Source organism: Crassostrea angulata, chromosome 9 (assembly GCF_025612915.1).
Source record: "Crassostrea angulata isolate pt1a10 chromosome 9, ASM2561291v2, whole genome shotgun sequence".
Lineage (NCBI taxonomy): Eukaryota > Metazoa > Mollusca > Bivalvia > Ostreida > Ostreidae > Magallana > Magallana angulata.
Window position 1 is genome coordinate 37,630,637 of NC_069119.1, and position 288,358 is coordinate 37,918,994.

General features: G+C 34.8%; 5 protein-coding genes, 3 long non-coding RNA genes and 4 pseudogenes across 8 annotated transcripts in view; 5 read left to right on the forward strand and 7 right to left on the reverse strand.

Moving 5' to 3' along the window:
* Positions 1 to 10,675: 10,675 nt before the first annotated feature.
* LOC128163013 (trigger factor-like) lies at positions 10,676 to 14,505 on the reverse strand. The gene is made up of 4 exons (XM_052826472.1): positions 13,885 to 14,505; positions 13,527 to 13,646; positions 12,432 to 12,557; positions 10,676 to 11,329 (listed from the first exon to the last, which is right to left on the reverse strand). The coding sequence occupies exons 1-3, from the start codon at positions 13,997 to 13,999 to the stop codon at positions 12,466 to 12,468; spliced, it is 327 nt and encodes a 108-aa protein (XP_052682432.1). The 5' UTR covers positions 14,000 to 14,505; the 3' UTR covers positions 10,676 to 11,329; positions 12,432 to 12,465.
* Positions 14,506 to 20,575: 6,070 nt separating this feature from the next.
* Positions 20,576 to 22,169, reverse strand: LOC128163017 (uncharacterized). Its single transcript, XR_008240752.1, has 3 exons — positions 21,977 to 22,169; positions 21,493 to 21,592; positions 20,576 to 21,081 (listed from the first exon to the last, which is right to left on the reverse strand). It is a non-coding gene; the product is annotated as an uncharacterized LOC128163017 (long non-coding RNA).
* Positions 22,170 to 27,450: 5,281 nt separating this feature from the next.
* LOC128163018 (uncharacterized) lies at positions 27,451 to 30,027 on the forward strand. Its single transcript, XR_008240753.1, has 3 exons — positions 27,451 to 27,490; positions 29,123 to 29,189; positions 29,957 to 30,027. It is a non-coding gene; the product is annotated as an uncharacterized LOC128163018 (long non-coding RNA).
* A 3,497-nt stretch (positions 30,028 to 33,524) lies between these two features.
* LOC128163002 (uncharacterized) lies at positions 33,525 to 240,444 on the forward strand (annotated as a pseudogene).
* On the forward strand, positions 128,193 to 134,236 carry LOC128163004 (uncharacterized; annotated as a pseudogene).
* Positions 141,705 to 142,281, reverse strand: LOC128163011 (probable phosphatase phospho2). The gene is given in 2 exon segments (XM_052826471.1): positions 141,705 to 142,158; positions 142,160 to 142,281. Coding segments are annotated over 2 exon segments (576 nt in total).
* LOC128163016 (uncharacterized) lies at positions 146,729 to 148,238 on the forward strand. Its single transcript, XR_008240751.1, has 4 exons — positions 146,729 to 146,759; positions 147,326 to 147,450; positions 148,071 to 148,090; positions 148,203 to 148,238. It is a non-coding gene; the product is annotated as an uncharacterized LOC128163016 (long non-coding RNA).
* LOC128163014 (uncharacterized) lies at positions 149,629 to 152,625 on the reverse strand. The gene is made up of 3 exons (XM_052826474.1): positions 152,526 to 152,625; positions 151,792 to 151,921; positions 149,629 to 151,352 (listed from the first exon to the last, which is right to left on the reverse strand). Exons 2-3 carry the CDS (start codon positions 151,886 to 151,888, stop codon positions 149,779 to 149,781), a joined length of 1,671 nt encoding a protein of 556 aa, XP_052682434.1. The 5' UTR covers positions 151,889 to 151,921; positions 152,526 to 152,625; the 3' UTR covers positions 149,629 to 149,778.
* On the reverse strand, positions 206,752 to 209,219 carry LOC128163010 (uncharacterized). The gene is made up of 6 exons (XM_052826470.1): positions 208,643 to 209,219; positions 208,355 to 208,435; positions 208,102 to 208,188; positions 207,932 to 207,952; positions 207,838 to 207,891; positions 206,752 to 207,671 (listed from the first exon to the last, which is right to left on the reverse strand). Exons 1-6 carry the CDS (start codon positions 208,775 to 208,777, stop codon positions 207,339 to 207,341), a joined length of 711 nt encoding a protein of 236 aa, XP_052682430.1. The 5' UTR covers positions 208,778 to 209,219; the 3' UTR covers positions 206,752 to 207,338.
* Positions 240,445 to 251,767: 11,323 nt separating the features above from the next.
* Positions 251,768 to 288,358, reverse strand: part of LOC128163007 (pyridoxal phosphate phosphatase PHOSPHO2-like) — a 178,333-nt pseudogene continuing 141,742 nt past the window's right edge.
* Positions 270,814 to 288,358, forward strand: part of LOC128162328 (uncharacterized) — a gene marked incomplete at its 3' end in the record, with an annotated part of 151,666 nt that continues 134,121 nt past the window's right edge. Inside the window, 4 exon segments of the mRNA XM_052825474.1 lie at positions 270,814 to 270,885; positions 273,509 to 274,841; positions 274,843 to 275,213; positions 275,649 to 276,416. Coding sequence (XP_052681434.1) covers positions 273,541 to 274,841; positions 274,843 to 275,213; positions 275,649 to 276,416 — 2,440 coding nt within the window.
* LOC128163008 (pyridoxal phosphate phosphatase PHOSPHO2-like) lies at positions 284,632 to 285,582 on the reverse strand (annotated as a pseudogene).

The following is a 288,358-nucleotide window of genomic DNA, read 5'->3' on the forward strand; positions in this document are numbered from 1 at the left end:
TATTCAGTGATGTAACGGCCCGTGTGTTTATAGCTCTACACAAACGTATTCAGTGATGTAACGGACCGTGTGTTTATAGCTCTACGCAAACGTGTTCAGTGATGTAACGGACCGTGTGTTTATAGCTCTACACGTACTTATTCAGTGATGTAACGGACCGTGTGTTTATAGCTCCACACAAACTTATTCGGTGATGTAACGGACCGTGAGTTTATACCTCTACACAAACTTATTCAGCGATGTAACGGACCGTGTGTATATAACTGTACACGTACTTATTCAGTGATGTAACAGCAGGTTTTTTTTTACATGAACTGTTGTTTTGGGTAAATGATTTCTCAGAGAACTGGTTTTAAAAATGAAATTTCTCATCAATTATACATGTATCTTGGTTTTACTTACATGTTGATTCCAAACTTTTATGTTTTCTTAATACAATTATTCAATATTGTACACCCATTTTTAGGGATGGGACGATCCACCGATGCACCGGTGCATCACGGTATTTATTTTGACGATATTTGGATCGATACATTTACCATTAATACAACGATACCTAAGCAAACTTTTTTTTTTATTTTCCAAAAATATCCGAACTTCATATATCGGCTATTTTTAGTCTGTGCGCCTAATATGAAAGTACAAAGATGGCGGAAAACCTCGTAAAGTTGTCAAAACTGTTTGGAAGCTAAATCTGGAGTGTGGACAACTTTTGGATTACTTGTTTATGAAAAAGTAGTGTATATGAGACTAAAGTAATTTGTAAATTATGCAACACTCATTTTGAATATATATCAAAATAACTTTGGACATGCGTTAAAACATCGACAAATTGAATTAATTTTAAACCTTATTCATGTTTTCATTTAGTTGCAATGTATCGTGATATGTATCGTATCACATCTCATGTAACGCGATATATACCGAATCGGCTCAGTACAGAATCGTCCCAGGCCATTTTTTTTCCAATATCTTTATGTCTGTCAACTTGAAATATTTGAAAATATTTTTTGAGAAGTTCAAATACATACAACCATTGTACATGCATATTATAAACGTTTGATTAGTGTTTTAATAGAATTAATAATTATAGCTGATGGAAATGATATTGATCATTGAACTGAGTTAACATGAAATATAGGGATGACTAGCTTTTATAGGTGTACATATCTACAGAATTCCACCTTAATTTAGTCAGTTAAATGGCACATTGCTAAAATCTAATCCATCTTGGGCAAAGCTTGTTTAATTAGTTTGAATTTATCCTAAATATTAAAAATTGAAATATTAAGTAAATTTAATGTTGTTTGAACTCAAGTACAAAATGTTTCTATACCCACCCACCCCTGTACAACAAGAGTTTATTCATGACATGTCTTGATATGAGAATACAATTCAATGTTAATATTGATTTTAACGTCATCTCTGAACTGAAAAACAAATTAGCTACTTTTTCATTGGTGCAGTTTTTTGTGTGCACAGATACTGCATTTTGCGGTTCATGTTATGTTGTTTCCCAAGTAATATCATTGATGATTCACATTTGATGTATATGAAAGTGAATAAAATACATTTAACTATCCATATAGTTATATCTTTTTATTAGTCAGACTCTGTGCAGTTTACAAAAGAACAAGGAGACAATAATAGACCAAAATAATCATCTAAGTATTGTTAGTATACCTCAGTATGATGGTTTATCAGGTATAAAAAGCAGGATCTGTATTTTATAAACAAAATGATTTGATTTTAAAAGAGGCATAACTCCTCAAAAATATATCATATCAAATTTTCCTGCACTCATGCAAGTCTATACTTTTTTTAACGACAATATAAATTGACATGTACAGAAACGCAAAAAATGATGGAATTTGTAATAACTGGTATTATGCACATTTACAGATTATGTTCTAAAAACCTACAAGGCTTTACGTAATTCTGTGCAGCGGTTTGCGAGAAGTTGCGCTTACAAACTGTTCATTATGTACTATATCAATTATAAATGTTTGTGGTTATATGAACATCTTCACAGTGTTTCCTTAACACCTACAAAGTTTTGTGGAATTCCATTTAGCGGTTTAAGACCTAGAAGAGTTTTGCTTTAAAAAGGGAATGGTCTGACGGGGATTCTCAATATCGTCATACTTTGGTCCACCACGGCCCTTTACGGATGTGTCACAGCTGCTCTGGGTGGGGGCCCAGGTGCCCGCTACACCCGCCTGGTTTCTACAAGAACACCCTTCTGCTTTGTCGTGCCTCCGTTCATCGTTCTAGGACGTAATACAGATTTCCTGAAAAGAAAGCGTTTTATTAAACAGTTCTTGAAATTAGGATTTTTTTCATCACGTTGAGGTAGAATTTTATTTTAAAACGCTCATTTATGGTAGAAGTTATCAACAATACAAACATTTTAACATCCCCAACACTCGGTTCTCAGATCAAACCCTTTAAGAAAATACGACGCGAAGCGGAGGTTGACAATGGTTTTCGAGGGATGTCAATTTCAACAGTTACCCTACCAAATTTACGCGCATGTAACAATTCGTTGTGTTACCCGTTACCAAGTGTGTTGCTAACGCTGAGGGTAATAGAACGGATTGTCAACTGCGTCTAAACCAATCAGATTTCAGTATTTAACATGACAGTATAATAATACATGTTATTCGACATTTTCTTGGTAATACATTCATACGGACTTTGTTTTTAAAATTTCTGTGAGACTTTTACTAGAGATTTTGATATTACTGTCATATTCTTTAAGCTTTTTATTAATGGAAGCACTTGTCATGTTGTAAATTTTGAATTTATCGGGTGGCAGTAAATACAAAACGCGGGCATGTTAAGGCTTCCCGATGCGATATGTAGAAAGTCACTTGTCTGTACTTCATACGATATGACGTCATAATTAACTTTGACGTCACGATCTGCATTCCTGTCGATAGTTCTCAGGGAAAGTATCTGAACGTTAAGAGTGAATATATCAAACCAGTATAATACCGCATGTTTCCTTTATATAGATGCTGCAGTTAATTCTAGACGTACAGAATTCATTCATATTAAAAACCAGTATCAAATAATCGGCAGTTTTAAAGCTTCGTTTTAAGTAAAAGACTATTTATAAACTAGTGGTTTGGAGACTCTCCCTGCTACGTGTAAACAACTGAATGAAGAAATTGTAATGCATGTAAAACCAGCTTGGCGCAGGTGAAAGATCAACACAATTTTAGAATATTTTACGTAAAATTGGTAGAGAATATAAGTACCAATGATAATCGTGCTGCGGAAACCTACGGATTTACCCCAAGTTTTTGTAAATCGCTTTTGATTAGTAAAAATGTGCATTATTTTGATGATTTTGTGGAATGTTTCAAAAATATCTTCTATAAACGAAATATCTATTTCTTTCCCAAGCAAGAACTTCAAAGTTTATGACTTAACAAAGGATTTTTTTAAAAATATGCATGATTTAATGTCATTAATCACCTGCGCCGATGCGTTTTAACTAGATCATTTGCAATATTAGGATGACGAAGTACATATGACGTCACAAAAATGCATCAAATATAATGTTTAACATTGATGTCAATAAATGTAACATAGATTTAAAGAAATACTCCCGGTAAAATTATTTTTGCCATGATTCAAATAATATCGTTTTCCAGCCGTATTTTAGCATCGGGACGCCTTTACAATGCTGCGAATTTACAACATCACAATCATGTGGTGTTCCGATGGGGGCCACTTCGACCTTCGCACTTTCGTCTTTAGGTTAAAGTTGCGAGAGTGCGAAGGCGAAAGTGCGAGAGTGCGACGGCGAAGGAGCAAGAGTGCAATATGCGATGGCGAACATGCGAAGGAGCGATACAACTATCACTCCTTCGCCTTCGCAACTTCGCACTCTCGCCTTTGCACCTTCGCCTTTTTTGATAGCATTCAGCAAGTCTCGGTCGATTAAGTAGAAGTTGATGCACGCACCGTATTCGCCACAGTGGTCAATACCTTTTTAACATTCATTTCAATGTAACCATGGTTACATTAAAATTAATGTTAAAACGGGCTTGGCCCCTGTGGTACTCGCCAAGGTTTTCCGATTAATCCATGGTATTATTGGTACGCATGCGCTAGGCCATTGTGCTTACTATGAATGTTTTGTGTATATGTGTCGTATATGTTTACCAGTGCTGGCTATGCCTAATCATTATATACTCCACTTAAAATGTAATGTCCGCCATTATGTATACATATGCACTTCCAGACTCCTGTCACTTACAAGCTGTCTGTTTACCGTGGATCAAACACAGTCATATTCTAATCTCATTATGCGACACTCCACCACCCCCCCCCCCCCCCCCGAAAAATTCAATATTAATAACTTCACACATGCAGTAAAGGGGAGAGAGAGTCTGGATATTATATCATATATAATAAAATCTCCAAAATATGTCTCGGAACCCACCCCCCCCCCCCCTACAAATATAATTATCCATCGACGACCCCCCCCCCCCCCCTAGAAAAAGGTATGGATCTGCGCAGGCTGTTGAAAATAAATTCTAAAAAGTTCATCGTCAGCCTCAGATGTCCTTTTATACAGCTAAAATTGTCTTTAATTAAACGATAGAGAGCTCCACAATTATAAAAAGGCGAAAGCGCAAAGATGCGCAGCCTTCGCAACTTCTCACTTTCATCTTCGCGCTTCGCCGTCGCATATTCGCATTTTTTGCTCCTTCGCCGTCGCATCTTCGCAACTTCACACTCTTGACCTTGACCTAAAGGCGAAAGTGCGAAGGTCGAAGTGGCCCCATCGGAACACCATAATTTACTGCCACCCGGTAAATTCAAAATTTACAACATGACACACTTATCCATTTAGTATGGTGTTCCTATGGTGTTCCATCATCTTGTCTACCAATGAGGAGGCAGATGTGAAAAAAATCGAAACCAAATCTGGAAATTGAAATGCTCAACTAACTGTGTTCCTTAATTAAAACACGCTTACCTTACTACATAAACCATGTATAATAATATATTGTTATCTGTCTGAACGTAATAACAGACACATGGAAACTGTCATTTTGAGAAGCGCTGACTGGACTTCTCTCTATATATTGATGACGTCAGAAGGAATCAAGGTTCTATTGTCTGCGGCATGTTTTGTAATATCCATGATCACTCGGTGGTTGTTTGACCACAACATATGGTCCACACCTGATTTCCTCAGTTTCAGTCCAACTCTATTTATATACTCATATATACACACTAGTTGTGTGGTCCCCACTACTGGTCACACCCTCACACTGACTCTGGTGTGTGCTGGTCCCCTCACAGTCCCTTTCCTGATGGCCATCTGTTGTGAGGTCCCCACTACTTGTCACACCCTCACACTGACTCTGGTGTGTGCTGGTTCCCTCACAGTCCCTCTCCTGATGGCCATCTGTTGTTTGGTCCCCACTACTGGTCACACACTCACACTGACTCTGGTGTGTGCTGGTCCCCTCACAGTCCTACTCCTGATGGCCATCTGTTGTGAGGTCCCCACTACTTGTCACACCCTCATACTGACTCTGGTGTGTGCTGGTCCCCTCACAGTCCCCATCCTGATGGTCATCTGTTGTGAGGTCCCCACTTCAGTACCGTCAACGCGGATCCCGTATTTGACCGCACTGCCCCCGGGGTTATTTAATCCTTTCCGCGTTACATCATCGCGGTTAATTCATCGCGGTCCTCGCTGCAGCCATGTTTAAACCGCGGCGGTGTGACCTACCGTTGAACAAGGTGATCGGAGATTTTTTCCTGTATGCTATTAGACAATAAGACGGCCACCTAACACTGAGAGTCATTCTATACTGGCCATGTCTGATGTATTGTTTTCATTTCACATATTAAAATGATTACGTATTTTTAATGCACGTTTTCAAAACTCCTTATCAATTATTTTAGAGACATTTTAATTAAAGAATCATCTGCACCCGTAATAATTTTTATGTAACTGTTGATATACCTATTATTTCAAAAATATTTAATCATTTTTATAATGTAATCTACATGACGGAGAGGGATAGAACTATAAAATATTATTTTTCGATTTTTTAATGATTTTAAACATTTCCGACTACAAAAATGTTTTAATCCATATCAGTTTGTAGCTCGTTTTACGGCACTCTCTCGATGCTCAAGACAATTAATCTAGTCCGTGACAGGCACAAGCTACACGGAGAACGTTTACCTACGGTCAACGGCATGTTCAATATGAAGCTACAACACAAATGTACATGTAGTATCAGCTGCGAATACCGTTTTTCGTAACCGCCCCCTCCAACTCTTCAACGTTTTAATTACTGTGAAAGTACATGTAAATTGTACTTGACTTTAGTCCCAATTGTTTAACACAAAGGTGTGAAACCATCGCATTGACGGGAAATCACTCTACGCTTGAATGCACAGAATACACTGGTACATGTATATGAGACAGGTGGATAATCCGTGTAACGAGTGACCATCAGGAATTTCATTTGTTTTTCAAACAATTTTATTAACAGTAATAGCAATAAATAGTTATTCATCTTACTGTTATCTGTTTAACTGTTAAACGTGTTTAAGATCCACCCCCTCTGCAAAAAACCTAAAACCTTCAATATAGACTAAGAGAGAGAGAGAGAGAGAGAGAGAGAGAGAGAGAGAGAGAGAGAGAGAGAGATAGAGAGACTGTCGATACTCAAGACAATTAACCTAGTCCATGACAAGCACACGCTACGCGGTGTACGTATACCATACGATCAACGGCAAAATATGAACATTTGACTTTATCCTTAAAATATAAAAAGATATTGACATCATTTTATGTGTGTTGAATATGAAGCTACTACACATATGTCGTATCAGTAGCGACTCAGAAATGATTAATCTTAAAATAGTACTTTTAAAAAAATGTGGAAATGTTTCGGTAAACAACAGGAAAAATACATACAAATATTAAAACGTATACGTGGTCGACCAGGACTTATAAGATAAGAAAAACGGACTTCAAATTAAGACTTGGAAGTATGGAAATTGAAAATTAATTGTTGCACTAATGTAAGTATTCAAGCCTTTAATATAGATGAGGTTTTTTTTTTAAAAAACGACAAAATTACGATGTATACAAGGTTTTAAGAAGTGCCGACTTGGCGAGTCAGCGCGTGATCCAAAGAACGGTGTAATGACTACAAACGGGATAAAAAAAAAACTAACAGTAATAGTGTATTTCACACCCTAGCACATAAATTATCTTTAATAATAGTGAAATCATGGAAAAAAACATTAATTTACTCACCTTATTGGCTTCGTCATGGTAAACAGAATTGACAAACTTTGAATGCAAATGAAATTTGATTTGCCCAACGAACATATATTTTTGCCAAATACATTCTGTTGAAACATGTCTTATAAAGCATTTAAACGTATTTTCAGACCTGCATATGAATATGAATAATCCACTTTGCACATTCAATTTTCCTGAGTGCCCTGTTTTCACGTAAAAATGGGATATTTTGATTAACTGCGCATGCGCCGAACTCCTCTTTCGGAGTATTTTTTCTTTTGAGAAATCACTTCCGTTTACTCCGTTTTCGGAGTCCGCCCAGACTGCTGACAGTAAATCACTCTTCGCTTGAACGCACAGAATTCACGGGTATGAGGCAGGTGGATATTCCTTGCAACAAGTGACAACCAGGAATTCGACCCGTATATTAAACAATTTATCTAACAGTAACAATAAATGTTTCATTTTATTGCCTTCTTAAACTGCAAAAGGTGTTTAACATGTCTCCTCCACCGAAAAGAGAGAGAGAGAATTAGTTTTCTTTTTAAATAACGTTGTATATGAACTTAACTTCACAAACACAGTGTCAAGCATTAAATTAAACATCATAAACAGTGTTAAATACTTTATTGTTAGACAAACTTCTTTTTTTCATTTACCTAAAAACTAATAGAACGAAACTGTTTTTCTTTTTCAAGGAAGGAGCACGTGGTGCAGCTCGCGGGCTGATATGATTGACAGGTGAAGCACGTGGACTCAGACTGAAACTGCATATTGGATTCAATTACAATGTATACGGTCACTATTCTTTTATGAATACTAAACGTAGGACATTTTCATATTAGTATATTTCAATTGAATGCAGTGGCGTCGGGGGGGGGGGGGGGCTAAAGAGCATTACTCTCTCTCTCTCTCTCTTTCTCTCTCTCTCTCTTTCTCTCTCTCTCTCACTTTCTCACTCACACACACACACACACACACACACACACACACACACACACACACACACACACATACTGGTTTATATCACATAAAGAGGTATAGATTTCCATGAAAACGTTCAGAGGTATATGCTTTCTACTGAAGTTACCGATAACTGCCATAGTAGATTTAGTTCGAATCAAACATTAAATTTCATCGATCATCCATAATTTTTAGAATTCTCAACGATAACCTTGCAATACAAATAGAAATTTTCTATACAACCCGAGGTATTCCTTTAATGGTCATGCCAAAATATGGTATATACCTCAGAATGTATATATTCTGTTTCTACTTTTTTTCTCATTTACTCAAATTATTAACGTTGTTTTAAATAAAAGGAAGATGCTGATGTTTTAATAGTCATGGTCGACTGATATAAATCCAACAAATATAACTCTCGCGAATTATTCTTTGATTTATTTACTTTGCATGCAATATTCGCAAAATTCACAAAAACGGCATTCATGATACTCTAAAACGCCTACAAGCTGAAATTTGATAGCACTGAAGAATTATAAGGGCAGCAATTTTAATGTTTTGTTCAGAATGGGTTGTAGCGACGCGAAAAGTAATAACGAAAAATGTAATAAATTCCCATTATTACATTTTGCGTTGAGATAAGCGCAAAATGTAATAAAGTTTGGTCCTCTTTTCCAGAGATACTAGTTTTCTATTTTCTATTTATAATACTATGCAATGTATTTATGAATCCATTTTGAAATGGGTATATTAGAGGTAACCACTAGTGCAAGTATGTGTTGATATTGTAAAATAACAAAATATATCTGATTGGAGCTAGTCATCATTATATAGTAATAACCGCTGATTGAATGAAAATGGCAAGCAAAAGCTATTTTGATGGCATGTCAAAATTGCGATGTAACATGCACAGCAAATAAATCTTGAAACGTTTTCATCCTACAGTAAATATTATTTTATTCCCTGAAATATATTCAAAATGAGTATACAGTATAAAGATGGATTCAATCTAGATCAGTATGCATTCACCAAGACCAAGAGTGACACATTCGCTGTTGATATCTCCTTTGGTATCTATGATCAACATTAGCTGTAACATTATATTGTTATATTTACAAATTACAAATTAAGCTATAATTAGTCCACTTTCTATCATAAGATTTTGCGTTATTATATTTTGCATTGAGATCAACACAAAATGTAATATCATAAAATGTAAATATGGGGGGGGGGGGGTTAATTGTTTATGTATAATCTCAATCTCTTACAGAAATCATATGTATGCTAATAAACAGTTTAAGTTTTTAACGACTTGATTAATCCTACTTCATTTATTTAATGAATAAGGGATCATTCTTTGAATATTATGAGGTAATAATTTCGGTCGGGGCGTGATCAAATCCAATAATGCCCGAAGGGCTTTATGATAAATTCGATCACGCCCCGACTGAAATTATCACTTCATAATATTCAAAGAATGAATCATTATTGCTTATATTTATACAATTTTTAGCCATTGTACGATTAAATATGTGAATATAAATTAGCAATGGCGCCTCAATTTGGCGTCATTGGAAGTTAAATGGGTTATATAGTATAAATTCGATACGTAATGTTATAATAGGCAAAGACACTGGAGAATGTAAATATATACTGCAAGATGTTTACATGTAATTTATTGACCAGCGAGCCTAAATAGTACATATTTTTAAAGAGACATTCTATCACAACCAGATGATAAATGGAGGATTTCCTGTCAAACTGCAAATGCAGACATGTCCTTTTTCATTACTAAGGTTCAGGAAAATCTCAATTGGAATATGATAATCATAAGAGTTGCTTTAATGAACTCTTTCTCTAATTTCTGCAATACTGGTCATTCTTTTTAGATTAAAAGTGCATTATTCAAAATATAACAGAATCAGAATTTCATGTGAATATGCATTCTAACTTCCCAATAAATAAACATATCTGCGAATTAAAAAAAATGATTCTAGAGATCTAAACACAAACTCCTTAAAAAGTAAAATAAACAACCAGGACTGATGGACGTTTTGATAGACAAGAGTAAATCTTTTTACCCTGTAAATTCTTGCAAAAAGTATATGGTCAAAAAATTGTCGTGAAGCAAGTATAACAATTCTTTCTTCTTCTTTTTTTATCTTTATTAATTCATTAAAATGACTTTGTCATTATAAACAAAATACATACGTGCAACGAAAAAAAAATCATCCAATATATTTTCACTTATTAATAAGTAAAATACAGCTTTGTTAAATGAATAAACAATATTTCAAAGGAATTAATTCCCGTTTTTTTTTTAATCTTTATTAATTCATTGAAATTACTTTGTCGTTATTTAGAAAAAATACTTACGTGCAAAGAAAAGAGAATTATCCAATGTATTTTCACTTATCAATAAGTAAAATACAGCTTTGTTAAATGAATAAACAATCTTTCAAAGGAATTAATTCCCAGTTTAAAGACAATCAATTTTTTGAAAATTTCAATAAATTTGAACAGTGATGTTTACACACTAAAAAAGCAAGGTGATTCTTCAAGTTCTAACACAAAATCACTTCTTCGTGTATAAAATTGAATTGTTTTTAAACCAAACTGGCCAACAGGCATTAACGGTCACCTGAGTAACTAGCCCAGACACAGACCTCAATAAAGGAATATCATATATGCATGTAATTAAACTACATTCTGGAGTAAAAAAACTAATATAAAATTTACAACTGAATTCAGTTTTCTTTCAGATGTGTGGAAGTTTAGATTTTCTTTTTAGCATTTTGGCCCTGCTGACCAAGGACACAGTGTGGAAGAGAAATGAAATTACCATTTATGTCCCCCTTACCCAAATCATACATCATATCGAAAGAATTTGGAAAAATTAGGCCATGTAGTTTGAAAGAAATTAAAATTATTTAATTGTCAGCACAAAATGAACACCACATGACGACAAACAAAAACCAATTGCAAAAAGTCCTTAAAAAATGTTCCCACAATTCTTGCAAGGCTTCTTTATTGAATTTGCTTCCTCTTCCTCTCGACATACAGTTTTACCTTTAATGAAATGCAAAATCATTTTTGAATTCATTTATTCATTCAACAGTTAAAAAACAAATGAGTATAGGGTATAAGTTAAAAATGAATAGTGAGGTACTTGTGAAAAAGTTCATAAATAAATCCAATATATATGAATTTACATGTATCTCAATTTAAAAGTATATCTCAAATTAAAAAAAATTACTGATACCCAAATTAGCACTTTCAGCGATTCTTTAATAAAGACACATATACCTCAATATGCATTATGGGTGTTTCCCAAATATAGACACACATATACCTCACTATGTATTAAGGGAATTTCCCAAATAGAGACACATATACCTCACTATGCATTATCAATGTTTCCCAAATATATACACACATACATGTATACCTCACTATGCATTATGGATGTTTCCCCAATATAGACATATATACCTCACTATGCATTAGTGGTGTTTCCCCAATATACACACACATATACCTCACTATGCTTTGTGGGAATTTCCCAAATAGAGACACATATACCTCACTATGCATTATGGATGTTTCCCCAATATAGACATATATATACCTCACTATGCATTATGAGTATTTCCCCAATTTAAACACACATATACCTCACTACGCATTATGGATGTCTCTCCAATATAAACACACATATACCTCACTATGCACTATGGATGTTTCCCCAATATAGACAAACATATACCTCACTATGCATTATGGGACAGGGTGTTTCCAAATATAAACACACATATACCTCACTATGCATTATCAGTGTTTCCAAATATAGATACGCAGACACTGCATCAGTTTTTTCTAGTATTCATACATACATTCCTACAAATTATCAGTGATTTCTCAATATAGACACAGATGTAGACTACCTTAAATTTAAGTGTTCTTGAAACTGTTTTATTTTTAATTCTCTACAAATTAGATGCCAATGAAAATGAATAAAACCACAGTTCTTGAATGAACTACAGTTCTAAATATTCAAGTCATATCACAAGAGTCATAGTTGGAAAATGTAAAAAAAAATCAGCATTAGAATCTTCAAATTCATGGTGTTTGTATTGACATATGCTCTGAAAAAGGACACTTGTGCTTTTACCTGTTGGGAGTTTTGAAGGCTTAGGACCAGTTTTCTATTTTCTAGCTCGTTCTCTCCCAACATAATCATCCCCATCTTCATCATTATGATCATCATTGCCATCATGTTCATCACTCACATCTATGTCTAAAACATACAGCTACGAAATATAATTGTTTTCTATTCAAAATAAACTGATACTCCACTAAGCATTATTAGTTTTTCTTAAAAATAAATACACATATACCTCACTATGCATTATGAATAATTCCTCAAAATAGACACACATATACCTCAATATGCATTCTCAGTGTTTCCCTAATATTGATACACATATACCTCACTATGCATTATGGATGTTTCCCTAATATAGACAGACATATATCTCAGTGTGTATTATAGGCGCTTCCCCAATATAAACACACATATATACCTCACTATGCATTTTGGGTGTTTCCCCAATAAAAACACATATACCTTACTATGCATTATGGGTGTTTCCCCAATATAATCACACATATACCTCACTATGCATTATCAGTATTTCCCTTAAATTAACACACATATACCTGACTACATGTATGTATTATGGATGTTTCTCCAATAAAGACACACACATACCTCATTGTGGGTGTTACCCTAATATAGACATATATACTTCACTATGCATTATGTTTGTTTCCCCCATTTGAATATAAACATAGATACCTCACTATGCATTGTGGGTGTTTCCCCAATATAAACACACATATACACCTCACTATGCATTATCAGCGTTTCCAAATATAGATACGCAGACACTGCCTCAGTGTGTTCTAGGATACACACATAGGCACCTTACTACAAATTATCAGATATTTCTCAATTATAGACACACATGCAGACTACCTTTAATTTAAGTGTTCTTGAAGCTTTGTTTTACAATATTCTACAAAAACTGATGCCAATGACAATGAATAAAACCACAGTTCTTGAATGAAACTACAGTTCTAAACATTCCATTCATATCACAAAAATCATACTTTGAAAATGTAGAAAGTTTTTCAGCATAAGGATCTTCAAATTCATTGTGTTTGTATTGACATATGCTTTGAAAAAGGACTCTTGTGCTTTTACCTGTTGGGAGTTTTGAAGGCTTAGGTCCAGTTTTCTTTTTTCTGGCTCGTTCTTTTCCAACATCATCATCATCATCATCATCATCATCATCATCATCATCATCATCATTTGAATATATGTCTACAATTAAAAGAAACAAATGAGTTTATGTAAATAATATCAACAAAATACAGACACTAGGTTAAAGGAATTTTCAAATGACAGTTTTTTATCTTATTAGTCAACTCATTTTCTTATCTGCGACTTTTAATTTTAAAATAACATTTCTTTGTTATATTAGCCAACTAATTTTCTTATCTGACTATTATCTTTTAATTTAATTGCCTATTACAAGTTTACTTGCAATAAAAATATTTACCTTCACAGGCAATTTCATCTAAGGACTTTCCAATAAATTTAGAAATGTATCCATTGTCAAATGCAGTCAAAAATGTTCCCATTCTACATATATGTAGCAATATGTAGTGTTTCATTTGGCAGTCTATAAATAGATTTAAGATTTTGAATGTAGAATTAGCTTAAACATCACAGACCCATAAAATTAGCGATTTTGCATGACATCAACTTATACAAGATGGCAATACCTTTTTCTTATTGTGTCCTCCTATAATGTGGATTTAAACAAGTACATACTTTGAGAAATGAAATCCCATTAAATTACAAAAATATATACATGCATTGAATTCAGCTGCAGAGAAAAAGCAAAGAATTTTTTTTCCATTAATAAAAAGCTCCAACACATCAAGAGAAAAATCTGCACAGAAAGAACAAGATTCTGAATATTCAAAATCTGAATCAAATGCTAAAAGCCCAATGGGAAATTCATCATCCATGCTAGCTATATTTACTCATTATACATGGTTGCTCTTGATCATTTTATCTACAAAAAAGAAATTAAACCATCTGTTAAATGTTAAATATTATAACAATTAAAACATTTAAGTATATATCAAATAAAATGTTACAAATGTGAGGTGCATAGCTCACTTTTCTTCAATAAAAATGGCTTTAATAAGAGGCAAATCATTTTATCTACAAAAAAGAAATTAAACCATCTGTTAAATGTTAAATATTATAACAATTAAAACATTTAAGTATATATCAAATAAAATGTTACAAATGTGAGGTGCATAGCTCACTTTTCTTCAATAAAAATGGCTTTAATAAGAGGCAAATTTCAAATTTCTGCCCATCTACCATCAACAAACCTACATGTAGTACTTAACAAACAAAAGGCCCACAGGTCTTGACAGCCACATGAACACCATAGTCTTTAGACTGATCTGCCAGAGGGTCTAATATTAATGCATGTTAAATTTCATTTTGAATTCTAAAAGTCTTTGATGTTTGAAAAACATTTCCTAATCCTTAAAAAGGAGCGGTAAGTTGGAAGAATCTCAAACTATTCATATCCTAGCCCAAGACGCCAAAAATTGTAAACTTTTGGTACAAAGAGGCTTTTAATGGCCAATCTTTCTTATATTCAGTATTATTTCAATATACATGTTACATGCATTTTTTATTAACAATGCATTTAGTTTATTTCCAAAGACTGTAAAAGTAAAAAATAATATACCAGTACTTTGAAATTCAATGCATTTTCACTCTCTGGCCAATTAACATATGCTACAAAATGGAAGTTGAAAAAATCGCAATACATGACGGTGTTTTCGGAGTCCGCCCAGCCTGTTTAAGCTAACTTTGCATGCAAGTACAGTAAACTTAGGGAGGAAATTAAAAATATATATTATTGTTATAAAAGTTACAGCCTGATTATTTTGAACCAAATCTGAAAAGAATAATGAGGAAAAAAACTCTGTAGATATTGCATGTTGTCACCCCATTAAGTTTTAAAATGGGAAAACACACTGGTCAACAAACAGGGACCGTGTTAGGGGGGAAGATACAGCCAAGTATATGTGTTTTGACATTTTTTTAAAACTTAGAAATACATAACTCTCTCTCTCTCTCTCTCTCTCTCTCTCTCTCTCTCTCTCTCTCTCTCTCTCAAAAATTCTTTGATGTTAGTTGATAATTGATAAGGTAACATGTTGTGTGTAACTTTTGCTGAGCTGCGCTCGCCACAACGGTCCGTAAAACATATTATGCATCTAAATGCATTCGTCTATTAAAGCTTTGAAATGTTGGGAGGAGCTTAAAATACAGGGATCGAATGTTATCAGTAAAGTCGTACCATATATTATGCTGTGTATCTCTCAATGAGTCAGACTCCGCCACTACATTTTGGGGCTATCCCGTGATTTATTATATATAATTGTAATCCCGATCCCGTTTCAAAATAAAATAAACACAATTTATCGGGAGGGGGGGGGGGGCTTATCATCTGAAATCTTGACAAGCTAAAAAAAGTTATTTCCCAAAATCCTGAAATCCTTAATCCGTGTCGGAGGGGGGTGAGGGGGGGGGGGGGTGTTGTATATCAATAACTCAAAAAAATCTTACGTACAAAAACATATTTTCACAAGATCATGAAATTCCTAATCCGGTAATTATTAATTTTTCCTTATATTCATTTCAATTCCTTACATTCTACCGGAAGCTTCCTGGTAATTTCTTTAAGAAAAATTATGTTTGCTGAGAGAAAAAAGTGGGGGAGGTGTTGGACTAGCCCCTCCTTGATGCAATGTGCATTATGGTTAGATCTAACTTTGCAAAAACATTGAGTTACTTTTTTGTAATTTTTCAAATAGTGTCACACAAAAGAAAACCAGTCACCTTTTATATTTGCATTACAAGTGATTAGTACCAGGAATCTTAACAAGCAAAAAAAGGTATCCTTATGGTTCCGACGCCTATGGTTAAAACATCTTAATGACAAAATTTATGCCTTTTTCATACATCATCCGAATAATGAAAGTGTTCATTGTTATTTACATGTATCATTAACTTAATTTGATCAATATGAAGCCTTTCCAAATGTAGAGATATACTATTATTTGTTTGCGACAAAATATTCTCTGGTTGAATTCACCTGGTAGGGATGATTTCGAGGTTTTTCACATTCCAACATTCTACTTACCACGCATTCATCGTTTGATAAAAATATCCCATATCTTCTAAAACCAGTTTAGCAACAATAAAGGAAACGTAACTTTCGAAAAGGATTAAAAATCCATTATCATAACTGTAAACACCACAACCATCAATAATATCAAAATCCTTTAAAACTAAAAAACACGATGATTGCAAAACGAATATACCAAACATGCACATCATTTGTTTGTGAATCTGAAAATTAATAGTTAAAAGGATGGAATTAGTTTTGTGAACACTGTTTGCATTTGGTAGAGAGAGAGAGAGAGAGAGAGAGAGAGAGGGAGAGAGTTTGTAAAATATCAAAATCGTTAAAATGCCAGGAAAACTAAAGATATATCGAACTATATTCTATGTTGAAATACTCTTATCATATCCATGTAAATTCTTACTTCTTTCTTTTATATTCATATCGTTCCTTACAATATAATTATACTTAATCATCAAATGCATGGATCACTATCTGAGTCTCATGAGAGAGAGAGAGAGAGAGAGAGAGAGAGAGAGAGAGAGAGCTGCCTTGCTATTTTGTTAAATTCTATCATTATGTTGCTGGGTGTTTTGCTGTTGTTATCTTCAATTTAACACAATATCTGCTGATATATATCCTCGCTTAATAATTCAAACTTCATTTCTGCATTGGAGAAGAACTTATCAAGTAATTTTGGTTATTCACAACTTAAGATTTTTTTTAAAATCAAGATGAATCAATTAAAAACTCACAGCCATGTCCATTTTCATTAATAATGTTTTTGTTTCATTGTATGCAATGACTGTTTAGTACTGTGAATGTCATCTGCGATCATTAGTTAAAAAAGCACGTTTAAATGGCGCGTGTGCAAACCAAACCATGATTCTGGACATGGTTTGATATGTTAAAAATGAACAGCATAAATATGTTTTATAACAATGACATGCCAATAAATCTTAAATGATTTGATTTACACATTTTAGATTTATTAGAATTAATTTTATATATTTATCATGAGAAGAAAAATCGCTTTCACGATGCAAGTTAAATCAATTTCATGTAGAGGCAATTCGAATTTTCTCATACGCACAATTCATGAAAACTACTATATCTTGTAATGTATAGAACTATATCTTGAAAACTTTAAAATTGAACCAATTTTTCATAAATTCATATTGCTTTAACCCCTTTTTGTAATGAAGAACATGAAATCTGTTTTAAATCTTACCCAAGTTTTAACAACGGAAATGATAGAGAAATAGACGTGTTTGTTGCTTTTCAAAAATCGTTCCTGTTTTATTTTAAGTATCTTATAGCATTTTGCACCTAAGCATGTTTAACATTAAATACGTTTCTTGTTAGAAAAAGAATAAGAGATAGAATCTTTCACATGTACTTACTTATTTATCTGAATTTGTGCCACGTTGTAATCCAATCAAAATGTCCGAGACTCTCGAATGTAGTGTTTTGATTTCCGAGTAATGTTAAACAGCCAATCAAATTTTCAGCCAATCAGAGGCCTTGTTTGACAAAGTGTGTGCTCATAGTTGAAAATGACAAAATACGACCCGATGTTGATAGAACACACACCTACCAACCATTTGACGTCCTACCGAGGTTATTGCTTAATTTAAACCACGTAATACCTGCATGCTGTACACGCATAAAATGAGGTATACATTCCGAGGTTACGGGAAAAGTACCTCGGTATTTAACACATACCTCAGTACGTTGGTGTGTAAACAGAAACAATACCTCGGAAGTGTACATAGACAAACACACACACACACACACACACACACACACCCACCCACCCACCCACCCACCCACCCACACACACACACACACACACACACACACACACACACACACACACACACACATCTATTGATTTGTACATTACTATTACACATATGGGCATTAACATCATCTTATTTGATTATTAAGGAGTAATTAGTAATTTTTTTTTCATTTCATATATTTTAAAGCGATAAATTAAGATTAAGTAAGATTAATAGAATCATTCATTATTACGAGTGTGGGATAGTGAAATTCCACCGAGGGGACAAGATTCACTGTCTAGGACGAGGCTTTGCCGAGTCCTAGACCGTGAATCTTGGCCCCGAGGTGGAATTTCACTATCCCACACGAGTTTATAATGAATGATTATTTTTCTCGCATTATATTAGCTTAAAAAAATGATGTTTGACAACTTTCTGTTATGACGTTCAAAAGATTACTTTCGGTTTATCCCTCCGCGTGCTTCAAATAGTGCAATTTAAATGAAAGCATACGACAGTTTTTTTCAATTAAAGTATGAAAAATTGTAATTAATTATGCAACACAATTACTTAATGGATAATCTCAATGCACTATTTTGCATTTCCCTCACTGGATGAAATATCTGGTTTCAGCGCTGCGGAAACCCTTTGGAAACTTTGCGGAAACTTAAGATTACTTTAAGTTTCCGACAGGTTTCAGCACGGAAACTTCAAGTTTCATTAAGTTTCCGCAGTGCTGAAACTTAGGCTGTCCATGAATCCAAATGGTTTCCGCAACGGAAACTTACTGAAACTTGAAGTTTCTGCCTAGTTTCAATCTCCATATACATTTTGGATACATATTGTTTACAAATGGTTTCCGCGACGGAAACTTACTGAAACTTGAAGTTTCTGCATAGTTTCAACCTCAATATACATTTGGGAAACATATTGTTTACAAAGGGTTTCCGCAACTGAAACTTACTGAAACTTTTTATATTTTTGCTTTCACAAAAGCTGAGCAAGGTCTCTACTTTATGTAAAAACAAAACAATTTCAAACAGTTCCAAATTTATTTTGTTCAAAAATCTGAAATTGTTTCCAATAATAAATAAAATACAGCCAAGATACAATAATGGAGAAACGTCCATATGGCAATTCCCTTATATGGGACTTTTATTTAAAAAATGATAAAATTGCACAAGAAAAAAAACTCCCATAGAAATCTTTACATTTGTATTTTTTTTCATCTCGACTAACTGCCTATCAAATCTCACTTTAAAAATGCAACAAAAATCTTCCTTTTTTAAAAAAATGAATGCAATTTACAAAATAATAAATTCCAAAATGAGGTCAAAGTGACCCACTTACAAGTTGGGATAAACCTTTTCTTTGTTAGTAATATAATTTAATGTTTTACAATAGAACAGGATTTGATATCATTTTTTTTGATAATCCATTAAGTCCAAAGTGAACTTTTCATTTCCACCCATGATGTACCAACTGATCAGATTTTAAGATCATAAGCCTGTCAGTATTTAAATAGATGACCCAGAGGGAGATATGAAAAGCTTGTTGGCCAATAAAAAGCTAACAATGGAGCAGTCTGTCAAATCATGTGCAAAAATATGATGTACACATTTAATTAATTATGCTGATTGCAACACACTTCATTCCTGATGAATATTCTTCTTTACACACGGTTTACCTTCCTACATTTCACTACTTTACCTACATTAATATTATTAAATCCAAGACATGAAGTAAAATATACATTGTTTATATATGACAAGTATTACTTCATGTACATGTACTTGCTTTTTGTAGCATGAATGTATAAAATACAAAGTATCACACAGATCATTCACCTTACAATTCTCATCAATACCAGCATTTTACTTATGATATAAAAGCTAATTCCAATTATATATTAGTTACATAACACAGATTAAAATAAAACCTACATGGAAACAACTTTCCATCCAAGTAATTTTGTTATATAAAAATTGTAATACATGGGGTATATGTTGTCTTTATATATTTTCATATACGACATAATTGAATATTGTTTGGTGTATTTTATCATTTCTATGACCCATGCATTCATCTCCTAATGCAGTGTTTTTACATTTAAGATTGGTTTCTTAATTTTTCATATATTGCTGCAAATAAAAACTAAGTTATCAATAAATGTTTAAACAAAGAAAATGGAAAAAAGTAGTTAACACTTATCAACTTGGAGGTGTGAGCCTGAGGATATATGTTACATGGAGTCTAATATTTTATGCAATATTTGCAAATAAAACAAATTATTTAAGAAAATGAAAGTTAATATCTGCAAGGTCTAATCAATCATTTAATAAGTCAAAACCATGTGATTTTCTAAGATTCTAGCTTACAGACATTGTAATATACTGGTATTTGATCATATAAAAAAAGTACTTTTATAGTTTATAGGTTTTTTGAAATGAGAATACTTTACAGTTAAAAAGTCTTGTTCTGCAGAGGTTTAGTCGGGTCGTAGAGATGTGTCCATTCGAATCAATAAGGAGTGTCCTTGGCTGTTGTTGATGTAACCCGAGTCGTAGTTTATGGAAATAGGCCTTTTTGGGGGACTTTCGAGCATTGTCCAGACCGGTGAAGCACTTATATGATCACATCATGGCTACAGCAGACTTAGTAGTTCTGGACAGTGGTAGCATTAAAATTCTTCTTCTTGCGATGAACTTGTTCCTTTCACTGGGCTGTACTTTATGTCTGTTCTATTTATCTTAAACATGAATAATAAAGTTTCATTTAGATTTTTAAACAATAAACATAAGTCATTCAGCCTAACATGTAATAAAAGCATTCTGAATAAAATTCTGAATACAGAAGCTACTATGCAGTTGCCAGTTGCTGTTTAAACTATGTCACATAATGACTACAGTAGTATCTGGTCAAAAATGTTTCATTAATGTTTGAAGCTATGTTATTTTCATTTTGATTCAATTATTGTTTGTTTTACAATGGAAAAACTTATCAACAATAACAACAATAAGTGTGTTTCACCCCCCCCCCCCCCAATCAACCTCCTTTTCAAGATCTTAGACCTGGATTTCCCAAAAATTACTACAGTAAATTATAAAAATCCAACACATGTATAAGTTGATGGTGAAAATAATCAATTTCAAAGCAATACCTTGCGTTCACATTGTCCAGCTGGTCAAAACATTCACCCGAATCACCGAACGGAGGATGCAACTAATCACCGGAAACATTGACTTTGTATGCTGTCAATGCTGAAAAAGATTTCATTTTCCGGATTTAATTAATAAATTTTTTTCGTTACATTTAGAGTTTGTAAATTGTATTACTATAATGTGCGAAAGATTCATTGTTCGTCTTGTCTACCAACCAAGCATTCATATATTAGGGACCTTATATAATTATATATGTGTATACCCTGGATAATCTTCATTATCATGCATATAAAGTTGGTTTATGGTTAACTTGGTCAAAACGTATATTTAAAAGAGATACGGTAATAAAAATTAAAACACCGAACAAAGTTTGAAAAAATGACGCCATCTTGATTTGATGGCGCGAGATCTCGTTTACAAATGAGAGATAAATTAGAGCCTTGAAAATGTTATTGGGAGTATCTTTATTGTGAATTAAGTTACCTTGACATGAGTTCTTCGTTCCTGCATTATCTCCTTGTTGTAGAGGCTATTAATGCTTCTCAATTCTCCATTTTACAACAGCACCTTCTTGTCCATTTTAACCTTCGCTCGGAATCATAAAGTGCGCCAATACTGACCAATCAGAACCCGCTAAATCTTGGAAAAGTGCATCTTGGGATAGTTTAAAATGAATAATGTTTAAACAAAATTATCATTTTTTACCGAATAGTATACTTTTTACATGTATATTTATTTAAATAAGAACTGTCGGAGTTAGTATTTCCTGGTTAAATATTTCTGGTATGTTTGTTACAATTGTATTTGTAACACGTGATTAACCAAAAAAAATGGCCGACCGTTTGTTTACAAATGTCTAATGAAATTAAACAAGTTTCAATGAGACAAATGTATCAGATTTTGTCTTTAACTATATTTTATTTACACGTACTGATGATTGCGAAACTAAATATGATAGAGCCATATATAGTTTACTGACAAGTTAGTCTTGACTTGTCCAATTTTCACCGCGATCCTAAGCACGGTCATATTCTTATTCAAAATATAGAGGTGTGAAAATATTATGTTCATCACAGAGCAGGTTCTGCATGAACACACAGAAATCACAAATATAATTAGATGCCGATCAATTAATGGGGTCCGGTTAAGAGCGAACCCGCTACGGTGAATTTACAACTACGATGAACTGATGAATTGATGGCAATTATTTTACAGTTACACATGTGCACTGATTGGTCATGCGATTAACAGTACGTTAAAATTACTTATGAAATTAAAATACAAACGCGTTAAACAAGCCGGGAAGTAAGACGTACACGTCGGACTGATGTATAAACAAAATATAATTTTAATTATTTGGTATACTTTCTACATCAAATGTATACGTGCACCACATGGCTAGTGCTGGATTTTAAACTGATTTTGTAATATAACGTATAACTTCAGTAAAATTATAAATAATGCTTATTATATCTTATAACAGAAACATGTGCATGTTTCATAAACATGTATCAATATCTGTGTGTACAGTACAGAAAGTAAATACAAAGTATAGAAATGCACGAATCACATAGGCGTCGAACCGGAGGGGGGGGGGGGGGGGGCTTAGTGAACCCCCCCCCCACTTTTTCTCGCCGGAAATGTAATAGTTCCTAAATTTACCTTGAAAGATTGAGAAGTTGGAGTAATAGGCATACTAGCCCCCCCCCCCCCCCCCCCTCCCACGACACGGATTAGGAATTTCATGATTTTGGGGAAACAAATTTGGGTAGGGAAATTTATTATCGGAAGTATATAGTATAGGTATACCTACCCCCCCCCTCCCCCATGATTTTGGGAATTAGGGTTTTTTAGGGGTTTTCCTCAATATTTCTGAGGATTAGTCTAGCCCCCCCCCCCCCCCCCACACACTTTCAATTTGCTTCCGACTCCAGTGAATCATGATACAGTCATACATGTAGTAAAGTCTGAAATGCATGTAAATAATTAAACAATTATTATATAAGACTCAAACTCCAAGTGGGTTTTACTTGTTATTATCAACTGTAGAATTTTTTTTAAAAAAATTCCTGTGTACATGTGTTGGCGTGGTATTAAAAAAGAAATGAATTAGCTCTAAACTTCAGGTTGTACGAATATTTGGTACGATTTGTAAAAACTTACAACGACTTTACCTTAATTTGTTTGCTTAATTAGTTACTGTACCTCAAGGTTCATTCAAATGATAACTAAATGATTTAAGAAGGAGTCTTACAAAATAGGTATATTAATTTATTTTACTAAATAATTATAATTTACTTATCAGTTTTACTAACTCAGGTACACACAAATTGAAAAAAAATTCCCGCTGGGCTCCAGTTATAAACTCACGCTTCGTACTGTGTATATGTTATGTAACAGTCTTTTGTTCACTCCTGACAGAAAATACCCTGCAATCCACACAGAATATACAGGAAAATCACAGAGGAAGTCACCTGGACAAAGAATGTATACACATGTATACACGTGCCCAAGTACCAAGATTAATGATTTCATCATATGCATTAAACAAGATCAGGCATCAGTTTTTCTTTTTAAATTCAATTAATTACTTAGTAAGGTTCTTAATCGCCTTATTTTCCACATTTGAAGATAGTTACATGTATACATATAGTTTCAGTCACGCTGAAACCTTACTATACATTTTAGTATGTAAGGATTCATTATCATTAGGCTAGAATTAAACTTAAACCTGTTGAAAATAAATGATATCACTATTAAACTCAAATCAATTTTAGTATAAGTTTCAGCAATGCGTAAACCATTTGGAATCTTAACTTAAAGTTTCAGCATACTGAAACCTAGCGGAAATGTTCCGAAACTGATATTTCCATAATAATTTACACAACTTTTCACATGATTCAAATTTAGTTTCCGCATTGCGGAAACCATCAGGAATCTTAACTTAAAGTTTCAGCATACTGAAACCTAGCGGAAATGTTCTGAAACTGATTGATATTTCCATAATAATTTACACAACTATTCACATGATTCAAATATAGTTTCCGCATTGCGGAAACCATCAGGAATCTCAGACTAAAGTTTCTGCTGACTGAAACCTAACGGATACTTGCTGAATCGATATAATGGTTTCCGCATTGCGGAAACTATACATGAAACTTCAACTTCAAGTTTCAGCAAGGTTTCCATATAGTTTCAGTTTTGCTGAAACTTGATTTTTCATCCAGTGCCTACCGCAGATAACGTTTGTTTACGTTTTAAAACGGCGTAGTAATACACAGTGTAAGACAGAAAAATCTCACAATGCTGTCTCACACCGGACTAACCGATCTCACACCGGTGATAATGCGAGAACAAACATTCTCCAACAAGCACACTTACATAAAAATGTTTAAATATATACACACACACTTACAATATAGAAGCATGAAGTATATCAAATAAATATATTTACATTCTACTGGGTTTTTCCATTAAATTCTGTGATCTTCAAATGCCTCTAAATGCAACAAGTAGTCAAAGGTCAAATTGACGAGTTTTATTATGACGTCACAAACGCTGAACGCTGCAAACTGCAACGTCACAAGCGAAAATCAAAGTTCACGCTTGTGGCTGTTACTGTGGCTCTTCCATTAATATTAACTTACCCTTAGAATAAGATAAGAATTTTAAGGCATGAATCACATTTGCAGACAAGGCAAGAAGATGAAAAAATGTAAATATAAGCATTAAATCATGATTTTTTGAAGTATACACTCTCATAACTGCCGCGGTGTGTGCATACAAATTTTCATAACGCGCTAACGCGCGTTACTCAATTTGTATGCACACACAGCGGCAGTTATGAGAGTGTATGCTTCAAAAATTCATGATTCAATGCTATAAAACTTACATTTCCTGTGAAAAGGACTCCATTTTAAAGAGAATATATATATATATATATATATATATATATATATATATATATATATATATATATATATATATATTTATATATATATATATATATATATATATATATATATATATATATATATATTTATATATATATATACTACTTCTCCAATCATAAGAAAAAAATCACGCCTTTGTGATTATGATAGAGAGATTACAGCTCTTTTTTATAGATTACAGAACATTTGGGTTTTCTGAGAGAAGGATTAATTGTTGGAGGTCCAGAGAGAGGGATTAATGTTAAGACATGATGCGATATATTTCCTTTCCCTTGTTCAAGCAGAAGACCAAATTCATGAGTGCATGTTTGAGATGAGGAAGAGAATCAATTGTCTTGGAAACCCGTTAGATATTTCGTGTGTAAGAATGAGACTCTATTTGAAATATACGTGTCTCTATTGTGTATAGAACTATTTGTTAATGTGATACCCGGTATGATTGATGCGATAACACAAAATAAATTTAGTTCATTTTACACAAATTCATGTCTATAATCTATGCTTCCTTATTTATGGTCTTTACGCTTAAGTAAATAATTTCAAAGAAATATCAAGTTGTGTTGAATACAGAGGTAATATTTCATTATTATGTACACAAAGCTCGAGTCTTTTATATTTGTTTATAAATAACGTAAAGTTAAAAAATGGCCTTTTCTTCGACAAAAAGACTCGTAGCAAGCAGTATAATCTAATTCAGTGTGTTTATAAATAATACTATAAACAAAATAAAGCAACATTCGTTTGAAACAAATACAGCGAAGTACATAGAAGCTTTTAATAAGCATTTACTCCAGAAAATTGTTACGTAATGTTTTGACTAACCTTTATCCAATCAGATCGTAGAAGGCGGAGTTGAGACATTACGGCTCGTGACTTAATTTGAGAGAGAGAGAGAGAGAGAGAGAGAGAGAGAGAGAGAGAGAGGGAGGAGGGAGGGAGGGAGAGAGTTAACTGGTTCATGGAGTAAATTATAGATGACGCAGATGAGCGAACTATCTATCAACAATTATAGTTATCAAGTGACAAATCAAGGTCTAGTATATCTTATAAAATGAAACTTTGAAGTGTTTTTAAATTCTAAACCCAGGGAACAACGATGTCTATATATATAGATTAAGAAACTGTTTTTATTACAAGTGTAACCGTTTATATTCTTATCAAGGTTTGCCGAATCTTCCTGGAATTAAACATAGGTTGTAAATTTACTTTGCATAAAAACATTCTTCACGGTTTCTCATTGTGAAACATTCTTTACCTTTGGACGAATTTGTCCGCCATTGTTTTATTTTTCTACTAAGCAGCCGCCTCCGTTGCCCTTCCTTTTCACTACAGTGATCATTCGTTCGCATTTCAAAATATTTAATGTCCGTATTCTCGGACTCCATGCTAGGAAATTTAGTTGGTTAGCTACGTCACTCTATTACGACGGCATGCGGCCAAAGAACTTTTCATAATCGTTCTTTAAAACGCTTTAAAGTTATACCAATATAGGATATACATGTAATTTTTATACACAGACCTTAATTAATTTGTTTCTAAGTTTATAGCTAATAATTATATCTTCATCGGCACCATTTATAATGTATTCATTTCTCTCTCTCTCTCTCTCTCTCTCTCTCTCTCTCTCTCTCTCTCTCTCTCTCTCTCTCTCATTCAAGTCACGAGCGGCAACTCCGCCCAGCTACGATCTGATTGGACAAAGGTCAGTCAAAACATTTCGAAGAAACTTTTCTGGAGTTAACCCCTATTAACGCTTCAATGTACTTCGCTATATTTCTAACATTAGGCTAGCGCTTTTCAGTACTTTGATTTTTATATTGGAGAGGCTATCGTAACAGTAGTAAAACATTTTCAAATTTTTGTCTGAGATTTTATCTTTAATCTATATATTTTTAAAACTCTTTATATGTAACCTTATACTGCTTACAAATATACAAGCAGTGTTTTTTCGGGCTTCTAATGTTTTGCGTCATTAGTCATACTCGCATTATTGGAGTCACGTTATGTCGAAATTGTCGTCGCAGATCGTCTGATTCATGAGAATGTAAGAGTTTTCTGTGTTTAACTGTGTTTATCCGTGTTTTTCTGGGTATTTATTTTATTTTCGTATCAGAGTACTTCATTTACAGTGATTGTTTTATTTTGGCCCCGGAATTTGTGGAATTATCGTTACCGGGCTACAGAACAAAGCAGTTACCTATAAAAGAGGAGTGTGACTATAGTTAATAGCCATTACAGTGTGCAAACTGAACATAGAAACTTATAAAATGATACCACTCTATAATGACACCACAAACTAAGGGAACTTGGAAATCGAGAGGATGTACATAAATCATATATTTCCTCTTTCTTGTAAAATCTACTTTCGTTTTGGGAGGGTCGGTGACAAACCGCCAAATGAGTTAAGGTATTCTCTTTTGAGAAGTGGACAGGCATAGCCTACATCCACTTCTCTTTGCAAGCCTTCATATTAACATGTAATTGTCGGAACTGAAGACGGTCTATGCTTCGACCCGTGTTTCGACTCAAGTTTCCCTGACTTTTCGTAACAGACCAGTGACGTATGTACGAACGGGACAGGCGACTTCTACATTCGCCATGTTTACTTCCCAAACTATCACACGAGCTTTGACAAGTTTTTAAAATTCTTCATTTTTTATTATATTTTTCATTTCCTCTAAAACTTGTTAAAAGGGATAGTTTTTTCATACATTTTTAATCGTATGTAGTGAACTGATTTAGATATAGAGAAAATATACATCGATTTTTACGTAATCTCCAAAATGGGGCAAAAACGGGTCTCTGGGTTTTGAAAACTCTGTCGTTATTATGATCAGATGAGGGTTATAACGTACAAATTACAATTATAGAATAATTTCAAGATAGTTTTTTAAGGTTTTATATCGATATATCAGGTAACATCGTAAACATATGAAGTTAAAAATGACCTACAAAATCACGTACCGCGTGATTTCGGCAAGACTTGTGAGAGCTGCCTATCCCATTGGTATATACATGTACGTCCCTGTAACAGACGTATAATTTCTACATTTTAAACATTTTAAAAAATGGGAAAAATATTGTTTTGATTTATTTTTCTTATAATTCAAAGAGGTTTTACAGTTTAAGAAAAAGTATCAAAATACAAACGATTGAATAAGTAATTGTGTCATATTTAAAAAAATCATTTTAATCTTTCTAGCATGCTGTATTAATCAATGTATGTTTAATGTTGAAATACAGATGTATAGCATAATTTGTCGCCTAAATAGATGGTTTAAAGGGGAAGAAATACCACTTTGTAATAATGTGACTCAATATTTGTTTGCACATTGTAAGATTAAGTTGATTTAGTAACATTTTTAGCATTATTGCATGTATTGTTTTATATAAGTTTCCAATTTTATCAGAAACACAAACATTTAATCTGCGCTGACCTAGATAAACAATGTGATACAAGAACTTTAAACCGAGAATGTAGGACTTGAGAAAATGATTTGTTAGTTAAAGTTTTCAATTAATAAAAAATGATAGGATTTTCATAGATAGTCTGATGTGCTTTCGAAAGGTTACATATAGTTAACACTAATTTGAACTTATAACATGTATAAAGCAAACAATGCATTAATGTTTGTGACATATATATTATCACAATGATATAGTGTTTACTTTTTAGGTGTTTCATCCTCATTCAAGGTAGAACTAACTGATCCAGTTTTGGAAAAAGATTTATTATAACTGTGGTAAAGTATGAACATTTATTTCCAATTATGATACAACAGTAATTTGTTCAGCTATTAAATCTCTCATTATTTTCCCAACAATAGTATAAGTTGGATGAATTAATTGATATTTGTATACATTATGTTTAAACTGTGATTTAGATAAGAGTTAACCTTCTCTGACACTATATATAGCTACTTTAAAAGTGGTAATGTTGATTGTATAGATCTTTTAACTTTTTAATCCGCTAATCCCTCTCTTTTCTTTCAATAATAGTATAAATTGATGAATTGATCATGGATTATCTGTTTACATACAGATCTGAAGGTTGATTGAGCTAAGTTTCTGGGACACTACTGCTTTTAATTATAAACACGGTCTCACTGATCAAGCAAAGTGAAAAGGGGAATACCTGAATTTTAACATTAAAGTAGTTGTTCCCCTTTTCACCTATACTTAAAACAAGCCAAGTTTTTAATAAATGTACAATTTCTATTTCTGTTCTTAAACCCTTACATTTATGTTTAATATGTTTAATGAAGCTGGAAATGCACATAGTAATTAATTATCTTGATTCTTACAAAATAGTTTCAAACACACAGTCAAGGTAGATAAAGATTAGTGTGTTAGTAATTTACTCTCTCTCTCTCTCTCTCTCTCTCTCTCTCTCTCTCTCTCTCTCTCTCAGTACTTTTGCTTTCCTATATGTTTTAATTAAAATTTGCTGTATAATATTACTTTGTGTTAAACATGTACTGGTGTGTAGATTTGTGTGGTCTCTATATAGGTTTTAAGCGTATGATACACGGAGATACAGTGGATGAAGTCAAGAAAAACAAAATACATTTGTGGTATAGTATTCATGAATTTTTAATGTATATATGAATTTATCATTAGGCAGCTAATCTTTTAATTTCTTGGTCACCCAGAAGACCTATTGCAATCGCTCGTCTGTCGTTGTGTGTCATTCATAGACATCATAGTATACAGCTCTTAAATAGGTATGAGGGCAGTAGTCATTGTGTTAGCCCTGGGGTAGGAACTGTTGTCCGAGAGCATAGGCCAAGGTTAACATCAATTTCTTACCAAGGTATTGACAAAATAACTATTGCCCTCATCCTAATTTAAGGTTTGTTTTGTCAAACAAGGGAAAAGTATATTTTTCTGGTAATGTCAGGGTTGGGATATTGTCAAATTATCTTCCCCAGGGATAGTCAAATACTCAGCCAGGGTAAGGGGGAAAGCCAATCATAGTCAACAGTCAAATACTCAGCCAGGGTAAGGGGGGAAGTCATTCATAGTCCACAGTCAAATACTCAGACAGGGTAAGGAGAAAAGCTGGTCATAGACCACAGTCAAATACTCAGACAGGGTAAGGGGAAAAGCTGGTCATAGGCCACAGTCAAATATTCAGCCAGGGTAAAGGGGAAAGCCAGTCATAGGCCACAGTCAAATACTCAGACAGGGTAAGGGGAAAAGCTGGTCATAGGTCACAGTCAAATATCAGCCAGGGTAAGGGGGAAAGCCAGTCATAGGCCACAGTCAAATACTCAGCCAGGGTAAGGGGGGAAGTCAGTCATAGGCCACAGTCAAATGCTCAGCCAGGGTAAGGGGGAAAGCCAGTCATAGGCCACAGTCAAATACTCAGCCAGGGTAAGGGGGGGGGGGAGTCAAATACTCAGCCAGGGTGGGGGGAAAAGCTAGTCATAGACCATCAGCAAATTGTCAAGTGACATCAAATACTAGTATAATTGATGTGTTGCTATTTTTGAACATATTTGATAATTAGGTGAGAGTAAGGAGAAGAACAGTACATGTATGAAAGAGTAAATATTGAGAGAGAGAGAGAGAGAGAGAGAGAGAGAGAGCAAGCAGTGTCATAGAGAGTGGGTACTTGTTTAGCAGTCTCTCAATCCCTTTTCCCATTTGTTTGTTCTCTCTCTCCCTCTCTCTCTCCCTCTCTCTCTCTCTCTCTCTCCTCAGAGAAAGCAAGCATGTATGAAAGCAGAGAAAGTGATATAGAATGAACTAAGGAATGGGCAATAAGCTTAGCAAGAAAAGTCCGAGATATATACAGAGAGAAAGTAAGAGATAAAATGAAAGAAAGGAGACCAGGATATATGTTAAGTCAGAAAGAAGGAGAGAAAGAGATTAAGTTTAGCAATTAAACTCTCTTTCTCGCTCTCAGAATAAGCAACTGTGTTAAAAGCAGAGAAATTTTGAGAAATGTGGATAGAGAATGAAAGAAGGAATGAAAAACATGAGTTCAAGCTAAACAAGTTGCTGTCCTTTAAACAAGGACTACAATACGTGGACCATTTGCATGTGTTTCCAACGAAAACGTGAAAGCCTTAAGATTATCAGAGATTCCACCGACTCTAGCCCTCTGCTTTTAACCACTAAATTTGTACGTTGTATTACGTATACATGTACCGGTATGTATAGCCCTGACTTTTTATCTCAGAATTATAGGGTTCATACTTCTAAAATAATTATGATCTATCTATGAAAGAAGTTTGCATGTATAGTATCAGCATTCGGTGAATTCTACTATTTGCGCACACATTACGATTCGCACTACTTTGTTAACTAGTATGCAGTGACAGCTTTGTGTAAATTAAAAATTTCATATTTTAATGCATTTTTCTTGAGATTTAAACTTTTCTACAGTGACATATTTATTCAATCATACTTAAATGCTTAAAAAATTTAATCGGGAAGTTCTCTAGCCTCGCCTACTATAAAAGTAAAGTTAAGTTACATGTGTATTCGGAAAACAACAAAACATTGCAAATTATGCTATTTTATGCATGTTGTAGTTTCGGCATAACATTAACTTATTTGAAAATACTGATAGTTCAAATCACATGCCAATCATTTCTTTAAACGTATACTTCGTTTCTGTACTGTTTACCGACAACATTACAATTGCAGCGCCTTTGAACTTATGTGTGCATATGACACGGAATCCTGATTCCCTGAGCTACCCATTACGCACAGGAACCAGGCTAGCTCATGCACAGGCTAAATTTTCCCCATAGCATGCGGTTTAACCATCTATTTTCTGCGTCAACCCTGAGGTCCACGCAACAAAAACATTTTAAGGGATATACAGAGAGAGAGAGAGAAAAGAGAATTTTCTCTCCTCTCTCTCTCATAGAAAGCAAGCATGCATGAAAGCAAAGATATATTGAGAAAAGGATATTGAATGAAAGAAAGAATGAGAAATGAGCTAAGCAAGAACATTCTGAGATATATACAGGGAAAAAAAGAGAAAGCAAATGAAAGTAGGAGAACAAGGATATAAGTTTAGTCAGAGAGAGAGAGAGAGGGAGAGAGAGAGAGAGAGAGAGAGAGAGAACAAGAGAGAACAAGAGAGAGATAAAGTTAAGCTATGAAACGCTCTTTCTCTCTCAGAGAAAGCAACCATGTAAAAAGCAGGGAAATTTTGAGAAAGAGGGATAAAGAATGAAAGAAGGAATTAGAAACATGAGATCAAGCTAAGCAAGAAATTTCTGAGGGATATACAGAGAAATAGAGAGAGAGAGAGAAAAAGAGAGAGAGAGAGATTGAAAGAAAAGAATCAAGGCTCATAGAGAGAGAGAATTCTTGTCTGGAAAATGTTCTAGAGAGTAAGAAAAGGATAGATAGAGAGATAGAAAGAGAAAACAAGATTACATGTTAAGCAGAGAAGGTCTCAGAGAGAGAGTGAGAGAGAGAATTCTCTCTCTCTCTCTCTCTCTCTCTCTCTCACTCAGAGAAAGCAAGCACATATGAAAGCAGAAAAATATTGAGAAGGGATATAGAATGAATTAAGGAATGAGAAATAAGCTAAGCAATATAAGTCTGAGATATATGCAGAGAGAGAGAGCGAGAGAGAGAGAGAGAGGAGAGAGAGAGAATGAAAGAAAAGAAACAAGAGTACATGTTAAGCCTGAGAAAGAGAGAGAGAGAGAGAGAGAGAGAGAGAGAGAATTCTGTCTGGAAAATGTTCTAGAGGGTGAGAAAAGGATAGATAGAGAGATAAAAAGAGAAAACAAGATTACATGTTTAACAGAGGTCAAAGAGAGAATTCTCTCTCTCCTCTCCTCTCTCTCTCTTTCTCCCTCTCTCTAATGTCAATCATATTTTGGGCCATTTCTTGAACAAGTTGAGTGTCTCTGTAACCAGAGCTATATTGATGAATCATTATTTATATGAATTATTATTATATTTGTAGGAATGATATATTATTACATTAAAGAAACATGTTTTAAATTAACAAATTCATATAAAATTTGATATTGATATGTAGAAAAAATGTGGTTGACTTCATTTAAAACATTGACTTCATTATATGTGGAAAGAATGTGGTTGACTTCATTTAAAACACTTTATTTTTAATTAAACAGGTTGTGATTTTGAGACGTAGTCCCTTCACACAATGGAAACAGCAAGCACTCCATGTAAAGTACAGCAGTGTTCTAAGTGTCCGGGGGACACAGAGTACTATTGTGTATCGTGTCCATGTGATCTGTGTCCCCAGTGTAAAGAGAACCATGTACAAGATCTCCAAACAATAGACCATGATGTTGTGTCACACCGTGATAAAATCAACTACATCCCAACACAAGAGATCTGTGTGAGACATCCTAGCCATGTTTATATAAAGTACTGTGAACCTTGTCAAGTTCCTGTGTGTAATACTTGTTTTGGACATAAATCTGATAGATTCCCAATTACTCTCTTTAGAAAAAGAAGGCACAAGTATACAAGTATACAAGTAGCATATCAATCAAAGCGACAACAGCACTTAGGAACCATTCACACCATCAGAAATGAGGCTCTCTTTTACAGACCTGTTCTCCTGCCACGAATCAAAACTGATTTCAAAACCTGTCACACAGTATTTTTCCCACTATCATTCAGAGATGTTAACAAAGGCCCAGACACTGAAGCATCTCATTAACTATATACAAAACGATTTCATGTGTAATGTGTTCTGTGACTTTGATTTCAAACACAGATGTTTAAAACAGAAGAAAGAAATGATCATACACATTTTCTGCCTACAGAGATATGTATACATATATGAACAGAGGAGAGTAATCAGACCGCTACAATTCCTCTCCTCCATAAAGACAGCCCTCCCCCAGATACATCCTACACTCCACACCAGCCAGCTCTCGATGACTGAGTCACTCAACAAGGAGGATGTGATGGAGTCACTGAGTGCAATCCATTTCACAGAGAGAGGAAACCGATGCGTAGGAAACCAGTGTCTGCTGAAACTGACGTCTGTTCCTGAGTTCCATCAATCTCTCACAGTGACAGGTGTTGGTCGTTGTTATCACATTTCCTGTGTGACATCAGACCAGGTCTGGGTCAGTAATAGAAACAATCTCATGTTGACAGACACAACAGGTGTCCCTCTACATCGTGTGGAGGATTTATGTAGTGGTTTATATGTAGGTAAAGGATTACACACAGTGAACAGTGAGAGTGAACTGATTTATATAGATAGGAATTCTAACATCAACAAACTGTCAACGGATATGAAAACAACCACCACATTTATAGAGAAAACAGACTCTACATGGAGACCACGATGTGTGTACTGGTCCCCGTCCACTGGGGATCTACTGGTCGGGATGTGTTATACACAAACAGACATAGGCAAGGTAACCCGGTACAACCAGAGCGGACAACTGACACAAACCATACAGAACGACAACACAGGACGGGGACTGTATAGAAGTCCTAACTATATAATAGAGAACAACAACGGGGATGTCGTGGTGTCTGACTCTGGCTATCCGTTCAGTGCTGTAGTGGTGACAGAGCGTGGAGGAAGACATCGTTTCTCCTACACAGGACCTCCATCAGGATTGGGACTACGGCCACGTGGAATCTGTACTGACGCGCTGTCACACATTCTGGTGTGTGATGTTATAACCAAAACAGTACAGATGTTGGACAAGGACGGTCAGTTCCTGTTACATCTACTGACAAAATTACAAGAGATGGGTGAACCATGGGGCCTGAGTTATGATGTCAACACTCACCGTCTCTGGGTCGGATCACGGGACAACAACAAGGTGTGTGTCTACAGGTATATCACCAGACAGGACGCTCTGACAGGTAAGTCTGAGTCATTATCATTGATGTAGTATATATGTGTTAGGTATCAGACAGGTTTCAATGAGATCTAAGTATACCTTAGTTGTTATTTTTGTTATATCACACAAGTCATATTAAATTGTTAAATCAGTTTATATTTATTTCATTGTGATTATAATTCATATATTAGTTATAATCCATGTAATTGTTATTCATTATTACATATATATACATGTTACCACATGTAGTTAGTTCCTCAAACTTATTTAAATAAGAAGATGCAAACATTATCATGGTTATGAAATTAAGATATACAAGAGAAATTCATTTAAAGTATTTAAATGAGTTTGATAATTACTTTAATCAGAGTATTTAATTAACTTAATCTACTTCATGTAACAATACAGGATAAGAACTCTATGTTTGATGTTTGTAGATAAAAGTCGTGTGATGGAGTCACTGAGTGGAATCCCAACCCCAGGGACAGAAAAACCACAGCAAGGAAACCAGTGTCTGCTGAAACTGATGTCTCCCCCCGAGTTACTTCACTCTCTCACAGTGACAGATGTTGATCGTTGTTATCACATTTCCTGTGTGACATCAGACCAGGTCTGGGTCATTGATTGCAGAAACAATCTCATCTTGACAGACACAACAGGTGTTTCTCTACATCGTGTGGAGGATTCATGTAGTGGTGATTTATTTGGTAAAGGATTACACACAGTGAACAGTGAGAGTGAACTGATTTATATAGATAGGAATTCTAACATCAACAAACTGTCAACGGATATGAAAACAACCACCACATTTATAGAGAGTACATACTCTACATGGAGACCACGGTGTGTGTACTGGTCCCCGTCCACTGGGGATCTACTGGTCGGGATGTGTTATATACAAACAGACATAGGGAAGGTAACCCGGTACAACCAGAGCGGACAACTGACACAAACCATACAGAACGACAACACAGGACGGGAACTGTATAATAGACCTGACTATATAACAGAGAACAACAATGGGGATGTCGTGGTGTCTGACTTTGGGTCTTATGCCGTAGTGGTGACAGAGCGTGGAGGAAGACATCGTTTCTCCTACACAGGACCTCCATCAGGATCACGACTAGGGCCACGTGGAATCTGTACTGACGCGCTGTCATACATCCTGGTGTGTGATGTTATAACAAAAACAGTACAGATGTTGGACAAGGACGGTCAGTTCATGTCACATCTACTGACAAAATCACAAGAGATGGGTGAACCATGGAGCCTGAGTTATGATGTCAACACTCACCTTCTCTGGGTCGGATCATGGTACAACAACAAGGTGTGTGTCTACAGGTATATCACCAGACAGGACGCTCTGACAGGTAAGTTTGAGTTTTTGTCATTCACCTTAATTAGATATAGATAACTAAGACTAATTTTCAGTCAATAAGATAAATGTAAGACATGTTTATCTGTGTGATTGTTTGTCAATATAAACAGCTCTTTGTCACAGGGTTAGCTGTATCTACCAGTCATTGGGATTCATTGTTTGTTTGCCTAAAATACCGTAAATAGAAATTGAAGTTTTTTTTAATAATAAGATGTGCACATGTCATTCTAATTAGTTAATTAATATATCAGGTCAGTTTATCTAATAAACCAGATGTTAATATAGTGACACATGTATTTGTAATTTGTTTTGTTGCGAGTACAAGTTGAATGAAATGATTTAATTAATTACATAACTATTAAAGCATGTGTCAATGTAATTAGGTTAAACTTATTTGTAGATGTAGCTCTGTCTTATATATATACTGTATGATGTTGATTCATCAATTAACAGCTAATTAATCTCTTGTTGTAGATGAACACAGACCCCGTCCTGATAAGGAGGCCATGTTCAGCTCAACGTCAGCCGTAGAATGGAGATAGCTTGGATATTGACAGGTTGTAAATGTTTCTGTACAAATCTAGTCTGCTCTCAAAACCACACATGTTGTTTGTCACTTTGTTCAACATCTGCAGCTAAAATCGACCTGTGTATAATTCACATGGACTGTAATACTGACTCCTGTTTATTTCACACTTTCCAAACATGGTTGTCTGTTGCTATATGTGGAATAAAATGTAATGGAAATGGACTGAAGATATAAATAAGATAATAATTAATTGTGGGTTTTTTTTCACCATAAGATATGAAAAATGCTATTGAATACAAATATTGTGGATTTCTGAACATAATTTTCCATTTAAAGTATCCAACACAGTTTATGGTGGAATCAGACAATATATTTCCTGAAGAGACGGATACCAGTATCTTATTCCATGATGTAACGGACTGTGCGTTTAAAGTTCTACACAAACTTATTCAGTGATGTAACGGACTGTGTGTTTATAGCTCTATACAAACTTATTCAGTGATGTAACGGACTGTGTGTTTATAGCTCTACACAAACTTATTCAGTGATCTAACGGACCGTGTGTTTATAGCTCTACACAAACTTATTCAGTGATGTAACGGACTGTGTGTTTATAGCTCTACACAAACTTATTCATTGATGTAACGGACCGTGTGTTTATAGCTCTACACAGACTGATTCATTGATGTAACGGACTGTGTGTTTATAGCTCTACACAAACGTATTCAGTGATGTAACGGACCGTGTGTTTATAGCTCTACACAAACTTATTCAGTGATGTAACGGACCGTGTGTTTATAGCTCTACACAAACTTATTCAGTGATGTAACGGACCGTGTGTTTATAGCTCTACACACACTTATTCAGTGATGTAACGGACCGTGTGTTTATAGCTCTACACAAACTTATTCAGTGATGTAACGGACCGTGTGTTTATAGCTCTACACAAACTTATTCAGTGATGTAACGGACTGTGTGTTTATAGCTCTACACAAACTTATTCAGTGATGTAACGGACTGTGTGTTTATAGCTCTACACAAACTTATTCAGGGATGTAACGGACCGTGTGTTTATAGCTCTACACAAACTTATTCAGTGATGTAACGGACCTTGTGTTTATAGCACTACACACACTTATTCAGTGATGTAACGGACCGTGTGTTTATAGCTCTACACAAACTTATTCAGTGATGTAACGGACCGTGTGTTTATAGCTCTACACAAACATATTCAGTGATGTAACGGACTGTGTGTTTATAGCTCTACACAAACTAATTCAGTGATGTAATGGACCGTGTGTTTATAACTCTACAAAAACGTATTCAGTGATGTAAAGGACCGTGTGTTTATAGCACTACTACACAACGTATTCAGTGATGTAACGGACTGTGTGTTTATAGCACCACACAAACTTATTCAGTGATGTAACGGACCGTGTGTTTATAGCTCTACACAAACTTATTCAGTGATGTAACGGACTGCGTGTTTATAGCTCTACACAAACTTATTCAGTGATGTAACGGACTGTGTGTTTATAGCTCTACACAAACGTATTCAGTGATGTAACGGACCGTGTGTTTATAGCACTACTACACAACGTATTCAGTGATGTAACGGACTGTGTGTTTATAGCTCTACACAAACTTATTCAGTGATGTAACGGATGGGTGTGTTTATAGCTCTACATAACTTATTCAGTGATGTAACGGACTGTATGTTTATAGCACTACACAAACTAATTCATTGATGTTACAGACTGTGTGTTTATTGCTCTACACAAACGTATTCAGTGATGTAAAGGACCGTGTGTTTATAGCTCTACACAAACTTATTCAGTGATGTAACGGACCGTGTGTTTATAGCACAACTACACAACGTATTCAGTGATGTAACGGACTGTGTGTTTATAGCACCACACAAACTTATTCAGTGATGTAACGGACCGTGTGTTTATAGCTCTACACAAACTTATTCAGTGATGTAACGGACCGTGTGTTTATAGCTCTACACAAACTTATTCAGTGATGTAACGGACCGTGTGTTTATAGCTCTACACACACTTATTCAGTGATGTAACGGACCGTGTGTTTATAGCTCTACACAAACTTATTCAGTGATGTAACGGACCGTGTGTTTATAGCTCTACACAAACTTATTCAGTGATGTAACGGACTGTGTGTTTATAGCTCTACACAAACTTATTCAGTGATGTAACGGACTGTGTGTTTATAGCTCTACACAAAGTTATTCAGTGATGTAACGGACCGTGTGTTTATAGCTCTACACAAACTTATTCAGGGATGTAACGGACCGTGTGTTTATAGCTCTACACAAACTTATTCAGTGATGTAACGGACCTTGTGTTTATAGCACTACACACACTTATTCAGTGATGTAACGGACCGTGTGTTTATAGCTCTACACAAACTTATTCAGTGATGTAACGGACCGTGTGTTTATAGCTCTACACAAACATATTCAGTGATGTAACGGACTGTGTGTTTATAGCTCTACACAAACTAATTCAGTGATGTAATGGACCGTGTGTTTATAACTCTACAAAAACGTATTCAGTGATGTAAAGGACCGTGTGTTTATAGCACTACTACACAACGTATTCAGTGATGTAACGGACTGTGTGTTTATAGCACCACACAAACTTATTCAGTGATGTAACGGACCGTGTGTTTATAGCTCTACACAAACTTATTCAGTGATGTAACGGACTGTGTGTTTATAGCTCTACACAAACTTATTCAGTGATGTAACGGACCGTGTGTTTATAGCTCTACACAAACTTATTCAGTGATGTAACGGACCGTGTGTTTATAGCTCTACACAAACGTATTCAGTGATGTAACGGACCGTGTGTTTATAGCACTACTACACAACGTATTCAGTGATGTAACGGACCGTGTGTTTATAGCTCTACACAAACTTATTCAGTGATGTAACGGATGGGTGTGTTTATAGCTCTACATAACTTATTCAGTGATGTAACGGACTGTATGTTTATAGCACTACACAAACTAATTCATTGATGTTACAGACTGTGTGTTTATTGCTCTACACAAACGTATTCAGTGATGTAACGGACCGTGTGTTTATAGCTCTACACAAACTTATTCAGTGATGTAACGGACCGTGTGTTTATAGCACAACTACACAACGTATTCAGTGATGTAACGGACTGTGTGTTTATAGCACCACACAAACTTATTCAGTGATGTAACGGACCGTGTGTTTATAGCTCTACACAAACTTATTCAGTGATGCAACGGAAGTATTTTTTAAGCTTTGTGTGAACTGTTGTTTTGGGTAAATGATTTCTCAGAGAACTGGTTTTTAAAATGAAATTTCTCATCAATTATGCATGTATCTTGGTTTTACTTATACGTTGATTCCAAAATATTATGTCTTCTTATTACAATTATTCAATATTGTACACCCATTTTTTTCCTTTTATCTTTATGTCTGTCAACTTGAAGTATTTGAAAATATTTTGTAGAAGTTCAAATACATACAACCATTGTACATGCATACATGTTTGATCAATGTTTTAATAATTTAAAATTAATAATTATAGCTGATAGAAACAATATTGATCATTGAACTGAGTTAACATGAAATATAGGGATGACTAGCTTTTATAGGTGTACATATCTACAGAATTCCACTTTAATTTAGTCAGTTAAATGGCACATTGCTAAAATCTAATCCATCTGGGGCAAAGCTTGTTTAATCTATTTAAATTTCTCCTAAATATTAAAAATTGAAATATTAAGTAAATTTAATGTTGTCCGAACTCAAGTACAAAATGTTTCCCCCCCCCCCCCGTAAAACAAGTTTTTTAATGACATTTCTTGATATGAGAATACTATTGATTTCAACATCATCTCTGAACTGAAAGTCAAGTCAGCTTCTTTTTCATTGGTGCAGTTTTTTCTGTGTGCACAGATACTGCATTTTTGCGCCTCATGTTATGTTTCTGTATTCTCATTTATGATTCACATTTGATGTGTATGAAAGTGAATAAAATACATCTAACTATCCATATAGTTATATTTTTTATTAGTCAGGCTCTCTGCAGTTTACAAAAGAACAAGGAGACAATAATGGATCAAAATAATCGTCTAAGTATTGTGAATCTACCTCAGTATGATGGCTTATCAGGTATAAAAAGCAGGAAATGTATTTTATAAACAGAATAATTTGATTTTGAAAGGGACATAACTCCTCAAAAATCTATCATATCAAATTTTTCTGCAATCATGCATGTCTATACCTTTTTCAACGACAAAAAAATTATAAATTGAAATGTACAGAAAAGCAAGAAATGATGGAATTAGTAATTACTGGTATTCCATGCAGCGGTTTGCGAGTAGTTGCGCTTAGAAACTGTTCATTATGTACTATATCAATTATAAATTAACGAAGTCGAATGTTTGTGGTTATATGAACATCTTCACAGTGTTTTCTTAACACAGGTCTACAAAGTTTACCGGAATTCCATGCAGCAGTTTAAGATCTAGATGAGTTTTGCTTTAAAAAGGGAATGGTCTGACGAGAATTCTCAGTCTCGTCATGCTTTGGCTCACCACGGCACTTTACGGAGATGTCACAGCCGTTCTGGGTGGGGGCCCTGGTGCCCGCTACACTCGCCTGGTTTCTACATGAGCATTCTTCCTACTTTGTAGTGCCTTCGTTCATTGTTCTAGGACGTAATGCAGATTTCTTAAAAAAGAAATTGTGTTATTAAACAGTTGTTGAATTTAGGATTATATTTCACCATGTGGGGATAGAATTTTATTTTAAAACGCTCATTTATGGTAGAAGTTATCAACAGTACAAACATTTTAACATCCCCAACACTCGGTTCTCAGATCAAATCCTTTAAGAAAATACATACATTTGAAACTCGGACTTGAGGCGGGACCAGGCTCTTCCAACAAACCTGCTATCTTTGAAATCAATTCATTTACTCTCCTAATCCTAATAAATAGAAATGGGTACAAGTCATATAAACATATTTACATATACCTGTATACAAACGGTGAAACCGTAATAGTAAACAAAGCTAGATCATTATGTTTGTGAGGAATAGACAATCGCATAAACTTATGAATATATAGATTTTTCAAAGTTGTAATTCTACAACAAATTAAAAAACTAAAGAGTATTTGATTGAACATTGTCTTTTCATGCTAAGATTTTCGAATCGAAGATAATATGTTACATTCTAAAAGGTAGTGGAACCTGTTTTCAATGTGATCAATTTTACAGTAAATAAATTACAAACTCTCTTGTGCCAGTGTAAGCTGTTCCACCGCGACATGTACCTCTATTGGGAGACGGTGAATGTCGCAATACATGTTATTCGACATTTTCTTGGTAATACATTCATATGGACTTTGTTTTTAAAATTTCTGTGAGGCATTTATCAGAGATATTGATATTACTGTCATTTTCTTTAAGCTTTTTTATTTATGAAAGCACTTGACAATGTATTGTTGTAAATTTTGAATGTACCGGGTGGCAGTATAAAAACAAAATTTACAACATTACAATCATGTTGTAAATTTTGTATTTACTGCCACCCGGTAAATTCAAGATTTTCAACATGACACCCTTATCCATTTAGTATGGTGTTCAGATGGGGCCACTTCGACCTTCGTACTTTCGCCTTTAGGTCTAAGATGCGAGAGTGCGAAGTTGCAATGGCGAAAGCGCGAAGATGCAACGGCGAATCGCGAAGATGCGATGGCGAAAGTGTGAAGGTGCGAAGGCGAAGGAGCGATACTACTATCGCTCCTTTGCCTTCGCAACTTCGCACTCTCGCCTTTTTTGATAGCATTCAGAAAGTTTCGGTCGATTACAAAGAATTTGATGCATGCACCGTACTCGCCGAGGTTTTCCGATTAATCCATGATATTGTTGGTACGCATGCGCTAGGCCATTGTGCTTACTATGAATGTTTATAAATATTTCAATGTGTATATGTGACATATATGTATACCAGTGCTGGCTATGCCTAATCATTTTATACTCCACATAAAATGTAATGTCCGCCATAATGTATACATATGCACTTCCAGACTCCTGTCACTTACCAGCTGTCTGTTTACCGTGAATCAAACACTGTAACATTCTAATTTCATTATGCGACACTCCTTGTTCATGTATGGATCTAGAAGGGGAGAGGGGGATCGCCCCCCTCCCAGTAAATTCAATATTAATAACTTCACACATGCAGTAAAGGGGGAGAGATGGTCTGAATCCCCTCCCCGGGGGAAATTTAATTTTATTAATTATGTAAAATAAAATCTCCAAAATATGTCTCCGAACCCGACAACCCCCCCCCCCCCCCCCGACAAGTATAATTATCCATCGACCCCCCCCCCCCCCCAAAAAAAAAGTTATGGATCTGCGCAGGCTGTTGAAAATAATTTCTAAAACGTTCATCGTCTGCCTCATATGTCCTTTTATACAGCTAAAATTGTCTTTAACGATATAGAGCTCCACATAACAAGGCGAAGGCGAAAGCGCGAATATGAGAGTGAGAATTCGAAGCTGCGATGGCGAAGGAGCATTATCCCGTCGCACCTTCGCATTTTCGCCGTCGCAACTTCGCACTCTTGCACCTCGACCTAAAGGCGAAAGTTCGAAGGTCGAAGTGGCCACATCGGAAAACCATAATTTACTGCCACCCTGTAAATTCAAAATTTACAACCTGACACACTTATCTAATTAGTATAGTGTTCCTATGGTGTTCCATCATCTTGTCTACCAATGAGGAGGCAGATGAGAAAAATAAATCGAAACCAAATCTGGAAATTAAAATACTCAACTAATTGTGGTCCTTAAAGCTGCTTGGTCCGATTTTATATCAAATTTTATGCTCGCTTTTAAACGATGGCTTTGCTTAATATATGTATAATAATAGACATTGCAGTAGTTTTACCCGTCAATTATGCCAAATCTCAATGAAGAAAAATACGTACAAAATTTGCTAACAAAACAAACGACTTTAAAAGGTACAGCGTTATTTCGCCTCATGTTAAATTTCACCCCTGACGACGAGACGGGTATGGTTGTATTACGACTTTGACATCGCTTTAAATAAAGGTCGAAATGATCAGACAAATTACAAATAAACATGTGTACGTTTTGTTCGCTAATATTTCCAAAGTCTGCTTTCTTTACAATCGATGCATAGCATGCGGGTTGAATAACCCCAATCATTCGGGGGACGAAACCAAGCGGTTTCCTTATCAAAATGCATTCCCGTGATGGTTTGTTTTTTCGTTTGCCCAAAGAGAAATTATTTTTATTTACTTTGAATATTTCTAACTTTGAAAGGAGACTGATTCTGCTGGTGTAAAGAGGAGAAAGTCCATAACTTTCTAAGATAAATGATTTGTATGGAACAAATTTTGATACTGTAATTACAAAAAAATCGGACCAAGCAGCTTTAATTAAAACACTCTAACCTGACTACATGAACCATGTATAATATTGTTATCTGTCTGAACGTAATAACAGACACATGGAAACTGTCATTTTGAGAAGCGCTGACTAGACTTCTCTCTATCTTATGGTGTTTATCTACCTAACACTATCTATATAATAACCGTGGGTTGCCCCGAACTCACCTATACATCTTCACATGTAGCTGTCAGCTTCTGGAATAGCCTGCACGAGCAGATTCCCGCCGTCTGACGTCATGGCTACTAGGTAGCTCGTACTAGGAATGGTTCCACGAACACCACAATCTTAATGACATCAGAAGGAATCAAGGTTGCATTGTCTGTATTGTAATATCCATGATCACTCAGTGGTTGTTCGACCACAACATATTGTCCACATCTGATTTTCATCAGTTTCAGTCCTACTCTATTTATATACTCATATATACATGTCTTGTGTTTTTACCTGTTTCTCTACCCTTATATCTCGATATTCAATGTCTCTCTCCTGATGGCCATATGTTGTGAGGTCCCCACCACCGGACACACCCTTACACTGACATGTGCTGGACCCCATCACATCTGTTTATATCAATAATATATACATCGAATTATCATCACTTATCGAGTTAGGAATTTGTCATTCGAGGGGGGATGGTGGTAGTTGGGGGTGGGGGGGGGGGGTTCTAAAAAAGTTTGAAATATAAGACAGACGTGCTGCTGGTCTTGGTTAGTAGATATAAGGAAAGTTTTTAGTTGATATGGGACATATATATTTTTTATAATGATAATCCTTATAGATATACAATACTATCTAAAAATATTATGCAAGCCAATGTGATTTAAAGTTAAAAAATACTTACATTTTGTGAAAATAAATTGAACAAAGAATTCCCATTTCTTAAAAAGTAATGTTGTCTGTCGCGATACAATTTTAATCATGAAGTGGTTGTGTTCCTTTTTATAAGGGTTAAAAGTCGGTATTTCCTGTCCTCATATTTAAGTTGCAGTATAAAGTGTTTTAGGAAGTCCAGATCTTGTGATAAGCACCCCCCCTCCACGAACCTTAGAAACATTAATTTCTCAATGTAGTTTTTTTTATAGGAATTCCAGTGTTCTAAAGGTAATTAATATATTTCAGAGAAGACAGAAGAAATTGCAAATGTATAATTATACAAACGTAATCGAAAGTATATCCATGATATACATCTACAACAGTACGACCGATAATACAACAGTACGATTGATACAACAACAGTACGACCGATAGAATAACAGTACGATCGATACAACCCCCCTTCTCCCCCCCCCCCCCCTACACACAAGATGGAGCTCTGCCATTCTGCAAACTGACTGTTAACTAATTTGTTTTTGCTGTAGTGGAAGCAGTGGTAATGCACAATTGGTTAAATTGATTAATACACCAGTATTTGACATAATAAAAAGTAGGGGGAAAGATTGTCCAAACCCCTAGAATATAGAATGACACGGTAAATTTCACATTGCAAAGTTACTAAAATTAAGCATTGGTATCCCCCCACCCCATCTTGATCCCCAGCAAACAAAATTATCAATAAAACCCACAGGCACCTACCATTGAAAATATTTCATATCAAGGGGGCGCACTACAAAAAATAGAAAAATAAATTAATTTGATACCATGTACCATGTCATCTTTAGATACAGTGTTATATTAAGGTGGCTCACTACACCTTGAAATTTTTTCTCAAATTAGCAGAAACTTACTTCATTATAATGGATATCATAATATATAAGAAGTATTTAAGTCAAATAGGCAAAAAATGTGCAATTTTGGATGAAAAATTACATTTTCGAAAATTTTATTCAGTAAACATGAACAAAAGCTCCATGCTGATTCGAACTCATTATCTGCGGCCCAGAAGCCCAATACTTTAACCACTAACGATATACAACCCAATCGAACGATATAAACAGATTAGCAAAACATTTAAATCTCCAACTTGTGACGTAGTGTCTTAAAAAGTAAAAGTCTAGGTGTAGTGAGGAACCTTCAGAATATTTCCTTTTTTATTTGTTTTATCACAGTACAAGAAATTATCATACTACATTTATAAAAGCAAATAATCCTGTGCTCATTTGGAAAATGTTTTTTGGATTTGGCGCATCAACACCAAAATTGTATGCAAATAAAGGCCCCCTTGCCTTTCAAAAACTGTGCCTGAAGTTGAAGTTTATTAAGACGAAACTAAATTCAGTGATTAAGTCATTCAAAGATTTATTCCATAGAACTTTATAAGGCTGATGTGGATGAAATCATTGATATTCAAGGTGACTTAATTTGTATTGGTGACCAGGGTTATCGTAAAATGTCAATCCACATCAAGTTATGAAACTTGATCGGTGATCCTTAATGTGAATCTAATTCACATGCATGTAGTAACGTTAATAAAAGCAGATCTTAGACCCCTCTCCATGGCAAAGAAACTTATCCCCACCTCACCACCACCCCTTACAAAGTATATTTTGGAATATGCACTTTGTAGTCACTAGTATGCACCTTTATGCAATTCTCTGGACATATAGAATTGTATGTCAAATTGTACTTTCTTTATCCGACAATTCGAGCGCAGGACAAAAGTCGTTATTTCCGTCCCCGAACAGTACGACACACTTGAACTGCACCCCTTCCCGCTCCCGTTTTTTTTATGATCCACCACTATTTGACCCTTACACAGGTTGACAGTACTTAGGTAACACCAGTCCTGGGAGTGGTAATACTCTATAGTCAATCTTCCCTCCGTGGCATATTTGGCAGGATTTGTATACACTCGGGAAAAAGCATTTTTAAGACTGGTTTCAGTTAAAATATAATCAATAAACTCCGAATTCGCATCGGAAACAATGATACATTCATGGCCTTTTTCTGCTGCGTGTTCGATGAGTTCTCGCATGCCATCTGTCAGCGGAATTTCGTTCATGCATTCTCGGTACTGTTTTTCTGTAACACCATGTTTGTGGAGGTAGTCAAATATAAGTCCCATATAATGGGTCCAGCCCAGGTCACTATAGGTTTCCTCGATCTCCTGGGGAATCTTCCCGCCGGGGGCCAGTCGTTTACAATACAAGTCACTATCATCATCAATCACCGTGTGATCAAAGTCATACACAAACAGGATTTTTTCTGAAGTCATCTGAGAATGAAAAAAAAAATAAAGAATAATTTCAACCACTATAAATAACTGGTATCCATTAAAATATTCAATTTCCGTACACACTCTGTAACACTTATTTTGGTTGCCATGACACTTTTTAAACAGTTTCAAACACCTAGTAAATAAGTCTTTAACATGTTGAATATAAATAATTTAAAAATATTCCTTTCAAAAAAACATGTACTAGCTACTGCATAATATGTCAAACAAACTTTGAACATTTTTTTCTACAGTATTGAAGGAAAAAATCACTTCTCATAAGTGTACATTTGTATTTTTGAAGTACAGGCAGACAAGAAAAAATGGAAGCCTCAAGGTTTATTCTGAAAGCACACACATGTAGGCGTCGGAATCGGAGGGGGGGGGGGGTGCTAGGTGAGGCTTAGCCCCCCTATATTTTTTGCAAAGTTTTTTTTTGCTTGTCAAGATTTTTGATAAGTTTACACCCCCCCCCCCTTTTCAATTTGCTTCTGACGTCACTGAAAAGAATGCCAAAAAATGTAATATTGAAACATTATAATTTTTTTTAATATTTAACCCTACTCTTCCCTCATTCAGATCAGGCATTCCTTTTTTAAACAATTTAGTTTACCTTATGAAACTTTTAGATGCTGTTATATAATATGATATGAAGTGGAATCTAGACACAGGCAATGTGTCTTTATCCAGAGCCTTAATACAACTGATCAAATAGACGTAATTGATCATTTGATCATTTCAGTTAGCTCTGCAGTTAACATTATCCACTTAACATTGTGAAGGACCTTTAATTTATGAATTTAATATCAAAACCAAAACAGACACCTAATGATACTTCCAATGACACGTACACTATGAAAGTGAAACCAGCAGTCTTTATATTTGTCATTCCTTATAAATTTTGAGCCTCACAATTGTTGTTCATGCAGTTTTAGTTTTACTTTCATAACATGGCATGTATGAGTGAAATAAATAAGAGTCACTAAGATTGTTAAAACTTTGATTTGCTTCATACTAAACTGATGCGATGCAATGTCATTGGATAAAAGGCCTCGCCTAAAATTCTCTGAACTTTACCGACCCAACTGATTTCTGTGACAAACCTAATACGTAACTGTGTACATGTATGAATACTGCATTAGCATGGTGGTCAATTCTCATGTCTTATTAAAGACCTGTCTTTAAACTAAACCTTGATAGCAGATACTGGCCGGTATACTTGATTCTGCTGATCTAAATGAATCACATCTTTTTCTTATTAAGCACTACCCATCTATATATCAGTCTTTAAAGGAAAAGAAATCATCCCTGTACAATTTAAAGAATATATCCAATTCTTTTTTTAAACTTAAATTAAAAAAATTACTAAAAAGGCCAAAATATTTATACTTTGGCACATTTGTTTTCCTACGATGAGTGTGAATCAGGTAAAAAAAAAATTCAACAGCAAAATTTCAACACAATGAAGCATGATCTCATAATTTATCAATTATCCACGAAATTGCATCATGTTAGGTTATACTAAGAAAACCTAATAATAGTCATTAAATGAAAAAGTCAAGACTTATTGATTTTCTACAGAAAATATTTTAAAAAATATTACACATTCTTCACATTACCTTCTAAATTAACAAAATTGCATATCTTTTTGAAATTTCTCAAAACTTATATGTTTACATGCATATTATATTTTTATTTAAAAATTTAATATTATGAAGTTTATATTCTATTAATGAAAAAAAAAATAGTTTTAATATTATCAAAATTTTCCGACTTAATGTTTTGCTTGTTAGTCTCTTGAACATGTATTATACCCCATATTGTTGTACAGTTGTTTATGCAGACATTGGAGAAAATTGAAAATTACTATATAGATACAATATAACAGTCACTAAAATTATGCACTCGATCAAACTATACTATACATATTAAAAATGTTGATCCTAGCTGGCAAATCCGTAGGAAAAAGTGCAGTAGCACCCTCCCCCCTTTCCGTAATTTCCCCCCAAGCTTTTTGACATACTTATGGTTTTAATCATCTTTTGAAAATATATGATCTAAATATTTGCACTAAAGCCACCGAACCATACTTTTAGTACAGTACTTTATATCAAATATGTCATCTGAAATACCATTAGTATGGGCAATACTATAAGGGAAAATTGATCATGCATTTAATAAAAAAAAACGAACCCGACATAAATGTCCCTAGAAACCTTAGAAACAACAAGGTTGATGTTAAAGTATAGGGATGAAGATTTTTTCATACATTGATTGAAATATGGGGCGCTCTCGAGTTTATTGTCCAAGAAATCTTTCTGAATGCCAAGTTGAATTATACTCCAACTTATTAAGGAGGCAAATGTTCAAGTCTACCTTAAAGAAAGATAAACACATGATTTGTTAAGCTATAAATTATCTTTTAGCCAAGACAATTGTTTTATATTTTAGTTATTGGAATTGTCCTTATATCTTCTTAAAAGGCCATTCTTCTAAAGGAGGTCAATGAATCTAAAAGTAACAACGATCAACAAGCTCCCGAATTTTATATGTAGTGTAACGTGTAGGGGGTAGACTATCTGTCTGACGTTACTATGGGATAAGGGTCTGCTTAGAATCAGCCCTCGGAGAACAAAACAGATTGACACAACGTATTTACAAGATCTTGGTCTTCCTGGACCAGGCTATGGATGAAACCGAGCACAGTCTCAATTAGATGTCTTAGACCTGTGGCCCAAACCAATGTCTCAAACCAAGTGCCCAAGCACGAGGTCTTCGTGCTACCTAGTGACTCTTTACCAGGTTACTTCTCAGTAACAAGGGTATCTGCGCTACTACTGGGTCTATACAACAGAGGTTCAAACGCCTCGTATACCCCAGTTCCAACACCACTCGTAGCCAAGATGCTCAACCGAGGAGACCAACACCTCGAAGAGCCCGATATCCAAGAGAAGATGCAAACACTTCTCCTATCTTCTACCATCTATGTGTTCAGCCTTCCTAGTTCTCTGCCGAGCTGTAGCAAACGATAGAGGATGCCAACACCCCTATCTCCGTCGAGAATGTAACCGCTACCAAAGTGACCAACACTCTAACTCGCAGAGCACTCACAGAAAAAGAGTTTCAAAGAGACGTACACAGGCTATAACCACGTAGTCAATCTCTCTTAAACACACTCGGAAGAGCATTATATAAATAAACCATTATAAACAGTAAATGGGTGTTTGGTTTGATCCATGCCATATTTTGAATAAATAATACTGCCTGTATTACACAGCAACCTCTGTATTCTCTAAATCTAAGTATTTATATACAATGATTATTATTGTAAAGAAGATCAAATAAATGCTAATGATTAATTAACAAGCATTTAATGATGTAAATCAATATAACTAAGGGAGTTAACTGTATCAACAATAATGCATGCCTCGCTACAGTAGTTTAAAAGTTGAACTAGATTTATGAATTGGATGTTTAACTTTAAACTTTACAATGATCTTACAAATCAATGTGATCATTGACTATTTAGATTGAACAATCAGACATCAACATAATATGGTTTCTATGATGTGATTATTATATCTAGACTATTGAAATATTTAAATGTATAATATCAGATTATTCCACGGCAGATTTCTAGATGCATGTATTGTACACTATAGTCTGTCCCAAGATATTTATGCTGCACATTTGGACGATTTTCAATAAAAAATACACTTACCCGTGAAAGAAGTGCAATTGAAATAGTTGAAAGGGATATTTTCCAAGATAATTTCATTGACACATTATCATCTTTCACTCGGAAAAATTCACAGGAACGAAAACAGATTCCTTACGGAGATTTATAATGGGGAATGTTTACATCTTTTCTCCATTCGGAATACACTCGGAATACATCGTGCAATATTTCAACGTTATCATCCGGGCTTTCTGCAATGCAAAATCTCCGTAGACATCACATTTATTAGCATTGTATTGAAACCTGATAAGCTAACAGGGGCGTTTTGACTGAGAAATCTTGGAAATTGTTCATACTTTTGAATGAACATCGTTTGAATCCTGAGGTATTTATAAATATCAAACAATTAAGCCAAGCGTGAATCCAAAATATCTTGGGACAGAGTATAGCATGATCCGGCCAGAGTAATAATAGTGCCTATACCCAAATACAAAGAAGATGGGGTAAGATATCCCATTTGGTTTAATCGTAAAATACAGTTTCAAAAACGTGTTTCCAATTAAATCTATTTGATAATGTTATGATACAAGTTTGCAAAAAAAAAAACAATTTTTACTATGTATAGTTTATTTTTTACAACCGATGAGAAAAAACATTGTCCTAAGTTTTGGTTGTATCAAACCAACAACTTAAAACCCCTAATTCTAAAAGGTCACATAATGCCTGGTACTTTAACCACTGAGTTATTTCAGTCACAACAGTTTAAACGCTACATGTATATGCGACTTTTGCCACAAATGTGCGGACATTCAGTTGTTATATTTTAAATGTATAGTGGGCCATCTCTCAATGATTTGTTTCTGGGTTTTTTTAAATCGGTTTTTCTCCATTAGACCATATTTGGACCATGACACAAATATGAAGAACAAACTCAATCTACACATGTAAAAATGCATTCAAGTTCTAATTAAAAATGACAATATTTTGCGGTTTTGATTCGCATACCCCAGTTGGAATAAACACTGCAAGTATTGAACATACTTAAGGCTATCCGTTGATTATATGTTAGGTATACATTGTTTTGAATGATTTTTTTTAATTATCAGATTTATTGAAAATATAATTTTTCAGTATATTATGTGTCCTTATATAGGCATTCTACACGAAGGTTTATTGGTCAGTGGCTTTTCATTTCGCTTCAACAAATAGGTCTTTTACAGAAAATATTATTTAAGAAATTGACATATTTTGTCAAGTAAATATTCTTTTACTCAGCATATAAAAAGGGATATGTACTGGTAAGAGTTATTGATTATCTTTTTTTTCAATTGATCCTTTATATCAGACCGAAAGTGAACTATTTATTCATTATACTCTAAATAAATTACTTTGACAAGTTTCTAATAAAAATAAGACTTTTTTTTTAGATATATACACTACTTCAGCAACTCATTCTTATAATATTTTATCATAATATTCCAACACTATAAACTGAAAAAATAAACATTGATATTATAGTGTTTTACAATACAATATAAATGTTTAATATATACAATAAGTTACTATTAGTTCGCTTTTTCTGTTTTATTTAGGTACTGTATACTAGGATATTAACTCGAGGAACTAAATTTTTCTATATTCACTGAAATAAAAATTCTGCGAACTTAACATCTAGTGAATAATTACTCGAAAAATAATAAACAAATCAAATGTACTAAATCATTTATCTTATCGTGAAACACACAAAACAAAATGTTTCCGTTTTAATGACATAACAGTATAGTTGACCACGCTTAATGAAATAGTTAATTTTTCAAGAAAAATAATGGTATTAAGCGGTCTATCTAACAATCGATCATGGCTGTTGCTAAAATTAACTTTATAATTACCAGCAGGATAAAAAGCATGATTCACTTAAAGACGTCCAAATGGCTTGACATGCTTTCATTTTGGGGGTTTTCCTCTACATCCAGTTTTGACTAAATCTAACAAGGTATACATGAGACAACCCTTTTTAAAGATAATTTCTTTAAATATAGAATAATCAAACAACCAACAGAAATTGTGCGAAACCTTTCTTTATTATGCACATTCCTCCTATTGCATAAACTTTAAAAATGAACTGCAGTATGTAACCAAACATGGCACTGAACAAGTACCCAAGCCACGTGCGGTGATGCATGACTAATCCTGTCTGCCCGGTTTAATTTTTCCAATATAGAAGAGGGTGCACTTAAATAATCTATTATATTAATCAAACAATAATTATAAACGGGTATTACACAAACCAGTGTTTTTATTGAAAAGTATTACATTAGATATCACTAAAATTGTTTTTCAACAATATACAGTTTGAAAATGAAACCAAGTTAATTCTTTTTCAACTGTGAGTTAATATGTACCATGTTGAGACAATCATAATCTGTATCTTGTAAAAGTCATTCGGGTTTGACTTCTATATTTTACGTATTTTTGATTTTCGTGAATTCAATCAACCAGGTTTTCCTGAAAAATGAAAAAAAAATCGCGATATTTTCCCACCGCATTTTTATCTGCTATGCAGTAATACATTAGCAATGGTATCTCAAGATTGGGTAGATACATGAATATTTGTATGTTTCAAGAATATGGGCTCGAATTCGGAAATTAAAAAAAAAATACAGCTATGGTATTGGTGGTTTAGTCTTAGCCTGTCCTAAAAGTGGGTCAACATAGCGTAACATTTTGATTTGTAAGTAAAAATAAATAAAAACTTAACAAAAAATATCATATATGTATATCTTGATATATTGATTACATTTAGCAGATAAACAATCCAAAATGTAGAATGACATCAAGACCTTCTATACGTCTTAGAGCTACAAATTATTTCTAATGAATTTTTTTATCAAAATATATAGTGTTAGGTGAAAATAAAATAAAAATGAAATAAACACTGTAAGATAAGCTTCACATATATGTAGATATCACCTAAAAACTCTTGTCATTCATAAAAATAAAGGGAATTGAAGCTGTCACATTGCAGAATTTATTTTATTTATGTGGGAATATTCAAGTTTAAATCAATGACATGTACATAGATGGATTCTCTCATTAACTTTTTATCAGGAACGGATTTACAAGGTAGGATTCTTTTTTCTTTTTTTATTTACTGACATGGAATGGTCCTTATGCTAACTCGCGTATTCTTATCTGTGTGGCGGATTGTATTCTGTTACCGGGATAGGGTATAAGTGATTGTTGGTATGAATAAAGAGCAGCCTGGAGGTTTCCTGTGATCTGGTGGCAGATCCCCAGCAACTCCCAGGAGATGTCTTTGGCTGCATCAGAAACATACAGTCACTGATCATGGTGGACTAGGACCTGTAGCTCATCTAGATCAGCTTGTGAAAATATTCTATCAATGTGTCTGTAACACAAGAACTCAAGGAAGTGTAACACCACAAATACCGGGATATATAATACTCCAAAATCGTTTTGTTGTTCTGGAATTAGTTCACTGATATGGCTGATTTTATTGTGAAGTATAAGGTCCATTGCCATCGCTTGTCTCATCTTTGTAGACCAGGATTGACCTCCCAGAGCTTTTGTATAGCTCTCTTTGTCTACATGTCTCCTATACATCAGATATGGTTTTGCTAACTTGATCTTGGTCATGTTTATTACTGATACTGCTTCCCTGTATCTGAGTGTTTTGTAATAATACATGGCAATGTACAACCGATCAGAAATACACCCGAATCTAACTGCCAATTTCAGCATAAGACACGATATTTTGTCGAAAATGTACAGTTGTTTGTTGACGCCTTTGTTGAAAGACACATTCTGAAGAAGAAAGGCGGTGCACTGAAAGGTGAAGACTGCAAGTTTTTGTAAATTGACAACTTCATAGTGTCAAGTATGAATCTATCAAATGTTCTATTGTCTTTATGGCTTTGATGTAGTTACGTGGGTCCCTTAGAATAAGAGTAAAGTAAAACCCTAGGGCAAGATCTAAATCATTCTCAACTTCAGACATTGATAACAGTACATTTTCATCAGTGCAAATCGAAGGTTTAGGATTGTACAGGACATCTATAATGTACGACCTGATAGAAGAACTCTGTAACAGACAGGCTAGACCTTTCTTGTACATGTACACTCATCTAATTGTAGAAACAAATTAATCTGTATTGAACCACAAATTTTTACCAGAAATAGATTGTTTTGTGGGATAAAAAAGTTGGGACAGACCCCCTTAAACACCCATTTAAGGAGAAGTTTAAAGCAGACCCAGCAACCAGCCAGCAAACTTTGTGGACACAATTGAGGAAGAGTGTTTTGTTGAATCGCCAAGAAGACTGCTGTCTTGATATGATATGAACATAACAGGTTACTGGTTTCTTCTGATTGTTGATTTATAACTTCTTTATGATAAGATCATACTTTTGGCTAAAAATCTATATGATCAATCAAAAATAGATATACTCTTATTGAATTTCTAAATAAAATCACCTAAACGATTTGATGAGTAGCTGTCACCCTCTCTGACTTCTTGGCTCCTAGTTTCTCCACTCCTTTCACTCTTTAGTTTTTGACGTTGCAACTGGGCAAAAAGAAACCTAATTGTCTAATTGTCGTCTTGTAAAGTAACAAATGAATAGATTTTAATTATAAACAATTTCTATATATCTTTACTAATGAGAAAGTTTGATCATACATATACATGAATGCCTATATGAAGTTTAATACTGTAATTAAAATATGATATATTTTTAGGGTTTTTTTGCTGTGTAAGCTGAAAGAAAATTGGTATGCAATTTATCTATATTATTTAAGAAATTAACTCAATATCTACACAAGTAATACGAGTATTGCCTGGGTTGGGGCAATTTACGCTTTATAATCCGCGAAGCAGATTATAAAAAAGTGTAAATTGCTCCAACCCAGGTTATATGAGCATAACTTGGGTAGATATTGAATTTATTCATTATAATTAATTTGCTGTACAAATTGAGTCCGTTTTACTTTTAAAAGTGATATATTAATCAGTTCAAAAGTCAAACGTAACATCAAGAGGATTAGTACGTTTTTGACGTTGGTGCATTGTGACGTGCAAACCAGGTTACACAAATTTAACTAATGTTTTCTATCCAATCAAATGCCGCGTTGTATTTGCATAGTTTTAAAACTTTTTGCGGTTTGAAGTTGTTCTTTCATGATCAGTGCGAGACAAATAGGTATTTCTGATATGATAATTTACTGATGACGTTCGTGGTATATTGGAGAATACTGTCCGCGGCATCTCGTTGATCTCGGCAATAACTGTAGTAGAATGTATTAGAAAGGCTTACCTTTTGTTATAATTTAACAAAAAAAATATCTACAATGTTGATTTATAAAAAAAATCTTTTGATTAGTTCATTGAATGTATTAAATTTTTAAAGTCTCTTGATTTTTTTAATGGGACTTTCTGAAACTGTTGGCTGCCTCTTCTCCCCTGTCCTCCCTGCTGTGTTGCCCTTTGGATTAATTGTCATGGCAAGGGACCTTTGAAGTTTCAGCTGGTTCTCTTGGTAGCTGAAAAATTGTTAAAACAAACTAGAGTTAGTTTGCTGAATTTATGATTATAAATGGTATTTTGCTTGGTAGCGGAAATATTGTTAAAACAAACAAGAATTAGTTTGCTGAATTTATGATTATAAATGGTTTTTAACTTTGCGGCTATGACATTTCAATAAAAAAAAATTAAAAACCTCTAATTCCTGTTAGTTTAAGTAACTGGTAGGTGTAGAAAAACCTAAAATTTTGATGTTGATTTTTATCATCATTGGAAACTCACTATAGATTAAACTTTCATTCCTCTTGACAATTAAGAAATAAACGACAATGTTAAAAGTTCACCAGGATTTGAACATGGTTGGTCAAGTGATCAAATCCTGTGAAGCCCAAAGGGCTTCTCAGAAGATTTGACCATGTACCAACAGAGTTCATATCCCGGTAAACTTTTTCACAATGCTGTTATTATTTATATTTGAAGAAGGCAAACCTTTAGAATTGTTAGAATAATGGAGATTTTATGTTTACAATAATCCAACTGATAAGCATATTCTGTGATCATTGTGACATCACGAAAAAGTTAACACAAAGTTGAAAACTTTCGCTAGTCTTTAGGTTCATATAATGTTCATAAAAGGAAACATATTTGCAAATGTAAATATTGGATATTAAGGGGAATTCACTCACCTGAACTGATGAACGGTGCGTTATCATGTCGAGCCCCCAGTCCCCTGTGTCTCCCGAAATGTTCCTCAAGAGGGTCTTGACAAAACACCTGGCTCAAGATTTATGGCACACCTTGTCTCAAAAGATATTTTGTACTTTCGACAAAGGCATTGAATGCAAGTTAACAATTTATTTATGAATTTTACTTGGTTATGAAATATTCACACCAGGTGATTCAATATATAGTATATACATATATGTATGTATTATTGTTTTGATGTAAGAATAATCCACTAATTTATTATCTGTAAATTGTTCATCAAATGTTTGAGTTGGTATTATAAAATGGTTGGTATTAGAAGAATGAATAACCATAGGAAGGTGATAGTTGCATAATTGTAATTTTTTTTATTATTGGACTGGACACATTTAATTCAATTGCTCACCCACAGATATTTGGTACCACCGAGACTTGTGGACATTGAATCTTATGGTTTTAATGAGGTGTGAAACATCAGAAAAGAACTAGATATTTCTTTATTCATCGGAAAAAGGATTGTCGGAAAAGAACACCACATCTTCATTCCCTGTTCTGTGCAACCTGTAAAGCATCTGATTCAGAGACGCTTTGTCGCTGGTGGATGAGATCACCTAAATGTAAATATACCAGTTTTTTTTACACATCAAAAGTATGGTTTCAATATGATTTAAGTGAAAGTGTGATACTGTGTATAAAAACTTAAGTATTCTTTTTAGGAAAATTTGATAACTCATTTTGCAAGCTGTTATATCTTGATCTTTCTAGGAATTGAACCTTCAATCCACATGTAATCTCAATGTAGGCCACAGCTTTCCAAAGAAGGGGGAACAACTCATCAGTAGTTGAAGATCTTGTTGGGAAATGCCCAACGCTCATTTTGATGTTGGAAATAATCCAATCACCATGACAACCAAGACATGGGTGGCAATTCGTTTTGTTCCATCCTACATATAAGATTTTTTGGAAAAGGAATTAAGCAGTTGTAGTGAGAATAAGAAGATCTAAGAAGGATATGAACAGAGGAAAAGTTAAGCATTCCGTCATGAGTTTATTAACATTACGTTTACCTCATCAAAAGTCCAGGTCTCTGGGTTGGTGAACCCTATAACTTGCTCACTTCTCCTGTCATATACAAGATCCGACTTGACCTTCATTTCATCATGTATGAGACACACATACTTCTTCTCTGATGACAAGTCCTTGGCAACTTTTTTAAATTCCTTTATCCAAATAGTTTATTAAAAGATCAATCTTAATAGCACTGAGTATTTTTTCTAGGCCATTTAGAAATATCTTTTTTACTAAAACAAAAACGATTCTATATAAGCCAGGACATCATATTAATCTGAGAACGATATTCACCTGAAAAGCCTCAGCCTGAAAACCAGATTTAGGCTGGATAAAATTAGTGTACTCACGAAGAGTAGCTTGATTTGGTAGTCGAAGGACTCCACTTTCTCTCAATGACTCATACTGTAGATTCCTTATTTTACGCGAGTACTTAATTCCGCGATTCAACAATTTACCATCAAATCGCGAGAACATAAAATCGCGAATGCCGAAATTTTATCTTACTTTCATGTTGTCCAAAAATTAAAAGCGAGAATTAAAAATTCGCGAGACGGGCTTCTCGCGATTTTACGCGGATATTAATTCCTCGCGTTTAATTAGGAATTTACAGTATGCTCTGGGACTTTATCAACGGAGATAAATGGGATCATCATTGGATGCCATCTCATTCCTAAAAATGATTAACGGTAATAGATTAATTATACCAAAATTGCTAACTCTAACGATATTTTAACTATATCTTTCCTACAAAAAATATGTGTATTGCGGACAATGATCTAGCTATTGTAAACCTTTTGGACTAGTTGTAAATGCTTTCTTTTGTTCTTCCCAGAAAAGGTCCATCAGAGCGTTGCCAGATTTATAACTTTGAAGAGTTGCAAAAAGGCCCTCTCCAACATCATCAGCAACGGGAGCTGTCTCACCTTTAATAAAAGATGAAAGTAATAAATTGTCCAAATTAACTTGATTGAAACAGGCATAGGCATTATAACTTAAAAAATATAATCGATTAATAATGGATTACATATAGGAATTTTGCGTATTAAATCAATTACTGTATGACATGTAATCGATTAATAAATGATTTGTTTAATTTCCCCCCACTATAATATGAATGATTCGTCTTCTGAATATATTGTAAAAACCCTTCAAGTTCATTTGGATTAGGAGTTAGCAAGGTATTTTCATTATGAAACTCTAAGACTTCATATTTCAATCTTAATAAGATAACAGTTTATAATTTCTACAACTTATGCATGTTCAAATGTAAAATTATAAGCAATCTTTTAAATTTAAACGAGGTCATAAACTTTGCAGTTTATGAGTTAGAGTGAAATCTTGATCTTGCACCTTCAACTTTCATAATTACAGATTAAATTTAATTACTGTTTCTTTATATGAATGTATATGTTTATGGTGTATGCAAAACTGATGTAATTTTTTTGGGTCCATAATCTATTGAACTGCTGGGTTTTTTTTTCATTGCAGACATTATTTTACCTCTACTCAAAGAATCTACCAGACGCTGAAGCTTTCTGTTCTCTTCTAGGATGACTTTGAAATGTTTGATGAGAGTTGTTTGTGGGATTTGTTTCAAGGGGGTTTTAGGATGAAGCATATGGGGAAGAGCATTTTCCTGTGCATTCAGTGAGGTTTCAAGCTTTGAGCAAGAACCACATAATGCGTTGCCCTGAACTCCTTCAAAGCAACCATTGGCACGAATCACACTTTTGTTGGATGATTTTCCGTCAATGACAGATGAAAAAAAGCGGTATACCTGCAAAATTTTGATAGTGACATCTGGGCTGTCTTTAATCCCAGCGCATTTAGTTATTTTGTCTACAGCCGCCAACAAATTGTTGACTCGCACAAACTATAGAAAAAATAACACTAACTCTATGTCTAATTAGTCTGCAAAGAAAAAAACAATACCAACACGAGTTTAGGCATCTATAACGTTCATACATTATTATCATTACACAAGTACAAAGGTAAAACAAAGCCAAATTTTTCGTGACCTGGTAAGAATTGTTGTTGATATATCAAGTAGTCTCCCTTTATATCCAGTACATAATACCAGAATAAACGTCGGCCATTTTGCGAACCCTTCAATGGCCAACTACTGTAGTTAGTTCTTACTTTAATGAGATGATATGTGACTCTTTTTCGATCATTTGAATTTCTAATATTCACTTCAGTCCAATTTTTGAAATGTTTAATCTTTTTTTATCAATGCCAACGCAGAACAAATCCTCTCTATAGAAGTAGATGTTGTTGATAATGCAAATTTGGTTGATAGCACTGTGCCAGCCAACTTAAAACTTACATTTGTATCCAGGCAATTGATACCAGCTCAGTAGTTGTTGTTTTTTTTCTACGGTATGTTATATAGAATACTTGAAATCGTGTAACTGGGTAAATTGTGATGAATTGATGTTATTTCATTCAACGAACATTGTAAAAGAAACAATCAGTTTTCTGTTGCAGGAATGTACATCAACATCCGGTCTATAATCATACTGTTGTGGTTGAGGGGTCTGATTAAGAGGACGTAAAACATCCACACAAACTTGGTTCGCGTAAAAGTTTGGTCAGGGAAACAATACCATCTTATAGTCCGGACAATGGCAGGACAATGCGACACGTGGCATTATACCAGATTTAATCAATCATGCATCATAGATTTCACACAGCCAAGGATGTATTTACGCTTGCTAAAATATATATCAGCTATTGATAAACATAGGAGTTTGTAATATTATTCAGACATGAAGAAACTCGCCTTGAGAGATATGATCATCTGTTAACATAGAATTTAACCTATACCTATCCTTAAGAGTTAAATTGTACTTCTGTTGAATGTATGAACTATTAAACCTATGTATACACACAAATAACTGACATTTCCATGATTTATATTTGAAAACTTTTTTTTGACAATTCTCGTACGAATTTGTGGAAGGGAATGTAGTAACGTTGGTTTTTTTCCTTATCATTATTTTTATATTATTTGTGTGTGTGTGTGTGTGTGGGGGGGGGGGGGGGGTCTACGCTGTTTTTGAAAACTCCAACACTATTATTGTTAGTTGTATTAAATTAATCTAAAACTTAGTCGTTAAACCTGCTCTTTAGATCTGCACCGCTGTTAAAACATATTATACAAACTAGATACAGTTAATTACAATAAATGAGGACAGTTTTGATAACGTTATTCTAATGAAGCAATATCAAATGAATTGGTTCTATATTATTTTCTTTGCTCGTGGGGAGCCAATATTTGCGCATTTAAGCATAAATAAACAATTGTATGGCTTTATATTATGCATGGTTAAGTAATAATTTCACTGTATAAAAGTTAAAATTTCAAGGGAAATGCAAAACAAAGAGGAATTTTGAGTTGATGACAGTTTGTTATTGTCAATTTTTATTCATCAAAAGATGAAATCAATTTTCAGAAGCTGCATAGTTAACAAAGAAGTGCGAGGTGTAATGTGTGTACTAATATCGAATACACCGAATGCTTGAATCTATGCATGCAATCTCCAATAATGCAGTTCATAAATTAATTTTGTTTCATGTTTAGGTCAAAGGTCAGTGCTATATAAGTTTAGTGATAAAAGGCACTAAATCAAGGATAGCTACAAATATATGCATCATAACATTTTTTCAATTAGAGATCTTTTCTGCAGATGTCTTCATATAAAAGCTGAAGGTTAGAGTCGGTGGAATGTGTGCAATTTTCAGGTTTTCACCTGTCCTTTAGAAATTCGTGTATATGGTCCATGCATTGCAGTACTTTTTAAAAGGACATCAACTTGTAACTAGCCTAACCGTGACAGTATGTCAAATATAGAGCAACTTTCAAACGATTAGCCCTTGCAGTACTCATTGCGACCTCTTCACAGAAATAATCATATTTCATATAGGAAAACGTATTTGCAAATGTAAACATTTTGATTTGTCATTTCCGATGATATAATTTAAGTCATAAGTGTTGATAACGATGTCCGTATCATCATTGTGTGAACGATGCCGTTTATATCAAATTTGGTCATGGACTTTTGAAGTAAACTGCTTGTTAGAAGTTTGAGAAATAAATGGTAAGATGCCCACAAATACGCAATTTTTCTCAATATGAATGAAGGGAAGTTATACTAAAACATAAATGTCAAGACACTCACAAAATCAGGATATTTTCAATATAAACAAGGGATATTAGCATAACATTTTACCGTCAGGATAATGGTGACATCAGCACCTATCACAATAATACGCAACAAAGTTTAAACACGTGTGCATGTAAAAGTGCATAATAAGCTTTTTAGTTTCATAATTATGACCCTTCTATTTAGATAGAAAGACTTTAAATGTGTACTATGTTCCTGCAGAACTCATGATTACTAAACAATATCGTTGTGTGTATTAATTATGTCGTCCCATATACTCGTCAACAGCAACGTGGCACTGAATGAAATAAAAGGAATTATTGAGAACTTGATTAACGATAGAATTGAATCCTTGTTTGAAATCAATATGCTCTTATATTTGAATTTGTCATGCTAGCACCTCCGAATTCTGACACATTATCATTATGACACAATAGTGCACATTATCTGACCCTATCAGCTTATCTCCCCTTTTAATCTTACAACCAAAAGAGACTGTCTGCATATAGCATCATTATAATTCAGTTTTGTATTCAGTCAATCTTGTCCAAGGTACGTGCGCATTAAAAACTATTTAAAGCTCATAAAAACAAGTTAAACTCGTTATAGCAAAAACAACGGCCTGGTATAAATGTTCAACTAGCTTATATTCAGAAACAAATAAAAATGTGATTTATAAATAATCAAAATATATTGCATCTTATCAAGCAACAGTTTACGGGACATTTATACCTGTTTTAAGTGGGTTATCTTCACATGTTCATTAAACATCTCCTGACTGGAAAATGGCTGGTGTCCATTTAACAGGGGTCGACGCTTTTATATAAGGAAAAAGGAATCATTCTTTGAGTATTATGAGGTGATAATTTTGGTCGGGGCGTGATCAAATCCAATAAAGCCCGAAGGGCTTTAGGATAGATTTGATCACGCCTCGACCGAAATTATCACCTCATAATATTCAAAGTACGATTCCTTATTACTTATGTTCATATAATTTTAGCCATCGTACGATTAAATACTTAAATAAAGATAAACAAACCCCGCTGGCGCCTCATTTTGGCGTCATTTGTATTATGGGTTATATAGTACAAAATCGATCAGTACATTATCACAGGCAGGCAAAGACACTGGAAAATGTAAAAATATAGATTTAAATCCTTACGCTACAATTGCCTGTAATAAAAGATCAAGTTGCTCTGATAATTGTTATGCTAGGTCGACCCAGTTCTACTGGTTGCGGTGCACATTACCTGACCTTATCAGTTCATCTCCCTCATTATTCCTACAAACAAAACAGATCTTACAAACAAAAGAGACCGTCTGCGTCATCATTATAATTCAGTTTGGTATCACTTAGTCAATCATGCCCACGGTACGTGCATTTAAAACAATAGTTAAAACCCTTAGAAATACAAGTTTAAATTTTTACAGACAAAACAATTGCCTGGTGTAAATGTTCAACTCGTTTTGATTTTTAAACAAAGTTCCATGTGTAACCTACCTGTGTAAAGACAATTGGTTGATTTCACCCAGGAAGTTGAAGATAGGTATTATTCAAGAAATATATTAGTTTAAATCATTGGGAGGGATAGAGGAGATTCAGGGACACGGTGGATGGTAAGAACGATTCCTTTAACATCTACTAGTTTATCTGCTAGTTTATCAGCGGCTAAAAGTATTGTTTGGCACTATCACTCTGCGTAGTAAACGTAAATAAATACAAGTACCAAATTAAAAAAAAAAGATGACCAACGTTTAAAGTGAGTGAAGGTGTCATAACACATTATTTACATGTTATGTGTCTAAGGTAACATTACGAATCAATTTTGAAGCCTACATCACAAAATGTACCACATCTGTTTTACATATCTTGTGATCAAACATACGTATAAGTCATGTGTATCATATGTAAATCATGCGTGATTTTTCAACACATGTTTAACATGAGTTCAAAAACATATGGTAAACATGTGTGTATAAATGCATGTATACATACACGCATGTGTAACATATGTTTTTTTGCCATATGTTACACATATGTTATACATGTGTTATTCAAGTGTGTTTTTTCTATACGTATTTCATACGTTATTTTAACACATGAGATACATGTGTGAAAAAACCTTGCCATTATACATGCACGGATCAAGGACATTTTTAAGAGATTGTGGGGAGGGGGGGGGGGGGTTGCAATAATGTACTATGTCAATTTGATAAATTTTCATTTTTCAGGGGGTGGGGTAGGGCCAAGACCCCCCTCCCCTTCCCGTTAGATCCGCGCATGTTATACATGTTTGTAAATCGCTTAAACTTTACATAACGAATAACGAATGGATGTATAACTGAATTAATAAATGAACTGAAGTCATGAACTCTCTTTATATATTGATTTAATAACAAATCCGGATCTTATCCGGAATTGGCTTTAATGTTGTCGTTTACAAATATACATCACATTTTTACGTCATGGGAGCAGAAGATCGAGCTGCAGGGCGAATTAGCTAAAGGTAAGTGTTTTCATTTACTTGCATTTTAAAATCATATCACACAATAGCCGGTGGTAATAGACGGAACATACCGGGAAAATTCGGGTCGGAAGACGATAAACGATCGACTTACATCATATGCACACCTCACAGCCTTATTAGCATAAACGGAACCTTTCTGGTTTTTATATTCACGAAAGAATGAAAAAACCCGAGAAAGTCAAAACTTCGTATATCTTGGGATTTTAACGAGACCAGTCTCATACTCGTGAAAATCGAGAGAGGAGTTTAAATGGAAAAAGTAAGTAAAAGTTTTTGTTTCTTTTATTAGCAAGCTTTTAAATTATTTAAAGTTGCAGAACAATTAATGTGAAGTCGAAGTTTGGGGTGATTAGCCTTATCTCGTTAAATTTTGTTCAGCAATCCTCGATTTTGTCAACAATCTAAAACGTGATAAGGAGTAGTCATTCGTCGGTAAGAACATACTTACTTACATTGTTAAACTACTCAAAAACTCATTTAAAAGCCTATAATGCATTAAGTCTAGTACACATGTTACAAAAATGTCGATAATTAATGGTCGTTGTGAAATTTGACTTGAAAGACATGTTTTAGTATGAAATGTGTATGCAGGTGTATTATAGTCAGTTTTTACACTTATTGTTACGTAGCATACGTTAAAAAAATATTGTATGTTTTTCCTTGAATATTGAGTTTGTGTCAATCATGCTTTCAGTCATTTCCATACAGAATTTCCTCGACACGTACAATGTACACTGTACGTGAGGTTTTGATATCTGTATCTCATTCAAACTGTTAACTTTATGTCTTATTTATCTATCAACGATGAGAGTGTTTATGAATCAAGGGTCTGCATTTGTTATGTAAATATAACATTATACGATTGAGAGTATGAGAGAGAGATAGACTCAGAGAGAGAGAGAGAGAGAGAGAGAGAGAGAGAGAGAGAGAGAGTAATTACAGTGTACATGTAATTGTTATTGATTGCCTTGCTTCCATGAACTCAGGGTTGTCTCTAAGACCTGGGAGGCGGGAAATTCCCCCACCTATAATGCCTTAATAACCCGGCTATTATTTCATTTCAACACAATGCAGCTGTAAGCAAGACCTCCAGACCCCCCTTCTACTTTTTCATTTCTTCCTTCTACTTCAAATTTTAGAGACAACCCTTCAATAATGCCACATTGCACTAGAAATATTGCTTTTATAGTTATATGTCATTTCCCACTTAATGAGTTGTTATAGCTGTTATCATGGTAATGTTTTGACCATGTCTCAGATACTGCATGTGCCCATAAAAAAGTGTAATCTAGGACACACCCTATTGTTTTGATAATGACAGCATTTAGTTTTGTAATGATAGCTAGTGTATCTTTTTTCTTCTAATCTACAGATTTACCTGCGGCTTCCAGATGATCTGAAGATCAGGAATATAGAAAATATTGTCAATTTGATATTGCTGATGATCCAGTCAAGTCTGCTGAAGCCCAGAAGGTACTTCTTTGTCATGTAATAAACTTACAACTTGTTTTCCATATGTATATATATTTGGTTTAAGCTGATTGAAAGCCAAGCAAAGTCATCTAAATAGCTACAATGTCTTGTGTAAAAGAGAAAGGTTTATATGGGCATCTTGTTGCAAATCTGCTTGATTATTTGTATTTTATGGGGTGGGAACCTCTGAAAGGAATACCAGGAGTTTGAAAATATTATAAACTTTAAGAGATGTGTTTTACACTCTCTGAGAAAATGGGATTTGCAGAAATCCCATGAATTTTTCATGCTGGAAATATGTTTTTTCAGATTAGTTTTCGTTATTGACGCAATCATATTTTGGTGTACATAGAATGTTGATAGTTGAAACTCATACAGACAATCATATGTTACATAAGTGTTACATAAGTGTTTATGACTTCGATCTTTGTTCAATATATTTAATATCTTTCTGTCCACTGGATATCTAAATATCTTTGAAGTTACACCATTTAAGTTACACATTCATTACATTTATCATGTGTGTGCAGAATTGATTGAGCCAGGTTTCCTGATGTTGTCATATAAGTGATACATCGCACTGCTTGTAAAAGTATATATCACTTGTGACTTACTGGTATATTAGTACATATTTCATTTGTAAAATAATTTGACAAATTTAAAGTGTTTTGTAGTACTAAAATTTTTTTATGGCTTTTAAAATTACTGAAAGTACATGCACATGATGCAACTATCTTTTGACGCTGTATATATAACAAAAAGAAACTGTCAGCTGGGTTTAAAATTAGTGGCAAAACTAGAGCAGAGCTCGTGGCAAAGCCACGAGTAGGTCTTCCGTTGTTGTTGCGAGTTGAAAATGTATGTGATATGGTGTCAATAAATTATAATGACTAAACTTTCAGTTCTGCTTTTGTTATAAAAATGTGTTGTGATTGAAAGCCTGTATATAAAACGTGTTTTGAAAAAGAAAGAAAGAAAATGTTTTAGGAAAACTATCTGTCAGTTAAATTTTCAGAGGGTAGCAAGCATTGTTACATGTACTCATGATTCATGTCAGGAATTGTGTTTTTGGGGAGTTGATTTTAATCATCTCTCCTATGCAGTTACTCTAGCAAACAGAAACTGTGTTTGCACCTAAGCACAAATCATCGCCGCTGACAAGACTTCGTTCTTGAACATAATCGATAAATTCGATGTTATATACGCTGAAGCATTTTTTTAAAGGAAACTTATTTATAAATACCTTGGAAATAGTCAGATTTTTAATGGTACGAACAATTAGAAGTTTTTTGTAGTCGTGTTTATTCCTACGCCAGAGTTTAATATATAGTTTCGTTCAACCATCGGCTGTCTCCTTACATCTCCGGCAAGTAGAGAGTCAGTCTATATTTAGAGGTCGCATCATCAAGCTATCACGTGACCTGGTATCTCTTACTTGTCGGAGATTAACGGAGACAGTCGAGCATCTGGTTGAACGAGACTAGAGTTCATTATTGGTTGGATCCATACAATTTTTGAAATATTTGGAATACCAAAACACAGTTTGATGAAATCAATTCTATTTCAAAATATAACACAACATGATTCATTAGAGGTTTTCTCGAAATTCTTGTCGGAAAAGTCAGAGAAATCATATTATAAAAATGTGCATAATTCAAATGCAGACTATAAACTACTTGGCAAGCAAACTAGCATATCGTTGATTTTAAAATAAATAATATTCGATAAAATCAACTCCCGTCAGTACATCAGTACTTTGATTTAAAAACCGAACCCGCCTACAATCACGTAACCTTTTCTCTAAGATAACTTCTTTATTTAAAAATATTTCTAAATTTTTTAAAACTATATGCAAGTTTAGAATTGTTGCGTGATGACAAAATTTACAGACCCTGAAACGTACTACTACACCAAAAACGTGCGACTTACGTGCGAGAAACGTTTCGTGTAGACCGTTTAGCGTTTCGTGTGATTGTGAAGCGTTTCGTGTAAACCGTTTACTGTTTCGGGCAAAGCGTGTAAATCGTTTCGGGCAAAGCGTGCGAGAACCGCGTGAAACATTCATCAGATTTCGTTCGGAACTCTCTGACAATTTAATTGTTTCAAAATGGCGCCCGTGTTTTACATTACTTTAAACTGTTTGTGATTGGCAAAACTCTTTTGTACATGTAGGTATTTTCATGAAAAAAAATCTACAAGAAATGATGAAGCTTTTAATAGGCATTTCCTCCAGAAAAGTTGTTACGTAGTGTTTTGACTGACTTTTGTCCAATCAGATTGTAGAAGGCGGAGTTGAGACAATACTGGTCGTGACTTAATTTGAGAGAGAGAGAGAGAGAGAGAGAGAGAGAGTTAACTGGTTAATGGAATAAATTATAGATGACGCAGATGAGTGAACTATCTATCAACAATAGTTATCGTATAAAGTGACAAATCACGGTCTATAGTATGTCCCAAGTTATTGCTTCCATCAATTTTTTATGATTTTTAATAAAAATACACATACCTATGAAAGAAACACAACTGAAATTGATGAAAGGGAATATATCCAAGATATCTTTATTGAACAATTTTCACTCATAAAATTTCACAGGTTTCTTACGGATATTTATAATGGTAAATGTTTACATCTTTTCTTCATTCGGAAGTAATCGGGATACCTCGCGCAATTTTTTAACGTTATCATCCGGGCTTATTAATGGCTGATGCAATGCAAAATCCCCGTAGACTTTCAATATTGGGATGTGTATTGAAACCTGAAGCGGTAGAGGCGGCGTTTCAACACATACTCTGGACATTTTTCATATACATGTAAGTGGATGAACGTAGTTTGAGCACTAAGGTATTTACGATTATTGAAATAATTTAATAATTGATATAATTTAGATTATGGTATTTAATTCGAACAGATTATAATAATCTATACACTGTACGCCGTTACACATGTACGAAGCGCCGGTAATATATACGAATATTGAGTCAAAAAATTAAATCAATTAATAATCTTCCAAAATGTGGTGGAAGAAAAAACTCGAGACATAGTATAGTATATCTTATAAATTTATGAAACTTTTTGAAATTCTTTAACCAGGGAACAACGATGTCTATATATAATAGATCAGTAATAGGATAAGGTAATGTCAAACATCGAAGACTGTACGAATATTTAGAAACTGTTTTTATTACAAGTGTTACCGTTAATAATCAAATCAAAGTTTGACGAATCTTTCTGGAATTAAACATCGGTTGTAAATTTACTTTGTATAAAAACTTTCTTCATGGTTACTCAGTATAAAACATTCTTTACCTTAGACGTTTTCATTTTCCACTAAGCATCCGCCTTCGTTGCCTTTCCTTTACACTACGAGGGTCAATCAAAAAATACGAAGACAATGCGGCTGTCTATCGTATATTTTTCATGAAAGTCATATTTAACAGATTAATCTGTGCACCAACACTTATGTTATTGATATGCGAAGTTTTAGTCCATTTAATGAAACGGTATTTTTGTTACCCCTTTTTAAAAGCAACATGTTTTGTCACCACGGCGCACGGTAACGTTCAAAACATGACGTCAAAATTAAACACGCACAGTTTATAGATATACTCCATCTATATATCACGCTTAGTCTCTTGTGCCTTTCTTCTTACAATTTAAAATGGCACTGAACCACTTAACATCTTATTTGCACACATTTGCTCGAGAATCATAAGTTAGTTCTTCAATGTTTTCATTTTCTAACCGTGTATATCTTAGTTTACAGTAAGGATAACCCTGAACGTTAGTTGACGTTACTTCTTTTATGACCAAATATTTACAGATATTCTACTCTCTTTCGGACTGTTTCATATTCAAAATACAATGACCACCACCCCCACAAAATTTATTACAGTTAAACACAAACTTGCAAATAATTGTTGACTTATTTTTTGCACCATTGAGCATTTTCACAGCTTGTATCGGCTTTTTCCTGAGTTAAATCCATTTTATTTGTACTTCTCGTTGCGCCGTGACGTCAGGCGACGTCGATGTTTTTAGTCAATTCTAAAGAGGACTATCTGACTTTAGTTACTAATATCTGTTCGACAAAACAATATATCCCGTCATTATTTGGTACATAGAATACCATGACTATACTAAATTTGAAGTTTTAATATAATTTGGTTTTAAGCCAAATTTATAGAGATAATACTTTCAACATTATATGGTTTATTGTTGACATAACACAAATTTTGACCGTGCGCCGTGACCTCATTTTTGCAGGATTAAATTCTATATAATTCTTAGAAATAAAGAAATTTATTAACTTTTTTTCTTGCAAATTGTCTGAAACTATTGCTAAATTATGTCTACCAAATTTAGTAATGATATGACGTTAAGTAATATAGCTATGACAAAAGTCTTCGTATTTTTTGATTGACCCTCGTACATCTAAATTCATCATGTTCATAAGTGATTATTCGTTCGCATTTCAAAATATTTAATGTCTGTATTCTCGGACTCCATGCTAGGAAATTTAGTTGGATATAAGCTACGTCGTTCTTATCCATGTGCATGTTGTCGACGGCGCGCGGCCGAAGAAATTAAGTTATACAATATAGGATATACATGTAATTTTTATATACAGACTTTAATTAATTTGTTTGCAAGTTTATAACTAATGATTATTCCTTTCTCGGCACCACTTATAATTTACTCAATTCACTCTCTCTCTCTCTCTCTCTCTCTCTCTCTTTTCTTTCTCTCATTCAAGTCACGAGCGGCAATGTCTTAACTCCGCCCAGCTACGATCTGATTGGACAAAGGTCAGTCAAAACATTAGGTATAAACTTTTCTGGAGTAAACCCCTATAAACGCTTCAATGTACTTCGCTGTAACTTAAACGATCATGTTTTGATAAGCATATATTTTTTTAATTTATTTACATCGATAACTCTTACTGAGACCATTCGACTTTGTACAAGCAGCACACATAACCTCGGACATCGGGTGTCTCCTGCACCTGGCTGAACCTGTCAATCAAACTCTGTGTATTTGTTTTCATTGCATGGTCAAGCGTCTCTTTTTTTTTTGTCAATAGCCAATGGAAAATTAATGACTTCAAGGTAATCGGAATCAGTATTTGATGAAGCATACAATTTAAATTACAAAATTTTTATTAATTATCTGAAAATTATTTAAACCACTGTTAAAGGAAAACAAAGAGTTTTAGAAGTAATTAACACACAGGGATTTGCCTACAATGTACACAGTCATGCAATTACTAGTAATTATTATGGGAATCTTTACGCATGGTATTTAATTCGAACAGATTATAATAATCTATACACTGTACGCCGTTACACATGTACGAAGCGCCGGTAATATATACGAATATTGAGTCAAAAAATTAAATCATTTTTATTTCTTGTTCTTTTCAATACAATGTGAAATTACTTTCAGAAAAAAATTCCGAAATACTAATTACAACTTTCTTTTTTGTGTAATCATTTGACTTTTTTGTGAGGTACATGTATATATATGTACAGAACATACTTATTTACGAATGGTACGACAAAGGAAAAAAATAATCGGTTGTTCGTAGAACATTTTTATCTTACGAATGTGACTAATTTAATTTTAAATATTTTTCAACATTATCAATGTAAATAATATCAGGTATATTTACTGTTTGTGTTTTTACATCGTAATCTTTGAAACCAATAAAAATACTAATGTTAGCAGAAAAATCAAATCCCGCCGAATACTGAAAAACCGATTTCAGTTTGCAATCATACGGATTTTATTTTTGGTATTGACTATTGAGTTACGGTAACTTTTTTCTGGATGACCATGTAGAAAAATTACAGAAGTGATTAATATGTGACCGATAGAATCTAATCTAAAGTTGTTTAAAATTCATGTGAAAATTTAAAAAAAAAATCATCGAATGCCTCAATTCAGGACATTTTTTTTTATCGTGCTAGCACCTACCGCAAACATGTTACATGGAACTTTGATTATAATTTGATTTTTAAACTACCTTGTACGCTATCTATAAATCAATGCTTAATCAACTGTACAAGTTTAATGAATTTATCTGTTCATCTTAAACGAATATACTAGTTGAAAACATAATAAAATATAGTTGTGTCCGTGCAAAATATGAAACATGAACGCGTGATAAGGTACATGTAGAAGAATACGAACCGACCGCGGATTACTTGTCCACTCGCGCCGGTTATCCTCAGTCATGTGCGAGGGATGATCACCATTTAAAGCTTTACTATTTGTGTGTGTGTGTGGGGGGGGGGGTGATTTAAAACATTATTTGTACAGTTTTTAAAATATTTTACATAAACAAATTTAACTAACCATTAATTTATGTCTTACGATGTGTACGATTTGGAGTAATATCGCTCATTAATATTCATTTACACTCAAATGTTCAATTGAATAAATACAAGATGGAGTTCCCGTTTTTACGGCTATATTAACTCGAACACGTTCATATGCATGTAAGTGTGCGTCGCGGTGTGAGAATCTTGTCTATTAAATAACCGCTTAATTACCGCTAGGTAGTGCAGCCGTGGCTGATCTCATCGGCCGTGGGCGAAGGATATATTACGTAAAGGTACATGTACAACGCACAGACAGGCACAGCTCAGAACCCAGGAAGATTTGAAAAGTTTGCAGTATAATGACCATACTCTATCAAATAGAAGTTATTTATTTTAAACTTAAAACCCACAATTGATCTGTGTCTATTATTGCTTTAGATTGAGAATGACATTACCTTTATTAATTAAATGAACGATTTCTTAATTGACACCCAATCGTTTAATCCATAAAAAATTATGTGTAATCAAAACGAAACCAATTCTTGAGTTCGCGGCTAAATAAACTCATACATGTATATGAGAGACACAGCTCTCGTGTATTAGATAACCGCTGACCGCTAGGTAGTCCAGCCGCGAGCATGGTGACCGATTTTCTCGGCCGCGGGCGAGGGAGAACTTACGTAATGGTACACATACACACAGCTCTGATTCAAGGTAGATTTTAAATGCATGGAGTGAATAAATAAAATGTAATGCATAGAGTTTTTTAATTCCATATTTTGTGGTTTACTAGAAAAGAAAAAGAATGTTTTGTTTTCCAATTGCCGTTTTTAATGATTGTGCACGATAAGAACTTAACAACAATGACTTAAACTCCTAAAAAAAAGCATGTACTCCAACAAAAAAAAATATTCTTATAAATCATTGCCTCCTGTATAAACCAGCATACTTTCTGCGGCAACTTTATGCCAGTTGTACGCACAAAGACTTTCGTTTACTTGTCAAAGGAAAACAGGTACATGTCAACATGTAAAGCTTTTTACACTCATACTTCACAAATCACTTACAAAATAATATTGTTACGACCTTTATGAGATCCCAACAAACAACTTTTCCAGCAACAGCCATATCAAAATCCTAACCGTTTTTGAGTTATTAAGCAAAAAATTTTAGGGGCTATTGGCCCTTAATTTAAGGGGCCAGCCCTTTTTCATTGGTGTCAAATGAAAGCCCTTGATATTCTGCACAACTTTTATTCTACATGTTTTAACAAATTATTTTTCGTTTAAAAGATATAAAGGAAAATATGTCTAAATTTTTGCAATTTTTTGAATCCTGTTTTTTGACCCCCTACCTTTTTCTAAATAAGGATCGTAATCGAAAAACAAAAACCGATGTGCACCACTACAATGTCTCTGCTATTCAAATTCGTTGGATTCCTATTCCGTGCTATCATAGTCTCGAAGCCTTTGTCTGGAAACAAAAGGCCCTAAAAATTTTTAAAAGGGGAATAACTCTTTAACGAAAAGGGAATTCTAAATTTTATGAATTGCTTAAGATAGTGTTTTGTAAAGTACATTAGCCCTGAAAATATGAGCAAAAACCGTTCAGAAATGAGCAAGATATGAAGCCTCAAAGTTCGCGTCTAGGAAACAAAAAAAAAAAAAAAAATAAGAAAAATCTTAACCCGCACAATAATAGAAAGGTCTTCCGTTTCCAACGGAAGACCTTAATGATGTAATACATGTATGTACAATATTAGAAAAGATTACATTGTTAATAATTGCACATTCCATAAATAACTTCATTGAATATATACATAAGTAAGTATTATATATGTAAGTATTTGATGAGTGCACAATGTTTGCAAAAATTACATGTAATTCTCTTAACACTTTATGTTTATTCTATCTTAGTTTCCAGACCATGACATTAATGAATAGTTCTTGAATGGAATGCATGAGGATTAGAATGGAACCTTATTCTGCCTTTTTACCAACTCACACCATCTTTTCAAGATTTATGGAGCCAACGACAGAAGAATTTGTTCTATACACATCATTCATAACATTCTTATTTATGTTGCATAACTTTAAATGTTACTGGATGAATTGTGTTCACATAATGAATACCAGCAAACTTTTTATCGAGTGCACTTTTTTGTATTTTTCCTACCCATCCATCTAACATATGTTTTTATATAACATATTCATATACATGTAACATTTTTGGAAGCAGCTATTTTTTTCTAATTGGAATTTAGGCTTACTATTTTATACAAGTTTTTTTTAATGGGACTTGGACACGATTTTAGATCAAATTTTTTTTTTCAATTTTGTTATGCATAAAATGATTTACTTGCACATTTTGAATAATTGACCATAATTAGAATGTTAGAAGTTAAGTTATAAGAGAGATACAGGGGTAAGAATTTATTGTTATGTAAACAAAGCTCGAGTCTTATGTTTGTTTACAAATAATATAAAGTATGAAAATACCACTTCTTTAAGAAAATGATTCATAGAAAAGAAGGTAAACTGATTCGATGTGATCAAAAATGATATTTTTAATAGAAAAAAGCAACATTTGAATGAAACTTACACCAATAAAACACATATGTAAACAATAACAAGACTCGCGCTTTGTTTACAAAACAAAGAATATTTAATTCTTTATCTTTCTTTTAACTCAGTATTTGACTTTCAAATGTTGACAAAGCATTAAAAATACCCATATCAACCATTCTAAATATTGAAAATGGAAATATAAAATTTTGAATTTTAAGCTCAAATCGTGTCTAAGTCCCTCTTTTGTATACAAACAGAACAAAAATACTTAGTTACAATGGGAAATGGACATAATATATATAAAAGTGTCTGATAAAAGTATAGGTCTTGTTCATGAACAGAAGAAATTGACAGAAAAATATTCAGTTTTAGCAATGAAAATTGACAGAAAAATATTCAGTTTTAGCAATGAAATACAAATATTAATATTTTTTAAAAATATTATTTAATCTAAATAAGTTATAAAAGTTTTTTTCCCCTTTATTCCAATGTTTTGAAACGTATATAATTAAAATTGCTGTACAGTATATCCTATTGATTCCTATAATATATCACTTAAGTTTCTTGAACAGCATGTTTATTACTCTTTTTTTTCTGAAAATGATGTATACAAGGTCATTAGTTTATTTTCAATATATTCAACTAGATACAAATAGGCCTTCTGCAACCTTTTCATTGTTTAAATGGTATGGAGTTTTAATTACCTTTCATATGAAAAATGACATCTAAATCTTGAATTGCTGTACATTATATCCTATCCATCTAATGTATCACTTTATTTATGTTGAACTTCGTGTCTATTAGTATTATGATTTTTTTTAGAATGATATATGCAATTTCATTAATTTATTTTTCATTTTAAGAAAATTCATTTTAAAAAACATCTCTTACAAACTGTGTATTTTTTTTAAGTTTACATAACACAGTGTATTAATTGAATGTAGTTGTGTAGATTTATACATGTACCTACAAGCAATATACATTTAATATTCACCAGGTACATGTACCAGCCTACTATATTTGATAAATAAATGTACTTCTTTCATGCCTTTTTCATGCCTTTTACTCATTGTTATATGTATTATTTATAATTAAAATACTATGAAAACTTTTCTCAATTTATTTATTTTAATAAGATTAAGAAACGGACTATAGTTAATGCACGTTTTCAAGAGTTGTCTCTCTTGGGGACAATGATGAATGCTCCCCAGGGTTCATGACCCTGAATATTGAGTAGGCTGTGAGGTGTGATATGATTGTGGTTTTAAAAAAGATCTAATTTCTCAAGTATAAAATTTCAGACAATCCAATATCCTCGTTATGGTTATTGTATCACCATATTAATGAACAGCTAGGATTGTTTATTTAAGTAGATTTATTGCAAATGTAGATTATATGATGTTTTTAATTTACAAATACTATTATCTTCTTTTTCAGAAACTTGAAATTTTGAAGACGATTTAGAAGACTGATTTTGTAATGGAGCTGCTTAAGATTAAATTGAATGTGATCTGAACATGTGTGTTATTGTAGTTCTTTGTTTGATTTTTGTTTTTGTAAAATCTTACTAAGTAATTTAACGTAAAGTATTTTAGTGTATTCCTTAGTACATATAAATGGGTAGATTTTAACATATAAAATATATGGTTAGCCACACATGTTAAACAAATGGAAATAAAAAATACATATGTTAAACATACGTAAAACATATGAAAAACATGTGTTTAAATACGTATGTTAAACATACGGGGTATTTTTATACGTTTCACGTATGTGAAGAAACGTATGTTAAACATATGTTTAACATATGAAAAACATATGTAGCACATTTTGCTGTGTATAGCTCAATAAATTCAAACTAGATGAACGACAAAAAAAGGGTACTTGTCTTATAGCATAACAAACAAATGGCATTGGCTGCGCCGCATACAAATACATTTGCATGGGTAGCAAGTCCTTTTGGCATTTTCTCAGTTCGGCCCTTGGTTTGCTCGGCCCCAGAGATTCTTAAACCCAATAGTTTCGGCCATACAAGCGTAGTCGGTTCAGTTTGTGATTATATTTCGATGTTGCTTTAATAAACAGGTTCATTACAAGTATTTCTCTACTTTTTAAAAATTGAATTTGCCTCTATGGTCGACAAGAAAGTTAATTTGGTAAATAACGTGATTAATATTGGCGCAGCGAATTTGATCGATTATTTATTTTTTAATCTGTTTGGTTGGGGGGGGGGGGTGAGAAAAGGAATTAACCGGATTTGACTTGAAATGTAGACATTTTACGATATGTCAAATTATTCTTTTATTTAAGATATTATAGTTATTCTCTCTTTTTTGATGATACTGTATTTAAAACAAAACAGAATTGTTCTTGTGTTTGTATTGCGTATAAAAGTGAATGTCCGTGAATCTTGTGCTGACATTTGAATGCGGAAGGTTTCAAAGCAGCTTTAGCATCTTGGTGAATGTGCAGGATCTGATATATATTTCAAACTATCAGATTTTTTTTGAGTGATATATACTTATAAATGTACCGAAACTACATGTGTATAACAATGGGTAGAATTTTAACCACCAAAGACTGAACTATTTTTTTTTGCCTGGCAAACGCTTTGAAAACTTCAAACTTCAAAAATTAAGAAATAAACAACGTTATTTAGAGAACATGCCGTAATGAATAGCATTTGCTCTTTTGGCATTAGATTTTATAGTTGCTATTTAACGCCATTTTCACTCGAAAATCGTTGTTTATTGCTTGTATTTGCATTTTACAACTTGCAAATACCCTGTATTAGTCTAGACCTTGAAATTAACCTTAAAACAAACATTCAGACTGTAATGTATCTTTTTTTCACATAGATTTGCTAACAGAATTAATGATATTTTATAACAGTAATTCCTTTAAAATGTTATTATAAGACAGGCTTTAATAATAAATAATTTAATTCTGGTTGTAACACGCTTTTTGATTGGCTAGAAAATTATTTTATATCGTATAAAGAATGAAACGTCATAGTTAGACTAACGTCAAAAACGTATCAATACGCCTGACGTTACGTTTTAATTTTGTACAATTTTACGTCATTTCAACAGGTCAAATGGCCGTTTTTATCTACAATAAAGAGTAAAAGCGGTTTATTAAGCAAAAACTGGTTCGAGCGAGTATTTATTGGTTTATTTGAAGTTGTGTGTCATTTTCAAATAAAAAAAACCTTTGTAACATACAGACCCTGAAACGTACTACTACACCACACGCTCGCTGCACGCTCGCTACCCGCTCGCTAAACGGTTCACACGAAACGCTGAACGGTTTACACGAAACGCTGCACGCTTTGCCCGAAACGCTAAACGATTTACACGAAACGCTGAACGGTTTACACGAAACGATTCTCGCACGAAACGATTTGCTCGCTTTTTACACTCTTTGGACACGCTTTTATCCTGATCGATTCGGTTCCTCTCGGATTTTTACCCTGACTGACTCTGTTAGTGAGAATTAATTTTAAGAAAACACGAAATAATAAAAATACCGATATTAGAAACATATATGTACATAAGTGTTGAATTGATTAATTAAATTAATATGGTACTTTTATTTAAAGCAAAAAACTATTTATTCACAGAATTAGCCAAAAATATTACTTCTATAAATATATTTATTGCTCAAAAGAAATATCCATGATTCTTATCAGTGCCGTAAATAATAAAAATTCCAGAGAAAAAAGTTACTGTAACATAATATTTAATACCAAAAATAAAATCCGTATGATTACAAACTGAAATCGGTTTTTCAGTATTCGGCGGGATTTTTTTGTTCTTCTCACATTAATATTTTTATTAGTTTCAGAGAATACGATGTAAAAATACTACATGTAATAGTAAATAAACCTGTAATTATTTACATTGATAATTTTGAAAGTTATGTAAAATAAAATTAGTCACATAAGTTAGAAAAATGCTATAAAACAACCGAATAATTTTTTTTATGCCGAATCATTCGCGTAAATAAATGTTCCGTACATAATATCACAGAAAAAAAAATCAATCGATTAAACAAAGAAAGTTGTCATTACTATTTCGGATAGAACAAAAAATAAAAAATGATTTAAATTTGTGTCTCAATATTCGTATACATAACCGGCGCCCCGCATAACGGCATACAATATATCTATCATAATCTATTTGAATTTAGTACAGTGCATATAGATTCACATAATAATTAATTGCATGTGTACATTTTAAGAAAATTTCAGTGTGTTGATTACTTGTTGTTTTCCGTTATCAGTGTTTAAATAATTAAAATAATAACTTGTAGAAATATTTTTAATCGGGATTCAGAAGAATTTACTTCCTGCATTTCATAGAAATGAACAGAATATTTCTTTTCTATGTTTACATTTAATTTTGTACAAATTAATGTTGAATAATCTATCATTGAAATTGTGTGCATCATCAAATACTGATTCCGTCTACCTTCAAGTCATTAAATTTCTATTGGCTATTGACAAAACAAGAGACGAGTGATCATGCAATGAAAACGAATACACAGAGTTTGATTGACAGGTTCAGCCAGGTGCAGGTCTTCCCGATGTCCGAGGTTATGTGTACTGGTTGTACACAGCCGAATAGTCTCAGTAACTAGTCTTCTTTCAATACGCGTACTTTTCTTTTGTTTGTTAAAAATTAATTCAATTTTGTAAAAAGATAAGTATATCATTTCTTATAGATTTTTTTCACGAGAATATCTCATAGGAGTTTTGCCGATCACAAACAGTTTAAAGTAATGTTTAACACGAGCGCTATTTTGAAACAATTAAACTGTCAGAGAGTTCCGAATGAAATCTGATGAACGTTTCACACGGTTCTCGCACGCTTTGCCCGAAACGATTTACACGCTTTGCCAGAAACGCTGCACGCTTTGCCCGAAACGCTAAACGGTTTACACGAAACGCTTCACGATTCACACGAAACGCTAAACGGTTTACACGAAACGCTAAACGGTTTACACGAAACGTTTCTCGCACGAAAGTCGCACGCTTTTTTGGTGTAGTAGTACGTTTCAGGGTCTGTACATCTTGTCTTACATAAAAAGTAAAAATTATACAAACTTATGGTTTAAAAAAAATAAATTTTTAATCTGAATATCTATAAGCAAATGTCTTTAGTTTTCCTATTTCTCTGTGACGCTTGCACGTATTTGAACACGGGCTTGTGTAATAGAGTAACATATCAATCTATAAGGCTTGGTCAATGCTAAGTCATGGTCATATTCCTTATCAACTAATAAAACCAATATCAAACTTTCTGAAACGACTAGAAAAATTCATGCTATGTGCTAAATGAAAAAAATAGTGGTTTTGCAAATTTATTTTAGTCGTACAAACTGGAAATAATTTAAGGTAAGGTTTGCGGTTACAGGGAGATAAATCACACATTTTCATTGTGACGTAACACCAAATACCCTTTATTTCAGTTATGACGTCAAAATTTATATGACGTCATAGTTGATTTCAGTTTTTTTTAATTCGCGTTTTTTTTTAGTTTCAATGAAAAAATAAGAGGACAAAAGCATTTTATCAATTTCCACGAAAACGAAATCCGCATCATATGGTTTTGAATAGTGTTTTAGAAACATCAGATTACACATATTCTAAGATACGTTTTTCCTGAAATCGGTGGACTTGGAAAGGTTTCAAATAAGATATTTTCGTTTACATAATAGTAGTCCAAAATTAAGACTTTTGTTGCATTTTATTCTATTTTAAGATAGTTTATCAGAAATTAATAAAAGTGAATCATGATAATAATAATGATATTATTTTCGAACATTTTAAGCATAAATAACCTCCGTAATAGTCACATATAAAATGTACATATTTTCACGAAATTGTTTACTTTTCAATTAAATGAAGATTGGAAATCATGAACTTTGACCTTTTGTAGTTATAAAACGGGACGGGCAAAATTCATTTGAATTTCATGAGAAAAAAGACTTTAGTATAGTGAACAAAATGGTATGTAACTTTGGTACAACCTCTAAAAAATGCAAGCCGCAAACCTTAAATATAAGTAATAAGAAATCGTGTTTTAATATTATTAGGTAATAATTTCGGTCGGACTGTGGTCAAATTTATCATAAAGCCCGACTGAAATTAGCACCACATAATACTGAAAGAATGATTCCTAATTCCTTAAGTATTTCCATATATTACATGTACATTTATTACCCTTAATTGACTGAATCAGTTACAATTCCTTATCTAAATCACTCGATAGTATCGGTAACATTTTTAAAGAATAGCATTAAGAGGAGCATTTTGTGTAAAATTCAAATAACGCATTTAATATTTAAATCCCATAGTTGTTCCAGCTACCGGCTAACGCCCTACAGAATATCTCATTAATTTTGTTAACTAACTTTCTACAGACGAGAAATTACCAGCTATTTTAATGTTTAATCAGAGTTCCATGGACAAAAATAATTTCATTAGAAAATCGGTATGTTCTTTTTTTTAACCTTATACCATACTGTTCTTCATGTACATGCAAATGATATGTTTCATTCGATTCATTATTTCTGTTTAAAACTTAAGTTATTACTTAGTGTCATAAATATCGGACAAACCAATATGATTATGCTTAAAACAAAATAATAATAAAAAGATGACGATTTCATTGTGTATTTAAATATTATTTTTACTTCATCCCAACAACTTCTAATCTACAGTTTAAAGCCACCAAACCAATAAACAAAGACAGTTTGAATTGATGTCTATGACGTCAAACTTAATTAGCTTCAGGACCCCTCAGTAAAAGACACCCCGTTTATGTGATACCATCTTAGTCTTACTCAGAATCGATAACAATCAATTCTGTCCAAGGGAGTTGAATTGACAAAACACAATGGCTGTTTTGAACGATGTAAAAGATTAAAATTTAACCTCTGCTTTACGATAAAATGTTATACAGGAAATAAATGAAGCGCAAGGCCCATATCTTGAGCGATACTATAAAAACTTGTCCTAAAACTGCTTTAGTATCAGCAGTGTTGTGTACTGGAGGTGATCGCTAAAGACAAGACATTGATGATACGAAATATATGCTGCAGTTTTATTAAAGGACAATGCAGATTATTTGTAATTGACAAGGGAGTTGAATTCATAAAATACAATGACTGTTTTAAATGATGTAAAAGATTTAAATTCCTCATGCAAAAACCCTGTCTGGCGTTAAAGATTATGTCTTCTTTTGCCGCAAATAAAGCATACGGCCCATACTTTGTGCAGTATTTTATGAACTGTATCGGATTTAAAATACTTCTTGAACTTATATTTGTTTAAATCTATGGAGTGGTAAGGAGACTGCAGGAACGAAGCATTGTTTTGGAAAGTGTGGAAGGGGAACAACTAACCCAAAATCCTGACAAGCAAAAAATAAAAATAACTAGACTCTTTCTGCCAAAGTAACAAAAAGGTCTCCCGTTTTGATATACATGTATCAATTTAACTGTAAGACGTTGCTTCTCTCACATAGAAAAAAAGGTGGATATGATAATTATTGTGAATGATATATCCAGACGTTACTTAAATGTAAAACAACGAGAATGAAAAAGAAATCAATTTTTGAAGCACTTTCTGTGACGACCGGAAGAAACGCCGAACTAAACAAAAATGTTAACCACTTGTACAGTCATAAGTCTACTTTTCCTCAAAGTTTGGTTGTTCACTTTTGTGACAAATCTGAGATCTCTTTGAAACAATATTTTTGTCTCGGGACCGGAAACGGACAAAAGGAGGTGATTTCAAAAAAACAAAAAATGGTGTTTCTCGTGCATTTGCTTAGCGTACATCACTGTTTATCAGGCTAGATGAAACACCCAAGAAAGTCAGTTAAACTTGTTAAAAACATGATTTGTTTGAACCATTCCGATAAGAACTGGAAGTGACAGTTGACAAAATAAAACCCGTTAAACACATCACCAATCAAATTTTTATAAATTATGAAAGCCTCGTGTCTCAATCACTTACAGTGACAAACATATCGCGGACATCACATTAATTTTGTAAAAAGGAAAGCTACATAGAGATATTTAAGATATATCAACGTTTGTGTTTGCTAATTTAACATTATATAGATGACATTTGTAAGATTGTATACTGATATTTTAATTTTATGTAAAATGAATTAAATTAGAAAATAAACAATTTTTTGAAGTGTTTCCAGTTACGCCGAACAAAACAAAATACTGTAAATAAACACATGAAAATCATAGGTCTATCATCCTACAAAGTTTGATTGTTCAAGTCGTCACCCTTTTTTAGATCTCTAGGAATCAAGGTTTTTTATCACGTGACAGGAAGCGGACAAACGGAAGTGCTCAATGTAAATTGTATTTAATTTTTTTTTTGTACTTGCCCTTTCTACTTAATTGTTTATCAACTTTACTACAAATATCAAAGAAAAATAGTTAAACTGATGAACAGCTCTATTTGTTTGAACTCTTCCTGTGTGGACCAGAAGTGACGAAAGACAAAATGAAACCGGTTAAATACATCTTGAATCAAATGTCTATCATCCATGAAAGTTTTGTACTTTGATCACTTATAGTTTTTGAGATTTTGTTTGTACAAAATGTGTTGAAAAAAAGCTACCTGAGATATTTGAGATATCTCACCGGAAGTAGAATTTTTTTGTTGATATAACATCGCATAGATAACCTATGCATAAATTTATACTTTAATATTTATTTTATGGAAAAGGAATTTTATGTGAAAAAGTAGTTATTTTTGAAGTGCTTCCGGTGACGACCGGAAGTTACGACGAACAAAACAAAATAGTTTAAACACATCTACAGCTACAGGTCTATCATTCCACAAAGTTTGGATGTTCAAGTCGTCACCGTTTTTGAGATCTAGAATGTACAAGCTTTTACAACTCGGGGCAGGAAACGGACGACTGGAAATGATTTTTGACAAAAGAAAAAAACCCTAGAGATATTATTGTTCTCTATAAGACCTAGGCTCAGGAAAATCTATCCAGCCATCTTTGAGAAGGACCAAAAAAAAAAATAACTAGACTCTTGTTGCTATAGCAACAAAAAGGTCTTCCGTTCCTCATTTATTAATCTGCACAAATAATCCAGTTATCTTGTAAACAGAAAATGGATAAATATATACATTTTGTCTTTCCTCAAAGTTTGGATGTTAAAGTTTTTGTTAGTTATAATATCTCGTTGAAAAAAGGTTATTGTCTCGGGACTGGAAACGAACAAACGGAAGTGATTTAAGAAGTGGAAAGTAGATATTTTAGTACATTTACCTACGGTACGTTACTGTTCATCACAGTAAGATGAGTAAAATGTTTTTTAGAAAATTAAAAGTTTTAAAAAAAAGTTCTATTGCTTGAACGCTTCGAGTGACGTAGAACCAAATGAAACCCGTGAAACACATGTTCAATCAATGTCCATTATCTGTATATGTTTTGTGTCTTGATCTCTTACAATTTCTGAGATCTTGTGGGTACTTTGTTTAAAAAAAAGAAGGCTACCTGAGATATTTGAGATATCTCACCGGGAGTAGAACTTTTTTAACCATGTGTAAATGACCTTTTGTATTTCTATAGCTAAAATGTTACTTCAATGCTAAATAACCAAACTATTTTAAAAAAATCAAAATTAGGTGTACTTCATGTGACGACCGGAAGTTATGCCGGATAAAAACAAAATTGTGTTACTACATGTAGGTCTATCATCCCACAAAGTTTGATTGTTCAAGTTGTCACCGGTTTTGAGATCTCTTCAAAAGAAGGTATTTTGTCCCGGGACAGGAAACGGGCAAACGGAAATGCTACATGTAAATTGTATTAAATATTTTTTGTATACTTGCCCTTTGTACTTTATTGTTCATCGAACTCACTACAAATATCAAAAGAAAACAGTTAAACTAATAAACAGTTCGATTTGTTTGAACTCTTCCTGTGTGGACCGGAAGTGACGGTTGGAAAATAAAAACGGTGAAACACATTTTCTGGTAGATGTTTTATGTTTAGTTAACATCGGAAAGATGACATATGTAAGCATTTATACTTATATTTCAATTTTCCGTAAAATATATTAAATGCGTAAAAGCATAATTTTTGAATAGCTTCCGGTGACGACCGGAAGTTACGACGAAAAAACAAAATAGTTTAAACACATCTACAACTATAGGTGTATCATTCCTTAAAGTTTGGATGTTTAAGTCTTTATCGTTTCTGAGATCTCATTGTCCATAGCTTGTTGTCGCGGGACAGGAAACGGACGACAGGGAGTGAATTTTGAAAGAATGAAAAAACCCCTAAAGATATTATTATTTTCTATCAGTCCTAAAATTTTCAGGAAAATCCATCCAGCCATCTCTGAGAAATCTTGTGGACAAAAAAGGGAAAACAAAAATAACTAGACTCTTGTTGCTATAGCAACAAAAAGGTCTTCCTTTCCTCATGTTTTAATCTGTACAAAAAACTATTTCTCCTGTAAGCAGAAAATGGATATATTGTATATACTGTACAGGAACTCCCAAGAAATAAACAAAAGAAAAAGACAAAAAGTCAATTTCTGAGTACTTTCTGTGACGACCGGAAGTTTCGACGGATCATACAGAACATAGTAAACATATTTTATACATTATTTTGTCTTTCTTAAAAGTTCTTGTTAGTTATAACAGCTCGTTGAGACAATGTATTTGTAGGTTTTTGTCTCGGGACCGGAAACGAACAAACGGAAGTGAATTAAGAAATTAAAAGTATATATTTAAGTGCTTTTACCTACGGTACGTTACTGTTCATCAAATTGAAAAAATGTTTAAAAAATATAAAGTTAAAAAATGAAAACATCTATTGCTTGAACGCTTCGAGTGAACACCGGAAGTGACGTACGACCAAATAAAACCCTTCAAAGACATGCTCAATCAAATGTCCATTATCCATTTAAATGTTGTGCCTTGATCTCTCTCAGTTTCTGAAATCTTGTTGGTGCTTTGTTTTTATAAAAGAAAGCTAGCTGAGATTTTTTAGATATCTTACCGGAAGTAGAACATTTTTTGTTTTTTTTCATGTGCAGATGACCTTTCGTATTTCTATTGCTAAAATGTTACTTCAATGCTAAATAACCAAAATATATTAAAAAGACAAAATTGGATGTACTTCCTTTGAAGACAGGAAGTCACGCCGGATAAAACAAAATAGTGTTAATAAATGTACATACATAAGTCTATCATCCCACAAAGTTTAGTTTTTCAAGTCGTTACCGTTTTTGAGATCTTGTTGAAATAAGGTTTTTTGTCTCAGGACAGGAAACGGACAAACGGAAAAGCTCAATATAAATTGTATTAAATATTTCTTGTATATTTGCTTATTGTACATTATTGTTTATTTATCTAACTAAAAATATCAAAGGAAAACAGTTAAACTGATTAACAGCTCAATTTGTTTGAACCCTTCCGGTGTGGACCGGAAGTGACGGAAGACAAAATGAAACCGGTTAAACACATCTTCAATCAAATGTCTATCATCCATTAAAGTTTCTTGTCTTGATCGCTTATATTTTCTGAGATCTCAAGGGAACAAAATGTGTTTTAAAAAGCTACCTGAGATAATTGAGATATCTCACAGGAAGTAGAATGTTTTTGTTGATTTGATATTGCATAGTTGACATATGTATAGATTTATTCTTATATATTTTTTTTTATGGAAAAGGAATTTAATGCGTAACAATAATTATTTTTGAAGTGCTTCCGGTGACGACCAGAAGTTACGACGAACAAATCAAAATAGTTTAAACACATCTACATACACAGGTCTATCATCCCACAGAGTTTCGATGTTCAAGTCGTCACTGTTTTTGAAATCTCGAAAGTACAAGCTTTTAAGATCTCGAGGGAACAAGGTTTTTTGACGCGGGACAGGAAACGGACGACCAGAAATAAATTTGTAAAAAAAATGAGAAACATGCCTCGAGATATTATCATTCTCTATCAGTCTTGAAAATTTCACGAAAATCTAACAAGCCATCTCTGAGAAATTCTGCCGACAAAATGGGGGGGGGGGGAAGAAACAAACACAGAAAGAAAAAACACTACAATCACTATAAGGTCTTCCGTTTTCAACGGAAAACCTAAATAAGAAACACTACAATCACTATAAGGTCTTCCGTTGGAAACGGAAGACCTTAAAAAACCTTACAATCACTATAAGGTCTTCCGTTGGAATAGGAAGACCTAAATAATAAAAAGAAACATTATAATCACTATTAGGTCTTCCGCTGAAAACGGAAGACCTTAATAATAATAATAAATTACAATCACTTTAAGGTCTTCCGTTGTAACGGAAGACCTTAAAAACATTACAATCACTATAAGGTCTTCCGTTGTAACGGAAGACCTTAACTAGACAACATTCTAGACAACATTGCAAGCAACGAGGAGGTCTTCCGTCTGAATTTAGAATCTGAGATTTATGTTCGATCTTGATTTTGCTATTTAACAGCTAAATATAATTTAAAACAGTAAAACAGGGTCTACATTCTATGGACCAGATATTATTTTGTATCAGGTGTAATATTTTTGTTCAACAAGTGTTTAGGAATTCGTTAATATTCTTGAGATATCTAAAAAAAAAAAACGGGTCAGTCCCTTATATCCTTATTAAGGCCAGTTAACTAAATTTTTTAGGCTGCATGTTGTTAAGTACATCATTTTGAGCATCTTTTCTTCTATACTGCATTTCAAAATAGTTTTCCTTTTGGAGATACAGGTGATCAAAGTTTTGGACTTTTGACCCTTAAAACCCCTAAATACGTAACACATGAAAAAATCCTTATGCTGTCGGGCTTCATAACTGTAAGTTAAACATATTTGCTTCTATAATTCAATTAAAAAATATACCTCAGTAAAGAGCTATAGATAAAATATTTTTGAGCTCTCTAGGTCTCTTATATAAGGGGCCAGTCCCTTTTTCTGGGTATCAAATGAAAAGTTATTTAATTTTAAAGACATTTTGCTCAACATTTGTTAAGAAACTTGTTACCGTTTTTGAGATATCTGAGAAAAATAGTTATGGGGCCGGTCCCTTATCTCCTTATAGGGGCCGCTGAACCAAAGTTTGAAGGCTGCATGTTTTAAGTATATCATTTTGAGCATCTTTTCTTCTATACTGCATTTCAAAATATTTTTTTCTTTTGGAGATATAGGTGATCAACGTTTTGGACTGTTGACCCCTTAAAACCCCTAATTACGTAACACAAGACAAAATCGTTATGCTGTCGGGCTTTATAACTGTAAGATAAACATATTTGCTTCCAAAATTTATTACAAAATATCCCTCGGTTAAGAGCTATAGATAAAATATTTTAGAGCCCTCTAGGTCCCTAATATAAGGGGCCAGTCCCTTTTTCTTGGTATCAAATGAAAGATTTTGTAAATTTTAACGTTTTTAACATTATGTGTTTTAACAAAATATTTTCCAGAAAAGAGATAAAGAAAGAAAAACACGAAAATTTTTGACTTTTTTAGCCTCAATTTCAGGGTCCAGGCGAGCGTCGGTGCTTTTTGAGATGAAATGATTTAAGACGTTCATGCACAACTTCAGTCTTTTGTCTACCAAATCTGAAAATTTACACTTTATATCTGCAATAATTAAAGAGGAGTTCCACCGACAAAATACCCGTGCAAAAATCATAAAATCGACGATATCTCAAAAACGGAAGTAACGTCATCAATGAAAAAATTGTCTATGGTCTGATTCATGAGAATGTAAGAGTTGTATGTGTTTCACTGTGTTTCTCCGTGTTTTTCTAGGTATTTTTTTTATTTACGTATCAGTAGACTTCATTTAAAGTGATTGCTTTATTTTGGACTCGAAATTTGTGGAATTATCGTTACCGAGCTACAGAACAAAGCAGTTGACTATAAAGGAGGAGTGTGATTTTAGTTGATAGCCATTACAGTGTGCAAACTGAACATAGAAACTTATAAAATGATACCACTCTATAATGACACCAAAAACTACGGGAACTCGGAAATCGAGAGGATGTGGATAAATCATATATTTTCTCTTTCTTGTAAAATCTACTTTCGTTTTGGAGGGTCGGGGACGAATCGCTAAATGAGTTAAGGTATTCTCTTTTGAGAAGTGGACAGGCATAGCCTACATCCACTTCTCTTTGCAAGCCCTCATATTAACATGTAATTGTCGGAACTGAAGACGATCTATGCTTCGACCCATGTTCGACTCAAGTTTCCCTGACTTTTCGTAACAGACCAGGGACGTATGTACGAACGGGATAGGTAGCTTCTACATTTACCATGTCTACTTCCTAAACTATCACATGAGCCTTTAAACGAGTTTTTAAAATTCGTCATTTGTATTAGATTTTTCATTTCCTCTAAAGCTTGTTAAAAAGGATAGCTTTTTCATACATTTTTAATCGTATGTAGTGAATTGATTAAGATATAAAGAAAACGTAAACTCCAAAATGAGACAAAAACGGGTCCCTGGGTTTTGAGAACTCTGTCGTTATTTTGATCAGATGAGGGTAATAAGGCCAAAACAAAATAAATATGTGTGTTTCCTATTTCATCAGATTTTAAAATAGGATAGGTAGGTCGGCTTTTTTTTTAATGAGCTTTTCCCCTTTCCTAGCATATGATTTTTCTATACATTAATAAGATGTTTTTACAGGTGGAGCAATTGTGAATAGTGACAACTGTTACAGAATTAAAGCTTTCTTAAATCTAAGATTAATTTGGAATGTATACGAAGATTTTATTTTCATGTAAATAGAAAATATAACTAGACACGATCTCGTTGCGAGCAACGAGGAGGTCTTCCGTCCGAGGAAATGACCTTGCCTTTTATCTTCATCAACTAAACATATCAGGAAATGCAGATGTGATCTTTAAGAGCGATGGATGAAGAATTATACACCCCGTTGGATCCCTAATTGAAGGACCAGCCCCATTTTATTTCAAATTAAATAAGAGGTCTTTTACCTAATAACACGTCTAATAACCTGTAATAAAAAGAAACCGAAAAAAAAAGAGGGTCTTCCTTTGTAAACGGAAGACCCTAATAACAATAAGAATATAAGGGTCTTCCGCTGAAGACGGAAGACCCTAATAATAAAAGAGTGTTTTTGTCTAAATCTTAATTGAAGAGTGTTTTTCAACTTGAACTTCAGTCCAACAACCCTTTTATGTTGAATATTTTAGTTAGAAAAGTAAATAAAAAGGAGAGAAAGAAATAGAGAGAAAGAACAAATCTTGGCTCTGGCGAGATTAGAACACACAGCCTTTGCAATCGCAGCTTCTCGGGCCTTTCCGGCAAGCTCGGAAAAACACCTCAAATGTATTACCTAGGCGTCCATGACAACCCCCTTTTTGTAAAACTTGAAATAAATAGAACACGTTTTACAATCTAGCCGATACTTATTTTAATGGGGAGCAACTCCATTTTGTATAAAATTCTAACATCCGGTGATGTTAATACATTCGAGGTGTTTTTCCGAGCTTGCCGGAAGGCCCGAGAAGTTGCGATTGACAGCCTTTGCAGATGCCTCAAAACATGGCTGACGCGAAATAATTCCCGAATTTGTCTTTGAATTTGGGGCATTTCCCCCCGGAGAAGAGCTGAGTTTTTGTATGAGATGAAAAACAACGTGTAAGATGTCTGACTATTCAGGTTTGGTAACAGTGCGATGTCATTTAAAATATTGACGCGTTTTTGTGTCTGGAAGGGGGTGAAAAGACCTGCGCTTGATTTTCGTCGTAAATAAATCGAAAATAGAATTTTGAGGTGTGGATCTCGGATTTGGTCATTACATGTAGTACAGTAATCTAGAATTGAACAAGGTTGAAAATAAAAATTCAAGATGAAAGATCCAGTAAAATCAGGCCAGAAAAACTAAATGATTTTGTGAATAGGAGGGGGGGGGGTCGGTGCGTGTGCCGTTTAATCTCAGGAATTTCGTCTTGATTGTTAAATCCGCTGCATAATTGGCAGACAATAAGAATGGTGTCCGAGGTTTATTTTCACGAATTTTCATAAGGATTGAGTGAAGGGCTTCGGAGTTATGATTTTTTTACAGTACATGTCAATTACGACAATTGAAACTCAAATGCCAAAAACTTCATAACTCTGTTAATAATGAACGAATTGGTCTGGTAATTAGTACAGTAATCTAGAATGGTACTTAGTTAAAATTAAAGGCCCAAGATCAAAGATCAAGGAAAATCGGGCCAGAAAAACTAAATGATTTTATGAAATGGGGAGGGGGGAGGGAGGGAGGTGACTTCTATATTAAACGCAAAATATTAAATTCTAAATATCACAAATTACACAATTTCTAAACAAAATACATATGTTAGAACAATGTATAAGCGTTGTTTGAAAGATGTAACTATTGATTTTTTAACATCTGTTTATCTTAGGCTCAAACACTCATAAACGGCTGGTCAATTTCCAAACCTTATCGCAGTCACCCGTTCGTTTGTATAGTTACGTGTATAAATTTTGGAGGTTTTTCTTCAGGCAGCAGATTTGTATCAGTATATAGACATGCACAAAAAAAGGAAAAAGTCCACCATCTTTAATAAAAATGACTTTTTAGCGTTGACTTCCAATCAGTATGAAGACAATCATTAAACAATAAATTTCAAATTATTTGAATCCATAGACATTATCCCGTAACTTGAAATAAATACATGTATACTTTTATGACGCCAATGTACATTTAGCCTCTATCCAATGTACTGCATGTTACCTGTACTAGTTCTTATTTAAATGCTAAAACATTTGTACATTAGAGAGAGAGAGAGAGGGAGAGATAGAGAGAGAGAGAGAGAGAGAGAGAGAGAGAGAGAGAGAGAGAGAGAGAGAGAGACTTTCTAGTTTTTTTTATAGTGTTTAGGGAATCAGTATATTAGCAACGTATGTCAATGAACACATTTATATATATGCATGTGTGTATCTTTACATGTATATGTGAATAAATACTAATCAGTACTCCTTTTTAGGCCATGTTGAATACTTACTTAAACGTGGGTGCATTGCTAAATATTGTGTGTGTCATTGAGATGGCGGCATTTCTTTGATGCCGGCAAAGCGACCCAGCGTACTGCAGGGGTACTTTGGCGGTATGTCTTTGATGCCTGCGATGCGACGAGCATTTGAATTTAGCGAACTGCTGACAGAAACTAGCTATCTATTTGTAATGGAAAAAGCCGCTATTATTTTGTATATATAATAAATATAAAACGGAAAACATTAAAATCCATCATTTTAAAGATAAAATCATTAAACACAAAAAAATTATGAAAAAAAACAAGATTCGGCATGTCTTTGATACCGGCAATGCAACGAGCGTCTAAATTTAGAGAGCTGCTGACAGAAAAGAGCTCCATATTTGTACTGAAAAAAGCCGCTATTATTTTTAATTATGACAAAAAAAACGAAAAACATTCAAATCCATCATTTTAAAGACGAAATCATTAATCAAAACACAAATAAGAGAGAGAAAACATTCGGCACTCAAGGACTGAACCCGGGTCGTCTGGACACAAGTCCAACACTCTAACGACTGAGCTACGCGGACCTTCGCTTAAGGATTTTGGGGTCCAAAAGCTCAAGAATGCGTGGATCGATTTTAAAACAAATTTCATATTTATAAGTTTTGAGGGCGTCTCTATCGAATGAAATAATAAAAAAATTCGAATCCCAAAAATTGAAAAATTAAGGTTTTTCATTTCCTTCCGGTGACGACCGGAAGTGACGGCGGACGTTCGGATATGCGTAGTACACTGCGGCTGGACACTTGCTATCATCCCTGAAAATTTAAAAGTTCTATCTTAAATACTTTTAGAGAAAACTTGTGAACAAGCAAAAACATAAAATCTTTAATATCTCGAGACCGGAAGAGACGACCAAAAAAATCCCACGTACTTTTCTTATAAATTTTGTCATTAACAAGATCTGAAAGTTTTATCAAAATCGGCTGAAGCGTTTTTGAGAAAACGTGGGAGAAAAAAAAAATAATAACTAGACACGATCTCATTGCGAGCAACGAGGAGGTCTTCCGTCCGATATTTAGAAGAGGAAATGATCTTGCCTTTTATCTTCATCAACGAAACATGTCAGGAAATGCAGATGTGATCTAAAAGAGCGATGGATGCAGGATTATACACCCCGTTGGATCCCTAATTTATAGGACCAGTCCCATTTTATTTCATATTAAATAAGAGGTCTTTTGACCTAATAACAGGTCTAATGACCTGTAATAAAAAGAAACCGAAGAAAAAAGAGGATCTGTCTTTGTAAACGGAAGGCCCTAATAACAATAAGAATAGAAGGGTCTTCCGCTGAAGACGGAAGACCCTAATAATAAAAGACTGTTTTTGTCTAAATAGTAATTGAAAAGTGTTTTTTTTTCCAACTTGTACTATAGTCCAACAACCCTTTTATGTTGTATATTTTAGTTAGAAAATTAAATAAAAAGGAGAGAAAGAACAAATCTTGGCTCCGGTGAGATTAGAACACACATCCTTTGCAGGTGTCCCAAAACATGGCTGACGCGAATAATTCCCGAATTTGTCTTTGAATTTGGGGCGTTTCCGCCCGGGAGAGGAGCAAAGTTTTTGTATGAGATGATAAACAACCTGTAAGATGTCTGACTATTCAGGTTTGGTAACAGTGCGAGGTCATTTGAAATATTGATGCATGTTTGTGTCTGGAGGGGGGGGGGGGGGGAGACCTGAGCTTGAATTTCGTCGTAAATAAATCGAAAATAGAATTTTGAGGTATGGATCTCGGAATCGGTCATTACTTGTAGTACAGTAATCAAGAATTGAACTAGGTTGAAAATAAAAATTCAAGATGAAAGATCCAGTAAAATCAGGCCAGAAAAGCAAAATGATTTTCTGAATAAGAGGGGGGTGGGGGGGGGGGTCGGTGCGTGTACTGTGTAAATTTAATTTTCCGGTATAGGCAATAAGCGCCGTTTAATCTCACGAATTTCGACTTGATTGTTCAATCCGCTGCATATTTGGCAGACAATAAGAATGGTGTCCGAGGTTCATTTTCACGAATTTTCATTAGGATTGAGTGAAGGGCTTGGGAGTTATGATTTTTTTTTACAGTACATGTCAATCACGACAATTGAAACTCAAATGCCAAAAACTTCATAACTCTGTTAATAATGAACGAATTGGTCTGGTAATTAGTACAGAAATCTAGAATGGTACTTAGTTGAAATTAAAGGCCCAAGATCAAAGATCAATGAATTGGAGGGGGGGGGGTCTATTAAATTCTAAATATCACAAATTACACAATTTCTAAACAAAATACATATGTTAGAACAATGTATAAGCGTTGTTTGAAAGATGTAACTATTGATTTTTTAACATCTGTTTATCTTAGGCTCAAACACTCATAAACGGCTGGTCAGTTTTCAAACCTTGTAGCAGTCACCCGTTCGTTTGTATAGTTACGTGTATAAACTTTGGAGGTTTTTCTTAATCCCAGACAGGCAACAGATTTGTATCAGTATATAGACATGCACAAAAAAAGGGAAAAGTCCACCATCTTTAATAAAAATGACTTTTTAGCGTTGACTTCCAATCAGTATGAAGACAATCATTAAGCAATGAATTTCAAATTATTTGAATCCATAGACATTATCCCGTGACTTGAAATAAATACATGTATACTTTTATGACGCCAATGTACATTTAGCCTCTATCCAATTTACTGCATGTTACCTGTACAAGTTCTTATTTAAATGCTAAAACATTTTTACTTTAGAGAGAGAGAGAGAGAGAGAGAGAGAGAGAGAGATTTTCTAGTTTTTTTTATAGTGTTTAGGAAATCAGTATATTAGCAACGTAAGTCAATAAACACATTTATATACATGCATGCGTGTATCTATATATGTGAATAAATACTAATCAGTCCTCCTTTTAAGGTCATGTTGAATACTTACTTAAACGTGGGTGCATTGCTAAATATTGTGTGTGTCATTCAAATGGCGGCATTTCTTTGATGCCGGCAAAGCGACCCAGCGTACTGCAGGGGTACTTTGGCGGCACGTCTTTGATGCCTGCGATGCGACGAGCGTTTGAATTTAGCGAACTGCTGACAGAAACAAGCTATCTATTTGTAATTTAAAAAAGCCGCTATTATTTCTATATAAAATAAATATAAAACGGAAAACATTAAAATCGATCATTTTAAAGATAAAATCGGTAAACAAAACAAAATTAAGAAAAAACCAACATTCGGCAGGTCTTTGATACCGGCAATGCAACGAGCGTCTAAATTTAGAGTGCTGCTGACAGAAAAGAGCTCCATATTTGTACTGAAAATACCCGCTATTATTTTTAATTATGACAAAAATAAAACGAAAATATTCAAATCCATCATTTTAAAGACGAAATAATTAATCAAAACACAAATAAGAGAGAGAAAACATTCGGCACTCAAGGATTGAACCCGGGTCGTCTGGGCACAAGTCCAACACTCTAACGACTGAGCTACGCGGACCTTCGCTTCAGGATTTTGGGGTCCAAAAGCTCAAGAATGCGTGGATCGATTTTAAAACAAATTTCATATTTATAAGTTTTGAGGGCGTCTCTATCGAATGAAATAATAAAAAAATTCGAATCCCAAAAATTGAAAAATTAAGGTTTTTCATTTCCTTCCGGTGACGACCGGAAGTGACGGCGGACGTTCGGATATGCGTAGTACACTGCGGCTGGACACTTTCTATCATCCCTGAAAATTTTAAAGTTCTTTCTTAAATACTTTAGGAGAAAACTCGTGAACAAGCAAAAACATAAAATCCCCTCCCCCTCCTCCTATTCACAAAATAATTAGTTTTTCTGGCCTGATTTTACTGGATCTTTCATCTCTAACCTTTATTTTCAACCTAGTTCAATTCTAGATTACTGTATTACATGTAATGACCGAATCCGTGATCCACACCTCAAAATTCTATTTTCAATTTATTTATGACGAAAACCAAGCTTAGGTCTTTTCACCCCCAAACACAAACACGCATCAATATTTCAAATGACCTTGCACTGTTACCAAACCTGCATAGACATCTTACACGTTGTTTTTCATCTCATACAAAAACTCAGATCCTCTCCCGGGCGGAAACGCCCAAAATTCAAACACAAATTCGGACATCTTACACGTTGTTTTTCATCTCATACAAAAACTCAGCTCCTCTCCCGGGCGGAAACGCCCCAAATTCAAAGACAAATTCGGGAATTATTTTGCGTCAGCCATGTTTTGAGACATCTGCAAGGCTGTGTGTTCTAATATGTAATTCTCTCCTTTTTATTTAATTTTCTAACTAAAATATTCAACATAAAAGGGCTGTTGGACTAAAGTTCAAGTTGAAAAACACTCTTCAATTAAGATTTAGACAAAAACAATTTTTTATTATTAGGGTTTTCCGTCTTCAGCGGAAGACCCTTCTATTCTTATTGTTATTAGGGTCTTCCCTCTTTTTTTCTTCGGTTTCTTTTTATTACAGGTTATTAGACGTGTTATTAGGTCAAAAGACCTCTTATTTAATATGAAATAAAATGGGGCTGGTCCTTCAAATTAGGGATCAAACGGGGTGTATAATTCTTCATCCATCGCTCTTTAAGATCACATCTGCATTTCCTGATATGTTTCGTTGATGAAGATAAAAGGAAAGGTCATTTCCTCTTCTAAAAATCGGACGGAAGACCTCCTCGTTGCTCGCAACGAGATCGTGTCTAGTTTTTCTTCCGATTTTTGTGCACGCGATTTCTCTGCAACGACTCGGTTGATCTCCATCAAAATTTCAGATGTGATACGTATTGGTCTGAACTTGATAACAAATTTTTTGCATTGATGACGTCACATCCGTTTTTGCGATATTGACGTTTTAACGATTTTTATATGGGTATTTTGTCTGCGGCAGTTCTCCTAAAGTATAAAGATATTGCGCTCAAATTTCTACAGTTGTAGAGGAAAGATTGAAGTTTTGCATGGTTGTTGTTTTACATGTCTAGCACTACATTCGCTAAAGCTCGGTAGGGCTCGAAAATTGAGATATGAAAAGCGTCGTTAATTTTCGTGCTTTTCCTCTTTTATCTCTTTTCTGGAAAATATTTTGTTAAAACATGTAATGTAAAATTAGTTTGAGTTTACAAGACCTTTCAGCTGATTTCAGAAAAAAAGGGCTGGCCCCTCAAATTAGGGACCTAGAGGGCTCTAAATTATTTTGCCCATAGCTCTTCAACGAGGGATATTTTGTAATAGATTATAGAGACAAATATATTAATCTTACAGTTATGAAGCCTAACAGTATGTAATATCTTGGTAAATACGGGAATAAATCAACAGAACACACGTGGGAATTCAAATAAACATGTTTATCTAGAAAGTCCAACAACACAATTCTTGCAATCTCGATCCCGAGGTAAATTCGCAAACACTACACTCCTCCCTTTTAAAATCTTAAATTCTTTCTTGAATTTAAACAAATGATTAAAGTACACCAAAATAACAGATTTGATTTAACCTTAAACACGAAGATTAACAAACAAAACTTTCAACATAAGAAACGTCCAAATGTCACAAAGTAAGTCAGATTTCCTCAATGAGCCTACGGACGGGTTTGCGTTCACGCACGGGCCGTGGTGAGGGTATGTTCATTGACTGGTTCGCCGCCCTGGATGACATCACTCGACTGGTGGTAGACGGTGTCTTCGACGTTTGACTAGTTGGTGGGGAACTTCCTGCTTCCTTGGAAGGTTCTGCATTCGGGAGATCCACTTCCTCTGGTAGATCCACTGTAGGTCTTGTTGGCTCCTTCAAGGAAAAGTCGCTCAGGGGCGGCAACGCTTGTGGAAGTTTAGCATTGCACGCTAGCAAGTGGTCAAGGTGACAAAATCTTTTGCGATTTCCGACTTGGACTAGGTAAGTAAGTGGACCACAAACTTTGTTTACTGTTCCAGGTAGCCACTTCCATTTCCCAGGCTAAATTGTAGTCTTCACTTGCACTTGGTCTCCTTCTTCAAACTGTCTGACCTTCACCTTGCCTCGATCATGAAAGTCTTTCATCCGCTGCTGACTTTTCTCAACACTCTTCCCGATATCAGGCTTCACCAGTGTGAGACGCGTTCTAAGTTGCCTCTTCAGAAATAGCTCAGAGGGTGACACACCAGTAGTTGTGTGGGGAGTAACTCTATACTTTAATAGGAAGTTCGCTAATCAATGCTCTAGCGATTGTTGTCGTCCCTCAACATCTTTGCTTTTCAGGGCCTTCTTCACTATCTGTACTCCTCGCTCAGCAAATCCATTGGATTGCGGGTGGTACGGTGGAACAATGGTATGTTTTATACCATTTTGACGTGTAAAGTCACGAAATTCATGGGACGTGAACTGTGGTCCATTGTCACTCACTATTTCCTCTGGTAATCCGGTTGACGCAAACAGCATCCGAAGTTTGTCAATCGTGTTAACACTGGTGGTTGATCTCACTGGAATGACTTCCAACCACTTTGAATAACTGTCATTGACAATAAGTAGAGATTGTCCCTTATACTCTGCATAATCAATATGGATGCGTTGAAATGGTCTGGTTGCCCAAATCCATTGGTGTAATGAGGCAGACTGGGGACTGTTCCTGACGGACATACATGGACATGCCTGCACTGTCTCCTCAATGTTTCTGTCCAAGTTTGGCCACAATACATATCCTCGTGCAAGAGCCTTCATCCTGCACATACCAAGGTGCTCTTCATGAAGCTCCTCCATGATCCGTTTACGCAGTGCCATGGGAATTACCACTCGGACCCCCCAAAGGATAATCCCTTGTTCTATACTCAAACTGCTCCTGCGCTCAAAGAAAGGTTAAAGTTCTGGATCGTTAACCTGACTTGGCCAGCCGTTCAAGGTAAGTTCAAATACCCGGGCTAAAAGAGGATCCACCTTTGTTGCACGAGCAATGTCTGTGTTACATATGGGTAGCTCTGTGTTGTCCAGCCCTGTGCAGTAGACATCCTCATATTCTTCTGTACCGAGATTCCCCTCTACTGGCAATCTGGATAGTGAATCACAATTTCCATGTTCCTGAGATGGACGATAAACAATCTGATATTGATATCCTGAGAGAATTAGTGCCCATCTCTGCATCCTGGCTGCGGCTAAGGTAGGTATACCATTTTTGGGTCCAAAGATAGTTACGAATGGTTTGTGGTCTGTGATGAGGGTAAAAGTTCTGCCGCACAGATACTTGTGGAATTTCTTCACACCAAAGATCAATGACAATGCTTCTTTCTCCACTTGAGCGTAGTCCCTCTCGCTGGAACTTAAAGTACGAGAAGCAAAGGAGATCGGCCTCTCTGAGCCATCCTCCATCAAATGCGAGACTACAGCTCCCACTCCATATGCTGATGAGTCGCAAGCTAACCGCAGAGGTTTTTTCATGTTGTAGAATACCAGTAACTTGCCCTTTGTAATCATCTGCTTGCTTGCTTCAAAGCTGCTTTCACATTCATCTGTCCACGTCCACTGCTCTCCCTTTTTCAACAGGTGATGTAAAGGATGCAATACAGTACTCAGATTCTGCAGAAATGAACCATAGTAATTCAGCAAACCCAGGTAAGCCTTTAGTTCTTTCACATTTGTTGGTCTAGGAGCATCACGAATTGCAGCAATCTTCTCATCTGTGGGATGTATCCCGTGTTTGTCCACCATGAATCCCATGTACACGACCTGATCCACCATGAAGATGCACTTGTCCTGCCGCAGTGTCATGTTGTACTAGCTCAAGCGATGAAATACTTCCTTAACAGTCTTAAAATGGGTTTCATCATCGGGGGCTGTGATCAAAATGTCATCAATTCGACACACTACTTGTGGTAGTCCTGACAGGATCTTGTCCATAATTGCCTGAAATATGGCGCTAGCGGAGCTTACTCCATACGCAAGTCTTCGGTAGCGAAATAGTCCATGATGCGTGTTTATTGTAAGGTACTCCTCTGAGTCACTCTCCAGCTCCACCTGTGAGTATGCCTGTCTTAAGTCCAGTTTTGTGAACTTCTGACCTCCTGCAAGGGACGCAAACATGTCATCAGTGTTTGGTAGAGGGTACTGCTCTTCACTGATCACTCGGTTGACAGTCACTTTGTAATCTCCACATAAACGCACGGACTTGTCCGCCTTTGGCACAACGACAATGGGGGCAGCCCATTCACTGTGTTTGACTGGATAGATAACTCCTTTCTCCTGTAGTTTCTTGAGCTCTCCTTCAACTTTGTCTCTTAAAGCATAAGGCACAGGTCTTGCCTTGCAAAATATTGGTGAACATTCCTCCTTCAGTTTTATGCTTGCTTTGAAATGCTTGATTGGATTTTGGTTCTCCTCAAACAGATCAGCATACTCCTTTGTCAAGTGTTCAATTCTGTCCTTCGTCACCATGAAAATTTCCTTCCAGTCAATCTGAATTTTTGATAACCAGTCTCTTCCCAGCAAGCACGGCTGACTCCCTTTTATGACTAGCACAGACATATTCGTCAGATGCTGCTCTCCATATACAACAGTCACACTACATTCACCAAGAATGGGAATGATCTCCTTCGTGTACGATCTTAGCACGATTGTTGATTTCATTAGCTTACAGCCGGTAAGCATTTTCTGATAAGTGTGTTCATTCATGATTGTACGAGCACTCCCTGTATCTAACTGAAATTGCACTATTGACCCATTGATGCTTAGTCCAATTGAGTAGCTCTTGTCTTTGTCGACCTCGCTTGTGCTGTGTACGGAATAAATTGACAGATCCTCCTCCTCATCACTGTCCTGTACATAATGGGTAGTCTTATCTTGTTTCAAATAAACTTTTCCCTGGACTTTACAATGTTTAGCTATGAGTCCAGGTTTCCCACATTTGTAGCATTTAATAGAGTTTCTGTGTTTACCAGCATCCAAATAGTGCTTCTCTCCACTGCGATATCCTGGCTTCTTAGGGCCTGCTGATGTCGGTTTTCCTCTCTGTCCAGGTTTCAAATTCATGAAGTAAACCGACTCTGTATTTCCTGCGAATGATTGAGTATCCTTATCGGCAATTTCCATTGCTGTGGCTATTCTGACTGCTCCATCGAAATCTAACTTCGCTTCGGACAACAACTTCTTCTGTATGGCCTCTGATTTGAGTCCGCAAACCAACCGATCCCTCAGAGCCTCCTTAAGAAAGTCACCAAATTCACAGTCTGCCGAAAGTTTCTTCAGTTCACATACGTACTCATTCACCGTTTCCCCTTCCTTCTGGTTTCTTTTATTAAATTAAAATCTTTCAGAGATGACTAACGGTTTAGGCATATAGTAGTTTTTCAAAGCACCAACAATGTTCTCAAACGAAGTGTTTTTCGGCAGTTGTGGCTGTAACAAGTTCTTAAGAATTCCATAGGTTGCGGGTCCAATCACTGATAAAAGCACCGCCACTTTTTTTTCATCTTTTACCTCGTTCGCGACGAAAAACTGTTCCATCCTCTCCGCATAATTTACGAAAGATTCCTTTCCCTCCTGAAAATAACCAAGCTTTCCGATATTCGTCATTTCGCTTATGATTCAAGTGTCCTCTTGATACGAAATAAGTCGAAAATGCTCCACCTCGTCGCCACTGTAATATCTTTGTAAATACGGGAATAAATCAACAGAACACACGTGGGAATTCAAATACACATGTTTATCTAGAAAGTCCAACAACACAATTCTTGCAATCTCGATCCCGAGGTAAATTCGCAAACACTACACAGTATAATGATTTTCTCATGTGTTACGTAACTAGGAGTTTTAGGGGTCAAAAGTCCAAAACTTTGATCACCTTTAACTCAAAAAGGAGAACTATTTTGAAATGCAGTATAAAGGAAAAAATCCTCAAAATGATGTACTCAACAGCATGCAACCTTCAAAATTTGGTTCAGCGGCCCCAATGAGGAAATAAGGGACCGGTCCCTAAAACATTCTTTTTCAGATATCTCAAGAATGGTAACAGATTTCCAAACAATTGTTGATCAAAATGTCTGTAAAATCAAATAACTTTTCATTTAAAAGGTTTCCAAGAAAAAGGTACTGTCCCCTATTACTGGGTCTTTCAATTTGAACCTTTTATTTCAACCCAGTACCATTCTTGATTTATGTACCAATGACCAGACCAATTCGTTCATTTTTAAGCGAGTTTTGAGGTTTTGGGCATTTGAGTTTCGATTGTCGTGCTTGACATGTACTGTAGAAAAACAATTCTAACTCCCAAGCCCTTCACTCAATCCTAATGAAATTTTGTGTGAATGTACATCGGACCCAATTCTTATTGTTTGCCAAATATGCAGCGGATTGATCAATTAAAAAGAAATTCCTGAGATCAAGCAGCGGGTATAGCCAGTACGGGGACTTAAAATTTGCACAGATCTAGGGATGTAAGCAGCCGCGTAATATTACTGTCGCATGTATATTTCTTGTTTTCCGTTTAGTTTATCTACGATAGCGTGTGAACTACTTATGGATGTTAGAACTGTGGATTTTACTCTCATCAAATGTTTACCGAATAAATTTACGTGTTACTGATTTCGTTATTTCTACATTTATAAAGATTTTATCAATCCTGTTGAAATTCAACAGTCAAACACAATAGTAAACGACACGGGAAAAAAAATCACAGCACTGAAATACATGTGCAAAATGCATCAGTCATTGTTTTAGGACTTTACTTCCCCTAAATGTCGTTAACCGAATCCGAGATCCACACCTCAAAATTCTACTTTCGATTTTTTTACGACGAAAATCAAGATCGGGTCTTTTCACCCCCCCCCCCCCCTTCCAGACACAAACACGCATCACTATTTCAAATGACCTCGCACTGTTACCAAACCTGTGTAGTCAGACATCTCACACGTTGTTTTTCATCTCATACAAACATTTAGCTCCTGTCCCGAGCGGAAATGCCCCAAATTCAAAAAGAAATTCGGTAATTGTTTCGCGTCAGCCATGTTTTGACGTGAACCTTCGCTGATATACTGTTATGACACCGGCAAAGTCTGTGTGTTCTATTCTCACCAGAGCCACTTTCTTCTTCTTCTTTTTTTTTTTTTGGGGGGGGGGGGATTTTCAACATAAACTATTCAACATCAAGGGGTTGTTGGATTGTAGTACATGTTGAAAATACTCTTCCATTAAGATTTAGACAGATACAGTCTTTAATTTTTAGGGTCTTCCGTCATCAGCGGAAAACCCTTCTATTATTCTATTGTTTCTAATTCACTTTTCTTATTATTAAGGTCTTGCGTTTCCAACAGAAGACCTTATTGTTATTCTTCGTTTTCCCCCCATTATTAAGGTCTTATTGATGTACTTAACAACATGCAACCTTCAAATTGTGGTTCAGCGGCCCAAATAAGGAGAAAAGGGCACGGACCCTAAAATGTTTTTCTCAGATATCTCAAAAACGGTAACAAATTTCTGAACAACTGTTTATCAAAATGTCTTTGAAATTAAATAACCTTTCATTTGATACCAAGAAAATGGTGCTGGCCCCATCTATTAGAGACCTAGAGGGCTCTAAAATCTAAAACCTTATAGCTTATCGCCTAAGGATATTTTGAAATGGATTATAGAAGCAAATATGATTATCTTGCAGTTATAAAGTCCAACAACATAACGATTTTCTCATGTGTTACGTAATTGGGATTTTTTTTGGGTGCAAAATTCAAAACTGATCATCTATACCTCCAAAAGGAATAATATTTTCAAATAAAGTATAGACAAAAACATGCTCATAATGATATACTTAACATAATCCCAACCTGCAAAGGAGATAATGGACCGTCCCCTAATTTTTTTTTTCAGATATCTCAAAAACGGTAACAAATTTCCTAACAACTGTTGAACAAAATTTCTTTGAAATTAAATGACCTTTCATTTGACACCATGAAAAAGGGGCTGTCCCCTAATATTAGGGACCTAAAAGAGCTCTTAAGTTTTATTCTCTATCTCCTTACCGAGGTATATTTTGTAATGTATTATAGAAGCAAATATATTTATCTTACAACCTTAATATGCAACCTTCAAATTTTGGCACAGTGGTCCCAATAAGGAGAAAATGGACCGGCCCCTTAAACGTTTTTTCTCAGATATCTCAAGAATGGTTACGAATTTGCAAACACTTGTTGAACAAAGCTCTTACACCTGAAACAAAATAGTATCTTGCCCTTAGAAGGACACCCTGTTTTTCTATTCTTAAACATGTTTAGTTGTTCACAGCAAAATCAAGATCGAACATATATCTCAAATTCTAAAATCAATCGGAAGACTTCCTCGTTGCTCGCAACGAGATCTTGTCTAGTTAGTTCTATGTTCCTGGTCAACTGACATAACAGTAGACATTAATTGGAAAAGAGTACCAATTCATTTCCTATAGGGCTCAATGTTAACATAAACCCACCTGGCTAATTTGCTATTACACTTACAGACATATCCTTGGTCACATATGAAAGTTCATTCCAAGCAGTAACACAAAATCAGTAGAAATATATAGGGTCCTATGGCGTTTATAGGTCAAAATTGAGCTTGTTTACAACTTACAGCGATCCGCAGCAAATAAATCCAAGTTCAAAAATTGACACCCACCCTTTATTTCAACCCTCTTATTTCTTTACTTTTTGCAGTACTTCTTCAATCCATTATTCATTTTAAACAGTGATAAATTTACTTTGAAATCAAAGTACTGAAAGTACTGAAAGACGGTGGCGTGAAAAGTTGGGTTGGTTTATCAAGATGCTACTGTTGTCTGATTTCTTTAGGTATGGTAAAACAACAAAATGAAATCAAGAGGCAAATGTTTATTGAACACATAGCTAGGTTTGATAAAAGATGGAGAACTTTTAAATAACAATACAGAATCTTGTATATTTGAGAGTATATCAGTTTGGAAAATAGAGATAAACAAAATAATGGAAGTTTATGTATTATGAGATATATATAAAGAATAGTTAACAATATAATGCTTTACACAAAGGTGTTTTATTTTGGTTATGTTATTAGAGTGGATTGGGAGAATTAGTTTTTCTAAGATGAACTGAATGTCAACTGGTATATTGACAATGGCAATGAAAATTTGGCACAAATTATTTGGCAGTATGTTCTTTTCATATTTAGAACATGTACACATTTCAAAGAAAAAAATGGATGAATTGTAAAATGGCATGCAGAGATTATAGTCTGTAGCGTATTTCGTGATCAAGTTGCAATACATTTCACTTATCTTTCAGCAAGATAATTATTGCTTAGATTTTGTGCTGTGTATGTAACTATAACTAAACTACTAGAATATGCATCAAGTAAGGGTAGTATCAGAAACAAAAAAAGTAAAGTATAAACAAACATGTTCTATACATAAACACACTATATATCTATGTCAAAGAAATAACCATATGTGAATGTCTCTTATAGACTGAACAATTGAGTTATATGGTAATGAAGATGAAAACAACAAAAATACAACTATAACTAAAAATATGCATCGAGTATTACTAAAATGGGAAAAGTAAAGTAAAAACCAACATAATTAACAGAAATCAATCTGTATATCCCAAATGAAGATTGGATGAAAGGGTCATATGGTTTTTTGAAACAAAAACAATAAAAGTAGACTAACTATCAAAGTTAACAAAATTAATTAACTTGTATAACCACTGTGTGCATGCAAAGTTAGAAAAGCATGTACCGGTATTTCTGTAAACAGTTGCTGTTTGCATTTGCTCATTAAATATTTACAACCAGAAATTAAACTAGATCTATATACAGTTATGGCGTTTCAGAAAAGGTAAAAATAAGGTAAGTGAAATATTACAAATTTAATAAACCTGTTTGCAAATGTCAATTTGAAGAGATGTCATGATAGCTTCTCAATAATCATACTGACTTTTTTTATAGTAAATTAACAGTTCTTACAAAAAAAATTTATTTTGATATGGTTCGAATATAGGAATGTTGGCAAGTGTTTATAACAATTGGCTAAAGGAAATGACTGTTGTGCCGTTGATGACAAGCTTCACAGGGAAGAGAAGTTTGTCAACAATCATATTTTCTAGCTGTTGTAAGTTGAATGTTCCGGCTTCTTCCACATATCTTTGAACTTGGGCACGAACCATGTCCAGATCCACAATAAAGTCTTTATATATGTCATCTTCCTTGACACACATTTCACAGTGGGTGTCCGTCATTGACAGAGCTTCAACATTTCCGGTTACAACCATATCTTTAGGTTGTACAGCCTGAAACAATGAAGTATTCATTCGTTTTTATACATAATATGCATAGCTGATATTTTTTGGCATGATTAAAGTACATTATTTTTTTTCCAATCTTGTGTAAATTTACAATAAACTTGTATTATGCTTGGATTTTGAATACATGTAAATGCAGTTGAATGTATCAAGCTATTGTTACCTTGATGGTGGTGTTTCTTGTGGAGTTGAGACTCTTCTTTCTGAGCCATTCAGATACAAGACAATGAGTAACTTCAATGTATTGCCCTATCTTCAAATCTTAGTTAGTTCCATTGTCTGTCCATTCTCTTCTAAGGTCAATGCTCTAATCTTAGTGTCCTTCTGGGCAACTTTCACTGTTTTGATTGCTTCATCCTGCAAAGAAAATCAATTGAAAAGTAAACTATAGGGGTATAATTCAATACAAGTACAATTGTTTTTAATTTCATTTGATTATGAATTATAATTTTAGATGATTTTTAACTTTAATATCAAGTTGAGTTATGTACACGAATACTTTGCCCTTGAACAATCAGGTTTTCTCTAACAGGCGATGACATTGCATCCTTCAAGGTTTTTGTAGGTGATGGTGGCATGATTATGGTAACTGCTATTTCCTTTAAAGATTCTGGCACTTGTACAGCTGGTCCTGCCATAATTTTTGATTGTTTGGACAGTACAAGTCGACTTCCTTTCACAATGAAATTTCTTATTTGTAGGGTCCTTCCGTCTTTGATAGTTGGCATTTTTGCTTCATCACTAAGAGTGACAAGCATGGCCTCAGTTCCATCAGCAACACTAAAGTTCAAGATAGAACCCTTTTCTCCATTTGCATTGGTAAAGGTGGCCAGGTTTGATGGCTGTTGCTTTAACCAAAGCATTGGGATATGGACGGGAATCTCCTGACTTCATTTTCTGCAACTCTGCCAAAGTTTTGTGCAGCATCTGAAATACAGAAATAAATTAAGAGTCTTGAAGAATGTCTATAGATACTTAATATAATGGTCTTGTACGATGGTAATAGATTTACAATGTTGAGTATTTTAATATTGCAGACAATTGTTTATTATTGTTTTATATTTTGAACTCATTATGCATATTTGTAAGAGGTGAGATTGTTTTAATTATTATGTGTTTTTTTTTAGCTGAAATGCAGTAACGCGTAATATAATAAGTTTTTAAAATGGCAAATACACAACAATGGGTTTATGGTCTGAATAATATGATTCCAGAGTAGCACATGAAATTTCAGCAGAACTATTTAAGTTGGTATATACATGATCTAAACAACTTCCATAGTCAGTTGTAGAACTATGCATTATTTGTCTGATATTTAAATGTTTTAAATTTGAAGAGAGATCTCTTTGGGTAAAATAATCTATGTTTGTATCACCCATAATAAGAAAAGGTTGACTAGTATCTAATAAGTTCAAGACTGAAACCAGAAAACAACAAATATTGGTGATGGTGGAAAACTTTGGGGGACAATATATGAAAATAATTTGAACAAGGTCACTGTTTTTCATAAGTGTTGCCTTTACTGTTTGAATGCCATTTAAAACTGCTTTTGACACATTGATCAGTGGATATTTGGAGTAAATAACTGAACCATTCGTGCAGAAAATCATATTACTGGGTCATCAAATAATACCCATACAATACTGCACCTGTTTGAACCTATTACTCTGTAATCTAATTTCTTCACTATGCATGGACTTCCATTTGTTAACCCATCTTGGACATTGATATTGATGCAAACCTCAGCAGGTAAATCGGTCACCAATTGCAATTTTTTACATAGTCCATGGTTTTAGATGGATCATCAGATACTTGAAGGAGTATTGCATTTTTTATTTCAGAGGACACATCTCCAGTAACAGCATCAAGTGCCGTCACAATACATTTGTCATTTGAATCTGCTTTTTCATATGCTTGACTATTATGAAAATTCACCTTGACATTGGTTGTAAACAAGTGTGGAATTGAATTTAAATTTTGGATTTCTTCTGTGCAGATTCTCGTTCTCAGCACGTTTATATCATTGTCATTGTGCTTTCCTTCTCTTAGTCTATTTAGTAATTCAGCAAAGTTTTTATCTTCTTTTTGCCTCATAATTTCTGTTAATTCAAAGACTCGAAACAAATCAGTCCATAAATTTGTTGCTAATGGTCCATAACCTTCAGTGAGATTTTCAAATATCCAGCCATCAAATACAGGTTTAAGCTGGAATAAATCACCAATAGCTATGATGCTAATACCTCCAAATGGAACACCTTTTGCAAAAATCTCTTGCAGCTTTAAATTAATGTAATTGAACATTTTATTTCCTACCATCGAAACTTCATCAATAAAGACAATTTTCATGCTGCGAAACTTTACTCTTATATTGTCAAGTTGCTGTACATCAAGAGGTTTGTACTTCAAATTTTGGTTTGCTGGAATGCAGAAAAGAGAATGTATAGTTTGCCCTCCTATGTTGTATGCAGCTTTACATGTTGGTGCACATAACACCGCCTTAACCTCATCACATTTCTCTGCTACACGTTTGGCATAATAACGAATAAATGCCTGAAATAGGCAGGTTGTTAACAAACTTTTTCCCACACCAGCACCACCTGTTAAGAAGCAATGAATTGGTAGATCATTTGTTTTAATCTTATGAAGTATGTGGTAAAAAAATATTTTCTGATTTTGATTTAAACTTCTTGCAAGGAGTTTATATTCCTTATCACTCAGCATGTTTACCGATATATCATCAGTCTCCACTTGTTTTCTGGCTATGCCTAAATCAAAACCTAAGTCATACTCCATCTGTGCAAATTTTGGGTTAAAACAACCATGATCTAAGCACAAGTTTTCATCTTCTTGAAAGTCAATTTCTTCATTATGTTGTACTTCTGCAGCAACAATATGATCAACATTACTCAATAAATCATTCATATTGTTTTCAACAACGTCAATTATACCCCTGTCTGCTTCATAAGGCAATTTGTTTTTCTTTATTTTTTCCTGTTGCTGATTAAAATGTGATTCAAAAGAGGTATGATTTCCAATTAGATCATTTTCTTCATTTCTCCACGGATAAAACAACATGAGTTGTTCTCGGAAACAGTTTTCTGAATCTTGTTCCTTGTTGTATCGAACATATCTGATAACTTTTTGAGTTTTCCTTAGTTTCTTAGTTTTTTAGCTGAAATGCAGTAACGCGTAATATAATAAGTTTTTAAAATGGCAAATACACAACAATGGGTTTATGGTCTGAATAATATGATTCCAGAGTAGCACATGAAATTTCAGCAGAACTATTTAAGTTGGTATATACATGATCTAAACAACTTCCATAGTCAGTTGTAGAACTATGCATTATTTGTCTGATATTTAAATGTTTTAAATTTGAAGAGAGATCTCTTTGGGTAAAATAATCTATGTTTGTATCACCCATAATAAGAAAAGGTTGACTAGTATCTAATAAGTTCAAGACTGAAACCAGAAAACAACAAATATTGGTGATGGTGGAAAACTTTGGGGGACAATATATGAAAATAATTTGAACAAGGTCACTGTTTTTCATAAGTGTTGCCTTTACTGTTTGAATGCCATTTAAAACTGCTTTTGACACATTGATCAGTGGATATTTGGAGTAAATAACTGAACCATTCGTGCAGAAAATCATATTACTGGGTCATCAAATAATACCCATACAATACTGCACCTGTTTGAACCTATTACTCTGTAATCTAATTTCTTCACTATGCATGGACTTCCATTTGTTAACCCATCTTGGACATTGATATTGATGCAAACCTCAGCAGGTAAATCGGTCACCAATTGCAATTTTTTACATAGTCCATGGTTTTAGATGGATCATCAGATACTTGAAGGAGTATTGCATTTTTTATTTCAGAGGACACATCTCCAGTAACAGCATCAAGTGCCGTCACAATACATTTGTCATTTGAATCTGCTTTTTCATATGCTTGACTATTATGAAAATTCACCTTGACATTGGTTGTAAACAAGTGTGGAATTGAATTTAAATTTTGGATTTCTTCTGTGCAGATTCTCGTTCTCAGCACGTTTATATCATTGTCATTGTGCTTTCCTTCTCTTAGTCTATTTAGTAATTCAGCAAAGTTTTTATCTTCTTTTTGCCTCATAATTTCTGTTAATTCAAAGACTCGAAACAAATCAGTCCATAAATTTGTTGCTAATGGTCCATAACCTTCAGTGAGATTTTCAAATATCCAGCCATCAAATACAGGTTTAAGCTGGAATAAATCACCAATAGCTATGATGCTAATACCTCCAAATGGAACACCTTTTGCAAAAATCTCTTGCAGCTTTAAATTAATGTAATTGAACATTTTATTTCCTACCATCGAAACTTCATCAATAAAGACAATTTTCATGCTGCGAAACTTTACTCTTATATTGTCAAGTTGCTGTACATCAAGAGGTTTGTACTTCAAATTTTGGTTTGCTGGAATGCAGAAAAGAGAATGTATAGTTTGCCCTCCTATGTTGTATGCAGCTTTACATGTTGGTGCACATAACACCGCCTTAACCTCATCACATTTCTCTGCTACACGTTTGGCATAATAACGAATAAATGCCTGAAATAGGCAGGTTGTTAACAAACTTTTTCCCACACCAGCACCACCTGTTAAGAAGCAATGAATTGGTAGATCATTTGTTTTAATCTTATGAAGTATGTGGTAAAAAAATATTTTCTGATTTTGATTTAAACTTCTTGCAAGGAGTTTATATTCCTTATCACTCAGCATGTTTACCGATATATCATCAGTCTCCACTTGTTTTCTGGCTATGCCTAAATCAAAACCTAAGTCATACTCCATCTGTGCAAATTTTGGGTTAAAACAACCATGATCTAAGCACAAGTTTTCATCTTCTTGAAAGTCAATTTCTTCATTATGTTGTACTTCTGCAGCAACAATATGATCAACATTACTCAATAAATCATTCATATTGTTTTCAACAACGTCAATTATACCCCTGTCTGCTTCATAAGGCAATTTGTTTTTCTTTATTTTTTCCTGTTGCTGATTAAAATGTGATTCAAAAGAGGTATGATTTCCAATTAGATCATTTTCTTCATTTCTCCACGGATAAAACAACATGAGTTGTTCTCGGAAACAGTTTTCTGAATCTTGTTCCTTGTTGTATCGAACATATCTGATAACTTTTTGAGTTTTCCTTAGTTTCAAAATAGAACCATCTTTCATATGGTATTCTTTTTGACTAATTGAATTGTCTTCATCACTAATTGACACATCACTATTGTCTTCATTCATTTCCTCATATTCATCCTCTGGTAACAACTCTTCAATATTGTTCTGTTTTTTGTCTTTAGGAGGTGGCACAACATCAAATTTTGACACAAAATCAGCTAAGCAATAGTTCTGCAGAACACCTGGCCTTCTTTTATCACGTTTTATCCAGTTGTCTGACTCAATATTTGTTGAATTTTCTGGCATATCTTGAAGAACTTCAAGAGACTTCAATAAGAATGTGCGATTTTCTGGATCACATGTATTTATAAACACAACATTTCTACTACTTGATCGTAATGGCATTTGCAAAAGCAAATATGCTGCCTCTTGAGCACATATTTCTACATGTGTGAGGAATTTGTTTCCAATTTGTCTTATTTGCTGCTTTAAAGATAAATTTCCCTTCCTTGCCTCTTCACAAGCATCATGAAGTAAATTAGACATTCCTCTCTGGGACTTCGAAATATACGACACAATATATGCTGCACAAGCATATGCATCAAGAATGAACTGCACATCTATGTTAGCTTCCCATGACCTCAACAATATCTGATTGTATGGGTTTATTCTTATTTCTGCAATGCTGCGACGCAAAAATACCTTCGGAGACTTTAAAGAAGACCGTATTGCCAAAATGTAATCTTCCTTTGTCAAATTTATCATTGTCAAAAATTCATCAAAACTAATTGCATTGCACAATTTAGAATCATTGAGCAGTTCACATATTTTCCTGTAATTTTGCTGTACATCTACATTCTGTTCAAATTTGTCCTCCTCCAATGGTTCTAAAATGATGGTTTCTGGCATTGGAGGCAAAGGAAAATTAAAACGACAAATATTCTTTCCTGCTTTCTTGCATGTTCTAGCATGCCTGTGTGTTTGATAATTGACAAGTTCCGCAATATTTTCATTTTTGAAACAAGTGGAATGCTCATCAATAAAGTTTTGAATCTCTTCATTAGTTGACTTTCCATACACAGGTGCATTTTCTATCCAAAGAAGCAAATGGATGTGTGGAGATCCCCTTTGCTGAAACTCAACACGAAAGAAATGGTCAACAATTTTTCCTAAAGGACTGCAGTCACCTTTCAAAATTTTGGACATAAATATCTGAAACCTATGGCTAAAATATCTTGAACCAGTTACTGGATCTCTTTTAATGAGTTCACATTTCTCGATCCAAGTCAATTCATCAACATCTGACTCAGTTAGTTCTGCATTGTTCAAACTTTTGCTCAATATCTGAATCAAATTTTTCCATTTTGTTTCTGCAGCTGAGAAAGAACAAAACCATGTTGGAATACCAAGCTGTCTTATCATTGCAAAAACATCTCTTTTTGCACTTTCCCAATATGCTGGTGATCCTCTTAATGTTCTCAAGACTCTATACCCTTCATTTAATTTAACAATGTTATCAAACGAAGTAGGATTCAAAACATGACCAGCTATTATTTTTTTGCCTTCGCTTTTGCACTTTCGCATTGCAAGTGTCACTTTGTCCTGAATTTGCTTTATCTGTAATTTTTTTGACTTGAAAAAAAGGTATGGCATTGAACATGCTGCTCGGCGATCTTGGGATCTTAACTCCCATTTGCAAATTGAACTGTAAGTAACTGGCACCGTACGATTTTTGTTAGACATTCTTCTCTGACCACAGTATATAGTTGGAAATGCTAAATATTCTGCATCTGGATCTTGATACAACCCAAGAGGTGTTTGGTTTTCACCTGGTGCAAATGACATTGTCTTATTTAATGACCTTACATCTGCAGGATGCAGCAACGTGTCTGTATTTCCAGTAAGTCTACTTTCAAGCAATATGAGCTGCATTTTTCATGTTGAATTTTTTTTTTACTAAAATGTTCTTTTCTACTTAAATGACAAAAATATCATGGTTTTTAAATTTCTATTAGCCATATTTTTGTGGAAAAGGCCGTTAAGAAGCCTTATTTGGAGCAAAATTGAATTATTGTCGTCCTGTACAAAAATTGATTTGCTATATATTCCTTAGAAGAGAAATATTTCCTTTGACAAAAATTAATGATTTTTTCAAACCTTATTTATCATAAAAGTTTAAGTTATATGCAGACTTATCATACTAGCTGGTTTTTGCAGCAAAATAAAATTCTAAAAAATACAGCTCATATTGCTTTCAAAATTTGGATCTTCTGTCCATTCATCAACATCATCTTCATCTTGCAAAGAACTGGTCTCATTTTCCAATTCATTTGTATAAGATGTGTTCTCACAACTCGTAGCATTTTCACCTGATTTTTGCTCAGTAGCATAAAACTCTCTCTGTTCTTGTAAAATGTCCCAGTTTTCTCTTATTGATATCCCTTCATTTTGAAACAATTCACTGTTTTCTAAAAGCCACTTGAGTGCATTCATACATTTGTTTGGTCGTATAGCCTCATACAAAACATGGTGCTTATAACTCAACTTTCTTTTTAATTTCACTTGAATTGTTTCAGTTTCAGCTAACGTCCGTGGTAAAGATTTGACAGTAGTGTTGACATCTGAAGGAACATTAACAACATTCCCACGTAAACTCTTTTGTCCTCCTCTTGGTTTTTCCATCAACTGCATAAATGGAATTCTTGGACTAATGAGACGCTCTTCCATTTCAGTAATATTTAATTCAGGAGGTTTCGGGGGAAATTCTAATCCATTCACAACTCCTAAAGCTGGTATTTTACCAAGTTTTAAGTACTTCTTACAAGTATGACAAATCCATTCTGTATCTTTTGCACTTTTGATACCTTGCAAACATTTGTGTGCTATATCTAATGTATACAGAAACTGAGCCTTAGAAACACCATCCCTAAACCAAGTTTGTGTACAGCAAGAGCAAACAAATAATGGACCTTCCTTTACTAATTGTTTAAAATTCATTACTGCAATTTCCTCAGTTTGTTCAAGTCCTTCCATTAAAGGGGTCACATTAGAACAACTTGAAACATCATTTTCAATCTGGCAATCTGAATTGCTACTTATTTCCCCAACTTCTGGTAAATTTAAACTATCAACATAGTTTTCAATAACAACATTTTGGGTTCCTCTCTTATTCCAAACATCATTATCCATTTTTTCAGTTTTCCCTTTTTTTCTTAATGAATGATCTTGACATTTAGGATTTCTATTCTCATTATGTTCTGACCAACATCGTTTCCTCGACTGTGTTTTATTTTCTCCAAATGACAAGTCACTTTCACTGCAAATGCGTGTTACAGGTTTTCTTGGTTTGTTGGAAAGAGTCTTAAAACAGAAGGCATTGATTTCATACTGCACATTATCCAAACTAATGCAAGACAAAGACATACACAGATGTCGTAGAAAATTGCAAAGAGCTTGAAAACAGTTGTGTATTGTCATAGTACACTTTCCATCAGGGTCGCAAAGCCCATCATTTCCTCTATTATGAGCATCAAACACAAAAAATCTGTCACCTCTTTGTTTCAAAGCTATTGCTGCTGAATGAAAAATCAGAATACAGGCATCATATTTTGCAAATGACATATTCAAACTGTTTTCTAATGAAAAACCAACCTCTTCTCCCACAGTTTGTGCCATGTTGCCAAAATAAGTCTGTCTGACAAATGATGAAATATATTTATTTCTAAATTCAATGTGATTTGGTAGTTCAGAAGCTAATAAAAATGAGTTTGATTTAATGATTAAATGATACAAAACATCTCCAGTCTCCAAAACTGAATGTAGATCATGTTTTGTGAAAGATGTGTTTTCGTAAAAATGACAAAATAATAGAAACATAAAACTGTTTGTCACACATTGTTTTCCCCTTGAACTGATTGGGAAGATTTCCGCACATTGAGAATGATCTGCTTGTACAGTTAGTTGTTGTCTTTCCACACTTAAATTTTGTTGTTCGGCCATATTTTAAGAACTGAAATATCAAGTTATCTAAATACTCTGGCTTGAAAGTTGAAACTATAACTAATTAAACATATTTTTTTGGACACTCATTGTAGCTCATAATATATGTATTTCTACTTTGAAATTCTAAATCAACTAAACGTTTGAAGTCTACGAGTATCAATTAAAACAGTTTCTTTCAGTTAGTATTTTATGTTCAATACAATGAAAGTGCATACATGTATGCATGAAATACATAAAGTAGTGTCTCTTCTACTTGGATTCTCAATCTAACTCTCACACAACTTTATCAAATCCAAATGCTATTGTATATGTACTGTCTGTACACAAAAACCTTGTTTTTGTTCAAATGATAACCTTCTGAAGTTCTAATTTCAATCAATATATGTATTCAGTTCTTTATATGCTCATAAATCTTCATTCATATTCGTTCCAATTCACATTTTGCTTGAAGTAAGTTGCTCATATTGTTCTCAAATTATGATAATGTCAGCAAGTTTCTCATTCTGTACTTATATTCTGAAGTTAGTGCCAGTTTGTGCTCAAAGGAAGTCTCAAAATGATATCATTTTTCTCTATGAAGTTTCTCATTTTGTTCTCAAATTCTCAATCAAAGTTTCTCATTTTGTTTTCAAATTGATAAGTTGATGTCATTTTTCTCATAAGTTCTCATATTGTCTCAAAATCTCAAGTTTACCAACATTTATATACATTGAACAATTGTTCAAAAAGTTCTGATTTTCTTCTCAAGAATCAAGATAGTCTTAATTTTAATAATCAATTACAAAACATTTTAGCACCAACAATTTTTTTCAATAAATTTTTATGATTTATTTATTTGAAATTAATGATATACACGTAATATCAAATGAAAAGTTTGAAGTTTCCAAAACAAATTACAGAGTATACTATGGCGAACGAACCCGATACCAATATGGTCGACAGATAGCGTGGGTAAGCTTGTACGCCCTAGATGATGATCAACTCATGACTATCAACAACAACGAAAATATAAAATCATGAATAAACAAATCGAATCTTTTATAATAGCTGGTCTGTCCACACGTCGATCTCTTTACATATACTAGGCTTTATCAAAATAGACAAGAAATCTATTCAGAGAAAAAAATCCAATTTGGCCGATTGATAGTAAAAAAACATCAGTAGTCTGAATCCTACTCTACATGACTATCAGACGAGGATAATAAACAATAGATACCTATATATATATTCAAAAGAAAACAAATTATTCACCTCTGATTCGCTTCTCTTTCTCCACGTGGCTTTGTTTATGTTGTTGTTTTCTGACCTCTGGGCTGTCTTCTTCTTTGTGAAAATGTCGAATGTCAGGATATATTCTTACGCATTATTTTCATTTATTAGGAAATGTCAGATGCAAAGATATTTTATACCTGCTTATCAATATTTATAGCAATAACTGTTTGAGATATCTGAAAACAAATATAGACATGTAAATTCAACAAAAACACTACGATATACTTTGAACTACTTTTCTACGCGCAATTTTTATAAGGATGTAATACAGCTCTGGTTGAATACCTAACCCGACTCGCTTAGCATCGTTAACTTCATGAATATTCATAAGCATTTACTTTCAAGTCTTTTTGTGCAAACCTTTACCATTTATCAAATAACTTAGAAATTTTGTTGTATAGTATTATATCTCTACCATTCTGATATATCAACTTCTGCGTAAACTTGATTATCACCTCCGCACATTTCTGCCGCTAGGGGTGCCATCATGCATACAAATGAGCTACTCGAGCGACGATATTATACGGTGGCATATATGCCACCGTCTAAAAATCATTATTTCGGCAATTAATTCAGCCAATCACCTTAGCCATACCTTTTTCTGCGCGGCTCAATCTTGTATTAACACTTCTCTGATGTCAACATCCGGTGCATTGGTACTCTCATTCTTATACTCATAATTTTACTCACCTCAGAATTAGGCAAATTTGTGTTTTTCATGAACCTTATACATACCTTTAATTGTGTATGAAACTTGAGTCCTGGATCTTGATTTATATTTATGCTGTGCTCGTCTGAGTATCAGGCTCTCTCCCTCGGCAAATGCTGTAATGAGAGTGGGCTCACAGTGAGACTCAAGATGAATTGACTCCTTTAAATGATTTAACAAATAAAATACATGGGAAAAACGGAATGAATGTGTTCACTTTGTTTAAATGTATTTAAGGGTATCATGAACAAATTTGACAATTTTTTTTAAATAAGGGTGGATTCTACCCAGAATTTTAGAAAACCTCTTAAATAAGATGAAATCCTGGTAAATTATGCAAATTAAACAGGCTAAATATTGACTTATAAGTAAAAAATTTTCATGTCATGAAAATTTAATCATTATTGACTCTGATAAGCCAAATAATCATAATCTGGCCTTTCCTGTTGATTTAGCAGGTGCGAACAATATCACCCCCCCCCCCCCTCAGTCGAATGCAGCTTAGAGAACTAGCAGGTGCCCCCTGTCATTTTGTATTACAGTCATTTTGAAAAAGGAGAGGTACATATTTTTGACATTATATTACAGCTCAGTCATTGTAATTATAAACAGAGCTAATAAATAGTAAAATTTGTGGAATTTACACCTAGAAAAAGAGAATTTTTTGACAATGTTAAAAAATCTAGAAGGGTATTTGTTCTGGTTTGATATCACAAATATGCCTCACAGTAAAGAGACAGAGACTGGTATACTAATAATTTTACCTGCATCATGAAAAAAAAATATCTGTCATGATGGATCACATGGATACGGACTCTCTGTCAGAGTTATAAAGGGACAAAATGACTCCGCCGCCCTGGTGCCACCATCTGCGAAGACCGAGGAGGCAAAAAAAATGAAAATCCTCTTAAGTGTAGGAATGGGAGAAAATCAGTGTTACAAGTTATTTATTGCACAAACCAATGTTTATACATCAATTTATATCATACATGCCTTACAAATATACATATATATCTTTATTACACACATTAATACAAAATTAAATGATTATTCAGGGGTGGGGTACATAAAAAGCACAATTACATAAGATTACATGTAATTACATGTATTACCACATGTGATTTATGCAGTCAGAATAACATTCAAGGAAAGAATTTAAAAATTAGACGCAGCTAGTCTAAATAAAAGAAATTGCATTATGTTGAAATTCTGCAACACTGACCAGTAAGCCAAAGGGAAGTAACTCTAAAAACTGCTGTCTTGTTCTCTACACTGTTGACATTTTCAAGCATTTGAACCATTAAAACTTCACAAAAAGTCCCCACCAAACTCATAAAATATTATCATGCAAATAAAGTATATTCCATATTCAGTTGACATGAGTCCCAGGTGTCACCCCATTCTGTTTCATGTGTAATGATCATGTAAATTATTTAAACATTTCCTTTCCCAACCCTGGGGGGGGGGGGGGGGCACTCATTCTACATTCCAGACTATGCATAAATCCCAAACTCTAAACTGTATTTCTTCTAGCCCAAAAACTCCAAATCATTGAACTGGGGATAAACAAATGAAACATGGCAACCTACCAGATGCTGTCACTGTTGACAGTGGATGTAGTCTCAGGGTGTGTGACGCAAACCTTCTTTTACATCAACCTCATTGCACAAGACCACTTCAGACTTGAAAGAAGACTGCGGAACTCCTCTGCAAGGATGGCTGAAAAGTATGGGAGGCAGTATTTGATCCGAATCACTCTTTCGATCAAGCTGCGCAATCCATATACAATAAATGGTCTGCTGAAAAATAACTCGGACGAATTAAATTGGCATTGGCTAGCATTATTTAATCTATTTAAAAAGACTATAGACACTTCTGAGAAGTCAATGGTAATATGGAGCACACAAAATTAACAGAATATCAGAAAAAAAGTCTGAGTTAAACCTAAGTTTGGTCCAGATTCTATATTGAACAGCTGGTCAGTCAAGATTTATCTCAAAAATCTTGTACAATTAAAATAAATATACAAGCAAAGAACTCAAATAGTGGAGTGCAACACAGGTGATCAACAATTATTTTATCCAATTTACCATAAAACCCCACAATTTTTTGCTTTTATTCTTGCCTGGTCACCCTTATATTACCCTTTACACTCATTCAGTACCCCCCCCCCCTTATTTTGAAAATGACAGCCACTCCCACCCTCATATTTACATTTACAGTACTAATCTACTTCTAGCGTTTTAAAATGTTATATCTGCTCTTTTCATTATGAAATAATTAACCTTTTTCAATTTCTAAGCTACAAGACATTTAAAAAATAGGGACTCTATAGGGAAAAGAGTACCAATTCATTTCCCTTAGGGCTCAATGTTAACTTAAACCCACCTGGCTAGTTTGCTATTATACTTACAGACATATCCTTGGTCACATTTGAAAGTTCATTCCAAGCAGTAACACAAAATCAGTAGAAATGCATAGGGTCCCATGGCGTTTATAGGTCAAATTGAGCTTGTTTACAACTTACAGCGATCCGCAGCAAATAAATCCAAGTTCAAAAATTGACACCCACCCTTTATTTCAACCCTCTTATTTCTTTACTTTTTGCAGTACTTCTTCAATCCATTATTCATTTTAAACAGTGATAAATTTACTTTGAAATAATCATTATTTCGGCAATTAATTCAGCCAATCACCTTAGCCATACCTTTTTCTGCGCGGCTCAATCTTGTATTAACACTTCTCTGATGTCAACATCCGGTGCATTGGTACTCTCATTCCTATACTCATAATCCCAAAATTGACACCCACCCCCTAATTCAACCCCTCTTATTTCTTTACTTTTTGCAGTACTTCTTCAATCCATCATTCATTTTAAACAGTGTTAATTTACTTTGAAAAAATTATTATTTCAGCAATTAATTTAGCCAATCACCTTAGCCATACCTGTTTCTGCGCGGCTCAATCTTGTAAAAACACTTCTCTGATGTCAACATCCGGTGCATTGGTACTCTCATTCCTATAATATCGTAACTGTAGGTGTTGAATTCAGAAACAGAGGAAATTCTGGTTGATCAGACAAGAGCCTTAGAATTAAATTTGTTCAATAAAAAAAAAAAATGAAAACATTATTAATGGTTTAAGACTAATTTTCAAAATTTCATTTGCAACTGAAATGCAGCATTTTAAAATCATATTTATAATGTGAATGATTGTTAGGCCTATTCAAAGACTTACGATATCTGCAGTCTCCACACCCAGAAATATAAAAAAAAAAAGCTTTGCCTCTGCTTTTTTCATGTACATCTTTATATTAATTTCGAACACATCACTGCCCTAAAAACTATTTCTTGTATTGATAATTTAGCTAAAGTAACCAAGGATAACTTTCATCCATGCTGTCAATCTGCACTTAGAAATCTATAAAACGCTTTGATGAGTGGTGTTTTCTATTTAATTGTTACAAGCCTTTTTTAAACTCTGATTTGTAAAAACTCTATTGTTTAAACCAACTACGGTTGATAATCTGGATTTGGAATAAAAAGTGTTAGGGTCGGCGCATAAAAAATAGGGTCGGTCGGGAAACCAGAAACACACATTTTTTTTTTGGGGGGGGGGGGGGGGGGCTAAAGTACAAATTGCAATTACAGAATAATTTCAAGATAGTTTTTAAAGGTGTTATATCGATATATCAGGTTACATCGTAAACATATGAAGTTAAAAATGACCTACAAAATCACGTACCGCGTGATTTGGCAAGACGTGTGAGAGCTGCCTATCCCGTTGGTATATACGTCCCTGTAACAGACGTATTATTTCTACATTTTAAACATTTATGCATATATATATCATAAATAAATCAACACTAACCCACTGTCAAATCATTTTCTCAACTTCTACATTCTGGCTTTAAATGATGAGATATAGCTCGCTATAGGTGGTTTAAAAAAGTATAAAATTTATAGTCGAAAAAACTGGAAAAATATTGTTTTGATTTATTTGTCTTATAAATCAAATAGATATAAAGAATAGTTTTACAGTTTAAGAAAAATTATCAAAATACAAACGATTGAATAAGTAACTGTGTCATATAAAAAAATCATTTTAATCTTAGCTTTCTAGCATGCTATATTAATCAATGTATGACAGAGGTATAGCATAATTTGTCGCCTAAAGAGATGGTTTAAAAGGGAAGAAATACAACTTTGTAATAATGTGACTCACTATTTGTTTGCACATTGTAAGATTAAGTTGATTTAGTAACATTTTCAGCATTATTGCATGTATTGTTTTAAATAAGTTTCCAATGTTATCAGAAACACAAACATTTAATCTGCGCTGGCCTAGATAAACAATGTGATACAAGAACTTAAAAGCAAGAATGAAGGAGTTGAGAAAATGATTTGTTAGTTAAAGTTTTCAATTAATAACAAATGATAGGATTTTCATAGATAGGCTGATGTGCTTTCGAAAGGGTACATATAATTTACACTAATCTAAACTTATAACATGTATAAAGAAACGATGCATTAATGTTTGTGACGTATATATTATGATATATTGTTTACTTTTTAGGTGTTTTATCCTCATTCAAGGCAGAAATAACTGATCCAGTTTTGGAAAAAAATTAATAACTGTGGTAAAGTATGAACATTTATTTTCAATTATGATACAACAGTAATTTATTCAGCGATTAAATCTCTCATTATTTTCCCAACAATGTATAAGTTGGATGAATTAATTGATATCTGTATACATTATGTTTAAACTATGATTTAGGTAAGAGTTAACCTTCTCTGACACTACTTTAAAAGCGGTATAATGTTGATTGTATAGATCTATAAACGTTTTAATCCGCTAAACAATATCTTTTCTTTCAATTATATTATAAATTGATGAATTGATCATGGATTATCAATTCAAATACAAAATAATCTTGATTGACTCAGATTGAGCTAAGTTTCTGGGACACTTCTGCTTTTAATTAAACACAGTCTCACTGATCAAGCAAAGTGAAAAGGGGAATAACTAAATTTTAACATGAAAGTAGTTGTTCCCCTTTTCACCTATACTTAAAACAAGCCAAGTTTTTAATAAATGTACAATTTATATTTCTGGTCTTAAATCCTTACATTCAAGTTTAATATGTTTAATGAAGCTGGAAATGCACATAGTAATTAATTATCTTGATTATTACAAAATAGTTCCAAACACACAAGTTAGATAACGATTAGTATGTTAGTAATACTCTCTCTCTCTCTCTCTCTCTCTCTCTCTCTCTCTCTCTCTCTCTCTCAGTACTTTTGCTTTCCTATATGTTTTAATTGAAATTTGCTGTATATTATTACTTTGTGTTATACATGTACTGGTGTGTAGAATTGCGTGGTCTCTTTATAGGTTTTAAGCGTATAATACACGGTGATACAGTGGATGAAGTCAAGAAAAACAAAATACATATGTATAGTATTCATAAATTTTTAATGTATATATGAATTTCTCATTAGGCAGCTAATCTTTTTGTTTCTTGGTCACTCATAAGACCTATTGCAATCGCTTGTCTGTCATTGTGTGTTATTCATAGACATCATAGTATACAGCTCTTAAATCGGTTTGAGGGCAGTAGTCATTGTGTTAGTCATGGGTTAGAACTGTTGGCCGAGAGCATAGGCCAAGGTCAACATCAATATTATTACTTACCAAGGTATTGACAAAATAACTATTGCGTTCATCCTTATTTAAGGTTTGTTTTGTTAAACAAGGGAAGAGTATATTTTTATGGTAATGTCAGAGTTGAGATATTGTCAAATTATCTTCCCCAGGGAGAGTCAAATACTCAGCCAGGGTAAAGGGGAAAGCCAGTCATACTATGGGTTGGCCGGGAAATACCAGTGCTGGGAATTACCGGTGGTAAATACCGGTATTTCCCGTTCCGGTAAATACTACTGTTTATAACTAAACTGGGAAATACTGGGAAATACAAATTTATAATCTTTATTTATTTACTTTGTTCAATGTAAAACTTATGTTTTGGATATTATATATTAACAATAAGCACCAAAACACAATTTAGCATACTTTGCCATTTCACTGTTAGTTTATGAATCTTAAATTCACAAGAGCACCTATTCCTAAAGACTTCTATAGCTGCTAATGTACAAATTTTAGTCCAGCTTTTTGAACTTCAAGTTTTGAGCTTTACAGATTTATAATTCAAAGCACAAAAAACTGTTATAATTACTGTAGGTGTTACAAGTAACAATTAAATAATCACACATGTTGTTTTAATAAATAATTGACACTTGACAGTTTTGTGCTCCTGTTTTGGGTAGATATGTACTATGAGTGGGGCTATTTGGCTACATATTTGATTAAGACTAATGTCTAAACTTGAAGTACTATAATATGTAGTTGTAATTTATTTCCCAGTATTTCCCGGGAAGTATTAGTAATTCCCAGGAACTGCCAGTATTTCCGACCGTCCTGGGAAATATAAGTATTTCCCGCTTTTTTGCCAACCCTGAACTGTCATAGTCCACAGTCAAATACTCAGACAGGGTAAGAGGGAAAGCAAGTCATAGACCACAGTCAAATACTCAGCCAAGGTGAGGGGGGATCCTGACTTAGACCACAGTCAAATACTCAGCCTGGGCATTGGGAAAGCCAGTCATAGTCCACAGTCAAATACGCAGCCAGGGTAAAGGGGGAAAGTCAGTCATAGGCCACAGTCAAATGCTCAGTTAGAGTGAGGGGGATAAGCCAGACATAGGCCACAGTCAAATACTCAGCCAGGGTAAGGGGGAAAGCCGGTCATTGGCCACAGTCAAATACTCAGCCAGGGTATGGGGGAAAACCAGTCATAGACCACAGTCAAATACTCAGCCAGGGTAAGGGGGAAAAGCCGGTCATAGGCCACAGTCAAATACTCAGACAGGGTAATGGGGAAAGCCAGTCATAGGCCACAGTCAAATACTCAGCCAAGGTAAGGGGAAAAGCCAGTCATAGGCCACAGTCAAATACTCAGCTAGGGTAAGGGGAAAAGCCGGTCATTGGCCACAGTCAAATACTCAACCAGGGTAAGGGGGAAAACCAGCCATAGACCACAGTCAAATACTCAACCAGAGTGAGGGGGGAAAGCCGGTCATTGACCACAGTCAAATACTCAGCCAGGGTAATGTGGCCAATGACTGGCTTTCCACCTAACCCGGCTGAGTATTTGACTGTGGCCCATGTCTGGCTTTCCCCCCTCACTCTGGCTGAGTATTTGACTGTGGCCAATGACTGGCTTTCCGCCATACCCTGGCCGAGTATTTGACTGTGGCCAATGACCGGCTTTCCCCCTTACCCTGGCTGAGAATTTGACTGTGGCCAATGACTAGCTTTCCCCTTACCCTGGCTGAGTATTTGGCTCCCCATAAACCCTTGGCGGATTTCATTACGAAAACTCGGTGATAAGCTCCATTTTATGATTGGCTGCAGCTGCGATGAGCTGATCCAATCGCAGTGCTTGTAAATATAAACTTTAAAAGAAAACACATGTGTGATCGATGGTAAAACATTCGGTGCTTTTAACAGGTTGAGACACGAGTTCTCGAGTACAGTGCCTCCCCAACGATGGTCTAACCAGATCGCTTTAAAAACCTATATATTTTACTGGGATTGACCATATTTCTACAAACTTGCCAAGGCTCGCGTGATAACATGGGAAGTAAACATGGCGAATGTAGAAGTTGCGTATCCCGTTAGTTTATACACGTACAGTCCTGCTTATGGTTATTGCTTTTAAAGGTTCAGTGAGCTCTGTTTTCTTAATTTCTTTGGTCCGCAATATTCACGGCAACGATACCTGATTTTATGGCATGAAAGCTCTCATATAAATCGGCGACTTTTTCACTCCCGGTAGAGGTCCTTACAAAACACTTTGGATAAAACATTCCGTGCTTTTCTTAGGTTATAAGTTAATTCATATTTAATAGCATCGTTAATTATGTTCCGATATTCGGTAGTCAACATGTTTTCAAGTTGTATTAATGCCGTATTGTGTATATAACCTTTTGTTAACTCGATTAAAATGTAAATGTGCAAGGGGCGCAACTCAAGTTGCTAGCTAGATAGCGCCACCACATCACCGAGTTTTCGTAATGAAATCTGCCAAGGGTTTATGGGGAGCAAAGTGGACCGAAAACCCTTGGCTAGCGAAGATGGGGATTACCGGGTTGTCAATAAAAATTGAAGTAGAAGTAAAATATAAAAAATAAAAGGGGTCGGGGGGTCTAGTTTATAGCTAGAGTGTGTTTAAATGCAATACATGTAATAGCAATGCAACATTAGCCAGGCTATCATTTTAGGTCCTCCCCCAGGTCTTAGAGACAACCCTGCTGGGATAGAGTAGGAAAGAAAGAATGAGAAAGGATGAGTTCAGGCTAATCAGGAAAAGTCGGAGAGATATACAGAGAGAGAAAGAAAGAGAGAGAGAGAGATATTAAAAAAAGAGAGACAAGGGCAGATGCTAAGCAGAGAAAAGGAGAGAGAGATAGGGCGAGAGAAAGAGAGAGCAGTGTAATAGAGATTTGGTACATGTTTAGTAGTCTCTCATTCCCTTTTCCTATTTTTTCTCTGCTCTTTACTCTCTCTCTCTCTCACCTCACTCTCTCTCTCCCTCTCTCTCTCTCTCTCTCTCTCTCTCTCTCTCTCTCTCTCTCTCTCTCTCTCTCTCTCTCTCTCTCTCAGTGAAAGCAAGCGTGTATGAAAGCAGAGAAAGGAAAATAGAAGGAATTAAGAAATGAGAAATAAGCTTAGCAAGAAAAGTCTGAGATACATATATATACACAGAGAGAGAGAGAGAGAGAGAGAGAGAGAGAGAGAGAGAGAGAGAGAGAGAGAGAGAGAGAATGAAAGAAAGGAGAAAAGGATATGTTAAGTCAGAAAGAGGGAAAAAAGAGAGATTAAGTTTAGCAATGAAACTCTCTTTCTCTCTCAGAAAAAGCAATTGTGTTAAAAGCAGAGAAAATTTTGAGAAATAGGGATAGAGAATGAGTTAAAGCTAAGCAAGAAAATTCTGAGATATTTACAGAGAAAAAGAGAGAAAGCAAATGAAAGTAAAAGGAGACAAATATGTAAGTTAAGTCAGAGAGAGAGAGAGAAAGAGAGGGAGAGAGAGAGAGAGAGAGAGAGAGAACAAGAGAGAGAGATAAATTTAAGCTATGACACTCTCTTTCTCTCTCCCAGAGAAAGCAACGATGTAAAAAGCAGAAAAATTTTGAGAAAGAGGGATAAAAAATGAAAGAAGGAATGAGAAACATGAGATCAAGCTAAGCAAGAACATTCTGAGGGATATGCAGAGAGAAGGAAATAAAGAGAGAGAGAGAGAAAGAGAGAGATTGAAAGAAAAGAATCAAGGGTCATGTTAAGCCTCAGAGAGAAAGAGATAGAGAGAGAGAATTCTTGTCGGAAAATGTTATAGAGAGTGAGAAAAGGATAGATAGAGAAATAAAAAGAGAAAACAAGATTACATGTTTAACAGAATTCTCTCTCCCTATCTCTCTCTCTCTCTCTCTCTCTCTCTCTCTCTTTAATGTCAACATATTTCGGGCCATTTCTTTAATAAGTTGAGTATTTCTGTAACCAGAGCCATATTGATGAATCATTATTTATATGAATCATTATTATCTTTGTAGGAATGATTTATTATTACATTAAAGAAACATGTAATAAATGTAAAACTTTTTATATAAAATTTGATATTGATATGTGGAAAAAATGTGGTTGACATTATTTAAAACACTTTATTTTTAATTAAACAGGTTGTGATTTTGAGACGTAGTCCCTCCACACAATGGAAACAGCAAGCACTTCATGTAAAGTACATCAGTGTTCTAAGTGTCCGAGGGACACAGAGTACTATTGTGTATCGTGTCCATGTGATCTGTGTCAACAGTGTAAAGAGAACCATGTAAAAGATCTCCAAACAATAGACCATGATGTTGTGTCACACCGTGATAAAATCAACTACATCCCAACACAAGAGATCTGTGTGAGGCATCCTAGCCATGTTTATATAAAATACTGTGAACCGTGTCAAGTTCCTGTCTGTTATCATTGCACACAGCATAGAAATCACCGACAATTAGCCGTTACAACATCCTATAAAACAAAGCGACAACAACACATAGGAACCATTCACACCATCAGAAGTGAGGCTCTCTTTTACAGACCTGTTCTCTTGACACGAATCAAAACTGATTTCAAAACCTGTCGCACAGATTTCTCCCTCTATCAATCAGAGATGTTAACAAAGGCCCAGACACTGAAGCATCTCATTGACTATATACAGAAAGATTTCATGTGTAATGTGTTCTGTGACTTTGATTTCAAACACAGATTTTTAAAACAGAAGAAAGAAATGATCATACACATGGTCTGCCTACAGAGATATGTACACATATATGAACAGAGGAGAGTAATCAGACCGCTACAATTCCTCTCCTCCATAAAGAAAGCCCTCCCCCAGATACATCCTACACTCCACACCAGCCAGCTCTCCATGACTGAGTCACTCAACAAGGAGGATGTGATGGAGTCACTAAGTATCCAAATCACAGAGAGAGGAAACCAACTCACAGGAAACCAGAGTCTGCTGAAACTGACGTATTCTCCTGAGCTCCATCAATCTCTCACAGTGACAGGTGTTTATCGTTGTTTACACCTTTCCTGTGTGACATCAGACCGGGTCTGGGTCAGTGATGGAGACAATCTCATCTTGACAGACACAACAGGTGTCCCTCTACATCGTGTAGAGGATTCATGTCGTGTTTTACGTGATTATAATGGATTACACACAGTGAACAGTGAGAGTGAACTGATTTATATAGATAGGAATTCTAACATTAACAAACTGTCAAATACAACCACCACAGTTATAGAGAGAACAGATTCTACATGGGAACCACTGTGTGTGTACTGGTCCCCGTCCACTGGGGATCTACTGGTCGGGATGTGTTATATACATTCATGGACATACACAGGCAAGGTAACCCGGTATAACCAGAGTGGACAACTGACACAAACCATACAGCACTACAACACAAGACGGGAACTGTATAGAAAACCTAGCTATATAACAGAGAACAACAATGGGGATGTCGTGGTGTCTGACTATAAGGCAGACTATTTACATTTTAAAGTAATGCATAACATTACCATTACTTCATGAATTTGGGCATTCAATTACCATTACCATTACTTGATTTTCTTGAAGTAATGCATTACATTACCATTACATGAGTAAAGTAATGCATTACCATTACCATTACTTTTTTTTTAAAGTAAAGCTAATAAAGAGTTTTTGCAAATGTTTCAAATATAAAACACTCTTTAACATATCTACAGCTTCATGATCAGTATCAGGTTCAAATTCAATGAATAAACAAGAGTAATTCTATATTTGCTCAATATACATGTATAATCATGTTGTGGCAATATGAACAACATATTACATAAGTGAAATGATATTTATAGACATTTGGCATGATCAAATATCACATGTGTAACGAAAAACAATTCATGAAATAATGTTGCGGTTTTTAAAAGCTAAATATAGATATATCCCCAGATTACACAAATCTTTATAATTTTGGACACTTAATTTTATTAATTAATTTTAAAAACAGATGATTTTTCCCAGTTATATTTCTTAATATATTTTAATCGTATTTCATTTTACGGAGGACACTTTAAGACAAAAGATTGCTGTTGCACTTTAGGATCGAATTTTCAAAGGTTTCATCTTTTAAATGCATCCATCTTCCGGGCTATGCTAAATAAATGTTTTGCAGGAGCAGTCAAAGCTTGGACTGGAAAATACTGTTTGACGATCTTTATCTTAGGATATATTAAGTGCAATAATATATTAAATACATAAATCTTGTATTTTCTATCAGTCCAAACTAATGTACAGTGTAATTAATATACAAGAGAGTGAGAGAGAAAGAGACACAGAAAGAAAGAGAGAGAAAATAAGTAAGATTATTTTCAAATGGGTTGTAATATTGGAAGTGATATTGATTTTCACCATGGATGGACAGTGCATTCATTTTGCTTTTAAAGGTGCATGTCTGTCTCCTATTCTATTGTGACATAGCGAAGGGAAGGGGATTGGGGTGTTTAGCACTTCTTATAACAATAGATTGTTTTGATACTTAGATTATCCTTGGGGCATAGTGTGTTGTTGACACATTTCTTATTGAAGTGCAAACTAATTGGAGTAAATTGTTTAAATGATTAAAAACTCTTAATAACAACACTCTTAAAAATGTTATGAAATTGTGCTGTTATCTTAGTAATATAAACAATTCAAAAATGAATTTTAAAAAACCTTTTTTAATAAAACTTGTACAATTAAAACATTTTTTTCTCAATTAGAATTATTTCTTTCTTCTTTAAAAATAAATTTAATCAAATTCAATTTCAACTATTCATTTATTCATCACATTTTTTTAAAGTGAACATGCATAAATATGCATAGTAATGCAAAGTAATGCCATGGAATGCCAGCATTACACTAGATTTTGGAAAGTAATGCATTACATTAGCATTACTTGTAATGCTAATTTTGTGGCATTACACATTACTAGCATTACTTTGAAAACATGTAATGCATTGCAATACATTACCATTACATTTAGCATTACTTCAACCCTGCTTACTATAGAGATATTGGGTTTGGTGCTGTAGTGGTGACAGAGCGTGGAGGAAGCCATCGTTTCTCCTACACAGGACCTCCATCAGGATCACGACTAGAGCCACGTGGAATCTGTACTGACGCGCTGTCACACATTCTGGTGTGTGATTATAGCACCTACACAGTACAGATGTTGGACAAGGACGGTCAGTTCCTGTCACATCTACTGACAAGATCACAAGAGATGAATTTACCATGTAGCCTGAGTTATGATGTCAACACTCACCGTCTCTGGGTCGGATCAATGAACAGCGACAAGGTGTGTGTCTACAGGTATATCACCAGACAGGACGCTCTGACAGGTAAGTCTGAGTCATTATCATTGATGTAGTATATATGTGTTAGGTAATCATACAGGTTTCAATGAGATCTAAGTATACCTTAGTTATTTTTGTTATATCACACAAGTCATATTGAATAGTGAAGTCAGTTTACATGTATTTCATTGTGATTGTAATTCATATATTAGTTATATATCCATATAATTGTTATCCATTATTATATCTATGTACATGTTACCAAATGTTGTTTATTCCGCAAACGTATTTAAATAAGAAGATGCAAACATTATCATGGTTATGAAATTAAGATATACAAGAGAAATACATTTAATTATTTAAATGAGTTTGATAATTACTTTAATCAGAGTATTTAATTAACTTAATCTACTTCATGTAACAATACAGGATTAGAACTCTATGTTTGATGTTTGTAGATCAAAGTCGTATGATGGAGTCACTGAGTAGAATCCCAACCACAGGGACAGAAAAACCACAGCAAGGAAACCAGTGTCTGCTGAAACTGAATTCTCCCCCCGAGTTTCATCAATCTCTCACACTGACAGGTGTTGATCGTTGTTTTCACATTTCCTGTGTGACATCAGACTGGGTCTGGGTCAGTGATGATGAATACAATCTCATTTTGGCAGAAACAACAGGTGTCCCTCTACATCATGTGGAGGATTCATGTCGTGGTTTTTATGGATTACACACAGTGAACAGTGAGAGTGAACTGATTTATATAGATAGGAATTCTAACATTAACAAACTGTCAAAGGATATGAAAACAACCACCACAATTATAAAGAGAACAGACTTTACATGGATACCACGTTGTGTGTACTGGTCCCCGTCCACTGGGGATCTACTGGTCGGGATGCGTTATATACGTACAGGGACAGCCAAGGTAACCCGGTACAACCAAAGCGTACAACTGACACAAACCATACAGCACTACAACACAGGACGGGAACTGTATAGAAAACCTAACTATATAACAGAGAACAACAATGGGGATGTCGTGGTGTCTGACTATATAGATATTGGGTCTGGTGCTGTAGTGGTGACAGAGCGTGGAGGAAGCCATCGTTCTCCTACACAGGACCTCCATCAGGATCACGACTAAAGCCACGTGGAATCTGTACTGACGCGCTGTCACATATCCTGGTGTGTGATGGTGAAACCAAAACAGTACAGATGTTAGACAAGGACGGTCAGTTCCTGTCACATCTACTGACAAAATCACAAGAGATGGGTGAACCATGTAGCCTGAGTTATGTTGTCAGCACTCACAGTCTCTGGGTCGGATCAGGGGACAACAACAAGGTGTGTGTCTACAGGTATATCACCAGACAGGACGCTCTGACAGGTAAGTCTGAGTTGTTATCTTTCACTTTAATTAGATATAGATAACTAAGACACACAGTCCGTGTTAATTATCAGTCCGTAAGATACATGTAAGACATGTTTATCTGTGTGATTGTTTGTCAATATAAATAACTCATTGTTACAGGGTTAGCTGTATCTACCAGTCATTGGGTTTCATAGTTAAATGGAAATTGAATGTATTTTATAATAAGATATGCGGTCACATGTCATTCTAATTAGTTGATTAATATAACAGGTCAGTGTAGTTAATAAACCAGATATTAATGTAGTGACACATGTACCGGGGTATTTGTAATTTGTTTTGTTATGAGTACAAGTCGATTGAAATGATTTAATTAATTACATAACTGTTAAAACATGTGTCAATGTAATTAGGTTAAACTTATTTGTAGATATAGCCCTGTCTTATATATACTGTATGATGTTGATTCATCAATTAACAGCTAATTTATCTCTTGTTGTAGATGAACACAGACCCTGTCCTGATGGGGAGGCCATGTTTAGATCATCATCAGCGGTGGGATGGAGATAGCTTGGATATTGACAGGTTGTAAATGTTTCTGTACAAATCTAGTTTGCTCTCAAAACCACACATGTTGTTTGTCACTTTGTTCAACATCTGAAGTTGAAATTGACCTGTGTATAATTCACATGGACTGTAATACTGACTCCTGTTTATTTCACACTTTGTGATCATCCAAACATGGCATTCTGTTGCTATATATGGAATAAAATGTAATTGAAATGGACTGGAGATATAAATAAGATAATAATTAATTATTGTTATACTTTCATGTTAAATACTGAAATCTGATTGGTTAAGACGCAGTTAATAATATTTACAATTACCATCAGCGTTAGCAACGTACTTGGCAACGGGTAACATTAAAAAAATGTTACATGCGCGAAAATTATGCGCGTACGGTTCGCTGTAGAATTCACGTTATTCCTATATAAAAGCAGTAAAATTTTCTTAAATTTTTTAAAAAAGACATTCAGTATAACAAAATAAATAGTGCCTGTTTGGGAGGATAACAGTTGAAATTGACACCCCTCGAAAACCATTGTCAACCTACGATTCGAGTCGGTTTACAATGGTTTTCTCGGGATGTCAGTTTCAACTGTTACCCTCCAAAACAGGCACTATTTATATAATGGAAATGGACTGGAGATATAAATAAGATAATAATTAATTAATAACATACTAATTAAATAATAAATACTTAGTGTTTAGATTTATACCTGTGTCTTTTTTTCACCATTAGATTTGAAGAATGTTATGGAATTCATACAAACATTGTGGATTCCTGACCATGATTTTCCATTTAAAGTATCCAACACAGTTATTGATGTAATCGGACAAAATATTTTCTGAAGAGACGGATACCAGTATCTTATTGAGTGATGTAACGGACCGTGTGTTTATAGCTCTACACAAACTTATTCAGTGATGTAACGGAACGTGTGTTTAAATTCTACGCAAACGTATTTAGTGATGTAACGGACCATGTGTTTATAGCTCTACGTAAACCGTGTGTTTAAAGTTTTACGCAAACGTATTCAGTGATGTAACGAACATGTGTTTATAGCTATACACACACTTTTTCAGTGATGAAACGGACCATGTGTTTATAGCTCTACACAGACTTATTCAGTGATGTAACGGACCGTGTGTTTACAGTTCTACACAGACTAATTCTGTGATGTAACAGACCGTGTGTTTATAGCTCTACACAGACTTATTCAGTGATGTAACGGACCGTGTGTTATAGCTCTACACAGACTTATTCAGTGATGTAACGGACCGTGTGTTATAGCTCTACACAAACTTATTCAGTGATGTAACGGACCGCGTGTTTACAGCTCTACACAGACTTATTCAGTGATGTAACGGACCGTGTGTTTATAGCTCTACACAAACTTATTCCGTGATGTAACGGACCGTGTGTTTATAGCTTTACACAAACTTATTCAAGGATGTAACGGACCGTGTGTTAATAGCTCTACACAAACTTATTCAGTAATGTAACGGACTGTGTGTTTAATCCTCTAGTCTGCTTTACACAGACTTATTCAGTGATGTAACAGATGTTTTTTATAGCTTTACATGAACTGTTGTTTTGGGAAAATGATATCTCGGAGAACTGGTTTTTAATGAAATTTCTCATCAATTATACATGTATTGTGGTTTTACTTACATTTTGATTCCAAAATGTTATGTCTTCTTAATACAATTATTCAATATTGTACGCACATTTCTTTTCCTTTATCTTAATGTGTGTCAACTAGAAGTATTTGAAAATAGTTTTTGAGAAGTTCAAATACATACACTCATTGTACATGCATAAATGTTTGATCAATGTTTTAATAATTTAAAATTGATATTTTAAGCTGATTGAAATGATATTGATCATTGAACTGAGTTAACATGAAATATAGGGATGACTAGCTTTTATAGGTGTACATTTATACAGAATTCCACCTCAATTTAGTCAGATAAATGGCACATTGCTAAAATCTAGTCCATCTGGGGCAAAGCTTGCTTAATTAATTTAAATTTATCCTAAATATTTAAAATTGAAATATTAAGTTAATTTAATGTTGTTCCAACTCAAGTAGAAATTTTTTCTATGCCCCCTGTACAACAACAGTTTATTAATGACATTTTTTAATATGAGAATACTATTGATTTTAACGTCATTTCTGAACTGAAAGTCAAATCAGCTTCTTTTTCATTGGTGCAGTTTTTTGTTTGCACAGATACTGCATTTTTACGCTTCATGTTGTGTTTTTTCCCAAGTTATCTCATGTATGATTCACATTTGATGTATATAAAAGTGAATAAAATACATTAAACTATCCATATAGCTATATCTTTTTATTAATCAGACTCTGTGCAGTTTACAAAGAATAAGGAGACAATAATAGATCAAAACAATTACTAAGCATGATGGTTTATCAGGTATAAAAAGCAGGATTATGTATTTTATAAACACAGTGATTTGATTTTAAAAGGAAAATAACTCCTCAAAAATCATGCATGTCTATACTGTTTTTTTAACGACAATAAAATTAAAAATTGAAATGTACAGAAACGCAAAAACTGATGGAATTAGTAATTACTGGTATTCCGTGCAGCGGTTTACGAGGAGTTGTGCTTAGAAACTGTTCATTATGTACTATATCAATTATAAATTAACGAAGTCGAATGTTTGTGGTTATATGAACATCTTCAGTGTTTTCTTAACACCTACAAAGTTTATCGGAATTCCATGCAGTGGTTTAAGATCTAAAAGAGTTTTGCTTTAAAAAGGGAATGGTCTGACGAGGATTCTCAATCTCGCCATGCTTTGGCCCACCACGGCCCTCTACGGAGACGTCACAGTCGCTCTGGGTGAGGGCCCTGGTGCCCGCTACACTCGCCTGGTTTCTACAAGAACATCCTCCTACTTTGTCGTGTCTTCGTTCATCGTTCTACGACGTAATGCAGATTTCTTGAAAAAGAATGCGTTTTATTAAACAGTTGTTGAATTTAGGATTATATTTCACCATGTTGAGGTAGAATTTTTATTTTAAAACGCTCATTTATGGTGGCAGCTATCTGATCAACAATACAAACATTTTAACAAACCAAACACTCGGTTCTCAGATCAAATCCTTTAAGAAAATACATACATTTAAAACTTGGACTTGAGGCGGGACCAGGCTCTTCCAACAATTAAACTTGCTATCTTTGATTTCATTTACTCTCCCAATCCTATTAAATAGTAATGGGTACAAGTCATATATACATATTTACATATACCTGTATACAAACGGTGAAACCGTAATAGTAAACAAAGCTAGAACATTATGTCCGTGAGGAACAGACAATCTCAAAAACTTATGAATATATCGATTTTTCAAAGTTTAACAAATTAAAGAACTATAGGGTACATAATTGAACATTGTCTTTTCGTGCTAAGATTTTCGAATCGAAGGTAATATGTTACATTCTAAAAGGTATTGGAACCCGTTTTCAATGTGATCAATTTTACAGTAAATAAATTACAAACTCGTTTGTGCCAGTGTAAACTGTTCCACCGACCAACCTCTATTGGGAGACGGTGAATATCGCAATATATAAATAGTGCCTGTTTGGGAGGGTAACTGTTGAAATTGACACCCTGAGAAAACTATTGTCAACGGACGCGAAGTTACCCTACCAAAAATACGCGCATGTAACAATTCGTTGTGTTACCCGTTGCCAAGTGTGTTGCTAACGCTGAGGGTAATAGAACGGATTATCAACTGCGTCTCCAATCAGATTTCGGTATTTAACTTGACAGTATGAATAATACATGTTATTCGACAATTTTATGGTCATACATTCATACGGATTTTGTTTTTAAAATTTCTGTGAAACTTTTACTAGAGATGTTGATATTACTGTCATATTCTTTAAGCTTTTTATTTATGGAAGCACTTGTCATGTTGTAAATTTTGAATTTATCGGGTGGCAGTAAATACAAAATCTACAACATCACAATCATGTGGTGTTCCAATGGGGGCCACTTCGACCTTCGCATTTTCGTCTTTATGTTAAAGATGCGAGAGTGCGAAAGCAAAGGTGCGAGAGTGCGACGGCGAAGGAGCGAGAGTGCAATATGCGATGGCAAAAATGCGAAGGAGCGATACGACTACCGGTATCACTCCTTCGCCTTCGCAACTTCGCACTCTCGCCTTCGCACCTTCGCACCTTCGCACCTTCGCACTTTTGCCTTCGCCTTTTTTGATAGCATTCAGCAAGTCTCGGTCGATTAAGTAGAAGTTGATGCAAGCACCATATTCGCCACAGGGGCCAATCCCTTTTTAACATTAATTTCAATGTAACCATGGTTACGTTGAAATTAATGTTAAAACGGGCTTGGCCCCTCTGGTACTCGCCAAGGTTTTCCGATTAATCCATGGTATGATTGGTACGCATGCGCTAGGCCATTGTGCTTTCTATGAATGTTTTGTGTATATGTGACATATATGTTTACCAGTGCTGGCTATGCCTAATCATTATATACTCCACTCAAAATGTAATGTCCGCCATAATGTATACATATGCACTTCCAGACTCCTCTCACTTACAAGCTGTCTGTTTACCGTGGATCAAACACAGTAATATTCTTATCTCATTATGCGACACTCCACCCCCCCACCCCCCGAAAAATTCAATATTAATAACTTCAGACATGCAGTAAAGGGGGAGAGAGGGTCTGGATATTATATTATATATAATTAAATCTCCAAAATATGTCTCGGACCCCCCCCCCTCACCCCCTACAAATATAATTATCCATCGACGACCCCCACCCTCCCTAGAAAAAGGTATGGATCTGCGCAGTCTGTTAAAAATAAATTCTTAAAAGTTCATTGTCTGCCTCAGATGTCCTTTCATACAGCTAAAATTGTCTTTAATTAAACGATAGAGAGCTCCATAATTATAAAAAGGCGAAAGCGCAAAGATGCGCAGCCTTCGCAACTTCTCACTTTCATCTTCGCGCTTCGCCGTCGCATCTTCGCATTTTCGCTCCTTCGCCGTCGCATCTTCGCAACTTCGCACTCTTGCACCTCGATCTAAAGGCGAAAGTGCGAAGGTCGAAGTGGCCCCATCGGAACACCATAATTTACTGCCACCCGGTAAATTCAAAATTTACAACATGACACACTTATCCATTTAGTATGGTGTTCCTATGGTGTTCCATCATCTTGTCTACCAATGAGGAGGCAGATGAGAAAAAAAATCGAAACCAAATCTGGAAATTAAAATGCTCAACTAACTGTGGTCCTTAATTAAAACACGCTTACCTTACTACATGAACCAAATATAATATTGTTATCTGTCTGAACGTAATGACAGACACATGGAAACTGTCATTTTGATAAGTGCTAACTGGACTTCTCTCTATCTTAATGACATCAGAAGGAATCAAGGTTGTATTGTCTGTATTGTACAATGTAATATCCATGATCACTCAGTGGTTGTTTGACCACAACATATTGTCCACATCTGATTTCCCCAGTTTCAGTCCTACTCTATTTATATATACTCATATATACACTAGTGTTTTACCTGTTTCTCTACCATTATCTCGATATCCAATGTCTCTCTCCTGATGGCCACCACTACTGGTCACACCCTTACACTGACTCTGGTGTGTGCTGGTCCCCTCACAGTCCCTCTCCTGATTGCCATCTATTGTGAGTTCCCCACTACTGGTCACACCCTCACACTGACTCTGGTGTGTGCTGGCCCCCTCACAGTCCATCCCGATGGCCATATGTTGTGAGGTCACCACCACCGCACACACCGTTACACTGACATGTGCTGGACCCCCTCACATCTGTTTATAGCGAGCACAGCTCGCCGGCGCACAGCGAACCGTAAAACATATTATCAATAATAGCGAGCACGCGCAGCGCCGGCGAGCGAAGCGGGCTCTAAGAACCAGTGTGCGCGGTAAAAAGAACGAGCTAAACCTACAGTTCGTCAAACAAAATGTTTTGTCTACGTCGCATAATGCTCTCTAATGGTTTCACCCGTGGTGCTATGCCAAAAATGGCCGACTTTTAACTCGTAATTTACGGTTGGGTGGTGGTAGTGGGGGTGGGGTTCTAAGAGGTTTGAAAAATAAGACAAACGTGCTGCTGTTCGAGGTTAGGAGATATAATGAAAGTTTTGTTGATATGAGACATTTATATTTTTTCATAATGATCATTCTTATAGATATACAATACTATCTAAAAAGTATTATGCAAGCCAATTTGATTTAAAGTTACTTACATTTTGTGAAAAAAAAATTGAACAAAGAATTCCCATTTTTAAAAGTAATGTTGTCTGTTGCGATACAATTTTAATCTAGAAGTGGTTCCTGGAAAAGTCAGCATTTCCTGTCCTCATATTTAAGTTGCAGTAGAAAGTGTTTTAGGAAGTCCAGATCTTGTGATAAGCCCTGCCCCCCCCCCCCCCCCCCTCTTCTCAACGAACCTTAGAAACATTAATTTCTCAATTTAGTTTTTTTTTATGGGAATTCCAGTGTTCTAAAGGTAATTTATATATTTCAGAGAAGACAGTCAAGGGATTGCAAATGTATAATACAAACGTAATCGAAAGTATATCCATGATATACATGTACAACAGTACGACCGATACAACAACAGAACGATTGATACAACAATAGTACGATCGATACAACCCCCCCCCCCCCCCTACACACAAGATGGAGCTCTGCCCTACAGCCAAATGACTGTTAACTATTTTTTTTCTGCTGTAGTGGAAGCAGTGGTGATGCACAATTGGTTAAATTGATTAATACACCAGTATTTGACATAATACAAAGTAGGGGGAAAGATTGTCCAAACCCCTAGAATATAGAATGACACTGTAAATTTCACTTTGCAAAGTTACTAAAATTAAGCATTGGTATCCCCCCCCCCATCCTGATCCCCGGCAAGCAAAATTATCGATCATCTTACAGGCACCTACCATTAAAAATATATCATATTAAGGTGGCACACTACAAAAAAGTAGAAAAATAAATTAATTTGATACCATGTACCATGTCATCTTTAGATACAGTGTTATATTAAGGTGGCTAAATACACCTTGAAATATTTTCTCAAATCAGCAGAAAATTACTTGATTATGATGGATATCATAATGTATAAGAAGTATTTAAGTCAAATAGGCAAAAATGTGCAATCTTGGATGAAAAATTCGAAAATTTTATTCAGTAAACAAGAACAAAAGCTCCAGGCTGATTCGAACTCATGATCTGCGGTCCAGAGGCCCAATATATTACTTTCACCACTAACGATATACAACCCAATCGAACGATATAAACAGATTAACAAAACATTTAAATCTCCAACTTGTGACGGAGTGTCTTAAAAAAGTAAAAGTCTAGGTGTAGTGAGGTACCTTCAGAATATTTCCTATTCTATATGTATTATCACAGTACAAGAAATTATCATATTACATTTATAAACGCAAATAAGCCTGTGCTCATTTGGAAAAAGTTTTTTGGATATGGCGCATCAACACTGGAAATTTGTATGCAAATAAAGGGCTCCATGCCTTTCAAAAACTATGTCTGAAGTTGAAGTTTATAAGGACGAAACTAAATTCAGTGATTATGTCATTCAAAGAATTATTCCATAGAACTTTAGAAAGCTTAAATCATTGATATTCAATGTGACTTAATTATATGGATGACCAGGGTTATCGTGAAATGTCAATCCACATCAAGTTATGAAACTTGATCTGTGATCCTTAATGTGAATCTTATTCACATGCATGTAGTAATGTTAATAAAAGCAGATCTTGGACCCCTTTCCATGGCAAAGAAACTTATCCCCACCTCACCTCCATCCCTTACAAAGTATATATTGGAATATGCACTTTGTAGCCACTAGTATGCACCTTTATGTAATTCTCTGGACATATAGAATTGTATGTCAAATTGTACTTTTAAGTTTATAACATTTTGACCGACATGATTAATCAGAGAGAGAGAGAGAGAGAGAGAGAGAGAGAGAAAGAAAGAAAGAGAGAGAGAGAGAGTTATAACCAATATGTACATTCTTTAATAAAGATAACAAAGCCCTGTTGAAGCTGAAAGACTCAACAATACAACACTCCTTTGAGCCAGGACATGTACATACTTGTAATTATACTTTGTAAATGATTTTCATGGACAGACAAATGAATAATATTGCCGAGAACCCTATTTTTTATTTCCATTTTTACTTTTGAGATTTATGTTAATAACAACAATTATATACCAGTACATATTTTTTTTTTAATTTGTTGAAATAACATTGTATCTACAATAAAGTAAAACATTGAATCACATAAGATTACTTGCACCATAACCACCAAAACCATCAATCATTAGTTTCTTTCAATTCAGCGTTTTAAAAAACTCTCGAATTTCCAATCCGGAAGTCCAGTTTACGACCTGAGCTTGTATTTTCAGTCCATCATTTCCTTCCTCTGATTCAGACTTTAACTTTTGGATCTTCTTCAAGAGCCTGTAGTTAATTCTCGGACAAACAACATCTTTTTCCGACAGTCGGAGCGCAGGACAAAACTCGTTATTTCCGTCCCCGACCAGTACGACACACTTGAACTGCGACCCTTCCCGCTCCCGTTTTTCTTTATGATCCACCACTATTTGACCCTTACACAGGTTAACAATACTTAGATCACACCAGTCCTGGGTGTGGTAATACTCTTTAGTCAATCTTCCCTCTGCGTCATATTTGGCAGGATTTGTATACACTCGGTAAAAAGCATTTCTAAGACCAGTTTCAGTTAAAATATAATCAATAAACTCCGAATTCGCATCGGAAACAGGTTTCCTCGATCTCCTGGGGAATCTTCCCGCCGGGAGCCAGTCGTATACAATACAAGTTACTATTATCATCAATCACCGTGTGATCAAAGTCAAACACAAACAGGATTTTTTCTGAAGTCATCTGAGAATGAAAAGAAAATAAAGAATAGTTTTAACCACTATAAATAACTAGTATTCATTAAAATATTCAATTTTCGTAACACTTATTTTGATAACCCTGACACTTTTTATAAAACAGTTTCAAACACCTAGTAAATAAGTCTTTAACATTTTGAAAATAAATAATTTGAAAATATTTCTTTCAAAAATACATGTACTAGCTACTGCATAATATGTCAAATAAACTTTTAACATTTTTTCTACAGTATTGAAGGAAAAAAATCACTTCTTATAAGTGTAACGTTTTTATTTTTGAAGAAAACAGGCAAATAAAAAAAAATGGGAAGCCTCAAGGTTTATTCTTAAAGCATACATGTAGGCGTCGGAATCAGAGGGGGGGATGCTAGGGGAGGCTTACCCCCCCCCCCCCTTTTGGCAAAGTTATACACAACCAAAACCAAATTTATTTGTGTTTGCTTGTAAAGATTTTTGATAAGTTTACCCCCCCCCCTTTTCAATTTGCTTCTGACGCCACTGAAAAAAATGCAAAAAAATGTAATATTGAAACATTATAATTTTTTTAATCCTTAACCCTACTCTTCCTTCATTCAGATCAGGCATCCCTTTTTAATCAATTTAGCTTACTTTATGAAACTTTTAGATGCTGTTATATACTATGAAATGAAGACTTTGAATCTAGACACAGGCAATGTGTCTTTATCTAGAGCCTGAACACAACTGATCAAAGATAAAGTGAAGGACCTATTGTAAATATAATATAAAAACCAAAACAGATACCTAATGATAGTTCCAATGACACACTATGAAAGTGAAACCAGCAGTCCTTATATTTGCCATTCCTTATAAATTCTAAGCCTTATAATTGTTGTTCATGCAGTTCTAATTTTCTTCCATAACATGGCATGTATGAGTCAAATAAATAAGAGTCACTAAGATTGTTGAAATTTTGATTTGCCTCAGACTAAAATGATGCAACGTACGTCATTGGATAAAAGGCCTCGCCTTCTCTAAACTTAACCAGCCCAACTGATTTCTGTATACAGCATCAGCATGGTTGTCAATTGTCATGTGACTCATGTTTTCTCTAAAAATTTTTACACCCTGAAAGCAGATACTGGTAAACTGGATTCTGCTGAACTAAATGGAATCATACCTTTTACTTATTAGGAATTGCGATCCCCATCTATATCGCATCGTTTCAAGCCACGGGTTTTGTGTCCAACCCGTGGCTTGAGACCATGGCGACGGTGAAAAGGTTCGCGTTTCGAAAAGAAAACGATCTATTATAACAGACGTAATTCATTTTACGCATTAGATTTATATGTTGTAATATCTACACTAACAGGTAAAGATGACTTGACGTGTTCTTACTACGAACTGTCACTGAATGGAGGCCAATTTTGTTCCGTTCAAATTTCCTCAATTGTTTGATGACCAGTTTTAGAAACAGTTAAAGGGACTGTATCGTCGCTGATGATAATTACTAATTAATTTAGTGTTGTGACAAGTACAATATCAATAAATGTTATTTTCAGAAATTGTAAGTTATCAAATAGAACTTTCTGTCTAACCAAAAACAGCCTATCATAGCCCATTGGAAGATAACGTTAGGTTCCAAGCTGTTTTTGAATATTATGTCTATTGCAAAGTAATCAACAGTTTGTTCTTCTGCATTAATACAGAAAACTCCAGGCAAGCAGAGTATGTTAGAGAACAGCATCTTCTCCATCTTTCCCCATGCCCCCACGGAAGGAACTATAACCATTTCCCATATCAAAGTGGAAGGCAGTTTTTAAGCAGTTCCTTAGCAGTACCAGATTTGTTATCTAAGCAGTTTTTAGCAGTTCCTTAGCCCTCCATACTTTTCTTGGCAGTTGGATTCCCCTATATGTCTCATAATGAATATGAGCAGTTCCAGGCAGTAATTTTAAGCCTTCCAGTTATCTAGCGGTTTTAAGGCAGTTATTTTGGCCTAATTTAAATGAGTTGATGTAAACTGGTAGAAACTGTTTGAAACTAACAGAAACTGCTTGCTCATTTCCTTATATGGTTTTCATAAATAATATGCATGAAATATAATCCAGATGAAAAATGCTAGGAACTGCTGATATCATCTAGGGGTTATATGAATAAGTTTTAACATTTTCAGGTATAAATTATTACATAAAGACATACATTTACAATATTGTACCATATAAGCCAACTTGAAGCTGCACTGAATGTGGCTACTGCATTTAGCTACCTTTTAGCATAATAAATATAAATATATATTATTGTAAGACTTCAAATTACAATCATGACCTTTTAAGCTTCTCCCCAAGTTGTTCTTGAGAAGTTGTTAGTTAAAATGTTTTCATGTTAGACCTTTGATTGACCATTGTAGTCTCAGCCTTCCCTAAGGGTCAATTCCCATGCATACACTCAGCAATATCTGATCTTATATACCGGTAAATTAAGTGATATAACCAGACCATTATTAAAAACTGTTCAATGAAAATTTATTTGAAATATTTTATTTACCTTAAGAGAAATATATGTAATATCCTTAGAACATATTAAAATCCATAAATTTATTTGAGTTTGCCCATACAGAACATTTTGTGTTGTAAATATCACATGCACTCTTAACTGCAGCTGCCCCTGATGCATTCAAAATTTTCAATAAAACTTACTGTTATCCCTGACCTTGATTCTGAATGGTCAGCTTTATCTGGCAGCGGCCAATGACCCAAATTTGTACCTGGTTGGAAATGAATGATGTGTGTATTGACCTACTGCTTATACTGCTTATACTGCTAAGAAAACTGCTAAGAATAACTGCTTATACTTTTACCTAGACAGTTTTGACATGTCACTAAAACCGTTACTGCTTGGAACTGCTTGAAAACTGCCAAATAATTTGAAAACTGCTTAAGTACTGTCTAACTACTGCTAAAATAGGCAGTTCATTTTGCCATGGGTTGTGAACAAAATTGGGGTCTGGTCAACTTGCAAATAGTTCTAAACCATACAAAAAGGTACACAGTCAACTTGTCAAATAGTACTAAACCATACAAAAAGGTACATAGTCAACTTGTCAAGTAGTTCTAAACCATACAAAAAGGTACACAGTCAACTTGTCAAGTATGTTTAAACCATACAAAAAGGTACATAGTCAACTTGTCAAGTAGTTCTAAACCATACAAAAAGGTACACAGTCAACTTGTCAAGTATGTCTAAACCATACAAAAAGGTACACTGTCAACTTGTCAAGTAGTTCTAAACCATACAAAAAGGTACACAGTCAACTTGCCAAGTAGTTCTAAACCATACAAAAAGGTACACAGTCAACTTGTCAAGTATGTCTAAACCATACAAAAAGGTACATAGTCAACTCGTCAAGTAGTTCTAAACCATACAAAAAGGTACACAGTCAACTTGTCAAGTATGTCTAAACCATACAAAAAGGTATACAGTCAACTTGTCAAGAAGTTCTAAACCATACAAAAAGGTACACAGTCAACTTGTCAAATAGTTCTAAACCATACAAAAAGGTACACAGTCAACTTGTCAAATAGTTCTAAACCATACAGAAAGGTACACAGTCAACTTGTCAAATAGTTCTAAACCATACAAAAAGGTACACAGTCAACTTGTCAAGTATGTCTAAACCATACAAAAAGGTACACTGTCAACTTGTCAAGTAGTTCTAAACCATACAAAAAGGTACACAGTCAACTTGCCAAGTAGTTCTAAACCATACAAAAAGGTACACAGTCAACTTTTCAAGTATGTCTAAACCATACAAAAAGGTACATAGTCAACTCGTCAAGTAGTTCTAAACCATACAAAAAGGTACACAGTCAACTTGTCAAGTATGTCTAAACCATACAAAAAGGTACACAGTCAACTTGTCAAGAAGTTCTAAACCATACAAAAAGGTACACAGTCAACTTGTCAAATAGTTCTAAACCATACAAAAAGGTACACAGTCAACTTGCCAAGTAGTTCTAAACCATACAAAAAGGTACACAGTCAACTTGCCAAGTAGTTCTAAACCATACAAAAAGGTACACTGTCAACTTGTCAAGTAGTTCTAAACCATACAAAAAGGTACACAGTCAACTTGTCAAGTAGTTCTAAACCATACAAAAAGGTACACAGTCACCTTGTCAAGTAGTTCTAAACCATACAAAAAGGTACACTGTCAACTTATCAAGTAGTTCTAAACCATACAAAAAGGTACACAATCAACTTGCCAAGTAGTTCTAAACCATACAAAAAGGTACACAGTCAACTTGTCAAGTAGTTCTAAACCATACAAAAAGGTACACAGTCACCTTGTCAAGTAGTTCTAAACCATACAAAAAGGTACACAGTCAACTTGTCAAGTGGTTCTAAACCATACAAAAAGGTACACAGTCAACTTGTCAAGTGGTTCTAAACCATACAAAAAGGTACACAGTCACCTTGTCAAGTAGTTCTAAACCATACAAAAAGGTATACAGTCAACTTGTCAAGTAGTTCTAAAGTCTAAACTGTGTAAAAAGGAACATTTCAAATAATTCTAAACAGGTTCTTTAATTTTATACTAAGTTTCCTTGTTCTGAAGCATATAAAAAGGTACCACATGGACTGGTCCTTGGTCAGTAGGGCCAGCAGAGACTTATCCTATCAGTCTTGTTAGGCTACTGTGATTCTTGTTTCCCTGTTAGTGTTTGAACTAGTGGTTCCTGATACCAAGAGGTTATAACATCTGAAATCACCAAATGCGCCCCTTGTTTATGGGGTCCAATGTTCGTGGGTAACTCGTGGGCCCTCAACTTTTTACATCCCCACGAACATATACACAACCATTTGTTCAATATTTATCAAAATTATCCAGAATACACACCAATGAAATTATGTCCCCATGAACCAGGAAAATTTTGGCTACCCCAAAAAATTGACCCCCAAAAATGATTCCACAGAATGTATCTACCGAATGCAGGTAGTATATTTATCCAACTGCATTTCCTTTGGATGTTCTGTTTAGAAATCAATTTTAAGATTTTTTGTTCCCACAGCCTCCTTCCTACCCAGAGGTTGTGATTTCCGGGGGTGGATCAAGTAGTTTGACTCACCGAGAAAATGCCAAGTCAGCATTTCTGCCCCACAATGAGACGGTGTGGAAGAGAGCACTACACGCTTGGTAATGATTCTTATTTTGATCATTTATGTGTAACAGTATTCAAGCCTAGAGAGACAGACTAACAGACAAACAGACTAAGGTCTATTACAGACTCTCTTACATGGTCTCTCAACAGAAGTTATGATAGCGAACCGTAGCATTGCGCGTCCGTTGTTTACTTGCCTTGACTTATTGCCTATTATGACGTCACTTTGTTTTGGAGTCGCAAAGATTTATTTACGTCACCGTTTACAAATTAACAAATCAGAGGCGATTATTTTGAAATAGAGGGAATGTTATCTAGATATTATTCCTAGCCGGTCAATATTAAAAAAATATTGACCGGTCAATATTTTTCGTACGAGCTAATATTACAATTATTGACCATTTGTCTATATAGAGTTACATAGTGAGAATATACTACTGAATATAACAAATATATGTATGACATACAAACCAATACTGTGCAAGTTGGAGAACAATAATGTACTTTTGCTGTGATGAGAACCTTTATGAAAAGGCTCTCAACATACAAATGGTTACAGTAGCCTGGGTAATGACCAAAAATCTCCAGCATGGACTGAAACTTGCTGCTCATATTTCACCGAATTCAATACAGATTACAGTATTTTTTGCTGTAGGTATGAGATGGGCTCTCCAGGTGTATTACTGTGGACTAGTGTATTTCTTGCTGTAGGTATGAGATGGGCTCTCCGGGTGTATTACTGTAGACTAGTGTATTTCTTGCTGTAGGTATGAGTTGGGCTCTCCAGGTGTATTCGAGGAAATTGTCAACAGTAGCAGTGAAGGTGAGAAGTTTGAATATATTAAATCATGAATTCTTCTGAAGTTATTTTGTTCATATACTAATCAAGAAAAATATTGGGGGGAGGGTAGGGGGGTTTAATTTTTTTTTTTTTTAATTTTTTCGCATATGTGATAAAGATGACATCCCAAAACTCATATCGGCCTCCGGGGCTGATACAGGTTATCAGCCCTAGAGCTGATACGGATCCGTATCTCACCCCTTGCCTATTTCCGTTTCGGCATTTGTGCATGTTTACAGAAGGAAACTGAAACATTTCTTACGTCGACATTTTTAAATGCAGTAGAACACTTCAGTTTTGGAGCAGTTAATTTTATACAACACTAGGAAATTCCGGTTCAGTAGCTAAATGTTTGGTAAAACAAGATCTCATATTTTATTTAATACATGTACAGACTACTTTCAAATAATATTTAAAATCAATTTGTTTAAGTTGATGCCTTTTTAATTTTTTTATTACTAAGTATGTAATAAATTTAATTATAAATACCCTTTTTCAATATCAAAGCCTGTATCAGCCCTCGACCAATATCATCCCTCGGGCCTTTGGCCCTGTGGCTGATATTGGAGTCTTGGGCTGTTACTGGCTGTGATATGGAAAAGGGTATGTATTATTCTCTATTTATATTGTGGAAATTTGTTTTTCTTTATAAATCAGTTTCATATATATTTAGTTTGTATTGAATATATGTATATCTGATAGGTACAAAAAGTTTGTTATAGAAATAAAAAATAAATCCAATTCGTTTTAATGAATGACTGCATGGGGTTTAATTTTTTTCAAGATCTTCATAATTATATCAGACCATTGGACGAAAGATGAGGGTTCCCCAATGGTAGCAAAATTTGGAAGTACATAAATCTACAAAGTTACCAAGTTTGATAAAATCAGATTGATGAAAAGATACTGTTGCAGTACTGGTTAACTGAACAATTTATTCTGTAGACACTTAATGGTTTATTTTTCACATTTAATAAATTTAAAAAAGTTGGTCCATCTATACCCAGTAATATTTACATCTACCAAGTATTATTTCCTCTAGTTCTTACGAAAACTTAGATAATTCATAGCTTTATAGAAACAAATTGGTTGAAATCTACAGCAGTTGAAATTGACAAGAAACTGACAGGACAGAAATCGACACGCCCTGTTTATCGATTGGTCGAAGCCTACAGCAACCCAAGAAAAATAACGGACTGCATGAAATATTCATGATGATGTCAGACTAAAAGTCTCACAAGAGACGTTTCTTTTAGCTAACGTACTTTTGTACATTAACAGTAATTAAGTGAATTTTTCATACTCAATAATCAATATACGGTATTAGTTAAATATAAACAAAGACAGCATTTTATTGTTTAAATAACTGAAAAAGAGTTTATTAACATTTATTACAGGTTAATAGTCAGTAGTGTTGGTATAACATGTATAAGGTATATACACTTATTCACACACAGAGTCACTCTGTCACTGTTTAGAGATGTACATGTATGTATTTCATTACATATTATTTAAAGTTTGTTTACATGCAATATTGGATTTTTTTCACGTTTCCCGTTGCTATCTCACCCACAAAGAGGTTGTCTCTGGTGTCCACACATAAAGCATATGGACCCTGTAAGCGAAAGTTGTCAATGTAGCGGAGGAACTGTCCGTCCTGATCCAGGATGTGGATACGGTGGTTGTGAAAGTCTGCGGTCAGGATCCGACCCTGACTGTCTGTTGTGATGCCGCCTGGACCAAATGATTCCTTGGTAGTAGAGGGAGGACCAGTGTAGGTAAACCGGAGTTTTCCGGCCTGGTTGACCACCACTACTGCACGGGCTTTTAAGTCTGACACACAGATATCTAGGTTCCTGTTTTCACTGATGTAATAACCAGATGAATAGAGAGGCCGTCCATTGTCATTGAATTGAATACATAGTTTCTCTGTGGAGCCAGAGTAACGCACAACTTTTGATTGTTTATCATCAGTGTTCATGACAACCAGGAGGTCACCAGAGGAGGTACTACAGACGCTGCGAGGGTTCCAACCCTGTAGTCTGATCACTGGCTGTATCTGTGTATTCTTCACTATGTTCACAGTTCCATTAAAGTAATCAGTATAAACTAGATCCCCACTCCTTGTCACTGCTATGTCCTGTGGACCGTTCCCTGACTTGGTTTGGATTGACTTCACTGGTTTTCCCAAGAGATTATAGAGTCTTATAATATGATCATTACCACCAGTCCATATATCTTCATCACTCAGACAGGTCACACTAGTTATTGGGTTTTTTCCATTAGGGTATCCCTTAAACTCAGTGCTGATTTCCGTAATTATCCGTGGTACATCAATGAGCGGTCTGTTCGGAAGAGAGGACTCAGCACCGGGGGATTCCATGGTGTAGCCATGTTCTTCTGTTTCGATAGATAACGCAGACAGAGAACCAAACTGTTGATAAAGCTGTTCTTTGTTGATCTTCTGAGGGGTAAAACTTGGTAAGGTAACTATGAGTTTTGGAGGCAATCTTTTGAATTTATCATTCCTGGATTTATAGGCAGAGACAATGCTGACATCATTGGAGTTTAGTAGTATCTTTAGTTCAGCAATGCTCGTGGTGATTTCAGAAATGGTGCGTTTGATTTCATCCTCTTGTTTATTTAGGACGGCCAGGTATTTGGAGTCCTTTTCATTAAAGTCTGATTTCATTTTCTGGTTAGTAATGTCTATTTCTCTGTGCAAGTCTTCTCCATGTTTGTCAAAAGCTGTGGTTATTTTCCTAGAGTTTTGAGACAGATCAGCTCTCTGAACTGGGAAGCTAACGGCTATTTCTTGATATTTAGGATAAATTGATTTTTCTAATTCTTGTAAATCTTTCTCTAAGACTTTCTTTTGAAGTTCTAGTGATTTGGCAATGTCAACAAATTCATGACCTTTGTGTTCTTTAGAAGAAGCACACTGCACACAGATAGGAATGTCACATTGTTCACAGTAAAGTACACTGATGTTTGAAGGGTGTTTTGGACATTTTGCAGTAGCTCCACGCTTTTCAAATGGCACAACTTCGTGTTCTTTTGATAAATCTGAGAGATGTTCCCCCACACAGGCTTTACTATAGCATTGAATCATGATTTTTTGAAGTATACACTCTCATAACTGCAGCGGTGTGTGCATACAAATTGAGTAATGCGCGTTAGCGCGTTATGAAAATTTGTATGCACACACCGCTGCAGTTATGAGAGTGTATACTTCAAAAAATCATGATTTAATGCTTATATTTACATTTTTTTTAACTTCTTGCCTTGTCTGCAAATGTGATTCATACCTTAAAATTCCTATCTTATCCTAAGGGTAAGTTAATACTAATGGAAGAGCAACAGTAACAGCCACAAGTGTGAACTTTGATTTCCGCTTGTGACGTTGCAGTTTACAGCGTTCAACGTTTGTGACGTCATAATAAAACTCGTCAATTTGACCTTTGACTACTTGTTGCATTTAGAGGCATTTGAAGATCACAGAATTTAATGAAAAAACACAGTAGAATGTAAATATACAGATGTATGTGACAAATGTCACAGTACATAGGGGGGCCCGGGGTCTCACAGAGACGACACCGTAGCACATCCTGGGCCCAAGTTCGTGTGGCCATAATCGGTCACCTGCAAGCGTTTCTAAGAAAGTTCTGCAATTTGAAAAAATGAACACCTGAATGAATTGAGTCAACACAAAAAAAATCACTAGTTGAAGCGATTAATACATTTAGGTTTAGATTAGTCACACATGTAGGTCTTGGCCTGTTTCTATTACGAAAAAATATTATGCAAAATCTATTGCTTCCTATTTTAAAAAATGATCAAAATCTAACATCCATTTATATTTAAGCAAGTTTTCCAGAAATATCCTGTTTGGAAGAATATTAATAGTCTCTCAAAAGATCCAACAAAGATTAATCATCTTATCAAATGTTTATTAAATGCGCAGATCTTGATGTAGGTTTGGTGTCCTTTGTACACCATTTTCCTTCTGGGAAATTAAAATTTCTTCAATTTACAGAATAAAATTTCAATAAATATGCCTCGGAACCCCCAACCCCTCCCCCCGGGCAAACGTAAATTATATCAATTGCGCGCTTTTATTAAATTATAACCAAAACCAATAAGGTCAAGAATATTGGCGATATTACAGATAATTTCAGTTGTTTTAAACGTACATTTAATAACAATTATAAAGACTTGTTCTTTCCACATAAACGTCAGTTAATGATATAAAAAACTATGAGAACAAACCTTAACATTCAACGTTTCTACATGGCGCTTGTTGTGCTGCATTCCATCGCAACTTCTCGGGCCTTTCCTGCAAGCTCGGAAAAACACCTCGAATGTATTACCTAGGCGTCCATGACAACCCCCTTTTTGTAAAACTTGAAATAAATAGAACACATTTTACGATCTGTTGAGATGTGAGCTATACTTTATTGAACTAAACGATACACACTAAAATATAACACAGAAGCGACATACAAGACTGTCTAGCCGATACTTATTTTAATGGGAAGCGACTCCATTTTGTATAAAATTCTAACATCCGGTGTTAATACATTCTGGGTGTTTTTCCGAGCTTGCCGGAAAGGCCCGAGAAGTTGCGATTGGTGCTGTATTTTTACTTCCTATCACATGATTTATTTATGTACGTAAATAATTGGTGGATTGACGGGGGTGTTTTATTATGTAAGACGGGCGTACTCTTTATTTTGGCAATAAACTTAAACGAAATACATGCACCACAATACTGACTATACTTGTAACAACTCATGTGAGATGATATCCGATTGTTTAAAATCGGTAATTTTCTTGAAATTGATTTTGTAAAAATCCTACTTTCATTTTTGATGAACCACTCCAAAAGATGTTGGCAATAAACTACGAATGGACCTGCTCGCACCAATAATCATGATAATAGCGAGCGCAGCAAGGTATGTGTATAATTCTTGCTGCGCTCGCCAGAACGGTAGCACCGTAAAACATATTAGCAGCGCCGACGAGCGAAGCGAGCTCTAAGAACCAGTGTGCGCGGGAAAAAGAACGAGCTAAACCTACAGTTCATCAAAAAAAATTTTTTGTCTACGTCCCATTATGCTCTCTAATGTTTTCCCCCGTGGTGCTATGCCAAAAATGGCCGACTTTTAACTCGTAATTTACAGTGACTTAAAGTTTGAAGACACGTTTTGAGTACCGTATATGTTTTGGCGAGACTCAAAAGATTTGTTACATGCTTCCATACCTACGTAATGAGTCGAGAAACGTAAACAAAGACGAACAAAGTCATGGATGACGTCACAGTGCACTCGCGCTATATTTCCCGCGATAAATGTAGAGGTGGATCAAATATCTGTAATGATTGTACTGGCTATTTTAGTATAGACTGCGATACCTGCCTCATTGACATATGATTTGTTTTGAATTATTTTAATATAGTGATTTTATATATATATACTAGCAAGAGCCATACTTTACTGTCATATCGATCCATTTTTAAGCTAATTGTGCATGGATGTACAGTAGGCAGGTACTGTAAGTATATGAGTAGGGAGGAAATAAACAATAAGACATTTTGAACTAAATAAAAAGGAATAAAATGAAAAAAAAAACAGTTAAAAAATTATGTAGATATTGCATATACTTACACCATTATTTAAAAGTGGGAAATTACACACCTACAAACAGGTACCGGTCTCTCTCTCTCTCTCTCTCTCTCTCTCTCTCTCTCTCTCTCTCTCTCTCTCTCTCTCTCTCTCTCTCTAGTGGGTTGCGCTGTATCATAACCATTAAAATTAGTACCTTTGGCATACTTATTGTAGAGCAATACTCTCTCAAAAATTCTTTGACGTTCGTTGATACCTAAATAGAACTATAAGTTGACAATGATGCAAGGTATTTGCAATTCTTGCTGCGCTCGCCAGAACGGTAGCACCGTAAAACATATTACATGTAGTTGTACCATTACCCTCTTTCTGGGGACTCTGTGAGAGAATTAAGGAAGTACAAAATAGATAAGCTAATTGTATCCTTCTGAAAAGAGAGTGTTGCAAAATTCCCTAACGTGAAAAGGCGCGACCTTTAAATATCCGTATCGCTTGAAGAGTCATATCTAAATATAGACACATTACGTAGACGACTACATTTACACGGGTATGTTCCGTTTATTGGCAAAATACAGTGATACACAAACATTTTACACTTATTTCTATCGAACACGGCAACTACCAAATACAGTTAGGAAGATGGCCATGTATTCTGTATTTTGGTGTTAACATATATGGCCATGTAGTCTGTATTTTGGTGTTAACATGTATGGATTTCAATTGCCCAGCGTGTTCCAAGTATCATTCTATGGAGTTACATGGAAATGTCTGATTGAGGCTCTTCAAAACCGTCAGAGTTGTATTTATAATCATTGCATGTTTCTATAGTATCTACATGTAGATAAACGCCAAGTCCAGATAAAACGATTGAACAAATATATCCGTACATATTTTCATTAACATACTGCTTCATTACTGATACATATTTTTAAAATAATTTTTTTTATTTAGCTTTTAACAGCCTGTTCATGTATTTCTGAAATCGGCGTACCCGCTTATATCATAAAAAAGGGGGCAAAATCAACTTTCTACATAAATACATGTATATGCGTATACATTGTTTTGAAATCCTATGAATGTTTATAATTCAAGTTTATAAAGGGGACTTCACACGGACACAGCAAGAAATCTTGAAAAAAATTAAGCACGCATGCAAAATATTACATTGACAAGCGTTTAAATAACTTTATTCTGACATTCTTAATCCCTATCCAAAACAAGAGGCCCAGGGGCCACATCGCTCACCTGAGCAACAATTGCCTTAATTCTGATCAAATTAGCATTACATTATCAAAATATCTTGACAACTGAGTACAGTAGATCTTGCTAATAAAAAATTATCCACCTCTTATTTTTGAGTAAATACCAAGCCCCTTTTGTTGTTGTACCTGTAAGAAGATTTTTCTCTATTCCTATATAACCCCCCCTCCCCCCTTTTTCGTGGCCCAACTTTTCTGTAGGGAATCATGGTTTCATCAAACTTAAATCTGTATAACCTGTACTTTCACACTAAGTACTGAGTTTTAGACCGAAAACCTTCCCAAAATATTTATAAAGATTTTCTCTATAAATTCCTATGTAAAAATTCAAACCGCCATCACGGTCCCGCCCTACCACTAGGGACTGTGATTTTGCAAACTTGAATTTACACTACCCGAGGATGCCTCTACACAAGTTTAAGTTTTTCTGGCCAAATAGTCTTTAAAAAGAAGATTTTTAAAGATTTTCTCTATATAGACCTAAGTAAAAATTCATCCCCCATTGTGGCTTCTACTCAAATTTGGGCTTTCCTGGCCTAATAGTTTTTGAGAAGAAGACTTTTAAAGATTTTCTCTCTATATAAAAAAGTATCCTCCATTGTGGCCCCGCCCTACCCCCAGGGACCATGATTTGAACGAACTTGAATCTACATTATCTGAGGATGGTTACACGCCAATTTGAGCTTTCTTGGCCAAATAGTTTTTAAAAGAATTTTTTAAAAAGATTTTCTCAATACATTCCTATCTAAAAATTTATTCCACAATTGTGGCCCCACCCTACCCCCGGGGACCATGATTTAAACAAACTTGAATCTACACTTCCTGAGGATGCTTCCATTTTAATTTGAGCTTTTCTGGTCTAATAGATTTTGAGAGGAAGATTTTTAAAGATTTTCTTTATATATTCCTATTTAAAAATTGATCCCCAAATTGTGGCCCCACCCTACCCCTGGGGACCATGATTTGAACAAACTTGAATCTACACTACCTGAGAATGCTTCCATTTTAAATTGAGCTTTTCTGGCCTAATAGTTTTTGAGAAGAAGATTTTTAATTAAAAATTTTCTCTATATATTCCTATGTAAAACTTGATCCCCCAATTGTGGCCCCACCCTACTCCCTGGGATCATGATTTGAACAAACTTTAATCTACACTACCTGAGGATGCTTCCATTTTAAATTGAGCTTTTCTGGCCTAATAGTTTTTGAGAAGAAGATTTTAAAATATTTTCTCTATATATTCCAATGTAAAACATGATTCCCCTATTGTGGCCCCACCCTCCCCCCGGGGACCATGATTTGAACAAACTTGAATCTACACTTCCTGAGGATGCTTCCGTTTTAATTTGAGTTTTTCTGGCCTAATTGTTTTTGAGAAGAAGATTTTAAAAGATTTTCTCTATATATTCCTATATAAAACATGATCCCCCTATTGTGGCCCAACCCTACCGCAGGGGACCATGATTTGAACAAACTTGAATCTACACTATCTGAGGATGCTTCCACTCAAAGTTGAGCTTTCCTGGCCTAATAGTTTTTTAGAAGAAGATTTTTAAAGGTTTTCTCTATATATTCCTATGTAAAAATTGATCCCCCTATTGTGGCCCCATCCTACCCCCGGGGACCATGATTTGAACAAACCTGAATCTACACTTCCTGAGGATGCTTCCATTTTAATTTGAGCTTTTCTGGCCTGATAGTTTTTTAGAAGAAGATTTTTAAAGATTCCCTCTATATATTCCTATGTAAAAATTGATCCCCCGTTTGTGGCCCCACCCTACCCCCGGGGACCATGATTTGAACAAACTTGAATCTACACTACTTGATGATGCCTCCACACAAGTTTAAGCTTTTCAGGCCGAATAGTTTTTGAGAAGAAGATTTTTGAAAAACACCAACAAATTTTCAATAATTCTCAATTATCTCCCCTTTAAAGAGGGCGTGGCACTTCATTTGAAGAAACTTGAATCATCTTTACCTAGTGGTGCTCTGTGCCAAATTTGGTTGAAATCTGCCCAGTGGTTCTTGAGAAGAAGATGAAAATGTGAAAAGTTAACAACGACGACGACAACGACGACGACGACGACAGACAACGGACAAATTGTGATCAGAAAAGCTCACTTGAGCCTTTGGCTTAGGTGAGCTAAAAATCGGTCATAATCACTTCCTATTCTCTCTAAGTTACCACTCGTCTAACCTAGAAGTGACCTTTAGATGGGGAATTTAACAAAGGGTTCATACATTTCAAAGGTATTAATGATTTTTCCCCAAAAGTTAGATTTTTTAAAAATATGCCTCTATGAAACAAAAAACGGAAATGGCATTTTTGAGAAATTGTCCTAATCTAAACTTTAAGAATAAATTAATTTTGTTTCAAGGAGGAAGTCTTTTTGAACAATGAGGATTCCTCTTTTATTAAGGGTGAATTCTGCCACTTTTGTCTGTGTAACTATTTTCAATTCAATATAATGTTCTTATAAAAGTTAATATCAACTTTCTGTATAAAATTCTACCCTGTTTTATATAGTACAACGTTGCTAGCAAAAAAGGAATTACATCAAATTCTGTAACTTTAACTCTTCCATTTTATCTGAAACTCCTTAAGAGAAATTAAATTAGCATAGGAACTGCAACACCTTCTTTAATACTAGTAATTATTGTTTCTTTTGAATATAATCTATAAATATTTCAAATTTGTAAAAAAAAAAAAAAAAAAAAAAATCCGACCTCGCAATGTTTGCCTACATTGTCGCAAACCTACCAATTGAACCTCATTTGAGGTTGCGCATGTGCGAGAGTGTATAGTCACGAAAATTTGGGCCTTAATATTTTTGTGTTTTTCTACGGAAAATCGGTTTTATTTTAATTGCTGAGAACAACTATGTGTTTCTATGAATCCTAAAAGTCAAGGAAAGGGCAACAAAAAACCAAACAAAGGGAAAAAAAGAAGAGAGACGCAAATGTAAGTAGTGACGATGGAAATCATAACAAAGTCAATGTACTGAGTACTTCTCAGGGTGTAACAGTAACGATACGATAGCATTTTCACTGAAGTGGCGAGAGATTTAAAAGTTTGCTTTTCGACACCGATTAGCTCGATCACAACAATGAATCCAATGCATGCTATGAACTATAATGTATCCCCTGTTGGTTATCAACCCCAAAACCCGTCTGTAGCCCAGCCCGTTGGATTCATAGCGCATACGGACAGCCAATATGAATCAAAAATCGACAATCTTGCTAAAAAATTAGATCTTGTGTTCCAAAAATTGAACAAACTCGACAATATCGAAACCAAAATCAACTCATTTGATCATGAGAATAAGATGACCGCTGTCACCAATGATGTAAATGAACTGAAAAAAAACTGTGCATGAGCTGGAAAAAAGTGTAAAATTCACTAGCGAAAAATTAGATGAGAGTGAAAAAAATAATTCAGAAATTAAAACAAAATTACAGAGCATACAAACTCTTGAAACAACTAACGCCAATCTTTCTGCCCAATTGCAAAAACTAAGTTGTGAAATAAATGATTTGAATGAACGACATGTCGACCTACAGTCACAGAGCATGAGAGACAATTTAATCTTTCATGGAATTGCCGAAACAGATAACGAAAATTGTGAAGACAAGTTAAAAGAGTTCATTGCAGAAAAGTTAGACCTAAGACACACCGTAGAATTCCATCGAGTTCATAAAATGGGGCGCAGGGTGCACGGAAAAACGAGACCTATCGTTGCGAAGTTTGTTCAATTTAAGGAACGGGAACTAGTGCGGAAAGCAGCCTTTACTAAGTTAAAAGGAGAACAAAACAGAAATTATGGAATTAACGAACAGTTTCCGCGTGAAACAAATGAGAAGAGAAAATTACTCGATCCTTACTATAAATCAGCAAAAAGACAGCAGAAGCGGGCCCAACTCATATACGACAAACTTTACATCGATGGCGAATTATTCACACCCCCACCCCAAGATGACACAAACAACCCACAACTAGATCCTCCGACACGTTCTGGGCCCACCGAATCGAGACGGCTATCAGCAGCGGCACCGACGTTCACACCAAGACCCAGGGGCGGAGGTCGAGGAGGCAGAGGACAGCGGATATAGGGAAACCGTGGAGGGCGCGATGAAAACGCGATTGATGACCAGCATAATTTCTATGACACCGACTCTCTTAACTATTCTCAGACTGATGTTTCCAACAATGTTAATCCACAATATTCTGAAAATAGTCTCAAACTATTATCCATAAACGTCTGCGGTATCAACAGACGTCTCAACTATCCAGAATTCATAGAACTAGTGAACCGTTATGATCTATTGTGCTTCACCGAAACAAAAACAGACGACCTGGAAACCATCGAACTGGACAATTACGTATTGTTTGCGAAAAATAGACAGGTGTGTGCGCGAATCCGGTCGGGTGGTATCGTCGTCGGGTGCCGTGAAAACTTATCTTAATGTATTACGTCTATAGAAACAGAATGTAAATATGTTTATTGGTTTAGGGTTAAGGGTGAATTGTTTGATTGTGAGAATGATGTTTTATTTGGTTTTGTATACATCCCACCTCAATGTTCAAATTATAGTTCATCAGAAGCATTTAACGAAATAGAACTTGAGTACTTAAATTTAATATCTCAGTTTGACTATGTGTGTTTAACAACGCCAGAGTATCTGACAAGAAAGATTTTTTTTGAGGAAAGTGATTTGTCAAATTTTGAGGTATCGATTGACACAGAGTGTGATATCCTAACTGATGTAAACAAATTGAATATTTTCAACATTAATATTGATAGAAAAAGTTGTGATAAAAAAACAAATTTTTTTGGAAATCAGCTGTTGAATTTTTGTAAAACAAATAGTTTATATATAATGAATGGAAGAGTTAACGGAGATGCAGATAGTGGGAATTTCACCACTACAAGATCAGGTGTTGTTGACTATTTTATTTGTAATGCAGATTTTTTTACGTTTGTTAAACATTTTGAAGTATTAGATTTTTATTGTTTGTACTCTGATATCCACATGCCATTGACTTAAGCTGTGAAATGTTAAATAACGAAAATCATAAGGATATATCATATCATGTTAATCCTACACAAAAAATTAGATCATGGGATCCAACCAAGTCGAACGAGTTTTGCCAAAATATAAATACATTAAATTTATTAAGAATTGAACAAACCATAGATGATAAAGTACGCGACTCTGTCGAAATACAGAAGGAAGATGTAGATTCTTTGTTCAATAGTTTAGCTGATGTACTATTATCCTCAGCCAAAATCACTTTTGGAACATTTTTACCGCGCAATAAAACTTCGGTTAGAAATAGCAAAACAAAACAATGGTTTAATGCGGATTGTTTTATAGCAAGAAAATATTGTAGGAAAATTAGACGCAAATTCAAGTTATATGGAACCAGCGTGTTTAAATCCGAACTGCAAGGAGCACAGAAAAAATATAAGCGCATATTAAATAAATCTTACAAAGTTTATAGAAATAACCTACAGCGTAACATTAAAGCATTAAGAAGTTCAAATCCAAGAGAATACTGGAAACTCGTGAATGATAAAAGCAGTAACGAATCTAACGATATTAATATAGTAGATTTTTATGACTATTTTAAAACTGTTAACGCGAACGAACATGATTTAGATATTGAATTAGACTATTCTTCTTTCAATCATAGATGCGAAGATACATTTTGTAACTCTTTGCTCAATGACCCAGTTACTGCGGCCGAAATTCTTGAGGTTGTTAAAACTATTAAAAATAACAAATCGCCGGGACCAGATACTGTTGTTAATGAATATATTAAGACATCCATTAATATCATGATACCATTATATGTAAAACGTTTTAATTTAGTGTTTGATACTGGTATTATTCCGGAAGCCTGGCTGGTCGGGAACATAAAACCAATACATAAGAAAAAGGGTAGTTATGCTGACCCACAAAATTACCGTCCGATTACTCTTTTGAGCTGTCTAGGAAAGTTTTTTACTTCTGTATTGTGCAGAAGGTTAACTACTTTTGCTGATAATGTTAATCGTATCAGGGAAAATCAGAGTGGTTTTAGAGAAAATTATTCTACAATTGACAATATGTTTGTTCTTTACTCCCTGATTGAACTTTCTTCACTCAAGAAAAAGAAACTCTTCTGTGCTTTTATTGATTTTAAAGCTGCATTCGATAAAGTGTGGAGAATAGGATTATGGAAAAAAACTTATTGAATATCAAATTAAAGGGAACTGTTTAAGGGTTGTTGTCAAAATGTATAATGGCTGTAGATCAAGAATATTTTATAATATGATTTTTCCGAATATTTCCCTTGTCGGAATGGTGTCCGTCAGGAAGAAAACTTATCCCCGTTTCTTTTTGCATTATATCTTAATGATCTTGAAGATTTTTTATCACATGAAAATGTCACAGGACTGAAAAGCCTGTCTGAAGAAATTGAACAAAATTTAAATTGTTATCTTAGAATTATGATTATGTTGTATGCAGACGACACTGTGCTGATGTCCGAAACCGTAGATGATCTACAATATCAGCTTCATTGATTTCAAACGTACTGTGAAAAATGGAAATTTCAAGTGAATGTTGAGAAAACTAACATTATTATTTTTGGTAAAGGTAGACAAACCTCAAATGAATCATTTCTATACAATGGTAACGAAATAGAAATCGTCAAGGAATTTAAATATTTAGGAGTTATATCTTCAAGAACAGGCTCTTTCTACAGTACTAGGAAATATGTAGTAACGAGAGCTACCAGAGCTATGTACGCAACAATTAAAAAGTCAAGAGAATTAAATCTATCGATTGATTGTCAACTTGATATGTTCGATAAAATGGTTGTTCCAATTTTACTGTATGGTTCTGAATTGTGGGGTTTTGAAAATTTATGTATCATTGAAAAATTGCATCTTAAATTTTGTAAACTTGTACTTAGTCTTAAGACGTCCACACCAAATTTTATGATCTACGGTGAACTTGCTAGATATCCATTGTGTGTGAAAGTAAAAATTAGAATGTTGAATTTTTGGATAAGATTGTTGAAAGGTAAAGAATCAAAATTGTCATATATATTGTATAATTTTTTACATAGCCTAACACAAATCAACAATTATAATTTCAAATGGGTTGAATGTATACAGAATATCTTACATGAATGTGGTCTAAGCTATGTCTGGTTGACGCATAATGAAGAAAATGAAAAATGGATTTTAAATGTTGTTAAGCAAACTTTGATTGACCAATTTCAACAAAAATGGGTCTCTGATTGTAACGCATCTAGTAAAGGATTGATCTATAACTTGTTTACTAATAACATTTTTGTACCTAGAAATTATATAAACTTTGGTGCGTATATAAATAACATTACTACATCAGTTAGATTTAGAACAAGCAACCATAAACTGCCAATTGAGACAGGCAGATGGAACAATGTACCCAGAAATCAACGATTTTGTAATTTATGTAAAAATAACATTGGCGACGAATATCACTATATTATGATATGTCCGGAATTTAAAGAATATAGAAAAGCTTATTTACCATTAATGTATTTTAGACGACCAAATGCTTTCAAATTTTTTGAATTATTTTCATGTAACAAATTAGCTGTTATTTATAACCTATGTAAATTTATCAATATTATTAATAAGAGAGTCAACTCTCCAGGTTGATGAGTACAGTATACACTCTTGCTTTTGTATAATATTGTATGTATCGTATATTTTCTCTATGTTGTTTTATACAATATGAGAATAAATAAAATGAAATGAGTGGAGAGTAAAATAAAATATCGATCGTTATGATTTGCTCTGCCAATAAGGTGCATGTACTTATCAAGCTATCACAAATGTCTGTACCGCCTCTTATACAGGAGACCTTTTGTTACTTAAAGACACTGAAATAAAGTATAACTGGCCTGCAATTTAAGGTAACTTCTGATGTAATATATTGTAAAACTAGCGCTCGTGAAAATTGTATAATTCAAAGGACTATATATGGTTTGAGCCGAAAATGGCCCCCTAAAATGAACATTGTCATTCTACTGTAATTCTTTATTTTATCTGTACAAATATACATTTGAATTTTTTTTTCATTTTGATTTTAATGCCCACAATTTTAAAATATGACATCATAAAGTTTACCTTTTCCCGCCATTTTCTCATTTTTAGCATAAAACAGCTTGTTTGGAGGCACTTTTTCTTTAAGGAAACATTGAGCGACTGCGTGAACAAACAAAATATTTTCACCGAAGATGTATCTCTCCAATAGTTATAAGTGACAAAAAGTTCGCTCTTGTTCCGATAAAATTCCTTAACTACTCTCAAAACTGAACTTTATTCTGTAGCCACATCAACTTCTGACCAGACCGGCCATTGTGATAGCTAATGTTAAACTCAGTTTCATTGGTTAATATTCCTGATGTACCAATTAGAATTAGTCTTTCTCTAAGACGTAAAAATGACCGGCCCTGTCAGAAGTCAATGTGGTTGCAGAATAAAAGATCAGTATGGAGAGTATTACAGGAATTTTATCGGAGTTTTTGTATGTAAGTAGCATACGTTTGATGTAAGATTTTAAAAGATTAGTGCGAATGTTTCTCGACTTCTTGCAATACTGCTGTTGTCATAGAATGATGACGTTTATCTCATACGTGTGGTGCATATTACCTGTGTGATAAATCTTTGCTATATCAAACGGGTAATGCTTTATCAAATACTTCCGGTCCGAACTATTTTTGACACAGCCCCTCGCTTCAACGCTTCAGTGACCTAATTTCGAAGATTTGCTTTATCGTGCTTGTACTTTCAAAATAACTATATCTACTACAAAAATGATATTAAATGAATGAAATAATTGTCAAAAAATTATATTCAAATATGAAGAAAAACACATAACTGCGTAGCACAGGCGTCGGAAGGACAACTGTTCCTCGTTCGAGTCAATTCAAACTAATGAGCATTCCCAACTTTGTGTATGTTAACAAACTTGATTATTCAATTCTTCTGATCAGTATTTCTATTTAATCAAGTAAATAAGCTCTAAGAAAAATTATTTAGAGCTAAAAAAAATATTTCAAGGTTTATTTCAGTGAAACTTTACATCAAAACAGTTAGATGTATATCAGAAATGACGTACTAAATTGTATTGCGCAAAGTCGCAGTAACCGCATAACACAACGCGTTGCATCATCGTCTTTGATCTTTGAAAAATCAATTCTGGTCATATAAGGGACTGTCTCAAAAGCTTCATAATATAAATCAAATTGTATGAGATAAATAGAACATCTATAATTGTGTGATGTTATATATTTGCTTTATCCAACTCGTTGAAATGGTTATATTCGCTCGGCAAGCCTCACGAATATATACACCATTTCAACTCGTTCGATAAAGCAAATATGAAATCACACAATATAGATATCCTCTATCCTCCGCTATTGCAAGACCCATCAACTTGAAATTCGGCATGAGTGTATCTCAGACATTACTTTTATGAAAAATACATGCCTATTGCGAGTGTTTTAAAAATTATTTAATTTATTAGGCTTTTGAAGTGACCTGGTAGTTTTTTTATCTGGGTCAGAGTTCGACCCCTTTCTTTATTTATGGTTATATTGAAATTAATGATAACACGGGCTTGGCCCCTGTGATTGATCGTAAAAAGTAAGAAAATTTAACGTAATGACTGTTAATGTACATCATTACGTTAGCTAAAAGAAACAGCCAAATCGATTCTATGGGAATTTGCGTCTGACATCATCATGATTATTTCGTGCAGTCCATGATTTTTGCTAGGTTGCTGAAGGTTTCAACCAATCGATAACGTGGGTTTGTACATGTAGATTTCAGTCCTGTCAGTTTCAACGGAACTGTGAATTACAATTAATGTTCGTAAGAAAAAGAAGGAACAATACTTGGTGAATTTAAATATAATTCTATATTGTGGAAATTGGTTGTTTTTCTTTGTATTTAATCAGTTTGATATTAAATTTGTATTAAATACACGTACTTCTGATAGGAAAAAACAGTGTATTATAGAAATCAGAAGACTAAATAAAATGTGTTTGCAGGATCTACCTTCCTCTACTGTTTTGATTTAAGGTAAGGTTTGCGGTTACAGGGAGAACTAACACATTTTCATTGTGACGTAACACCAACTACCCTTTATTTCAGTTATGACGTCAAAATTTATATGACGTCATAATTGATTTCATTTTTTTTTTAAATTTCGCGGTTTTTTTTAGTTTCAATGAAAAAATAAGAGGACACAAGCATTTTATCAATTTCCACGAAAACGAAATCCGCATCATATGGTTTTGAATAGTGTTTTAGAAACATCAGGTTACACATATTCTAAGATGCGTTTTTCCTGAAATCGGTGGACTTGGAAAGGTTTCAAATAAGATGTTTTCGTTTACATAATAGTAGTCCAAATTAAGACTTTTGTTGCATTTTATTCTATTTTTGGATAGTTCATCAGAAATCAATAAAAATGAATCATGATATTAATAGTACTAGTGATATTATTTTCGAACATTTTAACCATGAATAACCCCCATTATAGTCACATATAAACTGTACATATTTTCACGAAATTGTTTACATTTCATCAAAATGAAAATTGGAATTCATGAACTTTGACCTTTTGTAGTTATAAAACGGGACGGGCAAAATTCATTTGAATTTCATGAGAAAAAAGACTTTAGTATAGTGAACAAAATGGTATGTAACTTTGGTACAACCTCTAAAAAATGCAAGCCGCAAACCTTACCTTAACACTATTTATAGCACAGGAATTTCCAAAATAAAAACTGTCAACAAAATATTAAGATGTGTCTGTTTAATTGTTAGTAAAAAAATTACAACTTTATAGGTACAGCCAGATTGTTATAGGAATCAGGAGCTAAATAAATTAATTTCATCAGAATTATCGACTGTATTGGGCTGTTGTTTTTTTTTCAAGACAGACTTTCATAATTATAATATAACAGACGGTTGATAGGACGCCGCCGCCTCGTGCACTATGTATCAAACCCTGACTACTATTTAGGCATAGTACATGCACAACACAATATTATTATATAATTAGATTATACAATGTTGATATCTAAATCATAGTATTTTTAAACATACTTAACTATTTTCAATAGTTTCCATTTTAGATACATTGTAACTGAAAACAATACAGTCATAAAAAATAAATAATAATAAATAAATAATAATAATAAATACATGATTAATATAAAAAAATATACATGTACCAAGAAAGGTGTATAAGTGTACATGTAGTTTGATTTGAAAGCTGCAAGGATAATTATAATTTGCTCGTTTGCATTATGGAGATCTTGGGTATAGGTGGCAGGGGATAGTGTATTCGGTTGATTTGGTTGATTTGAGAGCTGCATCCTAATTTGCAGTATAGCGATCTCGGGTAGATATCCATTGTCTACTTTCTAAATAGCAATAGTTCATGCACAGACCACATTGCCACCCTTCGAACCATCAAAGAGCAATCTGTTGAGTGGAAGTCTTTACTATTTTCTACATTTGTTGACTTTGAAAAAGCTTTTGACAGTATGGATAGGTCAAACATATCTGAAAGCTAATTGAACATTATGGAATACAACCGAAGTTCATTAGCATCATTAGAAACCTATATAACGATGCCACATGTCACATGATCCACAATGGAAAACTCACACATACATTCAAAGAAGAAACAGGAGTAAGGCAGGGCTGCATTCTTTCACCAACAATATTTTCAACTGTAATTGACAGGATCATGAACGAAACAACACAAGGCAACAAGACTGGAATCCAGTGGACCTTCACCAAACACCTCGAGGACCTGGATTTTGTAGATGACATTGACATGTCATCCCACAAACAACAACATGCGCAATAGAAATTGTTGCGCCTTGCAGCAGAGGTAGAAAATACCGGCCTTAAAATAAAGATAAAAAAGACAGAGGTGATAAGAATGAACACCAAACAGAATGCACCAATCCAGTTAAATGGAGTGAACATCATATAAACCGGAAATAAACCTATCTTGGGAGCATTGTCAGCAAAGACGGGGGTGCTGACGACGATGTTAAAAGCCATACCAACAAGGCAAGACATGTATTCAACACCCTCCCCAAATATGGACTCAAAAGCACTCTCCATCAACACCAATCAAGAATCTTTAATACAAATGTAAACTCAGTCGTCCTGTTCCATAGTTCGGAGACCCGGAAGGTAACGAAAACAATTCATAACAATCCTTAGTCTTTTGTCAACAAATGTCTCTGCCATATTCTTAATATCAAATGGCTAGACTTCATAGCTAACAACAGCCTACGGGAAAAGACCAACCAAGATCCTATCTACATTAAAATAAAGAGGGGGAAATGGAGAGATGGATAGGCCACATTCTCCATACATCCACAGAAAAAATCGCAAAACAGGCACTGGACTGGAACCCTCAGAGAAAGAGGACGGTTGGGAGACATAGGCAAACCTTGAAAAGATCAGTGGAGTCAGAAGTAAAAGAGAGAGGAATAACGTGGGCCCAGTTAAAGAAAGTCGCCCAAAACAGAGTCCACTGGCGAGGAATTGTTGCGGCCCTATGCTCCCTAAGGTGCGAACATGAATAAGTGAAGTAATAGTTGATAAAGAGTATATTTACATTTATTGCAGGTTAATACGTACAGTCAGTATGCTGGTATAAGATTCATACACACACAGCCACTGTCACTTTACAAACATGTACCGGTAGTTATTACGTAACAGTTTTTAAAACAGTTATTAAATACTTTGTTTACAATACTGGATTTTCTTAACTTCGCCTGTGAAGTGGTCGGTCACAAAGAGGTTGTCTCTGGTGTCCACACTTTCACCGTATGGGCTCTGTAATTGACAGTTGTCAGTGTAGCGGATGAATTGTCCGTCCTGATCCAGGATGTGGATACGAGGGTTGTACGTGTAACCGTCTGTTATCATGATCCGACTCTGGCTGTCTGTTGTGATGCCGCGTGGGTGAAATGATTCGTTGGTAGTAGAGGGAGAACCAGTGTAGGTAAAACGGAGTTTCCCGGCTTGATTGGCCACCACTACTGCACCGGCTCCTATGTCTGACACGCAGATATCTAGGTTACTCACAGGGCGAAAAACCATCTTTAAGCAAGCACTTAAAGGTGGCTTAAAGGTGACTTAAAGGAGCTTAAAGGCTATAAACCTTTAAGCCGCCTTTAAGTCACCTTTAAGCAAGTGCTTATAGGTCCTTAATGTCCAAACCTCTTTAAGCTACCTTTAAGCCACCTTTAAGCATCTTTAAGTGGCATTTACGCTCTCTTTACACTGCCTTTACACTGTCTTTAAGTGGCCTTTAAGTCAATATTGATCAAGCTGAACAATAAAAACATATATTAAATGCAAAAGCTCTTTTATAGAGATGGGAGGGGGTCATCCGAGTGATAATATAATTTCCAAGGAAGGGGGGGGGGTGTTCCAGGCGGTTTTAATCGTCGCTCCATTAAACACAGATCGCTATCATCAGCACCGCTCCGATGGACACAGATTGCCGTTATAAAATTCTTTATAATTTTTTGGGGGTTTCAAAATTATTGTAGGGATGAGCGCAGTCTCTGTATCTTAATATGTGCATAAAACTAATTAAAGTATGTTTGTTTCCTATTATAAATTAATCGGTGAAAAAAATCTCCCTCTCTCTCTCTCTCTCTCTCTCTCTCTCTCTCTCTCTCTCTCTCTCTCTCTCAGTTCATCTGGTTATTAAACAAAATAAAGATAATGAACCAAAAATGTATGATTTAATTTGTTAATCGGTTTAAGGTTTGTATTTTTTTTTTCAATTTTCATTATTTCTAACTCTAGATCTGCTAGATACATGTTAAAGATGAAAAGACTCTCAACTGCCTTTGTTATATCGTGCAGGATATAACTGCTTTGTTTGTCTAGACATAGTTTTGTTCGTTTGTGTATATCTAATTAGAGTCTATTGTTTGTCCAACTTAAGAAAACCCCTGGAACTAACACAGAATATACAAGATATACACAACAGTTGTGTCGTGTGCCCCAGGTGCATGTTTGTGTATATCTAATTAAAGTCTATTGTTTGTCCAACTTAAGAAAACCCCTGGAACTAACACAGAATATACAAGATATACACAACAGGTGTGTCGTGTGCCCAGGTGCACGTCAGGGTTTCTAAAGGCGTTGAATCTTAGTATGTACGAGTATACGATAAGTCTAGTGAATAAAAGTTAATTTACATTTGTAATTCATTTTCAAAGTATTATTTCATAGCTCTGGGTTTCAAAGATGTTACGTCTACAAATTAACGATACATGTATGTAAGAGTAAAATCTTGAGGCTAATTAATTAATGTACCGGTGATCATAAATAGGGGTTGATTATTTAAATATATGTATAAGGGTAAATATGTCAAATATACCCGGCCTGGCACATCATACAATTGTATGTACAAGTCATTTGCAATTGCCACATGCAGTAAATACGTCACCGGTAATTGGTAGTTTTGTTTGTTATAGAATTGATAGTTTAAAAATCATGTACATACAATTACATGTAAATATTTAAACATATTGGAACGGCGCCGCGATCATGAAAACCGGGAAATTGAACAAATACCCTATTAGTATCAATGTATTTAATAAAAGAAATGATTTCATTTTCTTTCTTACATTTTTATAGATATAAATTAGATGAATTACGTTTATATACTCGGTTTAAATTTATTAACTAAGAAAGCCTACTATAGTAAACCTAACGGTTTCCATTTAGGTATAATATATTTTTGTTCACTGAAGACCAAGTTCCGTATTTCATTCTAAATACATGCATGCACGTAATTTATAAATTAGATATAATTGATTGTTACAAACTGAATGGTTTGTCAAAATCTTTTCAATTAGACACATTCAATACAGTGATTCAATATCCACTGATATATGGGATATAAAAACGCTTATAAATATGTAAGTTGCCGTGGCTCAGAGGATGTGTGGTGATGCTAGTAAACTAAGGGTCCCGGGTTCAATTCTCACCGCGGCCGTTTTTTTTGGTGTTTTTTTTTCATTTTTCTTTCTAGAACAAAAACTGTTTTAATACCTTTTCTTTCATAAAGTTAATACATTTTGTTGGAAATTAAGCACAATATTGAATTAAATTTTTTTTAATGGCTTAAAGGTGGCTTAAAGGTGGCTTAAAGGTAGTTTAAAGGTGGCTTAAAGGTGGCTTAAAGAAGTTTGGACATTAAGGACCTATAAGTTGTTCTTAAAGGTGGCTTAAAGGTGGCTTAAAGATAGTCTTTAAGCTGCCTTTAAGCCATCTTTACGCTTTCTTTAAGCCACCTTTAAGCAATACATATAGCTTAAAGGTAGCTTAAAGGTGGCTTAAAGATCGTCTTTAAGCTACCTTTAAACACCTTTACGCTATCTTTAAGGAGGACTTAAAGATGGTCATTCATACTGTGACTTTTCTCACTGATGTATTTAAAGCGGCATGGTCACGATTTTGGTCAAATTTTATTTTTCTGTTTTTATTATTTACAATGCTTTATGAATGCATTTCTAATGATCAAATGAAATTTGGGTGCCCGGCGATGAGCTTTAAGCAAGATACAGGGCTCATAATTCTTCGTCATGTAAACAAAGCTCGTGCCCTGTTTTTGCTTACATAGGTTCAATATATCAATAAAAATCTTTTTCAAGATGATTTGTCTATACTCTTATTCATTTTAAGCATAAATAAACAGTTCCTAACGATTAACACATTCAGTTTAGGTCTAAAGCGGGAATTTTAACTTCAACATTCAATTATAAGCTCTGTAACTCGCTTATAGCTCAACAAATGACACTCAAATTTCGGTTGCTTATTAAAAATGCCTTACTGAGTCATTATAAACTTTAGAATTGAAATAATAATTTTTGACCAAAATCGTGACCATGCCCCTTTAATGTAATAACCAGATGAATTGAGAGCTTGTCTTTTGTCATCATGCCGAATATTATGTTTCTCTGAGGGGCCAGAGTAACACACAACTTTTGTTTGTGTATTATCATCACTGTCCATGACAACCAGGAGGTCACCAGAGGAGGTACTACAGACACCACGAGGTTTCCAGCACTGTTGTCTGAGCACTGTCTGTATCTGTGTAACCTTAATTATGTTGACACTTCTATCTTTGTAATCAGTATAAACTAGATCCCCACACTTAGTCACTGTTATGTCCTGTGGAGGGTTTCCTGACTTAGTTTGGATTGATGTCACCAGTTTCCTCTGCAGGTTGTATAGTCTTATGATATTATCATTACCACAAGTCCATATATCTTCATCACTCAAACAGGACACCTTTGCTATTGGATTTCTACCGTTAGGATATCCCTTATACGCGGTGCTGATCTTTGTAATGATCTGAGGTACATCAATGAGTGGTCTGTTTAGAGGAGAGGACTGAGCACCTGGAGAATCAATTCGGTAGCCATGTTCTTCTGTTTTGATAGATAACTCTGACAAAGAACCAAACAACTGTTATCAAAACGCTTTTTTATTAATTTTCTGGGGTGTAAAACGTGGTAAGGAGACTATTAGTTTAGGAGGAAATCTTCTGAATTCATCATTCCTGGATTTGTAAGCAGAGATAATGCTGGCATCTTTTGAGCTCTGTAATTTTTTCAGTTCTGCAATGTTCTGTGTTATTTCAGAAATTGTGCGTGTGATTTCATCTTCCTTTTGATTAAAGACAGCCAGGAGTCCATTTCGTCAAGATCAGATTTCAGTTGCTGTATAATTGTGTCGATTTCTCAGTGCAAGGTTTTTCCATGTTTATCAATATATGCTGTCAATTTCTTGGAGTTTTTAGACAGATCATCTTTCTGAACTGAAAAGTAAGCAGCAATCTCTTGATATTTAGGAGAAATTGTTTCCTCTAATTTTTGTAAATCATTCTCTAAAACTTTCTTCCGGCTTTTTAGTTTTTTGACTATGTCAAAAAATCCATCACCTTTGTGTTCTGTAGAAGAAGCACACTGCACACAGATAGGAAAATCACATTGTTTACAGTATAGTACACTTATGTTTGAAGGGTGTTTTGGACATTTTGCAGTAGATCCACTCTTTTCAAATGGCACCACTTTGTGTTCTTTGGATAGCTCAGAGAGATGATCCTTCTCACAGGCTTTACACAGATGTATGTGACAAATATTACAGTACATAGGGGGGCCGGGGTATCACAGAAATGACCTCGTAACACATCCTGGGCCCAACTCCTTGGGTCCATGGTCAGTCACCTTGGTGTGTTTCTAAGGAACTTCTGAAAAAAAGGTTGCATAGATGTAGTAAGCCGACACAAAATAAAACTTACCTGGTTTATAGCGGTTTAATACATGTAGGTTTACATTCATAACACAAATGGGGTTTTAATTTATTATCAGTGGAAAAATATTTTCAATATACATTTAACAAGATTAACAAAATTTAACAACCTTTCCTGTAAGGAAGAATGAACTTTCAGACAATCCATCGAAGATAAATCTGATAGAATGTTATACATGCGCGGATCTAGAGAACGTTGGGATCCGTGCAAGTATTACATGTACATACTGTTTGCGAAAAATATAACTTTTGATAGGTGCGTTTATTTAAGAAATAAACAGCATGTTAAAAAGTTCACCATATTATGAACAACGTCGGTCGCATGGTCAAATACTGTGAGGGCTTCTGTAGCGCCGTCGAGCGGTAAACGGCTCTATACTATGAAATCCACAGGTAATTAACTCATATTTTAACTAATTCCTTGAGACAATAATGCTCCAACCTCTAAAGCATACGCTTTAGTTTAATAGAAACACAAAGTAGAATTATTAACAGTTTATTCACATTACGATAAAAATCCAAAGTTTCACAAATAAAATATCAAAACATCACTGGCTGAACTGCACATGTATCTCCCGCAATAGAAAAATAGTAAGTCCCCCCGTAATTTGTACCCGTCCTATATATACATAATATGCATTGCTCGCGAGGAGCAATCTTTCTAAACGGAGTCAATTACGTAATGACATTGCTCGCGGAGAGCAATGATAAATAACTTACGTAATAATTATAACAGAAGAATAATTTAATTTTAAAATACCGTTACACCTCCCCCTACTTAAGGTTTTGACTCCGTTCAAAATGAATAATAATAATTAAATCTGCAATTAAACAATATCTAACTTAGGATAATTATACGAAATATTACTCTTTACACATTAAGCAGGGTATCGGTAACTCATAAATATGTAAAATGCAGCCAGATAATTCAACTCACAACAAAAATAAATAAATAAAACATTAAACAAAATTGTACATCGCAGTATTTACAGTTCATGATATATACAAGTCAGTTTAACCAATGTTTTATTACACAGACAGATCCCCTCTGACAATTCTTACGTTGCCGTGCTCGAAATGTTTTGGAATTTCGCGTAATATTTCACTGACCACATCTCTGAAATCGATGTCCTCTGGATTTAAGTCCTTGGAATATACGATTTTAGAGTCTCTAATTTCTTCTTCTGTCCCGTCCGGTTTGCGTATCACCGTTTTGTTTAATGTTAGGCATATTGTCGATCGTTCTCGGATTGTGACGTTGTTGTTTTCATCAGTCTTTTTACTTTCATCACTTACGTCACTGTAATCGTCGCTAGGACTGTCACTAATCACATCAGTTTCGTTACGCACTCGTTTGTCCCCGTCTTCTTCATTATGCACTTGCTGCTCATCAATGTTGCCTTCACCTAAGATTTCTTCGACGAACGCCTCGTCCACACTACTCAGCTCCGCGAACTCGCAAGAACTAATGGAAAGATGCTCGAGGTCATCTTCAGCAGTGTTCGTTTTGTCCAAGGTTTCTTCTTCATCTGATGAGATGTTCTCGTAGAAGTCACTAAGTACGTACACTGGCTTCTTTGCTTGCATAAACATCTCCCGGTCAACAAGCTTCCTTTTAGAACTCATTGCTTCACTTAACTGTTCACCATGAAGTCCATGTACTGATTTTAAATGTCTCTTTAAATTGAATTTCCTTACAAAAAGTCTTTGGCAAAAACTACAGTTTAAGCTGTTTACACTGTCACTGTGTTGCTCCCTACGATGCTGATGAAAATTACTAGATGATGTAAAAGTTTTTCCACAATCCTCGCACAACATTTGATAACGACTATTCTCTGTACCGAATGGGCTTCCTTACAGGTCGTCCCCTACGGGTCATTTTCAAACTTGGTTCTGATTGGTCAAGATCTGAGTCTTCTGCTTTCAAACTTGGTTCTGATTGGTCAACATCTGAGTCGTCTGTTTTCGGGGGTGGAGCTATCGGTAACTTCAAACGCTGCCGGCCAGAGTTCGGCGCGTGCCGTCGTTGACCATCTGGTGTCTCGCCAGTTGTATATTCGGATCCAGTAGCTGGTCTTGTTAGTTCCGCTGTCTCGCCAGTTGTATATTGAGGCTGCTGTCTTTCTCCTCGGTACGGTTTGATGTTGTCGGCGTGAACTATAACCGGTTTTGATTGTCTTGAATGCTGAATTTGAAAAAGCACATCACTTAGTCTTTTAATTATTATCCACGGTCCAGTCCATTTCCTTGATAGTTTTAATTTTTCTCCTTTACCGACTTTTGGCTGACTTCTTCGTACTAATTCCCCAACTTCATAATTAGTCTCCCTTACATTTCGATCAAAATCATTTTTCTGTCTTTGAGATGCTTCTTTTGTAATTTCCCTTGCTTGCTCATGAATTGTGGAAAGTTTTTCTTCTAAATCACGCACATAAACTGCTTTGTTTGCCTCTTTCTCAGAGGTTGTAAAGTTCTCATTTTCAGTTAGAACATTTCTTGGTAGTTTAGCCTCTTTCCCAAAACTAGTCTATATGGCGAAATCCGTGTAGTTTCATGCGGAGTGGTGTTATACGCAAGAACAATTCCGTCCACAAAACGATCCCAGTCGGTTAGGTTTGCATTAATGTATTTAGATAGCATGTCCTTTATTGTTCGATTCATCCTCTCGACCATTCCGTCTGACTGGGGATGATATGGTGTAGTTCGAGTTTTGTCAATTTGAAATAGTCGACACATTTCCTGGAATAGCCTACTTTCGAATTGTTTTCCTTGGTCCGAATGAATAGATCCAGGACATCCGTATCGCTTTATTCATCCTTTAAACAGAACGTTAGCTACCGTTTCAGCTTCAATGTTCATAAGCGGAAATATCTCGGCAAATTTTGTAAAATAATCCATCACGACAAGAATGTAAGAATATCCATTTTCTGACTTCGGGAATGGTCCTGCTAAATCCAGTGCTATTCTTTGAAATGTTTCACCACTTAGGAAAGTTTTCATACGTGATCTCTTTTTCCGTGGCGGATTTTTCCTTTCTTCACACACATCACACGCAAATACATAGTTGTGAACAGTTTGACGCATCGTAGGCCAATAATAATCGGAATTTCTAACTTTTTCCAAAGTCTTTTTGATGCCCATATGACCTCCAACTCTCGAGTCGTGAAGGTGCCATAACGCAACTTGACGCAGATTCCGTGGTAGGCATATCTTAAGTTCTTCACTATTGTTTGAAATCCAGCGAATACACAAAACACCTTTATCAATACACAATAAATCCCATCTCGAATACCAAAATTTGCACTCAAAGTTTTCACCAGACACAGTAGATAATGGTGGTTTTTCATTCTTTTCCATCCAACGTAAAATAACACGCATTCCAGGGTCATTTTGTTGTTTCTCACGAATATTTGCTCGGTTTAGGGGTTCGTCCGGCTTTTTTCGAATCTTCGCTCTCATTGGTCTGTTTGTCCGATTCTTCTTAAGAGGGGAAATAATTGCACAATCCGATACTTTTTCTGAATCTATGCTGTCGTTAAACAATGCACTTAAATTAAACACGTGATTGTCACCTTCTGTTGAATTATATGTACTGGTATTTCTTACTTCAGAAACGTGTGTATATTTCTGATTTTCAGTTCCTTCATTTTTCTCACGTTTACACTGTCTGCAGTTCACCTCACAAGAAACACGTGACAATGCATCTGCATTACCATGTCGTTTTCCGGCTCTGTGTTCAATCTTAAATATGTACGGTCCAAGTCTCTGAAGCCACCGCGCAATTTGTCCATCCGGTTCTCGGAATTTATGGAGCCATACTAATGATCCATGGTCTGTTCTTAGCAAAAACTCTCGCCCAAGTAGGTAGTGTTTAAAATGTTGAACGAAATACACAACAGCCAGCATTTCTTTCCGAGTTACACAATAATTTCTTTCAGAATTATTCAACACACGGTTTCCGTAAGAAATCACAACTTCTCTTCCATTTTGAATTTGCGATAGCACAGCGCCTATAGCGTCATTACTAGCATCAGTATCTAGTATGAAGTCACCAGCAGTCACATCGGGATATCCAAGAATAGGTGCAGATATTAATTTCTGTTTCAAAGTTTCAAATGCTGCATCACATTCATGCGTCCAATTCCATTCTTGATTTTTCCCAGTAAGGATATGTAGGCATTTTGCTATTTTAGCAAAGTCTTTTATGAATCTCCGGTAGTAGGCTGCTAGTCCCAGAAAACTTCTAAGCTCTGTCACATTATCCGGCGTTCTCCAATTCTTAACAGCTTCAATTTTTGAAGGTTCCGTTTTAATACCCTCCTTTGAAACGATGTGTCCAAGAAAACTTACTTCTCGCCGGAAAAAGTTGCATTTCTTTGCTTTAAGTTTCAGGTTTACACTCTGTAATCTATCTAATACTAAACTAAGATTATATAAGTGTTCATCAAAAGTACGGCTGTACACAATAATGTCATCCAAATATAGCACTGTTATATTCCATTGTAATCCGTTCAACGCATGTTCTATCACTCTTTGAAATGTCGCTGGTGCGTTACATACTCCGAACGGCATTACTGTATAATGGTAAAGTCCACCACGTGGTGTAGCAAACGCTGTTTTCTCTTTATCCTTCTCACTCATAGGAATTTGATGGTATGCCATATTGAGATCTAATGACGAAAACCATGTTGATCCAGAGAGGGCATCGAGATCATCTGCCACCCGAGGTATCGGATATGCATCTTTGATGGTATTCGCATTTAGTTTCCGATAATCAACACAAAGCCTCCAGCTTTTGTCCTTTTTCTGCACCAACACGATAGGAGCTGACCAGGGACTGTTGGATTTCTCAATTAATCCTTGTTCTTCTAACTTCTTGATCTCCTTGTCCATTATCTCCCTCTTAAAAATAGGAACTCGGCGGACTGCTTCCTTAAAAGGTATCTCCTCCTTCAGCTTAATACGATGCTCACCAATCGTTGCACGCTCCACTAGTTTGTTTGGATCCGCAAATGCATCCACACGAGCTAAGAGAAAGTCTTTAAACTTTGCCGCTTGCTCTTCAGTTAAATTTTCACATGCTTCCTTATAAACCTGTTCAAGATGCTCTGGTATATCGGCGCCTCCTGACATTACGCTATATACTTCCGGAATCTCCACAGTTGATACATTTTCCACAGGATCAAACACTGCTATCTCAGTACGTTTCTGTACATACACGTCACGATCACATGGATTAAATACACGCACATATATATGATTTTCACCACATGTAGATTTCACTACTTCTCGTGCAACCGCTAATCCATGGTTAAGTACAAATGTTTTTAGAGGTAACAAAATCCCATCACTAGTATCTACACTACTGTTAAATGTAGCTTTTAAAACACTCTCATGATGCGCTGGTACGACATTATCCTCCACGCTAACAATAGAATAGCCCCGCAATACTCCATCAGCATCTGCTTTAAGGTGGCACACATTAAAACAATAATCCCATTGACAGTGAAATTTGCTAATAAAATCTTGGCCAAGTAAATTTGATTTTACGTCTGCCACAAACACACGAAATATTACTTGAAATTCTGGAAAGGATAACAACATTTTTGCAGTTCCAATGACTTTAAGTTTTCTTCCGTCGGCTGTAGTAAATTGCTTTTCAGCGCGCTCCAGCACAGGTCTATGTTCTGGAAGAATGCTCCTATAAACATCTTCTGTTATGAACGTGTTCATTGCACCCGTGTCAAATCTCCACTCTAACGATGTGCCTTCCACTAAGCCATCTAACCTCATTCCCGGCTTTCCTCTGATTTCAATAATTTGACATTTTTCATCGTTAGAATCATAATTCAAGTGCAAATTTTCAACATCTGTTTGCGTTGACACTGCAGATATTTCTTCACTGCTATCATCACGATGTTGTAATTCTCCTGTACTAGGCCGCTTCACTAAATGCTGTGCCGACACATGGCCTACTGCCTCGACACCCTTACATTTAAAGATTTCTCATTAGTGATTTTCCGCTTTGGACAGTCTTTGTACAAATGCATAACAGAATTACATCCGTAGCACTTTTTCGCTATCCTTCTCTTTTCTTCTGACTCCGCGCGGTATGGTTTCTTAGTAACTGGAACTTCGGCATTCCTGGGGAATTCACTAACTCCGTAAACTGGTCTAATAGGGTTGTTTTCCTTGCTTCTTAAATTCCTATTCTCCGTCATTCGAATGCACTCCTCCTGCATCGCCGCAGTCACCGCTTCCTGTAAGCTCTTTGGTCTAGTGCGCTTTACAGCCAACCGGAAATCGTTATCAGCATTACAGTTGTCCATAAAAGTTTTAAGGCTAGCTTCTTCCACATAGTCGCGATTTCCGGGATGAGCTCTTCTATATAAGTCAGCAATAGCTTGGGCAAAGTCCCTGAATGATTCTGTAGGCAGCTTCCTTCGCATTTTTGCCACAACTATGTAACTCTTTTTCATCGCAGTATGTCCGAATCTAGTGTCCATCTGCAGTTTTAGCTGGTTATAGTCCTGTAAAATACTGTCCGGTAATCCGTATGCGAACGCTTCCGCTTGTCCACGGAAAGTAGTGATGAGAACTCTGCGCCTCATATCAATAGACCAGTTATTTAATGTCGCAACATTCTCAAAATATCGCACAAATTCACTCCACACTTCTGTTCCTTCTCCTTTAAACGTGCGCTTGACGTGAAGGTTTAATCCTGATCCTGTCAATCCAACCTCCTCATTATAACTCGCGGTATCCTGATCTGAAGTTCTTCCAGTTAAAGTATTTCGCATCATATTAGGTATCCGGGCAGTCCTTCTTTTTGTAAACTGATACAATTTCCACAAAATTGCACACACAATTATGCCCAAAAATATTATCGATATATTTCCTAGCGCTTCACGAGTCAAACGTAACAACAGTTTTTGCGGAGAATAACGAAACACGCTTAACACAGTCAATACTAATGCAGATATTCCACATATCCAATATATAAGTCCTGAATACCATGAACTCTCATGCTCCACCTCAGTGCAGTTCTCTCTGTTCGCAAATATCTCTTGAACAGGGGGCGAATTGGTGACAACAGGAGTCGGTAATTCATTTTCAAAATCCTGTATCAGATTCCGTCTTACAGAAGTTCTTGGTCTTGGCGTAGTTTGTGGTACATTAATAGGCGTACTATTCGTGAAATCCATCTTAGCTGGAGAATATATAGTGCGGTCACCACCTTGAAATATCTTTAGAAAAAGAGCACAATGCACTAAAAACACAAATGTCACAAACGGATCCAGTTTGATAATTAATAGTTTACGATTTCCTCCGGAAATGCTTTCACTCTGCATTTGCAGCACGGGCACCGGTAGAAGAAAATATCTTTATTTCCTCGCTTGGCGCAGTTGAAATTGTCTTTACGGTTAAACATTAACAACTTGGACACTCTTTGTGAGCAAATAGGTCCATTTGTCCCACAACCACACGATGTCCATTTTCATCAAAATCAATCACATTAACAAACCGCTTTCTCTGCACAGAATTTCCCGGATTTAATTCCATTGTCACAAAATTTTAATATCCAGCATAGAATAGTTCACAAAAGTTCACAATTAATATCCGTAACCCGTAAAAAGTATAGTAATCCCACCGCTGCCACCAGTTGTAGCGCCGTCGAGCGGTAAACGGCTCTATACTATGAAATCCACAGGTAATTAACTCATATTTTAACTAATTCCTTGAGATAATAATGCTCCAACCTCTAAAGCATACGCTTTAGTTTAATATAAACACAAAGTAGAATTATTAACAGTTTATTCACATTACGATAAAAATCCAAAGTTTCACAAATAAAATATCAAAACATCACTGGCTGAACTGCACATGTATCTCCCGCAATAGAAAAATAGTAAGTCCCCCCGTAATTTGTACCCGTCCTATATATACATTATATGCATTGCTCGCGAGGAGCAATCTTTCTAAACGGAGTCAATTACGTAATGACATTGCTCGCGGAGAGCAATGATAAATAACTTACGTAATAATTAAAACAGAAGAATAATTTAATTTTAAAATACCGTTACACTTCTTATAAGATTTGATCACGTACCAACCAAGGTCATGTCCTGGTGAACAGTTTAACATAAAAGTAAATTATAAAAACACGTATGCTTCTCACTTTCCTCATTTTTTGCTCAGTAAAATTGTTTCCAATTTGCCATATTCCATGCGGGCTACTATCAGACAATTACAAATATTGCCGATTTTTATAGGTTATTCATAAAACGGTTTTTGATCATCTCAAAAAGGTCTGTTATGTTTTATAAGTGCAGATCTTTTGAAAACGTTTATAAAGCCCATTTTGACGTAGCATTATAAAGACGTAATTTTCCTTTAAAAAATCCATGAACACCGGTTACTTATACAATGAATAAAAAACTACAAACCTTTACATTTCAACTTTTCATCATGGCGTATGTTCCATTTTCACTTCCTGATCTAACATTGCCCTCACGTGGTATATTTATGCACACAGTGCTGGAACATAAGGGGTGGTCTTGTAAAGGCGCTTGTCCTTTTATGTATTTTTTAAAGATACGACTAAATTTCCGATATGGCATTTAGAGAATGGCAGGTGCATGTGACCTGTCGGCAGGGGATGCTTACTCCATCATGGCACTTGATCCTACATGTACCTCTAATAAAGTTCATGTTTGCTCCTCTCCTGTTTTTTTTTTTATTTTTACCTTTGGACTTTGGATTAAACTTTGTTTGATATCACCACATGTCATAAATAATATAATAAAAAAATACCTACGATCCCCTTTTCTCATTTTCGCACATTAGAATTGTTTCCATTTTGTCATATCCCACGCGTGCTTTTATAATCTAACAATATTGAATATTTTAGGGGTAATTGAACAGCTTGTGATGTCAATAAGGCATATTATCCTTTATAACTACAGATCTTTCAAACATGTTTATTGGCTCATTTTGACGTAGATTTATCAAATTAATAAAGAAATATTTTTTTATCATTTTATTTGTGAACACCGGTTATTAATGGTTAATAAAGAAAAGTACGAATACAGTGGCCAGTTTTACTGAAGGTCGTAACTCGAAACGTAGACGTAACTTAGGTTGATTCTGCGTCTTACTTAAGGCCGTATCTTGCGTTTGCCGTAGATTTACATTTACGTCATACAGCAGACGTAAGAACGTAGGTAGCGTTATTAAAATGACGACATATTTACTGATGCAGCGTCCTTTGAGACAACAGCGTATTTTCCAAAATAGAACCCAACCATTTGACTCTTTGAATGACTCCCATCTCAACTCTGGATACTGTTTCTTCTTGATATGATTGACAGGGTGGACCAGCAATTACGACCATATACTAACAGGTCCCATGCCATTTCTATTCAGCTTCAGGGTTTTATTTTTAGTAAACAATGAAACTGAGAGCATCTATGCCACATCCTAATGCAAAGGGAATTTTTAAACGAAAACACTTTATGCCAGGAAAACAAATTCTGACAAAAGTAGTCATAAATATTAATAAACATTTTACAAGTGCATGTGTTACATTTAAAGTGTAAATATTATTGATTCAAACTTAACTATAACAGTTCGAATTGATAAATTTTAATCTTTTAATGAAACAGTTATGAGTAATACGAATCAAGTATTCATGACATTTCAGTGTTTGAATAATTGACAAATGTTGTTATTCAAAATAGAAATTTATGTGTTTATGGCTCTTATTTACGTATCAATTTTAATCATTAAAATCAGTTTAATTAATTCATTTTGATTCGTGTAATGAAATATTTAATACATTTTTTAACTTAAATGGTATTTTTACAAAATCTTATTTAGACTACTTTTCACTCCCAATGTTTACTCGCACATCTGGTACAACTTTATATTTTTAATTTGAAATTACTTTCCAATTCGCAAACGTTTATTAATTAATTTCTATAGATTTTGATTTTTCAGGTAATGCAAAACAATTCCCCCAAAATCACAACGGTGAAAACCATAGTGTTATAAATGTATCACTTTTGGAACCCTCATGGAATCTATTAAAAGAAACAGAAATACACAAATATTTAGCATACTCTGATAGTCATTATTTCCTCATAAATCAACCTCTAAATAATGTACACACACTTTTTCATAGAGTTTGCGCAGTTCTTCTAAAAAAAAATGAAGAAAGATAACGACAAACTGCACTTTGGAATGTGCCTTCGTCATAAAGAAGTAGACGACATGGTAATTTTTTAAAAGATATTATTCAAAATTATGATATAAGTGTCAATTTGTTATTTGGATAGAAAAATCTGTAGCAGAATTTTTTAAAACGTTTTTTCTCATTATGTTCAATTGAAAAAGAGAAGTTAGGCACATTTTTGAAAAGGTCCTTACTAAAAATCTAATCCGATTTTTAGGTTATTTTTTAAATTGATTTTTATTTATCTTTAATAACTCTAACTCATATAAAATTTTCATAAAAATCACTATTTTAAAAGTGAATTGGGTCCGTCGTCCTTAAGGTTAAAAATGGCGAAAAATGAAAGAGGAATCGAATCTCAGTCATTGGAATGACAACTTGCAAATTCTATCAAATAAAAATTTTGTCACAAAATGTGTCATACATATCGTAGCACATCAATTTGTAAGTAATTATGAGTAAAACATTTATCAAAATATGTCTGATCTCTTATTTTAAACAAACCAAAATGTAAGATGACATAAAACCTTCTATACACTTGTTATGTGAATTAGAGCCTCAAACTGTACTTGTAAATCGGCCGTCAAAAGAAAAAAAATGCTTAATGGTAATGCTCGATCAAATAATACACTGTACAAATAAATATACCTATATTAATACCATAAACGGCAGGATGTAATTCAGATACTCAAGTGATGTCAGGTCGTTACATTGTATATCATTTTCAATCGCAATAAGACATTCACATCTTACTGAATTTAATTATTTCATTGTATATACTGTGGAATCATTTAAATTCGTGGGGGCCAATTTTCGTGGATTGTTGGTTTTTTGCTTATTCGTGGGGATGTAATTTCAAGGATCTGTTGGTATTCAGTTTTAGTAAGAAAACTTACTCTATCAAAATTTGTTTTCATGGAGGACGTAAATTCGTGGGGGAGGGCTACCCACGAAAACCACGAAAATTGAGCCACCACGAATTCTAATGATTCCACAGTATTGATGTCACCTGTCATAAAATGGCAATCTGTTAGGAACTGATTTTTCTGGGGGTTTTTTTCTTTTTTATTCACTCGTTTGGAATTGACTCTAGTAACTCGTATATTTTCATTTCTGTAGCAGTTTGTATTCTGTTAAATTGATCCTGTGCAAGTGACTGTTGGTATGAGTATAAAGCAGATTGGATGTTCCCTGTGAACTCATGACAGATCCCTAGAATCTTCCAGGAGATGTCTCTGTAATGATCAAGAAATGGTCCCGAATCATGGTGGACTAGGATCTGTAGTTCATCCAGAGCTGCCCGTGATATTGATGTGTCAATATGTCTGTAACACAAAAACTCAAGGAAATGTAACACCACAAGCATAGGTATACATAATGTCTTACTGTGGTTCTCTGCTGCAGACTGTTGTTCTGGTATTAGTTCACTGATAAAATTGATTTTGTTGTGAAGTAAAAGGTTCCTTGCCACAGCCTGTCTCATCTTTATAGACAATGATTTGCTCCCTAAAGCCTCGATATAGCTCTCTACGTTTAGCGGCTGGTTCTTATATATCAGATATGGTTTTGCTAATTTGATTTTTATCATTTCTATAACACATGCTGCTTCTCTGTATCTGAGTGTTTTGTAATAATACATGGCAATGTACAACAGGTCAGAAATACACCCAAACCTAACAGCCAATTTCAGCATATGACAGGATATTTTGTCGAAAATGTACATCTGTTTGTTGACGCCTAAGATGGCAGACACATTTTGAAATAGAAAAGCGGTACACTGAATACATATGACTGTAAGATTTTTTAAGGTGACATGTTCATAGTGTGTCAAGGATGAATCTACCAAATGTTCTATTGTCTGTATGGCTTTGATGTAGCTAGTTGGTAAAGTAAGAATCAAATCTGCAAACTCTTTGACATGTTCGACATCAATTTCTAATTCACACAACATTGAATTTTCGTCACTGCAAATCAAAAGTCTAGGATTGAACAGGACATCAGTGATGTATGATCTTATTGTAAAACACTGAAAAAGACAGACAATACCTTTCTTGTATAACTCATGCAGCTGTAAAAACAAAATGTTTTGTATTGAGCCATGTACCTTTGCAAGAAAAAGGTTGTTTTCCGGGATAAAAAAGTTTGGACATATCCCCTCATACACCAATTTGAGGAGAAGTTTAAAGCAAACCCAGAAACTGATCAAAAGATTTTGTGGACACCATTGCGATAGGGTGTTCTGTTGAATAGCCCAGAAAACCACTGTCTTTATATGATATGAACACAACAGTTTACTGGTTTCTTCAGATTGCTGGTTTATAACTTCTTTTAAGAAAATTTTTAACAATCCATAAGTCAGAAATTGACAGTGGTTCATCGCCTGCACACATTTGTATTCTGCCTGAGAAAAAGAAAATCTCCATTCTTCATTTTCATGAAGTCCTAATGGGTGTCCTATAGCTACAAAGTGGCATCCGCTTTTTAGGATATCATTAACAACGTGTGGATCAGGCCATGAGTGACATCTGCTTTTCCATGAAGATGCAGATGCAGGCCAAACGTCACATACGAAACAATGGGCAGTATCATATTCAACGCCTAGATATACCCCGCTACCGCAGGGTCCATGTATAGTAGAATTAGGGACTACTTTGGAACAAGTTACTTGCCTGTATCCAGAACTTGATATGTAGATTTTGTCGTTCATTCTGACTAATGATGATAGGACTTCAGTGTTTGCTCGCGGTGTCAGTAACTGAAGTAATGTAAATCCTGGTGGACTCTCAGAACTGTCAGAGAGAATCAATGTTGTAATAGCTGTGTTGTAATACTCAGACTCAGAAGGGTTCATGATCACTCGGTAATCGTTATACCAGAGCATAAAGTCCATATCTGATCCTGCCATTCTGAACCCTTCTCTATCGCTTCCACTTACGATCTTGATTTGCTCATTATTAGTTGCTACTCGTCTCGTTACCATCTCATTTATGTCATATGACGCTCTTCTAATGGCAATCTGTTGTGAGGTCCCCACTATATAACACATTCCCACAAACACTGACTCGGACACTCTCTCCATGCCTTAACAGCTGTTAATTAAATATGAATAGATGATAATTATTCTACTTATAAGATCAGCGGTATTTAAAACGTTGAATATATTTCAGCTATAGACGAGAGAATATTCATAATGTAGTGATTTTTTTTGCCTCCAGTACTCTGTTACTCATTAATTTCCTTATCATTATATCATCCTAATTTTATCAAGTTTTGCTGGCTTTAAATCTATAAAGAGAACGAAGAATGAGTATAATTCCTATTTTCCTTTTTATGATTAATCTTTCTAATTTTGTGTCAATAAATATATCCCTTAAATGATGTTCCTCATAGATTCGAAATGATATATATAAGAGAATATTCTGATTCAATCCTAATATCTCGGTAGCTCTGAGATACATATCATACTTCATATCATAATATCTTAATGAAAACTTAATTAGAACTAATAATTGAATTTATAATTCATCTATAACACGGTTTTAATAATTCATACAATTTTCTATCATTTTCAAGACTAAGACCAAACATTATCAAAACACAAATTGTCCTTAATGAAGAGTATCTCACATGAAAACGCATTTAGGAAAACGAAGAAGAGAGCATTTTTGGATTAAATTGATTTTCTAAAGAAGAAGAACATTGTATAAAGATAAAGAAAATTATTTATATTATTTGCTTAAAAAATGTTTTGTTTTTTTTACTAATCAATTACTTAATGCTAAAATGAATCATTTATAGAAGATCTAATCTTTATTTTTTTATCACTCAGCTTCCTTTAATTAATTAATTAACCTACCGTCTGTGACTCCGTTGTAAAGTAAGATGCGCATAATAGCGAAGATCCTACATCCTTAAATATGAAATTGTGAGGATTTTTATCCTGAGAAAATCTTTTAGTTTCTGATGAAAAGAAATGGAAACAAAAATATTTGGATCATGAAAAAAATAAAATTTGTTTTCGGTTTCAGAGATTTGGATTATATATTTTTCTGATTCCTGGGAGAAGGATTAATGTTAAGCGTGACTCGATCTCTTTTCCTCTTCCCCTGATATACAGAAGACAAACTGTGTGAATGAATGATTGAGATAAGGAAGAAGAATTTGATCAATTGTTTAAGTAGTAAATCCTTGGATGAAAGAAATTATGTGTAAATGTACATATGTTTTGAAAATTTATTTAGGTAGTGCACAACGGATTACTCCAAAAGTTATTTTTTTAATTATTCAACTTTCCATTAAATTTAAAAAGAGATGTACCTCACTTCGCCTTTAACTTACTCTTATCTCCTTTCAGTGGAGTGTAAAAGGAAAAAATAGAAATCTGTAATTTGTTAAAATTTGCTATGGCAATATGTCTCTTTAAAGACATTTCAAATGATTGTTTGTATGCTCCTTTTTACACAGGACATGTTCTTGGAACGTACAATATACTCTATATACTTATAAACTGAAATATAATATAATGTGAGCATGTGTACGATATATCGAGTAGATAGAAATAGAGAATTAACTCATATATCTAAAATGTTTTACGATAGCACATGTCTTATAATTACAACCAGAGACAAATGAATCAGTTACTTGTGTGGATTACTAGCATATATGTGAGATACTAGCATATAATACAGTGGATTATAGGGGTTACGAAATAAAGTGCATTTTTACTAGTTTTATTATTACTTTCATAATAATTTTAAAGATTTTTCTCTATATAAGTTAAACAATTTTCACTGCCGAAGTACTGACAGTGGTTCATTTTATACATAAGCACATTCTGCTTAAGGAAAAGATTTTTTTCCATTTTTTTTTTATTTCAACGGACTTCACATGCTACAAAATGACACCCATTTCTGAAGTATTATTAGGATGGAAAAGAATGTTAAAAAATAACATAACAATAAATTTGACAGTATTTCTAACATTAATTGTTTCAAAGATAAGTAAATAACATTTACATAGATTTGTACTTTTGAATAGGTTTTATTTTAATATATGGGGTAAACATTGAAAAATCGTCAAATAATAACATTTGTTAAAGCCTTAATCCTTGAATTCTTACGATTGGATCTGCACTCTGGCAACGCAAATTTTCATAGTGTGTTAAATTTTGGACAAAGTCAACACACTTTGAAAAAAAAATTAAAGTGTGTTACGTCAGTAAAAACGAGGAATCAACAAGAAGAGATAAACCCAATTTTCAATATGCTTATACTGTGGAATCATCATTGTTCGTGGGCCACCAATGATTATGGGGTTCGTGGGAAACCCTTACCCACGAATTTATATGTACATTCCCACGAACGAATATAGTTAGTCTAGCATTTGTTAAATATTAATTAAAATTATTTTGAACTAAATTATGTCCCTACGAATAAGGAAAATTTTCGCTATCCACAAACATTGGTCCTCCGCGAGTCAAAATGATTCCATTGTATGCAATTTGATTTCTTGAAGAATTTACATGCATATTTCCTTCCCAACCATCATATATATTCAAAAAACTAATATAAAAATATAGTTTTATCATAATTGTTGTTTTACTATTTACCCCATCTTTTTATAAGAGTAAATATTCAAAAAGTAAAAAGATAAACAAAAATGGAGGACCCGCTGACGGATAATCAGTGCAATTCTTGTGATACCAGTATTTTGATGTTCAAATCTCAATAAACCCTTCGAACTGTTGTTCTTCGTGTGTAAATTGTTAAACTAAATGATTTTATCGACAAACCTTGTATTTGCAAAATTGCTATTTGAAATAACTAAAATGGATTCTTTTTAGCTCACCTGAACCGAAGGTTCAAGTGAGCTTTTCTGATCACCCGTTGTCCGTCGTCCGTCCGTCCGTCCGTCCGTCTGTCTGTCCGTCCGTCTGTAAACTTTTCACATTTTCAACTTCTTCTCAAAAACCACTGGGCCAAATTTAACCAAATTTGGTACAAAGCATCCTTATGGAAAGGGGGTTATAAATTGTTAAAATAAAGGGCACAGCACTTTTCAAAAGGGAGATAATTGCGAAACAGTAAGTTTAGGGTGCATGTCTTTAAAAATCTTCTTCTCAAGAACCACAGCACCAGAAATGCCAATATTTACACAAAAGCTTGTATATATAGTGAAGATTCTAAATTGTAAAAATCGTGACCCTCGGACCAAAACTGGGGCCCCAGGCGGGGTTCAAAGTTTAACATAGAAATACATAGGAAAATGTTTAAAAAATCTTCTTCTCAAGAACCACTGCACCAGAAATGCCAATATTTACACAAAAGCTTTCATATATAGTGAAGATTCTAAATTGTAAAAATGGTGACCCTCGGACCAAAACTGGGGCCCCAGGCGGGGTTCAAAGTTTAACATAGAACAACATATGGAAAAATTTTTTAAAATCTTCTTCTCAAGAACCACTGCACCAGAAATGCCAATATATTTACACAAAAGCTTTCATACATAGTGAAGATTCTAAATTGTAAAAATCGTGACCCTCGGACCAAAACTGGGGCCCCAGGCGGGGTTCAAAGTTTAACATAGAAATACATAGGAAAATGTTTAAAAATCTTCTTCTCAAGAACCACTGCACCAGAAATGCCAATATTTACACAAAAGCTTGTATATATAGTGAAGATTTTAAACTGTAAAAATCGTGCCCCTCGGACCAAGACTGGGGCCCCAGGCGGGGTTCAAAGTTTAACATAGAAATACCTTAGGAAAATGTTTAAAAAATGTTGTTCTCAAGAACCACTGCACCAGAAATGCCAATATTTACACAAAAGCTTGTATGTATAATGAAGATTCTAAATTGTAGAAATCGTGACCCTCGGACCAAGACTGGGGCCCCAGGCGGGGTTCAAAGTTTAACATAGAACTACATATGAAAAATGTTTAAAAATTTTCTTCTCAAGAACCACTTCACCAAAAATGCCAATACATACACAAAAGGTTGTATACATAGTGAAGATTGTCAAAATCGTGACCCCCGAACAAAAAGTGGGGCCCCAGTAGGGGTTTAGATTTTAACATATGTAGGAAAATGTTTTAAAATCTTCTTCTCAAGAACTATAGTGCAACTGTTTGGGATATTACTATGCATAGATGTACATCCTAAAATAATGTAGATTCAAAAAATTGTAACTCCCGGACAATTGATGGGCACCAAGAGGGGTTCAAAATTTAAACATTTTAAAAAACATAAAGGAAAAGTTTAAAAATTTTCTTCTCAAGAACTACAATGTTTTAGTTTGTGGAATTTCCATGCATGCATCCTTTGCTTATGTAGATTCCTAATTGGTAAAATTGTGACCCCCGGACCAATACTGGGGCCCCAAGATGGGGTCAAAATTTATTAAAGAAATATAAAGGTAACATGTTAAAAAATCTTCTTCTCGAGAACTACAATGCTTCAATTTGTGAGATTACTATCATGCATACAACCTTGTATAATGAAGGTTCGACAGTTTTAAAATAGTGACCCCTGGACTAATACTAGAGACCCAAGATGGGTTTAAAGTTAAATGTAGAAGTACCGGTATATATGGAAAATGTTTAAAAATCTTCTTTTTGAGAACTACAATGCATCAATTTGTCAGATAACTACGTCAGCACCCTCAAATAGTGTAGATTCGAAATTATAAAAGCCGTGATCTCAATCTAATACTGGGGCCCCAAGAGGTGTTCAAAGTTTAGCATAGAAATATAGAGGGAAAATGTTGAAAAATCTTTTTCTAGGGAACTATAATGCTTCAGCTTGTGAGATAACTAGGCAAGCATCCTTAAATAATGTAGATTCCAAATAATTAAAACTTTAGCACTGGACTAATAATGTGGCCCCAAGAGGGGTTCAAAGTTTAACATAGAAGGATATATTGAAAATGTTTTTAAAAAGTTTTTCTCGAGAACTATAATGCTACAGTTTGTGAGATTACTATGCAAGGATCCTCAAATTGTGTAAACTCTAATGTAGTGGAACCAAGAGTTATCTTTCTTGTGTTCTGTACAGTCTGAGAGTTATTCCTATTGAAGTGGAACTCTGCTATGTTCAGTTTTTCAGGTTGTGTACGTGCTGTCCCACCGCAGTGCTTCACATTTTCATTCCTATGTTACTATTTATGTTGTTCAAGCCAACCATAAACCTTGGACCATAACTGGGTCCCCAGAAAGGGGTTCAATGTTTAAAATAGAAAAAGCGTATGCTACGAAATGTAATGTTACAAGGAACTGCTGTTCAGGTGAGCGATGTGGCCCATGGGCCTCTTGTTTCAATGTAGCATCGAGCTAAACTAAGTTATAACAATTATCTATCATATCATATTTTAAGGTCTTAACAGTTTCGACTAGTTCATGCACACTATTTTTCTTCAAAGTGCGTTAATATAGGTCTATCAACGCACTTTGAATTTCATGAATTGACTTGCTCCCAAATTTAACGGACTTTGAAATTATTTTTCAACGTGCATTTTGTTCAAAGTCTCTGTCATTATATTATCAAGGTTCAATGAAAACAAACCTATTTCAATCAACAATCCGAAAAGATGACCCACTACACGTTAATAAGATCTTTTTTTACATAAACTATTGAACGTTTAGAAATATTACAAGTCTGTAAATTTGTGGCTAAAGGCACAAAGCATTTAACACCCCTGCGAATGGTATTGGCATTTAAATTTAGAGCACATGGTTTTATTTTACTCTTTCAGTTTCGCAGTAAAAATCGTGCCTCGTGTTTATAGTCTATTTCCTTAAATCAAGGAACTTGTAGTCAAATATAAAATCTAAACGTTTATTGATTTTAAACCATATATTTATTAATTGGTGGATAAAATGAGTTCTAGAAATAAAAGTGACGATAGAAAATATAGGTTTTTTTCTGTTGTTGCAACAACTAACATGCTTAGTACCGATCCCCTCTAAGGATTAACTTCCGCTCCTGACCATCATCAATAACGAAACAGACAATACTATTTTATGCAGAACATTCTTTGAAATTGGCTTGATATACTTTTTATATAAAACAAAAACCCATTCTTTTTTTTTTTAAATCATGGTATTGCACATCAAAAGCATTAAACTTGCTATGATTTTATTAGGCAATCTAATGTTTATATTTTCAACCACGTGTAGAGGGGTTGAACACGAACGATAACCCTGTTCTGAATATTTAGTTTAGATAACCTCTAGATAATGAAGTAAAACATATATTTTAATAGATTTTAATGTTGTAACATAAATTAATGTAGGATATGATATGAAAAACGACAAGTACTCACGTATTTTGGTTATATTATCCGAACATTTATACTTCCGCTCGAAATTTTACATTCGAGCGACTCTGAATTTTTTATATACTAAGCAACGATGATTAAAAAAACATTCCATACACATTTGCAGGGGTGTTAAGAGAGCTAGATGGTTGTGGACATTCTTAGAATATAATGATCTTCTATGAGGAAGACCTATGTATAAAGATATATTATACGTTATTTAAAAATAAATGTGTGACCGTCAGCAGAGACAATGCTCACTCTTTCTAAGCACCTTATCCTGCCTCTGGGGGTTTCCTGAGGTCCGTGATTGCCCTGCTCTGGACTATTGATTGAATACCGAATCGTCCACGGATTTTCCCCGTTTGTCCCGATCTTGATATTTCCCCCAAAATACGACATTTTCCCGATAATGACATTTTTACCGATATGACATCGGGTGCAATATGCGTTTGACCGGTCAGCAGAGGATGCTTATTCCTCCTAGGGACCTGATCCTACCTCTATCTCTTGGAGGTACGTGTTGCTCTGCTTTGAATATTTCGTTTGTTTTTCGTTTTATGGATTTTTGAGATGGTTGACAGTTTGTTTATCTTCGTGTGCGCGGGAAACGGTAGGTTATTTTGTCAATGGTGAATCACTGCGCCCCTAGTTTTTTAAGAGATTTACAGATAATACACCAAGTAGATTCTCTTTTACTCAAACTTTATAAAGAAGAACGTGCACTGATGAAAAAGTTTGAATATCTAGTCCTTTATATTATTCGTTGATATCAGAGGAAGATTGATTAATTCATTTTAAGGTGAAAGGTTTTTAATGAAACCAGGATTTTGTTTAGAAATATACAATGTGTATACACTACAGAAGCGACACATTCGCCTTATATTCGAACTATTAATTGAAGTATTTCATAGTGCTATATCTATTTTTTTTTACTGTATCTCATTGTATTCATAAGCAATAAATCATTAATCATCATAGAATGAAATCATTTGGACAAATACATGTATTTATTCGAGAAAATGATTCTGAATCCAGCATTAATTTTCAAAAATAAAATAATAAAGCCATTGCTTTTATGACACAGCCTTGTTTTTGTCTTAAAAAGTTGGTCGCAGCATATCGTTTTGTTATTTTAAAAAAAACCTGAGTAAAGCATTGACCAAAGTCTGTCAAATCTATTTATGTATTGATAACATTGATGTATAGATAACATTAAAGGGGCATGGTCACGATTTTGGTCAAATTTGATTTTTCGATTTCTATTGTTTACAATGCTTCAGTAAGGCATTTCTAATAATCAAATAAAATTTGAGAGCCATTCGTAGAGTTATAAACAAGATAAAGGGCTCACAATTCTTTGTCATGTAAACAAGGCTCGTGTCCTGTTTTTGTTTACATAGGTTCAATATACCAGTAAAAAATCTTTTTTCCAGCTTATTTATCTTTTTATTTATTTTAGGCATGGATAAACAGTTCCCAACGTTTAACGCATTCGTGAAATTTTTACTTCAACGTTCAAAATGTAAACAAACGCTTTGTTTACATAGCGAAGAATTTCAAGCTCTATAACTCGCTTATAACTCAACAAATGACACTCAAATTTCGGTTGCCTATTAAAAATGCCTTTTTGAAGCATTGTAAATATTAACAGCGGAGAAATAATTTTTGAACAAAATCCTGACCAAGCCCCTTTAAGCAATTTTTTTCTATAAACAACCCAACCATTGAAACCTTCTATACAAATATAATATATTTTAGAGCTACAAACTGTTTTAATATAAAAAAAAATTAATTTATGACCATAAATAGTGTTAAGTGAAAATACAACATGAAATAATCACTGTAAGAAAAGCTACACATATATAGATATCACAACAAACTCTTGTCGTTTATGAAAATATAGGGAATTCAAGCTGTCATATTGCAGAATATATTTCATTTATGTGGGAATATTTAAGTTTAAATGAATAACATGTACAAAGATGGCATCTGTCATCAACTTATTATCAGGAACAGATTTACAATGTAGGAATTTTTTTTCTTTTTTTATTTACTGACATAGAATGGTCCTTATGCTAACTCGCGTATTCTTATCTGTGTGGCAGATTGTATTCTGTTACCGGGATAGGGTATAAGTGATTGTTGGTATGAATAAAGAGCAGCCTGGAGGTTTCCTGTGATCTGGTGGCAGATCCCCAGCATCTCCCAGGAGATGTCTTTGGCTGCATCAGAAACATACAGTCCCTGATCATGGTGGACTAGGACCTGTAGCTCATCTAGAGCAGCTTGTGAAAATATTCTATCAATGTGTCTGTAACACAAGAACTCTAGGAAGTGTAACACCACAAATACCGGGATATATAATACTCCAAAATCGTTTTGTTGTTCTGGAATTAGTTCACTGATATGGCTGATTTTATTGTGAAGTATAAGGTCCATTGCCATCGCTTGTCTCATCTTTGTAGACCAGGATTGACCTCCCAGAGCTTTTGTATAGCTCTCTTTGTCTACATGTCTCCTATACATCAGATATGGTTTTGCTAACTTGATCTTGGCCATGTTTATTACTGATGCTGCGTCCCTGTATCTGAGTGTTTTGTAATAATACATGGCAATGTACAACCGATCAGAAATACACCCGAATCTAACTGCCAATTTCAGCATAAGACTGATATTTTGTCGAAAATGTACAGTTGTTTGTTGGCGCCTTTGTTGGAAGACACATTCTGAAGAAGAAAGGCTGTGCACTGAAAGGTGAAGACTGCAAGTTTTTGTAAATTGACAACTTCACAGTGTGTCAAGTATGAATCTACCAAATGCTCTATTGTCTGTATGCCTTTAATGTAGCTACATGGGTCCCTTAGAATTAGAGTAGAGTAAAACCCTAGGGCATGATCTAAATCATTCTCAACTTCAGACATTGATAACAGTACATTTTCATCAGTGCAAATCGAAAGTTTAGGATTGTACAGGACATCTATAATGTACGACCTGATAGAAGAACTCTGTAACAGACAGGCTAGACCTTTCTTGTACAACTCATCCAATTGTAGAAACAAATTAATCTGTATTGAACCACAAACTTTTACCAAAAATAGATTGTTTTGTGGGACAAAATAGTTGGGACAGACCCCCTTAAACACCCATTTAAGGAGAAGTTTAAAGCAGACCCAGAAACCAGCCAGCAAATTTTGTGGACACAACTGAGGAAGAGTGTTTTGTTGAATCGCCCAGAAGACTGCTGTCTTGATATGATATGAACATAACAGGTTACTGGTTTCTTCTGATTGTTGATTTATAACTTCTTTTAGGAAGAGTTTTAATAATCCATAAATCAGAAACTGAAAGTGATTCATAGCATACACACACTTGTGTTCTGCCAAAGAAAAAGAAATTCTCCATTCTTCTTTTTCATGGAGCCCTAAGGGGTGTCCTATAGCTACAAAGTGGCACCCGCTTCTGAGCATATCATCAACAACTTCTAAATCAGGCCATGAATGACATCTGTCTTTCCATGAAGATGCATATGAAGGCCAAAAGTCACACACGAAACAGTGGGCAGTGTCATATTCAACGCCTCCTACTACACCGCTACCGCAGGGTCCATGCAAATTGGAATTTGGAACTGCTAATGAACAAGTTAGTTGTCTGTATCTAGCACTAGAAATGTAGAGATTTTTGTTCATTCTGACTAATGCCGATTGTACTTATGCGGTTGCCTGTTTGCGTTGTGTCAGCAACTGAAGTAAAGTGAATCCTGGTAGACTCTCAGAACTGTCAGATAGAATCAAGTTTGTATTAGAGGTGTTATAATATTTAGACTGAGATACGTCCATGATCACTCGGTGGTTGTTTGGCCAGAACATATAATCTATATCTGACCCCTTCAGCCTAAACCCTTCTCTATTGCTTCCACTTATCATCATGATTAGGTCGTCGTTATTTGTAACTCGTTTTTGTATCATATCCACCGTGTACCATGACGCTCTAATGATGGCAATCTTTTGTGGGGTCCCCACAATATGACACATTCCCACAAACACCGACTCTGATATTTTCTCCATGCCTTCACAACTGTATTATAAATATGAATTCAGATGTATAAAAATTACTCTATAAATAAGACCAGCGGTATATAAACCTTGAGATATTTCTCAATTGTATGCGAAAATTTTTTTGAAATGTGGTGGAAATGTTTCTTTTTTTTGCTCCGAGTACTTTGTTTGAAATATATATAACTATTTCCATGATCCATATCTTTGCTAACACTACATATTATGAAGGACTTAGGTTTTATAAATAGCTCCTTTACAGTGTTAAATAAATAATATCCAAAACCAAAATTTGCATATTTCAAACTTTCAAATTAAAAAAAAATCCTGATTTTGTTGTTGACACGATAAGCATATCTTCATATCTTTGCCAATTGAAATTTTGGGTGTTGAATTTAAAAAGAATACGATGCTCTATGATTAATTGATTACTCACATTACTGTTCATTTAGTTTCCGTGCGTAAATACCTCAAATTTTATCATCTATAAAGGTGTTACTAGCTTTCAATTTATAAACAAAGTGAAAAGAAGAAGTGAATGCAATTCTTAACTTTTCTTCTTATACATGTATTATGGTTATTATTTTCTATTTCATGTCAAACACATCCCTGACATGATGCCTTTTATATCATATGATCTCATTTTAATAAAAAGATATATAGGGGAAAAGACGAATAGAATGCCAAATGTATATTAGAATGGATTAGACATTGGAAAATAATTACCAAATGAACGATTTGTCGATAGAAACGTCAAACTTGCTGACTTAAGTTATCTAAAAAGTCACTATGTGTCGTGTTAAATTGGTGTACACGTACTAAAATCTTCATATCTTTATAACTTTCATGAGCAAAATTGACAATTGTATCGAAAAACTGTCCAAAACGATGTATATTATTTAAAATAACATCGACTTCTATCCCATATATACCAGTACATTCAATACTTAGAATGCCTTGATTTAAACTGGTGTAAATGCTCCAATATCTTCAAAAAGTGATTTTTAGCCGGGCTATAGGCAGACAATAACAAAATAACAAGCAGGCGGATAACAAAATTTGGTCGCTCTCTGACGCTTTGCTGACATTAAAAGCATGTGAGAGAGAGAGAGAGAGAGAGAGAGATTTTGAGAGAGATTTTAAGTCTTTAAAACACAATATGCATAAAGACACACCAAAAGAGCCCGGCTTTCAGTACTTCAGTTCTTTGATTTTAATAGTTTCAATGCCTTTAATTTTATAGAGTGAGTCTGGGCTCCATGTTATTTTCATTGTCTAATAAAGGTTTAATTAAAAACGAACCATTTAAAAAAAAATATTGAAATGGTGACCCACTATACATAATAAATACCATTTTCCTCCAAAAGTCGAATTGTATAAGAAAAAAAAAGTACATTTAAATAATTATAACATTTTGTTGTGACTGAATTGGCTAAGTCAGGTTGTAGCATTATTTCAGGTAACCTTATATAGCTTTTTATGTTGAGGGTTGATACCACCTACAATTGTGATGACTGGAAGTTGGAGAACATTTACAGACACTTAAAGTGGAATAACACATCATCACAAAATGCCTGACCTCTGAACAAAACGACATTTCGTGTTATAAAAAGGATTTTATTAACGGCGATATACAACGATGACTGGAAAAGGGTCAGGCTTGTGATCCCGCTGGGGCATTTGATTCCATTTTTTATCCCAAAACTGCAAGTGTTTTTTGCTAATTTGACATATGTATAGTTTATTTATCATTTTATCTATCATAATCAAATAATTAAATTACTGTTAATTTGAGTGACTTTTTCCAGGTGTGTTATTCCACTTTAAGAAGCTCTTTATAAGACAAAGAGCAAAATATTCATTTAATATAGATGGATTTCTTCTTTACTAATGATAGTTTACAGCTTAACAAATCTTGACCGTAACATTTAAGGATAGTTTACAGCTAAACAAATCTTAACCATATCATTTTATGATAGTTTATAGCTAAAAAAATCTTAGCCATAACATTTAAGGATAGTTTATAGCTAAGCAAATCTTATCCATAACATTTCAGGATAGTTTACAGCTAAACAAATCTTAACCATAAGATTTAATGATAGTTTATAGCTAAACAAATCTTAACCATAACATCTTTTGATTTGTACATTACTATTACACATATGGACACTTACGTCATCTTATTTGATTATTTAGGAGGAATTAGTAATTTATTTTTCATTTCTTATATTTTAAAGCGATAAATTAAGATTAAGTGAGATCAAACATTCTCCAAGAAGCACACAAATTACATAAAAATGTTTAAATATATACACACACTCTTACAATATAGAAGCATTAAGTATATCGAATAAATAAACTTACATTCCCTGTGAAGAGGATTCCATTTTAAAAAGAAGTGCATCGTTGCAACCACTATTGAAATAAAACCACTATTGAAATAAATTATTTAAATAGTGGTTGGGAATGTATTTCATTAGAAAAATCACCTTGCAACCACTATTGAAATAAAACCACAATTGAAATAACTTATTTCAATAGTGGTTGGGGACGTATTTCATTAGAAAAATCACTTTGCAACCACTATTGAAATACAACCACTAATGAAGTAATGATTTTAAAAGAGGTTTGGGATGTATTTCATGATAAAAAACTAGTTTACAGTAGATCGTAGATGGGAATGCATTTCTCATAATCATAACTATGTAATCACTATTATGTAACACATTTGGAAAGAAAGAAGTTGTGTATCATATTTGCAAACAATTTTGAAATGCAAGAAATCTAACGAATAATATCAAATACACAATTATGTTTCAATTTTCACTGCTGTGTAAAAGTAAATAACCAATTCTCACAGATAAACATGCATATACATTTGTTTTTATCTAGCAAACAATTTCAAATACACAATTAAGGTACTAAAGACTTGCATTATTTACGGTAATAGTAATCAAGACTATGATAGAAATGTACTTATTTTAGGATTTTCACTGTTGTGCAGAAATAACCAATCCTCGAAGATTTAAATTGTTTACACATTTTTAGCTCACCTGAGCTGAAAGCTCAAGTGAGCTATTCTGATCACATTTTGTTCGTCGTCCGTCTGTCCGTCCGTCTGTCCGTCTGTAAACTTTTTACATTTTGAACTTCTTCTCTAAAACCGCTTATCCAATTTCAACCAAATTTGGCACAAATCATCCTTATGGGAGGGTAAATATAAATTGCAGAAATAAAAGTTTGATCTGTATTCAAAGCGGAGAAAACCTTGAAACTGTAGAAAAAGGGGGGTGCATTTTTAAAAATCTTCTTCTCAAGAACTACCGACGCAAATTCAACCTAGTTTAGCATAAATTATCCTTATGGGAAGGAAAATATAAATTGCAAAAATTAAGTGGTAATTCTGTTTCAAATCTGAGTTATAACGAAAATAATAATAAAGGAAAGGCGTGTTTCAATCAGTTTAATAGCTTCGGGTTCGGCATCCGGTAAAATGATTCCATACTTCTAAAACGAGGTTCTTTGTTTAAAGCACCAAAGTCAAGCTAGCACGCACTAACTTCAACGCACTAACTCCGTTCTAAATATGCTTATCGACTAGTTTTTCGATCCCGACGGGAAAATATCCCTCGGTAAATAGGCGCAAGGCGCCTAAACTAGGACTTGTGACAATTAGGTGACCCCGGATTCCTGAGGGTGGGGGTCCTGCCCGGGGGTGACCGCTCTCAGAACCTTCAATAATTATGCCGTTCTTGGCGCCACGGCCCCCTGAATAATCGTTATAATTACTATATTATCATATTATATAGGGACATAAACAAGGCGCAGGGCGCCTAAACTAGGACTTGTGACAATTAGGTGACCCCGGATTCCTGAGGGTGGGGGTCCTGCCCGGGGGTGACCGCTCTCAGAACCTTCAATAATTATGCCGTTCTTGGCGCCACGGCCCCCTGAATAATCGTTATAATAACTATATTATCATATTATATAGGGACATAAACAAGGCGCAGGGCGCCTAAACTAGGACTTGTGACAATTAGGTGACCCCGGATTCCTGAGGGTGGGGGTCCTGCCCGGGGGTGACCGCTCTCAGAACCTTCAATAATTATGCCGTTCTTGGCGCCACGGCCCCCTGAATAATCGTTATAATAACTATATTATCATATTATATAGGGACATAAACAAGGCGCAGGGCGCCTAAACTAGGACTTGTGACAATTAGGTGACCCCGGATTCCCGAGGGTGGGGGTCCTGCCCGGGGGTGACCGCTCTCAGAACCTTCAATAATTATGCCGTTCTTGGCGCCACGGCCCCCTGAATAATCGTTATAATAACTATATTATCATATTATATAGGGACATAAACAAGGCGCAGGGCGCCTAAACTAGGACTTGTGACAATTAGGTGACCCCGGATTCCCGAGGGTGGGGGTCCTGCCCGGGGGTGACCGCTCTCAGAACCTTCAATAATTATGCCGTTCTTAGCGCCACGGCCCCCTGAATAATCGTTATAATTACTATATTATCATATTATATAGGGACATAAACAAGGCGCAGGGCGCCTAAACTAGGACTTGTGACAATTAGGTGACCCCGGATTCCTGAGGGTGGGGGTCCTGCCCGGGGGTGACCGCTCTCAGAACTTTCAATAATTATGCCGTTCTTGGCGCCACGGCCCCCTGAATAATCGTTATAATAACTATATTATCATATTATATAGGGACATAAACAAGGCGCAGGGCGCCTAAACTAGGACTTGTGACAATTAGGTGACCCCGGATTCCTGAGGGTGGGGGTCCTGCCCGGGGGTGACCGCTCTCAGAACCTTCAATAATTATGCCGTTCTTGGCGCCACGGCCCCCTGAATAATCGTTATAATAACTATATTATCATATTATATAGGGACATAAACAAGGCGCAGGGCGCCTAAACTAGGACTTGTGACAATTAGGTGACCCCGGATTCCTGAGGGTGGGGGTCCTGCCCGGGGGTGACCGCTCTCAGAACCTTCAATAATTATGCCGTTCTTAGCGCCACGGCCCCCTGAATAATCGTTATAATTACTATATTATCATATTATATAGGGACATAAACAAGGCGCAGGGCGCCTAAACTAGGACTTGTGACAATTAGGTGACCCCGGATTCCCGAGGGTGGGGGTCCTGCCCGGGGGTGACCGCTCTCAGAACCTTCAATAATTATGCCGTTCTTGGCGCCACCGCCCCCTGAATAATCGTTATAATAACTATATTATCATATTATATAGGGACATAAACAAGGCGCAGGGCGCCTAAACTAGGACTTGTGACAATTAGGTGACCCCGGATTCCTGAGGGTGGGGGTCCTGCCCGGGGGTGACCGCTCTCAGAACCTTCAATAATTATGCCGTTCTTGGCGCCACGGCCCCCTGAATAATCGTTATAATTACTATATTATCATATTATATAGGGACATAAACAAGGCGCAGGGCGCCTAAACTAGGACTTGTGACAATTAGGTGACCCCGGATTCCTGAGGGTGGGGGTCCTGCCCGGGGGTGACCGCTCTCAGAACCTTCAATAATTATGCCGTTCTTGGCGCCACGGCCCCCTGAATAATCGTTATAATAACTATATTATCATATTATATAGGGACATAAACAAGGCGCAGGGCGCCTAAACTAGGACTTGTGACAATTAGGTGACCCCGGATTCCTGAGGGTGGGGGTCCTGCCCGGGGGTGACCGCTCTCAGAACCTTCAATAATTATGCCGTTCTTGGCGCCACGGCCCCCTGAATAATCGTTATAATAACTATATCATTTATAAATACCAGGGTTCACGTCAAAACATGGCTGACGAAAAATAATCCCAGAGTTATTCCATTTACATCGGGTTATTTGCCGATGGCAGGGACTGAATTTTTTATGAGATAAAACTCAACACGTTAGAAGTCTGAGAGTCTGATACATTCTTAGTTTTTAGAAAAAAAAATCAAGATCACTAGAGGACGGTGTGGGGGAGGGGGTGGTAGTGAAAAGGCCCTGACTTGATTTCAAATTTGAAGGTGTGTGTGTTTCTTGCTACCAATGTTTTATTTATACAATGTAATTTTATTTGATAAACTGTTTACGGGAATATTTCAAAAACTTTGTTTTGATTTTACATGCAAATAAAGTTTTAAATATTTGGTAAAATTTTATATTTCATGCACTACAATATTTAATATTGTAGTGCTACCTCCAATCAAACTGTTTTATCCTTAACACTTATGATGTCTGTATATGAGATCATAACTTAAGTTATTTTTCATCTTTATGACAGAATCGTTTGTTAATTAGATGGTCATTTTATTTTTGGAAAGATTGTAAGCGCATATATATTTTCCTTTTGTGTGGTGTGAAATGGCTCGTTATCAAACACTGGTTGTAGGGTCATTCGAGTAGTCAGAAGGATCAATTCCATTCAATTCTTTATGTCTTTAAGCATTACAGCTTATCAGAGCAATACATGTATATATATATATATATATATATATATATATATATATATGTCCAAATAAAATAAAGGACATACAGATTTTGTCAATGCATAAACCTTTGCTCATCTCATTCCTCTCATTCACTTACACGCACACGTACACCCTCTCATGCATTAAAAATAAATGGTTAAGGTAAGGTTGTATATTAGAAAATAAAGGAAGACACATTAAAGAACATGTAGAACTGAGGGGGGGGGGGGGGGTGTTATTAGTATACTCACAAAACAGACATCTTTGAATTGCATAACTTTTTTGTGGAGCTGTGTTAAAAATGCTTCCTTTTTTTTTACTAATAAAGAGACGTTAAATGTTAATCAATTTCTGGTATATTTAACTTGTTGTAAGAGCTACAAATTCACAGAAGAAAACAAATTGGCTTGTTGTAATGCATTGCTCTTCTACATGTAAGCTTTCAACAAGTTAAATCATACGGCAATCAGTTGCTTAAAATAGAAATATCCCTTTCAAAGTTTATATAAATTATTACGATTGAATCAGAATCCATTCGTTTATACATACAGTTGCAACTCCATACACCTAGGAAAAGTTCCTTTTTTTCCCCCAAATAATTTGCGTATGAAATACATTTATAAAAAACACGTGAAAAAGAGTTCATGGGAAATATAAAGAACATGTATGCACGTACATAAGTTTATACGTAAATCCGGCAATAACATCCGAGTATAAATCTGCAGGCAAAACTCATCAATGGCACTTAGCGGGATTCAAACCAGGGATGCACTCGGTCTGTTCAAAAGTCAAAACATGACCCACTCGGCCATTGAGAGAGATAACTGACGTTGCAAATTTTCGATATTGTTTCCTTTTGATAAAAATATTAACGAACTATAGCTTATGAAATACACGGAAAACCTGTAACACTTAATTTGTATCTTTAAAAAAAATATTTTTTTCTTTTCCAAATAGGCCCAAATAGGCCCCGTGGCACTGAACGTAGATATTCAAATAGGCCCAAATAGGCCCTGTGGCACATAAGTGGTTAAAATAAAAGAAATTAACAACACGATATATAAAACGTAAGCGCTTTCATTACATATACATATATATATATATCCAAAATGTGCAGTCCTTGGTATAGGTAAATATAATTTAAATGAAAGTCGATGAAAACACGTTTTCAATCACTCTTTAACCACTTCTGTGCCACAGGGCCGATTTTGGGCCGATCACACAGTTGTCCAGAGTGCCACGGGGCCGATTTTAGGCCGATTTTAACTTTACACTTTTTCCATATGATTTATTAAATATACGTCAATAAATATAAAAGCATCGTATGTTATTATGAACAATAAAGTATCCAATTGTAATTTATTGACATATTAATTTATTATTTTGATTTTTAAAAGAGATTTATTGCGCTAGAATTAACGGATTTCTTGATACATAGTTACACAAACTAAGATCTTTTTATCTGCCATCAAAATTTGCATAATTATTATATCAATTGTTGAAATAAAAGTTAATGTGTTTTTTTTTATTGCTAAACATTACACTAAAACAGCATATGTTCATGTGCATTAATTTTATTAATTCATCGTAATTAACATATTGTTGCATAATTTTGTTCCGATTGTTTGTTTCTCAATAACTTCAAAAATTCAAGCAACAGATAATATTATTGCCCTAAATTATTTTTAAAATGTTTACGCAATGCATGCATGTATATTATTTTCGAAACATATAATTCTTAAAAATAATATCAACATTGAAAAGAATGACATAAATGACTTCCATAACGCGGTATTTTGTTATAACGTCATTTTACGTAAATGACGTCATAATAACACGTGCGTTCTGCCTTGCGCCGTACAAGATGGCTGGAGTGTGGTTCCGTGTATTGCCGCCTGAACCGGTGCAAAATAAGCCATTCACTGGGAACCCAGGGCCAAAGAACATGCCGGCGAGAAATGCATCTCCGTTGGAATATTTTCTTTTATTCTTCAACCTAAACCTAATACGAGAAGCTGTGCGTCAAACTGATAGGTATCGTATCCCATAATTTTTATAAATGATTTGGTATTGCATGATGTAAGACTGTACAGGTCATATACTTCGTGTACAAAATTGTATAGGGCGTATACTTTGTGTGCATAATTTCGTGTATACATTGGACCATATATAACCGATGATACATTGTGTATACTTAGTGTAAACGGTCTATACGCTTTGTACATTGGGTATACAAAGTATACGCCCTATTCAATTTTGTACACGAAGTATATGACCTGTACAGGCCGTTTACACCACCTGTACACGAAGTATATGACCTGTACTAATTTCTCAATTAACTGAACAAGTTGAACACCGAGTATTGGTGCCTCTAGGGATGCTGAGCAGGATGCAGGCTTTAGATACTGACTCTTGACCTACTTTTCACAGTTGATCAACTTTGATAGGAGGAATGGTTAAAGTCTATTTCTGGTACATAACTATATTGTTACATGAGATATGAACTACATGTATAAGATAAACTTGGATACAAGTTGTTTAAGCGAAAAGCGTAGTTCAAAGTGATCTAGTTTGACCTAGATGCTGATATACCACCCCTGATACATTCATATAACAATTTAACCATGTTTGATGATCCTACAATGTAAAGTTGTTAAGATATTAACTTGTAACATGAAAGTGGACACAGATGATGGGGGACGCTAATAGTTCTGGTGAACTAAAATTGTTAATAAGCTAGGCGACTCTGAACAACAAGGTGAAATCTGTAATCTTTAGATTATCTATGTTTTAATGGCAAGTTCACTTTGTTACCACTAAAGTCACCAACTTGATACAAATATTACTCAGTGGTACATAATTTTAGATGTATCCTATATTTTTACGGTTCGCTGACTTTGGGACTTTGTCAGAGCTAACAGATGACAGAGATTGAAATTGGCATGCTTCATATCACATCCACATGCAATTAGGAAGAATGCATGCTTCAGAGTTTGGCTGTGACCTACATTTCACATTTGAGGGACTCATTTAGGAAGAATGGTTTAAGTCCATTTCAATTACTGACAACTATATTGGTACCACCAGAAACATATAATAAAGAAATGGAGCTGTCGTCCACGACTGCAAACCCCCTCGCCCATTAACCTAAAATTTAACCTAAGTAGTAAGTAGCTCAGCGTAAAATGTAGGTCAAGTGGACCTAATTTTGGTACCAACATTTTTTTTTTCAAAGTATAAAAACTCATAAGATTATAATTGATCAGTATCTTAACTTTTTAATGTGGATACTTGTATATAGTTTGTAGCAGTAACTTACAAAATCTCAAATCAGTGGACCTACATTTTGGTACCGATATTAGTTACTACCCAAGATGTATCCACTGACCAAATATCATCCCTCTACCACTTGTAGTTACTGGAATATGCACCTTAACCGAAACTTTAAGTCGCTCAAGCGCAAATTGTAGGTCAAGGTGATCTAATTTGGGTTTGGATGTTGGTTACTGCTCAAGATGTATCCACTGACCAAATCCCTCTACCACTTGTAGTTGCCGAGATATGCACCTTAACCGAAACTTTAACCTAAGTTGCTCAAGCATGAAATGTAAGTCAAAGTGACCTAATTTCAGTACAGATGTTGGTTACTACCCAAGATGTATCGACTGACCAAATATCATCCCTCTACCACTTGTAGTTGCCGAGATATGCACCTTAACCAAAACTTTAATCTGACTATTACTTAAGTACGCATGTACGTACTAACGAACGAACCAAACGCTATATACCCTCTCTAACTCCGTTGGGCTCGTTGATAATAACCAATACCTAAGTTTTAATGGCAAGTTCACCTTGTTACTACAAAAGTCACCAACTGATACAATTATATGTAACGACCTCCCAAAGTTTCATAAAGATTCATTAAGGCATATAAAAGTTATGGACCAGACAGGAAAACTGCACAGACGGACAGACGGACAGACAAAGTGATTCCTATATACCCCCCCCCCCCCCAAACGTTTTGGGTGAATTTCCAAAGTTGATTCAACAACTTATTTAAACTTTGGGGGGGGAGGGGGAGATGAGCTAAAACTGTGGTGGTGTGATTTCCAGGTCCTCCTCACCAAATGATACCACATTATTGATATAGTCATTTCTCTCTATGTGTTTTATTAAGGCTTGTGCGCTAGCTAAAGGTCGAGGATTACAAGTGCACTTGGTATATCTTACAAAGTATTGGCCTAAAAACAATATTTGATTGAGTGCACACTTTTATTCTTCAACCCACATAGTTCTACAGTTTGACTCTCATACAAAATATACAGTAGTAAGAGATATTCTTCAACCCACATAGTTCTACAGTTTGACTCTCATACAAAATATACAGTAGTAAGAGATATTATTGCCAAGATACTTGCGAAACAGTAGAAACAAAGTAACTGGATATATCAAAATATAAGGACAAACAGCATTTACAAATAACATAGAATGCCAAAACATGTATTTATATGAAGTGCAATTGCAGCGTCAACAAGTTTCTGGGAAATCAAGATATATGGTTACTATAGGTAGAGCATACAAAATATAGTTGAACCCACTAGACAAGGGTGAATTTCCAAATTTGAATTTGGGGTGAATTTCCAAAGTTGATTCAACAACTTATTTAAACTTGGGGGGGGGGGAGGTGAGCTAAAACTGTGGTGGTGTGAATTCCAGGTCCTCCTCACCAAATGATACCACATTATTGATATAGTGATTTCTCTCTATGTGTTTTATTAAGGCTTGTGCGCTAGTCAAAGGTCGATGATTACAAGAGCACTTGCACAGCACACCTGGATATTCTGTAAACATGCTTTTCAACCAGGTCCTCCAGGAACAGTCCAATAAATTTTTATTGCCAAATTTGCCGTCAGCACCTCTCCTCTGGTCCTTATTCCCTTTTGTTTTGTTCCCTTCTTCAATTTTTGCAGCAAGCAAGTCGATGTACCCGTCGAAACTCAATTTGTGGCTTTTCTGGGCTGCCTGCAAAAAAACATCTCCATTAGTCGAATGTTCAATAATCAAATATCCAAACACACTACTGATGATACACTGCGTTCTGGGCCGGTAAGGCCAACAAAAATAAATGTTGGTGTTATTAAAGGTTTCATAGCAACAAACAACCAAACAAATTAGGTTGGGTTTTTACCTTTCGTTTCTTCCTGGCCGAGTCCTTGGAGGAGGAGGCTGCGGGGGATTCCTTGGAGGCTGCGGCGGCTGCCTTGGCTGCTTGCAAAAAAAAACATCTCCATTAGTCGAATGTTCTAACATTACAAGAATTATACATGAACATTACAAAAATTATACAAGTGTATAGGCCGTGTACACCAAGTATACACAATGTATCATCGGTTATATATTGTCCAATGTATACACGAAATTGTGCACACAACAAATTAGGTTGGGTTCTTACCGTTCCTTTCTCAGAGGGTTGCCTGCCTGCCGAGTCCTCGGAGGAGGAGGATGCTGCGGGGGGTTCGAGTTCAGGGCTATTGGCCACCTGCAAAAAAACATCTCCATTAGTCGAATGTTCAATAATCAAATATCCAAACACACTACTGATGATACACTGCGTTCTGGGCCGGTAAGGCCAACAAAAATAAATGTTGGTGTTATTAAAGGTTTCATAGCAACAAACAACCAAACAAATTAGGTTGGGTTCTTACCTTTCGTTTCTTCCTGGCCGGTTCCTTGGAGGAGGAGGCTGCGGGGGATTCCTTGGAGGCTGCGGCGGCTGCCTTGGCTGCCTGCAAAAAAACACCTCCATTAGTCGAATGTTCTAACATTACAAGAATTATACATGAACATTACAAAAATTATACATGACCGAAGCTTGAAAAAATAGGACCAAGGGCCCAGCGCTTACCGGCAACCGGGCAAAGAATTTTTTTCCAAAACAGACATTTTAGACATACATTCTAAAACATTTCACCAATATATAGGTTTTGACGTACCCGAAAGGCGGTCTTCTTCCCACTTTTCCAAGACTTTGTTGCTGTACGGGGGAGTTCAGCCACAGTGCCCAGCTGGCACACTATTGTTTCTGATAGTGTCGGAAATAACCCCACCCGTACATGGCCATCAGGCATAATGGCGACGACCTGCAAATGAAATGAAAAATTTAACCAACGTACATCACCGGTGTAGATCTATTCATTTCCACATGTATCAGGGCTGTTTTACAGTATTTGCACACAAGGTGTCTCACAGAGCCTCGAAAATGAAGTTATTTTTATGTCCATTTTGCATGTTGATATCATTACATCGACTATTACGCATCACAAAATCCGTTTCAATTTGGAAAAAGCCTTCATTTACCTAAAAATGGCACCTATCAAAGCAAGTGATATTGAAAATATATATAAAATATATGTAAAAATGTCAATACCATGAAAACTCTAATAAAAGTTTAATTGTTGGTGTATAATACCACTCAACATGCTCAAATTACTATACCCACGCATATCATAGAAGAAAAAACCTAAAATTCAGCATTATATTTAAAATTATGCAATTTTTTTTTTTGTCTTTATACTGACATTTTTTTTTTCTGTTCAGCTGAAACTACATGTCTAAAATACCTAGCTATATAGATAAATGATCAGTTCTTTCAAGTCACAGAACCACATGTATGTCCTGTTTGCCATGCAGACTATTTTGTTCACTATTCATTCTACATAGGGGCTGTTTAAAAAAAAATGACCCCAACATTATTACCATACCCTATTACAAATCATGATGATAAATACTAAGTATTAGATAATTAAAAAATGTATCCCACCTGTGACTATAATCGTACAAATTTTCGTGATGATATCTTTGATAATAAAAAAATGCCGGCAAAAAATAGGGCCAAAAATGTCAGGAGTGTAACACTTTTAGTGTGACATTTTGAAAGAAGCAAGTGCTTCAAAGAGCTGTCTTTAAAAAAAATAATGATGTCTAATATAAAATGATGGGTTTGTTGAAAACCTGTGTATATGCACTAAATTTTCTCATATGAAGTAATACATATTTTGTAATTACAATGGTAAAATAAGGTCTGTCAAATTTCCTAATGAGGGAAAAAAATGAAAAGGAAAAAACTTAATTCTTAATTTTAAATGATGATAATTCAAAGTTCCGAAAGATTTTGGACATTTTAATATTTCTTATACTTTACCACAATATTCTAGATCAAATTAAAAGTATTTGTAGATATCTGTGACATGTTTCTGGTGCACTTGATCTCATAGAACCACACCTGCTGATGTAGGTCAGGAGTGTAACATTTAAGTTTGCAATGTCATATTTTTGAAACACTGTTAGTAATTGTCATAATTATTGTTTTAAATTGACCAGCAGGTGCAGCAGTTACTATGAGATGCAAACATGACTGCCTAAATTTGATTAGTCCTTTTTTTATGGCCTTGAAATAGGTGTCAGGAGTGTAACACTAAAATTCTGTGAAATGCTAGGTTTTCCACTTTTAGTTTCTGTCAACTTACAGGATAGGATCTGATCATTAGTGTTTATTTGAGGCATTGTAACACAATTCTGATACTTTCACAACAGTTTTATATAGTGTAATTGTTTTAAATGTCCTTTTAGTATTTATCGCACTTATTTTTAATATTCAAACACTGTATCAAAAGCAAATAATATATTCCAATCTTAAAATTTGACCTTATTGAAAATTTTTGAGCAAATTAAGTGTAAAAAATCTCTTCCAGTTAAGTTTAGAATTTTTTTAAATTAAATAAAAACTTTATCATTAAAGAATGGATAAATGTTACACTCCTGACATAATTTTCATTCATTATGCCATCACATGCCATCCTCCGCGTCAAAGTCTGCTATCACTTCAGATAAGGTCAGATTAATGGTTAAAGTTATTTTCATACAGAAAATTTTTATTTTGCCAATTTATCGTAATATATAGGGGGTTCTAATCCCGTATCACGTTAAGTTCTTTTGACAATTCCCATGTTAGGTGTACCAGTTCATGATTTCCCGCTTCCCAAATTTTGGTTCATTTTCTGTACATAAAAATTGCATGAGACATGTAACAATATGCACAAAGTTGATAATCTAAAAAAATACAAGTTTTTGAGACAATAATGATTGTTACATACGAAAGCCTGCTATCAAAATTTTAAGGAAAAAATATTTTTCAATTTCTTGCTTAAGAACATTAATATTTTCCCAAATTCCCAAATCAATTTTGAGTTATTCCCAAATCCTTGTCTAATAAATTTTTGTTTTCTCGACAAACAATTAGCGACATCCCAGATAAAAAAAAACCCACTCAATCCCATGTCCTGCTTAGATCCCATTGAGACCTACTATATATGTAATCACACCCCCCTTTTTCCCTTTTTTTTTAATAAGCAATTTACTCTGAGTGTGGTCATATTTCAATAGCTAATCCTTTATTGGATTGAAAAATAGCTGATACCAATCTTTAGTGAACCTCAAATCAATCCTTAACTCAGGTGATGAAAAGAAGTAGCTGGACATTTAAATCTAAGGGCTATCAGTTTTTTTTACCTATAGACAAATCTCAAGTACAAAATAAAAGGCTACGCTGAGCGCAGCAGATACGACCGCAGCATGTCGACCACTGAAATTCGAACAAGTGTAATATGAAGTGAATGTGGACCCAGTAAAGAGGTTGACACAATAATTAGATGGACACGATAAAGAACTTGACACAGAGGCACACAGAATCTGCTGACTCCCAACTAAAAGCTTGCATCTAGAGGAATACATAAGATGAATGTAAAGATACAAATCATGAATACTACTGAAGCGCAATTATATAAGCAACAAAATAAAAGAAACCCCATTAAAATTCAATAAAAAATAAACATTTGGCAACTATATTTGCGAAAAACACCCAAAGTGGCCCTTTTTGGTATTTTTTTCTGAAATGGGTGAGGCCATAAATTCCTTATTTCTTATACAGCTTCGTTTTATGCCATGGTACATTGTGTGAAAATTTCATGTTGATCCCTCCACTAAAACAAAAGTTATTCCACAAAAACGAATGTGCACGGACGACGACGACTGCGCCATACCATAATTTTTGCGGTCGTATAAAAATCAGTAGTCACCTGTACAGCTGGAGATTTAAATGTCCAAGTACTAATGAAGTTAGAGTTGACAACAGCTTTTATTAGGATAGATTCAGGCAACTTTTAAATTTGATAGTGGAAAAGGTTTTAAATCATAATGACCACAGTAGATCCACCTTAAGGTAAAGAATTATAACGATTATTCAGGGCGCCGTGGCGCCAAGAACGGCATAATTATTGAAGGTTCTGAGACCGGTCACCCCCGGGCAGGACCCCCACCCTCAGGAATCCGGGGTCACCTAATTGTCACAAGTCCTAGTTTAGGCGCCCTGCGCCTTGTTTATGTCCCTATATAATATGATAATATAGTTATTATAACGATTATTCAGGGCGCCGTGGCGCCAAGAACGGCATAATTATTGAAGGTTCTGAGAGCGGTCACCCCCGGGCAGGACCCCCACCCTCAGGAATCCGGGGTCACCTAATTGTCACAAGTCCTAGTTTAGGCGCCCTGCGCCTTGTTTATGTCCCTATATAATATGATAATATAGTTATTATAACGATTATTCAGGGGGCCGTGGCGCCAAGAACGGCATAATTATTGAAGGTTCTGAGAGCGGTCACCCCCGGGCAGGACCCCCACCCTCAGGAATCCGGGGTCACCTAATTGTCACAAGTCCTAGTTTAGGCGCCCTGCGCCTTGTTTATGTCCCTATATAATATGATAATATAGTTATTATAACGATTATTCAGGGGGCCGTGGCGCCAAGAACGGCATAATTATTGAAGGTTCTGAGAGCGGTCACCCCCGGGCAGGACCCCCACCCTCAGGAATCCGGGGTCACCTAATTGTCACAAGTCCTAGTTTAGGCGCCCTGCGCCTTGTTTATGTCCCTATATAATATGATAATATAGTAATTATAACGATTATTCAGGGGGCCGTGGCGCCAAGAACGGCATAATTATTGAAGGTTCTGAGAGCGGTCATCCCCGGGCAGGACCCCCACCCTCAGGAATCCGGGGTCACCTAATTGTCACAAGTCCTAGTTTAGGCGCCCTGCGCCTTGTTTATGTCCCTATATAATATGATAATATAGTAATTATAACGATTATTCAGGGGGCCGTGGCGCCAAGAACGGCATAATTATTGAAGGTTCTGAGAGCGGTCACCCCCGGGCAGGACCCCCACCCTCAGGAATCCGGGGTCACCTAATTGTCACAAGTCCTAGTTTAGGCGCCCTGCGCCTTGTTTATGTCCCTATATAATATAATAATATAGTTATTATAACGATTATTCAGGGGGCCGTGGCGCCAAGAACGGCATAATTATTGAAGGTTCTGAGACCAGCCACCCCCGGGCAGGACCCCCACCCTCAGGAATCCGGGGTCACCTAATTGTCACAAGTCCTAGTTTAGGCGCCTTGCGCCTATTTACCGAGGGATATTTTCCCGTCGGGATCGAAAAACTAGTCGATAAGCATATTTAGAACGGAGTTAGTGCGTTGAAGTTAGTGCGTGCTAGCTTGACTTTGGTGTTTAAAGCAGCCATGACATTATACGAAAAAGGGTCGATCTGACTATGATGAATTTGCTTGTTGTGCAACAGTTCGCGTATGAAGGGAAATTTTGAAACCTACAAAATATATTGGTGCCGATTTTGTGAAGTAAATTGAAGCTAAATATTTCAATGCGTTGACAGTTTTCACACATGACGTTGGTGTTAGCTTGTTCTGATTTTCGTTTCGTTCTCATTATGCTTTGTAACCTGGAAACTATCGTCTGTATTTCGTGATTTTTACGTATCAAATCAAACAGAGACTTCGGTAAATCAAACAGTTAACTGTTTACCTGCGCAAATTAAGTAAAATCGGATGTAGGGGTACTGAAATACAATTCATTCTATCGGTGATTCGGCATTATCTTTTGCGTAATGGTACATGTAGATTAATGCAATAGGTTTTGTTGAGATGCGCGGCATTTTCTCGAGTTTATTCAGTTTAAATAGAGTTTGATATCGCTGACGGAAATATGTAGGTATATACATGTATATATATGATTCATTTCGAAAAAATAAATTGTGTTCTTTATTTGTTATACATGTAGTGCATGTTTCTTGTGTTTAATTGTTTACAATTTCTATTTACTAACCATATTTGAGTGTTAAGCTTCGAATTATTAGCAAGATACAGAGATTTGCTCACAATTCTATGTTTGTACACAGATCTTAAAAACTAAAGCTTAAAAAAGTAAAAAAAATTGTCAATATTTATTAAGAAAAATTTCAAAGTCTGTTCTTCCAGAAACCAACTTTAACAACTTATTGTATTGTAAACTTAACCTTTTTAGCTCACCTGAGGGCCACAATGGGGGGTCGAAGTTTAACAAATGAATATATAGAGTAAATCTTTAAAAATCTTCTCCTCATAAACTAATCAGCCAGGAAAGCTGAAACTTGTGTGAAAGCATCATCAGGTAATGTAGATACAAATTTCTGAAAATCATGATCCCCGGAGGTAGGGTGGGGCCACAATGAAGGATCGAAGTTTTACATAAGAATATATAGAGTAAATCTTTAAAAATCTTCTTCTCAGAAACTAATCGGCCAGGAAAGCTGACATTTGTGTGAAAGGATCCTCAGGTAGTGTAGTTTCAAAGTTGTGAAAATCATGACCCCCGGGGTACGGTGGGGCCACAATGGGGGATCGAAGTTTAACATAGGAATATATAGAGTAAATCTTTAAAACTCTTCTTCTAAGAAACTAATCATCCAGGAAAGCTGAAACTTGTGTGAAAGCATCCTCAGTTACTGTAGATTCATAGTTGTGAAAATCATGACCCCTGGGGGTAGGGTGGGGCCACAATGGGGGATCGAAGTTTAACATAGGAATATATAGAGTAAATCTTTAAAAATCTTCTTCTCAGAAACTAATCAGCCAGGGAAGCTGACATTTTGGGGATGCTTTCTCAGGTAGTGTAAATTTAAAGTTGTGAAAATCATGACCCCCGGGGTAGGGTGGGGCCGCAATGGGGGATCGAAGTTAAACATAGGAATATATAGAGTAAATCTTTAAAAATCTTCTTCTCAGAAACTAATCAGCCGGCAATGCTGAAACTTCTTCGGAAGCATCCTCAGGTAGTGTTGATTCAAAGTTGTGAAAATAATAACCCCTGAAAGTAGGGTGGGGCCACAATGGGGGATCGAAGTTTAAAATAGTAAAATATAGAGTAAATCTTAAAAATCTTCTTCTCAGAAACTAATCAGCCAGGAAAGCTGACACTATTGTGGATGCATCCTCAGGTAGTGTCAATTTAAAGTTGTGAAAATCATGACCCCCGGGGGTAGGGCGGGGCCACAATGGGGGATCGAAGTTAAACATAGGAATATATAGAGTAAATCTTTAAAAAACTTCTTCTCAGAAACTAATTAGCCGGCAATGCTGAAACTTCTTCGGAAGCATCCTCAGGTAGTGTTGATTCAAAGTTGTGAAAATAATAACCCCTGGAGGTAAAATGGGGCCACAATGGGGGGGGGGTCGAAGTTTAACATATGATTATATAGAGTAAATCTTTAAAAATCTTCTTCTCAGAAACCAATTAGCCAGGAAAGCTGAAACTTGTGTGGAAGCATCCTCAGGTAGTGTTGATTCAAATTTGTGAAAATCATAACCCTGGGGGTAGGTTTGGGCCACAATGGGAGGTCGATGTTTTACATAGGAATAAACAGAGTAAATCTTTAAAAATCTTCTTCTCAGAAACTAATCAGCCAGGAAAGCTGAAACTTGTGTGAAAGCATCCTCAGGTAGTGTAGATTCATAGTTGTGAAAATCATGATTCCCAGGGGTAGGGTGGGGCCACAATGGGGGGTCAAAGTTTAACAAAGGAATATATAGGGTAAATCTTTAAAAATCTTCTCAGAAACTAATCAGCCAGATGTTTCTTTATAATTGTTAAGACTTTGGCCCCAGGACAATTCTTTGGCCTCCCGAGAAGGTTCAGAGTTTGATGTACGTTTATATCTAATATATAAACTATTGTTAAGGATCATTTTGAGAACTGCAATACTCAACATATGATATGACTATAAAATCATCTTGTTAGAAAAGGGACTAATGATTATAAACATAAGAATATCCAGGAGAAAATGGATTTTATTTATACAGGATCTACATGTATTATTGTACATTGTCCAGATAGTTTGTATTATGACTCCATTAAGCTGATTTTATCATACCTATTGTTCCTCAGGTGAGCGATGTGGCCCATGGGCCTCTTGTTTCTTTACCTTTCTCTTTCTCTTAGATATATCATGTTTTATTGAAATTGTAAATTATTTGTCCTAGAAGACAACGTTGTAAATTGCCAGAACTTCTATTCACAACCCCTGCATATTAAAAAAAATAATTTATAGCTTATTTATCATTATAGATATATGTAACATTGAATATCACTATTAAGATAAATGATTTCAATAATGGTTGGGGATGTACTTCATTAAGACCAATATTGAATGAAATAAATTATGTCAATAGTGGTTGGGTATGCGTTTCATTATAACCACTATTGAAATAAATTATTTCAATAGTGGTAAGGTATGCATTTCATTACAACCACTATTGTAATAATTTATTTCAATTGTGGTTAAGGATGTGGGTCATTACAACCATTATTGAAATAAAATACTTCAATAGTGGTAGGATGTTATTTTATTGCCTATTATCCGACTGTGTATAACACTTTCGGTTCCAGATGATAGGTGGTATGGGAAACATGACCATATAGAGGTAAATCAAAAAACATCATAATCAAAAAGGAATTCATCATCTCATAAGACATACTTCTTTTCTTCAGAAACTCCCCAAGCAGAATGGAAAGTGTTACAAACAAACATAATAATAGACATAAAACTGAAATGCATCATCAACCACTATTGAAATACTTTATTTCAATAGTGGTTGAAATGAAAGGTATCCCCGACCACTATTGAAATAAATTATTTCAATAGTGGTTGAAATGAATCGCATCCTTAACCACTATTGAAATAATTTATTTCAATAGTGGTTGTAGTGATGTACACCCCAACCCCTATTGAAATCATTTATATTAATAGTGATATTTATAATACTATTTATCAATAAATAATTAATCAATATACAGGGGGTTTGAATAATAGTTCTGGCAATTTACAAGATGTTCACAATAATATCATAGGACATGATATGTTTGTAGAAAGAGAAATCTAAAGAAAAAAATGTAAATTTTTAAAGAAATATCAAAGAAGAAATTCATTCTAAGCTACGATTGAAAAAAAAATTTCATTGTAGTTGTACTTCAACAGTGTCTGTAAATTGAATTTCAAAATGGAATACATCCCGGAACACTAATAGTGGTTGTATTTCAATAGTGGTTGTAAAGTGATTCTTCAGATGAAATACATTCCCAACCAGTATTAAAATAATTTATTTCAATAGTGGTTTTATTTCAATAGTGGTTGCAAAGTGATATTTTTAATGAAATACATTCCCAACCACTATTGAAATAATTTATTTCAATAGTGGTTTTATTTCAATAGTGGTTGCAACAATATGATTATTACTTCATGATAAAAAAGAAAATCACGCCTTTTTGATTATGATAGAGGGATTACGGGTTTATTTTTTAGATTACAGAACATTTGGGTTTCCTGAGAGAGGGATTAATTGTTGGGGTCCAGAGAGAGAGGGATTAATGTAAAAACATGATGCGATATATTTCCTTTCCCTTGTTCAAGCAGAAGACCAAATTCATGAGTGCATGTTTGAGATGAGGAAGAGAATCAATTGTATTTAAAAACCATTAGATATTTCGTGTGTTAAGAATGAGACTCTATTTGAAATATACGTGTCTCTATTGTGTATAGAACTATTTGTAAATGTGAATCCCGGTATGATTGATGCGATAACACAAAATAGATTTAGTTCATTTTACACCAATTCATGTCTATAATCTATACTTCCTTATTAATAGTATTTACGCTAAAGTAAATAATTTCAAAGAAATATGAGTTGTGTTGAATACAGAGGTAATATTTCATTGTTATGAACACAAAGCTCTAGTCTTATATATTTGTTTACAAATAACGTAAAGTTACAAAATGTTATTTTCTTCGACAAACAGACTCGTAGCAAGCAGTATAACCTAATTTAGTGTGTTTATAAATGATATTATAAACAAAATAAAGCAACATTCGTTTGAAACAAAGACAGCGAAGTACATAGAAACGTTTATTAAGGTCTGACGACACGTTCCTCAATTTTAGATAACTTTTTCCAGGAATATGTTGATGGTTTACTACTATTTTGACAAGCTTTCTTGCAAAAAATGAGGGTACCTTACCAGGCATTTCTGCAAAATACTAGTGTATGCAATGTTTTATATAATCTTTTTGAAAATACACTTGAGTTGCTGATATAAAAATAAATACATATACAGCTCAGCAACATTCACTATTGTGGAAATCTCGGCCGGGGCGGGGCTTTGAACTCACAACCTCTAGAACCTAAAAGCTTCTGTCAGTGGGCGGGGACGGTTTTAACCACTCGGCCATCGAGACACATAATCATATCCAATTAAATTTTAATCATTTTTAAAATAATTATAAAATTAATATTTTTTATTGGAACTTTTTATTACGAGGAGATTCAAAAAAGATTCTCGAGGAACATGTCGTCTGACCTATATTAATCGTAAAAAGCGGAGTTGAGACATTGCGGCTCGTGACTTAATTTGAGAGAAAGAGAGAGAGAGAGAGAGAGAGAGAGAGAGAGAGAGAGAGAGAGAGAGTTCACTGGTTAATGGGGTAAATTATAGATGACGCAGATGAGCGAACTATCTATCAACAATTATAGTTATAACGTGACAAATCAAGGTCTAGTATAGCTTATAAATTTATGAAACTTTGAAGTGTTTTCAAATTCTAGAACCAGGGAACAACGATGTCTATATATAGATTATGGGATGAGGTAATGTCAAACATCTAAGACAGTACGAATATTTAAGAAACTGTGTTACCGTTAATATTCTAATCAAAGTTTGCCGAATATTCCTGGAATTAAACATAGGTTGTAAATTTACTTTGCATAAAACTTTCTTCACGGTTTCTCATTGTGAAACATTCTTTACCTTAGGACGAATTTGTCCGCCATTGTTTTATTTTTCCACTAAGCACCCGCCTCCGTTGCCTTTCCTTTTCACAACAGAGATCATTCGTTCGCATTTTAAAATATTTAATGCCCGTATTCTCGGACTCCATGCTAGGAAATTTAGTTGGTTAGCTACGTAATTCTTATACATGTACATGTTGTCGACGGCGCGCGGCTAAAAAACTTTTAACAATCGTTCTTTAAAACGCTTTGAAGTTATAACAATATAGGATATACATGTAATTTTTATACACAGACCTTAATTAATTTGTTTCCAAGTTTATAACTAATGATTATTTCTTCATCGGCACCATTTATAATTTACTCAATTCTCTCTCTCTCTCTCTCTCTCTCTCTCTCTCTCTCTCTCTCTCTCTCTCTCTCTCTCTCTCTCTCATATTCAAGTCACTAGCGCAGCGGCGATGTCTTAACTCCGCTCAGCTACGATCTGATTGGACAAAGGTCAGTCAAAACATTACGTAGAAACTTTTCTGGAGTTAGCCCCTATTAACGCTTCAATGTACTTCGCTATATTTCTAACATTAGGCTAGCGCTTTTCAGTACTTTGATTTTAATATTGGAGAGGCTAGCGTAACAGTAAGAAAACATTTTCAAATCCTAAATTTTTGTCTGAGATTTTATTTTTAATCTATATGTTTTTTAAACTCTTTATTCTTAACCTTATACAATGCTTGCATTGCAACGAGCAGTGTTTTTTCGAGCTTCGAATGTTTCGCGTCATTAGTCATACTCGCGTTTGGAGTCACGTGATGTACATTGTCGTCGCAGATCGTCTGATGCATGAGAATGTAAGAGTTTTCTGTGTTTCACTGTGTTTCTCTGTGTTTTATGGGTATTTATTTTATTTACATATCAGTGTACTTCATTTATGTGATTGCTTAATTTTGGCCTCGAAATTTGTGGAATCATCGTTATCGGGCTACAGAACAAAGCAGCTGACTATAAAAGAGGAGTGTGACTAGTTAATAGCTATTACAGTGTGCAAACTGAACATAGAAACTTATAAAATGACACCACTGTATAATGACACCAAAAACTACGGGAACTCGGAAATCGAGAGGGTGTAGATAAATCATATATTTCCTCTTTCTTGTAAAATGTACTTTCGTTTTGTGAGGGTCGGGAACGAATCGCCAAATGAGTTAAGGTATTCTCATTTGAGAAGTAGACAGGCATAGCCTACATCCACTTCTCTTTGCAAGCCCTCATATTAACATGTAAATGTCGGAACTAAAGACGATCTATGCTTCGACCCATGTTTCGACTCAAGTTTCACTGACTTTTCGTAACAGACCAGGGACGTATGTACGAACGGGATAGGTAACTTCTACATTTACCATGTTCACTTCCCAAACTATCACACGATCAGCCTTTAAACGAGTTTTTAAATTTCGTCATTTGTATTAGATTTTTCATTTCCTCTAAAACTTTTTAAAAAGGATAGCTTTTTCATACATTTTTAATCGTATGTAGTGAATTGATTTAGATATAAAGAAAATGAACATCGATTTTTACATAATCTCCAAAATGTGGCAAAAAACTGGTCTCTGGGTTTTGAGAACACTGTCGTTATTATGATCAGATGAAGGTTATAAAGTACAAATTACAATTATAGAATAATTTCAAGATAGTTTTTAAAGGTTTTATATCGATATATCAGGTTACATCGTAAAAATATGAAGTTAAAAATGACCTACAAAATTATGTACCGCGTGATTTCGGCAAGACATATATATATATATCATAAACAAATCAACAGTAACCCACTGTCAAATCATTTTCTCAACTTCTACATTCTGGCTTTAAATGATGAGATAGCTCGCTATAGGTGGTTTAAAAAAGTAGAAAATTTATAGTCGAAAAAACTGGTAAAATATTGTTTTGATTTATTTGTCTTCGGCCTGACAAAAAAATAGGTTTGTTACCGCTTTTAGGCTGAAAAAAATTAGGGTCGATAGGTCGGCTTCTTTTTCTTTTCTTTTTTTCCCCCTCTCCATCTGTCCAATTGTGCATATTAAACAATTTATCTATTAAACTGGGTAAGATAAAAAAAAAAAACAGCCTAAGTATTTGTTGTCTTTGTTTAAATGATCTGAATCTGCTGAACTTCTTCCCCGGCTGGTGGGAACATTTCTCGAGCTCAACTGGCACGACATGTGCTGCCATTTGTAAATAACAAACACCTACACAACACTGATGACATCTAAATAAGTTCTATATGCGTTTTTACGACTTAAATTCAGAGGACACAATAAATTTTTTAATCGGATAAAAACGAAATTTTAACAAAAAAACGGATAAAAACGGAAATTCACGAAAAAACTCGAAAAAAAAGTTTTGGGTCGGCGGGTTTAAGTTAGGGGGCCGGGAAAGCAGAAACAAACCTTTTTTTTTTGTTAGGCCTTATAATTCAAAGAGGTATAAAGAATGGTTTTACAGTTTAAGAAAAATTATCAAAATACAAACGATTGAATAAGTAATTGTCATATTAAAAAAATCATTTTAATCTTTCTTGCGTGCAATATTAATCAATGTATGTTTAATGTTGAAATACAGATGTATAGCATAATTTTTCGCCTAAAGAGATGGTTTAAAAGGGAAGAAATACCACTTTGTAATTATGTGACTCACTATTTTTTTGCATATTGTAAGATTAAGTTGATTTAGTAACATTTTCAGCATTATTGCATGTATTGTTTTAAATACGTTTCCAATTTTATCAGAAACACAAACATTTAATTCGTGCTGACCTAGATAAACAGTGTGGTACAAGAACTTTAAACCGAGAATGTAGGAGTTGAGAAAATGATTTGTTAGTTAAAGTTTTCAATTAATAAAAAATGATAGGATTTTCATAGATAGGCTGATGTGCTTTCGAAAGGTTACATATAGTTAACACTAATTTGAACTTATAACATGTATAAAGCAAACAATGCATTAATGTTTGTGACATATATATTATCATATATTGTTTACTTTTTAGGTGTTTTATCCTCATTCAAGGTAGAAATTGATCCAGTTTTGGAAAAAGATTTATTATAACTGTGGTATAGTATGAACATATATTTAGGGTCTTCCGTTTCCAACGGAAGACCCTTTTGTTTTTCTTCGGATTCTTTTTAGGGTCTTCCGTTTCCAACGGAAGACCCTCTTGTTATTCTACGGTTTCTTTTTCTTTATTATTCTTTTTTTTCTTTTTCTGACTTTTTTGGAGCGCTATTTCTCAAAAACTATCCAACTGATTCGCACAAAATTTTCAGGAAAAATAAAGCATGATCGGCGCTACATTTTATAAAATTTTTAAATCATGACGTCACTTCCGGTTTCAGATATTGACGATTTTGTAAATTTTTTAGGGTCATTTTGTCCACGCATCTCCTCCGAAACTAATCAAGATATAAGCTTGAAATTTTCAGGGATTGTAGATGAATGTATGTAGATGTACCCCCATGCTTCCAATGATGAAAATTGCTAAAGGCCTTCAAGCTCGCCTGAACCTGAAAATTGGCACCAAATTTTTTCACGAAATTTTTGCACATTTTCTGTGATATCTTTTGATGTATAAATATTTTGTTATAAGATGTAATGCAAAAGTTGTTTCAAATTACACGGGCTTTCGTTTGATATCAAGAAATAGGGACTGGCCCCTCAAATTAGGGGCCAAGAGGGCTGTAAAGTCTTCTTACAATAACTCTTTACTGAATAATAATTTGTTATTAATTATAGAAGCAAAAATGTTCATTGTTCGGCTGTTTATCTATACAGTACCATACCTAAGTCATATGTTACGTAATAAGGGGTTTAAAGGGGCCAGAATTTCAAAATTTCGATCAATAATATCTGAAAAAGGAGAAATATTTTGAAAAGCATTGTAGAACAAAAGTTGCTTAAAATAATGTTCTGTACAATATGCTACCTTAAATTTTTTTGTTCATGACCCCATTTAGGAGATAAAGGGCCGGCCCCTAAAACACATTTGTAAAGATATCCTAAGAAGGGTTAACATTTCGTGAACACTTGTTGAACAAAATATGTTTATATTTGCAAGACCTTTCATTTGATATCAAGAAAAAGGGGCTGGCCCCTCCAATTAGGGGTCAAGAGGGGTCTTAAATCTTCTTACAAGAACTGTTTACTGAACAATAATTTGTTATTAATTATAGAAGCAAAAATGTTCATTGTACAATTGTTTATCTGTACAGTATCATACCTTAGTCATATATTACGTAATTAGGGTTCAAGGGGCCAGAAGTTCAAAATTTTGATCATTTTAAAATATCTGAAAAAGCAGAAATATTTTTTAAAAGCAATGTAGAACAAAATAATGTTCTGAACAATATGATACCATAAATGTTGTTATTAGTGGCCCCGGTAAAGAGTTAAAGGGTCGGCCCCTGAAATACAGTTGTTTAGATATCTCGATAACGGTTAACCATTCGTTAACATTTGTAGAACAAAATATGTTTATATTAGCAAGACCTTTTATTTGATATAAAAAAAGGGCTGACCCCTCAAATTAGGGACCAGAAGGGCTATTAAGTCTTTTTATAATAACTCTTTTCTGACCAACAATTTGATAAAAGTCATAAAACAACAAAGCAGCTTTTATTAAGCTTAATTTAAAACTGAAATCCGTTTTAAAATCGGACGATGCATTACAAAAATATTGGGATTTAAAAATTGAGTTTTCCGGAAATTTTGTTTCCACGTTCTTGGTTAAGAAAATAGTGTTATTTTAAAAGTTAAATTAACTCTTACCTAAAATAATTCGGAAATTGTTAATTCGTACTTGAAGACATTCGGGACTTTTTTTATTAAGTCGTTCTAGAAATTGTAAAGGTTTTTGTTAATTCGTTCTTGAAATCATTCAGACATTGTTAAGTCGTACTAAGAATTATTCGATTTTTTTTTTAAATATTTTTTTTAATTTTCTTTGTAGTTGGTTTTAGAACTCTGCTTCTTACAGGAGCTTCTATCTTTACTCTCGACACCACCGGAAGACCCACTCGTTGCTTTGCAACGAGCTTTGCTCTAGTTCATTATTATTATTCTTCCTCTGACTTTTTTTGTGGCTTATATCTCAAAAACTATTCAACCGATTTCCATGAAACTTTCAGATCTTGTTTGGTATCGTACATACTCGAGGTTATTAAAATTTGAACTTATGACGTCACTTCCGGTTTCAGAAATTGACGATTTTGTAAATTTTTAAGGGTCATTTTGTCCACGCATCTCCTTCGAAATTAATAAAGATAGAAGCTTGAAATTTTTCAGGGATTGTAGATAAATGTTTGTAGATGTACCCTATTGCCTTCACTTATTAAAATTGTGCAAGGCTTCGAAGCTCGCCCGAACCTGAAAACAAGCACCAAATTTTTCCACGAATTTTTTGAACATTTTCTGAAGTATCTTTTGATGTATACATATTTTGTTAAATAATGTAATGCAAAAGATGTTTATTTTTGCAAGACCTTTACTTTGATATCAAGAAAAAGGGGCTGGCCCCTCAAACTAGGGTCCAAGAGGGCTCTAAAGTCTTCTTACAATAACCTTTTACTGAACAATAATTTGTTATCGATCATAAAAGCAAAAATGTTTATTGTACAACTGTTTATATAAACAGTACCTTAGCTAAGTCATATATTATGTAATTAGGGGTTTCAAGGGGCCAGAAGTTCAAAACTTGATCATTTATATGGGGAAAAGGAGACTTATTTTGAAAAGCAATGTAGAACAAAAGTTGCTCAAAATAATGTTCTGTACAAGATGCTACCTTCAATTTTTTGTTGATGGCCCCATTAAGGTGTTTAAGGGTCGGCCCCTAAAACACATTTGTACAGATATCTCGAGAACGGTTAACACTTTGTGAACACTTGGTGAACAATATCTGATTATATTTGCAAGACCTTTCATTTGATATCAAGAAAAAGGGGCTGCCCCTCAAATTAGGGGCCAAGAGGGCTCTTAAGTCTTCTTACAATAACTCTTTACTGAACAAAAATTTGTTATTAATTATAGAAGCAAAAATTTTCACTGTACAGCTGTTTATCTGTACAGTACCATGCCTAGGTCATATATTACGTAATTAGGGGTTTCAAGGGGCCAAAAGGTCAAAACTTTGATCATTAATATCCGAAAAAGGAGAAATATTTTGAAAAGCAATGTAGAACAAAAAATGTTAAGAAAAATATTCTTAACAATATGGCAGCTAAACATTTTTTGTTGATGGCCCCGATAAGGAGTTAAAGGGTCGGCCCCTAAAACACAGCTGTTCAGATATCTCTAACACGTTTAACAATTCCTGAATACATGTGAACAAAATATGTTTACATTTGCGAGACCTTTTATTTGATATAAAGAAAAAAGGACTGGTCCCTCAAATTAGGGTCTAAAAGGGCTAGTAAGTCTTTTTATGATAACTTTTTTCTAAGTGATAATTTGATATTTTTCATTTAGCAAAAACAAAAATTAAAGCTTGATCTAACGCTGAAATTCGTTTTTAAATCGGACCATGAACTACAGAGAAATTGGGGTTTAAAATTTGATTTTTCCGGAAATTTTGATTCTGCGTTCTTGGTTTAAAAAATAGCATGAAGTTAAATGTAAAATTAATTCTTAGGCCAAAAAAAAAAATATCTCTGTTTCCTGTCACCTGACCAAAAAAAATAGGGTAGGTAGGTAGGAAAAACATTTTATTTTTAAAAAACATTTTATTTTTTTAAACTTGAAACATGTGTCATATTAATAGGGGAAACAGTGTCTTCAGGCCTCAGATGAAGCTTTAAAATTTTCCATAGGGCCTCTGTGTAATAATGTCCTTTCCCTGCAAGATGCAGCTTTCACAGATGGGAAGAACAGTCTTGAACTTCTGCAAGAGTTCTTTATTAACTTCCCCCTCTCCACAACAATATGAACAAAGGTTTGCATGGCCAAGACCACTCCTGTAGTAGGATAATTCAACCGGACTTTCACATGTGATGGTTGACCTCGCCATTACCGTTTTATATAATGGATTTGAAGGAGGGAGTATCGGTGATCCACAGGTGTATTCTAGCTCACTAAGGTCACATACAATTGAATATTGTTGTCTTTCAGTTAATCTGTATTTTGAGTATACTACACGCGGTTTCCTGCATTCTATGCATTCTACAATTGATCTGGCATTCTGTACAGTACACAGACTTGGTGTTGATTGAGGTTCCTCAATATATCCCAGTACATCAACATTCTTACATGTATTTGTCAGCACAGTCGAGCAATCAACGCCTTCTGCAGGTTCTTCTGCAGGTACTAGTGGTTTCTTTTTTTTCAAAAGTTTCAGGGTTGGTCTGTCCTTTTCTGTTGTTTCTTTCCCTCTCACCTCTGAGTATGGAAGATAATGTTCACCTGTGGCATCTAACTGGGGGTCTGGTAGCCATGAAGGTTGAGAATTTCTAGGGGGAATGCAGCAAGATACATTGTCACATTTCTTGATTTGGAAAACATACTGTGTAGATTTGCAGTGACGGTCCAACCAATCTTGGTATGACTTGATTTTTCTAGTGTGTGTCTTCTGCAATTTTGTCAGGTCCATGTCTGGAAATAGTTCTCTTAGGTGTCGTTTCATTACCTCAATACCTTGGTCACTGAGAGGATCTAAGACCTGAACAGGTTCATCTTTGAGCTTCAATCTGATAAATCTATTCTGAATGGTTCTTTTTACTTCCTCAAGAGATTCTGTCCACCCTTGTCTTATTCTAAAGTTGGGGTTTTCTTCATGAAAAGCCCTGACTTCTGCCATGCTATTCTTGTTTTTCAAAGCATCTTCAATCTTTTTCTCACAGGGTTTTCTTTCTAAAGACACATTTTGTAGTCCTAGATTTAAAATGCTCATCACCCTCTCTGCTGGATTTGTATAACTATGGCCTGGTGCACAGCGAGCATGGATTAAAAGGTCCAAGTTAAACTCCTTAAACAAGCAGATGTTTGCTAGTTTAACAGCTTCCAGAGTGTTTCTTTGATCTACTCCACCGTCTGTGAATTTCAACAGCATTGGCTTAGGATCATTGCCTGAACTAAGCATCATCTTTGAAAGGAATGCTGCATGACGAAAAGGAGATGCAGTCTGAAAAATTGAATCATTCAGCACAGTAAAAACCTTTCCACGTACAAAAGATTTGTCAACACTTTTTGGCACTTCGCATTGTAATACAACTGATGGTGTGAGTGAACACCGTGTCATGTCGTGATCAAGGGCAACAAGGGTGCTGGAAGTAGGTACAATTGATTTTTTTCCCCTTACTCCTGTTGATACTGAAGCACCAGGATCACCAATTGGTACTTTTGCCTTATCATCGCAGCATACCATCATGCATCTTTCAGCTTCCTCTACAGCAAATGATTTTAGATACTTAAACTGAGCATTGCAGAAATGACTGTCAGGATGAGTTGTGCGTAGTTGTCTTCTTTGAATTTTAAACTGTACATTTAAACGAGATGTAAAGTTCAAAGCCCCATGGCAATATGGATTTCTCGGTGCAAACTGTAGTTTTACAAGACTTGCTGAAGGAACAGGGGTACCAGGTGGACAAGTAGATACTGCTCTCTGGATCATGTCTGATATTGAAATGAATTCACTGAGATGTGCATGGCCATGTCTCCTGTCATCAGCAGCTGTAATATTCTCAAGAACTTCTTGAAGCTTTTCAAAAAACACATCAAACTTCGTGTTTGGTCTTCCTGGATTGGTATGCCTTAGATCTGCAATTAAATCTGTATGGCCTAATGAAATGAGACGTAAACGTTCTTGCATAACCGGATTAGTTGTTTGACTGCCATCAAATGCCAACTCCTTGTATATGTATTCTATAACAGATGGTGACAAGGAAGTTATATTATTAATCTTCTCTTTGAATGTTTTTTTCATCTCTCGGGTGTGAAATTCCTGAATTTCTGATCTTGCTGTCTGCAACAACCTGGCACCCTGAACTAATATCTGTGACTCTGCACGGTTCTCTAGTGTTCTACAGATTATGAATGAGGATGTTGTTGATCCACCTGGACTGAATTTAAGTATGTCTATTGGAACAGACAGCTAAAGACCCTGAAGGAATCGGTATTTCTGCTTTGAGTCAATAAATGGTTCATTAACATGCTCTTTTTCATCAAAAATAAAAAATTCTCCAACTTCCTTTCCTTTTATGATAGCATCAAGCAGGTGGTATTGCTGCTTAACCAATGATGATGGTGTCCTATGCTCAATAGTTGCATCTTCAGCAATTGTTCTTGCAGGATGCATCTCTGCATGAGTTGTCTGCATTTCTTCATTCTTTCTTTTTAGGTAGTTGCTATAGGAATCAAAACAGTCAGCCAGGCCCTGAATTTCTTTACTTCCCTTCCTCCATGCTTTAGTAGAAGAAGTTATGGGTCTCAATAGAACACTACAAAAATGATATTCATATTTAAAAAGCATTAACAATTTGCCACTGCATAAGAAATAATCTTTGGTTCATCAAAAATAAATATTGAAAAGGTGATCGTTTACTATATTTTTTAGTAATAAAAGAGTTGTAGCACAAATTTAAACTGACCTATATAAAGTTTCTGCATGAGATTTAAGACATCCAGCATCAAGAGGCATCTGTTTCATTTTCTTCCTTTTGACCTCATTAAACCCTTGGTACATGTCAAATGCATCAGGAATTGGAGTTAGATCCTGTCTGTCATGTGCAGCATCGTTGATAGTCAAATGTTTGTTCGTAATGTACCACAGCGCGTTACATAACACCTGAAATAATAACTATCTTATAAACCTTCATCAAGTTAACTTAAACATTTAACTATCTAAGTTGAACATCTTATCTTCTATTTTCCACTTAATATTTAATATAATAATACATGTCTTTATAAAAAAGAAGGCACAAATTTATCATTATTGATATAAAACTGTACATTGTGGATAGCACATGTATCTTTATATTAGATTTGGTAAGCAGTATATGTTTGTTAAATATATATATTAATATGACGACATTTAAGATGAAGATACAAGGATGAGAATTAATGAAGACTGAAGGATTAGAGTGGAGGAAGACACACAAAACCATATATAAGTGCACAGACTATTAACTAGCAATAGCATAGATGACCAATCCCTTTGCATAGTTTCAAACTTACCAAAGTAAAAGTCAAATCTGTCAGAGAAATAACAATCTTTAAACTTGCATCAAAATGAATTTAATAAGAAGTATCATCTTTAAAATTAATTTCCTTGGAACACATACTTGAACTATATAGCTGCCCTCTGTCTGTAGCACTGGTTTAGGGAGATCCAACTTGTGTTGCTTAAAAAAGGTCTCAATTAAGTTGTTGTACAACTCATCCTTTCTGGAAAGCCCACCTTTGACCCCTGAGCTAGAAAAAGTTCAGTAAAATCTATTTATTTACAACACAAGCATTTAATATAAAAAATTTCACTTGCACCTTATTTTAAGCAAACAGCATATATTTCTTCAAAGAAAAAAGTGTCTTAATATTGAGCCATACATGTACAATGTATATTGTTAAAAGATCTTTTTAATATGTCAGAATATTTTGACACCTTATTTAATATTTAAAATCATTTGATGTAGAACAATCTCTTTAATATGCTAACAAAAATATACCCCACATTTGCTGCTTGATACCGGTAAATAAAATGTCCTTGAAACTGTATGCATGGTCAAGTACTTTGTTTGTAGTTTGATACATACCTGCTACGTTTCTTGTCGGGAATAGAACGGCCACCTGCCATCAGCAATTCAAATGCGTTTACAGCTTTTTTAGTCGCATTTGCAGCATGTTGTTGAAGTTTATTAAGCTCTGGATCGTCGGTTGTTTTGCATATGAATAAAAAGGATCTTAATGAAAAGTTGCGAACGACTTCCCCCACCGATAAGGAACCGTGTATTCTTGTTTGATTTTGTGCAGACACCGTAAATTCTGCTTCTTTTGAATTATTCTGACAATCATGGTAAGATTCAAAGAGGTGTGTAAATGTTGTTGAATCCTTTACGCTAGTGATAAATTTCTTGCCATCTTTCAAATGTATACAAGGTTGGAATTCCAGAGACAGCACACTGGCTGTCTCCGGACACGCCATGTTAACGCAGTCAATGTTTATCGTGCGCTTTATCGACAAGACAGGTCAGGGTTTATTCTCAAACGTTTAGAAGACCGATTAGCTAAAATTTAAAACCTGTCGGTCAATCTTAATATTTCCGGGAAAAAAAACCTTGGCGATCGAAAAAATTTTTAGGGTCGGGGGTTAAAATATAGGGTCGGTCGGGCGACAGGAAACAGGAATTTTTTTTTTTTGGCCTTACCAAAAATAATCGTGTCAAGTCGTACATGAACACATTCGGGTTTATTTTGTTAAGACATTCTTGAAATCGGAAAGGTTTTTGTTAAGTCGTTCTTAAATTCATTCGGATTTTGTTAAGTCGTACCAAGAATTATTCGATTTTTTTATGATTGTTTTAGTTACTCTTGTTATTGGCTTAAGAACTCTGCTTCTTACGGGTACTTCTAGCTTTTCTCTCGACATTAACGGAAGACCCACTCGTTGCTTTGCAACGAGCTTTGCTCTAGTTCCAATTATGATACAACAGTAATTTATTCAGCTATCAAATGTATCATTATTCTCTCAACAATGGTAAAAGATGGATAAATTGATTGATATCTGTGTACATTATGTTTAAACTGTGATTTAGATAAGAGTTAACCTTCTCTGACACAACTTTAAAAGCAGTATAATGTTGATTGTATAGATCTATTAACTTTTCAATCAGCTAATCCTTCTCTTTTCTTTTAATGATAGTATAAATTGATGAATTGATCATGGATTATCAGTTTAAATACAAATCTGAAGGTTGATTGACCTAAGTTTCTGGGACACTACTGCTTTTAAATAAACAAAGTCTCACTGATCAAGCAAAGTGAAAAGGGGAATAACTGAATTTTAACTGAAAGGAGTTGTTCCCCTTTTCACCTATACTTAAAACAAGCCAAGGTTTTAATAAATGTACAATTTATATTTCTGTTCTTAAATCCTTACGTTTATGTTTAATATGTTTAATAAAACTGGAAATGCACAGAGTAATTAATTATCTTGATTATTACAAAATAGTTCCAAACACACAAGTTAGATAAAGATTAGTGTGTTAGTAATGCGCTCTCTCTCTCTCTCTCTCTCTCTCTCTCTCAGTATTTTTGCCTTACTATATGTTTTAATTGAAATTTTCTGTATAATATTACTTTGGTTTATACATGTACTGGTGTGTAGAATTATGTGTCTCTTTATAGGATTTAAGTGTATGATACACGGAGATACAGTGGATGAAGTCAAGAAAAACAAAATACATATGTGGTATAGTATTCATGTATTTTTAATGTATACTAGTATATGAATTTCTCATTAGGCAGCTAATCTTTTTGTTTCTTGGTCACTCAGGAGACCTATTGCAATCGCTCGTCTGTCGTTGTGTTTCATTCATAGACATCATAGTATACAGCTTTTAAATAGGAATGAGGGCAGTAGTCATTGTGTTAGCCCTGGGGTAGGAACTGTTAGGATAGGCCAAGGTCAACATCAATTTCTTACCAAGGTATTGACAAAATAACTATTGCCCTCATCCTTATTTAAGGTTTGTTTTGTCAAACAAGGGAAAAGTATATTGTTCTGGTAATGTCAGAGTTGGGATATTGTCAAATTATTTTCCCAAGGGACAGTAAAAAAGCAAATCATAGTCCATAGTCGAATACTCAGCCAGGGTAAGGGGGAAAGCCAGTCATAAGCCACAGTCAAATACTCAGCCAGGGTAAGGGGGAAAGCCAGTCATAGGCCACTGTCAAATACTCAGCCAGGGTAAGGGGGAAAAGCTAGTCATAGACCATCAGCAAATTGTCAAGTGACATCAAATATAATTGATGTGTTGCTATTTTTGTACATATTTGATAATTAGGTGAGAGAGGGAGAAGAACAGTACATGTATGAGAGAGTAAATATTGAGAGAGAGAGAGAGAGAGAGAGAGAGAGACAGAGAGAGAGAGAGAGAGAGAGCAGTGTCAGAGAGTGGATACTTGTTTAGCAGTCTCTCAATCCCTTTTCCCATTTGTTTTTTCTCTATCTCTCTCTCTCTCTCCAGAGAAAGCAAGCATGTATAAAAACAGAGAAAGGGATATAGAATGAATTAAGGAATGGGCAATAAGCTTAGCAAGAAAAGTCTGAGATATATACAGAGAGAAAGAAAGAGAAAAAATGAAAGACAGGACACAAGGATCTATGTTAAGTCAGAAAGAGGGAGAGAAAGAGAGATTAAGTTAAGCAATTAAACTCTCTTTCTCGCTCTCAGAATAAGCAACTGTGTTAAAATCCGAGAAATTTTGAGAAATTGAGAATGAAAGAAGGAATGAAAAACATGAGTTCAAGTTAAACAAGTTGCTGTCCTTTAAAAAAGGACTACAATACGTGGACCATTTGCATGTGTTTCCAACGAAAACGTGAAAGCCTTAAGATTATCAGAGTTTCCACCGACTCTAGCCCTCTGCTTTTAACCACTAAATTTGTACGTTGTATTACGTATACATGTACCGGTATGTATAGCCCTGACTTTTTATCTCAGAATTATAGGGTTCATACTTCTAAAATAATTATGATCTATCTATGAATGAAGTTTGTGTGTATAGTATCAGGCATTCGGTGAATTCTACTATTTGCGCTCACTTTACGATTCGCACTACTTTGTTAACTAGTATGCAGTGACAGCTTTGTGTAAATTAAAAATTTCATATTTTAATGCATTTTTCTTGAGATTTAAACTTTTCTACAGTGACATATTTATTCAATCATACTTAAATGCTTAAAAAATTTAATCGGGAAGTTCTCTAGCCTTGCCTACTATAAAAGTAAAGTTAAGTTACATGTGTATTCGGAAAACAACAAAACATTCATGATTGCAAATTATGCTATTTGATGCATGTTGTAGTTTCGGCATAACATTAACTTATAAAAAAATACTGATAGTTCATATCACATGCCAATCATTTCTTTAAACGTTTACTTTGTTTCTATACTGTTTACCGACAACTTTACAATTACAGCGCCTTTGAACTTATGTGTGCATATGGCACGGAATCCTGATCCCGATTCAGATAAACGTGTGCTAGCCTGGTTCCCTGAGCTACCCATTAGGCACAGGAACCAGGCTAGCTCATGCGCAGGCTGAATTTTCCCCATAGCATGCGGTTTAACTTTGTTTATATATTTTCTGCGTGGACCTCAGGGTCCACGCAGCAAAAACACTTTAAGGGATATACAGAGAGAGAGAGAAAAGAGAAGTTTCTCTCCTCTCTCTCTCTCTCATAGAAAGCAAGCATGTATGAAAGCAAAGAAATATTGAGAAAAGGATATAGAATGAAAGAAAGAATGAGAAATGAGCTAAGCAAGACAATTCTGAGATATATACTGAGAGAGAGAGAGAGAGAGAGAGAGATAAAGTTAAGCTATGAAGCTCCTTTTCTCTCTCAGAGAAAGCAACCATGTAAAAAGCAGGGAAATTTTGAGAAAGAGGGATAAAGAATGAAAGAAGGAATTAGAAACATGAGATCAAGCTAAGCAAGAAAATTCTGAGGGATATACAGAGAAATAGAGAGAGAGAGAAAAGAGAGAGAGAGATTGAAAGAAAAGAATCAAGGGTACATGTTAAGCCTCAGAGAGAGAGAGAGAGAGAGAATTCTTGTCTTGAAAATGTTTTAGAGAGTAAGAAAAGGATAGATAGAGAGATAGAAAGAGAAAACAAGATTACACAGAGGTCTCAGAGAGAGAAAGAGAGAATTCTCTTTCTCTCTCGCTCTCTATCTCTCTCTCTCTCAGAGAAAGCAAGCACGTATGAAAGCAGAAAAATATTGAGAAGGGATATAGAATGAATTAAGGAATGAGAAATAAGCTAAGCAATAAAAGTCTGAGATATATACAGAGAGAGAGAGAAAGAGAGAGTGAAAGAAAAGAAACAAGAGTACATGTTAAGCCTGAGAGAGAGAATTCTGTCTGGAAAATGTTCTAGAAAGGGATAGAGAGATAACAAGAGAAAACAAAATAGCATGTTTACTTAATAAGAATGAGTTCTCTCTCTCTCTATCTCTTTCTCCCTCTCTCTAATGTCAATCATATTTTGGGCCATTTCCTCAACAAGTTGAGTGTTTCTGTAACCAAAGCCATATTGATGAATCATTATATATATGAATCATTATTATCTTTGTAGGAATGATATATTATTACATTAAAGAAACATACTTTAAATGAAAACATTTTATAATAAATGTGATAGTTATATGTGGAAAGAATGTGGTTGACTTCATTTAAAACTGTCACTTTATTTTTAATTAAACAGGTTGTGATTTTGAGACCTAGTTCCTCCACACAATGGAAACAGCAAGCACTCCATGTAAAGTACATCAGTGTTCTAAGTGTCCGGGGGACACAGAGTACTATTGTGTATCGTGTCCATGTGATCTGTGTCCCCAGTGTAAAGAGAACCATGTAAAAGATCTCCAAACAATAGACCATGATGTTGTGTCACACCGTGATAAAATCAACTACATCCCAACACAAGAGATCTGTGTGAGACATTCTAGCCATGTTTATATAAAGTACTGTGAACCGTGTCAAGTTCCTGTATGTTACCATTGCACACAGCATAGAAATCACCGACAATTAGTTATTACAACATCCTATGACACAAAGCGACAACAACACAGAGGAACCATTCACACCATCAGAAGTGAGGCTCTATTTTACAGACCTGTTCTTCTGCCACGAATCAAAACTGATTTCAAAACCTGTCGCACAGAATTCTCCCTCTATCAATCAGAGATGTTAACAAAGGCCCAGACACTGAAGCATCTCATTGACTATATACAGAAAGATTTCATGTGTAATGTGTTCTGTGACTTTGATTTCAAACACAGATGTTTAAAACAGAAGAAAGAAATGATCATACATATTGTCAGCCTACAGAGATATGTACACATATATGAACAGAGGAGAGTAATCAGACCGCTACAATTCCTCTCCTCCATAAAGACAGCCCTCCCCCAGATACATCCTACACTCCACACCAGCCAGCTCTCCATGACTGAGTCACTCAACAAGGAGGATGTGATGGAGTCACTGAGTGCAATCCAAATCACAGAGAGAGGAAACCGACGCGTAGGAAACCAGTGTCTGCTGAAACTGACGTCTGGTGCTGAGCTCCATCAATCTCTCACAGTGACAGGTGTTGGTCGTTGTTTACACATTTCCTGTGTGACATCAGACCGGGTCTGGGTCAGTGATGGTAGAAACAATCTCATGTTGACAGACACAACAGGTGTCCCTCTACATCGTGTGGAGGATTCATGGAGTGGTTTAAATGTAGGTAATGGATTACACACAGTGAACAGTGAGAGTGAACTGATTTATATAGATAGGAATGATAACATCAACAAACTGTCAAAGGATATGAAAACAACCACCACATTTATAGAGAGAACAGACTCTACATGGAGACCACTGTGTGTGTTCTGGTCCCCGTCCACTGGGGATCTACTGGTCGGGATGTGTTATGTACATACATACACAGGCAAGGTAACCCGGTACAACCAGAGCGGACAACTGACACAAACCATACAACATGACAACACAGGATGGAGACTGCATAGATACCCTATCTATATAACAGAGAACAACAATGGGGATGTCGTGGTGTCTGACTATGATGACTATTGGTCTAGTGCTGTAGTGGTGACAGAGCGTGGAGGAAGACATCGTTTCTCCTACACAGGACCTCCATCAGGATCACGACTACAGCCACGTGGAATCTGTACTGACGCGCTGTCACACATCCTGGTGTGTGATGGTGAAACCAAAACAGTACAGATGTTGGACAAGGACGGTCAGTTCCTGTCACATCTACTGACAGATTCACAAGAGATGGGTGTGCCATGGAGCCTGAGGTATGATGTCAACACTCACCGTCTCTGGGTCGGATCAGGGGACAACAACAAGGTGTGTGTCTACAGGTATATCACCAGACAGGACGCTCTGACAGGTAAGTCTGAGTCATTATCATTGATGTAGTATATATGTGTTAGGTATCATACAGGTTTCAGTGAGATCTAAGTATTCCTTAGTTATTTTTGTTATATCACACAAGTCATATTAAATTGTTAATTCAGTTTATATCTATTTCATTGTGAATGTAATTCATATATTAGTTATATATCCATGTAATTGTTATTCATTATTACATGTATGTACATGTTACCATATGTAGTTTATTACTTTTATTTCTATTTATGCTCAAACTTATTTAAATAAAAAAATGTAAACATTATCATGGTTATGAAATTAATATATACAAGAGTAATTCATTTAAAGTATTTAAATGAGTTTGATAATTACTTAAATCATAGTATTTAATTAAATTAATCTACTCCTTGTAACAATACAGAATTAGAACTCTATGTTTGATGTTTGTAGATCAAAGTCGTGTGATGGAGTCACTGAGTGGAATCCCAACCCCAGGGACAGAAAAACCACAGCAAGGAAACCAGTGTCTGCTGAAACTGATGTCTCCCCCCGAGTTACTTCACTCTCTCACAGTGACAGGTGTTGATGATTGTTATCACATTTCCTGTGTGACATCAGACCGGGTCTGGGTCAGTGATTATAGAAACAATCTCATCTTTACAGATACAACAGGTGTCCCTCTACATCGTGTGAAGGATTTATGTAGTGATTTATATGGAGGATCACACACAGTGAACAGTGAGAGTGAACTGATTTATATAGATAGGAATTATAACATCAACGAACTGTCAAAGGATATGAAAACAACCACCACATTTATAAAGAAAACAGACTCTACATGGGAACCACGGTGTGTGTACTGGTCCCCGTCCACTGGGGATCTACTGGTCGGGATTTGTTATATACATACAAGGACAAAGACAGGCAAGGTAACCCGGTACAACCAGAGTGGACAACTGACACAAACCATACAGCACCACAACACAGGACGGCGACTGTATAGAGAACCTATCTATATAACAGAGAACAACAATGGGGATGTCGTGGTGTCTGACTATAGAGCTGTAGTGGTGACAGAGCGTGGAGGAAGACATCGTTTCTCCTACACAGGACCTCCATCAGGATCAGAACTATTGCCATGTGGAATCTGTACTGACGCGCTGTCACACATCCTGGTGTGTGATGGTATAACCAAAACAGTACAGATGTTGAATAAGGACGGTCAGTTCCTGTCACATCTACTGACAGAATCACAAGAGATGGGTTTACCATGGAGCCTGAGTTATGATGTCAACACTCACCGTCTCTGGGTCGGATCATGGTACAACAAGGTGTGTGTCTACAGGTATATCACCAGACAGGACGCTCTGACAGGTAAGTCTGAGTCATTATCCTTCACATTAATTAGATATAGATAACTAAGACACACAGTCCGTGTTAATTATCAGTAAATAAGATACATGCAAGACATGTTTACACTGTTTATCTGTAATTGTTTGTCAATATAAACAGCTCATTGTTACAGGGTTAGCTTTGTCTACCAGTCACTGAAATTCATTGTTTGCTTGTCTAAAATTAATAGAAATTGAATGTATTTATCATAAGATGTGCAGTCACATGTCATTCTAATTAGTTAATGAATATAACAGGTCATTGTAATTAATAAACCAGATGTTAATATAGTGACACATGTATTTGTAATTTGTTTTGAAACGAGTACAAGTCGATTGAAATAATTTAATTAATTACATAACTATTAAAGCTTGTGTCAATGTTATTAGGTTTAACTTATTTGTAGATGTAGCTCTGTCTTATATATACTGTATGATGTTGATTATCAATTAACAGCTAATTAATCTCTTGTTGTAGATGAACACAGACCCCGTCCTGATGGGGAGGACTTGTACAGCTCAACATCAGCTGTAGAATGGAGATAGCTTGGATATTGACAGGTTGTAAATGTTTCTGTACAAATCTAGTCTGCTCTCAAAACCACACATGTTGGTTGTCACTTTGTGATCATACAAACATGGTTGTCTGTTGCTTAATATGAAATTGAATGTAATGAAATTGGATTACAGAGATATATTAAATAATAATTAATAAACACTTAGTGTTTAGATTTATACTTGTGTCTTTTTTCACCATTAGATATGAAGAATGTTATTGAATACAAACATTGTGGATTCCTAACCATGATTTTCCATTTAAAGTATCCAACACAGTTTATGGTGGAATCAAACCAAATATTTCCTAAAGAGACAGATAACCGGTATCTTATTGAGTGATGTAACAGACCGTGTGTTTATAGCTCTACACAGACTTATTGAGTGATGTAACGGACCGTGTGTTTATAACTCTACACAAACTTATTGAGTGATGTAACGGACCGTGTGTTTATAGCTCTACACAAACTTATTCTGTGATGTAACGGACCTGGTGTTTATAGCTATACACAAACTTATTGAGTGATGTAACGGACCGTGTGTTTATAGCTCTACACAAACTTATTGAGTGATGTAACGGACCGTGTGTTTATAGCTCTACACAAACTTATTCAGTGATGTAACGGACCGTGTGTTTATAGCTATACACAAACTTATTGAGTGATGTAACGGACCGTGTGTTTATAGCTCTACACAAACTTATTCAGTGATGTAACGGACCGTGTGTTTATAGTTCTACACAAACTTATTGAGTGATGTAACAGACCATGTGTTTATTGCTCTACACAGACTTATTGAGTGATGTAACGGACCGTGTGTTTATAACTCTACACAAACTTATTCAGTGATGTAACGGACCGTGTGTTTATAGCTCTACACAAACTTATTCTGTGATGTAACGGACCGTGTGTTTATAGCTATACACAAACTTATTGAGTGATGTAACGGACCATGTGTTTATAGCTCTACACAAACTTATTGAGTGATGTAACGGACCGTGTGTTTATAGCTATACACAAACTTATTGAGTGATGTAACGGACCGTGTGTTTATAGCTCTACACAAACTTATTGAGTGATGTAACGGACCGTGTGTTTATAGTTCTACACAAACTTATTCAGTGATGTAACAAACCGTGTGTTTATACCTCTAGTCTGCTCTAAACAGACGTATTCAGTGATGTAGCGGAAGTTTTTTTTATAGCTTTACATGAACTGTTGTTTTGGGTAAATGATTTCTCAGAGAACTGGTTTTTAAAATGAACTTTCTCATCAATTTTACATGTATCTTGGTTTTACTTACATGTTGATTTAAAAATTCTATGTCTTCTTAAGGCCTAAGAAAAAAAATTGTTCGTTTCCGCTTTCCTGATCGACCCTAGCTTTTACCCCCCGACTCAAAACTTTTTTAAAGGATTTTTGATGGAAAATCGTTTATTTTTGTTTTTATCCGATTTGAAAAAAAAATTACTCAAAATTTTGGTCACAAAAACACTTGAAGCAGTTACTCTTCTCAAATCAGTGTAATTCAAACGTTTTGTATGTTTCCATGTGTTGCAGATTTTAATAATGCTCTCATCGTTGGCAGAGGAAGTATCTGATATATAATATCATTTTTGTGTTTTCTTTAGACCAGCTTATTAGTCAGGAATCATATTAAAAGTATTTCTCATTTTATACCATTCAGCAGTGCCAGTATCTAACCGGCATGTATGGATACTGCAATATTAAAGGGAAAAAAATATTTGAAAAAATAAAAAAAAATTCTGACCGACCGACCCTACTTTTTTTCAGCATCAAAGCGGAAACAAACTATTTTATTTTTTGTTAGGCCTAAATACAATTATTCAATATTGTACACCCATGTCTTTTTCCTTTATCTTTATGTCTGTCAACTTGAAGTTTTTGAAAGTATTATTTGAGAAGATCAAATACATGCAACCATAGTATATTCATAAATGTTTGATGTTTTAATAATTTAAAATTAATAATTATAGCTGATAGAAATGATATTGATCATTGAACTGAGTTAACATGAAATATAGGGATGACTAGCTTTTATAGATGTACATTTATACAGAAATCCACCTTAATTTAGTCAGTTAAATGGCACATTGCTAAAATCTAATCCATCTGGGGCAAAGCTTGTTTAATTTATTTAAATTTATCCTAAATATTAAAAATTGAAATATTAAGTAAATTTAATGTTGTCCGAACTCAAGTACAAAATGTCTCTATGCCCCCCTGTACAACAACAGTTTATTAATGACATTTCTTGATATGAGAATACTATTGATTTTAACGTCATCTCTGAACTGAGAATCAAGTCAGCTTCTTTTACAGTGGTGCTGTTTTTTGTGTGCACAGATACTGCATTTTTGCGCTTCATGTTATGTTTTTTCCCAAGTAATCTCATTTTTGATTCACATTTGATGTACATATGAAAGGGAATAAAATACATTTAACTATCCATATAGTTATATTTTTTTATTAGTCAGACTCTGTGCAGTTTACAAAAGAACAGGAAAACAATAATGGATCAAAATAATCATCTAAGTATTGTAAATCTACTTCAGTATGATGGTTTATCAGGTATAAAAAGCAGGATATGTATTTTATAAACAAAGTGATTTGATTTTAAAAGGGACATAACTCCTCAAAAATCTATCATATCAAATTTTCCTGCAATCTGACATGCATGTTTATACTGGTTTTTTGTAACGACAATAAAATTATAAATTGAAATGTACAGAAATGCAAAAAATTATGGAATTAGTAATTACTGGTATTATGCACGTTCACACATTATGTCCTAATTATATATATTTACATTATCTAGTGTCTTTTTCTGTGATAACACTACGTATCGATTTTGTACTATATAACCCATAATACAAATGACGCCAAATTGAGGCGCCGGCGGGGTTTGCTTATTTATATTTAAAGATTTAATCGTACGATGGCCTAAAATTATATAAATATAAGTAATAAGGAATCAATCTTTGAATATTATGAGGTGATAATTTCGGTCGGGGCGTGATCAAATCTATCATAAAGCCCTTCGGGCTTTATTGGATTTGATCACTCCCCGACCGAAATTATCACCTCATAATACTCAAAGAATGATTCCTTATTCCTTATATAAAAAGCTATAAGGATTTACAAAATTCCGTGCAGCGGTTTGCGAGGAGTTGCGCTTAGAAACTGTTCATTATGTACTATATTCAGTATAAATTAATGAAGTCGAAGGTTTTTGGTTATATGAACATCTTCACAGTGTTTTCTTAACACCTACAAAGTTTTTTGGAATTCCATTCAGCGGTTTAAGATCTAGAAGAGTTTTGCTTTAAAAAGGGAATGGTCTGATAAGGATTCTCAGTCTCGTCATGCTTTGGTCCACCACGGCCCTTTACGGAGACGTTACAGCCGCTCTGGGTGGGGGCCCTGGTGCCCGCTACACTCGCCTGGTTTCTATATGAACATCCTCCTACTTTGCCGTGCCTTTGTTCATCGTTCTAGGACGTAATGCAGATTTCCTGAAAAGAAAGCGTGTTATTAAACAGTTGTTGAATTTAGGATTATTTTTCACCACGTTGGGGTAGAATTTTATTTTAAAACGCTCATTTATGGTAGAAGTTATCAACAATACAGACATTTTAACATCCCCAACACTTGGTTCTCAGATCAAATCCTTTCAGAAAATACAATAATCACATACATTTGAAACTCAAACTTGAGGCGGGACCAGGCTCTTCCAACAATTAAACTTGCTATCTTTGAAATCAATTCATTTACTCTCCCAATCCTATTAAATAGTAATGGGTACATTATCATTATCATTATATCATTATATCATTATGTTCGTGAGGAATAGACAATTTCATAAACTTATGAATATATATAGATTTTTCAAAGTTGTGATTCTACAACAAATTAAAGAACTATAGAGTATTTGATTGAACATTGTCTTTTCGTGCTAAGATTTTCGAATCGAAGATAATGTGTTACATTCTAAAAGGTAGTGGAACCCGTTTTCAATGTGATCTATTTTACAGTAAATAAATTACAAACTCTTTTGTGCCAGTGTAAACTGTTCCACCGACCAACCTCTATTGGGAGACGGTGAATATCGCAAAAGATGTTATTCGAGATTTTCTTGGTATTCGATCATACGGACTTTGTTTTTAAAATTTCTGTGAGACTTTTATCAGAGATATTGATATTACTGTCATATTCTTTAAGCATTTTATTTAGGGAAGCACTTGTCAGGTTGTAAATTTTGAATTCACCGGGTGGCAGTAAATACAAAATTTACATCACAATCATTGTAAAATTGTAAATTTTGTGTTTTCTATGATGTTCCCATGGGGCCACTTCGACCTTCACACTTTTGCCTTTAGGTTGAAGATGCGAGAGTGCGAAGTTGCGAAGGCGAAAGTGCGAGAGTGCGATGGCGAAGGAGCGAGAGTGCGAAGATGTGACGACAAAGCGCGAAAATGCGATGGCGAAAGTGCAAAGGTGCGATAATAGTATAGCTTCTTCGCCTTCGCAACTTCTCACTTTCGCCTTCGCATCTTCGCGCTTCGCCGTCGCATCTTTGCACTTTCGCTCCTTTGCAGTTGCACTTTCGCTCCTTTGCCGTTGCGCCTTCACACTCTTGCACCTCGACCTAAAGGCGTAAGTTCGAAGATCGAAGTGGCCCCATTGGAACACCATAATTTGCAATATACCACCCGGTAAATTCAAAATTTACAACATGACACACTTATCCATTTAGTATGGTGTTCCATCACCTTGTCTACCAATGAGGAGGCAGATGAGAAAAAAAATCGAATTAAAACTCTTACCTGACTACCTGAACCTTGTATAATATTGTTATCTATCTGAACATAATAACAGACACATGGAAACTGTCATTTTGAGAAGCGCTGTCTGGACTTCTCTCTATATCTTAATGACGTCAGAAGGAATCAAGGTTCTATTGTCTGTATTGTAATATCCATGATCACTCAGTGGTTGGTTGACCACAACATATTGTCCACATCAGATTTCCTCAGTTTCAGCCCTACTCTATTTATATACTCATATATACACTAGTGTTTTACCTGTTTCTATACCATTATCTCGATATCCAATGTCTCTTTACTGATGGCCATCTATTGTGAGGTCACCACTACTGGTCACACACTTACACTGACTCTGGTGTGTGCTGGTCCCCTCACAGTCCCTCTCCTGATGTCCATCTGTTGTGAGGTCCCCATAATCGGACACACCCTTACACTGACTCTGGTGTGTGCTGGTCCCCTCACAGTCCCTCTCCTGATGGCCATCTGTTGTGAGGTCACCATAACCGGACACACCCTCACACTGACATGTGCTGGATCCTCTCACATCTGTTTATATCAATAATATATACATCGAATTATCATCCCTTATCGAGTTAGGAACTTGTAATTTAGGGGGGGGGGGGAGGCTGGGTGGTGGTAGTGGGGGTGGGGTTCTAAAGAGGTTTGAAAAATAAGACACACGTGCTGCTATTCTTGGTTAGTAGATATTAAGAAAGTTTTGTTGATATGAGACATTTCTATTTTTTTATAATGATAATCCTTATAGATATACAATACTATCTAAAAAGTATTATGTAAGCCAGTCTGATTAAAAGTTAAAAAATACATTTTGTGAAAAAAAATGAACAAAGCACTCCCATTTCTTTAAAAGTTAAGTTGTCTGTTGCGATACAATTTTAATCTATAAGTGGTTGTGTTCCTTAATATTTTACTATAAGGGGTAAAAGTCGGCGTTTCCTGTCCTCATATTTAAGTTGAATGCAGTATAAAGTGCTTTAGGAAGTCGAGAACTTGTCATAATCCCCCCACCCCCTCCATGAACCTTAGAATCATTTTAATTTCTAAATATAATTTTTTTTTTAGGAATTCCAGTGTTCTAAAGGTAATTTATATATTTCAGAGAAGACAGTTAAGGGATTGCAAATGTATAATACAAATGTAATCGAAAGTATATCCATGATATACATGTACAACAGTAAGACCGATACAATTACAGTACGATTGATACAACCCCCCCCCCCCCCCACACACACACACAAGATCATCATCTGATGGAGCTTTGCCATTCAGCAAACTGACGGTTTACTATTTTGTTTCTGCTGTAGTGGAAGCAGTGGTGATGCACGATTGGTTCAAATGGCCATTGATTAATTACAACAGTATTTGACATAAAACAGAGTAGGGGGAGATTGTCCAAACCTCTACAATATAGAATGGCACGGTAAATTTAACATTGCAAAATTACTGAAATTAAGCATTGGTACCCCCCCCCCCCTCCATCCTGATCCCCGGCAAACAAAATTATCAATCGAACCCACAGGCACCTACCATTAAAAATATTTCATATTAAGGTGGCCCGGCTCACTACCTCTTGAAATTTTTTCTCAAATCAGCAGAAAATTACATGATTATGATAGATATCATAATGTATAAGAAGTATTTATATAAAGTCAAATAGGCAAAAATTGTGCAATTACATTTTCGAAAATTTTATTCAGAAATGAATAAAAGCTCCAGGCGGATTCGAACTCATCTGCGGTTCAGAAGCCCAATTTAATACTTTAAACACTGACCTACGACAACATACAACCCAATCGAACGATATAAATAGTTTAACAAAACATTTAAATCTCCTTCTTGTGATGTAGTGTCTTAAAAAGTAAAAGTCTAGGTGTAGTGAGGTACCTTCAGAATATTTCCTATTCTCTAGGTTTCATCACAGCACAAGAAATTATCATACTACATTTATAAAAAAGAAATAAGCCTGTGCTCATAACACTTGGAAAAAGTTTTGTGGATTTGGTGCTTCAATACAAAAATTGTAATATGCAAATAAAGGGCCCCTTGCCTTTCAAAAACTGTGTCTGAAGTTGAAGTTTATTGAGACAAACTAAATTCAGTGATCAAGTCATTCCAAGAATTATTCCATAGAACTTTATATGGCTGATTTGGATGAAATCATTGATATTCAAGGTGGCTCAATTTCTCTGAATGATCAGGGTTATCGTAAGTGCCAGCACAAAAATGCCAATCCACATCAAATTATGAAACTTGATCTTTGATCTTTGATCCTTAATGTGAATCTATAATATAATATACCAATAAATCCTTAAAAACTGTCAACCAACAGAAAATTGTCACCACCCCAATGTATTAGCATGTGAGGACCTTGGCAGTGTCAGAAACCAACCCCCGAACACCAGAAAAAAAATATTATCAAATTCACATGCATGTAGTAATGTTATATAATGAGAGCAGATCTTGGACCCCTCTCCATGGCAAAGAAACGTATCCCCACCTGAACCCCCACCCACCCCTTACAAAGTATATTTTGGAATATGCACTTTATTGTCACTACTATGTACCTTTGTGTAATTCTCTGGACAAATAGAATTGTATGTAAAATTGTACTTTCAAGTTTAGGACATAGTGACCGACATGATAAAACACAAAGCGAGAGAGAGAGAGGGTGGAGAGAGAGAGAGAGAGAGAGAGGGGAGAGAGAGAGAGTCTGTTATAACCAATATACATTCTTTAATAGAGGTGAAAAGGCCCTATAGAAGCTGAAAGACTCAACAATACATCAATCCTTACAGGTACAGCCAGGACATGTACATACTCTTAATTATACTTTGTAAATGATTTCCATGGACAGACAAATGAATACTATTGCAGAGAACTTTTTATTTCAATTTTTACTTTTGAGATTTAGGTTAATAACAATAATTATACATATCCTTTTTAATTTGTTGAAATAACATTTACTGGATGAAAAATCAAGTTTCAGCAAAACTGAAACTATATGGAAACCTTGCTGAAACTTGAAGTTGAAGTTTCATGTATAGTTTCCGCAATGCGGAAACCATTAAATCGATTCAGCAAGTATCCATTAGGTTTCAGTCAGCAGAAACTTTAGACTAAGATTCCTGATGGTTTCCGCAATGCGGAAACTAAATTTGAATCATGTGAATAGTTGTGTAAATTATTATGGAAATATCGATCAGTTTCAGAACATTTCCGCTAGGTTTCAGTATGCTGAAACTTTAAGTTAAGATTCCAAATGGTTTACGCATTGCTGAAACTATTACTAAAATTGATTTGAGTTTAATAGTGATATCATTTATTTTCAACAGGTTTAAGTTTCATTCTAGCCTAATGATAATGAATCCGTACATACTAAAATGTATAGTAAGGTTTCAGCGTGACTGAAACTATATGTATACATGTAACCATCTTCAAATGTGGAAAATAAGGCGATTAAGAACCTTACTAAGTAATTAATTGAATTTGAAAAGAAAAACTGATGTCTGATCTTGTTTAATGCATATGATGAAATCATTAATCTTAGGTACTCGGGCACGTGTATACATGTGTATACATTCTTTGTCCAGGTGACCTCCTTTGTGATTTTCCTGTATATTCTGTATGGATTGCAGGGTTTTTTCTGTCATGAGTGAACAAAAGACTGTTACATAACATATACACAGTACGAAGCGTGAGTTTATAACTGGAGCCCGGCAGGAATTTTTTTTCAATTTGTGTGTACCTGAGTTAGTAAAACTGATAAGTAAATTATAATTATTTAGTCAAAAAAATCTAGCTAGTTGTATATCGCAAACAAAGAATGAAGAAGTATTTTACTTAATACACTCAATAAATTAATATATCTATTTTGTAAGACTCCTTCTTAAATCCTTTAGTTATCATTTGAATGAACCTTGAGGTACAGTAACTAATTAAGCAAACAAATTAAGGTAAAGTCGTTGTAAATTTTTACAAATCATACCAAATATTCGTGTACAACCTGAAGTTTAGAGCTAATTCATTTCTTTATTAATACCACGCCAACACACGTACACAGGGCATTTTTTTTTAATTCTACAGTTGATAATAACAAGTAAAACCCACTTGGAGTTTGAGTCTAATATAATAATTGTTTCTTTACATGCATTTCAGACTTTACTACATGTATGACTGTATCATGATTCACTGGTGTCGGAAGCAAATTGAAAGTGGGGGGGGGGGGCTAGACTAATCCTCAGAAATATTGAGGAAAAACCCTAATTCCCAAAATCATGAAAATCCTAGTCCGTGGGGGGGGGGGTATACCTATACTTTACTGTATATTCCGAAAATAAATTTCCTACCCGAAATTTTTTCCCCAAAATCATGAAATGCCTAATCCGTGCCGGGGGAGGGGGGGGGGGGGGGCTAGTATGCCTATTACTCCAACTTCTCAATATTTCAAGGTAAATTTAGGAATAATTACATTTCCGGCGAGAAAAAGTGGGGGGGGGGGGGGGGGGGCTATTAGGCACATAGCCCCCCCCCCCCCCCCCGGTTCGACGCCTATGTGATTCGTGCATTTCTATACTTTATATTTACTTTCTGTACTGTAAACACAGATATTGATACATGTTTTTGAAACATGCACATGTTTCTGTTATAAGATATAATAAGCATTATTTATAATTTTACTGAAGTGATACGTTATATTACAAAATCAGTTTAACACTAGCCATGTGGTGAACGTGATTTTAATCCTATTTTTAAAATTTGATTATTATACATTCGTATACATTTGATGTAGAAAGTATACCAAATAATTAAAATTATATTTTGTTTATATATCAGTCCGACGTGTACGTCTTACTTCTAGGCTTGTTTAACGCGTTTGTATTTTAATTTCATAAGTATTCTTAACGTACTGTTCATCGTATGACCAATCAGTGCACATGTGTAACTGTAAAATAATTGCCATCAATTCATCGTAGTTGTAAATTGACCGTACGGGTGAACGCTGTTAACCGGACCCCGTTAATTGATCGGCATCTAACTATATTTGTGATTTCTGTGTGTTCATGCAGAACCTGCTCTGTGATGAACAGAATATTTTCACACCTCTTTATTTTGAATAAGAATATGACCGTGCTTAGAATCGCGGTGAAAATTGGACAAGTCAAGACTAAATTGTCAGTAAACTATATATGGCTCTATCATATTAAGTTTGGCAAAATTATCAGTACATGTAAATAAAATATAGTTAAAGACAAAATCTGGTACATATGTCTCCTTAGAATTTGTTTAATTTCATTAGACATTTGTAAACAAACGGTCGGCCATTTTTTTTTTTTGTGAATCACGTGTTACAAATACAATTGTAACAAACACATGCCAATACTTTGTCGTATTTAACCAGGAAATACTGACTCCGACAGTTCTTATTTAAAATAAGTATACATGTAAAAAGTATACTATTCGGTAAAAAATGATAATTTTGATTAAACATTATTTATTTTAAACTATCCCAAGATGCACTTTTCCAAGATTTAGCGGGTTCTGATTGGTCAGTATTGGCGCACTTTATGATTCCGAGCGAAGGTTAAAATGGACAAGAAGGTGCTGTTGTAAAATGGAGAATTGAGAAGCATTAATAGCCTCTACAGCAAGGAGATAATGCAGGAACGAAGAACTCATGTCAAGGTAACTTAATTCACAATATAAGTACTCCAATAACATTTTCAAGGCTCGAATTTATCTCTCATTTGTAAACGAGATCTCGCGCCATCAAATCAAGATGGCGTCATTTTTTCAAACTTGATTCGGCATTTTAATTTTTATTACCGTATCTCTTTATAATATACGTTTTGACCAAGTTAACCATTGCCCAACTTAATTTATATATGCATGATAATCAAGATTATCCAGGGTATACACATATATAATTATATAAACGTCCCATATATATGAATGCTTGGTTGGTAAACAAGACGAACAATGAATCTTTCGCACATTATACAATTTACAAACTCTAAATGTAACGTAAATATTAAAAAAATAATTATTAATTTAATCCGGAAAATGAAATCTTTCACGTTTCTCCTTTTCAGCATTGACAGCATACAAAGTCAATGTTTCCGGTGATTAGTTGCATCTTCTGTTCGATGATTCGGGTGAATGTTTTGACCAGCTGGACGATGTGAACGCAAGGTATTGCTTTAAAATTGATTATTTTCACCATATACTTATACATGTGTTGGATGTTTATAATGTACTGTAGTAATTTTTGGGAAATCCAGGTCTAAGTTCTTAAAAAGGAGGTTGATGGGGGGGGGGGGGGGTGGTGGTGAAACAGACTTATTGTTGATAAGTTTTTCCATTGTTCAACAAACAATAATTGAATCAAAATGAAAATAGCATTGCTTCAAATATAAAATGAAACATTTTAGACCAGATGCTACTGTAGTCATTATATGACATAGTTTAAACAGCAACTGGCAACTGCATAGTACCTTCTGTATTCAGAATTTTATTCAGAATGCTTTTATTACATGTTAGGCTGAATGTTTATTGTTTAAAAATCTAAATGAAACTTTATTATTCTTGTTTAAGATAAATAGAACAGACATAAAGTACAGCCCAGTGAAAGGAACAAGTTCATCGCAAGAAGAAGAATTTTAATGCTACCACTGTCCAGAACTACTAAGTCTGCTGTAACCATGATGTGATCATATGAATGCTTCACCGGTCTGGACAATGCTCGAAAATCTCCCCAAAAAGCCTATTTCCATAAACTACGACTCAGGTTACATCAACAACAGCCAAGGACACTCCTTATTGATTTGAATGGACACATCTCTACGACCCGACTAAACCTCTGCAGAACAAGACTTTTTAACTGTAAAATATTCTCATTTCAAAAAACCTATAAACTATAAAAATACTTTTTTATATGATCAAATACCAGTATATTACAATGTCTGTCTGAAAGCTAGAATCTTAGAAAATCACATGGTTTTGACTTATTAAATGATTGATTAGACCTTGCAGATATTAACTTTCATTTTCTTAAATAATTTGTTATATTTGCAAATATTGCATAAAATATTAGACTCCATGTAACATATATCCTCACACCTCCAAGTTGATAAGTGTTAACTACTTTTTTTTTCCATTTTCTTTGTTTAAACATTTATTGATAACTTAGTTTTTATTTGCAGCAATATATGAAAAATTAAGAAACCAATCTTAAATGTAAAAACACTGCATTAGGAGATGAATGCATGGGTAATAGAAATGATAAAATACACCAAACAATATTCAATTATGTCGTATATGAAAATATATAACGACAACATATACCCCATGTATTACAATTTTTATACATGTATAACAAAATTACTTGCATGGAAAGTTGTTTCCATGTGGGTTTTATTTTAATCTGTGTTATGTAACTAATATTGGAATTGATGAGAATTGTAAGGTGAATGATCTGTGTGATACATTGTATTTTATACATTCATGCTACAAAAAGCAATTACATGTACATGTAGTAATACTTGACATATATTAACAATGTATATTTTACTTCATGTCTTGGATTTAAAAATATTAATGTAGGTAAAGTAGTGAAATGTAGGAAGGTAAACCATGTGTAAAGAAGAATATTCATCAGGAATGAAGTGTGTTGCAATCAGCATAATTAATTATCGTAAATGTGTACATCATATTTTTGCACATGATTTGACAGACTGCTCCATTGTTAGCTTTTTATTGGCCAACAAGCTTTTCATAGCTCCCTCTGGGTCATCTATTAAATACTGACAGGCTTATGATATTAAAATCTGATCAGTTGGTACATCATGGGTGGAAATGAGAAGTTCACTTTGGACTTAATGGATTATCAAATAAATGATATCAAATCCTGTTCTATTGTAAAACATTAGATTATATTACTAACAAAGAAAAGGTTTATCCCAACTTGTAAGTGGGTCACTTTGACCTCATTTTGGAATTTATTGATATATTCAAATCAAATCTGGGTCATACATCTATAGTCAACTACTATCTTGTGGTGTATTTTTTTTTTTATACTAAAGATGGATACTTTAGACTTTTCAAAAATATTTTATGGTGTACATATTCATTGTAGTTCAAAACAAATTGAGACAAGTGTATCATGTTCATGTAACAGTGAAATTTCCTTTGTTTATTCATGTACATGCAGTTATTTTGTAAATTGCATTCATATTTTTAAAAAAGTAAGATCTTTGTTGCATTTTTAAAGGGAGATTTGATAGGCATTTAATTGAGATGAAAAAAAAAAATACAAATTTAAAGATTTCTATGGGAGTTTTTTTTTTCTTGTGCAATTTTATCATTTTTTAAATAAAAGTCCCTAATAAGGGAATTGCCATATGGATGTTTCTCCATTATTGTATCTTGGCTGTATTTTATTTATTATTGGAAACAATTTCAGATTTTTGAACAAAATAAATTTGGAACTGTTTGAAATTGTTTTGTTTTTACATAAAGTAGAAACCTTGCTCAGATTTTGTGAAAGCAAACATATAACAAGTTTCAGTAAGTTTCAGTCGCGGAAACCCTTTGTAAACAATATGTATCCCAATTGTATATGGAGGTTGAAACTATGCAGAAACTTCAAGTTTCAGTAAGTTTCAGTCGCGGAAACCATTTGTAAACAATATGTATCCCAAACGTATATGGAGATTGAAACTATGCAGAAACTTCAAGTTTCAGTAAGTTTCCGTTGCGGAAACCATTTGGATTCATGGACAGCCTAAGTTTCAGCACTGCGGAAACTTAATGAAACTTGAAGTTTCCGTGCTGAAACCTGTCGGAAACTTAAAGTAACCTTAAGTTTCCGCAGAGTTTCCAAAGGGTTTCCGCAGCGCTGAAACCAGATATTTCATCCAGTGTATTGTATTTACAATTTTGAATCACATAAGATTACTTGCACCATAACCACCAAAACCATCAATCATTAGTTGCTATCAATTCAATGTTTTCAAAAATTCTAGAATTTCTAATCCCGAAGTCCAGTTTACGACCTGAGCTTGAATTTTCAGTCCATCGTTTCCATCCTCTGATTCAGACTTCAACTTTTGGATCTTCTACCAGAGCCTGTAGTTAATTCTAGGACAGACAACATCTTTTTCCGACAGTCGGAGTGCGGGACAAAAGTCGTTATTTCGGTCCCCAACCAGTACGACACACTTATATTGTGCCCCTTCCCGTCCCCGTCACTCTTTATGATCCACCACTATTTGACCTTTATACAGGTTGACAGTACTTAGATCACACCAGTCCTGGGTGTGGTAATACTCTATAGTCAATCTTCCTCCACGTCATATTTTGGCAGGATTTGTATACACTTGGTAAAAAGCATTTTTAAGACCGGTTTCAGTTAAAATATAATCATTAAACTCAGAATTCGCATCGGAAACAATGATACATTTATGGCCTTTTTCGGCTACGTGTTCGATGAGTTCTCGCATGCCATCCCTCAGCGGAATTTCGTTCATGCATTCTCGATACTGTTTTTCTGTAACGCCATGTTTGTGGAGGTAATCAAATATAAGTCCCATGTAATGGGTCCAGCCCAGGTCACTGTAGGTTTTCTCGATCTCGTGGGGAATCTTCCCACCGGGGGCCAGTCGTTTACAATACAAGTCACTATCATCATCAATCACCGTGTGATCAAAGTCAAACACAAACAGGATTTTTTCTGAAGTCATCTGAGAATGAAAAAAAAATAAAGAATAATTTCAACCACTATAAATAACTGGTATCCATTAAAATATTCAATTTCCGTACACACTCTGTAACACTTATTTTGGTTGCCATGACACTTTTTAAACAGTTTCAAACACCTAGTAAATAAGTATTTAACATGTTGAATATAAATACTTTCAAAATATTCCTTTCAAAAATACATGTACTAGCTACTGCATAATATGTCAAACAAACTTTGAACATTTTTTTCTACAGTATTGAAGGAAAAAATCACTTCTCATAAGTGTACATTTGTATTTTTGAAGTACAGGCAGACAAGAAAAAATGGAAGCCTCAAGGTTTATTCTGAAAGCACACATGTAGGCGTTGGAATCGGAGGGGGGATGCTAGGTGAGGCTTAGTCCCCCTACTTTTTTTGCAAAGTTATACATAACCATAACCAAATTTATTTTTTTTTGCTTGTCAAGATTTTTGATAAGTTTACACCCCCCCCCCCTTTTCAATTTGCTTCTGACGTCACTGAAAAGAATGCCCAAAAATGTAATATTGAAACATTATAATTTTTTTTAATCCTTAACCCTACTCTTCCCTCATTCAGATCAGGCATTCCTTTTTTAAACAATTTAGTTTACCTTATGAAACTTTTAGATGCTGTTATATAATATGAAATGAAGTGGAATCTAGACACAGGCAATGTGTCTTTATCCAGAGCCTTAATACAACTGATCAAATAGACGTAATTGATCATTTGATCATTTCATTCAGCTCTGCAGTTAACATTATCCACTCGCAATTAAATGAAGGACCTTTAATTTATGAATTTAATATCAAAACCAAAACAGACACCTAATGATACTTCCAATGACACGTACACTATGAAAGTGAAACCAGCAGTCTTTATATTTGTCATTCCTTATAAATTGTGAGCCTCACAATTGTTGTTCATGCAGTTTTAGTTTTACTTTCATAACATGGCATGTATGAGTGAAATAAATAAGAGTCACTAAGATTGTTAAAACTTTGATTTGCTTCATACTAAACTGATGCGATGCAATGTCATTGGATAAAAGGCCTCGCCTAAAATTCTCTGAACTTTACCGACCAAACTGATTTCTGTGACAAACCTAATACGTAACTGTGTACATGTATGAATACTGCATTAACATGGTGGTCAATACTCGTGTCTTATTAAAGACCTTTCTTTAAACTATTTAAACCCTCATAGCAGATATTGGCCGGTATACTTGATTCTGCTGATATGAATGAATCACATCTTTTTCTTATTAAGCACTACCCATCTATATATCAGTCTTTAAAGGAAAAGAAATCATCCCTGTACAATTTAAAGGATATATCCAATTCTTTTTTTTAAATTTGAATTTAAAAAATTACTAAAAAGGCCAAAATATTTATACTTTGGCACATTTGTTTTCCTATCAGTGTGAATCAGCTCACATTGGTAAAAAAAAATTCAGCAGCAAAATTTTAACACAATGAAGCATGATCTCATAATTTATCTATTATCCACGAAATTGCATCATGTTAGGTTATACTAAGAAAATCTAATGATAGTCATTAAACGAAAAAGTCAAGACTTATTGATTTTCTACAGAAAACATTTTAAAAAATAATATTACACATTCTTCACATTACCTTCTAAATTCACAAAACTGCATATCTTTTTGAAATTTCTCAAAATTTATGTTTACATGCATGTTATATTTTTATTTAAACATTTAATATTATGAATTTAATATTCTATTAATGAAAAAAAAAATAGTTTTAATATTATCAAAAATTTCCGACTTAATGTTTTGCTTGTTAGTCTCTTGAACATGTATTATACCCCATATTGTTGTACAATTGTTTAAGCAGACATTGGAGAAAATTGAAAGTTACTATATAGATACAATATAACAATCACTAAAATTATGCACTCGATCAAATTATATTATACATATTAAAAATGTTGATCCTAGCTGGCAAATCCGTAGAAAAAGTGCAGTAGCACCCTCCCCCCTTTCCGTAATTTCCCCACAAGCTTTTTGACATACTTATGGTTTTAATCATCTTTTGAAAATATATGACCTAAATATTTGCACTAAAGCCACCGAACCATACTTTTAGTACAGTACTTTATATCAAATATGTCATTTGAAATACCATTGATGTGAGCAATACTAAAAGAGAAAATTAATCATGCATTTAATAAAAAAAAAACGAACCCGACATAAATGTCCCTAGAAACCTTAAAAACAATGAGGTTGATGTTAAAGTATAGGGATGAAGATTTTTTCATACATTGATTGAAATATGGGGCGCTCTCGAGTTTATTGTCCAAGAAATCTTTCTGAATGCCAAGTTGAATTATACTCCAACTTATTAAGGAGGCAAAGGTTCAAGTCTACCTTAAAGATTGACACATGATTTGTTAAGCTATACATTATCTTTTAGCCAAGACAATTCTTTTAATTTTTAGTTATTGAAATTTTCCTTATATCTTCTTAAAAGGCCATTCTTCTAAAGGAGGTCAATGAATTTAAAAGTAACAACGATCCGAATTTTTTATGCAGTGTAACATGTAGGGGGTAGAATATCTGTCTGACGTTACTATGGGATAAGGGTCTGCTTAGAATCAGCCCTTGGAGAACAAAACAGATTGACACAACGTATTTACAAGATCTTGGTCTTCCTGGACCAGGCCTTGGATGAAACCGAGCACTGTCTTAGACCTGTGGCCCAAACCAATGTCTCAGACCAAGTGCCCAAGCACGAGGTCTTCGTGCTACCTAGTGACTCTTTACCAGGTTACTTCTCAGTAACAAGGGTATCTGCGCTACTACTGGGTCTATACAACAGATGTTCAAACGCCTCGTATACCCCAGTTCCAACACAACTCGTAGCAAAGATGCTCAACCGAGGACACCAACACCTCGAAGAGCCTGATATCCAAGAGAAGATGCCAACACTTCTCTCATCTTATACCATCTATGTGTTCAGCCTTCCTAGTTCTCTGCCGAGCAGAAGCTAACGATAGAGGATGCCAACACCCCTATCTCCGTCGAGAATGTAACCGCTACCGAAGTGACCAACACTCTAACTCGCAGAGACTACTCACAGAAAAGAGTTTCAAAGAGACGTACACAGGCTGTAACCACGTAGTCAATCTCTCCTAGACCCAGTCGGAAGAGCATTATATATATATAAACCATTATAAACAGTAAATGGGTGTTTGGTTTCATCCATGCCATATTTTGAATAAATAATACTGCCTGTATTATCCAGAAACCTCTGTTATCTCTAAATCTAAGTATTTATATACAAGATTATTATTGTAAAGAAGATCAAATAAATACTAATGATTAGAGATAATTAACAAGCATTTAATGATGTAAATCAATATAACTAAGAGAGGTAACTGTATCAACAATAATGCGTGCCTCGCTACAGTAGTTTAAAAGTTGAACTAGATTTATGAATTGGATGTTTAACTATAAACTTTACAATGATCTTACAAATCAATGTGATCATTGACTATTTAGATTGAACAATCAGACATCAATATAAATTGGTTTCTAAGATGTGATTATTATATCTAGACTATTGAAATATATAAATGTATAATATCAGATTATTCCACGGCAGATTTTATAGATGCATGTATTGTACACTAGCATGATCCGGCCAGAGTAATAATAGTGCCTATACCCCAATACAAAGAAGATGGGGGTAAGATATCCCATTTGCTTTAATCGTAAAATACAGTTTCAAAAATGTGTTTCCAATTAAATCAATTTGATAATGTTATGATACAAGTTTACAAAAAAAAAACAATTGTTACTATGTATAGTTTATTTTTTACAACCGATAAGAAAAAACATTGTCCTAAGTTCTGGTTGTATCAAACCAACAACTTAAAAACCCTAATTCTAAAAGGTTACATAATGTCTGGTACGTTAACCACTGAGTTATTTCAGTCACAACAGTTTAAACGCTACATGTATATGCGACTTTTGCCACAAATGTGCGGACATTCAGTTGATATATTTTAAATGTATAGTGGGCCACCTCTCAATGATTTTGTTTCTGGGTTTTTTTAATCGGTTTTTTCTCCATTAGACCATATTTGGACCATGACACAAATATGAAGAACAAACTCAATCTACACATGTAAAAAAAGGCATTCAAGTTCTAATTAAAAATGACATTATTTTGCAGTTTTGATTCGCATACCCCAGCTGGAATAAACACACTGCAAGTATTGAACATACTTAAGGCTTTCCGTTGATTATATGTTAGGTATACATTGTTTTGAAAGATTTTTTTTTAATTATCAGATTTATTGAAAATTTAATTTTTCAGTATATTATTTGTCCTTATATAGGCATTCTACACATATGTACTGGTAAGAGTTATTGATTATCTTTTTTTTCAATTGATCGTTTATATCAGACCGAGAGTGAACTATTTATTCATTATACATGTACTCTAAATAAATTACTTTGACAAGTTTCTAATAAAAATAAGACTTTTTTTTAGATACATACACTACATCAGCAACTCATTCTTATAATATTTTATCATAATATTCCAACACTATAAACTGAAAAAATAAACATTGATATAGTGTTTTACAATACAATATGCATTTTAATACATACAATAAGTTACTATTAGTTAGCTTTTTTTATTTTATTTAGGTACTGTATACTAGGATATTAACTCGAGGAACTAAATTTTGCTATATTCACTGAAATAAAAATTCTGCAAACTTAACATCTAGTGAATAATTACTCGAATAATAATAAACAAATCAGATGTACTAAATCATTTATCTTATCGTGAAACACACAAAACAAAATGTTTCCGTTTTAATGACATAACAGTACTGGCGTGCGACCAGTTCTCGCCGAGTACCATTTCTCGCCAGTACACCGTGACGTCATTTCATCAACACATAACATTATAGATGATAAATGACGTCACAGTGTAAGGGCGAGAAATGGTACTCGGCGAGAAGTGGTCGCACGCCAGTATAGTTGACCACGATTAATAAAAAAGTTAATTTTTAAGAAAAATAATGGCATTAAGCGGTCTATCATAATAATCGACCATGGCTATTGCTAAAATTAACTTTATAATTACCAGTAGACTAAGGATAAAAAGCATGATTTACTAAAAGACGTCCTAATGGCTGGACATGCTTTCATTTTGGGGGTTTTCCTCTACATCCAGTTTTGACTAAATCTAACAAGGTATACATGAGACAAAACGTTTTAAAGATAATTTCTTTAAGTATAAAATAATCAAACAACCAACAAGAATTGTGCGAAACCTTTCTTTATTATGCACATTCCTCCTATTGCATAAACTTTAAAAATAAACTGCAGCATGTGACCAAACATGGCACTGAACAAGTACCCAAGCCACGTGCGGTGATGCATGACTAATCCTGTCTGCCCGGTGTAAATTTTCCAATATTGAAGGGGGTGCACTTAAATAAACTATAAAAGCGAACGCAGCTCGCCGGCGCTCAGCGCCGGCGAGCGAAGCGAGCTCTAAGAACCAGTGTGCGCGGAAAAAAGAACGAGCTAAACCTACAGTTCATCAAACAAAATTTTTTGTCTACGTCCCATAATGCTCTCTAATGTTTTCACCTGTGGTGCTATGCCAAAAATGGCAGACTTTGAACTCGTAATTTACAGTGACTTAAAGTTTGAAGACACGTTTTGAGTACCGCATATGCTATGGCGAGTCTCAAAAGATTTGTTACATGCTTCCATACCTCCGTATTGAGTCGAGAAACGTAAACAAAGACGAACAAAGTCATGGATGACGTCACAGTGCACTCGCGCTATATTTCCCGCGATAAATTTAGAGGTGGATCAAACATCTGTAATGCGTGTACTAGCTATTTCAGTACAGACTGCGATACCTGCCTCATTGACGTATGATTTGTTTTTAAATTTTGTTATATATAAAGATCTTATGTATGTATATATATATATATATATATATATATATATATATATATATATATATATATATATATATATATATATATATATATATATATATATATTTGCAAGAACCATACTTTATTGTCATAACGATCCATTTTTAAGCTAATTGTGCATGCATGAGTAGGGAGGAAATAAGCAATAGGACAGTTTGAAATAAATAAAAAGGATTAAATAAAAAAAATAAACAGTTAAAAAAATTATGTAGATTTTGCATATAATCAGACCATTAAATTTAAAAGTGGGAAATTACACACTTACAAACAGGTACCGGGCTCTCTCTCTCTCTCTCTCTCTCTCTCTCTCTCTCTCTCTCTCTCTCTCTCTCTCTCATTGTAGAGCAATACTTTCTCAAAAATTCTTTGGCGTTCTTTGATACCTAAATAAATCTATAACTTGACAATGATACAAGATCTGTGTAATTATTGCTGCGCTCGCCATAACGGTAGCACCGTAAAACATATTATTAACAGAACAATAATTATAAACAGGTACTACACAAACTAGTGGTTTTTTTTTTATAAAGTATTACATTAGATATCACTAAAATTGTTTGTCAACAAAATACAGTTTGAAAATGAAACCAAGTTAATTCTTTTTTCAACTGTGAGTTAATATGTACCATGAAGAGATAATCATAATCTGTATCTTGTAAAATTTATTCGGGTTTGAATTCTATATTATACGAATTTTTGTTTTTCGCGAATTCAATCAACCAGGATTCGCTGAAAAATGAAAAAAAATCGCGATCTTTTCCTACCGCGATTTTTATCTGCGATACAGTAATACATTAACAATAGTTAATTTCAAGATTGGGTGGATAAATGAGCATTTGTATGTTTCACGTAAATGGACCCGAATTCGGAAATTTAAAAAATATATATATACAGCTATGGTATTGGTGGCTTAGTCTTACGTGTAGCTTGTCTTAAAAGTGGGTCAACTTATCGTAACATATTTATTTGTGAGTAAAAATGAATAAAACACTAAACAAAAAATATCATTCATGTATCTCTTGATATATTGATTACATTTAGCAGATAAACAATCCAAAATGTAAAATGACATCAAGACCTTCTATACGTTTTTCAGCTACAAATTATTTCTAATGACATTTTTTTTTATCAAAATATATAGTGTTGAGTGAAAATAAAAAAAAAATGAAATAAAAACTGTAAGATGAACTTCACATATATAGATATCACATAAAAGAAACTCTTGTCATTCATGAAAATAAAGGGAATTGAAGCTGTCACATTGCAGAATTCATTTTATTTATGTGAGAATATTCAAGTTTAAATGAGCAACATGTACAAATATGGCATCTGTCATTAACTTTTTATCAGGAACAGAATTACAATGTAGGAATTTTGTTTCTTTTTTTATTTACTGACATGGAATGGTCCTTATGCTAACTCGCGTATTCTTATCTGTGTGGCGGATTGTATTCTGTTACCGGGATAGGGTATAAGTGATTGTTGGTATGAATAAAGAGCAGCCTGGAGGTTTCCTGTGATCTGGTGGCAGATCCCCGGCATCTCCCAGAAGATGTCTTTGGCTGTATCAAAAACATACAGTCCCTGATCATGGTGGACTAGGACCTGTTGCTCATCTAGAGCAGCTTGTGAAAATATTCTATCAATGTGTCTGTAACACAAGAACTCTAGGAAGTGTAACACCACACATACTGGGATATATAATACTCCAAAATCGTTTTGTTGTTCTAAAATTAGTTCAATGATATGGCTGATTTTATTGTGAAGTATAAGGTCCATTGCCATCGCTTGTCTCATCTTTGTAGACCAGGATTGACCTCCCAGAGCTTTTGTATAGCTCTCTTTGTCTACATGTCTCCTATACATCAGATATGGTTTTATAAACTTGACCTTGGTCATGTTTATTGCTGATGCTGCATTCCTGTATCTGAGTGTTTTGTAATAATACATGGCAATGTACAACCGATCAGAAATACACCCGAATCTAACTGCCAATTTCAGCATAAGACACGATATTTTGTCGAAAATGTACTGTTGTTTGTTGACGCCTTTGTTGGAAGACACATTCTGAAGAAGAAAGGCGGTGAACTGAAAGGTGAAGACTGCAAGTTTTTGTAAATTGACAACTTCATAGTGTGTCAAGTATGAATCTATCAAATGTTCTATTGGCTGTATGGCTTTAATGTAGCTACGTGGGTCCCTTAGAATTAGAGTAGAGTAAAAACCCTAGGGCAAGATCTAAATCATTCTCAACTTCAGACATTGATAACAGTACATTTTCATCAGTGCAAATCGAAAGTGTAGAATTGTATAGGACATCTATAATGTATTACCTGATAGAAAAACTCTGTAACAGACAGGCTAGACCTTTCTTGTACAACTCATCCAATTGTAGAAACGAATTAATCTGTATTGAACCACAAACTTTTACCAGAAATAGATTGTTTTGTGGGATAAAAAAGTTGGGACAGACCCCCCTAAACACCAATTTAAGGAGAGGTTTAAAGCAGACCCAGAAACCAGCCAGCAAATTTTGTGGACACAACTGAGGAAGAGTGTTTTGTTGAATCGCCCAGAAGACTGCTGTCTTGATATGATATGAACATAACAGGTTACTGGTTTCTTCTGATTGTTGATAACTTCTTTTAGGAAGAGTTTTAACAATCCATAAATCAGAAACTGATAGTGATTCATAGCATACACACACTTGTGTTCTGCCAAAGAAAAAGAAATTCTCCATTCTTCTTTTTCATGGAGCCCAAAGGGGTGTCCTATAGCTACAAAGTGGCATCCGCTTCTGAGTATATCATCAACAACTTCTGGATCAGGCCGTGAATGACATCTGTCTTTCAATGAAGATGCATATGAAGGCCAAAAGTCACATACGAAACAGCGGGCAGTGTCGTATTCAACGCTTTCTACTACACCGCTACCGCAGGGTCCATGCAAATTGGAATTTGGAAATGCTAATGAACAAGTTATTTGTCTGTATCTAGAACTAGAAATGTAGATATTTTTGTTCATTCTGACTAATGCCGATTGTACGTATGCGGTTGCCTGCTTGCGTTGTGTCAGCAACTGAAGTAAAGTGAATCCTGGTGGACTCTCAGAACTGTCAGATATAATCAAGTTTGTATTAGAGGTGTTATAATATTTAGACTGAGATACGTCCATGATCACTCGGTGGTTGTTTGGCCAGTACATATAATCCAAATCTGACCCCTTCAGCCTAAACCCTTCTCTATTGCTTCCACTTATCATCATGATTAGGTCGTCGTTATTTGTAACTCGTTTTTGTATCATATCCACCGTGTACCATGCCGCTCTAATGATGGCAATCTTTTGTGGGGTCCCCACAATATGACACATTCCCACAAACACCGACTCTGATATTTCCTCCATGCCTTCACAACTGTTAAATAAATATGAATTGAAATGTATAAATATTACTCTCTTAATAAGACCAGCGGTATATAAAGTGTGAGATATTTCTAAGTTGTATGCGAAATAATTTTTGAAATGTAGTGGAAATGTTTCTTTTTTTTTTTTTGCTTCGAGTACTTTGTTTGAAATATATATAACTAATTTCATGATCCATATCTTTGTTAACACTACATATTATGAAGGACCTAGGTTTTATAAATAGCTCCTTTACAGTGTTAAATAAATAATATCTAAAACCAAAATGTGCATGTTTCAAACTTTTAAATTAAAAAATAAATCCTTATTTTGTTGTTTACACGATAAGCATATCTTTGCCAATTGAAACTGTGGGTGTTGAATTTAAAAAGAATATGATGCTCTATGAGTAATTGATTACTCACATTACTGTTCATTTATTTTCCATGAGTAAATGCCTCAAATGTTATCATCTATTTGCTAGCTTTCAATATATAAACAAATCGGAAAGAAAAAGTGAATGCAATTCTTACTTTTCATCTTATATTATGGTTATTGTTTTCTATTTATTTGTCAAACACATCCCTGACATGATGCTTTTTATATCCTATGATCTCATTTTAAAAAGAAGATAGGGGATGAAAATTCACAGCAAACAGTTCAACCCCAAATTGCACATAAAGTGCTGCTCATGCGTATTATCATATGAGAAGGGATCTCATCCTTCAGTTATGAAAATTATAGTTTTTAAATGTATTACCGGAGTTTGCATGTGGCCTTCATTTTTAATTAAACTGGTACAAAACAGTGTTATTCAGGGGCAAACACTTGGTGCAGGTATTACTGTCTAATGACAGCATCTAGTTTTATTTGTTTATGTGTTTTTTTAAACTAAACATCATTTACTTTACAATGATTGAAAAGCAAGTTCTGCAACTTATATTCATATTAATTTGTTGACACTGAGCTTCCTTAAAACAGAAGTATTATAAGTCAAATTAGCAAACAAAATTGTAATTTGGGATAAAACAATAGGCCAATGTGTTTTAAGTTAACAAAGTCAGGAGTTAGGGCAGACAGATGTACAAATACTAGAACTAAAGCGATCAGAATAGCTCAGTTGAGCTTACAGCTCAGGTGAGGTTAAAGTCTATGATTCTATGGAGAAGTTTGACAAAAAAATGACTACAGACAGACAGGTTGATTCCAATATACTCCACTAAAATTTGTTTGTAGGAGCATTAAAGCATTGGCAACAATACATAACCTGAGGGACTCAGGTAATTTTTTAATTTAAAAGAGCAACAAACACTTAACAAAACATGATCAGAAAGCCCACAGAACCTTGTCACATGTACAATGTATATATATCAATCTACGATTTATTTGGACTATGGTTTTTGAAATATATCAGGATGATATCACATTTGTTTAATGAAATAAGTTATTTTTGCATTAATTTTTGAAAAATAGCGAATAATTCCATCAAGTTTCATTGTTTCAATAATCTTGATATAAAATCATAAACATGCGAATCTGTAAAACTCACATGTGTTAATCTATTCACAGGGAAATCTTCAGCAGGCCTATTTGTCTATTGAGTAAATATGGCAGAATATTAAGAATACTGGATACATGTAGTTTATGCTACACAATGACTCATTTGTATTTTTAAACTAATTTTTTAAAACATATTATCTGTTTGTACTAGTGTTTTGAAAGCACTAGTAAAGGAGAGAAAATCTAAATAAAGATATATCAATACAATATTAACATGCAGCATAGAAATCAAGTCAATACACAGTTAAAACCCAGGAGAAAGATTTACACAGATTATGGTTTATCTGACTTTATATTTTAATTAGCTGATGGGATAAGGGTGCATGTAACAAACCTCTGATATACTTTCCTGCAATGACCCCATTTTAGTATTCTGTAAGAAAAGTAGTCCAAGTAGTAGAGTTATAGATACAAAATAAGAGAGACACACATACGTTAAGCCTTAGGAAATAAAACCAATGTAAATAATTTAATTAGGATAAAAACTTGATAAGATACAAGTCAAGTTAATAATATCCATGTAAACTTTTAAAATTATTATTTCTAACTTATAATTACTGGTATGTTTGACAATAAACTGTCATCCTATCAGGTTAATTAATTGTGTTAATGATAATATTTGATTTTAACCAGACAGTTTATTGTCAGAAAACGAAGCGTTTAACTTTGCATTAGAACACTACTGACTAGATTTAAGTGTAAAACTGGCAGATATGAGGCGACTTGAACACTTAATACTTGTTATGACAAGGAATAAGAATATACAGATTTAGTATTGAATAATTCTAATACATACAGGCAAAAAGAAGCCTCCACTGCCTTCCATCATTCCGTCTACTGTAACTACCTGGAATACTACCTATCAAACAGTATTTTTTGAATATTTAAAGACACCAATAAGTGATGAGACACAAACACACTCTGGTCCCATTTTATCTGGCAGGTTACAAGACCGTACAACTGTGAACTTGAGACAGCAACCCTTCAGAGATATATTAACTGTTTGATGTATACCATGTTATACAATGACATATTGATAGGAGATTCTCAGTAATGTGAAAATTACTATGATTGTGATAAATGAATAATAAAACTATGAAGTGAAAGCCACTTTTGATTGTAATTAACTTCCTAGAGACAAATATTCTGTACAATCACAGGCCTCTAAATTTCTATCAATAAGCCGATAAATGTAGAAGAGAAAGATACATGTAATTAAGAAATGAACTCAATGTCTACCCAAGTTATACGAGTATAACCTGGGTTGGGGCAATTTACGCTTTATAATCCGCGAAGCGGATTATAAAACAAGCGTAAATTGCCCCAACCCAGGTTATACTCGTATAACTTGGGTAGACATTGAGTTCATTTCTTATAATTTAATTTTCTGTAATTTGCTGTACAAATTGAGTCCGTTTACTTTTAAAAATGATATTAATCTGTTCAAAATTCAATCGTAACGTCAAGCGGATTAGTACGTTTTTGACGTTAGTGCATTATGACGTGTCTTGTGACGTGCAAACCAGGTTATACAAATTTAACTTAATTTTTCTATCCAATCAAATGCCGCGTTACAACCAGAATTAAATTATTCATATATATCCTGTCTATATATAAATACAAATACAGATAGGGTATAAATACTTCTCTTCCCCTACATTAAGCGGCTTATTGATAGAAATTTAGAGGCCTGTAGTACAATTAAACTATATGTACATGAACTGTATATAATATACTTATAGTGTTTAATTACCTTAATTGATTTCTTGGATGCACGTAATACATAAGTGATTGTATATGTTTGCATACTTATATCTATGTTCTAAAGTTTACCTGCACTGATTCACATATACGACTAGGCCTATCACATGCTAAAAGTAGGAGTAAACTTTTGTAACACGGGTTCAACATTAGCGTCGTGGAATAGATCTTCATGTTTTATTAACAACTCTGGCAACCCGAGGCATTCGTGTTTTTCAATTAAACTCGCCTAGTGAGATTCATTGGAGTCACATGATGTAGATCTAGATTGTCGTCGCAGATCGTCTGATTCATGAGAATGTAAGAGTTTTCTGTGTTTCACTGTGTTTCTCCGTGTTTTTCAGGATATTTATTTTATTAACATATCAGTGTACTTCATTTAAAGTGATTGCTTTATTTTGGCCTAAATTTGGAATCCGGGATGGTTCGCACCTATTCTGTTTCGCGCTGAGATGATTCGCACCTCGATGTTTCGCACCTCCCTCGGAGCGAAACATCTCACTTACCTACCAATTTTTTTTTTCAAAAATAACGAAATATATGCCCCACTGGTTCAGACACCTTTGCATCTATAACCGTTAAATCAGGGACAAATACGTCCCTGCTTAAATGCCCCGCTAAGTATATCGTGTTTTAGTTTTCGTTGCTTTTTTATGAAGCCTTTGAAACCATAACCTTATTATACAGGTTCAGAACAAGAGGTATTAATTGTGTTGTGATAACAATTATAGCATGCATTTCACTTGAGATTTACCTTACTGTTTTTTATGAAAAATTAGGGGTGTTAAATTGCAGGTAATTAAGTATCACCACATATCTAAAGGTGGGGATACTTTTTTTTTGCTTTAAACTTTACATTACCGCCTCTGCATCCATTCAACTACCATTTTTGTACTACTCTTAAATAAATGTAATGTGTGATATTGTTTGATAATTTCCATTCCCATATATTTATGAATTAATAGTTATGTCAACAGGAAAAATGTTAAAACTCAGAGTTTCCAAAAACCAGAAAGTTCTGTCAGTCATTCGGACCATGTTCTACCAATCGCAACTTCTCGGGCCTTTCCGGCAGGCACGGAAAAACACCTCGAATGTATTACCTAGGCGTCCATGACAACCCCCCTTTTTGTAAAACTTGATATAATTATAACACATTTAACGATCTGTTGAGATGTGAGCTATACTTCATTAAAGTAAAGTTGTGGAATTATCATTACCGGGCTACAGAACAAAGCAGTTGACTATAAAAGACGATTGTGATTATAGTTGGCCATTACATGTATCCCTTTATTAACAGTGGGCACACATAAAACACTTAACATATACACTTATAAAATGATACCACTTTATAATGACACCACAAACTACGGGAACTCAGAAATCGAGAGGATGTAGGTAAATCAAATATTTCTTCTTTCTTGTAAAATCTACTTTCATTTTGGGAGTCGCCAAATGAGTTAAGGTATTCTCTTTTGAGAAGTGGACAGGCATAGCCTACATCCACCTCTCTTTGCAAGCCCTCATATTAACATGTAATTGTCAGAACTGAAGACGGTCTATGCTTCGACCCATATTTCGACTTATAAATAAGTTTCCCTGACTTTTCGTAACAGATCAGGGAGGTGTGTACTAACGGGATAGGCATGCAACTTCTACATTCGCCATGTCTACTTCCCAAACTATCACACGAACCTTGACAAGTTTTTAAAATTCTTCATTTTTTTTTTTAGATTTTTCAATTCCTCTAAAACTTGTTAAAATGGATAGCTTTTTCATACATTTTTAATCGTATATATTGAATTAATTTAGAAACATCGATTTTTAAGTAATCTCCAAAATGGGGCAAAAACGGGTCTCTGGGTTTTGAAAACTCTGTCGTTATTATGATCAGATGAGGGTTATAAAGTACAAATAACAATTAAAGATTAATTTCAAGATAGTTTATTAAAGGTTTTATATTATCAGGAAAAATATGAAGTTAAAAATTACTTACAAAATCACGAACCACTTGATTTTGGCGAGACTTGTGAGAGCTGTCTATCCCGTTAGTATATATAAGTCCCTGTAACAGACATAGTATTTCTACATCTTAAACATTGATGCATGCATATATCATAAATAAATCAACACTAACCCACTGTCAAATAATTTTCTCAACTTCTACATTCTGGCTTTAAATTATGGGATAGCTCGCTATAGTTGGTTTAAAATAGTAGAAAATTTATAATCGAAAAAACTGCATGAAAATACCACTTTATAATATTGTGACTCGTTATTTGTTTGTACATTGTAAGATTAAGTTGATATAGTACCATTGTGGCATTGTTGTTTAAATAAGTTTCCAATTTTATCAGAAACACAAACATTTAATCTGCGCTGACCTAGATAAACAATGTGATACAAGATATTTAAACCGAGAATGTTTGAGTTAAACTTCAGGGTAGTGTTACACTTCTTGATTTTTTGTTAAGGTAAAAAATTGATCTATTTTTAACTGTCACGTGATACCATGGCACGGCAGCTTCAAAGATCCAGTCGATTCCGAAGTAGAAAAATAATATCTTGGTGAACACATTCACTTGGTATTAATATTCCGCACTGTTTTCATAAAAATAAACAGTTTTCATATAGATCATAATTTTGACAGTCATTTAACTAAGAGTTGCCTTAACCTACCCGCGTGGAAATACCACTTTGTAATAATGTGACTCACTATATGTTTGCACATTGTAAAATTAAGTTGATTTAGTAACATTTTCTGCATTATTGCATCTTATGTTCTAGATAAGTTTCCAATTTTATCAGAAACACAAACATTTAATCTGCGCTGACCTAGATAAACAATATGACACAAGATATTTAACCCGAGAATGTATGACTTGAGAAAATGATTTGTTAGTTAAAGTTTTCGATTAATAAAAAATCATAGGATTTTCATAGATAGGCTGAAGTGCTTTCGAAAGGTTACATATAGTTTACATTAATCTAAACTTATAAAATGTATAAAGCAAACAATGCATTAATGTTTGTGACATATATATTATGATATAGTGTTTACTTTTAGGTGTTGTATCCTCATTCAGGGTAGAAATAACTGATCCAGTTCTGGAAAAACATTAGTAACCATGGTATAGTATGAACATTAATTTTATTCAATAATGATAAAGCAGTAATTTATTCAATTATTAAATCTCTCATTATTTTCCCAACAATGGTATAAGTTGAATGAATTGATTAATATGTGTATACATTATGTTTAAACTGTGATTTAGATAAGAGGTAACCTTCTCTGACACTACTTTAAAAGTGGTATAATGTTGATTGTATAGATCTATTAACTTTTTTATCTGCTAATCCCTTTCTTTTCTTTCAATAATAGTATAAATTGATGAATAGATCATGGATTAGTAGTTTGAATACAAATCTAAAGGTTGATTGACCTAAGTTTCTGGGACACTACTGCTTTTAATTAAGGCCAAAAAAAATTAATCATTAGTTTCTCGGGCCAACATTTTGAAATGTTGATGAGGCAGGCAGGTTTTTTTTTTTTTTTTTTTTTTTTTTTTTTTAGACAAAATTTACAATGACGGTACCCATATTTTATTTCATTTTATTTGTGTACTCATCAGCAGATATTCATCAAGCTGATACACTGGCAAAGTTTAATTATTTGTTTTAATTTGTTCTTTTTAGTTTAGAATAGCTGTTTCTGTTTCCTTTGCAAAGGTTGAGTTTTTGCAAATGAATAAACAAGACAAATGGTTTGTGCCCCTGCTTTATTTTGCGGCCCATCTTTCCCTCCATAGTAATAACACAAGTCTGAACTGAAATAGGGGACTTCTTTTGGCATTTCACTAGTTGAATTTGCCATATAAATATTTACCAAATAAAGCATTCATTTGGGGTGGGTTTTTTTTTATGAAACTTTAGTGCCTTGAAGACAGATATCAAGGAAAAGTAAATTAGTCATCATGAAATACTCAAACAATACAATTGTCCTTTATTCCTGCTACTAGGCAATATCACAGAGGCTTCAGTTTCTGAAGAGAACAGAGAAATTTCAGTAATTGTCTGAACAGGGAACAACCTAGAGCAAACTTAGTTTAGGGAGACTTCACTTCTTAAGTTTTCCCTCTCAGAAAAATAGGGAGAAATTCAAGATATCAGGAAGATCCCCATTCTTTGAAAATGGCATAATGCTAATGATGACACATGTATACACAGATTCAACCTTAATTTAAATTGGATTAGAAGCAAGTAAATTAAAAAGAAAACAACTCCTAAAAAATTAAAATCTTATCCAATTTTTAAATTTAATTCATTATGTGTATTCATACATTTTGTAGATGAAAGGTTTCGTAATTGTGTTGGCTAAATGACAAATAAAATCAGTCTATAAGTGTTTCAGTGTATTTTGGAGGTATTAGTCCAACCCTTTGACCCAATTACAACCGTCATATGGCTGGATCTGTTTAATTTTAAAGATAACTGTAGACAAACGGTTTTATGGTTATTTTAGCACCGACTTGGCAGAGTTATTAACTAATTACAAGTTACCAACTAATTGTAATACCAACACCTAAAGTTATAAACATCGGTTGTAATTTTCAGTGCTCAGTATGAGAATGCATCAACCGTATTTATAACCTCTAAAGATAAGACAGTCGCTAGTTATTAATTACAACAGGGGTTAACTTAGGCTCTGAAAATGTCTTTTGAATTAGATGATCATTTTATTGCATTTGGGGTTAATTTCCACGATCATGAACTCAGAATAACGGGCAACTTTAACCTCTCTTTCTGAGAAAATTCTGGCGAAGTTACCGACCACAAAGCGGGTACTTATATTTACATAAACTTGTATTTAGCCCAAGTAGCCCCCTAGGTTGGTCACTCGGTAGATGTGTAAGATAAAATAACGTTTTTCACTGACAGAGACAAGCCTTTATTCTGAGCGTTTGTTTACATTGATTTTATAATAGAGAAAACCGATAATGATAAGATATGAAAAATCTGAAAAAATGGCGATAAAAAAGATTGATGCGGCGATGATTTTACTGATGCGGCGGTGCCTGAGAAATAAATCATTAATTTTTTTTGGCCTAAACACAGTCTCACTAATCAAGCCAAGTGAAAAGGGAAATAACTGAATTTTAACATGAAAGGAGTTGTTCCCCTTTTCACCTATACTTAAAACAAGCCAAGTTTTCAATAAATGTACAATTTATATTTCTGTTCTTAAATCATTATGTTTAATATGTTTAATATGTTTAAAGAAGCTGGAAATGCACAGAGTAATTAATTATCTTGATTAATTCAAAATAGTTCCAAACATACAAGTTAGATAAAAATTAATGTGTTAGTAATTCTCTCTCTCTCTCTCTCTCTCTCTCAGTACTTTTGCTTTCCTATATATATGTTTTAATTGAAATTTTCTGTTTAATATTACTTTGTGTTATACATGTACTGGTGTGTAGAATTGTGTGGTCTCTTTATAGGTTTTAAGTGTATGATACACGGAGATACAGTGACTGAAGTCAAGAAAAACAAAGTACCTGGTACATATGTGGTATAGTATTCATGAATTTTTAATGTATATACGAATTTCTCATTAGGCAGCTAATCATTTTGTTTCTTGGTCACTCAGAAGACCTATTGCAATCGCTCGTCTGTCGTTGTGTGTCATTGATAGACATCATAGTATACAGCTCTTAAATAGGTATGAGGGTAGTAGTCATTGTGTTAGCCCTGGGGTAGGAACTGTTGCCCGAGAGGATAGTCCAAGGTCAACATCAATTTCTTACCAAGGTATTGACAAAATAACTATTGCCCTCATCCTTATTTAAGGTTTGTTTTGTCAAACAAGGGAAAAGTATATTTTTCTGGTAATGTCAGGGTTGGGATATTGTCAAATTATTTTCCCAAGGGACAGTCAAATACTCAGCCAGGGTAAGGGGGAAAGCCAGTCGTAGGCCACAGTCAAATACTCAGCCAGGGTAAGGGGGGAAGCCAGTCGTAGGTCACAGTCAAATACTCAGCCAGGGTAAGGGGGAAAAAGCTAGTCACAGACCATCAGCAAATTGTCAAGTGACATCAAATATAATTGATGTTCTTATTTTTGAACATATTTGATAATTAGGTGAGAGTAAGGAGAAGAACAGTACATGTATAAGAGAGTAAATATTGAGAGAGAGAGAGAGAGAGAGAGAGAGAGAGAGAGAGAGAGAGAGAGACCAGTATCATAGAGAGTGGGTACATGTTTAGCAGTCACTCAATCCCTTTTCCCATTTGTTCTCTCTTTCTTTCTCTCTCTTCAGAGAAAGCAAGCATGTATGAAAGCAGAGAAAGGGATATAGAAGGAATGGGCAATAAGCTTAGCAAGAAAAGTCTGAGATATATACAGAGAGAGAAAGAGAGAGAGAGAGAGAGAATGAAAGAAAGGAGGCAAGGATCTATGTTAAGTTAGAAAGAGGGAGAGAAAGAGAGATTAAGTTTAGCAATGAAACTCTTTCTCTCTCTCAGAGTAAGCAACTGTGTTAAAAGCAGAGAAATTTTAAGAAATAGGGATAGAGAATAAAAGAAGGAATGAAAAACATGAGTTCAAGCTAAACAAGGACATTCTTAGGGATATATATTGAGAGAGAAGAAAATTCTCTCTCTCTCTCTCTCTCTCTCTCTCTCTCTCTCTCTCTCTCATAGATAGCAAGCATGTATGAAAGCAAAGAAATATTAAGAAAAGGATATAGAATGAAAGAAAGAATGAGAAATGAGCTAAGCAAGAAAATTCTGAGATAGGTACAGAGAAAAAGAGAGAAAGCGAATGAAAGTAGGAGACAAGGATATAAGTTAAGTCAGAGAGAGAGAGAGAGAGAGAGAGAGAGAGAGAGAGAGAGAGAGAGAGAGAGAGAGAGAGATTTTGAAAGAAAAGAATCAAGGGTACATGTTAAGCCTCAAAGAGAGAGAATAGTCTGGGAAATGTTATAGAAAAAGATAGATAGAGATAGAAAGAGAAAACAAGATTACATGTTTAACAGAGGTCAGAGAGAGAATGAGAAAGAGAGAGTGCTCTCTCTCTCTCTCTCTCTCTCTTTCACTCAGAGAAAGCAAGCACGTACGAAAGCAGAAAAATATTGAAAAGGGATATAGAATGAATTAAGGAATGAGAAATAAGCTAAGCAATAAAAGACTGAGATATATATATATAGAGAGAGAGAAAGAGAAAGAGAGAGAATAAAAGAAAAGAAACGAGTACATGTTAAGCCACACACACACACAGAGAGAGAGAGAGAATAAAAGAAAAGAAACAAGAGTACATGTTAAGGTCAGACGACACGTTCCTCGAGAATCTTTTTTGTATCTCCTCGTAATAAAGAGTTCCAATAAAAAATATTAATTTTATAATTACTTTAAAAATGATCAAAATATGGTTATATGTGTACATATGGTCGAGTGGTTAGAACCATGGCTGCTCACTGCCAGAAGCGTATAGGTTCTAGAGGTCATGAGTTCAAAGCCCCGCCCCGGCGGAGATCTAATTCTAATTTAGTGAATTGTGCTGTATATGTATTTATTTTTATATCAGCAATTCAAGTGTATTTTCAAGAAGATTATATACTTATTAGGAAATTGCATACTCTAGTATTTTGCAGAAATGCCTAGTAAGGTACCCTAATTTTTTGCAAGAAAGCTTATCAAAGTAGTAGTAAACCATTAACAAATTCCTGGAAAAAGTTATCTAAAATTGAGGAACGTGTCGTCTGACCTTAAGCCACAGAGAGAGAGAGAGAGAGAGAGAGAGAGAGAGAGAGAGAGAGAGAGAGAGAGAGAGAGAGGGGAGAGAGAATTCTGTCTGAAAAATGTTCTAGAGGGTGAGAAAAGGATAGAGAGATAAAAAGAGAAAACAAGATAGCATGTTTTACAGAGAAGGTCAGAGAGAGAGAATTCTCTCTCCTCTCTCTTTCTCTCTCTCTCTCTCATGTCAATCATATTATTTTTGGGCCATTTCTTTAACAAGTTGAGTGTTTCTGTAACCAGAGCTATATTGATGAATCATTATTTTCTTTGTAGGAATGATATATTATTACATTAAAGAAACATGTTTTAAATGAAAAAATTTCATATAAAATTTAATATTGATATGTGGAAAGAATGTGTTTGACTTCATTTAAAACACTTTATCTTTAATTAAACAGGTTGTGATTTTGAGACCTAGTCCCTCCACACAATGGAAAAAGCAAGCACTCCATGTAAAGTACATCAGTGTTCTAAGTGTCCGGGGGACACAGAGTACTATTGTGTATCGTGTCTATGTGATCTGTGTCCCCAGTGTAAAGAGAACCATGTAAAAGATCTCCAAACAATAGACCATGATGTTGTGTCACACCGTGATAAAATCAACTACATCCCAACACAAGAGATCTGTGTGAGACATCCTAGCAAAGTTTATACAAAGTACTGTGAACCTTGTGAAGTTCCTGCCTGTAATAATTGCCAAACACATAGAAAACACAAGAAGACAAATGTTAGAACAGCCTATAAAACAAAGCGACAACAACACAGAGGAACCATTCACACCATCAGAAGTGAAGCTCTCTTTCACAGACCTGTTCTCCTGCCACGAATCAAAACTGATTTCAAAACCTGTCGCACAGAATTCTCCCTCTATCAATCAGAGATGTTAACAAAGGCCCAGACACTGAAGAATCTCATTAACATAGTGAGAAAAGATTTCATGAAAAATGTGTTTTGTGACTTTGATTTCAAACACAGATGTTTAAAACAGAAGAAAGAAATGATCATACATATTGTCAGCCTACAGAGATATGTATACATATATGAACAGAGGAGAGTAATCAGACCGCTACAATTCCTCTCCTCCATAAAGACAGCCCTCCCCCAGATACATCCTACACTCCACACCAGCCAGCTCTCCATGACTGAGTCACTCAACAAGGAGGATGTGATGGAGTCACTGAGTGCAATCCAAATCACAGAGAGAGGAAACCGACGCGTAGGAAACCAGTGTCTGCTGAAACTGACGTCTGTTCCTGAGTTCCATCAATCTCTCACACTGACAGGTGTTGATCGTTGTTTTCACATTTCCTGTGTGACATCAGGCCGGGTCTGGGTCAGTGATGAATACAATCTCATCTTTACAGACACAACAGGTGTCCCTCTACATCTTGTGGAGGATTCATGTAGTCCGAGTGATGATATATTTACTGGTAATGGATTACACACAGTGAACAGTGAGAGTGAACTGATTTATATAGATGAGGATTATAACATCAGCAAACTGTCAAAGGATATGAAAACAACCACCACATTTATAAAGAGAACAGACTCTACATGGAGACCATGGTGTGTGTACTGGTCCCTGTCCACTGGGGATCTACTGGTCGGGATGTGTTATATAAATGACTATACAGTGACAGGCAAGGTAACCCGGTACAACCAGAGCGGACAACTGACACAAACCATAGAACATGACAACACAGGAAGGGGACTGTATAGTGAACCTATCTATAATAGAGAACAACAATGGGGATGTCGTGGTGTCTGACTCTATCTATATGTCTGATGCTGTAGTGGTGACAGAGCGTGGAGGAAGACATCGTTTCTCCTACACAGGACCTCCATCAGGATCACGACTAGAGCCACGTGGAATCTGTACTGACGCGCTGTCACACATCCTGGTGTGTGATTATAGAACCAAAACAGTACAGATGTTGGATAAGGACGGTCAGTTCCTGTCACATCTACTGACAGAATCACAAGAGATGGGTGAACCATGGAGCCTGAGTTATGATGTCAACACTCACCGTCTCTGGGTCGGATCAGAGGACAACAACAAGCTGTGTGTCTACAGGTATATCACCAGACAGGACGCTCTGACAGGTAAGTCTGAGTCATTATCATTGATGTAGTATATATGTGTTAGGTATCATACAGGTTTCAGTGAGATCTAAGTATTCCTTAGTTATTTTTGTTATATCACACATGTCATATTAAATTGTTAATTCAGTTTATATCTATTTCATTGTGAATGTAATTCATTTATTAGTTATATATCCATGTAATTGTTATTCATTATTACATGTATGTACATGTTACCATATGTAGTTTATTACTTTTATTTCTATTTATGCTCAAACTTATTTAAATAAAAAAATGTAAACATTATCATGGTTATGAAATTAATATATACAAGAGAAATTCATTTAAAGTATTTAAATGAGTTTGATAAAATTTTACTTAAATCATAGTATTTAATTAAATTAATCTACTCCTTGTAACAATACAGAATTAGAACTCTATGTTTGATGTTTGTAGATCAAAGTCATGTGATGGAGTCACTGAGTGGAATCCCAACCCCAGGGACAGAAAAACCACTGCAAGGAAACCAGTGTCTGCTGAAACTGATGTCTCCCCCCGAGTTACTTCACGCCATCACAGTGACAGATGTTGATCTTTGTTATCACATTTCCTGTGTGACATCAGACCGGGTCTGGGTCAGTTATAGAAACAATCTCATCTTTACAGACACAACAGGTGTCCCTCTACATCGTGTGGAGGATTCATGTAGTATTTATAAAATAGGATCATACACAGTGAACAGTGAGAGTGAACTGATTTATATACATAGGAATTATTACATCAACAAGCTGTCAAAGGATATGAAAACAACCACCACATTTATAAAGAGAACAGACTCTACATGGGAACCACGGTGTGTGTACTGGTCCCCGTCCACTGGGGATCTACTGGTCGGGATTTGTTATATACATACAAGGACAAAGACAGGCAAGGTAACCCGGTACAACCAGAGCGGACAACTCACACAAACCATACAACATGACAACACAGGACTGAGACTGTATAGTGTACCTCACTATATAACAGAGAACAACAATGGGGATGTCGTGGTGTCTGACCGTTGTGCTGTAGTGGTGACAGAGCGTGGAGGAAGACATCGTTTCTCCTACACAGGACATCCAGCAGGATCACGACTAGATCCACGTGGAATCTGTACTGACGCGCTGTCACACATCCTGGTGTGTGATTATAGAACCAACACAGTACAGATGTTGGACAAGGACGGTCAGTTCCTGTCACATCTACTAACAAAATCACAAGAGATGGGTGGACCACGGAGCCTTAGTTATGATGTCAGCACTCACCGTCTCTGGGTCGGATCAGGGTACAACAACAAGGTGTGTGTCTACAGGTATATCACCAGACAGGACGATATGACAGGTAAGTCTGAGTCATTATCCTTCACATTAATTAGATATAGATAACTAAGACACACAGTCCGTGTTAATTATCAGTCAATAAGATACATGTAAGACACGTTTACACTGTTTATCTGTAATTGTTTGTCAATATAAACAACTCATTGTTACAGGGTTAGCTTTGTCTACCAGTCACTGAAATTCATTGTTTGCTTGTCTAAAATTAATAGAAATTGAATGTATTTTATCATAAGATGTGCAGTCACATGTCATTCTAATTAGTTCATTTTTATAACAGGTCAGTGTAATTAATAAACCAGATATTAATATAGTGACACATGTATTTGTAATTTGTTTTGAAACGAGTACAAGTCGATTGAAATAATTTAATTAATTACATAACTATTAAAGCTTGTGTCAATGTTATTAGGTTTAACTTATTTGTAGATGTAGCTCTGTCTTATATATACTGTATGATGTTGATTATCAATTAACAGCTAAGTAATCTCTTGTTGTAGATGAACACAGACCCCGTCCTGATGGGGAGGCCATGTTTAGGTCAACATCAGCCGTAGAATGGAGATAGCTTGGATATTGACAGGTTGTAAATGTTTCGGTACAAATCTAGTCTGCTCTTAAAACCACACATGTTGTTTGTCACTTTGTTCAACATATACAGCTGAAATTGACCAGTGTATAATCACATGGACTGTAATACTGACTCCTGTTTATTTCACACTTTGTGATCATACAAACATGGTTGTCTGTTGCTTAATATGAAATTGGATGTAATGAAATTGGATTACAGAGATAAATTAAATAATTAATTAATTATAAATAATACTTAGTGATTAGATTTGTACTTGTGTCTTTTTTTCACCATTAGATATGAAGAATGTTATGGAATTCATACAAACATTGTGGATTCCTGACCATGATTTTCCATTTAAAGCATCCAACACAGTTTATGGTGGAATCGGACAAAATATTTCCTAAAGAGACAGACACCGGTATCTTATTGAGTGATTTAACAGACCGTGTGTTTATAGCTCTACACACACTTATTCAGTGATGTAACAGACCATGTGTTTATTGCTCTACACAGACTTATTGAGTGATGTAACGGACCGTGTGTTTATAGCTCTACACAAACTTATTCAGTGATGTAACGGACCGTGTGTTTATAGCTCTACACAAACTTATTCAGTGATGTAACGGACCGTGTGTTTATAGTTCTACACAAACTTATTCAGTGATGTAACGGACCGTGTGTTTATACCTCTAGTCTGCTCTAAACAGACGTATTCAGTGATGTAGCGGAAGTTTTTTTTATAGCTTTACATGAACTGTTGTTTTGGGTAAATGATTTCTCAGAGAACTGGTTTTTAAAATGAAATTTCTCATCAATTTTACATGTATCTTGGTTTTACTTACATGTTGATTTAAAAATTCTATGTCTTCTTAAGGCCTAAGAAAAAAAATTGTTCGTTTCCGCTTTCCTGATCGACCCTAGCTTTTACCCCCCGACTCAAAACTTTTTTTAAGGATTTTTGATGGAAGATCGTTTATTTTTGTTTTTATCCGATTTGAAAAAAAAGTTACTCAAAATTTTGGTCACAAAAACGCTTGAAGCAGTTACTCTTCTCAAATCAGTGTAATTCAAACGTTTTGTATGTTTCCATGTGTTGTAGATTTTAATAATGCTCTCATCGTTGGCAGAGGAAGTATCTGATATATAATATCATTTTTGTGTTTTCTTTAGACCAGCTTATTAGTCAGGAATCATATTAAAAGTATTTCTCATTTTATACCATTCAGCAGTGCCAGTATCTAACCGGCATGTATGGATACTGCAATATTAAAGGGAAAAAAATATTTGAAAAAATAAAAAAAAATTCTGACCGACCGACCCTACTTTTTTTCAGCATCAAAGCGGAAACAAACTATTTTATTTTTTGTTAGGCCTAAATACAATTATTCAATATTGTACACCCATGTCTTTTTCCTTTATCTTTATGTCTGTCAACTTGAAGTTTTTGAAAGTATTATTTGAGAAGATCAAATACATGCAACCATAGTACATGCATAAATGTTTGATCAATGTTTTAATAATTTAAAATTAATAATTATAGCTGATAGATATGATATTGATCATTGAACTGAGTTAACATGAAATATAGGGATGACTAGCTTTTATAGATGTACATTTATACAGAAATCCACCTTAATTTAGTCAGTTAAATGGCACATTGCTAAAATCTAATCCATCTGGGGCAAAGCTTGTTTAATTTATTTAAATTTATCCTAAATATTAAAAATTGAAATATTAAGTAAATTTAATGTTGTCCGAACTCAAGTACAAAATCTTTCTATGCCCCCTGTAAAACAACAGTTTTTTAATGACATTTCTAGATATGAGAATACTATTGATTTTAACGTCATCCCTGAACTGAAAGTCAAAGCAGCTTCTTTTACATTGGTGCTGTTTTTTGTGTGTGCACAGATACTGCATTTTTGCGCTTCATGTTATGTTTTTTCCCAAGTAATCTCATTTTTGATTCACATTTGATGTACATATGAAAGTGAATAAAATACATTTAACTATCCATATAGTTATATTTTTTTATTAGTCAGACTCTGTGCAGTTTACAAAAGAACAGGAAAACAATAATGGATCAAAATAATCATCTAAGTATTGTAAATCTACCTCAGTATGATGGTTTATCAGGTATAAAAAGCAGGATATGTATTTTATAAACAAAGTGATTTGATTTTAAAAGGGACATAACTCCTCAAAAATCTATCATATCAAATTTTCCTGCAATCTGACATGCATGTTTATACTGGTTTTTTTGTAACGACAATAAAATTATAAATTGAAATGTACAGAAATGCAAAAAATTATGGAATTAGTAATTACTGGTATTATGCACGTTCACACATTATGTCCTAATTATATATATTTACATTTCTGTGATAACACTACGTATCGATTTTGTACTATATAACCCATAATACAAATGACGCGGGGTTTGCTTATTTATATTTAAAGATTTAATCGTACGATGGCCTAAAATTATGAAAATATAAGTAATAAGGAATCAATCTTTGAATATTATGAGGTGATAATTTCGGTCGGGGCGTGATCAAATCTATCATAAAGCCCTTCGGGCTTTATTGGATTTGATCACTCCCCGACCGAAATTATCACCTCATAATACTCAAAGAATGATTCCTTATTCCTTATATAAAAAGCTATAAGGATTTACAAAATTCCGTGCAGCGGTTTGCGAGGAGTTGCGCTTAGAAACTGTTCATTATGTACTATATTCAGTATAAATTAATGAAGTCGAAGGTTTTTGGTTATATGAACATCTTCACAGTGTTTTCTTAACACCTACAAAGTTTTTTGGAATTCCATTCAGCGGTTTAAGATCTAGAAGAGTTTTGCTTTAAAAAAGGAATGGTCTGATAAGGATTCTCAGTCTCGTCATGCTTTGGTCCACCAGGGCCCTTTACGGAGACGGCACAGCCGCTCTGGGTGGGGGCCCTGGTGCCCGCTACACTCGCCTGGTTTCTATATGAACATCCTCCTACTTTGTCGTGCCTTCATCATCGTCCTAGGACGTAATGCAGATTTCCTGATAATTAAGGAAAGCGTGTTATTAAACAGTTGTTGAATTTAGGATTATTTTTCACCACGTTGGGGTAGAATTTCATTTTAAAACCCTCATTTATGGTAGAAGTTATCAACAATACAAACATTTTAACATCCCCAACACTCGGTTCTCAGATCAAATCCTTTAAGAAAATACATACATTTGAAGTTCAGACTTGAGGCGGGACCATGCTCCTCCAACAATTAAACTTGCTATCTTTGAAATCAATTCATTTACTCTCCCAATCCTTAGAATAAATAGTAATGGGTACAAGTCATATAAACATATTTACATATACATGTATACAAACGGTGAAACCGTAATGGCAAGCAATGCTAGATCATTATGTTCGTGAGGAATAGACAATCTCAAAAACTTATGAATATATAGATTTTTCAAAGTTGTGATTCTACAACAAATTAAAGAACTATAGAGTATATAATTGAACATTGTCTTTTTGTGCTGAGATTTTCGAATCGAAGATAATATGTTACATTCTAAAAGGTAGTGGAACCCGTTTTCAATGTGATCTATTTTACAGTAAATAAATTACAAACTCTTTTGTGCCAGTGTAAACTGTTCCAGTGACCAACCTCTATTGGGAGACGGTGAATATCGCAATACATGTTATTCGAGATTTTCTTGGGAATCGATCATATGGACTTTGTTTTTAAATTTCTGTGAGACTTTTATCAAAGATATTGATATTACTGTCATATTATTTAAGCATTTTATTTATGGAAGCACTTGTCATGTTGTAAATTTTGAATTTACCGGGTGGCAGTAAATACAAAATCTACATCATCATGTTGTAAATTTTGTGTTTTCTATGGTGTTCCGATGGGGCCACTTCGACCTTCGCACTTTCGCCTTTAGGTTGAAGATGCAAAGTTGCAAAGGCAAGAGTGCGAAGGTGAAGGAGCGAGAGTGTGAAGATGTGACGTGAAGCGTGAAAATGCGATGGCGAAAGTGCAAAGGTGCAATAATAGTATACATAGCTTCTTCGCCTTCGCAACTTCTCACTTTCGCCTTTGCATCTTCGCGCTTTGCTGTCGCATTTTGCACTTTCGCCGTCGCGCCTGAACACTCTTGCACCTCGACCTAAAGGCGTAAGTTCGAAGGTCGAAGTGGCCCCATCGGAACACCATAATTTGCAACCACCCGGTAAATTCAAAATTTACAACATGACACACTTATCCATTTAGTATGGTGTTCCATCATCTTGTCTACCAATGAGGAGGCATATGAGAAAAAAAAAATCGAATTAAAACTCTTACCTGACTACCTGAACCATGTATAAATTGTTATCTACCTGAACATAATAACAGACACATGGAAGCTGTCATTTTGAGAAGCGCTGTTTGGATTTCTCTCTATATCTTGATGACGTCAGAAGGAATCAAGGTTCTATTGTCAGCGGCATGTTTTGTAATATCCCATGATCACTCAGTGGTTGTTTGACCACAACATTGTCCACATCTGATTTCCTCAGTTTCAGTCCTACTCTATTTATATACTCATATATACACTAGTGTCTTACCTGTTTCTCTACCATTATCGCGATATCCAATGTCTCTCTCCTGATGGCCATCTGTTGTGAGGTCCCCACTACTGGTCACACCCTCACACTGACCCTGGTGTGTGCTGGTCCCCTCACAGTCCCTCTCCTGATGGCCATCTGTTGTGAGGTCCCCACTACTGGTCTCACCCTCACACTGACTCTGGTGTGTGCTGGTCCCCTCACAGTCCCTCTACTGATGGCCATCTGTTGTGAGGTCCCCACTACTGGTCACACCCTTACACTGACTCTGGTGTGTGCTGGTCCCACTACTGGTCACACCCTCACACTGACCCTGGTGTGTGCTGGTCCCCTCACAGTCCCTCTCCTGATGGCCATCTGTTGTGAGGTCCCCACTACTGGTCACACCCCACACTGACCCTGGTGTGTGCTGGTCCCCTCACAGTCCCTCTCCTGATGGCCATCTGTTGTGAGGTCCCCACTACTGGTCACACCCCACACTGACTCTGATGTGTGCTGGTCCCTCACAGTCCCTCTCCTGATGGCCATCTGTTGTGAGGTCCCCACCACCGGACACACCCTTACACTGACATGTACTGGATCCCCTCACATCTGTTTATATCAATAATATATACATCGAATTATCATCACTTATCGATTTAGGAACTTGTAATTCAGGGGGGGGGAGGCTGGTTGGTGGTAGTGGGGGTGGGGTTCTAAAGAGGTTTGAAAAATAAGACAAACGCGCTGCTGTTCTTGGTTAGTAGATTTAAAGAAAGTTTTGTTGATATGAGACATTTCTATTTTTTTTATAATGATAATCCTTATAGATATACAATACTATCTAAAAAGTATTATGTAAGCCAGTGTGATTAAAAGTTAAAATATACTTACATTTTGTGAAAAAAAATGAACAAAGCACTCCCATTTCTTTTAAAGTTAAGTTGTCTGTTGCGATACAATTTTAATCTAAAAGTGGTTGTGTTCCTTAATATCTTACTATAAGGGTTTAAAGTCGGCGTTTCCTGTCCTCATATTTAAGTTGAATGCAGTGTAAAGTGCTTTAGGAAGTCGAGAACTTGTCATAATCCCCCACCCCCTCCATGAACCTTGGAAGCATCTTAATTTCTAAATATAAAGTTGTTTTTTTTTAGGAATTCCATTGTTCTAAAGGTAATTTTAAATTATATATTTCAGAGAAGACAGTTAAGGGATTGAAAATGTATAATTATACAAACGTAATCGAAAGTATATCCATGATATACACGTACAACAGTAAAATACAAACCCGCCCGCCCCCCCCCCCCCCCCCCACACACACACAAGATGGAGCTCTGCCATTCAGCAAACTGACGGTTTACTATTTTGTTTCTGCCGTAGTGGGAGCAGTGAAGATGCACGATTGGTTCAAATGGCCATTGATTAATTACAACAGCATTTGACATAAAACAGAGTAGGGGGAGATTGTCCAAACCTCTACAATATAGAATGCCACGGTAAATTTCACATTGCAAAGTTACTGAAATTAAGCATTGGTACCCCTCCCCCTCCATCCTGATCCTCGGCAAACAGAATTATCAATCGAACCCACAGTCACCTACCACTAAAAATATTTCCTACTAAGGTGGCCCGGCTCACTACACCTTTAAATTTTTCTCAAATCAGCAGAAAATTACATGATTATGATAGATATCATAATGGATAAGAAGTATTTATATAAAGTAAAATAAGCAAAAATTGTGCAATTACATTTTCGAAAATTTTATTCAAAAATGAATAAAAGCTTCAGGCGGATTCGAACTCATCTGCGGTTCAGAAGCCGAATTTAATACTTTAACCACTGACATACGACAACATACAACCCAATCGAACGATATAAATAGTTTAACAAAACATTTAAATCTCCTTCTTGTGATGTAGTGTCTTAAAAAGTAAAAGTCTAGGTGTAGTGAGGTACCTTCAGAATATTTCCTATTCTCTAGGTTTCATCACAGCACAAGAAATTATCATACTACATTTATAAAAAAGAAATAAGCCTGTGCTCATAACACTTGGAAAAAGTTTTGTGGATTTGGTGCTTCAACACAACAATTGTATGCAAATAAAGGGCCCCTTGCCTTCCAAAAACTGTGTCTGAAGTTGAAGTTTATTGAGACGAACTAAATTCAGTGATCAAGTCATTCCAAGAATTATTCCATAGAACTTTATATGGCTGATGTGGATGAAATCATTGATATTCAAGGTGGCTCAATTTCTCTGAATGATCAGGGTTATCGTAAGTGCCAGCACAAAAATGTCAATCCACATCAAATTATGAAACTTGATCTTTTATCCTTAATGTGAATCTATAATATAATATACCAATAAACCCTTAAAAACTGTCAACCAACAGAAAATTGTCACCATCCCAATGTATTAGCATGTGAGGATCTTGGCAGCGTCAGAACCCCCCCCCCCCCCCCCATACAATAGAAAAAAATATTATCAAATTCACATGCATGTAGTAATGTTAATGAGAGCAGATCTTGGACCCCTCTCCATGGCAAAGAAGCTTATCCCAATGCACCTGAACCCCCACCCACCTCTTACAAAGTATATTTTGGAATATGCACTTTGTTGTCACTACTATGCACCTTTGTGTAATTCTCTGGACAAGTAGAATTGTATGTCAAATTGTACTTTCAAGTTTAGGACATAGTGACCGACATGATAAAACACACAGAGAGAGAGAGAGAGAGAGAGAGAGAGAGAGAGAGAGAGAGAGAGAGAGAGAGAGAGAGACACTTTTATAACCAATATACATTCTTTAATAGAGATGAAAAGGCCCTATAGAAGCTGAAAGACTCAACAATACAACAATCCTTACAGGTACAGCCAGGACATGTACATACTCGTAATTGTAAATGATTTCCATGGACAGACAAATGAATACTATTGCAGAGAACTTTTTATTTCAATTTTTACTTTTGAGATTTAGGTTAATAACAATAATTATACATATTTTCTTTTTAATTTGTTGAAATAGCATTGTATCTACAATGTAAGTATAACATTGAATCACATAAGATTACTTGCACCATAACCACCAAAACCATCAATCATTAGTTGCTATCAATTCAGTGTTTTCAAAAACTCTAGAATTTCCAATCCGGAAGTCCAATTCACGACCTGAGCTTATATTTTCAGTCCATCGTTTCCTTCCTCTGATTAAGACTTCAACTTTTGGATCTTCTTCCAGAGCCTGTAGTTAATTCTCGGACAGACCACATCTTTTTCTGACAGTCGGAGTGCGGGACAAAAGTCGTTATTTCCGTCCCCGACCAGTACGACACACTGATATTGTGTTCCTTCCCGCTCCCGTTTTTCTTTATGATCCACCACTATTTGACCCTTATACAGATTAACAGTACTTATATTATACCAGTCCTGGGTGTAGTAATACTCGATTGTCAATCTTCCCTCCGCGTCATATTTGGCAGGATTTGTATACACTCGAGAAAAACATTTTTAGGACCGGTTTCAGTTAAAATACAAGCAATAAATTCCGAATTTGCATCGAAAACAATGATACATTCATGGCCTTTTTCGGCTACGTGTTCGATGAGTTCTCGCATGCCATCTGTCAGCGGAATTTCGTTCATGCATTTTCGGTACTGTTTTTCCGTATCGCCATGTTTGTGGAGGTAATCAAATATAAGTCCCATTAAATGGGTCCAGCCCTGGTCACTGTAGGTCTCCTCGATCTCCTGGGGTATCTTTCCGCCGGGAGCCAGTCGTTTACAATACAAATTACTATTATCATCAATCACCGTGTGATCAAAGTCATACACAAACAGGATTTTTTCTGAAGTCATATGAGAATGAGAAAAGAATAAAGAATAGTTTCAACCACTATAAATAACTGGTATTCATTAAGATATTCAATGTCCGTACACACTCTGTAATACTTATTTTGGTTGCCATGACACTTTTTAAACAGTTTCAAACACCTAGTAAATAAATCTTTAACATTTTGAAAATAAATAATTTGAAAATATTTCTTTCAAAAATGCATGTACTAGCTATTGCATAATATGTCAAACAAACTTTTAACATTTTTTCTAGAGTAATGAAGAAAAAAATCACTTCTCGTAAGTGTACATTTGTATTTTTGAAGTACAGGCAGACAAGAAAAAATGGAAGCCTCAAGGTTTATTCTGAAAGCACACATGTAGGCGTCGGAATCGGACGGGGGATGCTAGGTGAGGCTTAGTCCCCCCTACTTTTTTGCAAAGTTATACATAACCATAACCAAATTCTATTTTTTTTGCTTGTCAAGATTTTTGATAAGTTTACACCCCCCCTTTTCATTTTGCTTCGGACGTCACTGAAAAGAATGCCAAAAATGTAATATTGAAACACTATAATTTTTTTTAATCCTAAACCCTACTTTTCCCTCATTCAGATCAGGCATCCCTTTTTAAACAATTTAGATTACCTTATGAAACTTTTAGATGCTGTTATATAATATGAAATGAAGTGGAATCTAGACAAAGGCAATGTGTCTTTATCCAGAGCCTTAATACAACTGATCAAATAGACGTAATTGATCATTTGATCATTTCATTTAGCTCTGCAGTTAACATTATCCACTCGCAATTAAATGAAGGACCTTTAATTTATGAATTTAATATCAAAACCAAAACAGACACCTAATGATACTTCCAATGACACGTACACTATGAAAGTGAAACCAGCAGTCTTTATATTTGTCATTCCTTATAAATTTTGAGCCTCATTATTGTTGTTCATGCAGTTCTAGTTTTACTTTCATAACATGGCATGTATGAGTCAAATAAATAAAAGTCACTAAGATTGTTAAAACTTTGATTTGCTTCATACTAAAACGATGCGATGCAATGTCATTGGATAAAAGGCCTCGCTTAAAATTCTCTGAACTTTACCGACCCAACTGATTTCTGTGACAAACCTAATACGTAACAGTGTACATGTATGAATACTGCATTAACATGGTGGTCAATACTCGTGTCTTATTAAAGATCTTTCTTTAAACTATTTAAACCCTCATAGCAGATACTGGCCGGTATACTTGATTCTGCTGATCTAAATGAATCACATTTTTTTTTCTTATTAAGCACTACCCATCTATATATCAGTCTTCAAAGGAAAAAAAATCATCCCTGTACAATTTAAAGTATATATCCAATTCTTTTTTAAATTTAAATTAAAAAAAATTACTAAAAAGGCCAAAATATTTATACTTTGGCACATTCGTTTTCCTACGATGAGTGTGAATCAGCTAACATAGGTAAAAAAAAAATTCAACAGCAACATTTTAACACAATGAAGCATGATCTCATAATTTATCAATTATCCACGAAATTGCGTCATGTTAGGTTATACTAAGAAAATCTAATGATAGTCATTAAACGAAAAAGTCAAGACTTATTGATTTTCTACAGAAAATATTTTAAAAAATATTACACATTCTTCACATCACCTTCTAAATTCACAAAATTGCATATCTTTTTGAAATTCTCAAAATTTATGTTTACATGCATGTTATATTTCTATTTAGACATTTAATATTATGAATTTTATATTCTATTAATAAACAAAATAGGTTTAATATTATCAAAATTTTCCGACTTAATGTTTTGCTTGTTAGTCTCTTGAACATGTATTATACCGCATATTGTTGTACAATTGTTTATGCAGACATTGGAGAAAATGGAAAATTACTATATAGATACAATATAACAATCACTAAAATTATGCACTCGATCAAATTATATTATACATATTAAAAATGTTGATCCTAGCTGGAAAATCCGTAGGAAAAAGTGCAGTAGCACCCTCCTCCCTTTCCGATATTTCCCCCCAAGCTTTTTGACATACTTATGGTTTTAATCATCTTTTGAAAATATATGACCTAAATATTTGCACTAAAGCCACCGAACCATACTTTTAGTACAGTACTTTATATCAAATATGTCATCTGAAATACCATTAGTGTGAGCAATACTATAAGGGAAAATTGATCATGCATTTAAAAAAAAAACGAACCCGACATAAATGTCCCTAGAAACCTTCGAAACAACAAGGTTGATGTTAAAGTATAGGGATGAAGATTTTTTCATACATTGATTGAAATATAGGGCGCTCTCAAGTTTATTGTCCAAGAAATCTTTCTGAATGCCAAGTTGAATTATACTCCAACTTATTAAGGAGGCAAAGGTTCAAGTCTACCTTAAAGATTGACACATGATTTGTTAAGCTATAAATTATCTTTTAGCGAATACAATTCTTTTATATTTTAGTTATTGGAATCTTCCATATATCTTCTTAAAAGGCCATTCTTCTAAAGGAGGTCAATGAATCTAAAAGTAACAACGATCAACAAGCTCCCGAATTTTACATGTAGTGTAACGTGTAGGGGGTAGACTATCTGTCTGACGTTACTATGGGATAAGGGTCTGCTTAGAATCAGCCCTTGGAGAACAAAACAGATTGACACAGCGTATTTACAAGATCATGGTCTTCCTGGACCAGGCTATGGGTGAAACCGAGCACTGTCTCAATTAGATGTCTTAGACCTGTGGCCCAAACCAATATCTCAAACCAAGTGCC

What these genes read in the sequence shown, in the direction of transcription:
- LOC128163013 (XM_052826472.1), bottom strand. Translation starts at nt 13,999, where the DNA reads ATGAAACACTACATATTGCTACATATATGTAGAATGGGAACATTTTTG. An exon ending in AGATGAAATTGCCTGTGAAG is followed by an intron (nt 13,647 to 13,884) that starts GTAAATATTTTT and finishes TTTTAATTGTAG; the next exon opens with ACATATATTCAAATGATGAT. An exon ending in GCCTTCAAAACTCCCAACAG is followed by an intron (nt 12,558 to 13,526) that starts GTAAAAGCACAA and finishes TGTATGTTTTAG; the next exon opens with ACATAGATGTGAGTGATGAA.
- LOC128163014 (XM_052826474.1), bottom strand. Translation starts at nt 151,888, where the DNA reads ATGGCCACACGAACTTGGGCCCAGGATGTGCTACGGTGTCGTCTCTGT. An exon ending in CATTTGTCACATACATCTGT is followed by an intron (nt 151,353 to 151,791) that starts ATATTTACATTC and finishes TTCAATGCTATA; the next exon opens with GTAAAGCCTGTGTGGGGGAA.
- LOC128163010 (XM_052826470.1), bottom strand. Translation starts at nt 208,777, where the DNA reads ATGCCTGATGGCCATGTACGGGTGGGGTTATTTCCGACACTATCAGAA. An exon ending in GGAAGAAGACCGCCTTTCGG is followed by an intron (nt 208,436 to 208,642) that starts GTACGTCAAAAC and finishes GTTTTTTTGCAG; the next exon opens with GCAGCCAAGGCAGCCGCCGC. An exon ending in CGGCCAGGAAGAAACGAAAG is followed by an intron (nt 208,189 to 208,354) that starts GTAAGAACCCAA and finishes GTTTTTTTGCAG; the next exon opens with GTGGCCAATAGCCCTGAACT.